The sequence below is a fragment of the Thunnus thynnus genome, chromosome 4 (assembly GCF_963924715.1).
Source record: "Thunnus thynnus chromosome 4, fThuThy2.1, whole genome shotgun sequence".
Lineage (NCBI taxonomy): Eukaryota > Metazoa > Chordata > Actinopteri > Scombriformes > Scombridae > Thunnus > Thunnus thynnus.
Genome location: NC_089520.1, coordinates 11,482,130 through 11,770,487, shown reverse-complemented (window position 1 = coordinate 11,770,487; position 288,358 = coordinate 11,482,130). Strand labels below are relative to the sequence as shown.

At 39.1% G+C, this 288,358-nt stretch overlaps 16 protein-coding genes and 2 long non-coding RNA genes across 33 annotated transcripts; 11 read left to right on the top strand and 7 right to left on the bottom strand.

Moving 5' to 3' along the window:
- Positions 1 to 5,464: 5,464 nt before the first annotated feature.
- On the top strand, positions 5,465 to 8,034 carry kcna3a (potassium voltage-gated channel, shaker-related subfamily, member 3a). Its single transcript, XM_067586715.1, has one exon. It carries the CDS (start codon positions 5,733 to 5,735, stop codon positions 7,284 to 7,286), a length of 1,554 nt encoding a protein of 517 aa, XP_067442816.1. The 5' UTR covers positions 5,465 to 5,732; the 3' UTR covers positions 7,287 to 8,034.
- Positions 8,035 to 11,835: 3,801 nt separating this feature from the next.
- Positions 11,836 to 25,158, top strand: LOC137181189 (potassium voltage-gated channel subfamily A member 2). Its single transcript, XM_067586713.1, has 2 exons — positions 11,836 to 18,262; positions 19,233 to 25,158. Exon 2 carries the CDS (start codon positions 19,370 to 19,372, stop codon positions 20,864 to 20,866), a length of 1,497 nt encoding a protein of 498 aa, XP_067442814.1. The 5' UTR covers positions 11,836 to 18,262; positions 19,233 to 19,369; the 3' UTR covers positions 20,867 to 25,158.
- Positions 25,159 to 29,546: 4,388 nt separating this feature from the next.
- Positions 29,547 to 42,434, top strand: LOC137181187 (potassium voltage-gated channel subfamily A member 10). 4 transcript variants are annotated; one of them, XM_067586711.1, is made up of 4 exons: positions 29,547 to 32,686; positions 33,094 to 33,169; positions 37,187 to 37,355; positions 38,642 to 42,434. In XM_067586711.1, exon 4 carries the CDS (start codon positions 38,809 to 38,811, stop codon positions 40,498 to 40,500), a length of 1,692 nt encoding a protein of 563 aa, XP_067442812.1. In that variant the 5' UTR covers positions 29,547 to 32,686; positions 33,094 to 33,169; positions 37,187 to 37,355; positions 38,642 to 38,808; the 3' UTR covers positions 40,501 to 42,434. The 4 variants fall into 4 exon arrangements, with proteins under 4 accessions (XP_067442812.1, XP_067442811.1, XP_067442810.1 ...); XM_067586710.1 differs by having other exon boundaries at positions 29,547 to 33,169; positions 37,187 to 37,332; XM_067586709.1 differs by having other exon boundaries at positions 29,547 to 33,169.
- Positions 42,435 to 49,326: 6,892 nt separating this feature from the next.
- LOC137181186 (apoptosis facilitator Bcl-2-like protein 14) lies at positions 49,327 to 56,293 on the top strand. 2 transcript variants are annotated; one of them, XM_067586707.1, is made up of 6 exons: positions 49,327 to 49,640; positions 53,101 to 53,717; positions 53,826 to 53,936; positions 54,281 to 54,342; positions 55,162 to 55,422; positions 55,590 to 56,293. In XM_067586707.1, the coding sequence occupies exons 1-6, from the start codon at positions 49,621 to 49,623 to the stop codon at positions 55,626 to 55,628; spliced, it is 1,110 nt and encodes a 369-aa protein (XP_067442808.1). In that variant the 5' UTR covers positions 49,327 to 49,620; the 3' UTR covers positions 55,629 to 56,293. The 2 variants fall into 2 exon arrangements, with proteins under 2 accessions (XP_067442808.1, XP_067442809.1); XM_067586708.1 differs by having other exon boundaries at positions 49,333 to 49,431.
- A 2,478-nt stretch (positions 56,294 to 58,771) lies between these two features.
- On the bottom strand, positions 58,772 to 63,080 carry rplp2 (ribosomal protein, large P2). The gene is made up of 5 exons (XM_067586706.1): positions 62,949 to 63,080; positions 59,488 to 59,611; positions 59,335 to 59,383; positions 59,148 to 59,246; positions 58,772 to 58,901 (listed from the first exon to the last, which is right to left on the bottom strand). The coding sequence occupies exons 2-5, from the start codon at positions 59,608 to 59,610 to the stop codon at positions 58,825 to 58,827; spliced, it is 348 nt and encodes a 115-aa protein (XP_067442807.1). The 5' UTR covers position 59,611; positions 62,949 to 63,080; the 3' UTR covers positions 58,772 to 58,824.
- A 1,102-nt stretch (positions 63,081 to 64,182) lies between these two features.
- LOC137181184 (uncharacterized) lies at positions 64,183 to 65,262 on the bottom strand. The gene is made up of 2 exons (XR_010928131.1): positions 64,878 to 65,262; positions 64,183 to 64,779 (listed from the first exon to the last, which is right to left on the bottom strand). It is a non-coding gene; the product is annotated as an uncharacterized lncRNA (long non-coding RNA).
- Positions 65,263 to 66,083: 821 nt separating this feature from the next.
- On the bottom strand, positions 66,084 to 68,563 carry LOC137181183 (adenosine receptor A1). The gene is made up of 2 exons (XM_067586705.1): positions 67,921 to 68,563; positions 66,084 to 66,902 (listed from the first exon to the last, which is right to left on the bottom strand). The coding sequence occupies exons 1-2, from the start codon at positions 68,274 to 68,276 to the stop codon at positions 66,209 to 66,211; spliced, it is 1,050 nt and encodes a 349-aa protein (XP_067442806.1). The 5' UTR covers positions 68,277 to 68,563; the 3' UTR covers positions 66,084 to 66,208.
- Positions 68,564 to 78,169: 9,606 nt separating this feature from the next.
- LOC137181182 (adenosine receptor A1-like) lies at positions 78,170 to 81,528 on the top strand. Its single transcript, XM_067586704.1, has 2 exons — positions 78,170 to 78,844; positions 79,681 to 81,528. The coding sequence occupies exons 1-2, from the start codon at positions 78,516 to 78,518 to the stop codon at positions 80,333 to 80,335; spliced, it is 984 nt and encodes a 327-aa protein (XP_067442805.1). The 5' UTR covers positions 78,170 to 78,515; the 3' UTR covers positions 80,336 to 81,528.
- Positions 81,529 to 99,370: 17,842 nt separating this feature from the next.
- Positions 99,371 to 110,725, top strand: LOC137181181 (tubby-related protein 1-like). The gene is made up of 13 exons (XM_067586703.1): positions 99,371 to 99,689; positions 102,348 to 102,471; positions 102,608 to 102,730; positions 102,870 to 103,001; positions 106,287 to 106,424; positions 106,659 to 106,811; positions 106,885 to 106,967; positions 107,115 to 107,279; positions 107,541 to 107,653; positions 107,764 to 107,872; positions 107,993 to 108,091; positions 109,217 to 109,388; positions 109,549 to 110,725. Exons 1-13 carry the CDS (start codon positions 99,675 to 99,677, stop codon positions 109,680 to 109,682), a joined length of 1,560 nt encoding a protein of 519 aa, XP_067442804.1. The 5' UTR covers positions 99,371 to 99,674; the 3' UTR covers positions 109,683 to 110,725.
- Positions 110,726 to 114,476: 3,751 nt separating this feature from the next.
- Positions 114,477 to 147,940, top strand: tead3b (TEA domain family member 3 b). 9 transcript variants are annotated; one of them, XM_067586693.1, is made up of 16 exons: positions 114,477 to 114,651; positions 114,987 to 115,126; positions 129,491 to 129,745; positions 136,904 to 136,968; positions 138,590 to 138,652; positions 138,808 to 138,870; positions 141,445 to 141,456; positions 142,337 to 142,462; positions 142,589 to 142,632; positions 142,827 to 142,883; positions 143,309 to 143,373; positions 143,509 to 143,645; positions 143,945 to 144,118; positions 145,206 to 145,349; positions 145,454 to 145,606; positions 145,708 to 147,940. In XM_067586693.1, the coding sequence occupies exons 3-16, from the start codon at positions 129,739 to 129,741 to the stop codon at positions 145,819 to 145,821; spliced, it is 1,224 nt and encodes a 407-aa protein (XP_067442794.1). In that variant the 5' UTR covers positions 114,477 to 114,651; positions 114,987 to 115,126; positions 129,491 to 129,738; the 3' UTR covers positions 145,822 to 147,940. The 9 variants fall into 9 exon arrangements, with proteins under 9 accessions (XP_067442794.1, XP_067442795.1, XP_067442797.1 ...); XM_067586694.1 differs by lacking the exon at positions 141,445 to 141,456; XM_067586696.1 differs by lacking the exon at positions 138,590 to 138,652 and having other exon boundaries at positions 114,478 to 114,651.
- A 2,653-nt stretch (positions 147,941 to 150,593) lies between these two features.
- Positions 150,594 to 157,924, top strand: smpd2b (sphingomyelin phosphodiesterase 2b). Its single transcript, XM_067586692.1, has 11 exons — positions 150,594 to 150,858; positions 152,500 to 152,619; positions 152,725 to 152,821; positions 153,353 to 153,429; positions 153,931 to 154,024; positions 154,230 to 154,319; positions 154,412 to 154,494; positions 154,739 to 154,871; positions 155,791 to 155,895; positions 156,035 to 156,212; positions 156,315 to 157,924. The coding sequence occupies exons 2-11, from the start codon at positions 152,570 to 152,572 to the stop codon at positions 156,737 to 156,739; spliced, it is 1,332 nt and encodes a 443-aa protein (XP_067442793.1). The 5' UTR covers positions 150,594 to 150,858; positions 152,500 to 152,569; the 3' UTR covers positions 156,740 to 157,924.
- A 2,781-nt stretch (positions 157,925 to 160,705) lies between these two features.
- pkp1b (plakophilin 1b) lies at positions 160,706 to 172,226 on the top strand. Its single transcript, XM_067586691.1, has 13 exons — positions 160,706 to 161,247; positions 162,480 to 162,568; positions 163,652 to 164,067; positions 164,208 to 164,349; positions 165,169 to 165,376; positions 165,787 to 165,955; positions 167,839 to 167,956; positions 168,922 to 169,098; positions 169,605 to 169,775; positions 170,009 to 170,162; positions 170,417 to 170,603; positions 170,744 to 170,828; positions 171,226 to 172,226. Exons 1-13 carry the CDS (start codon positions 161,058 to 161,060, stop codon positions 171,298 to 171,300), a joined length of 2,181 nt encoding a protein of 726 aa, XP_067442792.1. The 5' UTR covers positions 160,706 to 161,057; the 3' UTR covers positions 171,301 to 172,226.
- Positions 172,227 to 172,945: 719 nt separating this feature from the next.
- tnnt2b (troponin T type 2b (cardiac)) lies at positions 172,946 to 179,708 on the bottom strand. The gene is made up of 11 exons (XM_067586688.1): positions 179,676 to 179,708; positions 178,115 to 178,138; positions 177,941 to 177,962; positions 177,785 to 177,848; positions 177,572 to 177,688; positions 177,377 to 177,454; positions 177,038 to 177,139; positions 176,841 to 176,947; positions 176,601 to 176,691; positions 175,556 to 175,596; positions 172,946 to 173,407 (listed from the first exon to the last, which is right to left on the bottom strand). Exons 4-11 carry the CDS (start codon positions 177,836 to 177,838, stop codon positions 173,368 to 173,370), a joined length of 630 nt encoding a protein of 209 aa, XP_067442789.1. The 5' UTR covers positions 177,839 to 177,848; positions 177,941 to 177,962; positions 178,115 to 178,138; positions 179,676 to 179,708; the 3' UTR covers positions 172,946 to 173,367.
- Positions 179,709 to 184,841: 5,133 nt separating this feature from the next.
- On the top strand, positions 184,842 to 274,070 carry nav1b (neuron navigator 1b). Of its 3 annotated transcripts, XM_067586684.1 has the most exons (34): positions 184,842 to 185,375; positions 193,863 to 193,975; positions 220,330 to 221,126; positions 221,357 to 221,445; positions 227,580 to 228,311; positions 234,019 to 234,121; positions 235,994 to 236,353; positions 252,435 to 252,585; positions 253,463 to 253,763; positions 255,185 to 255,932; positions 256,412 to 256,825; positions 257,545 to 257,586; positions 257,673 to 257,833; positions 258,368 to 258,541; positions 259,187 to 259,239; positions 259,510 to 259,533; positions 260,033 to 260,110; positions 260,981 to 260,989; positions 262,130 to 262,213; positions 262,715 to 262,826; positions 262,926 to 263,047; positions 264,165 to 264,343; positions 264,582 to 264,744; positions 264,940 to 265,138; positions 265,847 to 265,941; positions 266,034 to 266,129; positions 266,666 to 266,834; positions 268,245 to 268,480; positions 268,609 to 268,763; positions 268,867 to 268,938; positions 269,717 to 269,913; positions 270,021 to 270,139; positions 270,311 to 270,508; positions 270,620 to 274,070. In XM_067586684.1, exons 3-34 carry the CDS (start codon positions 220,357 to 220,359, stop codon positions 270,701 to 270,703), a joined length of 6,489 nt encoding a protein of 2,162 aa, XP_067442785.1. In that variant the 5' UTR covers positions 184,842 to 185,375; positions 193,863 to 193,975; positions 220,330 to 220,356; the 3' UTR covers positions 270,704 to 274,070. The 3 variants fall into 3 exon arrangements, with proteins under 3 accessions (XP_067442785.1, XP_067442786.1, XP_067442787.1); XM_067586685.1 differs by lacking the exon at positions 260,981 to 260,989; XM_067586686.1 differs by lacking the exons at positions 259,510 to 259,533; positions 260,981 to 260,989.
- On the bottom strand, positions 185,902 to 188,132 carry LOC137181176 (troponin I, slow skeletal muscle-like). Its single transcript, XM_067586690.1, has 5 exons — positions 188,082 to 188,132; positions 187,419 to 187,550; positions 187,205 to 187,294; positions 186,766 to 186,942; positions 185,902 to 186,242 (listed from the first exon to the last, which is right to left on the bottom strand). The coding sequence occupies exons 1-5, from the start codon at positions 188,088 to 188,090 to the stop codon at positions 186,138 to 186,140; spliced, it is 513 nt and encodes a 170-aa protein (XP_067442791.1). The 5' UTR covers positions 188,091 to 188,132; the 3' UTR covers positions 185,902 to 186,137.
- On the bottom strand, positions 195,287 to 199,398 carry csrp1b (cysteine and glycine-rich protein 1b). Its single transcript, XM_067586687.1, has 6 exons — positions 199,247 to 199,398; positions 198,057 to 198,166; positions 197,437 to 197,605; positions 197,023 to 197,152; positions 196,780 to 196,873; positions 195,287 to 196,011 (listed from the first exon to the last, which is right to left on the bottom strand). Exons 2-6 carry the CDS (start codon positions 198,163 to 198,165, stop codon positions 195,935 to 195,937), a joined length of 579 nt encoding a protein of 192 aa, XP_067442788.1. The 5' UTR covers position 198,166; positions 199,247 to 199,398; the 3' UTR covers positions 195,287 to 195,934.
- Positions 274,071 to 274,488: 418 nt separating the features above from the next.
- Positions 274,489 to 286,214, top strand: mybphb (myosin binding protein Hb). 2 transcript variants are annotated; one of them, XM_067586681.1, is made up of 14 exons: positions 274,489 to 274,779; positions 276,944 to 277,006; positions 277,208 to 277,276; positions 277,476 to 277,610; positions 278,339 to 278,506; positions 281,199 to 281,287; positions 281,382 to 281,577; positions 281,758 to 281,897; positions 282,043 to 282,202; positions 282,653 to 282,789; positions 284,695 to 284,881; positions 284,995 to 285,048; positions 285,796 to 285,827; positions 285,910 to 286,214. In XM_067586681.1, exons 1-12 carry the CDS (start codon positions 274,557 to 274,559, stop codon positions 285,036 to 285,038), a joined length of 1,611 nt encoding a protein of 536 aa, XP_067442782.1. In that variant the 5' UTR covers positions 274,489 to 274,556; the 3' UTR covers positions 285,039 to 285,048; positions 285,796 to 285,827; positions 285,910 to 286,214. The 2 variants fall into 2 exon arrangements, with proteins under 2 accessions (XP_067442782.1, XP_067442784.1); XM_067586683.1 differs by lacking the exon at positions 276,944 to 277,006.
- On the bottom strand, positions 275,424 to 276,262 carry LOC137181172 (uncharacterized). The gene is made up of 2 exons (XR_010928130.1): positions 275,910 to 276,262; positions 275,424 to 275,715 (listed from the first exon to the last, which is right to left on the bottom strand). It is a non-coding gene; the product is annotated as an uncharacterized lncRNA (long non-coding RNA).
- Positions 286,215 to 288,358: the final 2,144 nt, after the last annotated feature.

Below are 288,358 nucleotides of genomic sequence, written 5' to 3'. Positions count from 1 at the left end.
CTGGCGCCTTAATTCTTGATACTTACATTACATACTGTCACATCCCTGAGGATAGCCAAATTGGACCTGCCTCAACTTCAGAGCCCCCTGATAAAAAATTCATATTCAATTCCATCTGTGTTGTTAAAGGTCAGGTGATGCTAATCAGAAGTATTTATCATTCAGTTATGGGATTTGTTTTTCAGTTTCAGATCTCAGGTCACATTTGCAAGAGATTGTTTGTCTTGGAAAGTGTGTGTGTGTGTGTGTGTGTGTGACAGACACTTGTAAACATAATTATGCACTATATATAAGTACTGGTGAGTGGCATGCCTGTGCTGTCTGCGTTTCTGTGTGTTTTTGAAGTGCAAATATAACATTAAGGCACAGAAGTTGATGAGATGCTGAGTTTAATTCCCTCGCCGTGCTCCATGTGTGTCACACTTGTTTTATGCATCGCCGTGGCAGCAGCTGCTCGCATTTCCTTAGTGATGAGACAGACTTACTGAAGCATATTGCATGTCAAATCCAAATTCTTAACATAGACGCACTAAATGTGACCCATACACACAAACTTTGTAATGGATTTACAAATCTGGTACAACTCAATCTTGGTTAAATACTGAAAAAGTCAAAAATCACCGGAAGTACAAGACTCAACTGTTTGATCAAAACCATAATCTCTTCTTAACCTTAACCAAAGGCCTAACCAGACATGGGACTGAATGTGAATACCAGTCTCTGGTATTCAAGTCCAGCGCTTTGTATGCTCACCATCCATCCTGAACACCTCCCTGTAACTTGTGCTCTTTGCAAAAAGGTCGCAATTCCTTAACTCAAGAATATGGTGCCAGTCAATGAGTTGGCCGTTAGCGACTATGTTTCCCTCAAATTAGTCCTGGTATATAAATATAATTTCTAGAAGTGTTACCTCTTTCTGATCACAATAGATTGATCAGGACATTATGATTTAATATTCAGTTGATTTTGATTGAATTGAAGGTTTTCCAAGCTACTGACTGGAAGATAAATCAGCAGTAACAATGCTCATTTAACCCCCTAGCTCGGCCGCTTCAAATCATGGCAAGAAAAGTATTGTTGCATCATTTGTGACCTTGGCCTTCACCTACACTCATGATGGCTGTGGCAGTGAACAGTGTGGATGCGTAATGATTCTGCACAGGCAGGGATCACAGCCAATGTATGACTGATCGATAGACACTGGTCTCTCACTCTCTGCCTTTATTGATCAGTCAGTGTGTGCCTGCGAGCCAGACTGGACAGACAGGAAAAAAAAGCCTTGCTTCTCATTACTCAAAGAGCAGTCCAAGCATTGTCACTTTTGATGGAAACCAGCCCTCTTTTTTCTCTGAAGCTGCCTAGTGTTGAGGAATGAAAAATGCAGTTAAGATCTTTTGAAAGGGATTATTATATCAAATGCCCTCATCTTCATCCCCCTCCAGACCAGACGCACAATGTCATTTGTAACGTCACTTAAAATTCCAGCTTCTGCCAGAGTTAATAAGTCATTTTTTAACTTCCCAGACTGATAAAAAACTCTATCTTTAGCTGCCTTCAGCTCCAGAGGTTTTGATACATAATAGGCCTGTTTCATCCGCAGCAGGCAGCCAACAGAGTGGGCTAGAAGATGAAGGAGAAACTGAATGACCTTGTGGAATAAAAACGCTATTAAGCATTTATGACTGCATGTGAGATTGGACATATGTGTGCAAAAAGGTCAGAATCCAGGGAAATTCTTTTGGCTCGCCGTTATAAAGACAATAAATCACCTGTAGTTCAGTGACAGTTCAAAAAATAGTCTTGGTATCGAATCTCTTACATTGACCGTATCTGCATGGGAATAACATTATAACAAAAGGGTTTGTGGGATTTATTTCTCTCTTAAAACCTTCTAAGGCGAACATGCATTCAGTCTCATAACAATGAAATCAGGAAAGCACATTCAGTGCATGTAAGACTCTCTCTGCTGCCCCAGCCATCAATTATTGTTAGCCCTGTCCTTTGTATCATTGAAAGGTTCATCTAAGCTGCAGAGCAAATCAAAACAGAATTTTCTCCGAAACTGCAGTCAGACCCTGAACTGATACACTCAATCAGTCTGTGTTTACAAGCGCACACAAAAAAGACTGCCTACATGGCCATGGGGAATTTAAATGTAATTTATTTTCAGCTATTATGTTTAACTGGAAAGCGAACTGGATAAATGAAAAAGAGACAGAAACAGACATAAAGAGGGAACGGGGGAGTGGTGGTGGTGGTTGTGGGGGGGGGGGTTCTAACCAAAAGCTTTTCGATAACAAGTGTTGTTGAAAGTGTCTCTCCAGCTCAGGGTCTAAGCTTTGTATCTGCCCCTTTTGTTGTGCTGATTCTTCTGTGTTTGATGAGTGGCCTTGCAGTCCACACACACACACACAAATACACACACAAACAGTCCGGTTCCTTTTTGAATCCTGATATGTAACATGTTCATTCCTCAGCGGGAATGTAGAAAAATAGTCTCTGTTCTACTTGCTCCTGCACGAGTTGGACCGGAAATTATGTAACTTCCTCAACTCAAATCCTTTTCTCTTTTACAAAACGCTAGAGGTTTTGTTGCTATGGAGACGAACCCCAGACAAAACATCCCATGCAAACTGAGACCAACTACTGGGATGTTGTTAATAGAAACAACGATTTTTTTTTTTTCTTTTTCAGCACAGAGGGTCTTTTTTTTCATGTTCATCAGATTTATGTGCATGTTTATGGGCTAGCAGGTGTGGCTGTATTGATTACACCAAAATCACCAAACTTCTATCTATATACATTATTTCCATTTCACCATATAGTGCTCCACTATCAGTGTTTTACAATCAAATGGAGATCAATGCCTGTACTGACAGGTCTGTCTTTAACCCCTAGATTAACAACCCCAATATTTACTGACACACTGAGGTCAAAAGCTCAGTTCAAAACAAACACCTTATTTTAACACATACAGTACATATGTTCATGACTTTAACTGCTTTAATTAATTTATGCCATTTGAAATGTGAAAAATACTTGTAAACAAAAAAAAAATAAGCTTCCAAAATTGTCATCATAAGTAGTAGGAAGTGCAGAGTGAATCAAAATGAATATAGAAAAATGATACAATATCATCCCTTTTATCAGCTTTCTAATAACACAGTGTGTCATTTGTGACTGTGGATGTGATTCACTACAGCGTGTGAAGTAGAACTCCACCTAACAATTGTATTTAGGGCTGCAACTAACAATTATTTTCATTATCAATTAATCTGTTGATTATTTTCTCGATTGATCAATTAGTCGTTTGATCTATAAAATGTCAGAAAATGGTGAAAAATTCGATCAATGTTTCCCACAGCTCAAGGTGATGTTCTTAAATGTTTTGTTTTTTCCCAACCAGCAGTCCACAATCCAAAGATATTCAGTTTACTGTCATAGAGGACTAAAGAAACCAGAAAATACTCATATTTAAGAAGCTGGAAACAGAACATTTGCCTTTTTTTCTTAAAAAATGACTTGCAAATGATTGAAATTGATTATCAAAATAGTTGTAATTAAGTTTTTGTCCATCAACTAATCGATTAAGCGACTTGACGTTTCCGCTCTTATTATATTCATTATTGATTCATGTGCATATAATGTTCTCAATTCATCAGTTAATCGTTTGGTCAATAAAATTTCAGAAAATGGTCCATCACAGGTTCCCAGACTCTCAGCTCACATCTTCAAATCTCCTGTTGTCTGATTAACAGTCCAAAACCCAGAAGGTATTTAATACAATAAAACAGAGAAAGCAGCAAAGTCCTTACTTTGGGGAAGCTTGAACCTGAAAACGGCTCGACTTGTGCTTGATAAATTAAACAATTAATTGATTATCAAAATAAGGTTCACACAGCAGTGTTTTATGAAATGATTAATGATGGTGTAAATTAATACTTGAAATAAGTGCAACAATTGCACGCTTTGTACAGAGCATCACAGAGCTTCTCATCATCATAACAAAATGTTTTGAAACACCTGCGATCAGCACTGAAGAGATAAAGCTTTTTTGCCATTTATTTAATGTTTTTTTTTAAAATACTTTTTGCATTAAAAATGTTTCCATAAAAAGGTCCAATGACGTTCCTGCTGTGATTCTTGCAGGTCTCTGATGTTATGGATGGAGAATCTGAGTGTTGTGTCTCTTCAGATAACAAAATAAATCAAATAAATTTAGATTTTTAAAGATTCCTTAAACACAGAGTGGAATTTATTACTCCAGCTTTATTTGCTTCCAGCATCTGGTTTTATTTTTATGTATAATATTAATGGTAGTGAGAGGTTTTCCCATGCTCTAGAACTAATTTTTACAGGCAGTGCAAAAGAGGTCAATAGGTTTTTTAGATCAGTGTCATCCGCTTTAAGAGGATTTTCTGAGTATGTTCATAGTTGAGTACTTGATGTTGCCATATTTGGATAGAAGAGAGGCTCAGCTTTTCCTTTGAGTTTGACAGGTTCAAATGAAAACCCAGAGTGGCACAATAATAATAATAATGATAATAAAAAAGGAGCACATTGTGCATCATGCTTGAATCCCATTTGAACTCATTAACCCCGTGCACGTGCTCCTAAAACCACAGACAGTGACAGACGCCTTTGATGAAGCCTGTCAGTTTGCATTATAGACAAAACTGATTTTGCATTTTCGTCATTAATCACAGCTGTAACAAAAGCTGACACTCCAGACGCTTCTTTGAGGCGAGTCTGTCACCACATGGCAGAAAATTTTTTTTCGAGTGGAAATGAGGTGATTGATCCTGAGGCTTATGTGTCCTGATCACTCAAAAAAAACTTATCTGTTGAAGAAGAGAGTGCGCATTTATTTAAATGCCGGTGCGCGCTTGTTTTCAGCACCATGGAGAGCAACAGCCCCCCAACATGAATAAGACACGAAATAGAAGAATAAGCAATTGAAGAGTTTGTTCACTTTCATCAGGTTTGGACAGTGAATATCTTGGCATCTACAGTGTAGTCCATCTTTATCACAAAAACCCAATTACATAAACTTAAATTTCAGTGGGAAAAGTGAAGCACTGTGTGTGTGTGAAAAGTCTTACACAAAAGTTGCCAGACGTTATTGGAGAGACACACTGAGAAAATAGGGAATGTTGCTCCTGAATGGCTTTTCTGTTATGATTTTTCTCCTTTCTTTGGATTCAGGTTGTGCTGTAAGTCAGCTATATAGTGATTCTGGAGAAAAAGAATCTGGATGGTTCAAGACAGCAGCGGTGATCTTTTTTTTCTATTTTTCGCATTTATATAAGGTGATATAAAATTCATATGAGCCCTGCATGAGCTCACAGGGAAATAATGTAACTTTGATCAAACAGGTGTGAATGTGATTTCATCAAGTGTTTTCCTTTCACCTCACTTGAATGGAAGGTGTGTGCGTGTCTGTGTGTGTGTGCTCGGCATTAAGTGTCAAGTTAATTTCCGATTGGGCGGGTGGTGGACGTATGTCAGACATATGCGCGCCGTGGGCGGGTGTCGACGTGTTTGTAAAGGGGAAAGGGGGTGGGGGTGGGGGGGGTGGGGAAGGGAGTGCAGCTCTTCAGTGTGTGGATACGCAGAGATAGGTGATGGTTAGAAGAGATGTAAGTGGCGTCGGCCTCAGCTTCCCAAAGCTGTAGGCTTTGGCTGGGAGAGGCGTGGCGCGCTCTGCCCCTTCCAGACCGAAAACCACCTGTATGGATGACCAGACCTCCAGCGTGATCCCATCGCCCTCCTCCGCCAGGCACAGAGGCAGCAACGCGACTGACCGCCGGGGTTATGCCGAGGTGGAGAACGGCGTCATGACGGTGGAAAACATACTGGAAGAGTCCGCCGTACTCTCGGCGCCTCACCTGTCCGTGGATCGATACGAGCGCGGTCGCCAGGGATGCTGCGAGAGGGTCGTTATCAACATTTCAGGTTTACGCTTCGAGACGCAACTTAAAACTTTCAACCAGTTCCCAGACACGCTGCTGGGGGACCCCAGGAAAAGGATGCGCTACTTTGACCCACTGAGGAACGAGTACTTCTTCGACAGGAACAGACCCAGCTTTGATGCCATCCTTTACTACTACCAGTCAGGGGGGCGCATACGGAGACCTGTTAACGTCCCCATTGATATTTTCTCCGAGGAGATTAGGTTTTATCAACTAGGAGAGGAAGCGATGGAGAAATTCCGTGATGATGAAGGCTTTATAAAAGAAGAGGAGCGCGTACTGCCCAAAAATGATTTCCAAAAGCAGGTTTGGCTTTTGTTTGAGTATCCTGAAAGCTCCGGGCCAGCGAGGGGGATAGCCATCGTTTCAGTGCTTGTTATTTTGATTTCAATTGTCATTTTCTGCATGGAGACTCTGCCGGAATTTCGGGATGACAGAGACCAAGCCACAGTGGCACCCACGGTCAATGGCACAGCTCCCTATGTGCCAAACCCGTTCACAGACCCTTTCTTTGTGATAGAGACTCTCTGCATCATATGGTTCTCTTTCGAGTTGCTGGTCAGGTTTTTCGCCTGCCCCAGCAAAACATCCTTCTCCAAAAACATCATGAATATCATTGACATTGTCGCCATAATCCCCTACTTTATCACTTTGGGGACAGAGCTGGCCCAGAAGGAAAACAACGGCGGCCAACAGGCGATGTCCCTCGCCATCCTGAGGGTGATCAGGCTGGTGAGAGTCTTTCGCATTTTTAAGCTCTCACGACACTCAAAGGGACTTCAGATTTTGGGGCAGACCCTCAAGGCCAGCATGAGAGAGCTCGGCTTGCTCATATTTTTCCTTTTCATCGGAGTTATTCTCTTCTCCAGCGCGGTTTACTTCGCAGAAGCAGACGACCCCACTTCCAGTTTCACCAGCATCCCGGACGCGTTTTGGTGGGCAGTGGTCACCATGACCACAGTGGGATACGGAGACATGCATCCAGTGACCATCGGTGGGAAAATAGTGGGGTCGCTGTGCGCAATAGCAGGCGTGCTGACCATTGCCTTACCAGTGCCAGTGATTGTGTCCAACTTCAACTATTTTTACCACAGGGAGACTGACGGAGAGGAGCATCCACAGTACGTGCACACGGGCAGCTGTGAGCACCTCCCCTCTGAGGAGCTGAGGAGATCGTGCAGCTCCTCGTCCCTCAGCAAGTCTGAGTACATGGTGATAGAGGAGGGCATCAACAGTGCGTTCAAACAGCCCAACTTCACCACCGAGAACAACCAGAACTGCGTCAACATCAAAAAGATTTTCACAGACGTGTAAATGAACCCAACAAAAATCCCGCCTGGATCATTTATGGAGCATGAATAGTAGCGACAATACTATTTTTTTTTTATATAGCCAATCGTAATGTGTCAGTTCATATCTGTGGATGAACACTGCACAAATGTCCATTTAACAAGTCCTTTATCACTTTTTAGACTTAAGCGAGTGAGAAATGATGATTCCACTTGTTTACACAGTCAAATGTTTCGAGGATTTCTTTAAAATAAAGTATTAACATTAATACTCCAAAACATTCGCTTTGGAAAAGTATTAATTTCCAAGCTGTTGACAATATTCTTTTTTTTGAGGAATAAGTGGCTTGTTTAAAGAAATATTTTTGCAGTGTCTAGTGCCACACGATGCCTACATATCTTGATGTTCATGCGAAAGTTGTTGATGTTCATGACTGGGACTCACGTGTAGCATAGTCTACTATATTGCATCAACCCACCAGTCAAAAAAAGACGTCTTGTGATTCGTGGAAAAAAAAAAGTCCAGTAATGTAATGGATAATCTATGGTAATCCATATAGCCAAATGCCTGTTTTAGGTTATATTTAATATCATAACCTGTCGAGACTTTGGACTCTTGAGTCTTGTTCAGATTATTATTCAGGTAATAAAACGCAGAGTGGTGTAGATGGAAACGCTTATCATAACATTCAAAGTCGAGCTTTTCGTAAATTGTATTTTTATTCAGAGTTGCCTATATAGCCTATATTAAATAAAACGGAGAAATGAAGTAACCCAGACTCAAAATGTCATAATAATATTTTCTCAAAGATTCAATATCGTTGCAAAGTCCGTCCAGAGCGAGCAGTGGAGGGGAATATGAAGTATGTTTATTCCGTGTTTGAGGTCATGTGCGCGGCGATGACAGGATGAAAACAGTGTGGATGAAAGAGGGGACAACGTGCGCTACGCTCCGCCTCCTGCCTGCTGAACCCGCCCTGTGATGCAGTCTCCATGGCGACGGTGGTTTCCCGGGTAACCCCCTCTAATGTTACCATGGCATTGTATTGCATTCTCACAAAGACTTTCCAACTGTGGTTCATTATCACCTTTTTTTGTCTTTGGAGGGGGGAAAAAAAGGGGGACAACCGGATGTTTTTTTATATCATGTTAAACAAACGTGGAGTTTAATAATTAATTGGTTTCTTTGAGGATAATTAAATCAATATCAATAAATCAGCACTGTTTGTCCTTGAGGCGAAGTTAATAGCTTGTAGCTCCAGGCAATATGTTGGCAGATATGTAGAAACATACAGAATATCATGAAAAGCTATTTAATCAGTGCAGCCTTGCCTTTTGTTTCCCCTCACTAAAACCGCCTCAGCTGCTGTTTTTCAGATGTGAGCTCCATTCTCGGAGTTGGCATGCCAACGATGTCTGACGTCAGCTACCTTTCATCCCCTCCAGCAGACACTCGCACGTGTGCTTTTAGTATAAAGTGGCTGAGAGCCTAAAGTTACACAAACAAACAGCAAAACTCAAAAGAGTCCACTGAAACGATGCTTAATTATGTCATATGTAAGGAGTGTATCATTACAGTAATGGTAGTGCTGCAACCAACGATTATTTTATATTAGCATTTAATCTGTTGATTGTTTTCTCCGTTAATCGATTCATCAATTTGTGTAAAATGTCATATAATTGTGAAAAAAGCCTCTTATTCAAGATTCAAGAAACTTTATCTCTCACATAGTAACAGAAATTCCTCTTTGACACGGCTCAATCAAAGACAAAAGTTGACAAATCTAACAATAACAAACAGAAACAGTAAAAACATCACAGTAAAATAAGTTATGAATGCTAACGGCAATATATGATTTCCCGGAGTCTGAAATGACCTCTTTAAATGTCTTGTTTTGTCCGACTAACAGCCCAAAACCCAAAGAAATTCAGTGTGTAATGACGTAAAACAGAGAAAAACCTCAAACCTTCACATTGGAGAAGCTGAAACCAGAGAATGTTTGGCATTTTTTCATTTTTAAAATTATGATAAACTAATCTATGAATCAAATAACATTGTATTTTATATTGCGGAGTGATTAGTGAGCACACACTTTCTGATCACCATCCTTTTATTGCCATTTGTTTGTAGGTTTCCATTTCATTTGTACACAATCTAAAAGGTACAGACAACTCAGTTATTATAAGCTACTTGTTTTTATCATTAAGCAGTTAAAATATTGTTTGTGATGCTGCTGAACTTGTGTGTTTACTTCATGCTGAGCTGTGTGAACCAACACAGGCTTCATCACTCTGAAAATAGCTCAGTACTTCCCTCTAGTGGATCAATTGAGTTATTGCTGTTTGCTAGGATTTTAACATTGAGCTGGTGCTTATCATATTTAGCTCCTTCATATTAGATTTAAAATCTTAAAGACTGAATATATAATTGTGACTTTTTAATTATGCCATTAGAACACAATTTAAATTTGATTTAGTACATGTGTTGTCCTGATACCTGCTCTCCCCTTCAGTAGGTGTGTAATAGGACTCCCAGCAGTCTTTCAATTTTATTTTCTCCTCCTCTTTCGTCACATGGAACTTGTATTACAATAGACTGAGAGGCTCTTAAACTGTGTTTTGTTTCAGGATTTGTCATGTGACCGTCATGTGACTCCCCTTTAATGGGAAGAAACAACAGGAGACAACAGGAATTACAGTTTGTGAAAAAAACCACCCCTTACTTACACTTTGTATGACTTTGATTCAGCACAGAAATGGGCACGAAGGCTTCTTGAAATTCACTTTGCGACACTCTGGGTTGTTGCCGAGCAAAATCCACCATTGTAGCATCACTTTAAAACAAACATTAAACAAAATATGTGGATTTATCAGTAAAGAAAAAGCAAACACCGAAATACTTGCAGAATAGTTCCCATGAAAATCTGATGAAATCACATCCTTTGACCTGCCACCAACTTTGCCGTGAATATAATTTGGTTGAGTTTAGGTAAATTATTTGTTTGGTAAGTTATAATAACTTAAATGTCTTGATGACATAATAAACAATCATTTAAATATCAAACCGCCTCTTTTAGTAACTTAAACAGGAGCTCATTTCTTCTGCCAATCTGCTGTGAGAACAGGCTCCACACAAACAAAACAAAACATTTACAGACGGCAACAGAACACTCAAGGGTGACTCAAGCTAACATATAATATAAATGTCAACACAGGATCATTTTAAAGTGATGTATTCAGCGTTGAGTTTCACGGCATTTAAACATTTGTCCACTGTGGGGACCCTTCTTTGCTGAGTGTTCAGTTTTACACACAGAGCGACTGCAGGCCAGATACATGCATCTTCTAACCTGCAGGTGCTTCAGCCCCAGAACTGCTGAGTGGCTTTGTTCCCTCTGTCTGCCCTACTGGAATTAAAGTCCTCCTTCAATGTATTTTTAACCAGAGGGAAAATGAAAATGTGTAGCGCAAGTTACCCAGCACCGTTAATCATCTCCTGCAGAACTCGGCGGCAGTGCCAGGAAGGGCCACCTGCAGTTCAGACTGTCTTGTTCTGGGTTATGAAGAGGTAAGACTCGCTCCAGGCGGAAACTTGTTAGACTTAATCGACTTAGATCCTCATGAGGAGAGTAATGTTGCTTTTCTTTAAATTAATAAAACAAGTAATTTCTCTATTTACTTACCAGGGATGAAAGAAACTTATTACACAAGATTAATTACCAAGATATTATTTCAAGTTTATTCAAAATTCAAGACCTTGTAATATTTATAGCAGGGAGAAAAACACTCCCTTATACATTCTTTGAATAATTAATAAACAAGATCTCTTTCCTTGAATTGTCCTTTTGTTCCATTTAGGGCTGGATGTAAAACCAGTACAGACCAAAACAATATCAAACTTTCACATACAGAGGGCATTAAAGCTTCACTAATCGATATTTCTGCATTAAAAATAGATCAAATGACAATGCGTAATGTGAAATGGGTCACTCGCAGTGACAAACCCGCAGAGAATTATCCCCCAATGCTGCATCATTCAGATCATTGTTTTGGTTTTCTGGCCTGCAAACCGCTGCTCTCATCTTCCTATTATCCAGCTTTAGCAGGCAAATGTGTTTCAGTGGAAAAGCTCTAAATAGACAGACGCTACCTGCCCAGCATCAAACTGCAGACAGACAAAGACGAGTAGCTGATGAAGGAAGAGCTTTAGCAGCTGCAGAACCTGATATATTTCCACCAGAAGTTGAAGAAACACGACTCCCGGATGACCAAAAATAGGCGATGGTTTGCCACAACAATGTTACAAGCTGCTGCTGCCAAAAAAAATCAGTTGATGAAGCTTTACATGTCTGGTCATAGTATTTGTAATCTGGTTCACTGCTTATTTGATCAGATAGTTTCTAGTTTCTAATATAAATCTAAATTTGATCATACGTGGACTGTTGTGCAAAGCCAAAGTTCTTTATTGCTTCTTTTGTTGAATGAAAGAAAAACATGTTAAGTATCGAAGAGTATTGTTGTCTTGGTATTTGCGCTGAAACTCCGTTACTGAGGCTTGCATGTCACTAAACATGATTCGACATGCAGAATGCAGCATTAACAAAAAAGGATGCACACTTATGAGTTTAATATGCGTGTGTCTGCTAGTTTTAAAATGTGATGACATGTCTAATTGTCCCGCAATCCCTCTGTGAATGTCTGAGTGTTCGTGTGTGTGTGTGTGTGTGTGCGCATATGAATGAGCATGCTTGACTGCTGCACAGCTGTAAGACGGTCACAGCTGGTACGCCTGAATGCACTCGACTGTGGGATCCTGGTCATTGGAAAACAGAAAGTACTAGAGAGAACGCGCTCGCACTGCAGAGCAGAGGGAAGACACTCACATATGAGCCTGCATGCATGATACACAAACACACACACACACACACACACAGATGCAGAAAAACGCAAACAGTCAGCTCCACAGCTGGTCCTCTCCGACACGGCCGCTCCGAGGCAGACGTGAGAATCTGAGCCCAGGATCGTGCTCAGTCGGGGTGGGGGGTAAAGGAGACCCCGGGCTTCCCCCTCTCTTCTCTCGTTTCCTTGCTGTCCTCATCATGCCAACATTCGCCACATGAGAGGAGTGATGCCTTGCAGCAGCGTGCTTCCTCTAATGATACCCAGCACGCCAACATGGGGAGTGTCTGCCAGGAGAGGTGCCGCTTGTCATCCTTGAACTTTACCAAAGCTTGTTCGTGACAGATCAGGGAGGAGAAGACAGTGGCTGTATCCGGTGTAATTATTCACAGTTTTGCACATTTTTCTTCCTGCGCTGATGATATTTTTATGTGGTACAGTTTCTGCCCTGAAACTGTAACTCAGTACTGCCAAAAATAGAAAACCATGAGATATATTGCCATTATTTCTCTGGGTGCCATTCATCCATCTGCTCTTTGGAGAACATGTAATGGCACTCTGGGGGCTATTCATAAAGTTCACTCTCCTGCATCAAGACTCAGTGTTCAGTGCTTTCAGTGAGACAAAGGAAAGCTATGTCAGAGAGCATATATCCCTCAACCCCCTGGAGGGGAAGACATATATTAAAGCTAACAGTGAAACCATTGAAGAGTCTCCTATAGGCAACTGTACCATAAACTGGAAAACTTGTCCCAGGTGTGAAAATGTCAAACAAGGATCCACATGTTTTACACTTTTTCTAACCACTAATCCATCTTTAACTAATGCAGCTGAGTGCAGGGAACTGAAAAGTGCTTTGTCATTGTGCTGTAACTTTACCTGAAATATCCCGGCGGCACCAGAGATGCTGTAGGCGTGATGTCACTGCTCAGCCTCCTCCCTCTGCTGGCTCAACTGCCCCTAGAGATGGTCTCCGTAGCAACCGAATGAGGCTGAGCAAAAGATTCGCCTAACTACAGTGACAATGCTGACTGTGGACAATTTTCTTTTAGGCCCTTTCCAGGAGTCTTTATCTTAAACTTGATTGAAACAATTAATATTATTAGGAGGGAAAGTCAGATGTGTGAAAAAAGGTCTTGTGACCCTGGAAACTGTGTAACTCTGGCTCATCCCTCAGGTGTGCTGTGAGTCAGAGAGACTGCCAGGTCCAGCAGCAGCAGCAGCAGCAGCAGCAGCAATGTCGACTGCAGATCAGAGTGCTGTGCGAGACTGAGGAAAATATTTTGGTTCCTTGAGCCGCTGCCAAACAAAAAGCCGAGGATTGCATCATCACAGTGACACAGTAGCTGTCACTGTAAATCCCACAAGTCCCATAATGTGCATCTGTGCTGCAGCAAGCAAACACTGCAGCTTTTTCTTTCTAAAACAGACCTGAATATGTGTGTTGCTCACACTCTTATGCCAAAATGATCTCATGCACTCATCTATCAAGTGAAAATGGAGCAAAACCTGGCTTTGCTGAGATAGTCGGGGGGTGAAGCAATATGCTGCGATAGGTCTCTGCTGCATGCAATGCATCAAGTAAACGTGTCCCCTTTCAGAGCCTCACTGTAGCTTATTGTCACACAATCAGTGTTATTTTTGTTTCCTCGTCCTCATACAAAAGGAATCTTCTTTCTAGTATGACCTTGGTGTCATTTAACCCAGTGTTCCTGAAGCAAACGCTTACCTGGACTTGAATTTCACTCACCCATACAGACACACTGAGTAATGCAGCATAAGGGTATCCCTGCAACAGTGACACTGACTCACTCACGGACTGACTCATAATCCTTCCCTTCAGCATCGGGATCGCTCATCGAATATAGAGAAAATAGAAAAAAAATTATCTTTTTTTTTTTTTTGGTCATTTTGCTGCTGTCAGTGCAAATATAAAGCATGCACGTGTGTCAGTCAAGTGTTGCATGCGGTAACTTTCGACTTGTGTGGATGTAGCACACAGACACAAATGTATACAGGTAGTGACATTTATTCTACAAACCTACAACTTCAGATATATACGCTTGTGAAGATTTTTGCGAGGTTATCTGGCTAAGTAAGATGCAGCTTGGCAGTATACTGCAGTGGACGAGTGTCCTTGTGTCTCTCCTGGAGTCTGGCTCTTTTCCAATGTCTGCCCTCGTCCTGCTGGGCCTCAATCTGACGAGCACGACTCTCCCTTTTTCTTCTCCTCTCTCTCTTTTTATGTTCTCTCGCTCTCTCTCTGTTCCTCTGCCCCTATCCCTCTCTTCTTTATCTCAATTTCTTCTGCCTCAGATGTACTGTTAGCTCCAGGGGACAAAGAGAAGGACACATGGAGCTGCACTGATATATTTGAGTACCTAAGCCCCCTCTTTATATTTATTGGCTCCACTTTTTCTTAGTTGTATGTATAACCTGGTCTCTCTTGCAGGGACTCCTTGGTTTCTCTCTCCTGAGCAGTGATGCTGGAATGACTCATCTCCCAGAGTGTTAAATAAATTGAGTCTCAGTGAAGATGCATTGGGGAAAAAAAGTGTTTAGCAGCGAGGTTGTGGGATTGCAAGATACCTTGAGGAGTGACAAAAAAACATGGTAAAACAGTAAATTGTCAGAATGTATAGGATGAGATCATTCTAGCATAAGATTATCATTTAATATGTTGATGGTTTTGCATGAGAGAATTCGCTAATGAGGAATTATACATGGGAGAGTATTGCATCATCATATCTAGAAACAGAAAACCTGTTTTAAGGCAGCAAACAATAAGACTGAACATGATATGCAGAGCTCATCTGCTCCATCTTATCGCCTTATGCTGGACAGTGAGTTAGTAACAGGCAAAGCAGGGTCGTGGATTGTGGGATCATGGTAGCGTTTGGACCTTTTGCTCGTAGCCTTTCATACAGTATGTGTGTGTGCTTGAAACCTGTGGCTGCTGCAATGCAGTACCAAGGAGGAAGGAGGTGCAATAGACCACCAGTGACCATAAAAAGAGCACTGCACTCCAGGGACTGGGTTAAACAAGCACTGACACTTGCAATTGGTAGATATGTCACATGGGAGCTTTGGACAGCTAATTGTCCAGTAATTTTGAAGCTACTGACCAAATGCATGTCTTCTGTAGCACCAGGCATTGAAACTGGTACAGAGAAGAAAATGTTCCTCAAGCACTTTTAGGCAGATCAAGTAGAAAAGGAACCAGTATATTAAAAGCCTAGAGAAGGAGGAGAAAGGAGTCACACTATATTAGTTTCAAACAGCGACTAGTTTCAACCTCAAAGGGTCTTTATCTGTGCTGAAAAAATAAAAACAGATTGATTACACCTCTTACTCTATCTAGACAATAAACTGCAAGTAAGTAATACTCTCTCACACTAGGAAATGACCAACAAACATTTTTATTACCGACTAAAATGTGCCTTTTTCACCAAGCACTTTATTAAACTGTCAAGCACTGAAAGTTACCCACTAATGTCTTGTTCAGTTCATCTTGTTCATCTAGATACGCTGCAATTCACTGGTCAAAATGAGGAGATATATATGAAGTTCAGAATGAATAGGTCAAGTGTGGGTAACATTAGACATTTGCATCCTCCTCGTTGCATTTGATGACAATAAACCTAAATGTTCTTACTCCTACTATGAATAAAACAACAGTAGAACAAGTTGGCCTCAACAGCAAGTGAAGAAACGACCTGTCATTCAGCTCAAGGCTGAGCAATAATGATGTTATAATGAGTTTTGTCAGTCCTCAAGTTCATTTTCACTCCTCCCTGTTCCTGCGCCAAAACATCTGATGGAGACAAGAACAAGTCCTGAAATCAATACCTCTTGGAAACAAATTCATTGTTGACACCATCATCTGCCAACTTACACAACCCCCCATTTTCACATCCCCGTATTATTAAAACTAGCACAGCGTTTAGAGTGCTGGGACCCTTCGCTTTTAATTAAAGCAAGCCGGCTAATGCAAAGTGAACTGAGCTTCAGAGCCTGCATTAACAGTCTTTGTAACGGTCCCATGACTCATAAATAATGGCTGTGCTGTCATGAGGAACCTGGGAAAGCCATTAAGGGATAGTGAGAGGTATCCGCATGTGTGGCAGCAGGCAGGCAGGCAGGCAGGCAGACAGAAGGGACGAGGCTGGAAGCCTTGATGGTCTTGGGTCTGCCAGGAGTAACCTTGGCAAAGCCGAGTCTCACACAAATCACCGTGCTGGTCCCCCCCATCCCCACCAGTTTCCCCTCCTTTACGTCCTCCCCTCCACGACCAAGGGTTTCCCGCTGACCTTTGGCTTCTCTGGCGGTCATTTTTGGCCGCGGTGCTTCCACTCCCAGCTCTAGTATTGATATTGAAGAAAGGATTTACAATTGATCTCAGTCTGTTCTGAATACAGCAGGGCACAATGATGGAGGTTTTGCTCTATTTTAGTCACCCTCTTATCTATTATTTATAAAGCTTGTTGCCAGGAAAGGTTACAAATATAACTGCTGTGGGGGAAAAAAAAAGAAAAAGGAAAAAATAACAAGAATTACATGTCAGAAAGTGAGTCAATAATCATTGTTGCTTCTGTATTTGACAGTAAATCCAACAAATCAACATCAAAGTTCAGAACATCTACCTGAATTAGAAAAATGAAACATGCATTTCAGGTAGTTTATGATGAATAAAATGCAGCAAAAAGGTTTAAATAAAAGCTTTTTGTCTGTAAATTTGACATTGCAGTTGGAAGGATATATCACTGAGTGAACATGTGTAACAGACAGCAGTGCAGCTGAACAATGCTGAAGATGTGTACCGCTTTAAATTGCCCACACTGCAGATAAGGTGAGGAGTGGTAGCTACAGTGCGGATGGAGAGCGCGTTTTTTCGCCCTTGCCTTCTCCATCACCAGCACGTCTCTTGGTATGCATAGCAATGCCCGACTGCAGGTTTGACTAAGCTTTATATACCAGCTCAGCGGCCACTGCTGACTGCAGAAATATTTCACCCTAAATGTTTCTTTCACCTTACAAAAAAAAAAAAAAAGAAAGCCCCTCTCACCCTCCTGCCGAGCTGAAACCATGCAGGACCAATAAAGGCCGCTTTATATGTGTTATAAGTGTGTGTTAGTGCGTGGGGTTCTGGATCAGTGAAATTGCATAATCTTCTAGCCCACTACGTAGGGCGATTCTTTCATGCATGTCGTTTCAAGTCAGTGTCTTGCAGACGCTTTTCTGCTCACCATGTAGGCTATTAGGAGACTACAGGACTCTCAGATCTGCCTCTGCACTAAACGCTGGGACTCTGCCAGAGCATCTCTGCAGCTCAGACACTGGCTCCTTGTCGAGATGTGTTTTATGTGGCGGGTGCATGCCTAAATAGGAAATAAAAAATGCAAATTGGCTGGGTGACGCGTGAATACATTAAAAATAAAAATAAAAATTCTGAGCGGCAGATTTATTCAGAAATGAAATTGATGCACATGTCCCAGAAGGCGTCTAATTATTAAATCTAAGTTAATAAGATTATCTTTTGTTTAAGCTCCCTCCCTCATCTTCCTCGCGTTGCTCTTCACTCCCCTTTGCAGATGTTGCCTCTGTGAAGCACCTTATCAGGACTATTTACCTTTGCGGCTGTCTGCAGCCAGAGCTCGTCATACAGTCAGTCAGTGTGGCGTGGAGGGGAACAGTGGAGGCCGATCATTCTGCTGATCCCAGCACCTTCGGTTATTAAGGGAAGCACCAGCACCTCCTTGATCGGTTCCCTCCTCCCTTTTTTTTTTTTTTTTTTTTTTTTTTTTTTCTTTTGCCCATCGCCATCCCACGACAGCCTACCCGGAGGAAAGGAGTCAGGGAGGGGAAAGCGAGGACACACCCGCACATAGCTACTGTACCCGGTGTACACGGCGAGGATGCTGCAGACAACATGAGGTGAATATCATCGACTGTCCCAAATTGGAAATTCTTTTTTCTTTTTTTTCCTCCCACCCTCGCTGAAGACAGAAGACCTGATTGTCGCAGCTGGTTATTCACCTTCCCTCCTACCAGTGTCCAGCAGGAGCATCAACTCACATCCAGATATGAAAAAGATGTCTGCAGGTATGTGTGAAATCAAGATTACGTTTACCTATCATCTCTGAATTTGATTAAATATGTTTGGTTGTTTTTTTTGTTTTGTTTTTTAAAGTCGTGGCATGTTGTAGTTTAATGTACTGCTTTGCACTTCACTGGAAAACGTGATGACAGAAAATAAGCCTGCAGTTCTAAATGTGTTGTATGTTTCATTAGGATTTTATTCACTAAAACTGTCCTCCTATTCTTTTAGTGGAGATGATGCAGAGAGATACAGTTTTTCTCTTGGAACCTATTTTCTTCTATGGATAAATTATTTATAGGTGTTTTTGAATATTTCAGAGACAGGCACCATTTCAAGACTAAAATGCTCCCAACAAAACAAAACTGGTGTCAATTAATCTGAGGCATTTGGGTGTTTGCTTGGTGCAGCAGTAAATCTTGAAAGCGTCTCGTACATTTTTTTGTGTTTGACTGCAGTGGTTTTCTATGATATTCTAGACAGGATGCTGTCTGTATGAATTGGGTGCCTGCTGCATTGCAATATTCATGCATGGCTTCACTGCAAAAGGTAGTCCCATTCATCTCAGTGGATATTGTCCATTTCAGCAGATCAGTGTCCTAATTTATGAGCTTCTGTTCGTTTAGATGCCAGTTAGCCCCTGAGTTTACCTGCATTGAGGCAATTTATATGCAAGGTAGATTGCTTATTAGCATATTAATTTGCCCAAGTCAGGAGCAGGAGTGTCAGCCTCAAGTTTCCATGAGATGGTTCATTTTGGTATCGACTGCTTTCTCGCCTTACATATCATATCAAATCTTATGACATTGTTTCAGAGGGTGGTTTCATGTTCATCTATTTTGAGTTGTTTGCTCTTGTAGCTAAAGCAAATTCCCGACATCTGTGGACTAAATGGAAGAAGTATTGAGTGTTTAATTATGTCTTAGGTTTACCTGACCTTGTTGTCTGTCTTTGCTTTGTCTGTCCTACATGCAGTCAGATCCTAGGTGACATCCTGTGGCCGTCAGGTCTTTACGGTGTTGAGCCCCCTCCCTCTCCTGGCCCCTGCCTGCAGTTCTCCAGGCTGCAGGACCCAGACTCACTGAAAAGTGCAGGCCTCCTCCCCCCGCAGAATGACTGTTGCCACAGGCGACCCCTCTGATGAAGCGGCTGCACACCCGGGGCACCCGCAGGACTACGACCCTGAGGCCGACCATGAGTGTTGTGAGAGGGTGGTCATCAACATCTCAGGGCTGCGCTTTGAGACTCAACTCAAAACCCTCTCCCAGTTCCCAGAGACTCTGCTGGGGGACCCCAAAAAGAGGATGCGATACTTTGACCCGCTGAGGAACGAGTACTTTTTCGACAGGAACAGACCCAGCTTTGACGCCATATTGTATTATTACCAATCAGGGGGCCGGCTAAGAAGGCCGGTCAATGTCACCCTTGATATTTTCTCAGAGGAGATTCGCTTCTATGAGCTGGGTGAGGAGGCCATCGAGATGTTCAGAGAAGACGAGGGTTTCATCAAGGAGGAGGAGCGTCCTCTTCCTGACAATGAGTTTCAGAGACAGGTGTGGCTGCTGTTCGAGTACCCAGAGAGCTCAGGTCCTGCTAGGATTATTGCCATAATCTCTGTAATGGTCATCCTGATATCTATAGTCAGTTTCTGCTTGGAGACCCTTCCCATTTTCCGCAATGATGAGGATGAAATGCACAAGTCTCATGCGGAAGTCTTTTCACCTGAGACCAACACCACAATCATCAGCTACACATCAACCTACTTCACCGACCCCTTCTTCATCCTGGAGACTCTTTGCATTATATGGTTCTCCTTTGAGTTTCTAGTGCGCTTCTTTGCCTGCCCCAGCAAAGCAGGCTTTTTTGGTAATATAATGAACATTATTGATATTGTTGCTATCATCCCTTACTTCATCACTCTTGGCACAGAGCTAGCTGACAGGCCAGAGGATGGTCAAGCGGGTCAGCAAGCCATGTCTTTAGCCATTCTCAGGGTTATCCGATTAGTACGTGTCTTCAGAATTTTCAAGCTGTCTCGTCACTCCAAGGGGCTTCAGATCCTGGGCCAGACCCTGAAAGCCAGCATGAGAGAGCTCGGCCTCCTCATTTTCTTCCTCTTCATAGGGGTCATCCTTTTCTCCAGCGCCGTCTACTTTGCTGAAGCAGACGAGCCAGAGTCACAGTTCGAGAGCATCCCAGATGCGTTTTGGTGGGCTGTGGTGTCCATGACAACAGTTGGCTACGGTGATATGGTCCCAACTACGATTGGTGGCAAGATCGTGGGTTCCCTCTGTGCCATTGCAGGTGTGCTGACCATTGCCTTGCCAGTGCCTGTCATTGTGTCCAACTTCAACTACTTCTATCACCGCGAGACTGAAGGTGAAGAACAAGCTCAGTACCTACAGGTGAACGTGCCCAAAGCCGATTCAGCCGAGGAGCTGAAGAAGAGCCGGAGCGGCTCCACCATCAGTAAATCGGACTACATGGAGATCCAGGAGGCTGTGAACAACAGCAACGAGGACTTTCAGGAGGAGAACCTTAAGACAGCCAACTGCACGCTGGCCAACACAAACTATGTAAACATCACCAAAATGCTCACAGACGTGTAGTCATCTGCTATTTCGTCTGCCGTCACAGCGGGAAATGTGGAGCTGAGCAACTGGATGGGACAGGTGGACAGCCTCCCATCTCACGTGTGCTGGAAAAATCAAGGCAATAGAATTCAGGATGTTATTGATGATAGACAGTGAAAAGATATATAACAAAAACCATTTGCTCACTCCGCGCTCATCCTGTCTTCACTCCTCACAATTTGCCCTTAAAACTTCTGATACCTGTCAAACAGGGTGAAATTTCAAATTCTGCATTTCTGCATGGAGTTGGCTTTATCTGTGTGGCTGTTTTAAAAAAAAAAACAAAAAAAAAAATGTCCCGCTCACAACAGTAGCCAACATTAGTGCACAAAAAGAAAAGAAGAAGAGAGAAACACAGCGGTGAAAAAATTAATTATTGCTTTCTAAGAATAAAAAAGAAAACAACAACACAACACAACACGAGCCCTGCTTTAGTCCCCCTGTCCCTTGGTCCCTCATTTCCCAAGCCACACTGCTCTGCCATGTGCTTTCTGAAAAAGCCCTATCCGCGCGCTACATATGCTGCTTCCTGGAGCCAATGAAAAAAAAAAAAAACTGTCTTATGCTTCACCATTTAGAGATAAAAGGATGTGTGAGCATAAAGCGAGCCCACTCCAGCGCTAATATGGCCTGCGGGTGACTTGTGACGAGGTTTGGTGGTTAAGTACACCACGTTATTTCAAGGATGAATGACAGCCATCAGCGCTAAGCTTATGGTTCGACACCTTTTTTTCCCAGTAGACATCAGTATCTGATGAATGACTGAGAATGGCCTTGACTTTTCACTGCTTTGGTCTTACATGTACTGTATGTATTGCAATGCAAGCTTCCCCCCTTCCATTCACCCAAACTGGTCTTACTGCAGAGCTTTGAGGACAACTTGAATGTTTCTTCTTGTTTTGTTTGTTTTTCACAGTTTCACACATACAGTACTTATTCATATAGATAGGTAGGTTAACTGTGACTTAACTGATAGCAGGTAGGTAGGTAGGTACTGTTAGTAGTAAATGTAGTCAGTAGATTATTGCATGACATTTTTATCTGAATGAGAATTTCCACTTGTTTCTCAACTGCCACTTGCTTCATTACATCACTGTATATTTGTCTGTACACTGCCTTCTATACGAATCCACACTTTTAAAAGGATGCCTGCAGGTAGCTGTAACAAGAACCTAAAGCTGTATGTTAGAGGATATCTTAAGGAATAATCACATGACCAAATCCTACACTTAACAGGATGCAGCGTCCTCGTCGATATTAACCATTCCATGTAGAAGTCATCGCCGTCAACTTTTGCCAGGTTGCTCTTAAACGTGTCGCAGCTGAGCTGTGATTTTTAAGGTGTAAACTCACACTCTAGTTTTGGACATTAATCCCAGTTGCAGATGTGATAGACCTGCAGTGCTGTCTTTTTCACAGGTTTGTCACATGATCACGTCCTCTTGATCAAAATAGCAACTTTTAAGGACATGTGTATAGAATAATGCTTCCCCTGAACTGCCTTTATCTGGGTTTACGCTACTCTCCTAGTGTTGCATGACCTCAAAAACATTCCTAGAAGCATGCATTTAAACTCAAAGAAGAAGCCTCTGAGACAAAAAAATTATAATTATTACAATAGATATATTTATTTCTTATATATAAATATATATAAAATATATGTATACAGACAAAACATATACAGTACACATCCTTTTCATCAGAGAATTAAAAAACTTAAAATAATAGCAATGTTTAAGAGAAAGCGAGAGCCTTTCCACAAAGCGCAGATCATTGCCATGATTTTGTTTTTAATGGTAATAATATTTGTTCTGAGCACTGTTTATATGTTCTCCTGTTTCAGAGCCTGTTCAGAGTGCCAAAGACACACTCTTACTAGCCATTTCAAAAGCATTTTCTTTAGCGGTGAGTTTTCCAGCAAATCTGACGCACGTCCTGGATTAAACTTTGCTTCACATAGTTCAAAACTGCCTTCTGGGAAATAGTTGTTGAGAGGCACAGCGTTGTTCAAAACTGTTTAATCCCTAACCCGAATCTTGTATCAGAAAGCTTTTTTCCTGGCGCTTAATTGGTCAGAACAGAAAGAGACTCTGGCTGTCCTCTGAGAAGTCTTGGATGCCAGGAGCTCAATCTGTTTTTAAAAGTTGGCATTAAATGTGAATTAGGTTCTGATTCTAGGATCGTGTCCAGCTGAGATTTTCCACCGTTCGCTCAACACTGCCAAGGTAACAGTCAAAGGCAGTAATGTCAAAATGGGAAGTGATAATTAGCAGCAGTGTAGCAGATATTGGCTAACCTGGGGTCCTCTGACTTTACTCCTGAGTCTCTTGCCTTTCTCCATCTTTTTCCAGATGTCTGAGGTAATTAGAAAGGTGATGGATTAGGAGAAGGTCTGTAGCACGAATTGTCCAAATGAACTCTGTTATGCCAGGATTTACATCTTTACTCTTAGCGTTTCATTCTGCTCACTACGGTCTTTAACCTGCAGTAGCAAAACGTTTTACGCCATCGCTGCCAATATATGCTCAGGACGCCTTGTCCAACTGCCTGACATGAGGCTTCTAAAGTCGTCTCTCTGTCCAAATCCGTGTTTGCTTTCATGTATCTTGAGAGGATTTTAGAGAATTTTAGTAAATAAACTGGAGTAGGTATATTTATTGCTCTCCCAAGAGTAGCAGAGAGATGGATTGAGATGTTAAAATGGTCAGTAACTCAAGGTAGGACCAGGTTCAATAGTTGTTTAGCAATATTCCCATAATCCTTTGGTGGAGGGGTCTGTGTGGAGCATGTAAATGTAGATGTATGTTTTTTTTTGTTTGTTTGTTTTTTTTTTTAACAAATTAACTGATAAACACTAGACCTCCACAGTCCAAGATCTTATTAATCATAAGTTGAGTATTGATGCGGGAGTGTTGATGCACAGCGATGAAGGAGTTGTGTGTGTGTGAGTTTGAGAGAGAGAGAGAGAGAGAAAGAGAGAGAGAGATAGAACCACTGAATGTCAGTGTCTTAGCCTGGTTGTACAGCTGCATTTACTGTATGCAACAGTCATTTGCATATCTGTATATGTGAAAAAACACACTCACAGTCTGACCAAAAATACGTGTCTATGCATGCAAATGCATTGTATCTTATGTCTTCATTCCATTTCTTTGGACAGCTATTTGTGATAAATGTTACTGACGCGTGTAACATTTATCTGTTGTGTTTGAAATTGGGCACGTTACTGTACCTCAGCCAAATTCACTGTAGCAACTCATACACTGGAATACACAATGTTGTAGTTGACAATTATTTCTGCTTAAAGCACAAAGACGAGCAGAATCATCCGCATCTCTCTACCTGCAGATTTAATCTGTAAAATGTTTTTAGTCAGTGGACACAAAGTCAATTAAAATGATCTTGTCTTGCTTTATGAGGAGCACCACAGCCTCTAAAAAAATATCATCTCTCACCCGCTGAGGGACCCACCAGCAAATCCATTCCCAGAGAAGGGTGCCCAACAGTGAATACACTGAGAAATCTATGCAGAGAATGATTATAAGCTGGTAGTTTGGGGGGTTAAAAGAAGATACTGATTATTGTGTTTTATCTGGCACCAATTATATGTTAATCCAGAAAGCTGGCAGCGCATCTGAAACAAACCTTTAAGCAAAAGCGACACACTTTGCAATATTCCGCTGCCGTACGTCAAACACTCACACGTTATGCTGAATGTGAATATGAACTTTCTGACCTTTTGGGTTTGTTTGACCTGCGATGTCAGCTCTTTGAGACGAGGCTCCTGCATAAAAAGAAACCGAGACAAACTCATACATACGGGAAACAAGATGATCAATATGCAATCTGTGTGCGTGTGTGTGCGTTTAAGAAAGACTGTCTCTTTTCGTTCGACCCCAGAGCCTGATAGTGTGGCATCCACTGAAACAATTTGTACAGTTGTTCACTCCCCCCCGCCCCGTCCTCCCCTCCATATCATAGAGGCCTGAAAACATCCATCAATGTGGGTACAGTGGATAATGGATTTTCTTTCTATGAAATGAAATGTGAGAGAATAATGTAAATAATAACCAATGGATGATGGAGCGAAAAACATGTACTATATACTGTATGTGAAGTCTGGATTTAAAAAAGTAGTATTATCTGCACTTTACAAGACAAAAAGGACAATCTATGGACAAGAAAACATGTGAAATTAAAATGCATATAATCCAAATGATCATAACCCCGACAAAGTAATATCAATAATGAAGACAATAATAATTCAACTGAAATTGTGTTCAGTGTGTTTATTGTGTGTCACTTTTTTCAAGTATGGGAGAAGTACACCTTGAAAATGAAATATATGCTCTCTGTTGTTTTTTTTTAAAAAATGTTTATCACATCACATTGTTCACGAGGTATTTAGTCTGCAAATTATTTGAGGGCTAATTTTAGCCCAAGAGGCGTCTGCACTGCTACAAAATGCCATGAATCGATCAAAAGCCTCTTTGTTGTTATTCTTAGGACATTCTGCGTCTTTGTAGCCACGGGCAGTGTGGAGGACATTTTCAAACGCCTCCTGGTATCTTCAGCTCCCTCCTCCCTTTAAGTGCACGGTATATGCTCCCTGCAGTTTGAAAGAGAGAGCAGGGTGTTCTATTAATAGCCTTTTTGTTGAAGAAAGAGATAGGAGGAGGAGGAGGAGGAGGAGAACGTGAGCTGAGGAGGAGACAGAGAGACGGGTGGAAAGGAGATGGAGAAGGCAAAAATCCTTGCAGAAATCCTTCACAGTTAACTTCCAATAGCACTATTATGACAATCATGTGTAACAATTGAGAAGAATGACACCTATTCTTTAGATAATCTGTAGATTATGTCTGTTTGAGAAATACTGAGGGGCTTGTTTGTTTCAGATGATACCAGCAGATGTAAACATGTCTAGCTATACCTTTTTTAGCTGATGTTTATTTGCTTGAATGTTCCTCTTTTCATCACAGCGATCCTCCTCACCTGTCACATCCACACCTGAGAACAGTTTATAGCTGCTGTCTCATCTGGTGCTGCATCTGCTATCTTTAGTCTGCCTGTGGTTTAACTAACTGGTTTGCCAGGGATGGTAGCGTGCCCACAGGAACACGGTCGAGCAGTCATACTGACTTGCACTGTGCTTACCAGCTTGTAATTAGGAGACCAGCGCCGTGGGACTTGCTGCTAATCTAACAGGGCTGCCCTGGCAGCAGACCACACCCCGTTATTAGGAGGTATTCAGCTTTACACTCATTAACTCCTGCCCTTGATAACAGTCGGTGAGGATTTTCTGCCCTCACCTGAAAAGCACTGCAGTGATGTTCCAGATGTTTAGATGGTTGCTTCTTTTAGCAGAGCAGTGGCTGTTTGGCTTGGAGTGTAGATAGATGTTCAGTTTTACTTGGAATCTTGTTTGTTCAGTGACGAGGAAAAAAGAAGAAGAAAGCATCACTGCCCTCTAGGGGTGTTGTTGCAGAAATGACACAAAGCTTGTGCCTCAGTCTCTTTATTGACACTGAGTCAGACTAAGAAAGCTTATTTTTTCTTGAAATCAAAACAATGTGGAGATATTCAGCATTAATCCTCTGCAGGTTTTCATTGTTTAGTCCAATTCTTTCTCTTCTAGTGGTGAGATAAGTAACAGTTTCCAGACACAATAGGACACATGTGTCCACCCCCTGCTCCCTCCAGAGTTATATGGAAGATCAATACTCTCATATTGTGTGATGGTCCCATTGAGTGGGTACGAGAGCACACACAGATTCTCCTCAACCCCCCCCTGGGGGTGACAAATGGGCCGGGTTAAGGTCAGCCAACCATGCATCCCATCTCACAGGGGACGGTGAACCTGTCAGAGCACACGGCACAACCAACGGACAGATGCTCTGGGGCTCATAAGCACACACAAAACCAGGAGACATGAAGTAATATGAAAGAGCCGACCAGTATGGAAATCCTCTTTTACATAATAACAAAGTGGGCTGAATAAACAAACGGGGGAGAGGTCACAGAGAAAACAGTGATTATCAGACTGCAGGACTCAATAAGCTTCACTACCAGGTGTCAATGTGGTGTTTGTACAGTACACAGCGGCCCTCTGACCTGAGATATGGAGGGGCTGGTAAACACTGAGCGTCATCCTTGTGGGGTTTAATCTGTGTAATGGAAGCCGCTTGACAATCCTGTGTCATCTGAGGAGACGACTTATGGAATCCAAAGGAAGCGAGTTCATGTTTAGGAGCCCTGAGCTGTTTTGTGCCTCAAGGTTAGAGGGTTAGTCTGAAGAGTGGCAAGATTTATGAATGAAAGGAAAAACAACACAGCAGAACAACAAAAAACGCTGTGAGGTGAGTATGTTGGAAATGTGTGAATATGGGGCAGGTTGCTGTTAAAAAGTCTGATATCCCTTTCTAATAAGTCACCATATAAAGAGTCTGTAAATTGGCTTATTTCATGGTTAATAACACATTTACTAATGCTTTATACATCATTTATATGCCACTGAGACTAACTTTTGGGTTGCAGGTTGTGAAAAAACCCTTTTGCTAGTGTTTAGCCCCTTGATTTTTCTTTTTTAGATAATTCTTTACTTCATTAAGTAGATGCTTTACTAACATACAGTACCATACAACTGGCACTGTAGGTAGACAGCTTACCATCTGGAAAAAACGTTAAGTGTATCTGGACCGTAGACTGTACCAAAGTCCATTTATTACCAACTTATCTAAGGAACAGTTTTAAAGTTTATTTTATTGAACGGCTAGCTTGCTGAAGTCTCTGCTTGTTGCGTAACAGCGTCACGGTGACAGCAAGACTTCTTCTAGTTTGGCACATAATCCCCTTAAAACCACAACCTGACGTATTTCACTTTTACACGTTAACAACATTTATAACTGCATTACTACCAAGCATAAAGAATGACCACCACACAGGGATTTTTCACAACCCATAAGGTGCCTATTTTGATGGCTTAACTGCTTTGTAAACAATTATTAATTATTTGTTAACCATTGAGCCATGATTTACTTACTACTATTTGAAAGCGATACCAAAAGTCTCATTTTGAAAATCTTAGAAACATTTTCATGTTATTTACCTTCTGAATATGCAGGGTGGTCAATAAGCTCTGGCTAAGAATGCAACATCTCAAAATATGGCATATAAACACCACACGACATGAACATTAAACATTCAACAAACATTCAAGAAACAAGCATTTCAGAAAACACTTTACAGCCGTCACCTCTCCAATGTTTGTATTTACAATGACAGTTTCCAACATGATGGTGTAGAGATACATGCGGGTTAAAATCACTTTATTCTTCAAACTATGCAAACACTGACTTTGTCACCCAAACTGTGTGTTATAACAAGTCAAAACCAGGCCAGTAAATCTTTGATTTAGGTCATTTCTCTTATCTTGATCACTTGACTTAAGGTGAAAATTGCATCCCTGCTGCTGACTACATCTTGTGGAGGCCATTTCCAACATCGCCAACCAGGGAAAGAATGTCAGAGGCTTTAAATATCCTGTGTGAGTTAATATTTTATCAACATCTCAGTCCCAAGGCCTCTTCCCCCCTTTTACATCCCACTTCCAACCCTGAGATTGTGCACAGAGCAGTAACGGGAAATCTGTAATGCCTCTACTGCATTGCATTTTGTTTAGACCAACAGCTCTTTTTAACCTCCCTCCAACTCAAACCTCATTTATGTTTATTTCTGCAACAAAAAAAAGTCAGAAATGCATGTTCTCTTATTGGAAACATTGGTGCTCTTATCACGGCAGATATGAAAGACCGTCTTATCATGACGATTAGAACAGAGAGGAATCATCTAGAGAAAATTGAATCTTGATGAAACAAGGACATTCAAATGTGCTTGATAAGCAGTCCAATTTCGAGTGACAAACAGAGAATCAGCTCAGCAGCAGAAGGAAGGCAGCGTCTCCGTGTGTGGGGGTGGGTGGGGGGTGGGGGGTTATGATGAATTGTCCCACTGCATTCACGGAGCTTATTCATTATGTATGCAATGATCTCTTGATGAAGAGATGTCCTCTTGCCTCGAACACAAGCGTCGTCATCACTTAGAGGATGACGACGCTTGTGTTCCTTTCCCCAAGTACGCTACAAAGACGGAAGACTACTTGTGTTAGACCTATAAAGACGTATACCTTAAAGGAAAAGTCTGGTTTATTACAATTTGGGCCTTGTTTTTGTAGTTTTGTCCATCATTCTTGTTGGTAATAATAACATTGTACTTGCATGTTAATTGCTCGGATCTAGGAATGTAGCTCAAAAGAAGTCAGACTGGACAAGAAACACGATCAGTCAGACAATGATGCAGGTTTTAAACAAGCCACCAGGTTAACCTATCTCCAAAAAAAGTGGTTTAGATATTTTTGGATAAATTGTTGGTTTGTTTACAAGCCTACAAGCTGTCTGATGGTTTCTTGCCTACTAAATTGCAAAAGCAAATAGTCAAGTCCATTTTTATTTATATATCTCAATATCACAATTCACAAATTTGCCACAGGGGGCTTTACAATCTGTACAGCAATACAACATCCTCTATCCTTAGACCCTCAATTCAAATAAGGAAACCAACCCACCCCCAAAATCTTTTAATGGGGAAAATGGAAAAAAAAACAAAAAAAAGGCAGGGGCACATACATTTAGAAGGAGACGTAATGCCACTCAAATTACATTTACTATCAACATAATGAGAAAATGTTGTTAATTAATGTATCTGGCAGGTCACAAAAGTCTGATACCGAATGTTTGAGTAAAATGTTCAGTGACAACGTGTTTCATTTTTATCAGTATTGTATTACAATATCTGCTGACAATATCATATCTGTAACTATATACAGCAATATTAAACTTTTTATGGTTATGTTTAGGCACTGCAAGCACTTGATTAAGGGCAAGGAAAGATGGTTTGAGTGTAATACACAATTAAGCCTGCAGTGACTTGAAGCAAACATGTCGATTAACATATAAGCGAAACCACAATCTTTCAAACCAAAGTATTTTTGTTGCCTAAATCTAACCACTAATTATGTCTGTCAAGGCACTGAGATCGGGAAAACAAGAGATTGAATTTGAACAGTATTCAAACGTTGCATTTGTGAATATTGTAGTGGTCAAAATGCAATCAAATTACCAAATCCAGCTAACAAAAGGTGAACTTGAGGCTTTTGGGGCCCTGGACAGTCGTGGTTACCTTGACCATAACTAACTGATAAAAGTCCCAAGTTGGGATAATAAACCAGAATTATCCTTTAACTGTAATGTATTCACTGTACTAGCTGACCCAAAAATAAAACAGTAAAAAGTGAATGTGTATATGATCATATGTGAAATGGGAGCTGGTTGCCGGCTGACATAATGGGGTTCCTGGGTGGAACATTCATATCAGGTGCAGGAGGAGAGACAGTGAGGGCGGTTTAGCAGCTCGCCTTTATATATTATTCATGTATGATCAAAGAGAGTGATCCAGTAGAAACCTCTCGGAGGTGAAAAGTGCCTTAAAGAAATCATGTTATATCATGTATGCTATTCATACCTCTACAGACTTTACACACAGTGGGATGAAATAATATTTCAAACACAGAATACAGAGGATACATGTTGTTCTGTGATTTATACAGGAACAGAGGCAGCTGTGAACACAGTGAGTTTATCAATAAAACACCATTAGCCCATTTGTTTTTTATTGGAACCATACTAAAGTGTGAAAATATTGCTACTATCACTTCTGGGATGTTAAAGATTTATAGCCTGTCTATTCTCCCGTAGCAGCAAACCATGCAGCCACACAGCAGCAACAATGGCCGACTAGAAGACACCCAGTGTTTAGAGGTGAATACCTGTCCGTCTGTCCCCAGTAACATGGCAGTGATCAGGGCTTTTCAGCACCTTTGAGACACAGACGCACGGGGTATCTGATTCCTGCACGTACTAAATACATGGAGGCTGAACAAGGGAACCAGAGACCTCACGAGGAGTCAGCACATGGCTTTGGTGCAGAAATATTTTATAAGCCGGCAAGAAATGGTGTTCCAGGAGAGTATATTAGCAGCAGGGAATTCCACGATGGGTATTGTGTGGGTTTTTAAAGCTGCAATCCTGTGATAAGGATATTGGCCTCAAATGACAAGAGACTGCATTATGTAGAATTTATACACTGAATGTTAATTATCTTTATTAGGGATAAAATGATTAGTAGTTTACTATGTTCATATTTGAACAAATATTGGATATTGGCCTGGCAATATCATCAACCACAAATATAATCAGTTATTCCTGGACTGTGTTTACCTAATGATAATCCTGCCTTGCACATTTTAATTTCATCCTTTGATTGCACAAAGAATTGGAGGTGTTGTGCAACTACCTTTTGAAAATAATAAGAATGATTTTTAGCAGCCTGAAGAGTTGAATTATTCAGTCAGTATTTCACAAGAGAAACGCTAAAAGTCAAGTAAAGGTAAAAAATAAAATAAAATAATTTTGTGTGATAGAAACATTTTTCTCTGTCCTAATAATTCACAGATGTCTGACTATTTTTTGATGTAAAGTCGCTCCAGTGAAATTTGTTTTGTGGATTATCAAGAGTAATGTAGACGCTGATTTTGGAAAGACACGTAAAGAACAGTTCAGCGTTGTACAAAATATTGTTTCACTATTTTTACACGGAAATGCAGCAAACAAATGTAAGAAATGCATTTATAATACAGTCTATTTACATGTAAAGTGATTTTATCCCAACTTGGTTTTACGCCTTTTTCTTTGAATGCCACTTAAATCACTGAAAATATGAATTATTCACAGATATAAATGAGATACTGTGTGAAAGTCCCACATCAGCACTTTCAACTGGGTTTCTCAGCTTATTTCTAGATGATGAAGTTGTTATTGACCTGAACTGTCCTGATATATGATATGGTATGAATCATACTTATATTAGCACTCAAAACTTCATCATTTTGTTCTAGCCAGTAATATACATGTCATGGTGGACTAAACAAACTGCATCAATGTGATGATCTGCTCCGCACTGAAAAGGATGCAGGTTAAGGAAACTTTTACTGTTTAAAAAATGATGTATTCAATCTATCAACCTCCACTAACTTTCAACAAAGAGTAAATGAACAATAGAAAGGGCAGAGAGGTGAACACACAGTGAAAAACTGGCATGTGACCAGTGAATCCTACGCATGAGAGTGAAATATGATCGAGAGTCAAACAAGAGCACCTGGCAGGCAGACGGACAGGTTCAGGACTTCACTAGCGATGAGAAAAATGAGCCCCATGCTGCACAAACAGAAGTTAACTTAAGTTTCTGGCACGTTACACTGACAGGGGGACAAACAGACAGGTGAAAGGAACAGGCTTCTATTCAGAAATAACAAAAGAATTTACAGGTTTCACGTGACATCTATTGTGTCGAGGCTCTACTGTATGTTGCTGCACTATTTGATACGTCCTAAGAATAGGTGCAACAACAAAAAAACAAAAAAAACCCACAATGTAGACAGGGAGAATTAAGAGAATTTGTTTATTTGCGTGTAACCAAATCGTTTCAAACTGTGTTGTTGTTGGAAACATCTGTCTTGTTTATGGAGTATTTAACTGTAACTGCCCTGCCTTCTGTCAAAACATCACGCTTTAGAGAGATTTACAGCCGCTCCTTAAGACTCAGTGCCAGTGTCTGGCCGGATATTTAATCTAAGAGGATGCGTGAGTGAGTTTAGACAAGCTTCTTTCACCGCTGGATAACAAGGTAAATTCAATTTAATGTTTTGAATTTAATGACTAGTACAATACAGTGTTATTAAGTAATACAATGCTGAAAGTTAAAGAAGACAAATTAAAAAAAATACTGTTGTTTTTAAACAGATACTGTTAAATTAAATGAATAAAACTAACAAAGTGCTGCTGATGATTATTTTGATTACTGTTATTTTTTGTGTAGTCATGGTGATAGTGGTTTTCATTGCTAGCAGTCATAGTTTACGTCTTTAGAGTTACAATGCTGATGTTTTTATGTCTTTTTTTTTTTTTTTTTGTCTTATCATCATAGATAAATATTTAGAAATGCAGCCATGTTTCACTTGCATGAATCTCACAGCTAATTTCTTCCTCATCATAATGTTTTGTACACTACAACGGGCCATATGGGGACATGAGGAGGAGGCTCCGTGTAACTCAGGAGGCTTTGGATGAGCTTGGAGCGCCCGCAGCTATGGAACCTCCCTGTCCAACGGTGAGCCATGTTGATGTATGGCATTCAGCCTCCCCTGTGTTGTTGTTTTTGTTGTTGTTGGAAGATATTTCTCCCCCACTGTGCGTTTTCTGTGTGTGTGTTTCTTTGAAGGAATCAACAGAGGGTTATACATTTATAGCATTTATCAGTTGATACTAAAGGAGTGTTATGGGCTCTAACAGCAGTAGAAGGGCAGAGAAATAAATATAACTTGGTCAGAAAGTGTAATTTAATCAGTGAGTTTAAACCACTGAGGATTGCTGTGTTAAATGTTGTGGCTGACTGTGATTGGTTTGCTGTGAACGCTCGCCTCCTCCCCTACCGTGAAAGGTCCAAAGAGTCATCCAAGATTAGCACTTGTCTTTTGATTAGTGGTGCTGGAAACAATCCAGACATTTCAATTAAGTCTGTAGTATTTAGTCCACACTGTTCATCTATGAGGGTGATTCTCCGGGCTCATCTCCTGTGTTGCATAATCTCCTTAGTGAAGTAGCAGCCCTCACAGTCAGCACAGGCGTCTCTATCAGCTATCAGCTAGACCAAATCCTCAGTCCAAACAAAAGGGAAGTGTTCACCCACAGAGGACAGAAAAATTACTTCGATAGCTATTATTCCATCAAAAATGTCCCCCTCCAGTCAAAAATATGTTTCGCTTATTGTTAATTCACTTGGACGTTTGATCGTCATTATGCAGAATGATGTATGTACGACTTCAACACTAGAAGGCTGTTTTCATATTCATCTGCTGAAGGGGGATTGTTTCTCTGTGCTCACCTTAATCTGAGTTTAACACATGTACGTATGTACAAGATAATTTTGTTACATCACAACTAGTGTGGAAGCCAGTGGTTGTCGAATATGCGACTTGAAATGTCCAGTGCACATGTACTGAGAATAGAAGTAGAGGACATAGAGCAAATTTGCAACCAGCCCTTTTCAATGAGGGAGAAGGAGTCATTTTAAGGAATTTTAACTTGTTAATTTAACTTTTTTATGGGGGAAACCGTGTTAGATGCAATTATTATTTAAAACTGAGTATTCGTGTCTTAAAACATGTCTGGAGGGGATTTTTAAAGGACAGGTTCACAATTTTTCAAGTCTGTGCCAAAACAACAGTCAGGTGCCCAAATGATCATTGACACATGTTTTTCTTAATGTAATCACTCCTCCTGTTCATACTGACCATTAGAAGATTCCTTTTAAGGCACTTTCAATGTAAGTGATGGGGGATAAAAATCCACAGTCCTCTTTCCATTCAAAAATTTAAAAGTTTACTTGAAACTAGTATGAGCTTCTGTAAATTAGTCAAATAAATTTGATATCTTCCAAAGTTAATGTCTTAATGGTACCAAATTCCTTGTTTTTGTTACGATTGTTCTACTGCAGCTGAACAGGAAAACACTGTTGAGACACAGAGAGATAATTTTATACTAAAAAGACTGCAACTGTGGAAGACATCCACTTTATTTGACTAACCTAGACTGCTGAAGCCTTATATCATATTCAGATAAACTTTAAAACACATTTTTGTGGATTTTGTCCCCCATCATTTACATTATAAGCTCATTAGTAGGGGATCATCTAATGTTCAGTTATGAACAGGAGGGATGATTTCAGCAAGAAAAAACTGCTTCAGTGTTCATTTGGTCACCTGACTGTTGTTTTAAGACAGACTTGAAAAAATGTTAACATGTCTTTTAAGGATTTGTAATACGTGACACACTTTTTTTGCAATAAGGCTGTTTATAGTGGCCCATTTCCAGAACGTAAAGATGTGACCCTCTTGTGATCCTGACTACATATGAAATGAACCCACAAGGGGGTCTCAAACCTGAGACTGAGAAACTCATCTTACTTAAGGCCACTGACAATAAATCTATATGCACTTGTGGCACTCTGTGAGGTTTTGGATGCCACTTTATCTTAGCTAACACTACATTTTGAGCTGTTTGGAGGCTGATATACTGTAGCTGTCGATGCCCTTGTAGATGTGCTCCTGACCCAACCTTGTAGGTTATTTGCAATGAGAAGAACCTCTGCTGCAATATCTAGGATTACTAGACTAGAATAACCAGCTGCTTTTACAACTGCTATAAGATTACTAGGCTGGAATACATAATCCTTGCTACCTGACATGCACTTTGAAATCCTGTCACCCTTAATGGATGAGCATATTAGCTTTTCAGATAGAATTACTTAGATCATGTGCACCAGATGAGTAGCCCACAGCTTTTGTTACTTTGTCATATCCAACCCAGCTGGCATCTAAAGACATCATGGTTTAAAATTAATATCCATGTGCATTCATTTAATTCATTTCTGGAACACATCTGGAGCAAAAGAAACATCAAAATAAGAGCAATACACACATTTTTGTTTTCTCAACAACAGTTACTATTCCTATCAGGCATCCGTGGCTCAAAGTCAAGCTCTATAAAGGTGCGGTAGGTGTTTATACCTGTGCAGCGTCAGTATAGTTCACACACAAGTATGCTGATGGAGAAATTGCTTTGTCAACACAGTCTGTTAACGGGTAAGGTGACAGTGTCATCAAGGGAAGGGAGGAGGGATGGATGATAGATCAAGTACTGCGTGGAAGGACAGAGGGAGGGGCGTTATCCCTCTGGTACCCTGTCAGGACTCCTGAGGCGAGTGACACTGCAGTGGCTGCAGTCCATCTCATGAAGCTCATATCTCACCCGTTTACCCCCCCTTTCTCACTTTTACTGACACAAATCGTTTTGCAGGGGAATGAATCGATTATTTACCCTCTCAGTCCGGTCTATGGTCGCCCCCTCGCTGTCCATCTTCCTGTCTCTCTTTGCCTGTAGCAAATTCTATTATGAAGTGTTTAAGTGGCAGGTCATGCCTCAGCTTACTGCGTTCTCAATGACACGTGCAGGACATTGCAGGATCACACAAGAGAAAGATCCCTCTATATCGAGGATGTTGAGTCAGCTGAGTGATGTTTGTGTGTGTGCACATGCTCGTCCCTGCGTCCTTATACTGTGTACTGTATGTGTACGGGTTCATATTTATAGATGCACATGTGCGTAATGTTCCCATGAGCACACATCATGAGGATTCCTATAGCTGACTGTGTCCGATGATGTATAGCAAACCGTCAGCTTGTAAAGTCTTGAAACAGTTTCCTATGACCTTGAAGCCGTGTGCCCGAGCCTGCAGTGGTGCTGCTCACGCTGCAATGTTACAGGGGACCAGCAGACAGCCAGCTCCTGGCTGCAGCACAACGAGAGTGAGATGAGGGAATGATTTCTGACTGCAGTTAACTGGTTCTCTAGGTAACACAATATTCAACCTATGTTGCCAAATTGGCCGCCCTTCTGAAAAAGTACAAGATTAACTTTGATTAAAGTTCTTGCTCCCCGAGAGAAATCAGCAGCGCTAAATAAAGGAACTGTTGCCTTTCTTTAATAGGAATTTTTACCTTTTAATTAAGTTTGTCATGTTTCTTCAAAGCCATAAAGCTACTTTATAAATCTGACAAACCCTCTACTGCTGGCACAAAGGTGCTTGAGCTGGCAGGGACAACAGAAATGAAAAAAACAAACCCATATACAGGATTTTCTTGGAAAAGGACTGTTTTTACTCTTTCTCAACCTAATAAAACCTCTCACAAATCTATACCGAACACCTCAAGGGGAAATGTGCCCAATATAAATTACCCCTGTGAAAAATTCAAGTATTTACTGTATCAATAAAATTGATTGTAATGTACTGCCTAATTCTTGAAAGGTTGGCTGGAGATTTCAGGAAACATTTGGAAAACATCTATGACAGTTAAAAATCAATATGATTTCATAGAATACTGATATGACATGAAATGACAGCATTCATCACTAAGGACGTAAACAAGAGAAAGCTGAAACCCCTGAGCAGATGTGTGCTGCTGCAGGTATTGAGAGCTATGACAAGTACTGTAACGGGTGAAGAATACAGTAATCCCCAAGGTTAGGGTGGATTGGATGATCCTGCATGTGGATGCTTACTCTGCAGGAAAGGGGGGAAAGAATGGGTCCCACTCTCCCTTCGCCACGTCAAACAGCGATTGGCTCCTGCAGAGTAAATCTCCTATCAGAGAGCTACCTAGACGTCCTCACTTATCCCACTGACGGAGGAGGGAACAGGGAGAACAAAGCCAGGTGACCCCCACATTCAAAATACAGTGAGTTGTTTGCGCGTGTGTGTTTGTCTGTTTGTGTGCGCGCATGTGTATGTTTGTGAGTGTGTGTGTGGGTACCTCTGGCATCTCTGGTTTCGTATAGGGTGTTAAATTACCCAATGGGAGCTTTAATAGAGCTAGAGACACTCTTGATTGTGAGTCTGGATGAGGGAGAGGGTGAAGGGAGGAAGGGGGAGCAGAGCGGAGCTGCCAGGCAGGATAGAGAGGGCACGACCACTTCTATAGCACCAAGGACTCGGGTAAGTGGTGCGGACATCTGCACACAGCTGGATTTAAACTTTTTTAATTCACCGTTTATCGGCATGTGTTTGTAAGTGCTTTGAGGTTACGATCTGATTAGGGTAATGATGTCGCTGTTTATGTTGTGGCTTTCAATGTCAGCTCGGTGTGAAAAGTTCATTCAGATTTAAGATTTAAGCAGCAAAAAACCATTCTTAAATAAAAAGAATTGGCTTTCAGAAGCAATTAAAAGTGCCTAAGATGCAAGGATGTATACTTAATCGCACTTTTCAGTTCTATGCATCTGCATCTGCATCTGTCCTTTCTCTTGGACTTAGTAACCTCTCTTTGCAGACACGGTGCAATCAATACACTTATTTTTTGCACAGGCCCTATCACGATGTCCTTACATAAGAAGATTCAATTCTATATCCTGGACTGTTACTTTAGCTACTACAATGCAAGTGGAAATAGAACCAGATGAGTCTCCCTGAGTGCGAAGGGCCCTCGGTGTCAAGTGGACACAGAGGTTGCAGCTTAAAAGTGTGTGTTAGGATTTGGTTACCTTTCCGAACCAGACAAATGGAATGATGAATGGCTACTTAGAGATAAAGTAAACGTGATGCTGATAGACTGGAGTCTGTAGTTAGAGACTGATGTTTGTTGAAACGTTTAAATATTAAGAAGAGGAAAATGCGTTTCAGTTTTGATGAGTTTCTGCTTTCAGTCGTAAACGGAAGGTTCAGAGATTTTCCACAAGGAACTGAAACATGTTCAGCTTTTCTAGCAAATGATCAGCAATAATACTATCCATACCTCGTGTAAGCACTTTGACAGCCGAACCTGCTGAGTTTGTGCTTTCGTTTAGGTCAGGAGAGAGAACTGAGGGGGGAAAAAATAACAGTACAGGCACAGTATAAGATGGCAGGTTCTCTGCTGATGCAAACAGGAGCTGACAGAAAAGTCTCTTTACCAACAAAACTATATTGCACCATTTAACAAAACATAACACAACTTTGCTTTTTTTTTTTTTACTCCCTCTTTTACAGATTACACAGATGACTGAATCAAAAAGTAGCATACAGCTGCCTGAATGATAACCAGGAGGAGGGAGACCCTGGCAGGATTCAGCGTGGCACTGGTTGTGGTGTCCCCTCTGTCTCCTGCAGCCAAACCAGGCTGATAGACAAGGCTGTGGATAGCAACAAGGACGGTGATGGAGGTGCCTCTAGTTAATTTTGAGAACATGGATGATGTCGGCATCAACCTGGGTGACCCGAATGACTCTGGGTACCCGACCTCACCCCCCTCAGAAGCCCCGGATCAGAATCTTTTAACCCGTCGTCTGACGTCTCCTCATCAGTCGCCTCACAGAGGACGACGTAGGCATCATTCCGGTCAAGAGGGGTTGTCACCCTCCACTCCCCCAACTCTGACCACCAAAGCGAATTCCAGCAGCGGCAGTTTGATCTCTAATCTGAAGCTCCTGATCAACAGTGAGTCTCCAACTGACAGCGTCTTCAGTAAAATGGTGAAGGATTGCTATGAGAATGAAGATTTGTTTGAAAAGCAATGCATGGAAGAAAAAGATGAGAAGGTTGTCATCAACATTTCAGGCCTGATGTTCGAGACCCAGCTCAGCACCCTGAATAGGTTCCCCGAGACGTTGCTCGGTGACCCCATGAAGAGGATAAGCTACTTCGACCCAATGAGAAACGAGTACTTTTTTGACAGAAACCGACCATCCTTTGATGGTATTCTGTACTACTATCAGTCAGGGGGGAGAATCCGCAGACCGGCCAATGTTCCCTTAGATGTTTTTGCAAATGAAATTGTTTTCTATGAGTTGGGTCATGAAGCAATGGAGCAGTTCCGTGAAGATGAAGGGTTTATCAAAGAGCCAGAGGTTCTTTTACCCACCAACGAACTCCAACGACAATTCTGGCTCCTGTTTGAGTACCCAGAGAGCTCCAGTGCAGCCAAATCTGTAGCTTTGGTTTCTGTGTTTGTCATCGTCATTTCCATCTTCATCTTCTGCCTAGAGACTCTGCCAGAGTTCAGGGAGGACAATGACTTTGTCCCAGGCGTAACCCAAATCATCAACGGGACCCAAGACGGTTCTGCCCCTCATCCTGCCGCAAAAGACTTGATGGCGTATATCACAGACCCATTTTTCATTGTGGAGACTATTTGCATCATTTGGTTCTGCTTTGAAGTCGGTGTCCGTTTTGTGGTCTGCCCCAGCAAAAGTGACTTCTTCAATAACATCATGAATATCATTGACATAGTCTCTATAATTCCCTACTTTGTAACCCTGGGAACAGAGCTGGCTACGACCCCTGATGATGATGTGAACTCTGGTCAGAACATGTCCCTGGCAATCCTAAGGATCATCCGACTTGTGAGAGTTTTCCGAATTTTCAAGCTCTCCCGACACTCGAAAGGGCTTCAGATCTTGGGGCAGACCTTGAAAGCCAGTATGCGGGAACTTGGGTTGCTCATCTTCTTCCTTTTCATAGGAGTCATCCTATTCTCAAGTGCCATCTACTTTGCAGAAGTGGATGAGCCCCAGACACAGTTTGTTAGCATCCCTGACGGCTTCTGGTGGGCTGTGGTGACAATGACCACTGTGGGATACGGAGACATGTGCCCCATCACAATGGGAGGCAAAATGGTCGGCACCCTCTGTGCCATTGCTGGTGTCCTGACCATTGCCTTGCCTGTCCCTGTCATCGTCTCCAACTTTAACTATTTTTACCACCGTGAGACCGAGCAGGAGGAGAAACAGGTGATGGATGCAGCTGCAGAGGCTGCCCAGAAAATGTCAGCTGCAAACAAATACGGAAGCACACCTTCGCTGAACAAAAGTAACGGTACCTGGCAGAATGAGAAAAACGGCATGCACTGATAGAAAAACAACAGTATTTATATCAAGGGCATGAAAAAACGTACGGATAAATCAAACATATCCTGGAGTGAGAGGCAGTGGGTGATATCTTTCTCACTATTTTGTACTCCAAACATGGCAGCATTTGTGCACATTACTACAGTATTAAGAGGCACTGTGTGGTGAGACAGCCTTTACACGAGTCGTCTGTCTACTTGTGGATGTGTCAAAGTGCAATTAACACAACTCAGCAACCATTATGTCAGTTAACTTTGAGGAACAGAACTGAAAGGTATAATTAAATTATCTTCCATCCGGTGCAATTTGAAGAAAAATGGCTCTTTTGTAGCAAAGACAAACATCTCACCTTGAAAATACTGATAGTTTGAGTAAATATAGAAGTGAAAGGCAAAGAAAGTTGTGAATTTGACCCAACTGTCCTTGCAGTCTGTGACTTTATCCCACAGAAGAAAAAGAAACCAATACCGGGTTTGATAATCGTAGCATTTAAACCGGAAGTACACTCTGAGCTCATATTACATCACAGTTCCATGTTAGTCTACACTTTGTCATATTCAGCAAATCGAGATAGAACTTGGCATGACTTTCAAGGGCAGGCGAATGTGTCCAGTGTAAGGCAAGAGGACCGCAGCGCACACATTGTCTTATCAGCGAATCTATAGTTGCGAATGCTCAGCCTGCAGCACTTCTTCCAAAAGACGCAGCGTAACAATATCTGTATGATGAATAGTTGGCACTTTTGCATGTCCGCTATTAGTCTTGTAGATAGGCTGCAAAATATAAATCAAACCATGAAACTGCTTCATATTGACTGTATAACTTATTATAGCACATGCAGTAGTTGCATGCAACAGATTCTGTTATTAAAGTCACCTGTTATTTTTTTATTACATGGCATTTTGCACCAGATTATGCTGATTTAGCTGTACATGCTATCAACTTCTAACATTATAATGTGAATTTACCCTTTAAAAACCATATCATGTCATTGCACTGAAAGTTTTTTTTCCACATATCTCTTAAGCACTTTTGGAGCTTTTCACCATCAGCTGTTGGCAGGAAAAAAAATATTTATTTGAGTGTATTGAAATGTGAGATGAGATATATATTTGTGATCAGACTGAGATAAAAGAGGAGACAGAGAGGACGAAAGCAACTTTGCACTCTTATATTTGAACGTTTCTCCATTTACATTTGTTCTGTCATTTTTATTGCATGGCTTAGTTTGCTGAAATGAGGTTTAACTCTTACTCTCAGTAACTGAAAGTTTGACATATTTATTGTAGCTAAATATAATATAGCATTTTAATCATATAGTGATAATTGTTGTATTCCATGTCATAGAGAAAAGCCAATTGGATTTTAAACAAATATGACAACAAATGACGGAAAGTACACGTTTGTGTCTCACCAGGAAAACATGAATCAGTACTATACTGTATATGCATGCCACATTTCAATCTTGAGAATGTACTGTATGTGAGTTTATTATACATATAAATACAGCTTGTATAGAAATGGCAGTGGGTGTAGTTGTAACTCGATCAATGCCTTTCTAATAATCCTACGATATGCAATAACGATGACATGTGGGTGGAAAACAGAAACAAACGTGTTGTGTTTTTCACCCGTGGAAAGAGCAATACTTGTAATTAATGAAAACGAAATGCAATTAAATGCAAAGGTGACATCAGTTAGTCACGTGGGTACTCAGCACTTTACTATGTTATGAAGCACTTATGGTTTGAGCACTGTTACTGTATGTGTCAGCATTGTACAGTATATGGTGTCATAATTTGCTATGTTTTAATTATTCTGTAAAGAGTGCCTTTCATTAAACATGTATCCTAACTGAGTGAAGTTTCCTGCTGATGAATTCCTGGGATAAACTGCACCTGTGACATCATTACATTGCACAAATTTAAAGTACGCACAAAAATATGTTTGTCGTTTTGTTACTTCAGTTGGATGTTTGAGCTTCACTGTGCAGAATGATGTATGTCCAGAGTTTGACACTAGAGGGCTGTTTTCACATTCGCAGGATTTGTGACATCACTAGTCTGGAAGCCGATCGTGGTCCAGTATGCAACTTACACACGTGTGACGTGGAAAGAATTGACTTTTCAGTGAAGTAAGCGGCATCTTCTGTCCAGGACTTAAAAACTTTGAAACTAAAAACATTTTCATATCTATAGATTCAGGATTTTTCAATGAGGGAGAAGGAGTAGATGTCATTTTAAGAATTTTTAATGAGATAATTGCACATTTTTTGTGGAAAAACCACATCAGACACAAATGATAATTCGGTGCAGAGTTCCTTTATAGGTCTTAAAATATGTCTGAAGGGGATCTTTAAAGTTTTGAAACTTTTTTTCCCGTGTTTAACAGTAATCCTGATGAATGGAGGTGTGAGTGTCAGTGTATGGCTTCAGGGCTGAATACTCATTATCACCTTATGTTAGCTGTTATTAACGCCTTCTCGCTGCTGGTTCTCAGTACTGATATCATGATGGCATCCCTCCCTCTCTGTCTCTCTATATATCTCTCAATCCCAGTGCCTATAAGAGCGTGTCACTTCACAACATGAAAAAATAGCTGGGTTCATTTTTTTTTTTTTTTTTTTTTTCCAAATATCTGGTGTCATGGTGGAGATGACAGCCTGGAGGAGCAGACGTTTCTGCTGTGTGTTCAGTAATAAGCCTGTTATCCAATGAAGAAAATGATACAGCCTGGCTAAAAATAGGTAGGAAGATCAGGAGGGATAATCAAATTGCGTGAAAATGCAACAGACGGAAAAATATTGAGTCATATTGAGGAGTTTTTGTTTTGTTGTGTGCGATATCAGTCATCACTGTGGAATACAAACATCTTTCAGCTCTTCACTAGATGGAGAAGTTCTAGTGCCGTGTGCCCGACAATGCCTTGGACTGGGATAGCTTCTAAGGCAAAAGCACCAAATTAAATATGCAGACCAAATTAATCTTTTATAAGATTATCTATCTTGACCTCCAAGGCTAGAAGCTGGCTGTTTCACTTGATGCTTTACTGTCCCATAAAGTCACATCAAGGACAAACACTCGGTTGATAAGTTTAAACATTACGTAAGTCTGATCTGTGCACATTTTGTATGTGTCATGCATGTGATTTTAGATTTTCTGAGCTGCCTCAGTAAGATGAAGCTGTTAAGTCATTTCCTGTTGAGACACACTGGTTTTGTTTTTACAGATCTGTCAGTCTTGTCAATAGTTAACAGTCAGGTCAGCGAGCTGCCCTTCTGCCCGGCTGATCACTGATTGAACAGTGATATCCCGAAGACGAGGCCTGATAGCATTTTAGCATTTAACAGACAGGTGGCTCTCGCAAGGTCAAAGACAATGTGAGGCTGTCATTTATAATTCATCGGGTGTTCCACGAAGAGATCACATCCATCCCGCCTTTGATAAAGATTCACCCAAAGAAATCCATTCAAAGACCAGCAGATGGTCCAATCAGTGTGACACAGCAGTCTGTGCTGCAACCCTTAATGGATCTAAAAATATCACCGTTGCATGACTCTGTTCTTCCCTTTTACTCTGCAAGTTGGTGACAAGCTGCGTCCCACTGCTTCAAGGGAAACAATGGATGGGTCTCACATGAAAGCTCAGACAGCCAGTCTCATATCAGTAGATTGGGTTACTGTTTTGTCAGCAGACACGTTACAAGCCAAATACAGAGCTGCACATACAGCAGACTCTGTACTGTAGTTCTTTCCCTCCAGAGGGCAAAGTCACTTGGAGCTGGGCATCTTGTGCTTGTATTGAATCCCTTCAAAGTCTCTTGTTTCTTCCAGTGACTCTTCAGGATGCAGGACAGACCACACGGTGGCATCAGGCTGGATCACCGCTACGGTGACCTTGCCATCACATTTTTGATCAAAGTGCGAGCACAGTGCTACTTTGGAGCACAGCAGGTGTAATATTGAGTGGCAAAGCAATCCTCGTGTGTTCGATATTGATTAAAGTTCAGCTGAGCTCACCTACACTATTACTTTAGCCATTGATTCTGTGCCCTGACTTTGCTGACCAAGAATGTTCAGACATGACTTTTGCATTACTTTTATTGCTTCTTTGTGCTGATTTGATGAAACCAAAAAAGCTAAACATCTTCAGAAAAAGGGGAGGATGCATTTTAACACATTAGCAACATATTCTTGGCACAGGGTAAACAAATCATGCAAGGTGCTCCATCTGCTCTCTCAGCACTGGTGAGGATAAAGGACAGACGGGCGGACGCATCCTGCTTCTTACTGGGAGTGATGGGGGCTCGGGCATCCCGACACAGTGTGTTGACACCTCAGAAGGTGCATGTTTGGGAAGTCATTCTGCATAAAATTTTTATTTCCAATTTCCTGTTTCCAGTTTCCTGGCTGAAAATCTCAGATGTCATCCCATATATTTAATGACAAACTGTCTCAAATTGCACTTGAATTAGCTTGAATATATCCTATAACATTATAATATTGGAATCTGGCTAACAGGAAATGTGTCTATTTCCTCAATTGTTCTTTTAATTGATAAGTCTGATAGTCTATATTTTTCTAACTGTCAATAAATCCCAAAACAAATGAATTGATCCTACTGATGCAGCTCATTTCTCTGTGCCTTAGAGCTCCACTGTTGTCTAAAAACTGTTAGAAACACATCAGTGTGCTACACCATTACACTGGAGGATATGTTCTTTCCTTACTATGAACACATGCACCGTAGTTTATTTTGATTTGATCCCACATGTATTGTCCTGTTGCATCAAATCTGCGAAGGAAAACAGTCCCCCAAAATACACTGTATACTCCCTTTTGGGTAACATTTGCTAAAAACTACAGTTCCCAGCTGTTTTAGGAAATTACTGAGCCATTTTAAAATTAATTTAATGATTTAATTGATGTATTTTCCCAAAGAAAGTCAGATAATATTGAAAGACAGACTTGGTTTTGGTCTTTTCATGACATTTGTTGTCTATGTATGTATGAATATCTGAGATCTCTGCATATATAAAGTTTAAGAATGGCATTTCCTCAGGTTTTAATGTCTGTTTATGGATGTAGCTCTAATTGATGTTAAATGTTTCTGGAAAATATAAAACTATGTTACACATTAACAGATTCTCTCTTATATTTTCCTTATTATTGACTTTAAAAGAAAATCATGTGATCCTGATCGAGAGTTCATGGCACAAGGACTTTGTTCCTAAAAATTCTTCAATTATTCAAATGACATTTTGGCCTACTTCAATAAAATCATTCAGAGTGACCTAAAGAAACATTTGTGTTGACCAGCCCTTAATTTATCAAATAGGCCATGATAATTAAAATCATAACAAATCAATAAAGCGTTTAGGTAATAATTTTGGATGTTGATATAAGTGGAGCCAGTGTATTCTCCAGTATTTGTCTGATTGTGCTTTATTAGCTCAGTTCTGCTCCACCTGGGTGCACTAATTCACATCTATCATTTTGAGATTGGAAAGGGGAGTCCCGTGATGGAGAGGCCGAGTAATAATTCAAGGAGATAAAGATTTATGACAGGTAACTGCACAGTGACTGCTCTGCTGCAGTGCGTCAGCCCTGGAGGTCAATGGCCCTAACCTTGTGGGACGAAACATGAGTCTCACATTTGTCCTGCTTAACGCCCATGAAAAACGAAGAAGGTGACCTAAAGTATCACCCGGGATCAGACGGTAGACGACGTGTTGCCTTCAGATGACCAAAGGCTGCTCGTAACATCTGGCACAGACAGGAATGTTTACAAAGTGTGATAACAGAGAGAGAGAGAGGTGATGAATGATTGTGTAACGATCACCCAACTGTAGTCAAGTACAAAGATAAATGTGGATCACACTACACAGATGATTACCCTAATTACTCTAACTATTTGATGGTTTACTGTAAATTAGCTTGGAGCAAAAACTGTCAGATTACAGAGAAATGGATTAATTTAGACTTTAATTTAGAATTTAATTTGATTTATATTGTGCTTAGTTAAACAAAAACTAAGTTTATAAGCAGATTACACTCTACTAACTCATAAATGTATGTAAATACTGCTGCTTGGAAACCTCAGATTGACAGATGTGAGTCGACAAAGTGAAAGATTGACTGATGTGCAATTCAGCAAAGCACTTAACCTACAGACACTAAGTATTCAGATCATTTACTTAAGTAAAAGTAAACACTCCATTATTTTCACTTCATTTATTTATTCATTTGGCAGGGACAATGCTCTTGAACCAACAGAAAAAAATGAACTGTAAAGGAACCAGAGTTAGCCGAGAATACTTATCTGTTGCCCCTGGCCAGATGTTAAAACAGCAACCTTAAATCACAAGTAAAACTTCTGCATTGGAAATGTCAGTCAGGAAGTAGAATAATGTTAGTATTATCAGCAAAATTACTTATTATACAGAAAAATAGCCCCTGTGAGTGTTAACTGATGCACTAATGTGTAAATAACATTTTAGGTTGAAGCTGGTTGATGTTGAGTTAATTTTATTTCATCCTATGTTTTGTATGTGAAATCTTAATGAGTAACTAAAGCTGGCAAATAAGTGAAGTGGAGTCAAAATACAGTATTTTGCTCAGGGTTGTAGTAGAGTACAAGTATAAAGTCACATAAAATGTAAATAGTTATAGTAACATAGGCCTAATTAGTAGAGTAAATGTACTTAGTTATATTCCACCACTTCATACAAGGAACACATGTTTGATAATTTATGAGCACAGGATTGAATTGGTTTGAATTACTGTGTTCCCACAGAGGAAGCAGCGAGAGGGTGTTTCTCAGTGTTTAGGATGACACCTTGTGGCTTCTTTCAGGTGCTACACAGCAAGCTGATATAAAGATTTTCACTAAAACTTCACTTAAATCTACTTTTTGTCTAAATATTGGAATAAATGTGGAAAATTTGCCATTTGTATTTTAGATTCATAAAAGTCTCCTCACAGTGTTATACAGTACAACACAATTATGAGTCAATAACATCTTTAAATGAGAGTCTCTCTAATAACAGAAGAAGAATCATCAGTAATAATGATGATAATAAAACCGTAGGTCTGCTGTAATCTCTACAGACAATGTAAGAACTATAAAAAGAATCTGCTTTGTTAATAATTATACCCAGATAAAACCAGTTGCATGACAAGAAGGAAAATTACCCACCGATGTTGCTTTAGGTTACAGAAAACATATCAGGTTTCTCATAAACAAGCTAAACAAGGGATGACTCATGAAGCCAAAAGCCCTGGGTCATAAAAATGGATCCTGTTCGGATGATTGTGACATTAGCGGAGGAATATGAACTTTTAAACCCAATGAAATCAATTTTACTTCCTGGAAATCTTTGACAGCACAGTGAGTGGCCAATTCCAGCTCATGCATGTACAAGAAGTAAAGTAATGATTACAAAACCTGGTGGAACTGACAGACGTGACGTTACAGACGTTTTGTCTGTTTATTGGCATGTTAAATGAATAACAACATTACAAAGGTGAAAATGCTGATTAATTGCTTATGGGTCATAAACATGGAAACATAAAACTGAATGTAGTGCAGCCATGACAGTGAACATATAAAGTCTTTTTTATATAAAAGATGACTATTATCAATATTCAGGTCAGATATGGTCGACCAACAGAAAATTAATCTGCAACTTTTTTTATTATAATCACTGAAGCAAAAACTCAAAAGCAAAAACTGTTAAATCATTGCAAATGAATATCTTTGGGTATAGGAGTGAAGATGCTGCCCTGCACTCTGAGATTTTTCTTTTTTTTTAAGATTGATTGAGAAAATAACCAGTAGATTAATCAAAAATTAAAATAATATTTTATTGTTGTTGTTGTTATTATTGTTGTTTTTAAGGGTTCTATATCTCAGTAGTTACCTTGTATCCCTGTATTATTATATAGGCTACCTGTACTACCTCTATCGATAGATAGATAGATAGCCAAGACATATAAATCTATGTATGTATGTATGTATGTATCTATCTATCTAACTATCTATCTATCTATCGAGATAGTATAGGGAGCCTATGTAATAATACAGGGATACAAGGTAGCTACTGAGATACAACAACAACAATCAAATAATGAACACAATCAATTGGTCTAAAAAAATGTCCACAAAATTCTGAAAAAATGTCTTTAAAAAGTCCCCAGAGCCCAGTTTGGCATCTTCAGTTGACTTGTTTTGTTAGACAAACAGACCAAAGTAACTAATATACATTAATTTGTAATGGTATAAACAGAGAAAAATAGCAAAATCGGTGAATGTTTGGAGTTTTTGCTTTAAAAAATAAACGATTATAATCAAAGTCGTTGGAGATGAATTCTCTATTAATTGACTAATCGATCTGAATAATGATAATAACATGAATAGATTTTTCTATTACGAGATTCCTCTATCAGTTGTTTTTTATTTATTTTAAAAAATAAAGACAGAGTCCAACTTTTCGTTTATTGTAGTTATTTTTTTTTTTGTATTATTTATGCGTTTTATTTTCATTGTACTGTCATTTGTATTATGTATTTGTGGCCCATATGTCTCATTTATGTGTAGGCTGCTGTAACACTAATGACCTATCTATCTATCTATCTATCTATCTATCTATCTATCTATCTATCATTTTACAGCAAACTCGTGTTATTTCGCTGCACAATACGCACCTACATTTATTCAGTTGCCTTTAACAGCCTGAAAGTTTTATTTGCAACAGACTGTAGGCTACACAGTTTCTTCTGAAAGGCAGCCTCTGATAGGAAATGAACGTTTGCAGCATTTACTTCCTGTACGTGAGCAAACCTCTACTCTGGTCACGACAGAGCAGAACCGAGAGTGAAGTCGAAACCGTAAACAACCTGACGCTACCTCGATAACGATAAACGCAGGGACTCAGGTGATCTTTTTTTTCTTCTTCCCGTCATACGCCCACTCTAACACTGAACTATGGCTGTAAAGTGCTGCAGGTGAGGAGGGAGGGCAGAGACATGTCAAAACATGGGTGGAGTATGCGAGCAGGTATAGACGCACTTTGGAGTTAAAGATAACTTTCCTACAGATCCGTAGAGAGAGTTAAACGAGTCTGATGCAGGTCATGGAGACGAGGTAAGTCTGCTTTAGTCCTCACTGTTCTCACTCTTCTTTTACACTTTTCTTCCTGTTCTTCTGACTTCTTATAGTTTTATGACGGAAACTATAACTGCAGCTATAGACTTAGCACTTGCACTATAAGAAGTTAATGCTGGACTTTTTTCTGATCCACAGAGTTAACGAGCATTTTACAATCAGTTTTAGAGCTGACACGATTGTAAATCGATCGATTGGTCAAGCAACAGAAAATGATCGGCAACAAGTTTAATATATTAAATCATTTTAAAGCAAAAATGTCAGAAATTCAATGATTCCTGCCTCTCAAATGTGAATATTTGCTCATTTTCTTTGTCTGCGGCGAGTGGCTACAACTACGACTCACAAGCACACGCACGGTCTGCGTGCGCGCTCTCGGTGTTACACCGTATTTGGTGACCCATAAGATTATGTGACCTGCAGTGTTGGAAGAAGATCCTTTACTAAAGTGAAAGTATCAATACCACAATGTAAAAATACTTCATTACAAGTAAAAATCCTGCATTTAAAATCCTGCTTAAAGTACTAAAGTAAAAGTACTAATTTTGCTGCAAAATTAGTACTTTTACTTTAGTGCTTTAAGTACATTTAGCTGCTAATACTTCTATACTTTTACTTAAGTAGGATTTTATGTAAACCCACAATTCATCAAATCCACAAGGGCTCTCAAGCAGAATTTCTGCAGACTTCCAGAGAGTCCTCTCAGGGTGCAGATTTCACCAAACTTCACTTGGGAAATTAACCATAACCCTGTAGCAATACTATAAAGTGACTATGTAAAGAAAATAGTACTGCTAACTATTATTATCAATGATATAAAACAATAACAATAATAGGATATGTAAAATATTTACTTTTGATGATATTTGCTGTTTTCACTTGTGACGTAGTGAGGTATAATGTACAGACAGAATAGACTTATAGGCTTAATAACATGGATTTCTTTATTTTAATCAGCTAAACTAGATGGGCAAAGGTTGGTTTTTGTCCATCTACAATATGAAGGTCCTCAGTTGAGGTTTTAATGTGAATATAATATTAGCAGTGCAGCAGCTCATGTAAAAGGTCTCACTGAGCTCTGACCAGATTTGTTGAGAGTAAAGCAGCAGACCTGCTCCTATCAGATCCATTAAGAACTGAGTCATTTCAAGTTATCTCCATGGAAACACCAGAGGTCTGAAGTCCTGTCTCAGAGCACACTTTTATCCCCTTGCAGACTTGATGTGATGACATTTAACACAGTATGTACAACTGAAGTCTGCAAGGGGTCAGTCCACTAGTCCAGAGGGTGGACATTTGGATTCAGCCGAAGTCCGTTAAACTGCAATACCACTGAGGGTCACTAGATGTTGGCTCCACTAGACTCCCATTCAAAAAGCATCAACTTCTCTCATGAAATACTAGGTCAATACATTTTTTATGGTCTCAATCTCTAAATTCAGACCCTCTAAGTGCTGGTGGTCATTTTGGAAATTATTGCTCCGTTATAAAATTTGAAGACTTAAACTATCTTAGATGTCTGCCGTGTGGGCGTTGACAGTTGGCTCACTTGCTGCTCTCCCGGTGCCAGGAATTGCACTGAGTCAGACTAATTTTGCAATATTTCTGTTAATTTAATGCTATTTTAATAACAGTATCTGCTGTGTCAGTCATTTAATGTGTGTACCACTCAGTGTTCCTGGTAAGTTAGCGTTAATACATTTCCAGAGCGTGAAAAGAAACACCCTGCACTCCTTATTTGGAAGGTCCTGGCTCCAGACAGAAAAGATGGCACCGACCATAAGCAGCAACTCTGGCTTTCAAACTTTTTTTTTTTTTTGAAATGTTCTTTATTAAACAAAATTTGAATACAGAGAACATTCAAGTTCCATCAATCAATCATAATAAAATAAACAAAATGCCAGGGGACATTATTCATTCATATAAATACATTAAAGGAGATGCACAAACAAAAGCTGTCTTGACAGTTTTCATGTATTGCTTGGTTTCATTTTCAAATATAATAAATAAGAGTTTAGTGTTATTAAATTTGGATTTGTGGATATTAAATTATGCTAAAAGAATGATTAGGTTGATAATATTATGTTCTTTGATTGTATTGTCATTACATTTGTTGAAACCAAACAAAGCATCCTCTTGGCATAAAGTGAAATCAGAGTCAATATAATCAATAATAATCTACTCCAGTCCTTCCACAGCTGTTTGGTATGGGAACAGTGCCAAAACAAATGAAGAAGTGTTTCTGGGAATGGATCACAAAATGAACAATTTATATCCTTTTCAACTTGATAATTATTTGCTGGGTAGTATCTGTGTATAGTTTTAAAGGAGACCTCTCCTATTTTATTAGTCAATAAATACTTGTAGGGGAAATTCCTTTCCTTTTGTAAAGCTGTTCCAGGAAGTAACAACAACAACAACATAGGGAACAGAGACATCATCACTCTGAAATAAACTACGTATACCTCTGTTGTTATTTTTGGTAGACAAAGAGCATATCTGACCCACAGGAGTATCAACTGGATTCAGATCCAGTAACACAGATCCTCGTTTTGCTGCATCTTTTAAGAGCATTATAATCCTAGAAGGGATTGTATCTATAACTACAGCATATTCCTTTGGAGTTACATGTATACCAAACTTAGTGAGGAATTCTGAGTAGCTTAGCAAAAGCCTGGCAAGATAATGTTATTTGTTAATGGGCTTCAAACTGGCTCCAATGCAAACCAATAGGTGACGTCACGCCTTGCTATGTCAATCTTTACATAGTCTATAGCCTTAAGTGAAAGGAAATTCAAAATCTTTTGTTTTTGTTCTTTGGTTTTGGACTGTCAGTCAAACTATTTGATAAAGTCAATGTTGGCTTTAAAGAATTGTGATGGGCATTTTTTTTACTATTTCATAAACCAAACAATGAATATTTTGAGAAAATGGCAGATTAACCAGTGATGGAAATAGTGCCACTAATGATAATCTCTCTCGATAAACTGTCGATTATTTTCTTGGTCAATGGGTTAGTTGTTTGGTCTATAAAATGTCAGAAAATGGTGAAAAAATGTCAATCACTGTTTCTCAAAGCCCAATGTGACGTCCCCAAATGTCTTGTTTTGTCCCAATCAACTAGTCAACAACCCAAAGATATTTAGTTTACTATCATAGAAAACTAAAGAAACCAGAAAATATTCACATTTGAGAAGCTCGAATCAGACAATTTGCCGACTATTATCTTGATTAATCAATCAACCGGTTGATCTATAAAATGTCCACGAATGGTGAAAATGTCCAACGATCAATTACTTTTCTTTCGATTAACAAATCGATGACTTGACTAACTGTTACAGCTCTAACGTGTTCTTCTAAAAAGCTCAACCCTTCTGCTTGCAAATGTGATTCCTAACTGACCCTTTGAATGTGTGATGTGCTTTTCTTCTTTCTGTAGTCATTCCACCATGGAAACACAGACAGAAAAGCAAAGGCCCAATTATGGCCAGTTGATCTCTGTTACTCGCAAGGATACAATCCGTCTGCTGGAGGTGTACGTAAAGCGGAGCCTCAGCCTAAATGACGGAGCTCTGGGGGAAAGGAGGGCTAAGAGGAAAGAAAAATGGGTGACAATGCCAAGAAAGCAAAGACGACATTCCAGCGACCCTTCTCTTCACTGGGGTGACGAATTAACTGACGGGGAAATTAGTACATTCGCCTCACCCGAACCTCCCAAAACCCAGCCTGAGATACGTCCCGAGGAACCGAAGAAGCCGACCAAAAAATCTAAAAAGAACAAGAAGCCCTCATTGTGGAAAAGCTTTATGGGTTTGTTCTCTCGGAAGAGTGATGATGATCAGGAGGGTTCATCAGAGATGCCCGAGGCCACCCCAGCAGAGCAGGACTCTGATACTGGGACCACCTGCCTTCCCACAACTCCAGTCACTGTTCAAAAGAAGAAGTCCATGAGAAAAAAATCCTTAAAAAGAAGGTTCAGCAAAAAGCGGCTGTCTATGATTAAACCAAACAAACCTAGTAAAGATCTCAACCCAGCTGACATCACCGGGGTTGAAGGTAAGTTTGAGGATTGATCATAACAGGAATGAATCATTTAATTTAATATCAGAAGTGATGTTGACATGACAAATATTAACTAACAAATAACTGATTGTTGCTTTGCAGCTGTTGTAAGTGTGGAAGCAACATATTCCTACTATGAGAAGGTATCAGAGGAACTGGAAAAAATTCTTCACGAGGTGAAAGAAAAAGAGGAAGTTGAAACGCTCACAGATGGTAAGAAACGGTTCCTCTTCTCATTCTCTGAGCCATCATTAAAGTGTGAATGTGTCAAGTGCATGGCAGTGTGAAAAGTTGTAAAATTGTATTTTTAAATATTGGCATATAAAAATAAAATAATATATTGCATTTCTCTCCTAAATGTAGTAAATGGAAGTTATACTTTCATTTCTCTTGGCTTTACATTTGTGTTGTGTGTTATTTCCCTCGAAAATGAAATAAATGTACCGTCATATTTAATCAAATAACTGCATTGGTTTTGGTATCGTGAGAAATACCACATGTTACAGTCGTCAGGTGACTGATCATACTTTCCATTGCTTTTGTTTTTTGCTTCACAGAGGAAGTAATTAACCGGATTATTGCTTTGACAAAGGAGGAGGGTGACGCCATAGATTACAAGGTTAGTATTCATTAATATTTTAAGAAAAAAAATGAGTCTGTGAAACTCTGAGTTGTATAAACTCTGTATTTATAGGATGAAGTGTCTCTGCCATTATCAGGTTGTTTATAAGATCAGGCGCTCAGTTAATTATTAAGCAGTTAACGACAGTCAGACCAAGATTACATATCATATATTTCCATCAAGCCAGGTGCTTGACAGAAACAGAAACCAAAACCCATCAGTGGATCATAAAGGAGATTATACAGTCGAGATAGTCAAAGTGCAAATTCAATGATGCTTTTATCCAGTTACATACAGTATCATCAGTCAGTGCCTTTCATGATCTATCTAGAATTTCTATGGTGCAAATTTCCTCTTTTCCTCAACCTGCCCCCTTTATCCCTGCATGAGTTTAATGTTTTCTACTGTAGGTGTGCCAAAAGCAGTAGCAGTGATAACAGTAGCCAAAGTGTAGCTAGAATAAGAGAGGAAAAGGTTTGTAGAGTGAGATATACTGAGTCATGAGTCCAGCTATGCAAAATACAGCATGTCATGTGACTGGCTTGTATTACGGTCTGGTGAAACTGCTGTTTTTGGAACGTCTGGTACTTATAAAACAGATTTTTTAAAATGATAATGGCAAAAAAAGCACTGAAATTATGCTGACGGGGCAGCACGTGATATGACATCATCTGCGTTTAGCTAGTTTCCCGCTGGAATAAAGCTATTTTAAGGTGTAGTTTTCCTCTTACCAGGGAGGTTTAGAGGCGGTGAGATCACCGGTGGGTCAAAGTATACTGCAGTTATTGACATCCTACCTTTCCTTATCTCCTCCAGCTGAAAGACAATCCTACACTGAGCAACTTTTTCCAGGGGATGTCGTACTCTTCCTTCCAGAAGTTGGCTGATGCCTATTTAGCGAAAGAGACAACGCCGACCCACAACCCACTCACTGTCCCCCCAACAGCGCCTGAGCTGGTCAAACTGGCCTTTACACTGGATTTTACAGCCAGGATAGCAGGCCTCTCCAGACAGAATATAGGTCACATTACTGGCCTGGGCAACCGTTATCTAAAGGACCGATTTGAATACGAACAGGTAAGAATTAGACCTGTGGAGAAGAGCGCTTCAACATAAAGGGTAGACAGCTGTAGTCTTTTTTGGGGATATTATTTATACCACTTGTAATTAAATTATTCTCTTCTTAATGCGTTGACTGGCATACTAATAGGTTTGATTTAAAACTTTTTTGTTTTCTTTTGCAGGCATGTACAGATCATCCATGGTCCGACAGCGACGACTGAATGACAACCATGCAAAGCAAACACACAACGCTTTACTCTCAAACTTTTCTCAGCACCACAGATGAAATTAAGGAAGTGTTGCAAGCATGAATTCCTCTTTACCCCTTTTTAAGAACACAAAGGGAACCAAACGCAATGTTTATGTGAAAGGCTGCTAATTGTTGCCATTTTCATTAGATGGTAGTTTGTTTGTTGTAGTATTTTCTGAAAGAATAAGAGTGTAATTCTGTTTCAACAGGATGTTTGCTGAAAAACCAGTTTGATTATCTTTTTTTAGGTTTGAGTTTCCCGTGTTTACAACTATCCTTCTCATAGCGAATCAACTGAAAAAATGTAGGTCTTACAAAACACAGTCTTACAACATGTAGCAATGTTTCAGAATCACAAATTGGTTCTCAGAGTGACACTAAAAATGTGATGTGTGTTGACAAATTCACCGCCAATGAATTTGATGTATTGTACATATTAATTTGTAATAATTAATATAATTGAGTAAAGTGTTTACAATTGATGTACATAAGCTAGGCACAACTGTGCAATAATTTTTACTTTTTTAGGATTTTAAGATGAGAATGTGGCTAAACTGTGACTTTTTTGTTTTGTTTTTTTATTTGTTCAAGAATGCTGGCATTCAAAAAAACAAATAAAATAAATTTAATGCACAATTTTGTGTCTTTTTTTCCATCAAACATCACCATACACAGACACATTATATATTTTGCAGCTACATGTATGTAAGATCAAGGCTTTACTATGACAGGCCTCACTAATGGCCATCAGGAAAATAATCATTGAGCAGAAATACTTATTCTCTACGAAACCCACTCTTCCTCCTCCACTTCTTGATGACAAGGTGAAAGTGTAACTTCAAACAGCTTTAGGCTAATATTATAGTTGGTTGGACTTTGTTGAGAAGAGGGCAAACATGTTTGAATAAGTGCATCTCTTTTTATGGCTGTTTGTGACGGCACTGGCATTTTCCACAGCAGCAATTGTGCGGGTTTCTCCAGAAGACGTAGTAACCTAGTTGTGGAAAGTTCAAGGAAGAACCAAGACTCCGGTTCAGCCACACCTCTGTTATCTCACTACATACCTCCTAAAGTGCAGACAAAAGCCTGCAGCATGTGTGTCTATTCTTAAAAGTCCATTCCTGCAATAACTGAGACTGAAATTAACACGTCTTGACAATAATTATTGCTTCCACATACATGCGAGTCGATAAGTTAGAACAAGTTTGCTTTGTTATTAAACCTTTGCACAAATGCAGTACAAGTATTTTTTTTTAACCTTTTTTTTTTATTTTTCTTCTGCAGATAATATAGATACAAAGATGGGTACGAGTACATCTGGGAAAACTTTTGACTGGTACTATATGTAAATATTTTTTCTCTTCCTCTTCCTTTTTTTAGAATGTAAATTTACTTTTTTATTATTATTTCGGCCCATCAGTGGGGATGGTGGGGTGGGGGGTTATGCAGTTGTGGTACAGCATGATGCCATACAGTCCTTATACAGGCCTATGTGATGAACTTAAATGACCTGTTATGCATCCACACATGGATACACTCATGTAAAAACTCAATAAAGAAATAATCGCCGCAAATAAAATAAAAAAATCAGTACAAACCAATAAATGTGGTTTTACATAACAGTATTCTAGACATGAAAAAACATTGTTGATCCCGGGCGTACAGTCTGGCACGCAATTATGAGATGGAATGTGACAACATGTCAGTTGTACGGCTGAAGCGTGTAGTGATGGATCTCACCTGTGGAACAGGTTCCCCTACAGGCAGAAGACCTTTCCAACAAAACAGAGGATGGCCTTAATATCCTGCCAGAACTAATGGGCTCACAGGGGACTTTGGTGCATCCAGTACGGTGCTACGCAACACATGCACTCACATGCACCAGGGAAAAGAAGGCAGCAGAGGTCACTGGAGAGAAGATGAAGGGATTGTTAATATTATTGTGAACAATGAAGCTAAATGTATAATGTTTTCTTTTTAACTTCAGAATAGAGTTGTTTTAGTTTGTTTGTTTCTTTTCCGAATATACAAGTTAACACACACAGTCTGTGTTTGTCTCCTGGATGAACACAAACACAGGTGACAGTGAGGTAAGAGAAAAACAGGATGTGCAAGAAAGCAGGTGGTGGAAAAATTAAGGCCAAATTGCTACCAAGGAGTACTGAACTGTTTTGAAAGGTTCAGTGACTAAATAAGTCGTCATGCAATCACAGTTGAATAAATAACAAACAACAAATGATTAATTGTACTGTGATTGATGACTCATCACATTTATACAATAGTTACAACCCTGACATGAGCACGGCTGCTGTGAAGAAGACCTTTTTCGCGGCAGACACTTTTGACTCATCATAACAGAGAAAGCTCAGATGTAATTAAAGGATTATGTTGTACTGAGGCGTCCTCACGTCAACATGGCCCTGCAGACAGTATTAACATGTTACGCAACTTAAAAGTGTTTTGCCAAATAAAAGTCTTATCATGAGAACAATCAATAGTGAACAAGAAGAAACATTACAATCTATTTGAAGTAGTTTCACACCTCGTCAGTAAATTCACAAAAAGCATTTAAATTCATGTCCGTGCTTGACAGCTGGGGTAAAACAAGGTTTAATCTGCATTTTGATTCTCTACCAACTGTAGGTTTCAGGTATTTTTTTACTACACATTCACAAACAATATGAACAATCCTTTCACACCATTAAAACACAAAAACTTAATGATTTAGTTGTCTCCTCGTGTATTTAATGACCTGACAGTCGTTTGTTGAGTGACCGCAGGTTCCAGTCCTGTTATGGTGAAAAGGTTACCTTTGTGTTTGGATCACGGCTTGTCCCTTTAAGCTTTTGCTATTATGTGGTTTCAGTTATCTGACCAACAGCAGGAAACACTGACCACATGCAGGGTCTGGATTGCCTAATGATGATGAGTGGCCCAGTCTAGACTATTTTTAGCGGGCAACAAAATAGCTTTCAACATCGAACCCTGAAACCCAGACAATTTATTTCTGGTAGTGTAATGGTGCGGTAATGTCTTTAGGAGTTATTACCTTTGTACAGTAGTTATTTGTAAAGTCTGTTTCAAATCAGTTAAAAAGGACAAAAAGACAGTATGTTTTGTGTAAACCTTTTACATTTTTATTGCTTTTTAAGCATGGAGAAGGTAGATTAATCAAAGAGTCCGAAGCCCATGTCTTCGTCTGACTCTTCTGATTCCTCTTTCTTCTCTTCCTTTTTCTCTTCCGCTGGAAATGAGAGGGATTAAAGACAAGAGTCAGTGCCAAAGAAATGTGTCAGGAACTCTTATCTATAATAACCTAACGAATTAAACTTTGTTCTATGACTGCTACACATTTATTTGAGAGGGCGTCACAGTTTTTGCATTGCTATTATAATGTAGTAATAGATGATAATGTTACTAGGCAATCATACAGACACTAAAAGACATCCGTTTATCAATTTGAGCTAAGAATGAAAAGGTGTATACGTACCAGCAGCAGGCGCAGCCCCTGCTCCAGCGGCCCCACCAGCACCAGCGGCAGGAGCTGCTACAGCACCACCTGCTGGTACGGAGGCTAACTTGGAGAGGCCTGTGGGGGACAAAAAACAAACATTTTTAGCCATCTTCAGTGAGCAACACCTTGAAATCTTCAGTTGTGTTCAGAGAGAGGCCTTTACCTGAGTTCATGACTTCATTGATGTCTTTCCCACTCAACTCACTAATGACCTACAGAGAAATGCAAATATTTAACTTCAGCCACAAAGCATTTGCAGTGGACACAAGACTTGTCACTGCTATATATACACACACATAGTGGTTGAATGGTATACCTTGTCTAAGCGTTCGTCATCGGCCTCAATTCCCACGCTGCCCAAGATGGCTTTGATGTCCTTTGCGGAGGGGCTGGTGTTCCCACCGAGGGCAGCCAGGAGGTAAGCGGCCACGTAACGCATTCTGTAGACAGAAGAAACAGATTACAGGTGAACAACTTTTGAGTGAAGCAATGCAATATTCCCATCAAGTCTGAGAAAGTAAAACAACAGAATTACACTTGAAAGCGTTCAAGTTTCAAGCTTTCAACCAAATAGACAATTGACACACATCCTTCTTTATTTTAGTGAACTAAAATACACCAGAGATAAATAAAGAAGCTACTTGTCTTTTAAACAAGTAGGTTTATTTTTACCATTGTCTCATATTGCTAATTCCATAACTTAGAACTATTTTGTCTTGGACTGCCAGTATTGGTAGGTTCCTGGTGTTTTGTGTTGACATACATAGGGCCTTAACACTGGATCAAGATCTCACAGTCTCTGGAAAAAAACCTACAGATCTTGTCTGATTTTAAATATCTCAACATCACTGTTGACTCAAATCCGTCTTTGACATCACCATAAAAAGAAGTTTCAAGTAATGATAGATTTAGTCGGACACATTTCAAACTAACAAGGAACTGTGTGACCACTAATGCAGCTAAAAAGTTCATGAATACAATGATACTCCCACACATCACATACTATCTGACAAGATGAGGACACGTCAATAAAACCGTACTAAAGCCAATAGAATCCCTGTACAAACAAAACAATAAAAACACTAAACAAGAAGCTACAAGGATACCATCATTGTAATATTTTGAAAAAGCACAACTTACTAAGTTGGGAAAAAATGGTTAAATAGAGTAGACTGTGTCTTGTTTTCAATGTATTACACAATATGGCTCCTCCACCACTCTGTATTTGCATCACATTAAAAACAAGCCGAACTACTGGAGCAGCAACTTACACCTTGAAGACAAAGTAGTTCTGCTTTTTCCTGTCAGAGCCACAAGAAACGTTTAAGAAACTGTGTCAACTAACATTCATTCTCCACTACATTAAGAGCCTGGTTCATGAGAAATCAAACTTATGAACACTAGAACAGTGAAGTGTTTTTTCATGTTGTCTTATTTGTCATTATCATGCTTAATCTAAGAGCTGCTCCTGCATATCACAGGCTCTTTACGTAATATTCACACTTCACCAGGCCTTAAGATTGTGTTGTCATGTTATTTGATGACTTGTTGATTGTTGTCATGCTAGTGTTGACTTTGTGTATCTAAACAGTCATATTTCTTGTCTCTATGTAGTGTGCCCTCTGTTTGCATCTGCATATTTTCACTGCTTTTATTGTAGATGTTCAATGTTTTTATTTGTAACATTTGTACTTTCAACTATTTGCCTGCCTGGTGACTACAGATGAAGATAAGCCTTTCTGACTAACACTGGCATAGTTTCAGAAATGTTATTAATATGCATTGTCCCTATCAAATAAAGTAATAAAATAAATAATAATAATGAAACATAAAAATGTGCATACATACAATATCTGCTTTTTTGTAATGTGCTACTGTGGCCACATTCATACATTAAGCTGTTTTGAGATGCTACTGGTGGTTATTTTTATTATTTACTGATGAGTTAATTATTTTCACAATTAATGTTTTGGTCTATAAAATGTCCGTCACAATTTCCCAAAGTTGGTATTTTCAAATTGTTTTGTCTGACAGTCCAAATCCCAAAGATATTCAGTTGACTTCATACAAGATTAAGAAAACCAGCAAATCTCTAATATTTTAGCATTATTGTTTAAACTATTTCTTTAACAATTAAATGATTATTAATACATGTTGCACCTGAATATTCTGTCGATTGACAAATCTATTAAGCAAGTAATTTTTTCAGCTTTAATCATGGTATCATGTTAGATACAATACTGCTGGAGAGGGAGTATGCATTTTCTTCCTTTTCTATAAAAGGACTGTTATCTTTTAATCCGTCATTATTTTCTCAATTGATTAGTTGAGTGTCAGAGTGAAAGAATAAAATGTCAGAAAATGGCTCCCCAAAGCTAAAGTGAAGCTAAGGTCTTGTTTTGTCCACAATCCAAAAGATATTCAGTTTACTATCATAGAAGACTAAAGAAACCAGAGAATATTCACATGAGAAGCTGGAACCAGAGAATTAACAATTTTTTTCATAAAAAATGACTCAAAACATTCATCAAAATAGTTAGCGAATAAGTTAAACTCTAGTATACTGTCACTCAGAAACATCTCACTTTTGTATGTCACTTTAGTGCTTATAATCACCACTAGGAGTCTGAAACACAAGCTTTCTCCAGTTAGAGGGTTTATTTATAACTGTGCCAATTACTTAATGACTATGTGGTGTGTTTAAATCAGTCCCTCCAGGAAACTGATTTTGCAATTGCAATATCTGAATTCAAGAAATCTACACACTATTAGCAGGAACTGGCAATTTTGCTAGATTGCTGCAACTCTTCCAGATGAAATTACCAAATAAACAGACCGCATGTGATTTGGTCCTATTGTTGCATTTCGTGTTGCGGTAACTCGAGCCATCGCAGCGCAAATTCAGCAAGGATTCAGGCGTTAATAGATTTATTTTAAAATGCATTGCTGACTGATTTTTTTTTTTTTTGGTGCTAATATTGAGGTGAAAGTTTATTTAATAAAGGCTATTTTTTTTCATATTTGAGCCCATGGTTCTCATGTTCAGAAAATTAAAAATTAGCACGAAAATATACTTGTTTCTGTGATATGCGGTATGCTTTTCATCAAAGGAAGTGATTACATATGATTCATTATTGGTAGCAGTTTTATCAAAAGTTGCATTAATTTCCTTTGCATGCATTTTTTCCCAATTCCCGCAATTTTAACCTAAAAAGAGCACATAAAACATCGCAAATTGTATCGCAACCTTTGAGAAAGGCTGCTGGAGAGAAAAGGAAAAAAAAGAAAAAAAATCAAGCATTTTGGGCTGCAATAATTACAAAAAACTCAGTGAAATCCCGAAGGTACAGATAAATGAAGTAAATACCGTGACGCAGGCATTAAATAACAGTAACTACTTCAGAATACCTTACTAGGACTGATCGTATTTATTTTAGACTGAGTATGTGCTGACCGTATATATTAGCTTTAATTACACACGGACAGAAAGACAATAATTGCAGAAATCAGGTTTGTATAACACTGTTTTGATCTGTAGACACCACATCTGCAACACTAGCCGCGTCACGTGAGATAAGAAATGACAGCAGCAGCATGGCACGCGGGTGTTTCTGTCTGTCCTCCATTTGTGACAGAACAACGAGCCTCGTTTCTACTCCAGAAAACACACGTCTATCGGCGATTAGAAGCCACAGTCGAGTAAATATCGTCTTAAAAACATTTAAACGTTGATTCGTCGACACACACACCGTTTAAATGCTTGTAAATTTAACTTACTTTAAGTCTAAACAGACACGAAACGTCGGTCACGCTAGGAAATCCGGAAGAGAGAGATGGGCGGTACCGGAACTTGTAGAAGTGTGGAATGCGTCGATTTTATTGGTCCATTTGGATGACAGACGTGACGTGTCATCCATGGTCAGAATACGTATCACTGTATGTCTTCTAAAATGTAAATCTTTATGATCTCTTTCTATAACATTTTTTTAAAAAGTAGCGGGGGTTTTTTTCAAATAAGAACGATAATATATTTTCTCATCATTGTTGTTGTCAGAAGTTATGTGATGGAATGAAGAAAGTATGTAAAATCTGTAAAAACAGGTTGGGTATAGGCCATGGTATAGGCGATGAAAATCCCTTTTGGCAGCTTGTAAAAATCTCTACAGGTTATCTTAAAAACGATGTTTTGTGATTATTACGGGTACAATTTATTGAAAAAAACAAAAAACAAAACAAACACTCTTCTTTATCTTTTAAAAGTGAGAGACAGTTCCTGTGTTTTTCATGCTTTACTGTGAGTGCAAAAGTAGGTCTTTTCCTTAAGTAAAAGCAACAATACCACAGTTACAACTAAGTCCTACATTCATAATGTTACTTAAGTATTAGAAGAATGTTTGATTTCATGCCCCCTGCGATTGCATGTACTTTTGGTGTGTTCTCTTGCTTTTTGTGTGTTTTATGTATAGATTTTTTTTCTATCTTCTTCTGTGTAAAGCATCTTTAAGTACCTTGAAAAGTGCTCTATAAATAAAATGTGGTATTATTACAAAGGATTATCATATTAGATGTGTTAGGCCTATATGTATGTATGTCTATATATCCTAAATGCTATGTATGTAAAATCTGAATCTTCAAAGTATTCGTCAAATAAATGTAGTGTACAATATTTCTCTCTAAAATATAGTTGAGTAGAAGTGGTGTATAATGAAAACACTCAAGTACACACTATACTGTACCTTTTAGTGCTAATTTTTGTACTACGTTTTTCAGCACTATATGCAAATACGACAATTCTGTATCTAATATGATACTGACTTAAAATTAAATCACTCATTTTTATAATGTTTGAAACTTGCTTGCTGCAGTGTCATAAGTCTAAACATAACATGGTAACTATGCTATAAAATACACAAATGAGAGACAATGACCAGAAAGTGGAGATGCTACAAGTTTTTAAAAATGTGCAATAATAGCAGAGTGTCATGTGCTATAGTAGGACAGTACAATGATCCAGTTTCTTGCGTACATTATTTATTTCCATCAAATAGTCAGTCAGTCAGAAACACAGTTCAGAAATCATCATTACATCATCTCTAGTTATGACGTGGCTCTGAATTGATTCTTTGCTGGAGATCTGTAATACCACATGTGCTTAAAACATTGTAGAAAACACAAAAAAGTGACAAAACAAGCGTAGTTAATGTATTAACAGTTGTTCTCTTATCAGACTACAATTCAATCAGCTCCTCCTGTCTCTCCTGACTGAAAAGCCAGTCGAATAGAAAGACGACTGAATCTGTCACAAATTCTGCAATCTTGTTCACGTTTGTCACATACCACACTTTATAACAAACTTCTGCCATCAACACAACGAAGAAAATGGCCAAGACCCCAAGAAAGATGCGGTCCATATAATAGTTTGCTTTTTCTCTGAAAGTCCACTGCTCCCAAGGTAGTGCCCGCCGGGCCTCGGTGTATTTACTAAAGTGTAGCAAGACCTTCTGTTCGTCATCCAGGTCTTCCTCTGGAGCCTCCACATTTTCGACACCCTCTGCTTCATCAGTGTCAGCCATTTTTAATGCTGCAAATGTAAGTTTTCCTCAGTCGCCTAAGGACATTAAAATGAAAATAAATATTAGAAAGACTGGTGTATTACAGATAGTGTTTCTTATAAAGCTGTCTTAGAATTAATATTAAGGGTCTTACCTCAAAGTAGACAAGTCTTTAAGATGGGATGAAGATAAGGTTCACACACAAAATTGAGACTCTTGGCTTTTTGTCTCCTCACCTATCATGCTTGTGCTCCTCAGGTTTCGGTAGGCCGCTGACCACAGGAGAGTGGTGTGAAGGCAGTAAATGCCAGGCTGATAATGCGACACCTGCCTCACTAAGACGAGGGCTGGGGATTAGAACACACTCAGCAGTTTCAAATCCCTCAACAAGGATGAAGGTGACAGATGGTAAAATAAGTATTACTGTCTTTGTCAGAGAGAGGCAGACAGAGACAAAGAAATAGAGGGTGGAGGTTTCAGATGACAGCATGTTCATGTCAAACTATTTCAACCTTACAACTCTCAGGTGGTCAGCCTACCTGATGTGAATGAACTTTAATCTGAGTAGAAGAAATGTCTTGCTGGAGCTCACTGTAATATTTACAGAAAAACCTGGTGTGTTAAACATTTCAAATGACAAAAACATTTAAACTCAAATATTCTAAACCAGATTTTTTTTTTCTCTGTGTGTGAAAATGTGTGACTGAAATCAGGCAGAAGTCAAGCTGATGACAAAGCAGAACTGACAGCTTCAGCAGAAGCTTTAGCAGAGTTGGAATAAATCACTTCAACATAATGCTCTGTGGGTAATTTACTCAAATGCTTCAGAGCCTTTCCAACATGCTGCCACAGCTATTGAAATATGGCTTAAACTAGCTGAATTAGCTGAAGAGGTGCCTGCATTCTGTGATAAAGACTAATGGTTGGATTGCTTTGTCGTTGCCACAATTGTGTTTCATTTAGTGATTTCATTGGCAATTTGCATTCCAGGCTAGGCCTTTTCAGTTCTATTAAATGGGTTTCCACAAAGCATTTCACAACACACTGTACTCTCTATTGATCCTACTCAGTAAGTCCTGCTACTCTGAGTCTTCTGCTTTTTGCTCACGTGATTACTCAGAGACCAAATGTGAGTAGTTGCAAATCTCCTTTTGGAAATTAACTGAAATCAACATATGTAGATGTGAAATAATAATAGTAATGAGACATGTTAATAGTCAAGCTATGTATGTTTATTCTGGATAACAAGCTTTTTAAACATGAAATGTTTGTTGTACTTTATATATATATATATATATTACAATTCAATATGAATCAATTGAGGAAGCAATGAGTTTTTAAAAATAATGCAGACTGAGACTGATGGGAATAATATTATTTCCCTGATTGCAGGCACATTTTCTTCAGATCTGACTGGGTAAAAAGAAGGTGAATGGGTCAAAAATGAACTTGTCCATGACTCAATGAAGTGCTTTGTTATGTCTGTTAATGTGGTGATATTTTTGAAATCCCTTTAGTGTCACGGGGATTCTCCAGTCCTTCTGGCATGTTTACATCCACTTTCTCAGTCAGGGCAGGTGTGCTGGTGGGGTACGGGGTGGGCTCTGTGGACTTACATAACATGCAACGATGAGTGATCTGGATCAGTGTGACACGGAACCGCTTTATCCTGAATGCATAAACCAACGGATTTAGTGCTGAGTTCACATGGGACATGAAAATGCCTACATACATGGCAAACTTGGGTATGACACACCCTGGGCAGAAGAAAGTGATGCAGTTCATGATGTGTATTGGCAGCCAACAAACAACAAAGAGGAAGACCACCAAGGCCAGTGACTTAGCCAACCTCAGCTCTTTCCTTAAGTACCTCTCTCCATCACAAGTGGCTTCAGCACGTTGGTTAAGCTGTCGCCGGATCACCCTAAAGATCTCCCCATACAGGGCAATCATTATGGTCAGCGGTACCACCACCCAGCCGAAGAAATTGAAGTACACCATGTAGTCCATCCTTATCACAGTAGTAAATTTGCAGATGATGTCGCTGGAACTGCTGAGGTTTTGTTGAGCATCACGGTTATTCCAGCCAATCATTGGAACCAATCCAGTGAGGAAGGACAGGATCCAGCACAGACAAACGGCCACATATGCCCTCCTCTGGGTCACTATGGTGCAGTACCTGAGCAGGGTTATTGGGAAAAAAATGATGACAGGTTTTTCAATCACCTAAATGCACACATGCATACTACTGAAGTAGTATTTATTTGAACAAATGCCAGCCTACATATTTATTATTCAGAGACATTTGATCAAGTTGCTGCTTTTCAGATTAGGACCCAACTGATAAAAAATGAAGTAGTATGGGCGACTGCCAAAATCCCCTAACAAACTATGCCTATGTCAGTTATTTAGGCAGACAGGGACATTTTAATTTGCTTAAAAGCTTTTGATGTCCAGCCCATTGATTTGCATTAAACCAGGCAACGATATATGGTGCCATGTCAGACATCAACACTTGGTACCACCTCCTCTTGATTGACTACCTGAGGCTAAAAGCACACATTTAGCTCTCTAATGCTGAAAGCAGTAAAACATATTTTGCATCAGACACTACTGGTCCTACTATTATAACTATTTATTCTTCTAAAATATTCTTGGGACACATTAGGTTAAGAGGTTTATTGTAAAACTAAGGGGGGTGGCTGTTGGGGAAAGAGTTCAACTGGTTTTGTTGATGTTGGTTCTGAGAACAACACTTTTGTCATGTTGGGCTGTAAAAGATAAAGGTTGCTTGTTAATATCAAAGAGATACATGGGGTCAAGTGTGTATTTCCAGTGAACTCAGCCTGATGAATGAACATGTTCAGTATATTTCAGTGAAGGGATAGTTTGAATAATAGTTTGTTTATGTCAGCAAACTGGACTAGACTGGAACACACAATCACAACCAATCAGGGATGATATTGACATCCACTTCCTTTTCTCAGTTATGAATATTTTATCGCTCTTACCATAAGAACTGACATGTCAATTACTGTACAGTGTTGATACTGTAATACGAGTGTTATCACAACATCAACAACCAAGACCTACCAAACCAATCTTGACTTTCTTCTAATAAGTTTATGTTTATATCATAAAAAAAAAAAACATTTCAAAGGAACATGTGACCAATTGATTTTACAACAGTTTCTCACCTGGTTGGAATCTTGACCCGCAGATATCGGTCAATGGCGATAGCGAGCAGGGAAAGGATGGAGCCCTGGGTGATAATGAGCAGCAAGCAGGAGAGGAAGAGGCAAGTGTAGAACTGAGTGTTAAATCCCAGACTGATGATAATGGCCAGAGGGATGACCAAAACTCCCACAGCAATGTCAGCCACCGCCAAAGACACGATGAAGCAGAAGGTAGTGTTACGGAGAGCCCGGTTCACACACACCACCAGCACCACCAGCACATTCCCCAGCACAGAGGCCAGAGCGATGGCTGTCTCAATGGAGATGTACATCATGTCCACATGCTCCCGAGGCTTGATACCAGGAGAGGAAATCATTTTCACTACTCAAAGATGTTGCTTACCTTTTCTCAGACTGTAAAAAAATATAAATTGGTTGTTGAAACTTCTTGCCTCCGCTCTGGGCTTTGCTTCAGCACAGAACCATCTTCCATTGTGTGAGTTCTCTAGATGAAAGAAGAGTACTTTTTCTCTTTGTCACATTTACACACTGAGTGGCCCTTCTACTGATGACTGGATGTTGAACGATGAATCCTCCGCATGTTTGGGTATCAGTGCATCACCACTCTTCTACATCCTTCCTCTCTCTTACTCACTCTCTCACTAGTCTGTAAAAAAACGAGTCATAAAAATCAAGGGGAGGGACTTTGATTTCTGCAGTATGCTGCAGTAATAGTTGTGCTCACATTAAGTGCATGATTTTGATAAGAACTGTGGTCTTCATGTAAGAGCTGAAAGGACACATTTTGATAAAACGTGTTAAAAATAACAAGCTCTTAGCTGAAGATGGATGCTTTAGAGCTGATTTTATCTTACTGTGTAAGTAGAGGAAAGTGCAATGCATAAGATATATCTGAGGAACAGTGTTGCTATATATATGTCAAATGATACAGATACTGTATCATTTGACTTTTCCATAACTCTTAAATAATAACTCTTCCATATCAAGATCAGTCACAAAAACCCTGTATTGGTCAAGCTCTAATGTGCATAAGTAAACCTAAAATTTAGATGCACAGTTTGAAGTTACTCCTGATCCAGTTGGACTGCAAAAGGAGCCCTATTAGTAATTTGATAATTCTGTTAATTTGAAAAATGCTTAATTGCAAATTTGACCCCATCCAGTAGTAAGTCAGTAATCCATGTATTACATGAATTGACAGTATTAACAAATGCCAATTCTACTTACATTTTATTGTTGTAACGAATGATGAATCCAGCTTTGCTGCACCTTTAGCCTTTGTCATGTCATGTTGGTCGATTATTGTTAGACTACATCATCTTTAGTATGACTGCATTCTCATCCTGCCTTAAGGATCAAAGCACACATACACATGTTCCACTTTAATCACTGCATCAATATCTTAAAAAGACATGGGACTAACTGGAGTGATGTAATGACAGATTTATGTGAATTAGGTCCAGTTTATCACTATTTCCATCCGCTAAGATTAGAAAATACACATTTCAGCACATTTTGCTTTTAATTATAATTATGTACATCTGCTGCAAAAAACTTATTTTGTCATCTTTGAACATCAATGAAAGTCATAGCAAATATTTAACTCTCATTGTCACAGGCTTGCATTAAATTTCATATGCAAATTTTTTACATTATATCTCCAATTTTTTATGTAGTTCTCCACACAGCTTAAGTCTAACCTCTCTAGAAATTGGACCCTGCTGGGTAAACTGCCGATATAGATCCAAATGTTCAATTACTTACAAAAACTTAATTTAATTGTCCAGCCGAGGATGACAAGACTTTGGCAGCAAGTATCACTGAGCCAGCAATCATTGAGATGGTCTTCAGTTGCTTTAGAAAGCAGATTTAATGTCTGCCTGTAAATACATTCAGTCTCCCTCTCTCTCTTTTTTCCTTCTTTTTTAAAGGAAGCGATGACTCAGGATGTTTCTTCGGGATATTGCCTCAGATCTCAGGCTCTGGTCTATGCATTAGAGTGTTTGTGAGCAGTCACTGAATCAGTTTTATTAGGCCTCTAGTCTAAATGCATTAGCACTTCTGGAGACGCAGTAACTGTAAATGTCAAAAATGACAAAAAATACAATACCGCAGTATGTATCAAGTATCTGTCGAGGACGCCGTTAATCAACTTGAACTGTTTGTTACTCTTTTATTGGTCGCCAATTTTAGTGAAAAGCTTTGTTGCAGTTAACTTTTTTCTTCTTTTTTTTATTATCCTCTTGCATTAATTCAGTAATGTAAGATTATCCTTTGTGGTTGTGTGGTTACATATTAACAATTAATGTAACATGACTGAATTTATTTCTTTGTACCATCAACTATTGATTGTCAGTTGTCAGTATCCAACCACATCACACTGTTACAGATTGAAACATTTTGTAGACTTGTAGTATACATTAAATATAGCCTCTATGAAGATTTTTAAAATGTCTTTGAATTACAAAACACATTTAAATTTAAAACCATGTTAAACATATGCATTATATTGTTTTACTACTGATATTCCTCTGCAGAAGACTCCCTTTAGTATCACCACACAAGACGTCATTATCTATAAACAGAAGTAATGAATTGGATTACGGCCTCGCAGGGATCCGCTTGCACATGTGCCAAAGGGATTACATGACAGTAAAGCTTCTATTACCGGTTCCAATTAGCAAAATTATTCTCAACATCCTCACCAAGCATTCCTGTTTAATGTAGAATTTATTTACTCTATGCTATACTGCTCCTGTGTGTGTCTATATTAATTGGTCAAACTCAGCTGTTTTCTAAAAGGATATGAGTGTTCAAATTAATAAACTGAATGAGGTGCGGTGAAAAAAAATGTGCAAAACAACTCCCTCTACAGCAATGACTGCAGCTCATGAGATATAGCTTGTTATCTTTCTCCATTTGTTCTTTTGTTGGTAAATTTAATGTTTAACTATTGCATGTCAAACAAGTACTGGATTTACATGTCAAATTCCCCGTTAAAGCTGAGATAGATATCTGTAAATCTGATGCAAAAGCGCAAACAATGACAAATACTGTCCATGCCACCTGTGTATGTTTCTTTATTTTTTTTCCATTTACGTTCAATCAGCACTCAACGGGCGACAGAAAGACTCCACAACAGAATAAAAAAAAACAGCTCTGAGAAACTATCAAGTATGTCACTGAAATGTTGGAAAAGAAGAGCCTACTTATACTACTAATAGACACAGAACAACTGTTCCTGTGATGTAAGTCCAATACTTACTTTTTGGCTCTGGTTTCGTCTCCTCCAAACTGGTGAAAAACAGCGTGCTTGATTTTTGAGTTTCTTCACCACTCACTGACTCGTTTAATCTCTATTCCATTTTATGTGGAACAGGTAATAGCCAATACAGTCAGTGTGTGTGCTGGAAATAGCCACTGGAAAGATTTTATAGACAGGTGATAACACATAATAAGGTGTTCTGATAAGCAAATAATATGCAAAGTAGGGTTTATTTACAAAATGCAAAATAGTTCCCTGCACACACTCTGTGGACACCTTCAGAGGGAATTATCGTTCATATAACATGGTCACTTAACTGTCAAGGCAAGGAAATGCTGTGTTTAATTAAATCAAGACAAATAATCATGGCACTCAAGAAGATTTAGCTAGTGTGTTATGGTATATAGTAGCTACCTGCTTCCCCTAAGTCAACATTTTCTTCAAGAGGCTTGCACTTAACTAAATAGTTGTTGTGATTATGTGAATAATAGGTTGTTTGAGCTGGATTATAATGGTAGCTAGCATGTTAACTAACCAAAGTAGTTAGTTAATTGCCTGGCACTAACATTGAGGCTCAGACTGGAGTAGTTACAACGTTACATATACATAATCACATAGATTTTTGTTGGCATATTAAGTTAATACTAGCGATTGTTTTCAACAAAATACATAGCCTATTGTATGCAAAAACTACTTTTGCTGCTAAAAACTACCATGTGTGAGTCTCCTTTGAGTTGAAAGGTCAGTTGAGCCAAAATCTGTGGTGGCTCCCCCCTCAACTAAGACAAAATAGCCAAGACTCTGAGATATATTTAGTTTGCTGACCCCCCAACTGTTTTAGCAGTCATGTATATTAGAACACTGGCTGACGTGCTGTTTTACACTGAGAATGATAATACATACTCAACAGGCAGACTCCGGTCCGGATCCAGACCAAATAACAATTTAATCTGAACTGGGAACAAAACCTGGGCTGTTTTTGAGTGACTTATCACTCTCACGTCACCTCACCTGTCATCTTTCAACCAGTATCCTGAGGTTACGTGATTGGGTGGGCATATCAGGCATAGCATTAGACTGGTTTATATCTTATCTCACTGACAGAAGTTTCACCGTCTCTATTGGTGACTTTGTGTCTGATTCCTCTCCACTGTTGTGTGGTGTTCCACAAGGCTTCGTTCTGGGGCCTCTGTTATTCTCTATATATTTGCTGCCCTTGGAATGGATCATAAACAGATTTGTTGTTGCTTATCATTTATTTGCAGATGATATCCAACTCCACTTTTCATTCAAACCTAGTGAGGCTTTTAGGTTATCTAGGCTCCTAGACTGTCTTAACGCTATTAAAGACTGAACGTCAGAATATTTTCTACAGCTTAATCCTGATAAGACGGAGGTTTTGGTCTTTGCCCCAGAAAAGGTTGCCCCTGAGATTATGAAAAGTATTTAGCCTGTTTCCTCCGCTGCCCACTCCAACCTGTGTAATGTTTGATCAATCTTCGTTGTTTGACACCCATGTTACGCAGATGACCAGATCTTGTTTTTTCCACTTGAGAAATATTAGTAAACTGAGATCTGTAGTTTCAATGGCTGAACTAGAGATGCTCATACATGCCTTTATCTAATCTCGTATTGACTACTGTAATGCACTATTCTCCTCTTGTAGTATCTCTGCCTTAGATCGTCTGCAGACAGTCCAGAATGCTGCCGTGAAACTACTAACTAGGTCAAATAGATTGTCTCACATTACCCCTATGCTTAAATCTCGTCACTGGCTTCCTGTTGCATGTAGGATTCAGTTCAAAATTCTCTTTCTTACTTACAGAGCTTTACAAAGTAAGGCTCCTGCATATGTGGCTGATCTACTACACTCTTACTCATCAGCTCACTCTCTTGTAATGCTCTGCCTGCACCCTTCCAGTCTGCTGATTCTGTGCGTTCATTTAAAAAGCAGCTAAAGACACACCTGTTTAGACAGGCATTTGGGTAACTTGTAAGCATCAAGGCAGCATTTTATGTTTTTATCGTGTATTTTTTATTGCAGATTGTGTTTTTTGATTTCTTTCTTTTCTGTATGTTGTATCATGCTCATGTAAAGCACTTTGTGACTACTGTCTGTGAAAAGTGCTATATAAAGTTTGAGAATTTATCAACAGTCAGGTAAAAGTCATTTGAAAATCTGCAGGGAAGTCCAGTTGCGGTTGCAGCCGTGCCAGCAGTACAAGGAGCAAAAATTTAAGTGTATCTTCGTAAACTGATGATCACAAAAAATCTCTTTTTAAAGTGACAATTAGGCATGAGGTCTCCTTTAGGTTTAATCTTGGGGTTAAGGTGAAGATTAGGTTAATAAACAACTTTTTAGGTTACGATTTTGCTAGCTCATCCAAAAAGTGACGAGATGACCCAATGTGAGCTGACGAGAGCATGCATCAGGCACACAACAATCTGTGTGATGCAGGACTTAAGGCACTACCCTTGGGTGAAATACCAAGTTTTTAGGGAGTCCCATGTGTTCACGACATTATATTGGCCAACTAATGAGTTTACTTTACTTTAATGACACGACACTGAAGTTATCTTTAATTTGGGGTTAAGGGAAAAGTTACAGGAAACATAAATAATGATATTTAGTGGCTGATTCCCCTTTTTTTTTTTTACCACTGACACTCCTACACTATGGTTTTTGATCTGGACCTAGTCCGATGTGTTCTGGATGGAGAAATATCAGTGAAATATCAGTGTTTTCACAAATAGAATAAAGGTTTCACAAATCTGAAACTGTGTTTTAATGAATCTCTGGAGTCTCCTTGTTAATCTACCCTAGATTTGACAAAGCTATATTGATTTTTATCTGGACCTGGTCTAATGTGGTCAGCCAGTCAAAGCAGATGGCTGCCCACCAAGAGCCGGGTTCTGCTTGAGGTTTATACCCCTTAAAGGGGAGTTTTTCCTTACCGCTGTCACCACGTGCTTGCTCAGGGGGGAATTGTTGAGTCTCTGTAAATTAAAGAGTATGGTCTAGACCTGCTCTATGTGAAAAGTGCCCTGAGATGACTTTTGTTGTGATTTTGCGCTATATAAATAAAAATTGATTGATTGATTGATTGATGGATGGGGGGAAAGCAGTGAAATCACCCTTTTTTCAGTTTTCATAAGCAAAATAAAGGTTTCACAATCTGAAAGTGGAGAATCAGCCACTAAATATTATTATTTATGTTTCACTTTACTTTGCCCTTAACTTTTCCCTTAACCCCGAATCAGAAGCTAACTTCAGCGTCATGTTAATAACTTGAATTGGCTTCAGTTTAGGTTTATGCTGTGTGAAGCCCACTCTGTATAATCAACTAGATCTTTTGTGGTCAAAAAGTGGTGACAAAAAGCCAATAGTGGAGAAGAATGTAAACACAAATTAATCATTAGCACCACCGGAATTTGCTGCCATATTTTTTTGTCACTGCTGCTGATATAGTACTTTTTTAATTGTCACCTTTTTGTTTAAGTAACAATTTCAGTAACAATTGCATTTCTTTGGAGGGTTTCAGCTTTTTTATTTTTTGAGTTTTGTTGAGTTTTAGAAGCCCCAGTAACCACTAAATGGCATCTTAATTTAATTAACTTTTAACTTATTGCATATACTGTAAGCTATTAAAGCAAGAATTAAAAATTATGCTATTAATTCAATTTAAATTAAAGGTTCAATTAATAGTATATATGGCATCTTAATTGAACCTTTAATTAATTGCATATAGGCTAGATGCTGTTAATTAAAGCAAGACAGGCACACCACTTTCCTTAAAAAAGTGTTTTACACAGTTTGAGTTGATAAGATGTCTTAAGTATCAGTATGAGATCTTAGGACAGCAAAGTGTGTGGGTGGAAGGTCATTTTGTGGTTCCTTCTTTGTGGAGTGTTGGTTTGCATAAAAAAGTTTGTTAAAAGCATTTTCTGCTGAATCTTTTTAGTTCCTTGTGGTACTGCACCTGTCATCACTTTCATATTTCTGCTTTTTAATATGGTACATTTTTGAAAAAGTGTGATTGTTTTGCTTACACATTGTTTTATTTTCTGTTATGCCAGCTCAGTAATACTGAGACTCCGTTCAGGCTGATAAAGGAAGTGGAATTGGTGACCACTTTGTGACCCTTAGGAGCTTGTACACAGTGATCACATTTTGTAATTACTTGAGTCATATGACTGAGTTATACGAGTCAGGCCAAAACTTGCTCACTTACAAACAGTCTATGTGTTTGTGTTATCCTCTAACCTCTGCCTTTCAGCAATTATTTTACAGAAATAAATCATTACAGCCCCCTCTCATAAACGTGCCTATTGTAAAAAAAAAAACATGTTACAACCTGACCTTTTCAACAGTACCAATTATAGAAATGAGAAGGAACTGTACTATACCACTGAAAAAGTTCCTGTCCTCATTTTTTGTCATAGCTGTGCACAAGTGGAACTATGACAAAGAACTGAAACGATGCTATTCATTTAGTTCTCCTGTAAAAAAAACAACAACAAATTAACAATTATTTTATTATCTGTCAATCTGCCGATCATTATCTCGATTAATTGATTAGTTGTTTGGTCTATGAAATGTCAGAAAATTATGAAAAATGTCTTTTACTGATTCCCGAAGCCCAAGGTGATGTCCTCAACTATCTTCTTTTGTTGCGACTAATAGACCACAACCAAAGATATTCAGTTTTTTGTTTAAAAATGACTCAGAAAGATGAATCGATCATCAGAATAGTTGATTAATATTCAGTCTATTGACTAATTGATTAATCGACTTATTGTAGCAGCTCTACTTGAGCTATTAATCATATTAATTTTAATCACTAAATTCTGAGCTGCTATCCCCATACCCCTCATCCCCTCATTTTAAATCACATGTTAAAGAGTAAAAGAAGAGAAGCAATTGGCTGAAATGAGCCAATAATGATAATAATTAAAAAATAATAGGCAGGAAGATTTGACCCAGATATCTTGTTAGATGATGTTCACTCTGTACCTTTACTATAGATAGAATTTAAGTCTACGTAACAGAGATATGAATCAGGAGGAGGAGGAGGTCCAACTCAGTATGAGCGACATTTTCTGGAAGATTATTCTGTTTTGGTCAAGCCAAAAGCAAAAAGATTGCACAAGATTGCTTTTTGAAAAAAGTTAACTGTTAACTGTGATGGTCTTTTCATGTTGTTGTATGTTTTTTTTAACTTCTGTGTAAGAGTTTCTTTATAACTGACAAGTGAATGGCAGCAAACAGTGGTGAACAAAGTACTCAGATCCTTTAATTAAGTAAAAGTACCAATGCAGCAATGTAAAAATGCTCCATTGCAAGTAAAAGTCCTGCAAGAAAAATCATACTTCAGTAAAAGTACATAAGTATTAGCAGCAAAATGTAGTTAAAGTATTAAAGTAAAAATACTTGTTTGGTCCCTCTGACTGATATATTATTATACATGACATCATTAGATTATTAATACTGAAGCATCAGTGTTAGAGCAGCATGTTACTGTTGTAGCTGCTGGAGGTGGAGCTAGTTTCAACTGCTTTACCTACAGTTAGCTACTTTAGTCCAGTGGTTCCCAATGTAGGGGTCGGGCCCCGTCAAAAGGTCCCCAGATAAATCTGAGGAGTCGTGAGATGATTAATGGGAGAGGAAAGAGGAAAAAACAAGTTCTGATTCACAAATCTGTTTTCAATTTTTGGACTTTTTCTTTAATCTTCGATTTCTGGTGAAATATTGGATCATTTGAACATTGCATTAACAACTCATAGACATCTGAAATGTGAACCTGGTTTCATCTTTAACAATGTTGTATTTTAAAAGCTTGTTATATTATCCATTGTGTCAAATCTTCATCTGAAAAGTAACTAAAGCTGTAGTAGGAAACACAATATTTCCCGCTGAGATATAGTGGAGTGGAAGTATAAAGTGGCATAAAATGGAAATACTCAAGATAAGTACAAGTACCTCAAAACTGTACTTAAGTACAGTACTTGACTAAATGCACTTAGTTACTTTCCACCACTGGCAGCAAATAGCCTAATTAATGTAAATCACGTAGCGAAATTATTTACATACATTTACAAACAAACTCAAACAATCTTTATTTAAAAGTAAAGTAACAGTAAAGTAGGTGTAATTTAGACTCAAATGATATTTAGAAGAAAATATGTTTGTCTTACAACTACACAAAAGATATTATTGTTGAGTGAGACAACTGAGAACATATTTTAAAGTGCAATTCTCTTATATTACTCATTTGGAGTCTCATTTGAAAGCTACTAAAATTCATTTTGTATCTTTGTAATCTGTGTCATGAGCTGACACAGATACCACCACCACCACCACTACCATGATTCACTTCGTCAGCCCCTCAAAAGTGTTAAGAGCTGCTGGTACTAAGAGTTTAGATTATCATCAGTGTGAGAAAGACGAGAGTTATTTCCCGGAAGCTGCATTTAGAGTGTTAATAACACCCATAGAACAAGAAGACAGTGGCTGGGCAGAGGGTAGTTCTTATTCTGAATTTTCCTTTCCTATGGAAATTACTCAACAACATTCTTTTATTTCTGCTCTGCATGCCCACAACCTGTTTGAACTCCCACACACTGGAGCTAAAGGTACCTCATTGACACAGAACTCAAGTAAAATTTAGTGAAATTCCTGCAGCACAGTGCTGACTAGCTGTGCCACTCTCATTGTAAGATATTAATGGATTTACAATGACTCGTTGTCTTTGATGTTTGAAGTGTGATCATGGTTGTGGTTAACTGTTCATGTTCTTGTGTGATAACTTTTAAAAGGAGTTCCTATCATCATCTTGGCATCTTTGGCTGTCACTTAAAGGTTAGATGCATCTTAGATTTTTAAAGCAGCTTGTGTGCAACATCTTTTACTTGCAAGTTGTTTATCTGTAAATCATTTGTGGTAAAAAAAAAAAAAAAACCTGTGTTGTTTCCTCCTGACAAAATGTAACGCAACAGCTCTTTTGTAAACTTTTTTGGTGTGACCTGTTGCAACAGCCTACAGTGCATTTTTTTCTGTCAAACTCCGCTTGCTTAGCATTACAATTTATCTGCAATGTTTATAGGAACAAACAAAAACATATTTTCTCAATTGTACACATACTACAAAACATTCAGATACATAGTTTACAGAGAAAGTATCAAAGGGTGTAGTTCTAATTTTAAAAAGAGCTGATTGGCTGAGGACTTCCTCAAAGATTTCACAAGACCGAGATGAATGATAAATGGCTCAGACTCACATTCAGACACGCTGCACGGATAACAATCCAACGTTAGCCTGACAGGACGCACAATGGATGTGTGTGAAGTGATCTACATGGTGATGGAGGTGATCATTGCTGTCAGCTGCTGTCTGGGTAATATGCTGGTTATTTTGGCCCTGTGGACCAGTAAGTGCATTCAACAGCCCACCTTCTGCCTTATTGTCTCTCTGGCTGTTGCTGACTTTATGGTTGGCTGCATAGCCATACCAATGGCTGTGGTGGTGGACGGAAAAGTGGAAACTTCATTCCACGGCTGTCTCTTCATCAGCTGTGTGGTGATCTTGTTGACTCTGGTCTCAGTTCTGTCTCTTGCGGCTATTGCAGTCGACCGTTTCCTCCGGGTGTATGTCCCTCTCAGGTAATTTTTCTTCTTTCATTGTGTTAAGGAAAGTAAAATAGCACTGCCTGGTTTGGTATTTAATCATAAGCTTTAGGGCTGCAACTAACAAATATTTTCATTATCACTTAATCTGTCAATTATTTTCTTAATTAATTGGTAAGTCATTTGGCCTATAAAATGTCAGAAAATGGTGGTTTGCCAAAGCCCAAGGTGACATCCTCAAACGTCTTGTTTTGTCCCAACCAACATTCCACAACCCAAAGATATTATTTACATAAAAGACTAAAGAAACCAGACAATATTCACATTTAAAAAGCAGGAACCAGAGAATTTTAGTTTTTTTTTGTTTTGGTTTTTGTTTGTTTGTTTTTTCAAATGTCTCAAAAGGATTAATTGATTATCAAAACAGTTGGCAATAAATGTTCTGTCTATTGATTAATTGATTAATCAACTAATCGTTTCAGCTTTAAACTTAAGATATTCAATTGACTGTTATATGTCGAAGACAAAGACTCACATTTAAGAAGCTAGAACTAGAGAATTTTTGGTAGTTTTACCTAAAAAAATGACTGAAATGTTGAATCGGTCATCAAAATAGTTGTCGATTAAAATTATTTTGATTTATTAATCAACTAATCGTTGCGGCTTTAATAAGCTTTACATTTTCTCTATTTCATGTCATTCTCATCTCTCAACCTTTCACATGGCTTGCACTGCAAAAAGGCATTAATTTACTGTATATTACTACTATCACTTCATAATTTTTAAAATAAATTCTAATTCTCTGCATTTTTTGTCACAATACATGATTGATTATGTCAATAATTATGATTTATTATTAACTGTCTCTATAGGTACAAAAGGACTGTCACACAGAGACATTCTTGGCTTGTGGTAGCAGCATGTTGGCTTGTTGCAATACCACTGAGTTTTGCACCCATGTTTGGATGGTACAACCAAAAAACCTCGTCTAAGCCTAGCATTGTCTGCAAGTTTATAGACGTGATCCCCATGTCATATCTTGTCTACTTTAACTTTTTCCTCTGCACCCTGATACCGCTGTTGATTATGGCTGTATTTTACGGCTACATCTTCTGTACCATTCGAGGAAACCTTCGAGAGAAACCAGGCAACGGTGTCCAAACACAGTCTTACAACTACCTAAGGAAAGAGAAGCAGCTGGCAGGATCTCTGTCTCTGGTCTTGGTCCTGTTTGCCCTGTCCTGGCTCCCGCTCCACATAATGAACTGCATTGCGTACTTAGGTGGTCCGAACATTGTAGCAAGAGAAGCTTTCTATGTTGGCATTCTGCTTTCTCATGCTAACTCAGCCGTAAACCCAGTTGTGTATGCATTCAAAATACAGAAGATCAAGACAGCATACCTGAAGATCTGGCAACGGTGTACTGAATGTGGAGAAGATAATCAAAGCTCTCACACTAGCGGGACGACAGACAACAATCTCAGCAACAACAGTGTGGCCAAAATGACTGTCACAAACAATGGTTGATTGATAAAAAGACTGTTGAGGGTGCTTAAATGTTGTTTTCTTGTGTGAAAAGAAAGTAAATTTCAGTATGTGAAGTGTATTGAGATCCAAAAGCTTAAGCATTAATTGAAGATTATGTCGGGTTGTATTGATACAGAAACCAAATCTAGCCGTGTGAATTGAAAGATCTGTTACATTCAGGGCGTCTGTGTTCTGTAAATGTGGATGCACATGATTGTGTGTCTGTATGTATTGCGAAAATTTGTCTTGTGGAGAGGAAACCGGCAACTTCCACTTGTTTTAAAAGCCTTTGCTTTAGACAGTTTCACATCGCTATCTTGTAGTTCGCAGTTTTTTCTGTCAAGTTTCAGTTCTTTATGTTCCCTCTATGTTAGGAGTTACCTTCCCTAAAGAATACAACCTTTACATTAGACGTATGTGCCCTTGATCGAAAAACTCACGGAACAGAACATCTCTACAGTAAATAAATTATATTAATATATTTGTTACAACTGCATCAGTGAGTCATGAGCCATGAGTTAATTAGGCTGTATGTTCGTTTTTAAATCTGTAGTTTGTGCTATTGTTATATAGAGTTGCAGCTGTTTATAATATTTAGTTCCCTTTATGTAAATGAAAAGGGTTAGAAATACCTCTGAAAACAGTTCACTGGTCACAGTCTGGTTAAGACAGCTTTCATGACACATATTTACAATATATTGTACCAATTTTACTACTGGTTCGTAATCACTCATGTTTTTATTGTTTTTTCTTCAACAAGAAAACATACTTAGCAACAAAACATGCATGATAGATAATCATTTAACGTTATGTAAATAAGCACTATTGACAATGTACATTCTTTGAAATACATCACAGGACAGGCACTGGCACTTTTCTTTGACTTGTTAGCATTTGTTTTATTTTGCTGTCATGTGTTTTTGATGTTTATTTTTGCCTTAAGTTTTGATCTCAGAAATTCAGGTGTCTCATTATTTTTGTAGATATGTTCATAAGACTGGTTATCAGATGTGTACAGGTTTGTGGTTAGTTGTGTGATAGCTGAGCATTTTGTTTCGTTTCCTGAGTTCTATAATCTATGTGTGGCTTTCTCCAATATGTAGTGACTCTGAAGATAAATTAGAGTCACCATGTTTATTAAAACTGTGTATTTACTTCTTATCTGCCATAAATAAACAACGTGTGGATATTTATGAGCACTGGTGCACTTTTGAGCCACTCTCCATGCAGCTTTCCAGTTTCTCACTTTTTTATTTACATGTAAGACTTTGACTGTTCCAACAGTGATGGAGTCATCTGTCTGTACAGAAATTAAACATCAATCTAATATTAATCCTCTGATCTCACTCTGGGTATAATGTGCTGTATTTGCTAAAATGCGCTTTGTGAAAGAAAATGCTACAAGCCCACCATGAAGTTAGATGCTAAAACTTTCTGACTTTTACCAGACTGTAATGCATGATAACAAACTTTTTGCACACTGGGTTTATAGACTGATACATTTTATAATCTAAATTTATATAAAAAGCTATATATAAAAAGATACAACTTTCACACTTATATTCTAAACTAGAAATAAAATTTGGTTTATCCACCTAAATTTTCCTTAACATTTATCCAACAGATGCCACTATATCTAACTGCACTAACCCTAACCATATGCACTTCAAAAGCAATTGAAATATTTTACTTAAAGGGGACATACAGTATCATGCTTTTGTGATTTTCTGTTATTTTTATACTGTTACAATGTTGGATGTCAATGTTAAACACAGTCAAATTTCAAAACTTGAGGTGAACGTATGTAAAAATACTCCCTACAAGTCAAAAGCCAGGGCTTCAGCCTGCTCGGAATGCTTCATTTGCAAAGTTACCTCCACTTCCTCCTCGTGATGACATCTGATTGTTCCATGCCCACAAATGTCCATCTGTTAGGCTTTGTTGCTAAGGTTGTTCCACGGGTTGTTTATGTGCATATTTCAGATCGGAATCAGGCTTGGGGATGTATTAGAGAAGTTTCATGTTGAGTAAAGAACAGGAAAAAAGAAGCGACATCCTATTATTATTATTGTTTTGGTTTTTTTTTAATGTAGCTTCTGGAGTTGGTGGAAGTCTGCCGAGGAGAAGCTTCCGGGAGCTAACCAATCAGAATAGTGTGGGCTCATCGGGAGGGCGGCCTTAAAGAGACAGGAGCTACAACAGCCTTTCAGACAGAGGCTGAACCGAGGTGTTGTATAAAGATTCAGTATAAGATAAATAAGGAGTTTTTTTTAACTGCAAATCATGCAAGTAGAGCCAGTAGAGCCCCAGAATATAAATACAGACTATGAAATGTGCATGATACATCCCATTTAATATAATGCTGATCAAAGACTACAAGGTTATGTTGTGTTGTCTCGTCTTAAATCACAAATTATTATCACTTATAACTCATTTATGGTCATTTTTCACACTTCAAAACACCAGATACACACAATACAGGTTCAGGGGTCCAGAAAATGTTCCAGAGTGATGTTAGTCTTTGGCCACAAGATGGCATCAAAGTGGCTCCTTCACTCAGTCTGTGAGTGAGCTTAATTCCAAGCACTCATTGTACCTCTCAAGAAAGGTAATAGACTGTATAGTTATCACCTGAGTAGGATTCACTCCATCCCACAAACTATACAACCTACTACCTCACCTTGCTAGGCTCAACTTCAAGCACAAATACATATCCTAAAAAAAAAAGTCTTCTTTAGAATGTTTTAAGTAAACAAGTTTCACTGCTACATCTGGTAAATATATAAAGTTTTTCTTGTGCTTGCAGTCTCTTCTTCAAAGGTGAAGGATGGGTTATCTCTTTAATATTTGTTCAGTCCATAAGTTATTTTATCCATGAAGCTTTGTCTTTTTGGCATCACAGCAGATCAACCTGTCTCCTTAGGAAAGACAGTAGATTGTATAGTTATCTCAGAGGGAGGACACAAACCCCACAACTATTCAATCTACTACCTCAGCCTTAAGGACAGATACTGTTGCAGGGAAGAGATGAAATTTGTCTGTCGATCTGTGAGACAAAAATTAAGAAGAAAACAAATTAGTTAAATGCTGTTTGCAATAGTTTTCAATCTGCTTTGAAACCCAGATATGTGGGTTTTATCACATCTGGTCATTTCAGATTGTATTTTGCAGCAGAACATCCAAGAATAATATACTAAATAGACGTTGACATAATTTCTTGTGATTGGTTAAACAGTTTGACATTGATTGTAATTTCTAATACAGTTTCACATATATTGTACACATAAGCACCCCTACACACAACCACGTTATTCAAATGATGCCCCCTGCCATGGAATGAGGTAGTCTGGTAACAGTTTTATCAAGAATTACTTTCTAGGAACAATTTCCTCTATAGACTTGCAAAATCGTAGCCTGTGTTGTGAAATCAAGGCTTGGTTCACCAGGCTCATGACCAGCACTACAGTTTATGTACAGTAAGTCATATACAGTATCAGACCCTTTATGTATAATGACCTGTGTTTGGGAAGAACAGGTGAACAGGTGACAGACAGTCTGTATGGCATACACTCAAAAATGTGCAAGGAATACTACTTTCTGAAAGACCTGAACATTAAAAATGAAATGCATTTACCACAGGTTTGCTAATGTATGAAAACTTGATAGGTTAAAATCACTTTTTTTCAGATTATGTGTTTTTATTATATTAGTGCGACAAAAAAAAACACCAATTGGCATAAAATAAAGGCCAGCTGTGCCAAGATATAGTGCCTATTTTACTTCAAAACTTGACTTGGTTCTACTTCCATCGTTCAGTTTAAGCATGTCTTCCCCCAGTTCAGTCCCTAGAACCAGAAAGCAATGCAAAGCAAAGGAAGAGAAATGGAAAATGGCAGTACCTCGGCCATTTTAGGGAGTTGTTTGGCACCCGTACCAAACATCTGTGGTGCAACCTGTTAACTTCTGCCTCCTCCCTTAAATCCCTATCCATAAGATAAACTGGTTATTTTTCCCCAAATAAGGGTGTAGGGAATACTAAGATTGACTTGAGGAGTTGCTCGGTCATAAATTATTTCTGAGAGTTTGTTTTTTACTGATTCGCAGATGCATGCTATGACAGAATGCAAAGAAATTCTGCATAAGTATTTTTGTTTAAGATGTTTTAATGTAGAAGCTGAAGTTTTGACTTCAGAAAATTGCCCTTTTTGCTCAGTGTGAAAGCCACTTCAAGTCCATTGAAAAAGGAGTCTGTTTACTGTGCAGCTAGAGTCTGGGACACAAGCTGGGCAGAGCCGTCTGGGCCCCGACAGAGCCATACTTTGGCAGAGCTGACTGAGCAGACACTGTTATGGTAGACGATGGTCAACCCATGCAAAGGCTGGGACTCGTTGCATAAATTAGCATGTGAAGCATGATCGCTGAAAAGCGGCTGGGCAGTTCATTAACATTCTGAATTCCTCTTTGGCCTAATTAATGCCGACAGTGATTGAAATGTTTTGGCAGGCTGTGCGACTGTGGTGCCAGGGCATGCTCATTGGGGCAGAATGAAAAGGCACAAGGGCATCAGAGAGTGGGAGGCCTTAATTGAGATGTTGAATTAATTAGAAGGTAAATGGTATTAAACTCTTCTAAATGGCTGGCCAATACAGAGGGGGTGGAGTGAAAGCAGGAATGGATTAAACTTTTCATACAAGAAAAGTTGTATGGGCTACAAACATTTGTTGTGGTGATGGGTTATTACCGTGTGAATCCCTAGTGAATCATCAATAATGTACATAATTTATCACTGCTTATAATTAAACCTACTTAAAGCTTACACCACAATATGAACATAAGCAATACAACTCAAATGTTGCTTTTTCAGTAACTTACTGTAAAAACCAGATATTATCTAAAGTAAAAGCCCAAAAAAAGAAAAGCATCATCATTTTTTTTTCCCGTGGTCTAGTCAGCGAGGAAAACAACACCATCACATTGCTTCATCTAACATGATGTGACTCACATCTCTGTTTCTCAGAATAATCTTGTTTTAAAATGAAGTGTTAGCACAGTCTGAGCAGCCAATCTGATTTCTAATATCTGTTCTGCCTAAGTTGATTGAAGATTACTAAACCAGCATCATGACTTTAGACAGAAGTTGTGATGTATGAGTGTAATACATCTACAATCTACCACAGGCCAGCGAGGCATGCAAACAGGTACACTTAAATTCTTTTAGTTTTTCTTACCTTGTGACATTTTTTTAAATGCTCCTCTATGGTTTCCAATATTCCTATTTGTGATAGTGCAACAACCTTTTTAACACACCAATTGGCAGTTCCAGTAAGAGTCCATATGGGTGGGTGGTATGGTACAGCCATGACTACAGAAAATGTTTTTTTTTTGTTTTTTTTAACACCCGGAAGTGATGGTTTGACTTTCACAGCGTATGCCCAAGCTATCGATGACAGGAAAATGGCTGCTCTGTTACAGAGTATAACGAAGGAAAAACTGTTATAAATACATAACCTTTGTCAAATCTAAGCAAGTCACTCAGAACAATCCACATTCCAATCAACCTGTATCGCTAACACAGTCATTCAGTGTTGCTTCAGATGGAGATGCCCACAGCAGCCCTCCTCGTCTTATTATTCAACTTCAATCCATGCTATCGAATTGCTCAGAAGCCAAACAAACTGAGTATTTAGTAGACAAACGCACAAAAAAAATACCCTTTACAAGTTGGCGTTGGTCCATGATGATCGACGGAATATGGGGGACGACTGTGAGGGAAAAGACTGAGGTTGGTTCTCTTATGCGGCTCCCTCCAATATTTGGTGCCAAGAAATGGGCATTGTCTGCGTGCCAAGCCGAATCTCAATGAGACAAAAAGGGGGTGATGTCGTGGATGCAGTATGGCAGAGCCCACCACTGAGGGGGGAGGAGAGTATTGGCAGCCAAGCAATGAGAGGATGCCATGTCAGAAAGGGGGTATGATAGCACACAATAAGGTATGGTGGCATAGCTCGCTGCCAGATGCTCAGTGCACTGTCTGTGCTATGTGAGCTAGGTGCTCACACATCGAGAGAAAGGTCCATTGTTCCATAAGCAGACTTTGTCCATATGTTGGACATGTAGTTATGTTTTGTATGAATCTGAGGTTACAGTAAATCTCATAATCTGTGATGCATCCTGTGTAATAAACTCAAGCCAGCAGGAGTTTACATCCATCTGGCAGGCCATACATCTCCACTTGCTGTAACTGTCTTGACGGCTTTATTTAGAACATAAGTTCCAAATTCATTGTAATTTCAATGGAACATCAAATAACTGAGCTATCATTGTTTTTCCTTACAAAAATTACTTGCCAATTGAATCCAGAGGAGTTAATCTGTCCAGTCTGCCAATACTGTATGTTTAAACACTGATTGCCATTGAGTATATTAGCCAATCAGCATACCTGCAGAAACTTTAAATTAGAGAGGAATGATTAATATTCTGAAGCTCTAACTGGCCGTAGCAATGTTTTCCTCATAGGGAACATGTGTCGTAACTCATGGATCCAAGTTTTTCAACTGTAGAATTCGTTCAACAATTTCAATTTTCATTTTTATTTTTCAATTTTCACTTTTTTGAGAAACCAGGTATTGCTGGGAGCATACCATTATACCACAGTCAGCCCAACAAAACCATTTCTTCAGTTTCAAGTTCCTTCTTTTATTTTGTCATGTTCCTGTTCTTACTTTCTGTTCTCTTTTTGCAGCATTTTTTTCTAAAACTACAAAACTACTCCCTTTAAATGTCAGATCAGCACTTTAAAAACCTTAAACATACAAACAAGAGTTTGGGGTTATTTAAAATATTGAAAATTAAAACCCATTTGTAATTCAGGAAAGTATTGGAAAATATTATCATTTCTCTATTTTTTCGAGTAATGCTCCCAACCTTTTTTGCTTGTGACCCCTTAATAAAAAGAAATATATACTCTTGAGTTGTGAGCAGTTCACTCAAAGAGGGATTTCCCCTTATCGGAATGTTTGATTTGAATCCGTGAAGGGCCTGAAGAGGTAAAATAACATTTTTCTAGAAAAAAATGTAATTTTGTGAAGCTGAATTCAGTTTTTCCTTATTTCCTACCCAAGTGATCACCTCGCAACCCCTTTGGGAGCCACTGGTCTGGACGATTCAATATTGTGGCTTAAAGGTGCAGTGTGTAGAATTTAGTGGCATCTAGCAGAACAGACTTGGCAGAAATGGAATATAATATTCATAAGTATGTTTTCATCAGTGTATAATCACCTGAAAATAAGAATTGTTGTCTTTCCGTTACCTTAGAATGAGCCCTTTATTTCTACACAGAACAGGTCCTCTTCCACGGAGGCCACCATGTTGCAACACCATGTTTCTACAGTAGCCCAGAATGGACAAACCAAACATTGGCTCTAGCGAGGGCCTCTCATATTTTTTGTGAGTTTTCAGCCACCATAGATTCTCCTACACACTTGCAATCTGCAACCTCACTGCTATAGATGCCACTAAATCCTACACACTGGTCCTTTAAGATGTGGGGAGGACTCAGCCACTACAGTATGTCAGGGTGTCATTAGTTGGACTGGCTTTGGTTTTAGGGCCTTACATCAACACTGTCTCTTAGAAATTACATGTATGTACTTCTAAATTGCAACAGCAAATAGATCAAAACTCAAGCAGAGGAGAATGCCAAAGTTTAATAAATGGCATTTGCTCAAACATAAAGTATATTTGGTGGACTTAGATTTTAGTCTCAACAAGTGTCAGAGGTCAGGTGGCGTACTGCTGTCCAATTTGACTTGATGCTTGTTGAATAAATGGTTGTTTCGAGCTAAAATGGACCATCAACATAAAATTTACCTGCACAAAAAAGGTGGCAAGCATTTACCAGATCAGAAAAATGTATTACTTTTAACAAATGTCATGTAGGATGATGAGACAATTAGCAAAAACTGGTCTTCAAATTTAATATAAAAAATGTTTGCAGTTGCCTATGTCTGATGTGGTAACATGGATCTGGCTTCAAGAAACCATTGAAATTACTGACTTAAGTCTAGGTCCACTAAAAAATGATTCTTGGGTGCATATCTTTTCTACTGTATATTTAAGATCAGTAGTGATTATTTTACACAGTGTTATTTTAAACACTAAACACTTAATGGTATTAATGGCAGATTCAGGACTAAAATAACATTTTCCACCATTGCTGGTGTGTGAAAGCTGGGGCTGAAGACTTGTACTTGCATCTTTAAGTGCTCTACTATGGGTTTGTTTACTGCTTGTTGTTTTATGAGAGCAATAAAACTAGAAGACTGTTGTTTGAAATGTATATTTTGTTTTGGACTGTGGAAGTTTCTTGTGAATCTTATCCATATTCTGCTGTAATACCACTCAGTGAATTATGAGAGATAGATCTTTACACACACTGACATTCTCAAGAGACTTTGCTGAAAAAAAGCCTTATTTTTTATGGTTTGTTTTAGTCAAAGTTAGTTTCTTGATGTCAATCCAGTGAGTGCCTGAAAGTTTAGACGCTCACGGGAGTGTTTGAAAGTTTGTTTAGTAAACTTTTGTCATATGTGGCTCCATTCTGTCACGGGAAACCTGTCAGTCTAATATTCCTCACAGGTTAAGACAAACGTTGAGACACTAGTGCAACATCTGGAGCATCCAGATGTTATTCCCGAGATGGATTCATCATGGCTTTCACAGAGAGAGTGCATTTTTTGGACATCTGTTAATTGGTCGCTCATTGTTAGAACGGTTTTGAGCGGTAGTCTGTGTGAAATGGCCGTAGTCAATGCCGTAAGTGCTGTTTGCTGTTTATAGCCCGTGAATCAGTTGTGCTAACAAACAGGAAGAGCTGAATGTGTGTATGCAGTATGTCCTGATAAAAGCAACAACCATAAAAAAAGAGACTTTGATCCTGGTAACCACACAGTCACTCTAACCACGGGGAGGAGAGAAACGCAAATAGCGGAGGATATGGCTTTCCAAACAACATATCATCAAGCAGCACAGCAAGTTCATCTGAGGAGAACTGGGGGGAGGAGGAAATTAGTTTCTCTCTCCCTGCCCATCCTCCCTAGGCCCTCCCCCTTTTTTTCTTCATTCACCCTTTCCGTACAGTACAGTATGCCATAATCTGTCTTTATCACACTCAAACACAAACCTAAAAGCTGACTCGACTGTATGCAAACAAAACCACACACAAGTGTGCACCAAGTAACATGTGCTGAAATGTTTACACAGTGGGTTCGCAATAAATCTGCTTCATAAATGAGTTTTATCTGTGTAGTAAAACAGAGGTTTGTAAATATAACTCATTTTGAAGCATTTGTGGTTTTTTTTACGTTAGAAAACCGAAATAAACCGAAAGAGCTTCACCTGAAAACCAGATCCTGCAATCTTACAATACAAGCCCCTTCATGTATAGAACAATGCTTTCATCAAAGGGATCTGGTTCATACTGGTTTGTGAGCAGGTCTATCAAACAGCAGCATTCAAGAACACTTCAGGAATGATTCATTTTGCCTATATGATATGGTAACCACATATTTTTCGAGATGCTTATTCCACCCGTTTGGAATACTTTTTCATTTTATGGTGAAATACATGACGAACAGTAGCCCCAGTTTGTTGATTTCTCGCACCTATACATATCAATCCTGCAACACAGAAACCAAAATGTTTAATAAAAGAGGCAAAATGACTTTATCACGGAGAGTTTCCCGCTTGAAACTGAGAGATAATTATCACTTTTGATGGGGTGAAATGTTGTTTGTTCAAGCCAATAGTGTTGTAGTGTCTTTAGGCTCCGACGTACTGTAAATTATACCTAAATGTTGCTTTTTACTACAGTCCTGTACTTTAAGAGGCAGTAACACAACCACTAAAATATCTTTTTACTTGGGGCATGTGTTTTCATCGAACATCGCAGTGTAAACAGACTGCTCATTACCATAACTATATACAAATGTTTTGGTCATTATTTCTTAATGCGTCTAAACCGAGAAATAACATTATATAAAACAAAATCCGAGTGTGTCTCGGTCGAACAGAAATGGTGGACATTGTGTTCGGTGCAAGCAAAGCAGTCACGTGTACAGTGTGGAAGGTGATAGTAAAAGACGTGTAAAAGTGCAACAGAAATGAATAAAGGGAGACTTAAGTACAAAGAGGAATATCAAGGCCCAAACAGAAGCAGAATCAAAAATCAGAAATACCTGGAGGTGAGTTTTTTGTACAGGTCAGGCTACTGTTCACCCGCAAAGAATTAGGCCATGGTGGCGGCGAAAAAAAAAAAAAAAAAAAGGCGGGTTAGAAAAGAGACAAGAATGCATTTCCACATCCCTCTCTTTCGCCTGCAAGACGAGGGAAAGGCTGAGTAGTGTACCAGCAAGCAACCCCACTCGAACAGGGGCTGGGGCTTGAGAGCAGTTTCTGGGCCATGCCCTCCTCTCTCTCCCTGCCCACTTTTGCCCCGCTGCCAAGAGGGAGAGACAGCGAGGAGAAAGGGAGGCAGAAAAGAAATCATGAAGTCACAAAATGCTGCTTACACGCTCCCACTAAAGGTACGAAATTTGTGGCAGAATATGAATACAGCAGGCTTGAGTTTTGCCTTCATGGTAAAGTCACAGAGTTCGCAGAGTAAATTCACCACATAAAAGGGGAGCAGTCACACGAACTGTAGATTATGTGTCATCAAATAGACATCTCACTTGTCTGTAGGATTAAGGGCTGGGAGGGGAGAAAGACGGACAGAGAGAGACAGACAGAGAAATAAGCTCGGGTAAAGGAATCAGAAGTGAGTACTTACATGCTGTCTTGTAACAAAGCCAAAAGGTTTGACAGATTTATCTACAGTTGGCCAAACAAATCAGTGCCAGATATTCCTGAAGCATTTCAGAGCAAAATGAGTTAAAGCCTTCTCCCAGAGCCGTGCAGTAAAGTCTTTTGTCAGCACTTGGCATCATTCCCAGGTAGTACATACATGCCTCACAGTTCCCATTTTCGGTAGTCACTCCGGACGTCTTTAGTTGTTCTGCACCTGCCTGTGTTTTTATTTGGATTCGTTGCAGAGTCGACAGAAGAGGACAATAACCACTGAGATTTCTGATTTAATTTGATTGTAGCAGTGAATGGAAACTAGTGTTTATAGTCAACATAATAGCCCGAACGAGTGGTCTGGGATGTTAACCACAATACATCCTCAAGCAACAAAATCTTGTCATGGAGCTCTGAAAGGAAAATAAGGGCAGAGGGAAGGGTCAATCTCTGGGAACAAACAAATCCAGAGACATTGTTTTGTGTGGACCATCCCCAAGAAATGAAAGTCACTGAAATAATCCAATGTACGAGTCCTGAATGGGTGCTTTCATTTTATTTGTGTCCACACCACAAACACTCATCAGTGTCTTTCCTCAGGCAATATCCAAGACAGCTTCCTGTGTGACGTCACTGACTCTTCATTTTTTAAAAGCAATTACCTCCTTACATATAAATCCTTCCTCTCCTCATGCAGTCCTCCTTTCAGAATATTTTTGTGCATATTCTTGACGAATTTGTAGTTTAAATGAACAAAGAGATGCAAGCGTGAATCAATCAGCTGACATATCACGCAGGTCGAAGAAGAGGGGAGAAGAGTAGAGGAGCTGCAAAATCCCTTTACTCTGTGTCTTTCTCTTCCTGCTCGAGAACACTGAGCTTGTAAAAGTTCAGCTGCAAGGGCTTGGGCCAGCCTCCATTGGCACCGTTTCAAAAGCACACTGCTTGTTTCAGAAAAACGGTGGGGACAAGTCTGCGAAGGGAGCGCTGGCTCTTTGCACTCTCTCCCACCACCACCACCACCACCCTCTCTCTCTCTGTCGGGGACTCAGGGCAGTGACCACTCTCAGGACTTCCTCTCTCTGCTCTCAGGGCACAGCAAAGCGTACCAGCTCAGATGTAAAGGCATCTGTTAAGGGATCCACGGTAGTCTGGATCACTCTGAAGAGGCTGGTCTCTATCACAGACACCCAGAGAATAGGAAATGCAAGCTACAGCACTATTTCCTGGATACTTTGTCCTCCATTTCAGATGTGTGTCAAGCTCTCACGAGGCTCAGCGCTGCTTGTGTTACAGTTCACACAAGGTTCTGGCTGCTTGGCCTTTATTTCTGCTCTGAGTGGCTCAGAGGTTCTCATCAAACCTTCCACGTTGCTTCCTTCTTGACACTTTATAGCAACTGTGATATTTCTCTTTTGCCATATTTTTGCTGCAACTTTTACTGTAAATAGTTTTGAAGAATAATACACTAAGTGAAAGAGAGCACATGAAAGTAGGTTTATGCTGAAGATGAGAAAAACTAGTAATATCCCTTGTATTATTTTCATCTGTTTAATTGTACAAACTCTCCATGCAGGTGTCATATTAATACTGATACTGCCGGGGGCATGCAGGGAGGGGACCCGAGTAAAGAAGTATTTGCCAACATTTGTATGTTTTTCTTATCCTACTGTGCCCAAAACTCAAACACTAACAGGACTGATTGTTTGACATTTTGCAACACACAAAACTGAAATGATGTCTTAAAAATGATTTAAACATTCTGAAATAAGAGTGAGTCTTTTTTAGTCTCCTCATAAAGTTGTAAACTTCTGTTGCCTGTCCTGCAGAAACACATTGACCCTTCACACAGCTATCTGTGCAATGGGAAGAGTGTTAAAGATCATATAACCTAATGTGAGCTGTAAAAATTGTGTTGAAACAACTGCCGCTCTTCTAAGGCTATAAAAACACAGTTGTCTTTGGAATTTACAGTAAGCAGCCTACAGTACATGTAGGCAGCTGCCAAAAAAAACACTGGGTGTTATGCAAAAACATGTTCTTCCAGTTGTTTGATACAACCAACTCTGTCTTAACTAATATGGAAAACGGTCTATACATTAGAAAAAATACTCAGATTCTGCTCTTATCTCTCCCTGTCCTATGCAATTTGTCATCAGCTACACTTAGCGTGTGTGAGAGTGCACATGTGCAGTACATTCACCTGTAAGAGTGTGCATCTGCGTTCATGTTTGTATATATTTGAGGAATTAGTTTGTGTTAATGCTCTTTATGGCGCCAGTGTCTGAGGACGCTCTCTCTCCTCTGGGACCATCCATTTGAGATCCTGCTTTCAGCAGTGATGTCATCACCCGCTTGACTGTGCATTGTATTTACATGGCCTCCCCTCCCATCTTTTTTTCTCTTACGGGTCAATAAGGGCAAGTAATGCACTCTGCGGTGAATAGCCATAATATGATCCGCTATTACTGTATCTGCTGGGATTTTATTAACAAGGCAGAGATATCAGGGAGGCTTGTAAGTGAAGGGGCGTTCTCAACTTGTTGTCTTTATTAGATTTGGCACTTTGCTTCTTAAGCCTACATGGGGAACTTTTGTTTCAGTATCGTCTCTTATCTTCTTGCCAAGCCAACCCTGATGGTCCAATGAAGACCACATGAGTACAAATAAAGAGATAATTTAGTGTTGAGAGAAATAGAAAAGTGATACCTCAGCTTCTGAGATGGTTCACAAGTTCTCATGAGATGTTTAACTTCTCACCCAAACAGTGCAGTTGTTCGGTTTTGTTTTTACAGAATCATTTCTCAAAATAAAAATCTTAAAAGTCATCTTAAAAAAATGCTCATCAAATGGGACCCACAGGACAAAGCCTATATTAAATACTTGGATAAATTACTGAGAATTACTTTTCATGTAGTCCCACCCACAGATTAAAATTTCCACTTGCCTAACAGTTCAGTTATGACAGGAAACCTCTAAAACCAATGACCAAATTCTCATTAATCTTAGCTGTGTTTTCAGATCAACGATAGCATGCCCTGCTGCAGCGTCAGTAAATGTCAACATGTTAACATCCATTTGTCTTGATTTGTAAAGATCAACAAACCATTGGTTTTATGTCCTGCCAACTGTCATTAACATTTTCAAATTTTAAAAAGATATATACATACATGGATACATGATACACAAATACATGTTATCAAGTGTGATATAACCACCATATTTTTTGGCATGTACCACACTAAGGCCATGTGGTCAAATTTAAATAATTTATTTAAAATGTAATAACAATAACTTATTTCACCAGTCAATTGGGAACGAACTGTAAACCACAAAAACAAAAAGAAGAGCCACTAGATGGCAGAAAGGGGCTTTACAGTAACAGCTTGAGTTTCCTCACCTGCAAAAAGCCACCAGGATTAAACTAAATAAAAAAAAAAATACCAGGAGAATCGTTGATCCTGCTTTTAATTTCGACCGATTTCAAATGCTTCTCATTTTAATTGATTTTCGATTTAGAATCAAAATCGCGACACCCCTAGAAGATATATTGCGTGTTGTGCTCTAGTAGAATATTCCAGAGATAACTTTTAATTTTTTCATAAGACTTTTAAATGGCTAAATTCTCAGCTTCTAAGGATTTATTTCACGTCAAACATTGCTTTTACATAAACTTTAAGTCTGCAAGAAGTGTTTTTTTCTGCCACTTGGGGGCAGCAGAAACAAGTTGTAAATATTCCACTGACATATCACCTTTAAGTTGATATGTTGTACTTGTTAGCAAACAGTTGCTTATTTACACATCCAGCAGTTCCAGAGAAACATCATCAATCATTTGGAATCGTGTTTCTGTACATCTGGTGAATATAAGTCCAATATTCAATGTCCTTTTGCTCTGTTTTTGCTCTCTACCAACTCCAAAGAGAAATATCTGGTCTTTAGCTGCTGAATGCCCCGCTTTGTTCACAGTTTGGTGCTGAGCAGGTAGTGTACAGTGGGTTTTAAGAGCTTTTTGGTGAAAACAGCTGCCCACTGCAGAGTGGTGAGATTGAACTGAAACAGTAAATTTGCGGGCTGGAGAGCTAACATTGAACAATTGCTGAAACTCGCTGTAAACCTCCAGAAATCTGGGGAGGGGAGATGCAGAGTTGTGTAATAATTCTCTGTGGGTTCATTACGACGCCTCTCACATCTGATATGTTGTCATTATAAAAAATAGATCATAGCTGCTTTAACTTAGTAGTGACACGTTTTGGAAAACAGATAACCGTGCCACTACAATACTCTAACATGCTAACATTGCTTTGCTAATGTGTTAACTTTTGAGCCTACAATTAGCATGTTTAAAAATGTCAAGAATTGTTTAAATTATTGAATGCTAACTTTAGCACAAGCTCAATACACAACTGAGCCTTGTTATAGCTGAGGCGGACAAAGTAAGCTACAGTACAGTTAATGCTAATTCCCCTGAATCTGACAGTGTAGAGCTGAGCCTGACATGCTAAGTCTAAAGCTGGGGTGTGTTTGAAAAGAGCTGTCGTCTGACCATGTGGAAAGGCAAATGTTTTAATAGTGACCAAGCTCAAGGGTGTGGTAAAAAGTGTGCCGTCATAGAGGGGGATAAGCCATGATAACTGCATAAATATGGAGATAACACACTTTCAGAGACTCTTTCCTGTAAAGCATTGATAGGGTTTCACTCACTTGTACACACAAAATCTGACAGAAACGTACTCAGGCCTGGCAAATTACTGTGTAAAGTGGAGGTGCTTGTCGGTTTCAGACATTGTTGGACGCCCAACAAGCACCTCAGAAACTTCAAATAACTAAAATATGACTCGAGTATTACTGCAATAAGAATCGGAGAATGGCAAACTCCATTTTTCATCCATGCAGAGATTTTGTTTTCTGGTTTGTAATGAAATGAGCATTTCAGCCTCACAGGGCCACTCGCGTTGATTAACCATAATTTATTTAACCTTGTATAACCCTGCTCAGGTAGAGTTCCAAGTTTGGGTATGAAACAGGATGTGACCTTGTTGATTCAACAGTGTGAGCTTGTGAGTTTCATTCTATCTACAACCCAAGAGACTATTTTTTCCTTCTGAATAGCATGGACGAGACCTCCTGCCATTGTCTTCTTTTCTACTGCTCCACCTTCCTTGAACAATCCCTCCTTTGGGGATAGATTCATATAACCCACATTTTCCTGTTTCATCTTTATTGTTTGTCCTTCCTGAGATATGGTCCCTCTCCTAGTTGATGATTCACTAGGTTTTACAGTGCCACCAGGTTCATGTCCTCACCAACGTGCTGTTTCAGCACTAAACCCATGGGTGAACTAAAATATCATCATCATACCCCCTCCTCAAACACAGGTCACTGCCACTGGAAGCTCTACCTTTATGTATTTAACATAATTCTTCCTGGCTTAGTGTTTGCACAACTGCTCCGAATGGTCCCCATTTCACCATAACTTTGATTCATGTGTTTTCATTTCATTCGGGCTTGTTGTCACAGTTGTTGGTATAGTAAGAGCTGGTTTTACAGCCTCTCTGCTCTACTCTCTTGTGCTGCTTCTCATTGCTTTAACACTGTTTACCATCTCGTTCACAGTAATAAAACACAACTGACATGAACAGGGATTGGAAACACAGTATATGGTGAGAAACACACTGTAGTTTCTGTCTCTTTAAGATCTTGATGGCTCTCCACTGCTCCCCTGAGGTCGCTGGCCTTCCTTAGGCCGCCTGCCAACTGCCATGTTACTGTCAAGCGTTTGCAGAAATGCCAGCAAAGCCATTAGTCTAGACCCTTTTCAACAGTCAGCAGACTGGACAGCGTGAGCAGCACGGTGATGCGGAGAGACAAAGGGTCTGGCCTTATAAAAATACAAAACTTTCCTGTCCTGTCCTGTTATTGTTTACTTCAGCTGTGATTACTCTCCTCCCATCTCCTCTTCTGAACTCTCAGACTGCAACCAGATAGCACTCAGACGGGGTTTGAGGTTGTAGCAAACTTCCTTTTTGATGAGTTATTATGCTTTTTAACTTTTCCAATCTTAACTCTAAGCACAAATGAAATTACAGTACCTCCATGTGCCCCCTGGTGCCTCACAGCTGCTTCTTCCATTGTTGTTTTTTGTCTCTTGGGGTACAGCAGCATCTGGTGGTTGACTGAAGAAATCACACTTTGTTTTTAATAAATAGACACTTCTTTTTCAACCTTTATTGCTTTAGGGAAGCAGGAGAGAGGAGACTGTCAAGACCACACTGCTTCACAAACCAGCTCCTGTACTCTTGGGCAAATACAGCTGTTCCATTCACACAACATTAGATTACATTGTTGAAGACACGTTCCCCGTATTTGTTGAAGTAAGGAGAACAGTCCCTCTGGTCATAACCACCTTCTGTAATTTCTAGGCTCTTGCTGATTCCTCACTTTCATTCAGGTGCAGTTTTACACACCTAAACTAGAACTACACCTGCTTTGTTTCACCTGAATCTGTTTTACTTTACCCATGTAAAATTTATTTATATACAAGCAACATTTTTTTTGTCCTTGGGAACCTCCTTACATTTCTATGAAAACCCTAGAAATGCTCACAGATGGTGAGTAGCTGATTAGAGTAATCCCAGTTGAAGGGTCAGGGTATCCTGGTTGTGTGGTATTCGATGGGGGGGGCATGTTGCTTTGTTAACAATCCTCTTAGAGGTCAGGTCATGTGACCCCTGTGTGGGCTACAGGAAGTGTATGGAGCCTAGTGGGCATTCACAAGCTGGATCGAAACTAGTAATCACTCTGCTGCCTAGCTAAACCATTACCTGGTGAGAGATTGTGTGTGTATGTGTGCATAGATGATATTTTCTATATTTTCATACTGATATATCTTTACATACAGGCTTAAATTGAGTGATTTGCATTGGCTGTCCTTCTGTCAGTGCACTCAGTTTCACATGTTTGTTCATTAAGACAAAAATCTGGATGTAGCCTCTTTGCACCTCAAACATGCCTCTCCACAATCACATCGTGAAAGAGGCCTGGACACAGGACAGGTATGTGAACATTACCACACAACAATACAGAACTTGTATTGTATTTTTAAACATTTTTCATATGAGGGCTAAATATGTTAGATATCCTCCTCGTGCCTTTCATTAGTTCTACCTGAGGCGTTATGGTTTTCTCAATGGTTATTATTGCTTTACCACACCCACTTTCCACTGGTACTAGCCAAGTGGTGCTAAACCAATAAGTGTCAAGGGTAAGCTTTACTTGTTGCTGTCAGGCAGCCCTTCTTAGGCCGAATTCCCAGACCTTGTGTGACCTGTTAATGTAAGAATGACACTGTGCCACAGAGCTCGTTGGCTATAGATGAGGAGCTTTTGACACTGTCATGGCTATCTGCTGCCAGGCGTGGCTACTATTCTTAACTAGTTGGTATAAATAGATCCTAAAAGTCTTTTGGAAGATGTTATTTTAACCTTATTTTTCTTTAAATAGGCCAGTTTTCAGTTTAGAGCTGAAACAATCAACTGATTAATCAATTAGTTTATCAACCAAAATTAATCAGCAACTATTCTTAGAGTTTATTAATTGTTTAGGTCTTTTCTTCTCAAATATGAATATTTGTTGATTTACTCAGTCTTAAATGATATTAAACTAAATATATTTAGGTTTTGTACCATCGGATGAACAAAACAAGAAACGTGACTGCCCACTGATGGACATTTTTTTACTTTTTTCTGACATTTTATGGACCAAACAATTGATTAAATGAGAAAATAATCTCCAGATTAATCAATAATGAAAATAATCATTAGCTGCATTATTTCAGATCACACATGTAAAAGAAAGTGATTAACATCATATATAACAAAATTTAGAAAAAACAACAAAAAAAACATTGCTATACTATTTTGTATATACCAAAATGACACCATCATAATTTAATTATAACAATAAATAAAAACAAAGTAATATTACATTATATTAACATGTTTCTCATTATCTTTGCCCAGGATTCAAGAGGATGAGGATTCTGCTTCGTCCCCGCTGCTGCCGGTTCAGGTAAATGTAACTTTTAAGAAACAAAAATCCCATTTCCCTTATTTGTCACTGGAGGCAGCAAAAAAACCCAAAAAAACTTACAGATGGTGCTGGTAGTCTGACCTATAAAGTACAAAAGGTGTAAAGTAAAAGGAGAGGACAAACATCTAGTATTCCAGACGTTAAAAACTCACATTGAGTTGGACTCTGAACAGTGGACACATGTGATAAACAAGCCTTCTCCCTCCTCCCGAGCCTTTGGTTTCTCCCGTTGACGTGTTTCTACAGAGCAGATGGCTTTACACATAAATCCTATTAACAACTTTCTGCTGATGGAGATGCAGTGAGTACAGGGCTTTCTCACTCTTTCATTATCTCCACTGAGAAGCCTGCTTTTTTATTTTCTAACCTCTAAAAACGAAGCCGTGGTAGAGCTGAAGTCAGAGGCCACGCCATGTCTGCAGAGAAGGTAACAGGGTGGGGTTGTGGTTTTGTGGATTTTTTTTTTTTTTTAATTAACTTTCAAATTAGATTACTTCTCAGTGTGCATTCAGCTGCTTAGCGATGACATGTAATGATGTTTGGACAATGAAGACTAATGAGACCACAAAAATTATTTTAACAAGACTCAAATAACATGTTTGATGTTGCCATACAAGAATATTTATAGATGGGCCTGCTCATACAAAGTTTAGAGTTTGAGTGCAATTAATTCATGTGACAGTTTGATATCTTTTTGTGCCTCTAATTTCTGTTTGTGATGTAGAACTGGCTTCAATTATTTAAATGTAAATGAAACACATTTAGAAGGATGTTTATGTAGAAAATAATCTGTGAGTCACATGTGAGGTAACTGCTCTTTAATGCCAGCATGGGAAGTATTTAATTAGAGTAGAACAGATTATCCAACAGAGGCAGTTTTCAAACATGATTTAAAGACTGGAAATTTTTCCTGTTGGCAGCTGAATCATGGATCGCCTGTATGCTTGGTCATAACTTGTATCTTGATGGATGTCCAAGTTTATAGAGCTCATCTGCTGAGCAATGCATCTGCAAAAACACGCATGAGGGATTGAAGAGTCAGTAATCCTTCTTTATGCCATTAAAGGCCCATGTACCTTAAAAAAAATATATATATTATTACCTCATATAATAATAATGTATCACCATCTGTTTGTTTTTAACTGTATTACAGGATCAGTTGCAAAAACTAGGCTAAATCTCTGTCCATTTTACACAACATTAAGGGTGATTATTGGATCATAGTTTCATGTCAATCTTTGTTTCAATTGTTGTTTTAAACATGATCCTCTTTCTATTCAGGAGTTGCAAACGTCTCAGTGAACTGCAATAATTAACCAATATATGTGTCAGTGCGTCCAGTATTTACAAAGAAATGCATAAAGGTCACTAACAGAGTTTCAAATACATTTTTTAACAAACATATCCTTTTATTATAGTCATAAATAAGCATTTGAAAATACTGTGTGACAGTAGCAAGACAAAATAGGGTTCTTTTTGAATAATTATTAAAAGTTATAAGTTCAGTGGATAGAAATTAACAAAATTAACAAAGAGATTGTTGGTAAAGTAGCAAAACTACATAAAAAATGTTTTATTTTGGCTTTTGTCAACAGTTAAACTGCTATTTTAATGTCTATGAATATAATAGACAGATATGAGTATTTGGCTAAAATCTGATGATGATGTTTGTCTTTTATTCAACACTTCATCACAACATGACAAATGTCAAATCTGCTGTCATTACTCTGAGTTGTAGATTGTTTGAGGACACAAATAGGCCTCCATCGATGCAGGATCTGCGTCTAATAGGATTACCTTTACTGTCTCCACTGGTCACAATCATACTGACCTCCTTCTCCGTGACATAGGAGAGTGACACGTTGTTCCTGTCACTTTGTGCAAAGGTTTAGTCCTCAGAGTCCTCCGACTTATGAAATGTTTGTGGACAACACAGCACAGAGTTCATTTTTTATTCATTATAACATGGATATATTGGACTATTGTATTTGAATATTGTACAAGATTATCAAATAGACAAATACATGTCAGAGGACATGGATATTATGAGGGAGGACTGAAGGTCAGCTTGTGTCTAGACAGTGCTGATGAAAACTTTTATTACAGGTGAAGAAAGAGCAGCAAATTGGAGAGTTATGAGTAATATGAGTATACATGAAATACAATATATATTACATTTCAGCAACAGCCTAGAAAATGTCAATGAATATATACTTAACTGACTTTCAAATACTTTCCCATAATCTACTGCACTTTCTGTCTCTCATTATTCTGTCTTCAGTGGTTAACTCAGCCTATGTGGCAGCTCAGCAGACTTGGCTTGTTGCTTAGTCATTTATTTAGGTTTAGTGAAGTGATTGACTTGCTATGTTGTGTCCTCTAATACATGTGATGTAAAGTGTGTTTGGGATTCACCGTGATCATTGTGCTTCTAAGTTTCCTAGTACTCGGGAGGAGGCCTGAGCAAGTTACATAAAATCATTACAAAACATGTTTTTTTTCCTTGTTTTTTTTTTGTTACAAAACTGTATAAACAAAAATAGAAACAGATTATTCAGTCCTATAAAATGCATGTTTATGAGCATAGTATCACTGTTATTACATCATGCCTTGTTGCTTCATTCACTTCCTGTAACTAAATCTGACGTTGTAGGTCCATTTACAAGTCATAAATACAAGATGTTATCAGCAGCTTAATATGCAGCTCTACCAGAAGCTACATGTATTTATTACTGCCTTTGTATTTACTATTACAGTTTTACTGCCATATTGCACTCATATGAGGATGTTCTTCATTAAATTTTATGTGAATGACTGAATATAATATCAATAACTTATATTTTATAATAGAGCCACAATATTAATAGCTGTAGAAGTAGTATAAATATAATTAGTAATCTTGTTTTTTGCCTTCTTACCCTCTGCTTCCTACACATCTGACTTTATCATGGTGAGTTTTTATTACTAATAAAGATGTTGCTATCTTCAGTCTTGCGATATATATTTTGTTTTTCTCAGTTTTCTTTTTTTTTCTTCCATGACTTTCATTTCTAATTTGTTTTATATCTCTAAAGAAAATCCCCAGAAGCCAAAAAAGAAGAAAGAGGAAGCCAACGGCACCACAGAAGGCAAGTCTGAGGCCAAGCCCAAAAAAACAAAGACCAAGAAGAATGAAGATGCGTCAGATGAGGAAAGTCCAGCCATTCAAAGTGAGTAACTCTGTAGAAAAAAGCTTTGATATTTTAAGCATTTCCATCAAAGAAAGCAGACAATAAACTGATGTTTTGAGTGTTTCTCTATCGGCATAATCTAACAATACTGCTGTTTCCTGCTCAAATATTACAGATGGAAAGAAGGTGAAGAAAAAGAAAACAGAAAAGAGTAAAGAAGAACCAGAAAAAGAAAAGGAGAAAGACAAAGAGAAAGAGCCGAAAAAGAAAGCCAAAAGTGCTCCAAAAAAGAAGAAAGGTAAGTCGTTGACGACTTTTACCGTCAAATGAAAAATCAACCACAGTGGCATGTTACTTAAAATTGGGCAGTGCGAGGACCTTCAGTCAACCATGAAAATCCATAATTGGTTTGATGAGGATGTTTGCTATATCTGCAGGTTCAGGCACAGACGATGACGATGACGATGACGATGATGAGGACACCCCCAAAAAAAAAACAAAGAAAAAGACAACGAAGGACAGCTCTCCATCTTCAAGTTCTGCCAAAGAGAAGAAATCTAAATCTAAAGGTAAAGGCAACACGCAGGCAAACAGTTTTCCAAAGGCATTAACAGTGTTCTCAAAACAACAGTTTAAGACCAGACTAAGAGGATTAGATGATTTTATTGTGTAATGGTGAGTGAGTGGAAACACTGAGTTGGTAACACAGAACACAGCAATTACATGAGTAGCTTGCCTTTAAGCAATCAACTGTTTTAAAATATAGTAACTCCCAAATCCTGACAATTTTCTTTTTAATTCTACTTAACATTTACCGTTAAAAATGGAAGTCATTCACCCAGAACTGTTTAGCCAGACTCCTCTGCGGCTTTGTGTGGCACTTCTACTTTGCAGGAGGTCTGGAGAAAATGATGCAAGATACTACTTTTCCAAACTGTCGAACAAATTCTCAATTAGAATAACACTAAATAGGAAAAACTGATTAGCTAACAGCCTGGCTAACTCACTAACCGTAGTACAAAAACTATTGAATACTTTGAGTGACACAATGAGCCTTGAGTCTTTTTGTGGCTTCAAAACTAAAATAAAGTAGAGGGCATAGTTCCTAATCACTGTCCACTTTAATGTCACTTGGGATCTGTTTTGTAATAAGTTGTTTTTGTACATACCTTTGTTGTTTCTCAGGTCTCTTGGGCATTTTTTGACACGTCACCTTTTAGCCACGTATCTTAAAGATGAGTAATGATGATTGCTCCTCTGACTTTTCCTCTAACGCCGCCATGAGGTTTTGGTTTTGAGTGCAATACGTCAGCAACTATTGGATGGATTTACAAGAAGTCTGGTACAGACATTCATGTTCCCCTCAGGATGAATTGTAATAAGTTTGGTGATCCCTTAACTTTTCATCTAGCTCCATATTCATGTCAAAATTTCAATTTGTCCAGTATGTTTTGTGCTAATTTGCTCATGTTAGCATGCTAACACACTAAAGACGATGAACATGGTAAACATTACACCTGCTAAACATCAGCATGTCACTGTGAGCATGTTAGCATTTAGCTCAAAGCACCGATGTGCCTTATGTTGCGTTCACGTCTTAAACGATTGATGGGAATGATTAACAGGTCCAAAAAACTTCTACAGGTGCATGATCAAAAGACAGACTGAAGCTTTTTCATGTTGTGAATACATGATTTAATATTAATTCAGTGCATTTCAGGTGTTGAGGTTTTGTGTTTTTTTTGACGATACCTGACGAAGAGTTCAGTTTGATCGAAAAGTTTCTCTGTTAAATAAAATTTGCTGGAAGCTCTCAGTTCAGTGTGCAGATAGATCTTTAGTCTGACTTTTGCCTAAAGATGGGAAAGATTCCTATGTTGTCATTAGACAACTCAACATGGTTGTATGATCACAGAGTTGGTTAGAAAATACTATGCACTTACAATATAACACTACATCCATGAAATCACCATGAACGACAGATTTTGGATGATGTGAGGTGTCCCTATTTGCTACATTTTCAAGTACTTCCCCATTATGAAGTGCCAAGTTGGATACATTAGTAGAAAAGTTCAGAAAAGTCTGAGTTTCCCAGTTGTAATTACGACCTGGAATTTGGTCAACACTATACACTAGTCAGAATCTTGTAATTATGATACTCCACTATGACGTGAACACAACATAAGTACGGCCTCACAGAGCTGCAAGCATGGCTGCAGACTGTCAGTCTTGTTCCTGGAGGTATACACTTCTCCTCTCAGGGGTTTCACCAGTGATAACGCTGCAGTAGCTTTCAAAAACTGTTAGCACCAATGTTACTGATTATTTCTTTGGGACGACACACTTGTGCAGAGTTACAACTTTTGTTGTATGTAACTCATTATTCCATGTACATGAGCTAAAATCAAGTGAATCAGTACAGGAATAGAACTTAAAATTTAGCTATTCATCACTACAGTATTGTTTTACTGTACGTCACAGCTCAGAGTGTTGCTGCTCTTTTCTTGGACCGTCTCCAGAACTCTTGCCACTGAGTTTAGCTTAACCTTCCTCCACCTCAGATCAGCCGTCAGTCATTTCAGGAATACCTGCACTAACTTGTGTCTGTGGCTTCCTGCTTCACCTGTAAAGTATGGGCATGCTAGGTACTCTGTTAGTTGTAAACATGGAAATGAATTACATTATATCAGTAGTAGTCACTACTTTAATAGTAATTATATCAGTGGCCTACTTCATACTCTCAATGTACTACTGAAGCTATCTTTTTATGTTGTATAATATCTGCATTTTCATATTGTGATTTCATTATTCTATTTTATTTCTATGAATTTCAGGGGGAGTCAATTATATAGTAAGATATTGTTCAAGGAAGATTGCAGTTTCTCCACATCTCTAAAAGTCTGCACATGCTACATCCTAAACATTTAGTAGCCAGACAGATATTTTTGTGTGTGACCAACAACAGAAGAACACAATTTAATTTCAAGGGATTCCATATGTGTTTAGATTTGGACACCATTGATTACTACTATCAGCAATGAAAAGAATATTTATCATACATGATAGGCCATACTTTATCTTAGGACATTTTCCTGACTATTTGCTAAATAATTTATATTATAAAGCTGTTTCAGAACCACCATCATCAAAAGTCAGTTACAGTGTCCATGGAAGAGTTAACTCATGTGCACTTCAAACTTTATTATATTTTGTTATTTAAGAAATTGGTTTTCACAAGTCATGCATCAGAGATGAATATGATGAACCAAAACAACTTGTGTTAAAGTGGTTATAATTAATTTTTTAACAATGGATTTCATGTGAGAGGGGTCGCTCATAGTGACATCACAGAGAATTATCACTCAACTCTGCAGTTCCCTCTCACTTCCACAGAGCTTTATAGTCTTTTAGCTCATTGTTTTGGTTTTACAGTCCACAACTTTACTGTTTGGTTCACTTTCACTGCTCTCATAGCTTTTCAGCTGCAGCTAGAAGCAGTTTTCAGCAAAAAACCTCTAAAATACCCACTGCACACGACCTATCCAACACCAAACAACAGACAAAGTTACCATGTGGAGCATTTAGCAGCTGAAGAGCCAGATATTTCCCTCAGGAGTTGGTGGAAACCAATTGCAACACCCAACCCAAATTACAGTTTGGGTTGGTTTTGCAATTGCTCAATCATTTCCTCCAAGTCTACTGTTGAATATATCTCGTAAAGCAGTGAGATTTACATTATTTGCCTTTAAAAATAGATTAAATTCCTCAGTGTGTTCTCCCTCACATTCTTCAGTTTGGTGTCACATTCGATGACTGATAACATTTTTTACATTTTACTTGTTTCTCATTTGCAGAAGACAAAGATTCTGATGGAAAAGAAAAAAAGTCCAAGTCAAAGGATAAAGATAAGGATAAGGAAAAGGATAAGAAGAAGGAACCAGCCTCAATGTTCCAAATAAACGGAGATAAGGACTCCAAAAGCAAGAAGAAAGGTGATTATTTTCTCAAACCGTTGCTTTTTTGTAAGCCTGAACCTGCAAATGATCATAAGTGACTTTATGGTTCAGCATGCATCTTGATGCTAAAATAATTACTAGAATAATATAATGTCGACTTTATTTTAGATGATACATTGTGTCATTATTTAAAAAGAGCATGTCTCAAGTGGCCTCTTACAAATTTATGAAATGAAACCTTGAAAACCTTTACACCTGTTTCTTGAGCAGCTGCCAAATCAGACAGTGATGACAGTGAAGAGGAGACAAAGTCAGCCAAGTCAAAGAAGAAATCCGCCGCCGGCTCATCATCCATGTTCCAAGCAACAGGAGACAAAGACAAAGACAAAGACAAAGACAAAGACAAAAAGACGAAGAAGAAAGGCAAGTTTACCACTGACTTCTTCCTCCTTTTGAGTCACTGGCAAGTGTTTAACAAACCTGTTGTTTCTCTCAGGAAAGGCAGAAGAGAGTGATGATTCTGACTCAGAAAAAGAGGAAAAATCAAAGAAGAAAAAGGGCAAAGGGAAGAAGAAAAAGGTATATCAAATTCCAACAATCCACCCGCAAATAAAAGAAAGACATTTTAAGCCACTTGAAGATTTTCTATCAGTGTAAGAGATTTTATGCATACAGCAAACATTAATGATTTTAATCAGAAAATATGTGTTTATACTTTGTGATCAGGAGAGATCTCCATCACCTGAGATTGAGTTTGACAACTTGGAGAAGTTTGTGATGGATCCAGCTCCGCAGGGCACGACAATCAAATGCAGAGTGACTCGGGACCAGCGGGGGATGGACAAGAGCCTCTATCCTATTTATTACCTTCATCTTGACAACGAAAAAAAGGTCAGGGAGGACTGGAGTTTGATAGTTTATAACTGGGAATTAGCAGATGTTTTTATCCAGATGACTTGCAATTAGAGCATCAACATGGTAAGAAGTCAGCCACATTCAGAGCACCAAACCAAAAACTGACAAAGTGTTTAACAAGTAAAACAGTGTTTCTGTTAGCAGATTCATTAATTTAATCAGTTGAATTAGTGCTAAAGTTTTTTTGTGGTAATTACTGTGTTTTTTCTAATTTTAAAGAATACTTTTTCTTTGTAGACATTCCTGTTGGCTGGGAGGAAAAGAAAGAAAAGCGCAACTTCAAATTATCTCGTCTCGATCGATGCCACAGATTTATCGAGAGGAGGAGAGAATTTTGTTGGAAAACTGAGGTACATCCCACTTCAAAATCCATTCATTCATTCATTCATTCATGTGTAATATCAGCCAAGAATTCATTGGCTGTGAGTTTTCAATTCAAAAACTTTTACATGTTGACTAGGTCAAATTTAATGGGGACTAAGTTCACCGTCTTCGACAATGCTCTAAATCCAGAGAGAGCTCTTCCAGACATGTCTAATGCACGGCAGGAGCTAGCAGGCATCATTTATGTGAGTCATTAGAAAGCTTAATGATTCATGTGACCTTTTCATTTTATAAATACTGTGTTAAGGGACACTTGCTGAAAACAAACAAACAAAAAAAACTTGATCTTTCCCATCCCACATCAGGAAACAAACGTGTTGGGGATGAAAGGGCCCAGAAGGATGACGGTCATCATCCCGGGAATGGACAAGGACAATGATCGAGTACCCCTCCGACCAAGAAATGTAAGTGCAGTGTTTAAAACTTTAGTAGTACACAATTCTTACTACTGAATCTCCTGTGCTGTTAAAGGGTCAGTTCACCCAAATGGCAAAAAAAAAAAACATTTTGCCACTTAATCCTAGTGATAGTGATGAGAGCAGCTGGTGCGTCTGTTTACAGAGCAGCCAAACAAATTCACATTTTTTTGATAAAGAAGTTAATAAAAAATAATCGTAACCGTGACCTGATTTCATGCTGCACATGGCGTGACTAGTTTTCCACACAACAGGAGACAGTACCTCACTAAGCAGTTGGAGGTATTCAATTACTTTCTTGCAATATTTAAAACTGATCCTATGACAAATGGTATGATATTGAATAATGATAATAATAATAATAATAATAATAATAATAATAATAATAATACCAAAAATGACTATTGTCTTGTTTTGTAGATGCGTTTTTGATAAGTGTGGTCAGTGCTGACTGCAGTGACAAACATATTGCGTTTCATGTGGTTGCCTCATAATAAAAGCCACCATGTGTTTAGCCAGTTGTTCGCTTGTAATGTGAAGCAGTGGCAGTAGGATGTCCTGTTTGTATTAGCAGCAATGTGATACAGTTCTGATATGACGTTGAGAGACTGAGCAGTAAACAGTGAGGACTGCTGAGATAAAATTAATGTATGAATGTATCGTTTTCATTAATCCCTCATTTTTCGGTGGGCATTCTGAATCCAGCGGTTGACTCCACCACTCCCAGTAAAGACTACTGTACAGACATGCTGCAGAGAGGCTACAGGCTATAAACAATATCAGAAATAGGGTTTGATTTTATGAAAATCTTAAGGATTCTAATTTAAAACTACGATGGCTGAGAAAGTGTATGTAATTGGGATCATCAAGCAGACACCTCCAACCATGGGTATTTTGACTTGTTGATTCATGAGCGTAAAACCATCAGATGGCTCATTAGCAGAAACAGGCATCCCAGAATCCCCTGCTACACACAGTGTCAACAAATTACATCCACACTGCCCACAGCTTGATTTATGGTATGTCGTCTGTTTCTAATGAGAGCAAAACATGGCCAATCATATTACTCTTTGTTGGTGTTTTCCTGACTTATGTTTTGCCAATTCTTGGCAGGAATGTGACGGCTTGTTGATAAGGCACCAGAATAGAAGGATGGAAAATCTGATCGAGCTTCACAACAAGACGCCTGTGTGGAACGAAGAAACAGCGTCTCATGTGCTCAACTTCAACGGCAGGGTCACCCAGGCCTCCATCAAGAACTTCCAGATAGTCCATAACAAAGACTGTGAGTCTGTCTACAGTATCTATCTATCTATCTATCTATCTATCTATCTATCTCTATCTATCTATCTATCTATCTATCTATCTATCTGTCTGTCTATCTATCTGTCTGTCTGTCTGTCTGTCTGTCTGTCTGTCTATAAACTAAATCTTGTCTTTTTCAGTGGACTACATCGTGATGCAGTTCGGACGAATAGCCGATGACATTTTCACGCTGGACTTCAAGTACCCGCTGTGTGCCGTACAGGCCTTTGCCATCGCACTTTCGAGCTTCGACGGCAAAATCGCCTGTGAATAACAGAAAGATCCCCAGTCGTCTATTCATACTGAAACCAGTGTGCAACACATCCACACCCACATCAGACCAACCCACGTCTTTGGACTCGCCTCCATCGCTTTCTGCGATTGGCACTGATAACGAATGATGACAATACCTGCTGCTGTGCTGTCACCTTTATGGGTGTGTGATTTCCCTCCGGGAGTTGAGACACAAAATTGGTCTCATGTTATCATCAGATCTTGCACGGCATGGCAACAGGAGAGTCTTGCTTTTTTGTCTTTGTAATCAGTGGAAACGTTCACACTTTCTGTGAATCACAGAAAGACACACAAAACTTGGATGGACTCCAGTCACTGGAGGGTTTTTTTAACGAGATGATGGTACACCTCAAGGATGAAGGTGTTGAATATTACTAACATCATTAAAGGATGTTAAACTGTGTTATGTTTTGGCTTTGTTGTGCTGTATTTTATTGTAATGCTATAATGGGCTGTATTTGAAATATCAAGAGGTCACCAGTGTCTTGTGTCGGATGTGACTGTGACTGACGACACCAAAAATGAAGTCATGACAAGAATGTTTAGTTTCTTTAAGGCAAAATTTAATTTGAAGAGACTTTGTTGACATATCAACAATCTGAACAAGTGGCACACTGTTACAAAAAACTGATAGCTTTAAAAATTAGATTACTTTTATTATTATTTCTATTTTAACAGCTGTCTTACACAATGGACTGTATTTTAGTGACTTTGGAACATGAGTTCCAGGTATGCGGCATTATTACTGTAAAGTGACATAGCATTTTAGAATAGGAGTGTCTTTAGTTCTTGGTATTTATATTTAACCTGAAATATTTCAACAAAGTATTCAATCTATTTAAGTTTTATTACTCTGCAGATTTCTCTGATGAGTGGGTCTCATTTGAGCTCCTGTAGAATTTTCTATTTGTGTGTTTTTTGGTTCCAGCATTTTGTAAAATTCATTTATTTTTCTGAACACTGCCTTTGTTTCATTTCTAGGCTTATTATAATGATGTTATTTAATAAAGCATGTGAATTCAATTCCCTTGAAGTAAGGATTTATTGTGTATCTATCAGTCTCTCCTCGTTTCTCAGTTACAATATGCTACAATAGCATAATGATATAATAACATTTCTTGGATTTAGCAGATGACAGACTAATATACTAAGAGTAAGTCCACTTCTTATTTAAAGCCATATACTGTATGTTTTTGTAGTCAGTCATAAAATATGTTTTGAGACTATATCTTCCGCTATGAGCAGGTAGCTGGCAAATAATCAGAAAGACTCCTTGCAGTTGCAAGATTTGCAAGACACCCACACTGTTTTCCAGTAGTTTCCCGACATGTCGAGAGGAGCTTCACTCAGGATGAAAAACCTGTTTGAGCTGATGGCCTTGATAGTAAGTGAGAGGTGTGTATTCTGCCTGAACCTGCTCAGGCAGGCAAACTCGCAGATTAAATGAAGCCTGAAGCTGGCAGCTCTTCTGGACAGATGCTGTTAAGGTGAGGTCTTCCTCCATTGTCTTCTGCTGTTATGTGACTTCCAGCTAAAGAACTGCTAAGATTACTGTTGTCATTCTTAGCTACTAATAGTGTAGCTACAAGCAAAATCATTTTCACATCATCTGTACACACAGTAGCTCTGCTTTTGTGACCCAGAGGTGGATAAATACATACTACTCAACAAAATGTTGCAACTATGTTGTTGACCAACAGAAGGAGCTGTTGCTGGATAGAAATGTGTTCAGTGTTTAAGTTTACTTTTCAGTGATACTCATATTTCCACAGATGAAAGATTTCCATAAGTAAATTAGGTTTAAAAGATTGCAAAAGCAGTATTAGCCTCAATATTTGACCTATTGAACTATTAACTATGCACATACAGTGTATTAAAGTGTGGTAGTGATAGTATAAGAGCAAAAATATCTGATGGCTGATCTTTTTGAATGTATTGCACTTATGTGACCTTAGTTGGCAAATAACTATCTGCTGAGTGATTATCATATTACAATTTTAATTTGGTTTTTCAAAAACATACTATGCTAATGTATAATTATATCCAGCTTTATGTATATTTTACAGGGAGGTTACACAAATACCACAGCAAACCATAAACTAAATACAGTATAATGTGATACAGTAAAAATTTCACTGACATTATTACAAGTCCATGCAAATTCAGTATGGAGTTATACTGTTTGTACACATTTATGTAATATAGTAAGTTCTAAAGATTACTTAAGGGTATCATTGCTATAATAACAAAACACTCCCTTACAAGTGAAATTCCTGCAATGACTTAAGTATAGCACTTATTATTAAAAGACATGTAAGTAGCAAATGTAAATATTCTGTCTGTTAGAGGGCTAAATTATTAATGCAGTAATTGGTTCTGTGTTTGACTTTGGGTTTGAGCTGCAGCAATGCACCAACTTTTTTTTTTCTCTATCAGAAATGATCCATTTTGCAAGTAGAATCTTAATCTGCAAACCAAACTGCAACTTAACATTGAGTTTTGATCCTTTTATTCCCTTGAAGTAGCTTTAAGATTGGAAAAGTCATATTATTCCACTCTGTCTGACAGTGTCACGTATATTCTGGATCAGCTTGTTCCAACTCATTGAAGCTTTATGATGTTAACACTGAGTGAAATAGTCAAACCAAAGACAGCTTGTTTTTTGTGGCTGCATATTTCATCAAATGGAAATGTTCTAGATGTCTTGTGCGGCATTTTATTCAAATGTTCACCAAAATTCATACAGACATAATGTCTATTTGGCACACTTTGAAAACTCTGGGATCTCTTTTAGAATTTAAGAAAAAAAAATCTTGAACAATGTTTGGCTGCACAATGTAGTAAAGTGTAAAAGTCTCAAAGGTGGAAAAACTGTAGTAATGTAACATTTTTCTTAGGACAAGACATCTCCCTCATAAGATCTGCCTGGGAAAAGACTTAACTTTACAAACTGATGGGGGTTATTGGAACCTCAATCTACAGCAAATACACAAGTTCAGTTAATGCTCTAGACATTGCCTTATACCATTTAAAATTACTTATAGATGCATTATTCCAAATCTTCACTACATCACATTTTTCCCACAATATCTCAGATTTGTGATGAGGCAGAAAAGGCCACTTTTATTCATAGTTACCTAATGTGCTCTGATACTCAGTCTAAGCATATCAGATATTATTTAAAAGTTAATATTTCAAAAATTCAAGATCATGTTAGGCCAATCCTTAGATGTAGATATTTCAAATATCACATTGTCTTATATCTGCCAAAAAATGTTTGCTATGATTGTGGAAGGGTAAGGAGGCTCCTAACATGAAGATGTGGCTTGCAGAACGGCTCAGTTCTGAATATCCGCACAAAACCTCTAAATAGATCAAGTTTTTTCATGACATGTAGGATTTGAGGGTTTGATGTTTGGTTTTAGTGTTAGGACAAATCTTGGGTGGAAGATTAGAGAGGGAGCATAGAGATAGATGTAAATGTTTATTTAATTCAATTTATTTAATTTATTGTTTTTTCTACATCTCTGCATTTGTGCACCTTTACAGGTATACACCATATCATCTTTGTGTGGTTTGCTTCATATTGTGCATTACAGCATAACTAACTGCACTGTTTTTTTTTTTTTTAACCTTTTCTAATTTCTGTACTTAATCATTTTTTGCTATGTCCTCTCTCAATGGCCTCTTTAAAAAGGAATGTGCAATTTCCTTAATACTTTTTTGCCACACGAACACTTCAATAGAAATAGTATAAAAAGAAAATAAGGAGTAAAATATCACTATTTCAAATCTGCATTTTGTTATTGCCTAACTCTGATAAGGCCATGGTGAATGTCAGACAGTGTTGTGGAGTAACTAGTTACATGTAACAGCATTAGGTAATTAAATTACAAAATTAATGTAATCCGATTGTAATCTGTTAGTTACTAAGAAAAAATATGTAATTAGATTACAGTAAAAAGGGGTTACATCTGAACGTATCCTTTTTGGCAAAAAAGCTTATATGTAGAATATAACATTCATTCTGTTGCTTTGCATCTTTTCTTGTGATTTTCTTTTTGTTAAAATCAATATTTTAGAAGCTATCCAAAGATTTTTGTTCATTTTAAATCTGTATATGACCTCAGAATTTTCTGTAAATACAAAAGAGGTGCTGAAAAATTCAGTCATTCAGGAACTAGTGTCAAAAAACTGTGAACTGTACTCAGACCTGTTGATAGTTCTGTCACCATGCAGCGTGAAGTTGACCTGAATGTGGACGTGGTTATATTTTTCCTTTACTGCAGTCAGAGTTTGTTGTTTGTGATCTACATACTTGTGATTTGTGTTGGTGGTTGTGCTTTAAAATAAAAACATCCCACTCTTAATTCAGGTTATATTGTTATATTTGTTATATTTTTTTGACAGTAATCAGTGTTGAGTACTGCTGTGAGGTTTCAGCTTTATTGCCCAGTTTAACACATTTATTAGAGAAGTAATCAAACGTAATAAGTTACGTTACTTTCATTGAGTAATTGAAATAGTTACATTACTCATTACGTTTTTAAAAGGGGAACTAGTAATCCGTGACCCATTACATGTGAAAAGTCCCAATATTGGTGTCAGACTGGTTTTTGGGGCAGGAAGCACTTCCAGTGTGTAGGGGTTTGGGGGGGGTGGGGGGTGGGGGGCGGAGCCTGCAGTGAAGTCACTGCCCCCCCACCCCCCCAGCTTGTTGATTGACGCTCACCAATGGCTCCTCCTTGCAAGTCTTTTTTTCCCTCCCCCTTCGTTTTCCAGTGTAGTGCGTTGATTTCATACCAAAGTCATACTTAACATTCCACTTATACTGTCAAACCTCTGAGAAATATTACGGAAAACAACAAGGCGCCAAATTACAACAAACTTACTAAATTGAGCAGCTGTTCTCATTGAAGAGAAGAAGGTGACTGCCAGAATAAAAAAAGGTAAGTTCTCCACAAATGTTCCCTCTTTCTGTTAAGAGCGCTTTTTTCTGGGGAGTTTTTTCATGCCGCTTGTCTCGGTGAAGTTTTCAGATCATTGTCATTTTTTACATTTTTCCGCGGAGCTCCCTGCGTTGGGAGGGAAGGAAACATTTGCAGATTGATAGTCTATAGTGTTTGACTTTCCCAGTGTGCAGGGATATCTTTGACAGGCTCTGAAACAATAATATTTCCACCGGGAGCCCGCTCATTGACACATACTATTACACAAAAAGAAAAACCTTCTCCTTTGACAGCAAAGAAGTGGGGCCAATATGTTTGTTTCCTGTCTCGCACAGTTCATACCTGGATCCAACACTTCCAGCCTTGTTCCTCAGAGGAATCCAACAGTTATACCTACAGGCGCAGACAGAGACAAACTAAAACCATTTGGAGGAATACACTACTTCAGTCTGCTGTGGACCTCTGCATCCCAAAGGTAAGAGCAGTTCTTGATTTGTCAGACAATGAAGACAAAGCGTTCTATTGGACAAAAAGTGCTTGTTTACACCAAGATACACATACACATTTGTGAAATAATAATCCTTCTTTCAACCAAGACTGATCAGCTGCACATACTTTCTTTTTTAGTTGTCTCTCTGCCAGTCATAATGACACTTTGAACAGCTATTTTCATGACATATTTTGGTTCAAATATCTAAAGTGTGTTTACCAAGACATAAAAATAAATCTTAATTTTAACATTGCTTGCATAATAATTACAATTTTAAATAAGAAAACAAGGCAAAATTTATTTTTAAAAATAAATCTGGGACTACACGTCTGCATACCAAAAAATATTTCTGTTGCATCATTTTAATTTTTATAAATACCAAGAGTCCTCTGTTAGCTGCTCACAAAAAACACTACAAGAAAACATTTTTAAAAAAATACCTACTATGGTCAATTGAGAAGAAATCTCACAAGAAACAAATGCCTGTTATTGCTAACAAACAAAATGTATGTAAACAGAAGTGGGCCTCTGTGAGTGCTCGTCTCAAAATTACGGCACATAGGACAAGTAATGTGTTGATGAATAATCTTATTTTTTCTTTACACTTTATACAACTTTCACTTGACCTTTAATTACCTCATATTATCCTATCCTTATCTGAATCTATCTATCAGATCTTTCTAAGACAGAAACAAACTTTCACTTTCTTTCTTTTGCTTTTTACGTCTCTCTTTCTTGCCGACAAACATGGCATGTGATGCTGATACTCTGCAAAGTCCTACTAAGTACATAATTCATAGGTGAGGATTTGAGATGCATGGATATGTATGCGAGCTAATTGTATAATTATATGAGTGCCACCTCAGGCTACACCTGCTCTCAGTCTGTGTTGTTAGTTCAGCCTGGGTAAACAAGGATTTTTTTTATTTTTTTATTTTTTTTTACAGGGCCAAAAGTTTAAGCTGATTAGAAAATTTAAAAACGGCTTGTTAGCACCTTCTTCATCCTAAATTAGTGCAGTCATAAGAGCTGTGGCGCAGAGTTAAATCACTGCCAGTCAACAGGTTTGACTAAACAACAGAATGCAGTTTGTCAGGTTAGTCACAATGAGCAGAATAACCTGTCTGTCTGTCTTTTACTGTGTTTTTTACCATTCCAACATTCCTTAAAGTTATGAAATGTAATGTATCATTAATATATACTTTATTTTTAAATATTTTCACCAAGCTTGTGAGGCAAAAAAATCTCTGGAGCAGTGCTTGTCTTTTACTGCTCCGTCTTTAATCCATATGACTGTAAATTTAAAATACGACAGGCGTTTGGTGACATATTTAAAGACGGGCAGTGTCTATTTGAGCTACAGTCTGATCTTTTACTGCAACACTGATATAGAGGATGATTAAGATCACTGTGTGTATGTTAGGTCATGGTTGAGAGGTTAAATCTACAGGTTGAGTACTTCTGAAGAGCTACTTTCTACCACTTTCTATTAACATGTGGAAGTGATGTTCTGAAATGAAACGACCAACCAGTACAACCAAACAATGTGTCCTTGGTAAATGAGACATGCCAAGATGCCTAATAATAGATTTCAATGCTGATGGGTAAATCTGGAAAGGATTAAGCATTCTGCTGTTCCGACAGATTCCCTTCATTGTTTTTAGGCAGCATGAATGCATCAGGCCTCCAAACGTACAATGTGGTATTTTTGCCTTGAACATACTTTATATGTCTCAGCCGTTGTGGGTTTAGCATGTACTTGTGTGAGAGTTTAAATGCGAAGGGAAAGTTTTACAACTTCACCCATGTCATGGAGGTCAATTAGATTACTTGGAGTAATATCCCCTTAAAGTGGCCGTTTTCTTTCTTTTTACTCCCCAGCTGTGTTCCTTCAGGCCGATTATCAGAGGGAAGAGTTAATGAGCATGTGTTCTCTTCATGAGGGCAAAAAAAAAAAAAAAAAAAAATCTGTAATCCTCTGATGTTTTTGATTTTTAAAGCATACGTTTAATCAGACATTGTTAAAACACTGTAGGCATTTCAAATAATGACTTTTCTGCTGCTGACTCCAGTGCTGAAGTGCATCCTTTTCTTTGTGCTGCAGTGTGTTTACTTTGGATGCAGGTCTGTTGACCGTTTGTCAGCAGTGGCTTCACCCGTTTGTGTTAAACCCACAGAAGAGCGGCTAATGAGCTTTTGCCCATTTGTGCAGATGTTGGTCGCTTTCTTAGCACCATCCCCAGAAGTAGTCGTCCAAATGGTGGACACTTACCCCTCTGTCAACCCAGATTGGAACAAATACCACTTATGTCTGCGTGGTGAGCACACAGAGGGCCTCAGAGAAAAGCCTGCAGCTCTCAGCAGAAGGGCATTAATGACAATCTGGAATACAATATGCAGTCTGATGCTAACTTGCAGCGGTTTAGTTAAAGACTGTGTTGATGAAGAGCATATTGTGCTACAGTATGAGCTATTTTATTACAACCTAAGGGGAAAAAATGTACAATTTCAAACTTTGCATGCTCCTATCTACCGCCGACAAAATATATCTTAAAATATATACAAGTTCCTACATTCTCAAACTCCCCCTGTAACACAATTTATCATCATTGTATTCCTGTTAATGCACTGCACATGTTTACATATCCTCCAAACCATGAGGTTTTAACAGATAAGCTTTCTGGCCTCCTGTTCGGACCACTCAGGGGAGGAGCCGGGGAGTGGCCTAGAACAGTATAGTCTTTGTGTCAGTTGTCCCCAAGTTGCTTAACGTTTTAGTTGTTCTTTCTCCGGCAACCAACTGTTACGAGTGATGTTCCACATAAATGTTCTCTAAAGGGGAAGAGCTCAAGGGGGGAAGAAATGGCTGTGAGGGTATGTGGGCCAGTGTCTGCGGCTACTCCAGCCTCCATTATAGATAACAGGAGTGTCTCGCTCACACTGGGCCCGTCTGGTGTTTCATAGATGTGTGTGTGTGTGTGTGTGTGTGTGTGTGTGGCCTGTGTGTCGCACTGAAGCTCTAGTGACCCAAGGGCACTCATGTGAAACCCCTTTAATCCCTCTGCTCAGGGTGTTTTGGGTTGGGGGATGATCTCCTTCAACAGCACAGTTATTCATTTTTTGTTGCTCTTATTATAAAAGTACACAGGTGTCCAGTTCAGTTTGAGCATGATCAGGCCTTTATGTGCATACATTAAATGTGCACCAGTGTAACAAGCTTCATCTTTGGTTCATTTATTTATGTCAAACATAGTTTTTCCTTGTGAAAATCCCCTCTATATGGCCCTGATCAAAGCCATAACTGCTTTTAATGCCTTATTCCACGATTTATATGGTTAGATGAGTTATTGGCTGGTGCATTCTGCTGCAAAGTTATGCATGTCTTAAAGGTTTCACAGATTATGGCTTCAAACCGCTCCCCTCACCACAAAATGACCAATTCAGGCTAGAATGGCTTCTCCGCTACGTTCTCTGGAAAATTTCCGATTAAAATGCTGATTCAGGCTGTAAAAGAAAAAAAAAAAGCACTCTGGCGCACTCGCCCCACTTTGTCAGTCTTTCCTTCTTCAGCTGGATTAAGGCTTAATTCTCTGAAAGTGTGACAATTCAAGGTAGACCACATAGCCAGCAGCATCCAGCGTTAAAATAGAACAATGAATGAATGAATCAGGCCCTATCTTATGTTCATGCTCTTGGCCCGACGTGTGATACTCATTTATCCGCCTGAGTCTCTCTGTGAGTCATTCAGGAAACCAGTAACCTCTTCTTACCTCAGAGTGAGTTAGTCTGTTTCCATGTTGTGTGATTTGTTTACAAGAAAACAACAAATAAGAATCAGTTGTGGTGATTTTTACGGTATAATGTTTAAAAAAAATGTATGTCTGACTCCTCCAGCTCGGATCATTTTCACACTGAAAACACGGTTGTTCATTCTTGCGTGCGAGACGTTACTGTGGACATAATTGTTTTTCTTGGGCATGCAGCTGGTATCAAACTGCAAATGTTTGACTTGACAAGGGGTGCATGTGGTGGTGGTGTGTGTGTGTGTGTGTGTTTGTCTCAACTTTTCCCTCTGCCTCTTTTTCTGCCTCTTGCCGTGTGAGCTGTTGGCTGTCCTGCCCTCCTCTCACTCTCAGCTCTGATTGTTTCCTGAGCCCCGTGCCAGATAGGAAGTAGGAGGAAGTTATTGGAGGAGCTGGAGAGAATTTATTAGGGCCAAACACAGACACAGGAGAGGAGGGCAAGGGGAGGGTGGTGACTCTGATTTTTGGAGATGGGGCTCGTGCTTTCATGAGTCTGAGGAAGGCACCAGTGTCGGGAGCGAATGTAGAGCAGACAGGCCGACACTTAAGCCAGCTCATCGCCTTCGATTTATCCCCTAAATAGAAAAATAAATAACACGCTTAAACATGTGCATTTGCTGTGAATGCATCTGTGTGTCAGGAGGAATAAAGGCAGCATTTCCAGTTCTTGTCAGAGAGCAGCTTTCCTGGCCTGGAACCTAAAATGTTTTCTTTATCTGTAATCTGACCTTAGAGAGCAGCTGCTCCTCCTGCCGCCAAGTCCTGTTGTTTCCCCTGTCAAGTGTGTGTTTGTGTGGCTGTTGGTGTGTGTGGAGGGTGGAGGGGTGGTGGGGGCGGGGAGGGGAGGGGGGGGGGGTTCTCACTGCGACAGAGAACACTCACTCTGCATCTGTGAGCACCCTTCAAACTTAACAAGACTTGTGGGTTTCGTGTGGAAGGGTTTTTAGGCTGTGGATTTGTTGTGTATAAATGCAAGTTAGGTTGGAGGTGTGTGTAACTCGCGGCCAAGCAGGGGGGCTTTCTCGCTGCCAGCGGGGGTCCCTTCTTTGCCAATAAGTGTCCCAGCTCTAGCAGCAACTTAACAAAGACTGCATTTTTTAAAGACATGAACAAATCTTGTAGTGTATTAGTTAGCCAACAGATGGAGGTATATATGGAAGGACTTAAACAGAACTGGCTTGATGGCTCAACAGTGGAAGGGACAGATTTAAGGGAAATCTGTTAACAATCTGCTTCGGGACATGAGTCAGTAGAATTGAGTCATGGTGATGGGGGTGTACACGCTCACAGACAGGAGGGGGAGGCTGATTTTGTGTTTGTGTGTGATATGATCTAAAACATTTACTTTGGGAAGAATAAATAATATTCAAACCAAAACACTAACCAAAACATTTTTATTTTATTACTTCACACTTTTTATCTTAAGTCATGCGATGTTTTTGGGCTTTAAAAAAATGTTATTTTATCATACTGACACTTTTATCGTACTGACACAAAAATCATGTGTTAAATATGTTAAACTATTTAAGAATTAGCGCTCATCAGTTTGCACACTGCTTTGTTTTGAGTAGAGATGTAGAATGAAGACAAGATGATGGATGACGCATTTATGAACTGTTTTTGAAAGCACCCAGAAAACATTTATTGTAAATACAGACATAAACAACAACATAGGATCATTTAGTCTGTGACTCCTAATATTTGTACTACGATACAAATAGTACCAGTAAACTGAATCAGAGATCTCTTTACTTTAATTTGCAATGTTTCGACCAACTACAGGTCGTCCTACGTTTTTTGTATCTAGCACCTATCCCACTGAGGTTTTGTGGAGGTGCACATAACTACTACTATTTCACTCCTAATGTTTGTAACAGTTAATGGTTCGTGACCAAGCTCAAAGTGTCTTTCTGTCTCTTCAGTCCGATGGACCAGGTGCATAAAGATGTTGGCCTCTTTAACTGTTGTCATCTGACTTTTTCAGTCCTGATACCGATATCTGGGCTTTGAGTATCGGCTGATTCTGACTACCGATCAGTGTTTAATAAATAAGCTGTATGCTTCACTGTGTAGAAGAAACTGGGATCATTCTTTTCCTAACTTTGTACAACAAAATGTAACAAATGAATACATAGATGATATCTACGTATTTGTTTAGAATTATATAATATAATCATGAATTCATGAGTGAGTGATTCAAGTCATTTGTTCGCAGGGATACACTCACTCATCCTTCGTAAGAGGAATGGGCTGTGTTCAAGACAGCAAATACAGCTTACACAGCTGATTTGGGTTGCTAACATTTACAACCATTCAGCAACATTGGTCTTGGACTGCAATGCAGATATATGACATTATCTAGATTGATATTATACGTGCAGTGCCGCGCGCACGCACACACACACACACAAAACATTACAGTTTTGAAAAGAGGATAGCTATAACGAGTTAAGGATCTGAGTACTTCTTCCAACACTACAGGTTACAGAATCTGATGGATCACCAAACTTGTGTAACAAGGCTCAGCGGTGCCAGATTGACGGTGACATGACAGAGAGAAGAAAGTAATCCTGGAGGGGAAAGTGCCTGAAATTCGCCTGAAGAGCCGAGCTAATGCTAACTGAGCCAGCCATTGCCAAATAATCAAACAGAAACTTGACTTTTCACTTGCTTTGACATAACCACCGTGGTTATAAAGTAAATAGTCAGGCGATTTTGTTAAGTTATACGTTGCCTTGGATTTAATTAGGTGTTTTGCCATTACATTTTAGGCCACACGCGACTGGTTTTCTCTTTGCAAGATTAGCTACAATAGCCGGTCTTATTGAGGCTACACCAGCTCCTCGGGACAGCTGATATTTACTAAATATAGTGTTTAAAACAACTTCACATCGGCTGGTACTAGTGTTATAAGTTAGCGCACACTTTGTACTGTCTAAGCCTTGTGCTTCACTATGCTGAAACAACAGCAGCAACCCGGCCTCAGTGGGAGAGAGGCATCTAATGGAACCACAGACCCTGCTGGTGTGTCTTCCTTTCTATAAAATAGATCGGCCAAGATTAGCCCAATTGTCACGATACCCAATCCAGCTATTTGAGTCAGTATTGGACCGATATCTGATATCTGTATGGGATCGGTGCATCCCTTCACCAGAGTTCAAAAACCCTGAGAACTGGCCTGAGAAAATGCAGTTGTCCATCTGTTGTGTTGCCCTCTGGTATTTACAGTATTTTTAATGAGTAACATCAAAAAGGTCATGTCTTTATGTGTCTAGCTCAGGCCACCTTGGCATCATTACAATAAAGTTTCTCTGACTGTTGTATGCTCCTGTTGAGATTCAGTTGCTTTAGGAAACTTCAGTTGAAGTGTGGGAACTTTTTAGCAGAATTTCAGGATCAAACAAGTAATGTGTGTGTGTGAAATTAACAGCAGATGCGTAAACGTTTTAACTGGATAAAGTCAGAAACTTGCAGGCATATACAGTATACTTGACAATGTTGTACGTCACTTACTATACACTTTTGTGACTGCATGGCTCTCATGGTGGGATGTTTAGTCTCTGTGAAAATGTATTTCTATGATCCATCGTATTTGGTGTTAAGCGTCAGACAAATGTTCTTTTCCCACCAGTGGTCAGGAGAAGAGATGTTGCCAACAGGCCATAAAAATTGGAGACATGACAGAATCATTTTGACTCAAGGTCTTGTCTCAGTGTGGACTTTGAATTCCACCGCGTAAGTAGAAATCCATCTGGTTGGTACATCTGAGACCATCAAGATGATCTCATGTTCAGTGGAAGATAAAATTGAGGGATAAAAACTGGCAATGTAAAAAAACAAAAACAGTTAGCTCTGCTTTCTCAGATTGAATAGGTGTTATTATGCCTACTCCTAAATGTCAAGCCATCCATTTGTTTTCAAGGAAACACACAAGCTCTGTTTGTTTTCCTGGCTGTAGGTGTTTGTAAGATATTTCTTACATTCTGTGGCACACTTAAACAAAATGTCTGTGAAGGAATCCCTTTCCTAATTTAGGCTGTGCCGACAGCTTTCCTCCGTGTGACCCAGCAGCCTGAGAGTGACTCAGTAGAATTACTGGAATTCATTGGGACATTTCACCGCACACAATCCTGTCTAGAAAGAAGAAAGGAAACGCAGTGCGGTGCCAATAAACTCTGGTTGGTTCATAGATGGAGCTGGAGCAGAGATAAGCCGATTGCTGAAAACAGACTGCAATGTGATCGCTCCGTTCAGGGCTGAGAAAATGGGAAGAGGGATTCTGGTGCATGAATGGTGCCGTTTGAATGAACGTGCGAGGCGCATAGCTTTGCAGCGTTATTTACATTCCTGCTGCACATTGGAATTCTGTAGCATGTTGGTCTCAGAGTCCCATGGCCTGACTCCCAGAAAGTGGGAGGGGAGGTGTGCCCATGATTTTTGTGTTAAATGTGAGCGCAGTGTGTCATTCAATCATGAGCTTCTCTGTAATAAACACTCCAATCTGGCAACCCCCTGAAGGAGTCACACACACACAGCTTTTTGCTTGGGACTGTTTGTATTTTGAATTATCTGTAACCGGTTTTATGTACAGTATTGTATTGTATGCGTTCATGTGTGCGAGGTCTATTTGCAGTTTATTTAGTTGTGTGAGTCATTACTGCTGTGCACTTTCTCACCCAGACTTGGCTCAAAGGGATATTATAGTGTGTTGGTAACAGCTGTTCTAATATAATCAATATGTTGATTACAACAGATTTTTATTTCAAATGACGCACTGGCAGTAAATCATGTTGGAAAACTGAATCCCAGAGGTCTTCATCTGGTTTGTGAAACTGTCTCTGTAACTTTATATATCACTCACTTTCATCATGAAGTCATGACTATTGTCCTGATTTAAATCCTTTGACTCCAGTAGAGGATGTGTTGAAAAACGGCTCCACTGACAATGCCCTTCCTCTAGTCAGTGCCCTAAGCGTCACGAAGCGGGAGCGTGTTCAGTGCTGATGTTGCATTCCAGCTGGAACAATCCCACTGTTTTCCAGACCCCAAAGTGGACGCCTAAATTGGACAACACCCCCCCCCCCCCCACCACCACCACCACAACCCCCCAAATACCCCCCTCCCCTCCTCCCCCATACACACCCCCTTTCCCCCTCAGCTCTCCAACCAACCAACCAACCCAACCACCACCCACTCCTCCCATACACGCATCCCCTGGTCTCCTGTCCTTATTTGGGTAGAGACGTTCTGAGCGCTGGGTGGAGTGGGGGGAGGTAGAGGGGGAGAGGGAGGGCGTTGGGTTGACACAAGGGAGGCAGGAGGAGAAACAGTGAGCACTCGCAGCCCTTTCTTAATAAGGACATGTCTGGAATTCAGGCCCCTCTCTCAGTGAAGAGCCTCTCTTTCGCAGCACCTCACTTGAACACACTCTTGTGAGCTCTTGGAGCTCCATCGAGGTCGTCAGATCTGCATGTTACACTGAGCGGTGTTTTGCTGCTCTTCACAGCTCGCAGTGCGGAGGAGGGTTTGCGGTGTTTTCTCTGCTATAATTGGAGATAAACAATAGAGTGGCCGCCCCTTCCTCCCTCCCTCCTTCACTGTGCCACTAGTCTTTGATTATTGCCCTGGCTTTACTGAAGCTGTTGCCCCACAGCACCTGTGCATTCATTAATGAAATACTTTGGGCTGCCTGACCACACCACACACCAGACCACACAAACAGCATCTGCTTTACTCAAGGCTTAGACAGAAATGTGTATTTAAAGGTTGCACAGTGTTGATGCCACTGGCTCTTTGTGCCTACAAATGTTTTAGTTTTTAATTCGTACCACCATACAGGCTGCTGACAACAAGACTAAAATAATGGCACAACATGCTACCATACATGTTGAGACAAATGCATAATGTGTTCTCTTTGTTTTATTTTCTTCAGCTCTTTAAATTTAAAGTTGAATTACATTTCCTTTAGGTCTGCAATTAACAATTATTCAGCCCATCCTCACAAGAAAAACAACAGTATAGGTCTAAATTTCAGGCTGGCAAAAACAATCTATAGTTATGTTTACACCATCTAGCAGCTGTAGTAATTATGACCCGGGGAAGTGACGCAGTTCAGATGACGTCAGTATAAACTGACTTGATAAGATGATTCTTGCCTTGTTAGGAGGAGGCGGGTTGGGTGGATGGCTACATAGTTAGATAGCAAAAAGTGGACTTTGCTGCAGGAGAGCACTGTTCGCTTCCCGTTTCCAGCTGCGAGTGTCATGTTTCCAACCGCGACATTTTCTTAAAACCCATAATGTCATGGTGTTTACTGTTGCCATGACGACAAAGGTTGCGTAACTTTAAGGAAGTATAAGCCACATTTTAACCCAAACCATGATCTTTCCCTAACCCTAACCAAGTGGTTTTTGTGCCTAAAACCTAACCAGACCTTCACCACAGCGTTGTCACACCATAAAACATCATTATTTTTTAACAGTGTTTTTTAATGGTTTTTGGAAAGGGGCATATACTGTATGTGGTTTGGTCCCCATTCACCCTATAGAGGTGGGAGAGAGAAACAGAGAGAGAGAAAACACTTATATATGTTGTTTTGGGAGTCATTGGAAATAGACCTATTCTGTTGTTTTGGTATGAGGACGAGTTGATTATTTTCTACTAACGATTAATCTGCCGATTGTTTTCTTGATTAGTCGTTTTGTGGATAAAGTATCAGAGAATAATGAAACATGCTTTTCACAAATTACAGTTTCCCAAAGCCAAAAGTGATGTATTTGAATTACTTTTTTGTGTCCAACTATCAGTCCAAAATACAAAGATATTCAAACAAACAAACAAACAAAAGCATTCAGAAAATCCCTACATTTGAGGAAAATTTTAGCCATTTTTGCTTGAAAATGAACTCAAACCATTAATAGTACTATAAAATTATATTAATAGTAGTAATTAGTTGTATTAATAGTGACTTTTTTTGTTGATAGACTAATTGATTTGTCAACCATTTGTTGCAGCTCTATCTCCATTTATTTTTTTATTTACTTAAATATATCTTACTCCACATTTCTTTCTGTTATTCTCGTTGGGATTTGTATTAAATTTTAAGCATTAATTAGCAGGTTGACAGGACAGAATATCATTAAACTAGCCCCAACCCTACTTGTATGTAGTTAGCAATGACTGGGAGCCCACAGCGTCATCTGTGAGGACTGAGATGGATCACTTGAGCTGCCGATGAGTGCTCAGTTTCAGTGTTGAGTTTTAACAGCATGACCCTGTTGCAAAGGGGTCCGCCATAACCAATAGCCTCTCAGCTAAAATTAGCAGCTTGACTTGTGGATATTTGTCAAACTCTCATTTGGGTTCAGTGACGTCCATAAATTTCATGTTGTATGTTGCGTGTGGTAGAAAATCATTCCAGGAACAGTATTACTGATCTCCTCGCCTTTGATCTCTTGTAATTCCTTCTAAATGATGAGATGAAGGGAAAGGAGGTATCACTAATCCTCTACCTCTGCTTCTTCACCAGTTTGTAGTTCTTGGGTGATTTGGTGTAACTGCAGTGATTATAAAGTGTGTATCTTTCTGAATACTGGGAGGGAGAGACTAAGGGAGATTATATTATATGAACATATAGCTTTGGTGTAATTATACCGCGAAGACTCACACAAGCGAGGAGTTCTGTGGCTTTGATGATAGACTCACATAGATATTTTCATTTTTTCACATTCTTCAATATCACTGATCATCACTAGCAGTAAAGCTACTAGTGCAATTGCTTGGTTTGTTTTCATGTTACAAGAACCAACAAAACAAAACTGTTTCTAACTGCAAAAAACTCTCAGAAATGGTAGAAATTAAAAAATATGGATAGAAAAAACTACTTGAAACACACAGTCCATGATATGTTTTTAACATTCTAACATGTAAATGCTAAATATTTGCATAATTTAATCATTGAAATTCTCCCACATTGTGGCGTTCTCTGTATTTATCCATTATACTTTATTTTTGTCAGCATCTGCAGAATTGCTAAAGTAGAAACACAAGCATCCTGGGAGTATCATGGGTTACCTCATAGACTTCCATTTCAGAAACAATACAATGCTGAAAAGGCAGCTTGAAAAATACTTAAGATCTTTGCCTGCAGTCAGCCATGAGCCAACCACATTGGGACACAGTTCCCAGACCACAAGAATTCTTTGAGGCCAGTGCTGATTAGTGAGGTCTTTAAACTTCATTTTATGGAATATCTTGAATTCATTTGGCCATTTCAGAGAAATAAAATCTAGGAAATTATAGTAATAATTACGGTTAGCATTGTTTATCCATGCAAATTTAATGACTGCAATAAAGAAAATGTCAAAGGAAGCCAAAGTAGTGGCCTATGGATAGATTACATTTTGTATTCAATGTGCTTTACACGAACCTCACACATTTCTGGGGCTTTTATGCAGCTACTGTAATTATTCCACATATTTAAACTTCTAAAGAAAAAAAAGTAGAAGATTAAGTGAAACTGCTAGTTAACACTTTTAAAATTAGGTTGTAGGCATAACTGAATTGAATTGAATCGAGTCCAGGGCGCTTTAGTAACTTTTTTTCACCATCATCCCATAACCGTCCCGAAATACAATCTAAGCCGTCCCGAAATGAACCGGAGTGGACCGTCCCAAATTTAAAATCTTTATTTTTCTACATTATCAATAGTTAAAATCATTCAAAGTGACCTTAACATAAAACATCATACAAATGATTAGATGATCAATCATCAACCTTTTTATTTAAATTCATCTGAAAAGATTAGAGACTAAATCAGTCATACGACAGAAGACTAGCACAGCGAGGAAAACAGATGAAATAAAAACTGCTGTCAAGGAGAAAAATCTGTGATAAATCATTTTAATTGTCCTCTCTGTCTTAAGTGTACAAAGTTAAGTTTGAGCCCTGATTGAGTCCCTGCTCCACGTACTGATTCTGCAGTCATCCATTGGAAATTTGCTTGCTTAAATTTAATCATCAATTCAGAATAAGGAAACAATGGAGACCTGTTTGCCTACCAGTTAACACAGTTCCAAGTGTGACTGTGTGGTGGTAACACTGTTCCAGACGTTATGAAACTTGTTCATCCAGCACAAACGCCAAAAGGGATGTTCAGGCTTCCGCGTTCCTGCTCCACCTGGCTGATTGCCTCCACACATGAATGCCACAAAAATAATGGGTTGATAGATAAAACGATGGCTTGTAATTTAATGTTAGACGTAATCAATTATGTCAATTATGTCACATGACCTGCAGTTCCAACTGTGGCCACTGGACTATTGGATAATTTAGAGTAATTTTGGCAACAAAACTGAGGTCAAAGTCAATAAACAATCTCAAATAAAGCTACAAATAACCTTATATTGACTGACGTTTCTAGTATTGCAAGACCTGTATCCAGCAGTTGTACACATTATGGTGAAGTGTCTTTATTAGAAAAAAAATATTGATTTACAGATGATTACAGCACACATGTTACTTGTTGGTGATTGTTTTCCCATTGGATAAACAATGTATATATTAAACATTTGGGCTGGTGATATTCTATATTCTGTTATTGTCAACAAATTCCACGAAAAGACCAACCCAAACATTTTCTGAGTTTGTCTCTCAATACTTTCAGACTTTCCTACTCTGTGTGTGTCACTCAAACCCAAACACATGCATTCCCACTAAATACATAAATCCTTAAAAACAGGTTATAAACATGTGGTTTCATTTTTAAAGAAAACTAAATAATTTTCTAAAACCGCTGGGTACTGTAGTTTTTAGCAAATGTTACTCAAACAGGAGGAAATGGTGCATATGTTGGGGACTTTTTTCAGCCACAAATTTTGTGAAATTTGGCCCTAATGAATATTTATAGTGTATATGAGATTGACTCAAAGTAACTACCGTGCCCACATTCACATAATGAAGAAACATGTCACATGTCACTTGAAAAATGTGGCTGATAAATATATTTTTAAAAGATTTTTGGACAACAATGGAGGTCTATGGTGCAGAGGAATAAGATATGTCAGGCTTTTGATGAGCAGCCAGTACTTAGTTGCATCAACTCATTGAAAATGGAATGTAAAAACTTTTTTTACTTAAGCCATCACATTGTCCTCGTTGTTCTTAGATTTTTTGTGAATGTTTCTTATTTAATGTGTGGTGATGTACTTTTGGATATCAAGATTTTGTTGTTTCACTTTTATGTTGTATTTCTTGTGTTTTCATCTTTTAACATCTTGACATTAAGCCTTGGATTTGTGTTTTATGTCTGCAATCCATAAATAAATAAATCACATCATATTGTGGATTTTGGTCTTTTTATGAGATTTGTTAAAAGACAGAAAAACATAAAATATCACCAAACTTATCATTTAAATTGCTGTCGGGGTAAAAAAGGCTGAACACTGTTTGGGTTTCATGGGTTGTTGAACTCTGATTAAGTTGTAAAATTTGAATTTAAAAAAAAAGTTAAAAACAACTAAACAACTTGTATCTTTTTTTTCCACAGATTTCCTACAGATCCTTTGATATTGGGGCTCGGGGTCGGGCCCAGGGGGAGCCGCCACCATTGCGTCCAACGATTGGAGTGCCAACGGTAGCCCAGAAGATGGGCTGGACGGGGACAACGAGGACAAGACCATCGACGGGGACGCCGAGGGCGTGTGGAGCCCAGACATTGAGCAGAGCTTCCAAGAAGCCCTCGCCATCTACCCTCCCTGTGGCAGGAGGAAAATCATCCTGTCAGACGAGGGAAAGATGTATGGTGAGTACACTGGATAACAGCCAGAGTAACAAAAGAACAACAATTATATGGAAATCAGTTCCATAATGAATGTACAAAAATGAGAAAACCATCCATTCCACAGAGATTTGTGGCTGAGAGAAAACAAACATCCACCAAAGTGTCCTAAAAAGAAATGAGAAAAATACTTTTCTTCCTCTTACGCTCATTTCACAGCTTTGACACAGAGGTGAATGTTTTCTTTCCACCCAGAACTCTCGTTAACAAGTCTGTACCTGTTGTGCTGTGACCCAGGGGCAGGTTCTTCCAGTCGCACCGGCACTCTTAGAGCTGGTTATTGCTGTCCTGAAAGCATCTCAGCTCCTCTCCCTTTGATTTACACCTGTCTTTTCCCTCAGAGTGTTTTTTCTATACAGCCTGTTTTTATGCCTACTGTTTTATGAGCTCGTCTCTTCCTCACTACACGTTCAGTCACAAAACCTGCTCTTTGTTTTTATCGCAGAACGTCATGCGCTTGTTCTCCCCGCACCGGTATCGCTGGGAGAGTTTTGCCTGTAGGTGACTAGTTGGAGCCGGTTTCTGAGGAAGTGTTGCGTTTGATCCTGGATGGTTCTATTAAATTAGCAGTAATTAGCACAGCGTGAATCGAGACTTGGGAACAAAAACATCATATTGGCACGCTGTTCTGTCGAAGATTTTAAACATCCATATGGTTTCGGAATAGTTATGCTGTTTCCTGCAGTGTGTTCATTAAATTGCAGGTGTTGAGCTCTTAATGTCTTGAAAAGCTCCAGATGGATTTGTTGGCAAGTCCTCTGGTAGACTCACCGACATCCAGGTGTAGGAAATTGAATGCATTTGTCTTTCATTATTCTGATCCCTCACTTTCTCATTCCTATTGTTGAGACAGCGCATGCCCTCCTAATTAGATTGAACATTTGAGGTTGGAAATTTTGCTGAACAGTGATAAACTTTGATTGACAGGAAGTGCACTGCACTCTTTACTGTTGTACTTGGCCCTGTCCTCAACAAACCTCTCTCTGGTTTTGTAAAATTATGTTATTTTCACCATCGTAATTCATCTCCCTCAAGCCATTCTTTGTAAGACTTCCTTGCCCTTTAATTATTGTCCATCATGTCTCAAAAACGTGAAATTGATTCCGGCTTCAATGCAACCATAAAAACCATCAATCATTGCCACCAAAGTCTCAGACAGACTGTGTGTTTTAGAAGCATTAGTGTTTGTTTTTAAAGCACTGTTTTTGGGTGGCTTTTCTGTGCTTGACGTCAGATGGGATTCTTTTGGCATGATTCACCAAAGATGGAATCTCATCCTCTCGTTCGTCAGGCAGATTTGGATATTCATGGCCAAGCACATACCTGAGATAACTCAGACACTGTTGCAGCTTCTGTTGCTCCTTTGATCCTGTCTTAAGGAACAAAGTAGTGGATAAACACTGAATCACTTAAATAGTTAACAGAAAATTAATGAAAAACAATCTTTTGATCAATAGATGAATAATGGAAGTCATTTGTGTAGCAAAAATGTTAAACATTTGCTGGTTCCAGCTTCTCAAATATGAGGATTCGCTGCTTTTCTCTGTTTTATATCATTGCAAATGGAATATTTTTGGCGTTTTTTGGCTGTTGTTTGGCAGTTGGATAAAACAAGCAATTTGAAGACATTGCCTATGTCTCTAAAATATCATAGTGGCCGTTTTCATTATTTTCTTACTGAACAATCAATTAATTCTTTAGGACAAGGGATTGACAGATTAATTTATAATTCATATGAAAATTATAATTAGTTGAACTATAACAGAAAAAAGAAGTTAATATGGACTTAGATGTTGGATATCTATTACCAGTTAACTTTTCTGATTAATACAATCCATTTTAATTGAATGTAATCCAAACAGGCTTGAAGGAAATATGCTTGATTATAACAGTATATAGTAGTAAATATATTCTGCAGATTTACACAACCATTTTACAGTGTGCTATTAGTTTGAGTTTTGTGTACAGACTTTTACCTAAATAACTCTTCAGTCCTATTTAGCAGGGCAGTGTTGTGTCCCAGGCTCCATGCATTTGTCATGAGAACGTCAACAAAGAGGCCAGCCGTGCACAGACCTGGCCCCCTTAGCAGCAAACTGTCAGGACCCCTTTTAGAGGCTTGTTTTTTTCTAGGGCACTAAACACCCTCTCCATTTACAATAAGTCATCTGAGGCGCTGCTGGCAGAGCCAAGGCATGCCCCAGAAGAAGCCCTCTCACAAGGTGATTACGTCAGACACCTAAAAGCTGCCCTGACGTGAGGTTAGGGGAATGTTAACGATTGCACTGTATGTGATACTGTCTACCTTGCAGTCTCAGACTTGCAGTGGCCTCCAAAAGCAGGCAAGTCATCCCTGCCATTGGGAATTCCAGATTTTCTGCCAGGATTTTTATTTATTTTTTTCATTTGGTGGGAAACCTTTGCAAATTTCCATTGTCTTAGCAAGAAGACTGCTATATACTGTACATGTGTATTCTCAAAAGTGTCTAGACTTCCCAGTAGCATTGCCAGTCATTTACGTAGCTCAGGGGTGACAAAAAGTTCGAAGGAGCACAACACTCAGTTTAATAAGTCCCACATGTTATTAATCACTCCAGTTGTTTCTGAACATGAAAAACAAAGGATCTGGACTCTAGTTTGTGATGTAAGCTGACTGTAAAACTTGTACCTGTGTCGATTGCTATATATTATGATACTTGTATCTTTTTAAATGTGTAAAATCTACCATGATGATCAGGAAATTATCCTATGTAGCAGTATGACAAGGACATATTGGGAAAGTTGCTTATTCACTTTCTTGCTGAGAGTTAGATGAGAAGATTGATACCACTCTCCTACCTATCCATTCAATACACAGCTGGAATCTGTAGCTGGTTAGCTTAGCTTAGCATAAAGACTGGAATCTAGCCTGGCTCTGTCCGTAGGGAAAAACAACTATTTGTGGTTTTCCAGGTTTTGGACAGATTGAAGTCATCGCGCCCGGCAAATAACCCCCCATAAAACCACGACTTGACGTTTTTACACTTTGGTTTATATACCAATTTTAAAAAAACAAGATGTAACACGTTTATCAGGCAGATTTTGAATATAGCCAGGCTAGCTGTTTCCCCTATTACTAGTCTTTGTGCTAAGCTAAGCTAACTGTGTAGTCTTATGTTAAACTGACAGATACTGTGTGAGAGTGGTATCAACTCTCTTATCTAACTCTCTGCAAGAAAGACAATAAGTGTATTTCCCCAAATGTCAAACTATACTTTCAATTTTCCACTCATATTCATTCCAAGAGAAATTAAAACATAATGTCCCAGGTAAAATTCAGTGGTAGGCATATTATCAGCAAAAGAATAGTGATGGCTCAGAGACATTTGCTTTCAGTAGAATTAAATAGTTGGCACATTTTACTTTGCAGGTTCAGAGGAGGTATGCTCAGAAGATGCGTGTGTGTGTGTTAAAAAAATGTTACCTGTCTTGTTTTGCTTTGGGGCTGTGCTGACATGTTGTTCACCTGCGTTTTCTGGCCTCGACAGGTGTGTTAAACCCCAAGCACACACCTCTCTCTCTCTCAGCCCTGCAGCTGTCACTCCTGCAATGCACTCTGGGTACAGAAAAAAAGGGAAGATTTAAGCGCTGGAGGGAGGCTTATGTCTGTTCTGACCTTTTGAAGGCCACATTAGGAATTAGCAGCAGGTCCACTGCATGCACAAAGTCGTGAGAAAGATGTGTGTAAAGGTATAAGAGGAGGTGCTGAGTGGCCCGTAATGATGACTGAGCAGGCCTGGTGCTTCCCTGTCAGCCCCCTCGCTGAGATGTTAGGAATGTTTTCAGTCATGGCTGAGCAGTATGTTAGCAATTTAGGATTACCTCAATGTTATGAGAAGGGAGGAGGGGAGAGAATATGGGTGGAGAAAGGGTTCAGGAGAGAGAAAGAGCGGTAGAGACAGAGAGGGAGGGGGAAGGTACAGGGAGTGAAGAGAGATTACCTTTTTGCTCACTATCTTAGCGTGGAAGTGGAAAATTCCAGCGGTCATGTAGTAAAAGAAAAAAGATAGGTGTGTCCTGTCAGGGAAGAGGTTAAGAATGGCAGCCTACAGCGATGTGAGTGGGTGTTGAGCAATCAGCAAGGGAATCATGAGGAGCTCCAAAAAAAGGGGGTAGAGAGATGGAAAAACAGTGAGTGTGGGGAAATAAGAAGTAGAAGACAAATGAGGCTGCGCATGCGATTGTACGAGTGCGCGTCTGTGTGTATGCACCTGTCATGTTCTCCTGTTGTGTGGACCAACCTTTTTACCATATCCCTGCCCCCTCACTATGTCAAGTCTGAGCAGACCTTGGCTGTCATGGCTGCAGCTACTACTGACAACTTCACGATTATGTCCTTGATATTTTTTTCTGTTGGGATTTGAGAGAGAAATGTGGCTAATCAACTAATAAAACCAGTCCCACTGGGTCACTGTCTAGGAATAAGCAGGAAGAAGCACTACTTATACATAAAATTTGCATGTGCAGCCTCTGCTTTACAATCCTGGGAAATGTAATATTCTATATCAGGTTGTGATTTTGTTTTATCCTAAGTGAATGACGTCCAGATTCAGGTTTTGCTTTTAAGCCATACACACCCGGTTGATCCAGAGCCTATTGACTGAGCCTGGGGATGAATAAAGGTCTCTTGAGTGATTATGTTAGCCCTCAAAATGCTTTCAATGCTATTGATTTAAAAATTTGATGCAAGGGTGTGAGTTGGAGGATGAAGGATTTGGGACTCATGACCTCAGTGCTTCTAAAATCATCTGCTGTGGCTCTGTGAGCTGCACAACTCCTTTTTTGCACTGAAGTAAAATCTACTGGTAGGCTAATGCTATATTGTTTAGGGGTGTAACAGTTAATACAAATCAAGGCACTATTCAGTATGTTGCAGTGGTATAATGATCCAATTTGTCTTTTTCCATACAGCAGAAGAAAGTTGTGCCTGAGAACGAGAATCATTATAACATCCAACTATATAAAAAAGTTTATATGAAACTTTGAAATCAAACACTGGAGTTATTTGCTTGACCCGCTTCAAAGTGGCGTCTCTGCAACAAACTGTACATCACATGAGAACAAACGCAGTGATTTAAAATATCACAAAACCAACCAGATGTTGTGGAGAAACTGGAGATATCGTCTTAGCTCACAACCACAGAACTGCACTGTTCAACAGATGAACAAAACATGTGGTAAACTTTTTGATTTACCACACAATACCAAGCCATCACTGTGCTCATCACTTTTACAATGCATGTTAGACAAAAAAGTATTTGGTCTGCTTTTTTAATATGATTTCCATGATCATTTAAATTGTAAATAATAGATTTAGCTTGATTTTACTGAGCCACAGCTCAGAGAGTCAGAGTCTGAAAGTCTGCTGTGAATTTCTGTACAGTGCTGAGGCCGTCTCACCATTGTCGTTCTGTGAGAGGTACTGCAGTTCTTATCTTGCCTCCAGAGCTCTGTTATGAGATATCTGTGAAATTCATAGCAGAACGCTGTGGTTGGGACGACATAATGTTTTTCCCTCTCTGCCCTTCAGCTGAAGAGATTGAGAGTGACAGTTGGGCGGGGGTCAAGCTGGCATTGTTCTTTCTCTGCCATCCTCTGCTGGGATGGTCGGCAGCAGGTGCTGCTGTCCGTTGAGTGCAGGGTCACACAGTGGTGTTGTTTTGGGAAAAGGGGCTGCTCTGCTGCCAGGTGGCAGTTGTTGGCAGAGACAGTTATGGCTTTGTGTTTCCTCCAAGAGTTACAGCATCAGCTGCCCCTTTTGCCCCCCTAACCGACAACCCCCTACCCCAACCTAATGGCCCTCACCCCGGCTCTAACCCCTGCTTCTCCCAGAGTTGGAAGTGCATAGGAGCATGTGTGTGTTCGCCCGAGCTCTGGCTGTGTTCGCAGGCCCAGGCCAATCAGATTGGCTAGCACAGATGTGTCAGGCTTAGAGGAATGTTAGGAATGCGGAGGCGCTGGAGCGGGCGTGTCCATCCTTGGCCTGGGGCAGAAGGGGAGGGGCTACCTCAGTATCGGCAGACAGTTCTGCTCTGCTTTGCTCTGCTGGCCGACCGCCGGGCTGACTGGTTGGAGAGTACAGTGAGTGCTGCGAGACTGCTGGAGATGGCCTGCAGTACTTTTATGGTAATTGCAATAACCAGTGCCTTCTGGAGGCCAAGTGCTAAAGAGTGTGTGAAAAAACAGGACTTGCGAGTTTCTCCTGTCATTATGTGTCTGGATACTCTGAAAGCTGTTTAACCGACAGACTTCCTAGACACATAGTCTGTAGTGTGTGTCTGTGTGTGTTTACACACATCCTTACCAGTTTTTGTTGGTGTAAATTTCTGTCAGCAAGTTTAGAAGAGTTTAGGTCATTATTCATAATGATACAGTGGTTTAACCTCTCCCTTTGGCCCAATTTTCAGCCACAGGAACCCAGTAAGCGTGACTTGGCAAGGAAACAGAGTGAAAAAGATGGACTGATTTTCCCCCGGGAAAACATAATAATGCTTTTTGCACTTCTCATACACCAAAGAGCATTTTTGCTTGAATTCAACTGCTCTTTGCTGAAAAAGGCAGTGCCCCTTAAAGCACATGCCTAGCACTGAATGTAAAGAGGACCATGAAAGCCCAGAATAGAAGCCTGTTCTCTGCACAACCTGTTTGTGCAGAATGTCGAGAGTGGATGTTATGTCATGAAAAACATGGTTCTGTTTTCTAAGCACTCTCTATAATTAGGCTACAGGACCATGTGAGAAGACAATAAGGAGGTGTGAAACAAGCTAATGAAAACATTGGGGTAAAACATAAACCTTTTAATCCCCAGATTATCTCAAATAAGACATGTAACATTTAAATAAAGGTCTCTTATAGGAAACAGAGGTGTTATTTTGACCCGTGACCCATGACAAAAGTGTGTTTGCCCTGTGTCTGAGTAGCTCTGGGAAAGGTCACGCTGCTCTGTTTTTTGACATGAAATGTGTATTCAAAGTATAACTAGAGTGCCACCTTCTGTCCAATGTAGGGTATTATTTTATTACATGTATTCTTGTGTCTTTGTGTTTTTGTTAGTGACCTTGCTTTCTGTTTTTTTTGTTACAGGTCGCAATGAATTGATAGCAAGGTACATCAAGCTGAGGACAGGCAAAACCCGCACAAGAAAACAGGTAAACACAGAGTGTTTTTTTTAATAATAACAAGTTTTAGCAGCAGTAAGTGGAATTAATTCATACTTTTTAATGTCATGCTTAATAACAAAAAAGTAGATTACAAGTCATTTAAAGAATAAGTCCAGTTTTATTATATATATATCTTATTGTCAGCAAATCCCATTAAAAGACCAAAACTAACAATGCATCAGTCTGCCTCTTGATACTTTCTGACTTACCTACCCTGAGCCCTACTGCTGAAGATGTAAATCTTTAAAAACATGTCACAAATATAAAGTTTTATCTTTTAAAGCAGCTGGCCACTGTAGTTTTTAACAAACTTTACTCAAACAGGAGTAAATAGTGTATTTGTTTGGGACTATTTTCAGTCACAGATTGATACACATTTGGTGCTCTCGCAAGTATTTTATGGCAGTGGGACACAGTATGTGGGATTGACTCAAAATAAACTACAGGGCCATATGGGAATGAAGGAACAACAGCAAGGCTCATTGATGTGTTTTTATTGAACAACAATGAAGAAGAAGTACTTTATTGATCCTCGTGCCATCCTTGGCAGCTGCAGTGCAGCGATCAGTAACCAACTCCATTTCTTTTGCCAATGCCTTGGTCAGGGGCACTGACAGGAGTATTAACCCTAACCCTAACATACATGTCTTTGATGGTGGGGGGAAACCGGAGGCCAGGGTTCGAAACCAGGACCTTCTTGCTGTGAGGCAAAATTGCTCACCACTGAGCCACTGTGCTGCCATATGAGAGATTATATCCAGACCCAACATCCATGCTGAACTGGAGTCCCTCCAACCCATCTGGGACACACCCTGAGGCTGCAACACCAGTGCAGAGAGGGTCACCCTCTGTACCCCCAGCGCCTCCAACACCATCTGAACCTCCTGTGGCTGACACGGACTAGAGCATAACAGCCAGGCTCATGCAGGCAGCTGGACATTGCTTGAGCCCTCCAGCAGGACAGACTCACCACACCAGAAGCAAGACAGCTGGAGACCTTCCTCTGGCACTCATCTTTCCCATGCTCAAGTGAGCACCAGAGCATAATGAGACTGTAGCAGATTATCTGGTGCGGCTGACCAAAATCTACGAAGAAAACAATGAAATCACGCCACCAGATCGACAAGAGAGAGAAAGAGCCATGACTCCATGGGAAGCACACTTAAAGTCCTACTTCATACAATGACTGCTTCCAGAAATCCAGACTGAGGCAAAAAGACATTGTGTTGACTGTGATACAGATGACTGGCAGCAGCTGAAAGACATACTACCAGTGGACTGTGTGTGGTCCAGCTGGTCCCAATGGAGCTCTATGGCACAGAGAACTATGCTAAACTATATTGGCTACACACGTAATACTTCTTGCAAGGATCAGTTCATTGATGGTTTTGATTTTTTCATGGGATTTGTTCACAGCAAGAAACATATAGACTATTTCCATCCTCATTCTTTAAATCAGCTTCTATTGTTTGCATAAAGTATTCAGAAATATTACTGTTTATGTTCTTACTGTAAGTATGTGTGTGTGTGTACATGTCTGCACGTTGTGAGTGCATGCATCTCGGTGCATGTTGTTTTTACGCTCAAATACTGTTTCACACCCCTTTAGGTGTCTAGTCACATACAGGTGTTAGCACGGAAGAAAGTTCGTGAATACCAGGCGGGTATCAAGGTAGGTGCCGCCAACCTGCCTCCCGGCAACACTGAGTGGGCGTCTCTTTCCTCTTTTGGTTACGGCTTCTCTCTCTTCCCTTCTTCTTCTTCCCTTGTCTTTTCTCTCCCTGTCACCTTTTCTTCTTCCCTCCTCTTGGCTATTCTTCTGTGCAGGTTTCTAGCCACTTGCAGGTTCTCGCCCGGAGAAAATCTCGCGAGATCCAGTCAAAGCTAAAGGTATGCGCTTCACCGCGGGCTCGGCGGGGCTGGTTAAGGCTTGGCTTTGCACTAACCAGTTACTTTTTGCATATTATTAACAGTCATTGCTTTGATGTTAGGCCAGTTCCTGCTGGAAAATTGATGCAAGCTTGGCAAGCAAGATTAAGTATTTGAAAATTAATTACAACTTTCTCGAGGATTTCATTATCTGAAAAAAAACCAACACAGTCCTGCTTCTGTACCATGCATGCAGTGCACAAACAGACAAAGCTTTTTAACTTCTACATACCGTAGGTCTGTGCTACATTAACTACGAACTAATGTCATCACTCAGTAGTAAATGTATAATAGCTCATTCTAAATCCTCTGCTTTAAAGAAATGCTACACAAGCTGAGTCCAATGAATGGTTGTTTAGCTGCATGATGCTCCAGCTTTGTCCTCTGTGCCAGCCATGCTTCTGCAGCAAACTGTCTTCCTCTCAGACTCCTCCTTTCCCTAAAAACTCTCTCTACTCTGATACCTTTAGTTCCTCTAATCTGTCTATTTGTAATATCTTTTGTAAAACTGAACATAAAATAAGATTAATCTTTCATTGTTGTCATCATGTGACTCCTTCTGACTTGTCTTGTAGTTCTTTCAATCCCTCTGGTCTTTCCTAATGCTTTTTACTGTTTTTGCATATTCACATATACATAACGCAAACACGTGTAAATACTGAAGACATTGTGGCATTCTTAAATTAACCCTTTTATGCAGACTAATTCACATCTGTCATGTTTTAAAGATTCTGTCATACAGAGATAAATTATCCATCTTTATGCATGGGGGAGTCTTAAGTTTTCAGTGTCACATGTCAGTAGTTCAGTCCACCCAGCAGTAGCTGCTGTGCTAACAACCTAAGAATCAATTTCTTTATGTCACATAAACTTTGACCTTGACAAGTAATTGTATAAAGTATGAAGAACTCATCACAAGTGATTCGAGTTTCTGAGCTTTCCATTAACACAAAGTTTATCGTGAATAGAGAGAAAAAGAAAAAGTTTATAGTGAGCCATAACTTCCCTACACCCTAACAGCGGCCCTCCAAAGATATGAGATTTTGTTTGTCTAGCAGTTAGAAGTCCTCACAACTGAATCTGCCTCATTAGTCTGCCTGCTCTTCACATTAAGATGTCAAAAATTGTATCTAAAAAATATTTGCAGGTATTAAGGAGATATGTTGCTTTTTGGAGTCAGTTTGAGTTCACTGAATAACTACCAAATATCGTTTAATGGGGTCAGCATATCTGAATTGCAAATTAAAGTCTTAGTCTTACATATTTTGTGGAATGTATGCTCTAAAAATGTACCAACAAGTAGCAGAATAATGGTATACAATCAGGTTTTAGGCTTTTCAAGGCTTGAAATATATCGTATGGAGACTTTTATCCTCTCTGCTTGAAGGGGTTAATCATGTTTTCTTCCATTGTTTCTGTGATCCTTCTTTTAGAGCCAAACAAGTGTAGTTTTGGAAAGTTTTATAGATGCTTTTTGCACAAACAGCAATCCATATTTTGTCTATTTCACACAACCCATTCACAACCTGAGCCCATTCACAAAAATCTTAGATGTTACCATCATATATCAACTGTTCACTCAAAAGTTATTTTAGTCCAGTTATTTGGCTTTGTTATGCTTCACCGTTGTTGGATAATAGTATTTGGTTACTTAATTGCACTGTAAGGCATTTTTAAAGCTGTTGTTACTTTAACTTTTTTGTAGCTTTTAAATATCAAACATCATCTAACAGACTGTAACAGCAGTCGTAGAAATTCCCTACGCCCTATCCAAGTGTGTCAAGCATTTATGAAGTCAAGCCAAAGTATGTTGTTAGTGAAAAACACTCAACAAACTAGTTTCCAAGCCACTCTTTGAAGTGCAGATGGCTGATTCCTGCGAATTAAGTTAAATTGTGAAAGTAAAAAGTGTGACTGCGAAAATGACAACAGACTGAATGTAACAGCTGTACATTCGACTTAATACATTACAGAAAAAGGCTTGACTATTAAAATGACTTGTCTTTTTACTACTTGCATCATGTTTTCTTCAGTTGGATTACTATTGTGGGGGAAAGTCCACTTTCATAAAGCAATGTGTTTCCCATTTATGCAGCACAGATTTTTATTAAGAACACACTGAAACAATGTTCTTAAAAACAAACATACACAAACAAAAAAAAACAACATACCCTTTGCTTTATATTCTGCAGAGATTATAAAATATTAATGAAATATTATTATTGTTTCAACCTTTTACTGCTGTCTGTATATGAGCTGCATTATGTCAACAATACATACATTACCAAATGTTATGTAGAAGTTTTGGCAAAATATTAAGATCGTTTTGTGTTAGAAGCTATTTTGCAATCCCCCCAGTCCCCACTGAAAACTGTCATTTATGGTGTGTTGTTACACCATGTCTGCAGTATAAAAAAGAGGCCAACTTTAATTTTAATATACTGTCAAGTTTTATGTGGAACAAAACACTTAATTAATCTTAACACATCATTTAGAATTGCACAGTACTAATGGTTTCTCTCTTTTTTGATTCAGGCGATGAATTTGGTAAGTGAATCTGACTTGTGCAATATGCTTCCCTCCTCCCCTTTGTTTGGCAGCACCAGTGCACTGTCCCCTGCTATGGCCCTCTGCTGGCATGGCGTCCCGCCCCATTGCTATCCCGTAATGAATCGATGCTTAGGAAACAGCCACGCTTTAAACACAATCCTGCTGCGCATCCTGCCTGATATAACGCAATCCCCTTAGCCTCTGCCAAAAGCCAAAGTCTCGCTTGCTTTGCATAAGGTGTCGCTCTTTGATTTGGGGTCTCGCTTCTGAGCCACTCCTTTAGCTGAAGTTCATTCTTTTGCAAACATGCAAAAAACGCAGGAGTGACCTTTTAATAAAGTTTGAAATACTGAAATGAAAGCAGTTTGTAAACCATAAACTATGTGTCATGTACCTTTTCAAATTCAAAATGCCTCTGTGTGACTTGGACATGAATTGGTTGGCTTCTTTCATGCTACCTGTTTCCCTTACTTAGTATCACTTTCACAAGCATTGTCAAACCTGAATTTTGTTGATGTACATTTGTAAATGCAGCATGAATGCAAAACTGCATTCAGACCAATGAACTCTTTATCCTCTTTTTCCTGTGGTGATCATGATAACACACTGACCTTCAATTTTTCAATTTCTTGTGACCCAAGCTTAAATACCAGTGGGGCAACGCTGCTTCATCTCTCTTCTTCTCTTTGCTTCATTCTGTTGAGCTGCTCTTTCAAAAAATACATTTTCTTTAAATCTGATATTGTTTTAATGATGTATGCAGTGTAGTGTGGAAATCATAAACAGAAAATACTACAGTAACACAGCTGTAGAAAACATTTAGGTTATGGCGCCACCTTGTGGCTGAATCCCCTCATTTCATTGTGTCAATCTGCAGGATCAAGCGTCTAAAGACAAAGCCCTGCAGAACATGGCAGCGCTATCGTCTGCACAGATCGTCTCCCCGAGTATGATAAAGAATCACCTTCCACCACTGCCTCCTGCCCCCTACCAACCAGCCAGAGTGAGACTTCCCTTCATTTTGTTGTTGTTCTTTTGAAGCATAAATGTTACGTGACATTGGATTTGATCTGAAGAAACCAGATTAACACCACACAGGCAACTGACTGAGTTTTTTCTTACTCCCTAGTTCTGGCCTGCTCCGATCGCAGGACAGCCTGGACCTTCTCAGGAGTAAGTAAACCCCTCTACTGAACCCACAAGATGCCTGTGGGGTGACGACAGGGTTTGTTTAGTTTCAGAAGAGAGAGATTGGTGCTAGAGACGAGTAAAGGCATGAATGAGTGACTGAGTCAGTGAGGGTGTTAGGCTGAATGTCCGGTGGGTATTTCAGGGCATGTTTAACAGATCACGTTTTTGCACACCAGGCTGGTTACAGATCTCAACCAGGGAAGGACTCCTGGGCTTGGCCGCACCAGCCATGCGTAAGTTCCCCCTAGCTGAGGTCCAGCTGTGAGCACAAAGCCGTACTAACTCTTCTTCTACACTGTATTGTATGTTTCCTGCACTGATGTAAACCACCACCAAATTAACTGCTTTGAAGTTCATCAAGAAAAAAAAAGGAATAGGGCTGATGAATCCAAAACAACACCAAATATCTTTTATGAATTTTCTCGGATTTGTCAGTAAAAGCGTAATTAATTGATGTTATTTTGCATCATTATGAAGCAGGTGGACTTACGCTTAGCTGGTGCAGCAACACATGCTTATACTTTAGCACTAACAGATTTTCACGATAAAAACATGTATCAGAGACGCAAATATAGTAAAACACATGTGCCACAAACATCTGATCCTGACACTATGTAGTAGAGGTTAATGTCTCACTGAACCATTCATTGTCTTTCAGTATCAAACCTTTTGCACAGCCCCCATACCCAAACCTATCAGGTCCTATACCACAATCCATACCAAGTAAGTATGAAGTTGAGTGAAAATCAGTGACAATTTAAAAAAAACCCAAACAAACAAACAAGTGAATGACATGGAAATAGATCACTGTCACTATTAAATGTTTTTATAAATGTTTGTATGTGGGTGCTTATCCAGGTTATGAGCCCTTGGCGCCCCCTCCTCCGCCAACTGCTACTGCAGTGCCAGTGTGGCAGGACCGGACCATCGCCTCCTCTAAGCTGCGGATGCTGGAGTACTCAGCCTTCATGGAGGTTCAAAGAGACCCAGACACCGTGAGTTTACAATAAGGCTTCCAACATACGGCAACAAAATAAATGTCACACAGCTTATTAGTCAGAGGAAATTGTTTAAGAAGTGATTCTGGTGTAAAACTGTCTGGCACCTAATGCACATTAAAGGCTAAGAGCTACAGAATTCTTAGGTGGCTTTGATTGGATGTCTTAAAGCCTTTAACAGGAGGAAATTTAATCCTTTTTTCTTTCTCTCAAAAGTAAACAGATTGTCATATTATGTGTTTTGCAGCTACTCTTGAGGTTAACTCCTTTGTCTCCTCTGTCTCTCCAAACTGCAGTACAGCAAACATCTGTTTGTCCACATTGGACAGACCAACCCCTCGTACAGCGACCCGCTCCTCGAGGCTGTGGACATCAGGCAGATCTATGACAAGTTCCCTGAGAAGAAGGGCGGGCTCAAAGAGCTTTATGAGAAAGGCCCTCAGAACGCGTTCTTCCTAGTTAAATTCTGGGTGGGTTATTAATATCAAGTCTAGCAAGTATTTATTTTTCTTTCACTGATTTATACTTAAAGGACAGGTTCACAATTTTTCAGGTCTGTCTTAAAATAATAGTCAGGTGCCCAAATGAACACTGAAACAGATTTTGGTTGCTGTAGTCATTTGTCCTGTTCATACTGGCCATTGGAGAATCCCCTCCAAATGCGCTTACAATGTAAGTGATGGGGAACATCTGAATCACATATTTTCATCTTATAAAATCCACAACCTCAAACTTTCAAAGTTACACAAGTAACTGCATTGTAGTGCAGCTTATGCAAACCACTTCCTCTTCCTCTGACAGCACAGTGGTTGTTTTAACAAAGTGGGTGTTTATTATCTTAAGATTATGCACAAGGCATTTCACAATGGTGGCTCGATGACAGTTTGGGGTTACTAGCATGACCCTTCCCCCACTATATAAACACTAGAGCGCACGTACTCATAGTTACTATTTTTACAGCGGGTAGTTTTACAAACTTTCATCGGAGACAACTGGGATTCACTTCAGATAATCCGCTGTTACTCGAGAATGGGGCCATTTTCGGTCAACATTAGCACTCGAGGAGTTATTTTAAACCCAGCTGAATTTGACAGTGACTCCTAATGTTACTTTATTTTTAAAATATCATCCATGCTGCTTACCTTACACCTATAAACAAGTCCTATTTTAAATTGTGTATTTTTATACCGGAGTTGAGCGTTGTTAACTCAGAGGCTCTTCAGTTGGGCTGTGCAGCAGACACGCCTCCATCGTTTCAGAACAGAGAATACTGCTCATTTTTTCACGATTTTAGACCTAATTTTATATACTTGGATGTTTTTTTTAATCATTCAAATCTATCTGGGTGGTTAATTACACATTTTTCTGTGGTGTCACAAACTCAGAAGACATATTTATAATTGCTTTACAAGACTTTTTATTGACAGGAGCAAGAAACCATTCAACCATCATACAATTTCCTTGTGACTTTACAATGCATACGTTATAATGTGCTTTAGTTACATGTGAAGTATGTAATGATCATCACTAATGTGATTAAATATGTGCCCTCTGCAGGCGGACCTGAACAGCAGCGGCATGCAGGATGGCCCTGGTTCTTTCTACGGTGTCAGCAGCCAGTACAGCAGCATTGAGAACATGACGATCACTGTTTCAACCAAAGTCTGCTCGTTTGGGAAGCAGGTTGTCGAGAAAGTAGAGGTAAGGATATGCATTAATAGTCTCCTCTCTTCTCAGACATACAGTATGTATGACAGATAGATACACGCTGCTGCATGATTTTGACCTTCCTGTGTGTGTTGCAGACAGAGTATGCCCGCCTGGAGGGAGGAAAGTGTGTTTACAGGATTCACCGCTCTCCGATGTGCGAGTACATGATCAACTTTATCCACAAACTCAAACACTTGCCTGAAAAATACATGATGAACAGTGTTCTTGAAAACTTCACTATCCTACAGGTAACATACACTCCATTATATCGGATTTTTTTAACTCATTTACAGCATCGCAAATATATCTGAACAGAATTTTTCACCTAATATTTTTGCTTTGCTCTCAGGTGGTGACAAACCGTGACACCCAGGAGACCTTGCTATGTATAGCGTTTGTTTTTGAGGTTTCTACAAGTGAACACGGAGCTCAGTATCATGTCTACAGACTTGTTAAGGACTAACAGCTCTTCAGGGAGGTTTTGGAAAAGCCAGACAAAGCGTGACACAATCTCTCTTCAACCAGCTCAGCCATCCAGGAAAAACTAAAAAAAACATTCAAACAATGCTAGACCGAACTAACACGGACACATTTTATGTTTTAAAAAAAAAAAAGTCTCATACATAAGGAAAACAAGAGTGAATCTCAACGTGCGGACATACAAAGAAATTTTGAAGAATTACGGATTTTTCAAACAACTAGCTACTTTCCATGTGTTTAAACATGCTTTAGATGAAGTGGGTCACTTTTGCAAAGGTAATTGATGGAGCCTGAAATGTTTTATTGAGGGAATGAGAATGTGTTTAGGGTTGAAAAGACTCTAACAGAATCCAAGGGAACACACTCTAAGCAACAAGAGACGTGTATTAAAAGATTGAAAGAAGAAGAGAGAACAGGACCACGGAAGGGGAAAACCAGAGCCAAGTGGTGTTGTTGCAGAAGGTTTGTTAGGAAAGCAAGTGCCTTTTCTCCAAAGATTATATCATTGCCTGCCACTTTGGATTGCCTTTATTTTACTACCTCTTGTTTTTAAATGAACAGAAAATAGTCAGACAGGTTTAATTTGTCAGAAAAATTGGAAAGAAACCCCTCAGATCTACATCTTTTGAGGCAGTTTTTGTATTTGGGCACACAGAGGGATGGGACAGGATAACTAATTGTCATGTAGCCTCTTGTTTAAAAAAAAAAAGAAAATCGTCCCAATTTTTACAGTCCAAGTGTACAGGGAGAAGGTTTATTGTGTTACCATATTATTTAGGTTCTGCTTTTTTTATGTTTTATTACACAATTTTTAAAAATCAGGTCTTACAAGCATCTATCTATAACTGACTTTTGACACTAGGGATGCCTTGTACCATTGCTAGCCTGACATAAAGCCAGGGCTTTGCCATCTTTACAAGACCCCCTTGTTATTTCTCTCTGTTTGAAGACGTGTGCTCGGTTGCACTTAAAAGATCAAGAAGGGGGATGAAGCAACAGCAGTGCTTATTTTCTGCCTTGAGTTATGTAGCCTAATTGAAAAAAATGAATTGTTTCTGTACTGTGAGTCAGTGGATGCTAAAGGAATATGTGTTACATAGGAGTATTTTCGGGGACTTTATGTTCATATTTGTGATCAAGTAACTCAGCACAGAGACCATGGTTAAAGTGGAGAGAAGTTAATCACTGTTTCTTTTGTTTAAAAAAGAGATTGTATGCTGTGAAGTCGGCTCATTTGCTTCACCCTTCTCCGTGTGATGTGTGGAGAAGCTGCATTCGTTGATAAAAGTTCAGTTTTTATATTTAAGACATTTTTTTTTTTTTTTTTACTGACATTACACATGAAATAATTTTAAAATCAAACTAAAGAATTGTCTTGAATGAGAGCTATTGTCTCTGTGCTGTGGAGTATGACCATTGATTGTTATTTATAGGGTTGGAAAACAGATGGTGGGGGGGCAGGGTGGGGTACTGGAGTTGTATTGATCATTTTCCATTGTGATGGAGATGTTAAAAGTATTGCAGGACTCATACTAGAGACAGGATAACTGTCAGCCCATGGATCCTGCCAGACAAGCGATAAGTGTCTACTCTGTGTGGTTCACTGGACAATTTTGCTATAAAAGTTCAAAGTTTAAGATAAGTGGAATAATAATTGCACCTGGCTTTGAATGTCATATTTCACAAGCTAGATACAATAACACTCATCTAGCAGGTCTCTCAATTTATCTTTTATACAGACATTTTTGCTATTATCAAGATTAATGTTTTGTTTTGATTCTGTTGTCTTTTGACTTTCAGTGTTTGCCATATGCTTCACTGAAAATAATGTGTGATTGTGCTGATATTGATAATTAATAATGAGATATCTAATGTATCATATTCTGAATGGTGTGGGCAGTTTTTTGTTGTTTTTTTTTTTTTTTTTTTTTTTGGTTTAAGGTGGTTTACTATTGTCTTTGTTACCATTGTGCATTGCAATTTTATACTTCAAAGTAGAGGTTGGACTATGTAACCAAACAAATGTATCTAACAATAAAAGACGCATGGTGCCTTTGGGGCCATTTTCCCCAGAAAACTTATTAAACATGTTTGTAAATTTGTTTTGTCCATGATGGTTCTTTTCATGCCGATATTACAGTTGTCATATGATACCAAATATTGTGTTAGTGCTGTCCAGAAGTTACAAGCTACTCATCTCAGGGTTCCCATGTTGTTCTAGCTGTTACACCAAATTCTGCGACCAAATTAGGAATTTAATTTGTACTAGTGTAAACATTTTATCATGCTTTATCACATACTTTATTTTTAAAGCAGCTAATATACCCAAATTGTGCCTATAAAGTATTTACAGCATGTAGGGTCACATTTTTCAAATATGTAAAGGAAAAATAAAAGACCTCATAGATACAGAAAGCATCACAAATTCTGATAGCTGTGATAGCAGGAGGTGTTACGTCTGTGTAGAGCTCTGACACCTCACCTGTCAATAATCTGATCAACCCTGAAGTCTTTTTAATTAATCCATTAGCACCACAGAATTTGAAGATGTTTCAGATTTTGGTACAATGAACTCAAACTAAAGCAGACTCTGTGATACAGTATGATTCCAGCAGTGGGATCCTAATCCTAATCAGGTTACAGAATTTGGTGGAACTCCATGAGAACTCCTGCAGCCAGTGGTGGGTTATAACTATAAGTACATTCACTAAATTTTGAAGTCCTTGTATTTTGCTTGAGTATTTTAATTTTCTCCGACCTTTAACTTCTATTCTACTACACTTCAGCAGGAAATATACTTTTTACTCCACTGTATATACCTGACCAATACAGTAACTGGTTAGTTTTCAGATTTTATAATAACAAAATCATTACTACAGATGAAACCAATGGTTCCCAAACTTTTTGGTTTGTACCCCTCACAAAAAAGCTGTGTTTAGTGTCAAATGTGTTTCCACAAAAGAGACATTTCCTCTCTAAACTTCTTTGATGGTTTGATTCAAATGACAGTTTGAGGCCCGAAGAGGTCAAATTATACAATATTTAAGAAGGAAAAAAGACAAGAGAAAAGACCAAAGAATGATTTCCTTCTCCATTATTATTTTGTGACCCACTGGAGGGGCCTGACCTTAGGTTGGGAGCCACTGGATTACCTAACTGAATGTAAAGTAGCTAAAACAAGTCCACCTTGAACAGCTACAACAGTAAAATGCTACTTACACATAAGTAACAACAATTCAATAATGTCATATCAGCCCATTGAGCCGTTTTTCCTGATGAGTACTCCAAATACTTGTTTCCCATAATAATACTCTACTTTTGCTTACAGCACCAGTCAAAAGTTTGGACACCTACTCATATTTTAGATTTCTCGAAGTAGCCACCTTATACTGTGATGACAGCTTTACACACTCTTGGCAATATCTTAACCGGCTTCATGAGGTTGTCACCTCGAATGCTTTTCCAACAGCCTTGAAAGAGCTCCCACATACACTGAGCACTTGTTGGCTGCTTTTCCTTCAATCTGAAATCCAACTCATCCCAAACCATCTCAATTGAGTTGAGGTTGGGTGAAGGTGTGTTTTGGGTGATTGTCCTGTTAAAAAAAAAAAGCAAATAATGGTCCCACAAAGTTCAAATCAGACGGGGTGAGGTGTCACTGCAGGATGTTGTGGTGGCCATGCTGGTTAAGTGTGCCTTGAATTCTGAATAAATCGCCAACAGTGTCACCAGCAAAGCACCCCCCACACCATCACACCTCCTCCTCCATTAAGAAGACAATAAATTCCACCATTCATGTTTTACAAGACACACCTGCTTATTGAAAACCATTCCAGGTGACTGCCTCATGAACCTGGTTAAGACATTGCCAATATTGTACAAAGCTGTAATCAAAGCAAACAGTGGCTACTTTGAGGAATCTAAAATATGAAACATATTTTTATTTCATTTACCACTTTTTTTTGCTTACTACATGATTCCATGTGTTGTCCTTGTTTTCATAGGTTATTTCATAGTTTTGATGTCTTAAGTATTGTCCTACAATGTAGAAAATAGTAAAAATAAAGAAAAACCCTTGAATAAGTTGGTGTGTCCAAACTTTTGACTGATGCTGTAAGTAGGATTTTGTATAGAAAGGAGTCTTATTTGTAATTGAGTGTTTTTAAATTGTTGAAGTGGTATTTGAGTTATTGTGGTATGAAAGGATGCAAATACTCCTCCCACCACAGCAAGCAGCAAGCAGGCTCAAATTGGCTGAAACACCTTCATCTCCCAGAATTAAGTGCGGCTGAGCAGCCGGAAATCGCTGTCAAGTTAACGAAAATGTTATCGGATGTTGAGTGAAACTCTTCCAAATTAAAGTTTTGCATAAAAAGAAGTGATTGTTCAGTTTTTATCATAAAGCAGTCCCAGATACTACTTATTCCAAAAACAAAAAATGTGTGCTACACATGTACTTAACGTGTTCCGTCTTTGAAATACGGACGCCATTGAAGTTCCTGTTTTATTTTGATGGAAGAAAACAACCTTAGGCCATTTTTTTCCTAGGATGGCGAAGTCACGACCCGCCCTACTCTGCCTCTGATTGGCTAGTAGTCGTTGCCTTCGTTGGTTGGGTTGGTTAGGTTTAGGCTTGAGGAGTGCGATTGGTTAGAAATAGAGTAAAAATATAAGGGTAAGCCAATCAGACGAAGAGTAGGGCGGGTCATGACTTCGCCATCTTAGAAAAAAAATGTCGCCAACCGGACACCATAACAATGATTTTTACTGCAGCTGACTTTCCGCCGGCAGGAAAAGGACGTAGTAAGTCAGTGTTTGTTATTTTAGATGCTGACCAACCGACTATGTTTAAGCTTGATAACAATAAACTACAAAATTAGCTAGCTAGGTTAGTATGCTAACAGGAAGTGTTTTTGGATCCAAAGTTAACATTACGACACCGAAAAGACAATCTTTCCAGCGGTGAAATACCACTTTAAACGGGCCAGTTAACTTCAGCTGACGGCAACAGCTTCGCGAGGTGAGTTAAATTATGATAATATGATAAATAATCAATACGGATAGTTGGTCAACTGAAACGGAAAGCAGTGAAGTTAGTGCTGAAGCTAGGTGCTGTTTAGCGGCTGTTGACATTAACGCTAGCGTTAGCGTTATCACTACCTGGCGGTGATTTAATATTATGCAGCTGTCCGTGTTTCATCTGCGGATACTGTGACGGAAACCTTCACTCATAAAACATTTAAGAAGGATAAAAATGTAAACTTTATCCATCTTGTCAACCAGCTGCTTTGCCTCTGCATTTCTTTGCCCAAACGCCATCAGACAACATGAATATGTGACTTTTCTGGAGTGAATTGGCTATGAAACAGCTGCTGTGACTAATTTAAACCGTTTTATTAGCGTTCAGCCAAGTGTTAATGACATATTGATTTAGGGTTAATGTGCAATGTCTGTGTTATTAACGGTTACCTGTCTGTATTTATTTTATTTAGGCTGTTTAATATTTATTTGTATAGGGACAAGTATTTAGAATGGATTTATGCCACATACCACAGCATGTATAGCCTGAGCTAGTTTGCAATGCCTGTCCCTAGACGGGCTTTTAAAATACATAAAACTCAACAGTAAAATAAACACAACACTCATGACACACATACACACCTACATTTAAGCACAAGCACAAACACAAAACTCAACCATACATATGCACACATTACAAGACGAAACTCAACAACGAATTACATACAAAGCAGCACAAAACACAAACATACACACTGTAAAAGTTGCAGTCTGTATGACATCTAGTGTCTGTTTACTAATTGATGCAGCATCTCTATATTTTAGACATACACATACATGCACACCCATGTATTTACACGTATTTAGGTAAATGATAGTCTTACATATAATTGCATGTCTTTCACTAAATATTTACACACGATGAATTGTCAGTTTTTGCCTGTTCAAAACAACTGTTACCCCTGATTCTTTTCACTGCATTGCTTCCCCCTTTTCTCTCCAGACAGAGCAAAGCCAAGTCAGCAGTGTGTGGCCGGTGTATTGTCACACTCCCAGGAGAAAGGAGTGAATGCAACCGCCTCTTTACTTTGTCTCCTTTTTAAAAAAAAAATCAACAGCATTTGGCTGCTGCATGACATAGTTAGTCCTGCCAGGGTCAGCTCATTGATTAACAGTATTAAAACAAACTTATTTTCAGACTTGACTAAAGGTCTCCATGAATTATTTTACAATACAGAAAACTAATATCTTTATTCAAACATGCTGAGTCAATTAAATTCCAGAGGAACATGTTTTTTGTTTTTCTTTCACTGTTAATTGGTTTAAAAACAATGAAAATTTGCTGAATCCTTAAAATAATTCAAGGCTAAGAAGTGACTCATTGCAATCTGCTCGATTTGCATTTTTGGTGCCTATTGTGCAATTTTCTTCTTTGTGTGACTCATGATTGTCAGATACTTTCTATATTTATTCATGTGCTTTCACTCTAGGCCTACAAGTTCCAGTTGTCCAATGTGTATGATGTGTAGGCCTATATGCTGGAGGATTTTGTGCACTACCGAGACCGCCCACCTACAGTAATGCGTCCATTTGAGATTAGATGACAACAACTTCTAACAATCACTTTTATGTGTGATATTAGGAGCTGTCTCAGTCATCCCACCTGATCTGACACTCCATCATCTCATCTACTGATCCACTCATCTGCCAGCATGGCTAACACAGACTCTGTCAGTGTCCGGGTCTTCTCTCTGAACTGCTGGTTTGTAGTGATTCTTAATGTGTTGTGGTTTTTGTCATTGATACATGCATACAAAAACATTTTGTTTATACTCACTCTGCTTTTTTTTTTTTTTTTTTTTTTCAGGGGGATCCGATACCTTAGCAAACACTGTCCTCAGCGCTATGCCATGATTGGAGATATGTTGTGCAAGGAAGAGCATGATCTTGTCCTACTGCAAGAGGTAAGTGGAAGCCTTCTTACAAATATATGAAGTAAATCAGTAACTAATCTTATTTAGTTTTGGTGACGAGCTGCCGTTTATGCACGTGCCCATAAACAGCCGTCCATTCTGTAGCCTCAGTTGCTATGGTTTTTCCATGTGTTGTTTGCATTGTCCACTCTCATATTTCAGATCAGATTCGGGCTGTACAGGTGTATTTGAGAAGTTATCATTTTGCTGAAAGAATGAGGAAAAAGTAGTGAAATCATCCTACTATAGTTTGTTTCATGGTTTGTTGATGTAGCCTCCAGAGCTGGCGGAAGTCTGCCTATGGGTAGCTTCAGAGAGCTGGCCAATCAGAACAGAGTTTGGATTGGCCAGTTTTTTGAACTGTAAATCATGCAAAGACATTCCAGTAGAGCCCAGATTAAAAATATAGACCTGTAAATATACTTAACATGTCTCCTTTAAGTCATTAATCTACCTGTTGCCAAATAGTAACTCTATTAATTATGCAAAGATCCATGATATATATATATTTTTCTTCTTCAGGTGTGGAGTGAAAAAGACTATCTCTCCTTGAAAAAGAAACTTTCCTGTAGTCATCCTCACTCGCATTACTTCAAAAGGTAATGATACTCTTATCCCAAAGTTGCTGTGCAATCTTTTCTCAACCTCTTACCTGTGGATGTCTTTCAATCTATGATTAAAATTCATGAGTACTTTAAGTTGTCATATCTTCAAAAGGCTACCAAAGTGCCCCAGTGTCAGAAAAAATGTACTTGCATGGCACTGAACCATCTACAAAATTTAACTGAAGCCCAGGCACTACCTAAAGGATTAACATAGTGCTCGGCGGCTTAATTCTTTCTTGACCTCCATACCAAAGCACAAGACTGAGATTAATCAAAGGCCCTACCTTTCTAATCCCCTCTGCAGCTCACAAAAAAATGTCAACTCTAGTAGATAAGTTCTCACATCTTCTGGAGATAACACATACTTTACTGTAACATAATGTAGATCTACGTGGAAACCAGGGATGTGGCAATAATCACGTACTGCTGAAGCTGGTGGTGTTTAGAGTGAAGCATATATTCTGCTCATGTCTTGCTTTTTCTCTCGTTATTCAGTGGAGTCATAGGCAGTGGACTGGCCATTTTCTCCAAACACAGAATCCATGATACATTTCTTTATCGCTACTCACTGAACGGTTATCCATACATGGTAAGTCTGGAAGGGCTGACACACAGAGAGTAGTCTTTGTTACTCACAAGAATACTCAGGCAGAATGAGGAGGGATGTAAGGATTGTTTTGAACATGAAAGGATCACAATGCATCACCCTCTCAGTAACATAATTCAATTGTGGATATGCATATGTGTTCATCTCCTTTTTATTTCATCACATTTTGTTTCTTCCCCATGTTCAGGCTCACCATGGAGACTGGTTTGGAGGCAAAGCCGTTGGGATGGCCGTCTTAAGCATCGGCAAGCTGACTGCAAACGTCTATGTCACTCATGTAGGTTTCCCCTAACAGCATTTCTAATCTCTACCTGTATGTTATATCTGGTTGTTGATGGAAGTGCTGTTGTCCCTGTGCGTTGATTATAGCTGCATGCAGAGTACTGCAGAGAGAAGGACGCTTATCTACCTCACAGAGTGGTTCAGGCCTGGGAGCTGCAGCAGTTCATTCGGTAGTAGATCTTTGTTAATTCTGTACACACAGAATGACACAATATTCATTTACTCTGGTGTATATTTGGCATATTATTCTCATGTGAACCTCACCTGTTGCAGCTGGAGTTAGTGAACAACTCTGCAATGTCTACAATTTTTTTTTTTTTTTCATTCAGCAAATACACAAACATTTCAGTAAAGTTTCATCCTGATGTTAAGTTGTATGTTGGTAAATAATGTGTGTTTTTCTCTGCCCGTTAGTCACACCTCTGCTGGAGCAGATGTGGTGATTCTTGGTGGTGACCTCAACATGCATCCTCAGGACCTCGGCAACAGACTACTGAGGGCTTACACCGGCCTCCGAGACTCTTATTCAGAGACTCCCAAGTTTGATGTACGTAGTGATTTTTGTGTCCTACAAGTGACTTTTTTGTTTAAAACTGATTTTATAGTTTTGGCATTTAACATTTTAATAGCTTTATCGTGAAATATTGTACAAAATGACTTTAGTAGACAGCTTTGCAACAGCATGGAGGACGCAACGCTGCATCAGAATCAGAAAAAAGTTTATTTCCAAGTAGGTTTGCACAAACGAGGAATTTGCCTCGGTGTTGTGGTGCAATACAAACAAAAAATAGAAGGTAAGAGAAAATACAAGCACCACAAAAGTCAGGGAATCATAAATAATATAAATAACAACTTACAATAAACAATAAGTAAAAAATATAATTTAATATATAAAGTAAAACCAGCTCTTAGAATTTTAAAAAACTATTGTACTGAACAAGATATTGACGGGGAATGTGTAAATGCTCACAGTATAAGCAGTAAATGTAATGTGCAAATATAGTAATACAACGCAGCATGTTGTATGTGAGAGATTTTAACCAAGTCTCATTTTTAGCCATATTATGAAGATGAAAGTTAACATTTCCAAAAATGTCTTTTATGATCATTCACTGTACTGTAGAACTGCGTGTGTAATGTTGGTCAAAGTTACACCAGAAGTTAGAGCTGCAAATCTAATGCATGTTTAATACATGTTGGACGGTAATTGTAATGTTGTTTTTTAAACTAGATATGGCATATAGATAATAAAGTTGTCTGATAACTCCTGTGGTTGCATCATGCACTCCTCTGTTAAGTCGTGTTTAGCAGCGTCGTTGTAACCTCATAATTACAATATTTGAGTTAGTAAGTAAAAGGTGGTCATTGCTAATAATGATGACGGTAAAGGCTGTGAAAATAACAGCCAAGTGGCAGAAATAAAAATGATTTTCTTTCATTCGTTGCAAACATCTTTTCTGTTGCAGGGTTGTGAGGACGGTATGACTCTAATAGCAGACAACCCTTTCATCAGTAAAAAAGAGCTTGTTCCCTTCGAGAAGGGAATCCGAATTGACTACATCCTGTTCAAGGTGGGTGAGAGCTTTGTCTCGTCACACCTGCTTTAGCTTTATCTCTTCAAATTCACAACAAGATGTTTTATTCATCAGATTTTATAATACTGTATGTTTTAACTTCAAAAGTGCTTTTTTTTTTTTTTTTAATTTGCAGGGTTCTTCAGAAATGGATATTCATTGTGATTACATGTCCACCACCAAAGGCTCCGTCCCCGACCATCCTTTCCCATATTCCGACCATGAGGCTCTGACTGCTGAACTGAGACTTGACCCGCACACTCCGGCTGAGCCTGGAAGTGACGGGCAGTCTAAGGATCAGGACTGTGCTGCAGGTATCTTTCTGTAGCACGTTACAACTTTAGACTTGTATAAAAACACTCAAGTCTTCCCAGATTTTTGACCCGCTCTTTCTCTCTGCTCTCTCACGTCTCCAGGAAAGGGCGCCGAGTTGGTCGACATTCTGACAGAGGCCCGTACAGAAGTCAAAGTGGGCTTGCACTGCGCCGAGAGGATGCGCTACACAGCAACACGCACCGGAGTGATGGGGTTGGCTCTGCTGATCCTGGAGCTGGCCATCGCAGCCGTGCCCTGGTTGGCCCTCGGAGCGGAACAGCCTTTCCCTCGAACCTCCTTCTACCTGCTGGCCGCGCTGTGCTTCGCCATCCTTCTCACCACATTTCTACTGTACATCTTCTACACCATGGAGCTGAAATCTCTTCAGGGTGCTGAGGACCAGATGAGGCTGGCTATAGGTAGTCTGCAAGAGAAGCTCAGAGGTTTTCCTCTGGCTCAGCCCCACAACGCCCAGCGGAGGCCCCCGGAGGGTCAGGAGCCCAGTGCCTTTGATCCAGAGGAATAACGCAGGAGTCAGTTGGGTTCAGTGAAATGACACCTTTTGAAGTTTTAAGGAGTCATTGCTTCCGTGAATGTGTTTGATGCTCTTGAGATTTAGATTCGTACTGCAGAACGAACCGTAATTGAAGGATGTTTCTGGAAGTAGTGCAGGACACATGCTTTGACATTTTTATACTTTTTATATACTCGACTTTAACCTTTTATGACCCCTAGATTTCACTCTATGCACCTCTACAGATAAGCTTCCTATTACACCGTAAGATACGTCCATGCTGCTGCTGTGTTTTAAGGTCCTAAATGTGAGCATTTGTGTTTTTTAAGCCTCAGGTCCGACTTGCATTCCATCCACCAGTAGTTTCAGCGGGATCAGTTATTTCCGTTTCTGATTTTTTTTTGCTTCCAATTTTTTGGAATTTGCTGCATCGGAGAGTCCACATCACAATCATAGTGGGTCTAGACTGTGTTTGCAGATTTACTTGCTTTACTTTAATATGTACAGTTATTAGCCTGGTGATCTCCACTGCACACAGCACACACACACTCTGAAGGTTGTACTGTAGGTTTGTATTTAGGTCAGTAACATACTTTTTTCTGCAGGACAGATCACTGAGAGCTTCCAGTAGCACTTAGAGACAGTGTCCTCATGCACCAGTTTAGACTTTTCAGTGTAGTATATTATAAGAAAAGGGCAAATCTCTCTCTGCATGTCTCTTTTCTCATGTTCATTGTCTTGCACTGGAAAGTGTTTTTTTTTAATGTTAAAGAGACAATCCAAACTCATTTTTTCTGAAGCCCAAAGTAAAGCAGTGGGGATGCTCTGAAAATGTGTCATGTAAACTCTTAACTTTGATTTATTTGATTAGATGAATCACTTTTACAAAGAATAATGTATGACGGAAAATTAAAAACACCTAATTTATATTTAGTGTGCAGGGCACTTAGTTGACTAACCAGATAATCCACTTCCTTTTATAACTTAATGTTACGTATTCACAGCTCCACTGTAAAACTGACTCAGCTAGAGCCAAACAATGACTGATCATCTTTAAATGTATTCTCGATTCTCAGCACAATGTTCTTAATTTTATGAAGGTTCATATAATTTGAGATGACACCTGATGTTCATTCCAATTGAAAATTGTGATGGGCATGATTATGAAAACAGTAATAAAGAATTTATACTGGTGAATTTTTTTTGACTGAATTATATGTGAGACACCAGCACATGATGGATTTACAAATATTCATTTACAGATCCTCACATTCACCACTAGAGAGCAATCTAAGTACACCTGACGAGTGAACTTCCTAAATGAAAACAGCTCCTCTTATAGTGAATCACCAAACTGGCTGTTCAGCAGAAGTTACTTCACGACGCCTGCCAAGTTTACCACAGACCAGCTGGCACATGTACACCCTGAGGGCAAGAGCACCTATGGGTGTGGTACATTTTCAGTTTTTCCCAGCACATTAGAATGAAACTTTAAATTCATACTAAGTGGTAATTGCAGAAAACATCACGTGCAGTGCCATTCCTACACACAAACAAAACATTGTGGCTTTGTCACAAATGAAAACACTAATATGTTGACTACTGTATACCAAGCGTTAATTAGCTTGAGGCTAAGTCTAGAGCTGTCTTCTTCTAAAAGCGCTAATTGATTTTTTTAAAAAGAAGTAAGAAAGTGAACAGTTAAAGAGAAGAGGTCTCATAAAAAAGCCAATGCTGCAGTTAATGATCAAGAAAAGTAAACCAGATAAAATATGGTTCTGAAAGTACGGATATACCACACTTAGTTTTTCCATAAGTCAATATTTTCAACACAAACTATCTTCCTTTCACTTGTTTGACGTTTATGTATTTATTCTATTATGTCCTATTTTATTGTCCTGTTTTCAGCATTTTTCTAAAAATAAATGAACCACGCTAGCTACTCTCGCAGTGGTGACAGCTACTGGTGCAACAGCCACTGTGAATGTGACAGTTCTGAAGGTTAAACTCACTTTAACTACATTTAAGTCTTACAATCCACGTTTCCAACTTTTATTTATCTTCCCTGATCTAGTCTACATTGTGTGTAGTTTCTGCACAAATTTATTTGATTGACTACAGTTAGTCTGTCATTATGATAGGCTGTAATGAGTGGTTGTAGTCTATATTTAACTTGGCATGACTTCAAAACACGACTAAATGGAGCCCTCTTCGATGTGTCGGTTCCCGTATGATGATAAAGCAATACCACAATTTAAAATTGTTCTATTACAAGACATGTGGAGCATTCAAAAATTTGCTGAAGTAGAAAATAATATCAGCAAAATATGATTTTATCAAAAGTAGAAGCACTTATTATGCAGGCTGGCCTTCTTCATTGTATTATTATGTAATATACAGGGGTGGGAAGTATATTTATAGGGGACGTAAATATATTTATTCAAGTTCTTTAACTTTTGAGGTACTTGTAATTTCCTTTAGTATTTCCATTTGATGCTACTTTTTACTTCTACTCTATCAAACAGCAGGGGGAAATATTGTACTTTTTACTCTACTAAATTTATTTCACACATGATAACTTTATAAAATGTAATGAATTGTTACTTATTAAACCAGTAGTTCCCAAACTTTTTGGCTTGTGACCCCTTAAAAAAGTAGTCTAGTAGAGCCCCATTCATTATCACACATTTTAGATGTCTGTGAGTTGTTAGCAGTTTCACCTGAGGGTGACTTTCTCTTCCAAGGTTTCATTTCAGTAACTCATATTGGCCCAGAGAGGTCAAAGTATCCAATATTCTCCAACCTCCAATAATTCATAGACAGGAAAAGATTTAAGTCCATAAAATGAATAAAATTTGTAAAGCGGAACTTTGTTTCTTCTTCTTTGAAACCCTCTGATTTATTTTGTGACCCTTTGGAGGGGGCCCAACCCCTAAGTTGGGAACCACTGGACTAAACTACCAGACCACATAAGTCCACAACAAGTTCCCCCCCGACCAATGTAATAATGTCATATAAATTAAAATATTCACAGGGGCCATTTGTCTGCAGAATGTGTACTTTTACTTTTGACACTTTAATAGCTGATAATACTTCTGTACATCTAGTTAAGTTGAATTTTGAACATGGAAGGATCACTGAACAGACCTACTGGGCTCAGGCCCAGTGGCCCAAGCAGTCAGGGGGGCCCTAGACCAGAGCCTCTGTTTGAAGTTAACATCTCTTGTTGAAAAGTCACCGACCTCAGTTCAGTTAAAAGTAGTGATCACAGTTTGTGCTCCTGATCCTTCTCAGAGTCTTTAAATATTGAATATCTGACACCCAAATCCAATCAAACATTCATTTTTCCTTTTTGCTTATTTTTCCTTCATGTTACAGATCCACGGCATGCTGATGCTACAGTAACATTTCATTAAAATGCTTTACTTGCATCTCAGGCTTTCCTATAGTATTTTGTACAATCTCTGTGTGACAAGTGTCAGTGTGGATCTGCTGTGGTAGGAAGCTTTGGAGAGCCTCTCTTCATCTCTAATGTGAACTGAGTACTGAAGGTGTTCGAGTGCAGGTTTTTGAACCAACAGCAGCACCTGAGAGCTCTGATTCACCTGCTTTATGTCACAGAAAGAGACACAAAACGACTGACTGACACAGCTGGGATTTATCTGGTGGGGGGCCTTTTACATGTCTGTGCTCAGGGACCCATTGTCTCATAATCCGTCAATGATTTTGAATCTTGTAATGGTATATTTTTACATTGTTGTGTTTGTACTTTTAAGGATTTGTGTAGCTACTTCCTCTTGTCATTGATCATAAAAATTATCTCTGCTGGCACATGAATGAGTAAATAGCTTTTTTATGATGTGGCTGGTGAATGTGGCACCACTGTTGCGTAGTTTATAATGCATCGTTTTTAAACTCTGGTGAAATTGAACTAGTAGTTGTCAGATACATGTAGTAGAGTACAAAGTACAATAGTTAACCCTGAGATTAAGTAGCATAAAATGGAAATATTCAAGTAAAAATAGGTTACTCTAGAGTAGTAAATGTACTTAGTTCCCATCAGTGGGAGTAATGGTTTAACCAGCTGCACAGTTCCTCAATTTAATCGAAGGGTATAAGTCAAGGCAAGCAAAAGAAAGCAGGGAGTGAGAGTTAAACTCTGCGGTTCAGTCTTGAAGCTCTATTGTTCGTGTATGGGCGCGGTCAAACCGTGCAGGGCAGGGCAAGGTGTGCTTGTAATACCTCAGACAGCGCCGATGCTCCGCAGCTGACTGGCTTCTAGTACGAGCCTCCTCTGGATGTAGTCGAGCAACCCAGACAGTTTACAAAAATGACGAGTCTGGATCCGCTGAAATCAGCCATTTCCATCGGGAATGTGGATGACACGTCCCTGGCCCTGCCGTCCGTGAAGCAGTTCAGATCAGGACAGCAGCGGGTCCTGGAGCAAGTGCAAAGTATCAAGAGAACCAAGTCCAGACAGTCAAGCAGCAAGAGTGGATCCACTTCTTTATCTCCAACAAGTAAGACTCCGCCAAGGCCAGTTCAAGTTCTGCACATTTATTAGGCTGATTCTTGTATGTTTTGTATTTTTTTTAAAAAACTTTTCCCACCAGGATTCACTAATTCTACAACAGGATTTCAGCTTGAAAATGGTTTTGAAACAGCAATTATTAATTTTCTCAAATATTATTTCCCAGGAAGTTGCCTGGAAAATATATAATCTGATACTAATTGGCACTTGTTAACAGAAAAGTTGTGAGACAGTTTGTTTGGAGCTTTAGTTTATTTACATTTTACAATTAAAACCTTACACATTGGAATCAATTTTTTTTTTTAAAGTACTGCAATACTGCAAGTTATTATAGAGAGTATCACAAACAGTACTGCGATACTGTAATACTGCATGTTATTGTAAAGAGTATCACAAAGCAAAAAGCTGATTTCACTGTTTGTGTGTTTATATGTTTAAATTTTACTAGTTATATGCAAACAATATAATACATAAATCTAGGTTTGAGCATTTCTACCACAGAATTGTATTCCTATGTATTTATTTAACACCTTCATAGTGGAGAAAGAAAATGACAAAGTGTGATCAAACAGTTAAAAAATCTAATCAATTCAAACATTTAAGGGACCCTCTTCTTCGTTTCTGGTCAGTTTTCAGAGAGCGGTTGTTGTGAGCTCAATATTTCTAAAATCCTGGCTACAGCTCTGATCTAAATCTTATACACTCCAAACTCTGTTGATGTGGAGTGACTGGACAGGCTGGCAGTTTTACAAAAAAGCAATTATAAGAGAAAAAGAAAAAAAATAAGATGGCCATGAGACCCGCCTCTCTGTGAAATCAGAATGAAATGTTTGAAAATCAGAACAACAAGAGTAACTTTATTTTAAAATATTTTATTTCAAGGTCCATCATGTCCCATCTCTTAAAAAGATGATAGACATGTTTATTTATTGAGCATTAACATTAGAATCTGCTCATTTTAAAAGGTTTGCAGTGTGATCTTTATAGTTTTATTTAGCAAACATCCACACAGACTTTCACTTAGCCCTGTTCCCACTTTGGGCCTCTGTTTCCTGCTACCAAAGTGGTGACAGTGATGAAGCATAAACCATAGATCAGGCTTGCCACTGGAGAACTGAATAGATTCAACTTCTTCTTTAGAGCCAATAAATGAGCAGCAGTGACCTCAGGTATTTATTGTTCAGATGATAAGAGCTGATAACTCTCAATATTTCTTTGTAGGCCCTTTGTCTGACAGTGTGTTCTCAGATGTTTTCAAGTACAGCACACCTAATGGAAATGCCCTGTCTGGAAAGAGCTTTTCTAAAACTGTGAGTAAATTTAGAGTTTATCTATCATTCTTTATCACACCCGTTAACTGACAAAAGCAACTTTTGTGGTTGTATTAACCTCACAGTGTCATCCAAGAGAAACTGATGTGAGTCTGAAGGAAGTTTTAAGGACTGACTTATGAAAGAGTGATAGAGTTGTCTTTCACCACTATTTGATGCATCACCATTGCAGAAATAGCACAAGAAACACCCATGACAGTGTGCATTTTCTTTTTGCAGCTAAGTGTGGAGAGATTCTCAGTTTTTTAAATCTGCCCAGATGAAAATCAAAATAGGTTTTGCTCACTGTAATCATTCCTCCTGTTCACACTGACCATGTGAAGATTACAGCTAGATAAGATTAAGCTTACAATATAATATTTATATGAAGATAATATGAGGCGTCAGCAGTTTCGATTAGTCAAACAAAGTGGATATCTTCCATGGTTACAGTTTTTTTAGTAAACATTTTCCTCTTTGTGTCTCCTCGGAGAGTGATTCTCTGTTGAGCTGCGGTGGAAGTATAGTAACAAAAAGAGGGAATATTGACTAATTTGGATGGCTGAAGCTTCATATTATCTTTGAATAAACCTTTAAATACATTTTTGCAAAGAAAGAGGGCTGTGGATTTTGTCCCCCATCACTTACATTGAATCATGCATTGAAAGTGCATAATGATAATGGCCAACAGGAGGAATGATTATGGCAAGAAATTCATGTGTCAGTGTTTGTTTGGGCATCTGGCTGTTGTTTTAGGACAGACTTGAGAAACAGTGAAGCTATCCTTTAATACTAAGACACAGAGACTCAAAAATCACGTTTCTCCCTTTTCTGTCTAAAAAAAAAACAGTTTCCAGAACCTTCCAAATTATTTCTGTCTTCTCACACAAACATTTCTCTCCCACATTCATATGACCACACTGCTTGATGGCTGCACATTTCTTTCACATTTTGTTCTAATTCATTGCCAGTTCCATGTCATGTCAGTCACTCTTCATGCTCACACTTCATTGCTGGTGAAATAAGCCTTCACCAGACAGGATTATTTTTCATTACAAACACATGCATTCTTTGGCTCTGCAGCTCAGCCAAGAGAAAAACAACAACTGGCAAACAATCAGCATCTCCAAGGGATCCACTGTGAAGAGAAACACAGCAGCATCTGCTCACTATGAGCGGAGTTTCGCCCCCGTCGTCTCCATGGCGGTCGGTAAAACCAACAGCAGCCGCAGTGAGCCTGATCAGGCCTGGCAGCGCTCCATGCCAAAACACTCTACTCCTCCGCAGAGATTGCTTTCCAAAAACAGCACCTACAGGGCAGATAGGAGTCAGTTTATAACAAACACCTTGGTCCAGTCTCAGCCTCTGTACACTGTGAACGGCACAGGTCAGACCAGACCCAACTTCCAGGTAGTGTGCGGCCAAATTAACACGTTGTCCAAAACACCTCCGAAGCCTCCGGTCTTTGAGTGTGCACCCAAGAGCAAAGGAGACTCTGGGTGAGTGAGAAAGTAAAGTTTTCTCTCCCTAACATGCTTCATTTTCTTAATTTCATAGAATTGTTAGAATGTTTTGAATGAACAAATGAAGCTCGCACGCTCTCAGTGTTTATAAATTGTTTTTTTTTTTCCCCTTACAGGTCAAATGGGAACAGTGGAGTTGCTGACATCACTATGAAGGAGGCTGTGGAGTATCTTTCCAGTGAGGACGAGACTTATAAGCACTGTGGCGCCTCCTACATCCAGCACAACACTTTCATTGATGACAAGGCCAAAGAAGAGGTGGTTTATCTTGTTTTCTTATCATATCATCAGACTGCTTATGATTTCCATCTGAGCATAACCAGAGATTCAGTGTGGAGATTCAGGTGACAAAGGTTGAGGAGATAATAAAATATATTTTCCTGCCAAAATGAAAATTCATTATTTTCTAGTTCTAGCTTCATAAATGTGAATGTTTTCTTTAGTTTCTTTAGTCCTCTATGACAGTAAACTGAACATCTTTGGGTTGTGGACTGTTGGTCGGGATATAATAAGACATTTTAGGTTGCATCATGGGCTTTGGAAAACGGTGATCAACATTTTTCACCATTTTTTGACATTTAATAGACTGAACAACTAATTGATTAATTGAGAATATAATTGACAGATAGCTGTTAGTTGCAGCCCTAGGCCAGTTGGTAATCCAGCCTTGCAGCTGAGGTTTTTCGGACAAAGTCCTCCCTACAAAAACAATTGTCTTTTCACACCAGTAAACAGACAGGTACACTGGAGACAAAGCAAATATTCAAAACAAAAAATCACACACGTGTGAAAATGTCCAATGGAGGTTAAAAAATGGAGGTTAAATTATACATTTTCCAAGTTTAGGTGCTGACAGTGCGCAGGAGCTGATCTTCTGTGGGGTTAACTACTGGTTTCTACCTGCCATTTCTGTGGAACATCCTTTAACTCACTGTAATTCATCATAGAAAATAGAAGCTTCTTATGAAACCAATAATCCGACATCACTGTTTAAAATAAATCCCTGTTATTTGGCCTGTGGTAAATTATTATGTGTTCCCCAGGTGTGCTAACTCCTGAAGCTCTCTTGTCTCGCAGGTGTTAAAGCTCAACGGGATCCCTCCCCTGGTCGGTCTGCTGCGTGACCCCAGTCCACACATCAGCCAGACAGCCTCAGCTGCCCTCCGTAACCTGTCCTTTAAAAACGGCGACAACAAGAAGGAGATACAGCGCTGCGGTGGCATCACGGAGGCTGTAGCTCTGCTCAGAGATGCAAACTCTGTAGAGATACAGAAACAGCTAACAGGTACAAATTAGCATCAGCATACAGACACACACCTAACCATGCAAACAAGACAGACAGAGCACCACTTGTGTATAGTGTACCATAGTCCTGTTTAGATCCTACTGTCAATCACAAAACCGTTTTTGACTGTTGTTGTATTGCAAAGTGTCATTAGCATTTGAAGCTTGTTGCCAAAAATATCTTGTTGCTGTTCTAATGATGAGTCTAAATGTTGCATTAGATGAAAATGTATTAAATGTTTAAACTATTATAACTTATCAACTGGACACTGGATAGAATAGTCAAATTTATACAATCTTTAAACCTATATGAACATTTTTTCTTTTTATAATTTTAAAACAAGCAGTGAATGAATATTTGATCGATGTCCTGCTGATGTCAAATAGCTGAGGTTTTCTTTTTCTTTCCAGGTCTCCTGTGGAATTTATCCTCTGCAGACAGCCTGAAGCCAGACCTGCTGAACAGTGCTCTGCCTGTCTTAATGGAGCGTGTGATCCTGCCTTACACAACAGGTCCTGACCAGATCATCAGTAACAGCCAAGACCCTGAGGTCCTCTTTCACGCCACTGGATGTCTGAGGTAAGAAAAGAATGTAACTGAGCACTTGATATAATTTCAGTTCTTTCACTTCTATGTGTCCTAACTATAGACCAAACTGTTAATTCATTTTTTCATATCTGTATAATACTTTAGTTCAGGTCATTTTCATGAAAATAAATCAGAGCCACAGATGGCCTATATAGATATAAACAATTGCGAAATTTGAACTTTACCACTGCATTTGCAGGAGTAGACGCCATATCATCTTTATTGTCACATGAGTGCAAGTGCTGACAGTGAAAGTTCATTTCTGGTTTTATTGTAGCTGGCACTATAGACTGTTCTCATATTGCAGCACTTTACTTAGATTTTTTTTTAAATAGTCTATTTTTATTTTAGATATTTTATATTGTCTCTGGGTGAAGCAGCATAAATCACTATGCTGGATACATTTATGTCCCCACTGGAGATGAAAGTAACTCAGTAGAAGCAAATCGCACCCTGCTTTAACTGATATAAATATCAGAAATGCACCAGGGAAAGATGCATCACTTTGAAAGCTTTAGGAACATATATATATATATACTTCCTGTATAGATTTATGTTGTTTGAATATGATGATGTGTGCATAAGAGAAGATTTGTGATGAGCCAAGTTCTACTACTACTACTCTCAGTCACACTCTTAATCTCTTTATGTCTTTCCAATTTACAACTCCCAACTTTGAACTCTCCAGACATATAAAAACAACTGTGGATTTTATATGTCTCAGGTGAGGCAGGAGGGTGAGGGAGTGGACTTAACATTAGTGTACATGGAGTTTAAGAGATTTTTCAGTGATCGTTTTTAGTCTACAGGGCAATCAGGAAATAAATAACTACCTTGCAATGAACATTATCCAGGCTGGGACCGGAATAAATGGATAGTATAACAATGTGATGATACATATAGGCTAATTTATTTATTCAAAAAAGTGGATCTGTTTGATCCAGCCATCAACTTTGAGCAACAACATGAAAGTTAATTATGAAATCATGTGAGAAATATGTGTGAAATTATAAGTAGATTAAATATCATTACCATAGATGGGACACACACTCAATTGCCAATTAGAGAGGTGTTTATTCAACTTCATGGTCATTTTGGAGGCTGTAGTTTGTGGTGCTCTTATATCTACTTCCTTTATACTGACTTGCCTTCTTTCTCATATTTAGTCTACCCTCATTGATATAAATAAGCCCTGAGCCTTGAGCCATCTTCTTCATGAGCTTGACTGCACCTATAAAGAGGTCTTTCCGTCAGAGTTTCTGCTTTTGAAAAGGTTTCCTCAGGAGCGTCAGCCTGCAGAGTCTGTGTTGTGTCTGACATTTCCATGTAGGTCTCTAATTTGCTTCAGTAAACAGGATCCTCGAGTAAATGATGAGTGTATAACATCGTCATAAATCAAACCTGACCTATGGGTGATATCAGCACACTATATAATGATCTTATCTACTATAGCTGCAAACACTCAACCGCTATGTAAATCACCTGACTGATTTCCTGTATCATTCTGGGAAAACTGTAATTGTTTGACTTGACTGTTGTTTTTTTCACTCCCCTGACTGTACAAGATGACTATTGTTAACTTTTAAAGCAAGGTGAAATTAATCTCAAACAAGATTTTCCTGGGAATCAATTCTTGAAAACTTTGATGCAATTCCCTTCCATAATTGTTTCTAAATGAACAACAAATAGAGAGTTTCTGACTGGGCCCTTTATTGGCTCCTACTACTAAGAAAACAATAGTAATAGAAACTTTTTACAATGATAGTAGTGATTCACATTTTAATAATAATGCTTTTTGTGTGATTGCTAATAATATAGCTGTCTACTCTGTAATGTATTAAAACATTAATTATCTCGTATTTTAATCTCAACAGAAACCTCAGCAGTACAAAGCAAAGCAACAGACAGGCGATGAGAAAATGTCGAGGTTTGGTCGACTCTTTGGTCAGTTATATGAAAGGCTGTGTGGAAGCAGGCAAACCGGATGATAAGGTAAATTGTACAGTTTATTTATACTGTCTGCTAATCCCACTGAGTGTGTGTGTGTGCGTGTGTGTGTGTGCCATGTGCCATTCATGTGGAACGTGAATAGAAAAAAATAACATTTGTCAATGTAGCAAAGAGATACAGTTTGAAGTTAATCAATCTTTGCTCTTATGTAGCTGACGTTTGCTCAGAGTCGTTCTACAGCGACATACTGTGGATGTGCTCTGTTTTCTGCTGCACAGAAGACTATTTACTATATTTTGTAACCTTTTATACAGTTATTTATACATATATAATACATATACATATATTTATACATATATTTCATATATACTATGAAATATTTAAATTAGGTGATTAAAGGTGCAATGTGTAAGAATTGGCCACATGATCCAAACAAATAGGAGGCACCCCCACCCTTCCCCTCAAACGCAACACCCCACCACCATTATCACTCACTGAATACCACATAAAGCCTACTGTTTACAGTGAATCTGTGTGTAGTCGTAAAGATATCAAAATGGTAATTTACAGCTGGCTCTGATGTCTCTGTAGCAAAGAGCTGCACATATCAGAAAGCAGCTGCACCACAGAGATAGGTTACAACATAACTCTAATTAACCACTAAATAGTTATACTTGCCCCTAGGTTAGGTGTAAATTGTAAAATGTCACAGAACTCACTGATGTTAAAACAGCAGTTTTTCTGCCACACAGCATCATTTTTTCATCAATAACATGCCATTTTACGACACAACAGTAATCCATTTGAGACCTAATTTATTGATATGATATTTCAGTATAGATCCAGCTTACTATGATGTGCTCTGATGCCAAATGGCTCATGCCAGATAACACATAGCTGGTGCAACCCCCGTAGATGTTTGATCAAGTCATTATGTTATGTGTGTGTCGGGATGCGTGAAGCCATTTTGCGAAACTCTTGTCTCCCATGTTGTTCTACCTGTTCAGTCAGTTGAAAACTGCGTTTGCATCCTGCACAATCTGACGTTCCAACTGGAGGCCGAGGCTCCGGCTCTGTTCAGCAGGATCACAGCTTTGGCCAAGACTTTCAACAGGAGCCAGAGTGGGGGCGACTCTGGCCCCATCGGCTGCTTCAGTCCACAGAGCAAAACATCAGATTACAAGGTACAACACAAACAAGCACACATACTGATGTAGACTAAAGCCCAAGGGATACTTTAATTATGACAGCTCATCAGAAATACTAGGACAGTGGCTACAGATTGAAAGGTTTTATATTTCACATGCTCATATACGTTGTACTGGAAAATGCAGGCTTGCGTACTCCTGAGGTTGTGCTAAAAAGGCCAAAGTGCTAAAGAATAATAATAAGAATAAGAGTAAAACAAAAAATTAGAAAAAGAAATATAAAAAAAAAATCAACATATGTAATATAAGCATTCAACTGCTAGTATATTGATACATTTTTTTTTTTAATCAAATTTTTCTGCAATTGGACAATGTACATATGTCAAGGTGAACTATACAATAAAGTATGGACATGCTTGAGTGCAAATATACAAATGTGCAAGGCAGTGCAGGACAATGTGCCAGACACAGCAGAGGATATACTATACAGAGGTCAATGGACAGAGACATGTTGAGGATAATCTGTTTGCTTTCTTGTCCAGCACCACTTTGACTTCCCAGTTGTTGAGGATCCACAGCCTACTGGGGCAGGCTGGCTGATCCACTCCAAAACTCTGCAGAGTTACCTGTCTTTGCTGGGCTCTAGCCAGCAAGGAGAAATACAGGAGGCCTGTTGTGGAGCACTGCAGAATCTCACTGCTCATCAAAGCATTGTAAGAAAAAATATGTCTGTCTTCTATTGAATCACAGTTTAAATTGTGTAGTTATACTCTGTTGAGGGAAAAAAAACCCACAATACATTTTGTGTAGAGTTGCAGAGATAAGTTTGGGATTATTTTTACATTTTCTCCGTGTAAATTTGTAACTTGTAGGTAAATTTGAACTTTCCTCACACAACATGTTGTTTCCTGAGTTTAGGAGTTGATCTGTTTTTCTACATTCAAAGGTCTCCAGTGTAATGAGTCAGACCATTGTGCAGAAACTGAACGGTCTGCAAGTTATCAGTCCCCTTTTGAAGTCAAACAAAGTCAACTTGCAGAGAAACGCAGTGGCTTTGGTGGGGAACCTGACCCAGAACCCGAACCTGCACAGTGCCATCGGTAAGAAGCAAATACAAGACCAAACTTGCAGTATGTTGATTGTGTAAAAAAATGCTAAGATCATATAAAATGATTAAATCTATTAAAATCTACATTCAATTTTACATTAGACGTAGATGTTATTTTATTCGGACAACACACAGATGAGAATTGTTAGTTCCGGACAGAAATCTATTATCTTAAACAATCATTTGCAGTTCTACAAGTGTTTGCTCATGTTAAACAGCCAGTGGGTTTTATTTGACTTCTTGAAGCTCGTAAAGCCATCCCAGAGCTGCTTGGCATGCTCAGTGCAGGCACCAATCAAGGGAACGAATCTGATGACACTCTGGCCATGGCCTGTCAGACTTCCAATTGTCTGCTCATGAGGGAACCTGAGATGGGCAGGCGCCTGTTAAACAACAACCTGATAAACTCACTGAATGATCTCAGCAAAAACAGGTAAGGACAGAAAGAGAATGTGTCTGCATATGCACTTACAAGAGCAGATAAAAACTGTTCAAGATGTGGGTAATACCTATGACTCATCAGGGAATATATTTTTCATTCATGGTTCACTTCAATAACCGTTTTCCCTCTAGATATTTCCCAAAAGCCAGCAAAGCCGCATCGCTGCTTCTCTACAACCTCTGGTCAGACAAAGACACACAGAGCTTCTTGAAAAAGGTTAGTAGAGGCTTAACCCTGGGTGCCAAGATTAGTCAAGGTTTGGGTGTGTCTACTCTGTTACTTACTTTCCGCTTAAAAGTCCACACCCCTCTTAGGTATTTGTGAGAAACAGAGGGAGAAAGGTTGATGGATTAGGCAGTGCTGTCAGGAGATGCTCACTGAATGTGAGTGAGAAGCTGAAGTGAAAGGCAGAGGAATCTAGTAGCTCAAGTTCAAAGGAAGACTCACAGGGCTTAGTTTGCACATGTACAATGGCACATTAATATGATGCACTAGAAAAACTTTTACACCACTTACACATTTCTACTCCGACACGCAGTTTGTCAATGTGTCACTTACTGTATGTAAGTACTGACGTGAAACTCTGATTTATGTTTAACTCTTTGTCCTACAGCAAGGAATGAGCAAGTCCTCATTTGTGAATGACATCACCACGGCGGCGCACAAGTCGGTTCAAATCATCGATTAACACGACAGCTTCAACAGATCTCTGAAAGTAATTTACCGAAGTCAACTCAACTCCAAATCCACTGCACACCCACGGGATGTATGCACAGCTGAGGCTTACTGATTTTTAAAAAATGTATGCATGTATGCAAATGTAATGCATCCATCAAAAAAAAATGTATGCTGTAAGGTTACTTTTTCTTTGTGGGAAAAAAGGTGAAGGTTAAGATGTAACATGTTAGCAACCATGTTTTCATTTGATTTTATAGTTTAATTTCTTTTAATGTATGTATGTAATCTGATAATAATACACAGTTAGGGTTATGGTAAATGCACTGTACTTGTATAGCACCTTTCTAGTCTTCCGACCACTCAAAGCGCTTTTTACACTACGAATCACATTCACCCATTCACACACATTCATATGTTGAATGGGTACAGGGGCTACCATGCAAGGTCCCAACCTGCCCATCAGAGGAAGCTAACCTTTCACATACATTCATACACTGATGGCACAGCCATCAGGAGCAATTTGAGGTTAAGTATCTTGCCCAAGGACACATCGGCATGTGGACTGGAGGAGCCGGGAATCGAACCACCGATCTTCCGATTAGTGGACGACCCGCTCTACCTCCTGAGCCACAGCCACCCTGCTGTTATGCTGTTGTTTGGCACAGAAATTGTTGTTTTATATCATATCAGTACAATAAAATTGAAAAAATGAATTTTGATTATGTAAAATGAATTTAGATAACAGAATATGTTCTGTTCTGACAACCTGTGTTAGAGTTTCTAAGATTACTATAAAAACAGTGATGTTGTTTGAAGCGGATGTGTGTGTTTACATTTTGTAAAGGCAATTCATATTGGTGGTGCATCTTTTTGCATGTGTGTGATCTTGATCTTTTTATTGTCCTGAAAAGTGTTAATAAAGTTGACAGAAATCTACTCTTTGAGCTGTAAAGGTGAGTTTGAATTCACAATAAATTGTTGTAGTGACAGCCAGTGAATCATGAAGAGTTCAGGATTTGTCTGAGATGGCTAACATCTTGTCACACCCCTCTAGGTTTTGGCTGCAGAGTTCGAAACGCTTCTGGGTAGATTAGTAACACGTATTGTATATTCTGTTTACTCCACCCTTATAATCTGTTATCCAAGGCGTAATAACAAGCATTTAGAGCCGCACACGGCAGCTGTTGTTGCACTATTATGTAATTGTTGACCGGATTTGAACTTTGGTCTTCCGCAGTTCAAACCACATAATCCATCCAACAGCCATGAGGGTATCTGGGGTCATGGGTGATATTGAAATCTACGAGGCTTCTGGCACGGCGGATCTTTTTTCATAATCATTTCATTTTACACTGATAGAATTATGTGCTCATATGTGGTAATACATAGAAGACTGGTAATGCTGTGGGTGTGTCTCCAGCCTGACTAGATGCTTAATATAAAAAGTCATTAAGTGAGATAACAGTGTGGTTTACAGACAAAATGAACTGGACTGAATCTGTTACCCAACATAAATTACACATCAGATCTCGTTAAAGAAGGTGCAGTGCATGGTACTTTTATAAGTACTATAAAGCTGGTGCTCATCTCAAAAGTACCCACAAGTGAAGGAAACAAAGACTTAAGACAAAGGACACTATTTCTGGTTTGTGAAATAAAGATTGTTTTAATTAATTCCAGTCATAAAATTGTACACACAAAACCCAAATAATTAAGTCTCAACTTCACCATTATAAAAATGACAGATTCAGCGAAAGGACATAAGAGTCCTTCTAGATACCAAAGTCATTATAATGGGTTACACACTTCCTGACAAATCCTTGTTAAATACGCATTAGCTTAGAACACTTGATCAGTCTGCAAACAGAAACTCTACTGCTACACTTCTGCAGATGAACTCAGCATGCACTTCATTCAGATAACTTATTTAAGAGAATCTTTTGATGTTTTCCGATTTACTTATTTATTTATTTTGCTCTTCTTTGTTCAAGTATTTAGAAAGCTTTTATTATATTGTTTATTTTACTCTCAGTGATATCATGGATGTCAGATGTTTCCCTCCAGTTGATGTCAGATGTTATTTCCTCAGGCCACGCTTGCTCCTGCGTCCCTTTGAACTGAAAATAAAGTGAAAGTAAGCAGAGATCTGTCACATCAGCCACCGCACAACCTACTCAACCTGTAATGCATATCAAACCTTGTATGTTCCTCCTGTGGGAAATGCATGTGTAGTAAATCATGTATTCTCTCACCTATCTGTTGCCTCCAATGTCTGTACACAAGAAATTTAATTTATTCTGCTGATGCAAATAAGTCACTCAATTTGAAATTTAAATTATTTTAGGGAAATTCATGTTGCAGAAAGGACATCACAAAGACCACAAATTGAACTTCTCTTAACATTTGGATTCCATGTCATCGAACTTTTATTTTAAGCCGTTAATACTTATAGCTCAGAATTTTGCAATTCAAGGTTTTCTTGCACTTTTGCAGTCCACCTGCAGACCCACATCTGCTTTATCAGCCACCCTGAAACTATTTAGTCAAAAAACAGATGCATGGAGTGCTGCTTGGGTGTAGAAAGGTGCTCTTCAGTTCCTTTAATACTTCATGGCCACTTAGTCACAATCAAAAACATGCCTATGCATTTCAGCCATTAAGGCTTTCGTCAGGGCAAGTACGTACTTGCTTGTACGTACTTGTGACCCCTTACTACAAAGCAATATCTAACCGTGACCCCTCATTCATTACTGGACAATGAGTTATGAGACATTAAATCAAAGTTTAGAGTTATGAAGAGATACACTTATAAAGTATTTAGTTGTGTAAAAACAAAGTTTAGAGAAAATTCTACAAAACAAACAAGCTTTTGCATGGTAGAATTTTTTGTTTTACTTTTTTTCTATCTCAGTATCATCCTTAGACCTTAGATTCATCTAGTGACCCCTCCAGGACTGCCTTCACAAAATGCTGCTGCACTGAGACACTGGAGTTGCTCAAAGCTTTTCATAGCTGTCTGCTGTTGGAGGGGATTTGCTACCAAATAGTTGACTGCTATCTTTATCTGCTGTTGCTACCGAGGTAATTGACCCCTGCGGCTTACTTATAAGTGCATAAACTGATAATTTTTATGTGAAACTGTGACAAATTATGTCTTAATTTTTTGTATGTCTGAAATTTTAGTTCTGTCAGATATGACAATATTTGAAAATGAATAATAGCTTTTGCTCTCAAAGTGACTGAATATAGTGTAAACCAATCAAAGTGATATTTGAAATGACAAACCACACTGAGAATATTTCTGTGAATATTTTTGACATATGTTTTGTTTAGAGCTTCAGCCCTCATCATAACACAGCCTACATGAGATCAGCGGGAAGGGTTCACATGACTTGGATTGCAGCAGCAGTGGGTCACTGTTTTATTGTGAGCTACATTAACACAGATATCATATTGCAGTTACGAGATCTCTCAGCTGTTAGACCTCCATAACAGTCCATCTCTCTTTCGACACTGAGTGCGTATATGTTGTTCAGAATCCCCAGCCTGCTCTTTGTTTGAACACCTCGCCTTTTTATTTTCCCCGGCTCGTTCAGCTGGGTGTACTTAGGAAACAGCCCTGCCGGGCAGCTGGCTCTTGCAGCTGTTACTTACGCTGCCTCAAACAAATGGAGATCGAAGTAGAGAAAGAATCTGAGAGGAAGTTGAAACAGGAGGAGGTGGAAACTTGATGAGGTCACTAGGTGAATGTTTACATCAGAGCAGACCAATCAGTCTAAGCAGGGAATTATCTAATATTGCTTACTTGTGTTGCTTTCTGCTTTCTACCTTTTTGTATCTACTTTATTTTATATTTCTACTCAACATGATGACAGTTTGTCTCTAAAAAAAAATTGAAGTGGTGATATTATGTTATATTTAAGACTAAAATGCTCTAATTTATTATTTTTAGTTTATTATGTTTATTTGTCAAGGACAACGTACAAAAACAAGATCTCTCAAAAGGAGATATGTTGTACCAGATTTAGCTATTAGCTCATTTCCATCTGCAGTCCGAGGTCAGTTAGACACAAAACACTAATACAACTAATGAAATTAATACAAATACAATAATTACTGAATACTAAATTCAATTCATGCATTAATTTATTACAGCAGTAATTACTTGCTTTTATGCAGTGCATGTGTGAAGCACTGAATAAAATCATAGTGTGTGCACTGCGATTTTGCTACTGTGATGAGCATCTATAACACAATAGACTTACACTTTCTGATGATCACTGACACGGTTTCTCAGCACGGTGACCTGTGCAAATATGTGTTTCATAGTTAACAGACAAAATCTTTCCTACAAAGCCAAAGCCAGTTTTATGAATTATTATGCCTTAGCAATATCCAGACAAAACAAAACGAATCCCAAAACAGCATGCAGCATGCATTAGCACATTGCAGTCACTGTGTTCTATTAAAGTCCCGTCCACTCAAAAATGTGCTTTTCTTCTTGTTACTTCAGTTGGAAGTTTGACCTTTACTGTGCAATATGTATGGATGCGTGTTTGACACCAGAGGGCTGTTTCACATTCCTCTGCTCTCTGTACTCACTGAAAATCTAAGTTAAAAGGTGCAATAAATGACTTTCAGCCTCACTGGACGTCAATAAACAACTATTTGCTATGTAAAGCACAGAAGCAGTGAATGTAGTCACACTTCCTCTGTGTGTGTCGTAATCCCAGCTTCTCTGCTCTTGTTCTCATAGCCGTTCCAGCCACATGTGCATGTTAGTGCATGCGAGTCCCTCCGTGTCCTCCCCTGTCCATTTTCAACATGGCTGCTGAGTCACAAAGTTTCTGATATTACATCTAAACAGTACGCTAAAATATGTTTCTGGAAGCATTTGAGGCAAGAAATAGACAATGTCGTTGAGTAAATGACATGTTTTGGTCTGAGATGCAGGTGCTACAGTGAGATATGTAGTGGGGCTGAATGTTGTATATTGTTACTTTTTAAGAGGTGGGCCTAGGAGCATGATGTGTGACATCACAACTTTTTTTGACAGCTGATTCTGGTCCAGTATGCAACTTACACAAATGTAAAAGAAGAAGTGATCTCTGTTTGAGTTCCACTTATGATAACTGAGAATTTGGTAGTCAGATGTTATGGGTGTGCACATGTAAATAATGTTCTCTGTGTGTGATAAATCTTTCAGTCTGTCAGTAATTAGTCTATTTGCATTTTGTCAGTTCAAAAGACATATTGCTGATGTACATATGATTGTGATGATACAACAAGAATTAAAGTATGATATCTCACCTCATACTTTTGTTTCATGAGTTTAAACTGAAGCTCAAATTTCTCTGCCTCTAGCTGGCGCAGCCAGTCAGACAGTTCCTTTGCTTTTTCCCTGTTTGAGAGATGAGAACAAGAAAACATTTCATAGTGCTGATGGTGAATAATGAAAACTGATTATGTTAATCTGAAATTAATAATGGAAAGATTTAAGAGTGAATTATAAATACTTGTGCAAAGTTTTTTAATGTGTTCTTATTTTACCTGAGTTTTTCCTCTTTCATGTGATCAATGTTTAACTCCTTGCGTCGATCATTTAGGATCTTTCTCTTCTTTTCTCTTTCAGTTTGTCTTTTTGGCCCAGTCTGTGTCTGCTGGTCAGGAATAGAGCACATGTGTTATATATTGTATGCCTCAATCTATTAGGACATGACATTTTTAATGTTTCACAAAATCATCACCTTGTATCCAGTGAAACTCAAGTTGGATAGAATCATCTTCTTCCTTGCATCATCGTCAGCTTTCTTTTTGGCCTCTTCCTCTTCTTTTCTGGCTTTCTCTTCCTGGTGAAAACAAATACAGTATTTCTGATCATTCATTTACAGTATTTCTATCAGTGACATTGTCTAAACTTGTTTTAATTGAATGTAAGTGTAATCATAGCTGTATTGGCCTTTGGTGTAGCAACCAAATACAATCTCTAAATGATAATCATTTAGAGATTGTATCTGTGAGACCTTTAGGGTTCTTTAATAATAATCTGTTAATGTTATTTGACAAAACATTTTGCATTTACATACCGCTAGTTTGTTCTGCCGTTCTCTTTCTCTCTCTGCTCTGATCTTCATCTGCTCTGCTCTCTCCGACCTGCGTTTCTCCTGAAGTAAGAAAAGAAAGACTTGACATGACTCGGTGATATCACTTTGTAAAACCATTGGTTCATGTTGGAAACTGTAAGTGTAATTTTGAAACAAAGGTGTGAGATATGAACGTACAATGCGATCTGTGAGGCTAAGAAGTTCCTCTTCCTCTTTCTTACGCTTCTCAAAGTGATCTTCAATCAGAGTCTGGAGCTCAGTCAGGTCCTTTTCCATTCGTTTTCGATGAATGTCCTGAAAGTAAAAGAAGAAGTCAAAAGTGAACTGAAAACGTTCTGCCCAAAGAACAGCTTGCAGGTGATTCTTTGATCAGTTTTGAGATGAACTCACATCAAAGTCAACTTTTTCTCCCTCTGGGATTTTGGGAATTGCCAAACCAGGCATGAAACCAGACCTGAGGAAAATGCAAAATGAAAATCTTTTTATTTGATTATGTCTCTCATGATGAATTGTTTCAATTTGAGTATTTTTAAACAGTGCTCTTACTTTAACTTGGGCTTTGAATCTTCTGTAAACCCATAAAAAGAGAAGATGTTATAGGACAACTTATTAAAAAAAGAAACACTTCATGCACAAAAAAAAAAAAAAAACCCCACAGAGCAGCATTTTTTCCACTTTGACACACATGCAGCCTCTGTACTTTCTATAGTCTGTCCATACCTCTGTCATTTTCCTCTCCAGCATCTGCTGAAAGATGAGAGAGTCAGTGCAAGGTAAATATTGGGTGGTGAAAAGCTACAGAGCTCACATTGACATGTGGTGAGTGATGACACTCTTGCAAGGCCTGCAGGACAGGACTTAAGCCAAGGTTGACCAAAGGCCATGACCTGCCTAATGCCCTCACAAATAGCCCTGAAAATGTTCTCTTTGTGTGTTTTAAAACAGGATTACAGAGTGGTTCTCAGTAAATTGGTAAGTTTCTTGGTACATTTCTGAAAAGTAGATATGGTTGTAAATGTGTTTTAAGATTTAATTTAAGTGGTTATCATTGGGCATTGAATGCTTTTATTACCTTAATAGTCAGAATCTCTTCCAAATGTAAGATGTTTTGGATAAAAATGATGCTATATTCATGAAATGTGTGTTTTTACTTTGATTAAAAAATGTGGATAAAGCTTTCACTCTAAACCTCTGATATAGACAGGCAAATTAAAGATCCTTTTAGAAAAAAGACTTTCTGGTTCAACAAGTCCACCACAACAATAATGAAGTGACATTGTTGATTGACACACACTGCTCTCTTGTTTGTCATTAATTTACGGGAAGGAATAGCTGTCAATAACAATGGAGTTGGAATGAACTCTGACACACAGCAGTTTTACTGAGGCAACATATTTGACCATCTCCTGTCAGTGCCGATGAACTTAGACAGGAAGGTATGCAGGCGCGTACATGTTACTCTGTGAGCCAGCAGCTGCTTTAGATTATCATCACAGATAACTCATATGTTGTCTGCACCTGAGTCCCTGCCCAGTAACAAAGAAGACAGTGAACCTAGTCCATTAGTCATTGTAATTATTGGTAACCAATTATTAACCTTTCAATTATTGAAGTGAGCCAGAGTTATAAACCACCCAACACAAGACACAGAGAAAGGCAACAGTTCTTCTATTTTGTATCTTGATCCCAGATCCTGCTACTTAGATAGTCTTGCATAAAAAATAAAAATAAAAATCTATATTTGATCATCCTTAACTTTTACACATAACCACATAATTCTTGGTTTACATGTAGGTGTTAAATTTACATTTATAAACAATGCTATACAACTTGAAATGGAAATTTTAACAATAGTTGCATTCTCAGCAGGTATACAGGTGCATTTATGGTTTTTGTGACAGTGTCACAATCTATTCCCAGGTTTATATATAGAGTGTGTCTCCAGTCAAAACCATGTATCTCCAGGTAATTTGGAGTTTTTCAATTAAACTGAAGGATTAAGTGTGCATTAATGGGTTAGTGTTAAGCCATATAAACATTTTTAAAATCTACTTGATTTTCTGAAAAATGCATTATCATGAAGCTGGAAACAGGGCTGTTTTTCATAGCTTTTGAAAAACTAACATTCTGGAGATACAAGGTTTTCATGGGACAATATATTCCTTTTGCATATGTACTCTAATAATGACTGTCATTAGATGGTTGCAAACACTGTGTTAACAATAGAGTCATATCTATTCACAGCTGGCATGCAAACATATATTAGCATAAGCGGTACTACCTTCTTCCCCCTCCTCCTCCTCTGCTACTTCCTCCACCTCCTCCTCCTCTTCTGTGCAGACCAAGCATGTAGGGTTAGCAAGCAAACAATATGTTGGTCTCACACAACATTTAGATCAACATTATTTTTGCCACTTGTGTGTATTTTTGACGATGCCTTCAAAAACAAGAAAACATTCTCTTATATTCTGACTTGTACTGTTGCAATTTTCATATATTGTACCCCTTGCTGACCTGCACAGCACTCTGTTATTTCATTTTAACGTTTCATTAGTAAATATTTTATCCACTAATTCCCAGTTAGGCAATAGTGGATATGTAGCTTCACTCTTGCATTTAAATAATACTTTTTAAATTACTATTTTTTTAATGAAACTGTGCAGATAACGTCTTTCCTATTATAATTTTTAAAATAGTGGCTTACCAAAAAATTAACTATACTAATTCTAGTTCTAATGCTCAACAGATATCGCACAATTTGGATATGACTAAAGTAGGAGAGTGATTCTTGCCATTTTGCCACCAGCTTCCTGACAGTTGCATTTAGCTTTTGCAACACTGTTTGCAAAGGAGTGTTATTAGAGCTGTGTTTTTTGTTCCCAACATTGCTTTCCTTATTGGGCATCTGTGGGAAACAGTGACAACAAGCTTTTAGTCAGAGTCCCTTTGGCCACAGGGTGTAACTCAACCTCTTTCCATTGGAAAGACGGTAATCCAACCTGCATTTAGACAACTTCTAACAGGCATAAAAGTAAAAGTGGGTATTGTGCCTGCACCGCTATCTTCCCCAAGGTCCTCTAATGAGAACATAAGCTGACCTACATTACTCTAACAGCGATTCCACATAGAAGGAGACAGGTGCTGTTTAGTTTTAGGGACAGCAGGGCTGCACAGTGGCCCTCATGGACAGCCATACAAAAGAGACAGAAATAGAGGTAAGACCCCTTATCTCTTTGATGGCAACCCATTGCATCATTTGAATTGAAAGGACAGATCCTCAGGGATGTGCACGGTAAACTATCTCCAGCCTCAGACAGCGAGGACTGACTGAGAGGACAAAGGTCAATCTGGCAGAAAAGCTCAAGGACAGCAGCTGCCTCTGCAGTGGCACCGATATGCCAAAAATACAGTATGCTGTGCAGTGAAGCCAGCAGCTTAGCAAATGCGGTGTGTTAAGTAACTGAGAATGTTTAAATGCAAGGCTTAAGTGTGTAAAGCAGGTAATAAAGTGGCAGCAAAAATACAACCAGACTCTTAAAGGTGATGCATTTAGAAGCAAAGTTTTACATTGCTTTCACAGATATTGTTTGTATTAAAATACATACCAACAATATCCTCCTCTCCTTCACACCATACACACAAAGAGAGGTAAAGAACAGAAGTCAACGGTCATGGCAAAGTACTTAACACTTATATTAAACATGGGCATAAATGCATTTGTGATATACTGTACATACATGCAGCATTATTGCATCATGCATACATTTTTTTTTTTCAATTTTGTTTTTTCTGTATTCTATGTGAAGCAGCTGTCTGACAACATGCAGCTGCCTGAATCTGCAGCCTAATTACTACACTTCAGTTACAAACTGTGAAGACTCATTTTGCCCATGTGTTGGGTTCTGTGAGGAGATAAACTTACGTTCTTCCCTGAAAGGAAAAAAAAAACACCAAAAATATTTTATTAGAATTGATTCCATCTATGCTGGCATTATCTTTGCTATCATCACACTCATTTACTCACTCATATGTGGCATCTTCTGTGTCTGACATGTTTAGGATGCAGCACCTGTATGAGTAAATACAATTCAGAAGAGTATAGTTAGTGATAAAAAAACAACCTGAGATGATATAATGATGCCAGTTTGAACCCACATGTCTAAAAAACACTTGCACAGAGGAATAATATAAGTGATATTACAACATAATCTCCATTTACTGTTAAAAACATATAAGAAGAGCACATATAAGAAGAGCACACAGACTTACCCAGATAGTGTGATGTGCGCTTGTGATGGGGTTCAGTGGGGAATTGTATACTATGCCCTTCTCTGTGGGCCATAAGCTTTTAAACCCAGTAGTGGATCACATGGCGGCAAGCTGCCCAAGTCTACAATGGGTGGGCACATACCTGCAAACAGATGGCAAAGGGCATTGGCTAGAATGGAAAAAAACCAAAATTCTCCATGGGCTTGCTTTGCCTATTTTTACATTGCAAAACTAGACTTAATAACACAGGATTATTGCTCTCAAAAGGTTTCGGTAACTCAGGTCTGGCAGACGTTAGAAATAATCCATGTAAACCTACTTCTGTGTGCACACAAATACACAAAGGCATCGCTCGAGCTCCTCCAATTTCCAAGCAAAGAAACATATTATCAACTGTTACTTAACAGGGTGATTCTGCCGATCACACAAACATTACACTTCACAGCACTATGTAACAGCAACAATTTATTGCCTAAATTGGATGTTTTATGCAATCAAATAATTGAGCATTTCCATAGCAGATTGCCAAGGCGAAAGGGCAAAATAAACCCCCCTCCCTTCTCCAGCACCGTCTCCAGCATCTCGCCTTTAATCTTGAATCTCTGCCTCGCATGCACTCAAGTGCTATAAACAACATCCTTTATGACCCTGCCAAGTATTTTGATACTCCCAGTGTTCTTTATATTGTATTTGACCCCCCAGTCGGGATTATGACTCAAGTGAGCTGAAGCCAAAATGTAGCTCTGTTTGTAGAGTTGATTGAAAGGAGTCTCTGCTAGAACTGCCACTTGTTGCTGTCTTGTTTACTCTTTAAAAAATCAAATACTTTAAAAATAAGAAAAATAAAAAGATAAACATCGCTCTATTGGAGAATTTATTCAACAAGCCTCAAGGTAATCGAATTTTTCAACTCAGCTTTTCAGAAATCTGTTGATATTTTATCCCTGAACATGTATCAAAATATATCACTAAATCCTGCACTTTGTTAAAAGACAATACAGTTGGAGTTCACATGATAAAATATGTATTGATCCAACACTTTTTGGAACTACTGTAGGAAATGCATTGCAATTCACTGGAGATACTATATTGTCAGTTCCTTCACAGTGGTCTGTTAAGTTTTTTAAATTATTTGACACTTGACAAAGCTTATCTTAACAAAGGGAACCCCCATGAATTTCACAAAATTTGGAAATTAAAACAATTTAAAAGATAAAAAACAGCAATGATCTGAATTTTGAATAAATCTGAATATTATAAATGATAATAATTATTATGGATGCTTAAGGGTGCCCTTTGTCAGGCACTGTGCATTGTAGTCCATGATATAGTACGTGTGCATTTGTTTGGATGGTTAGATTTAATTCCCCAATAAGCTCAATAATGGGTCAGCATTGGTACTAGTTTTACAAAATATTGTATGATATGTGTATAAGAAAGAAAAAAAGTCTTAAATCCTCATTTCTGTGAAGTAAGTCTGCTGCTCCAGTTTCAAAATATAGTAGAGATTATCTGAGTTTTGCTTTTGACATTTTGATGCAAAAATTCTGCATTTGTTTACACTAAACACTAATATTTGTTACATTAATTTATTAATCAGCATACAGAGGAAGTAATACCTATGTATTTTCAGTTATGAACATATTCCCAACACTTCTTTCTGACTCAGAGGGGCTCCTGCGGCAACACCACAATTTCTCATTTGATCTATCTAGATGTCTGTGCATGTACTGTAAATATAGATACTGAAATATTTTTTACTATTTAAACAAATGTTATGTCAAATATTTGGACTCCCTTTCACCCTGTGGTTGTTTACATATAAGAGGAAACTTTGTTTGTTTGCTCCATAAAGTCTGGGGTGTTGAAACACAAACAGTCAACTGACCCATATTCTCTGTGTTTTAACCATGGATGTTTTACGAGAGCTTTTATGATACATCCATGGTTTTAACATGTTTGTAATGCTAACAAGGACAGAGGGAAAATCGGCACACACATCCGATGAAAACATTTTATTTGTAGTTCAGTTAATCAACATTTTGGCAAATCTTGCCTACTTCAGGATAAAAGCTAGTAATCCTCTTACTGACATACATGTAGATAGAAATAGTCCATGGAGATGCTGCCGCCATTAATATCGAAATAAGATTGTCATACTTATTTGTAACGTTTCTATCACTTGATAAAACACCTCAATGAAAGAAGTTTTTGTTTGAAAGTTTAGAGTTTGTGTTTCTAGTATTAGTTGAGTGGGCTGCAACAAAAGCTGTAAAACAATGTTAGGAAGTCAGACAATCACAGAAAAGTAATGTGTTCTAAGTGGTTTCCTTTGATTGAATAAACTATTTCTTTTCTCAACTGTATTGTAGCAACCCCACCCATCTGGCTGAGTCAGTTTAAACAAACAACACAAAGCACTTAGACATCCCAATACTTTTAACCCTGAAATGACACTAGTCTTAACAAGGAACCTCAGCTCACACAAGTCCCTGTATTTTTTTGAGACTTATTATTAATATACCCTTCAGCTTTTCAAATCACTGTACAGCATTTACTTAGACATAAACAATATTTTCACCCAGGTTTTTATCTGGAGTTGCTTGGCTGAAATCTGCTAGTTTAACATCTCTGCCACGATCTCAGTAAACTGTGAGTTGATACTGCCATCATGTGGAGAGGGTGCATCAAAGCATCTTCCTGTCTGTGTCATCTTTGAGAATCTAATAATAATAATCTGAATCAATCTGTCAATGAATGTATGACATTTGAAACCTAGCACTCAACCCAAACATTTGGAAAGATTTCATCAGATGAGAAAGTTTGTGGGTGTTGATGTTATCTAAACTTTCTATCTTTTAAAAATATGAATACAAATTCATGGTCAATGTACAAGAATTTAAGAACAAACACTGGGGTCATGAGCTCAGATCCACTGCCCACAATAGCATAATATTGTCTATACACCAAAACACACTCTGCAACAATAGATTTTCAATGAATGTGTACTTTAATGTGTTAGTCATTCAATTTGACTAACTGGACAATTGTGCTTCTTTTTTTGTTTTAATACTTTAAGAAAGTTCCAATTAAAGCTGGAGTGCGGGACTCTTGTCTCCCCCTCCTGGCAGTGAGAGTACTTACAAAAACACAACGCTTATGTCATACTACATCACTACTGTTGCAGCTGTAAAACGGTGGGTGTTTTGAGCATCACACAACCCCAGTGAAATGACTCGTTTCACTATAAGAATTTTCGCTCCGATAACATTTGGAAAATGTAGAAAACCCGCACGATTAAATTATTTTACCCCCCTTCAAGTTAGCAGAGGACTAACCAGAAGTTGGCTGGCGGAAGTCTGCATTCGAGCATTTATCCTGCCAGCGCGGGAGTGTCAAACCCGACACCAGATTAAAATCTGTATAATATGAAATACAGAGAGATTTATCTGGTGGTGATAGGCTTAAGCATTAAGCATTGTGTGAACTCGTTTGAATGTAACGGACGTTCATTCATATGTAAAAGTTCCCACTGCAGGTTTAAATGCAGTAGTTCTATGTAAGCAACCCATCGTTACCAGTTCCGTACGTTACATATACTGTAGGTAAACCTAAAGTACAAGCAAGAGCAAAGATAAGAGGAAAGTCTGAGGATTTAGGATTTATTCCCTGCTGAACTGCATATACCACTTCTTCACTTCACCAAGCTACAGTAAGTATTAACTGCTTGTTCTAGCATACATATTTAGATTGAATCTCCTGCAGACCTGTTTGTTGATATGTTAGCATCTGCTTGCTGCTAATTTCTGCTCTTCTGCTGCTGTGCATACACCTTATTTGCATCGGTAGTACTTGTAAATTAATTCTTTGAAATGGCTGAGCTTGTAGTGGCTAAGATTAGCTTTTGCGTGGTTGCTGTTTGGTTCCTAAATTTTTAGCTTTGATTTATGGTGATTACCCGGCCTCATTGTTACATCTCTAGTGAAAACTCGATCTACACTATGAACTAGGCCTATTGATACATTGTTTTTGAGTGTACTGTCTTAAAAAGGTTATGTTTCTGCATCCTTCATTAAAATATGTCTGTGCAGGACAAGCAGTGGATAAAACTGCACATCACCATGAAAAACGTCAGAAATCCACTAAAAGTTAAATCAGAACAGCTGACTGATGTCTGTGAATGCAAAACCATTACAACATTAAAAAGATTAACAACAAAAAAAAAGCCACACAGAGAGTGAGAGATTGCATATGCTGTGTTTATTTCAGTGACAATGAAACTAAACACACTGTAAATTTGGGTGTTAGAGGAAAAAGACACTGGATATAAAATATTAAGATATTTTCTGTGACCTTGTGAAGAGTTTGAGTTTTTATGCATTTATGTTTTGTGCTGATGGCCAACACGCTATGCATGACAAGTGATTGTATTTGACATAAAATGAAAGCCAGTTGTTCGTTTGTTAACACCTGTCTACTGGCTGGGGCCCTTTGCTGCATCAAACATCTTCTTGCGGCCCTCCATGCCCGACATGGCTTCCACATTCTTCCTCCAATCGCTCACCTCCACTGTCTTCTCCTGCAGCACAAGGAATAGATATTAGAACTGTATTTTAAAATATTTTCCAGTGTAGAGTGACTTGCTCTAATATGATTAAGGGAAAAGGATCTTATGCACATAGGATTTATGTAATTCCCCTTTCAGTCCATGTGTTTGGTCTACAAGAATTCAGTCAGATGTTTGATGCAGTTTCTCAATTCAGCTACAACCTCTCCTTTAACCAGAATCACTATATATGTACTATAGGAATAATCTGATATTTTGACCCTTGCAACAGTGGTTTCTTTTTGTTTTGCAAGCTAAGAAAAGCTAATTAAACATTTGTCACACTTTGTCAGTCACCCTCCATAGGAGCATCAGCTGAAGGCCTAATGTGAAAATGTGCTACATAGATTATCACCATGGAAAACATCCTTGCCACAACTGCTGCTCATGTTCCATGGAAATTAACCTTAAAAAAAACAAAACGTTTAACAGGATTGCATCACGTTTTCCTCTGACCAAAAGCCTATCCCTAAGCTTTTCTTTTCTCCAAACCCACCTTTTCTGTGTCCTCCTTCTTGACTGATTTGAGATTAGCTCGCAGATCCAAAGAGACCTTGTGTTTGGAGCCCAGTAGGGAGCGCAGGATGGCGTCAGCAGACACCCTGACCCTTCTCAGGTTGGGCCTCTTAAACTTCCCTCGCAGGTCCAGTACCTTGATGTTTAGGTCTTTGATCTGTGGTGAAAGTACAGAAACAGTTATTGTTGGTCATTTGCCGTGGACAATGACAGCCATTCCACTTATTAAGATTTGTGTGCCCAGTATAATCAGTTAATTTAAAGCTGAACTTTCTAGATGTTGAGATACACGGTACTTTTTGGACTACATCAGCAAACTGTCGCAACTTCGAGATATGTGTCTGTTTATTTATTTGCTGTTGATATGGAAATTATCAGTGCTTAGTCATTGTTATCATTCTTAACCAGTGTTATGTTACCTCTCTGGTGTTGTGCAAGACTTTGGCTTCAATATCATACCGCTCCTCGTCCACCACATCTATTTTGGCATGCAGCTCTTGACATAATGTCTATATAGAAAATAAGAAGAATTAGATGTCACCTGTAATATTGCATAAATCATCTCAGACAACAGAATTTAAAGAGTTTTAGTTTGCAAATCTGAACAAAACAGTGGTGAGTGTAAAATGCTACCTGTAGCTCTGCTAAGGACATGCTGCTCGTCTGTACTGGAGGAGCTTTTTCTTCCAGGTACCTTTCCTTCTGCTCCTCTTTTTCTACCATTTCCTGCTCCAGATCCTCCTTAGCCTTGGCTACCATCAAGCTCTGAGACACCACACAAAAATAAATGTAACTGAGATAATATAAGACTTTATTGATGCCCAGAGGGGGAAATCAAATGTTACAGCAGTGCAGGAAACAAGGTAACAGATAAGAACTCTGAGTAATAAACACAACAAATAAAAAGTCACGTAAATGGAATTCAGTCTATATAAATTATACACATTACAATACTTAGGCTACATGTAGCTTACTTGTGGGTTGTAAAAAAAAGAAAAGTTGTGCAAAATATGTGCAGAAGTAGGCTAATGGTTCTGGTAGATGTAGCTACACATGCAGTATGTATATATTTTAGGTGAAGTTATGAATACAAATACATTTAAATATGCATATGTGTTACATATGTAGGATGCACATAGGACGAAGGAGTGTGTGGGGTGAGATGATGATGGTGGTGGTGATGGTGGGCCTTCACAGGTCTTTCATCCTGTTGTCACAGTTCTTGTTGTACAACTGCTTGATTTACTGTTTTTCTGACTGTAGATTCAGTCTTTGGAAACGTGACTGAGGACTCACCTTTAGCATCAGCTTGCGAGAGGCTGAGATTTTAGATTTCCTCTGCAAAAAGAATGAAGAGTTTGTCTTATTGGCATTTTATTAGACAATAATTTTGAGATTGTCAGTATATTTTTAGTCATCTTACCTCCATTCTATGGGTGGACATTCATTTGTAAACATGTAAGACAAAATGAAAGACACCAAAGCTTAACATTAATATCCAACTGTCATAATGTGTGTTTCTATAGATGAATCACATTTCCTGTATGAACTCTGATGAAATGGAAACAAGAAACAGAAACACAATACACTTACGCTTTCTCAGGCATCTTGGCTATTTCAATTCTCCCTGGAAGACAAAAATAAAACCTTTTGTCTCTGAAGTGCTTGACATCGGGGACCGCTTGGGTCTAGTGTCCCAATGGGTCTTAACTATGGTTTCCATTTTAGCTCCACTATACATACATTCCATGTCAGAGTCGACCGTATAGTGTTACAAGAATGGGATTAAAGAGTATATGTAGAGACATATACGTGTGATCTTTTACTGCTATCTTGGGTTAATTGTTACTCCATTATTAATCAAGGCATTAGCAATGGTTTGTCATTTATGGCCACCTGTTTTATGTTTTGTTTTGTTTATACACCATTGTTATGTCTTACTGGTAGAAAGGCCTGCTGGACAAAATCAGCTGGTCACCTCCCAGTGCTGATAGCACAGTCCTCTGCCAAAAAGCAAGTGATGGCAGACAGGGAGAAGCAAGGCAGCTATTCCGGACAGATAACATTTCCTGCTTTCACCCCCACTTTTCCACTGGATAAAGACACAAATATAGTAAGGGTCCCCCATGTTTGTAACAGTGCGTAGCTTTGTTTTCTAGAACACGCAGTTGAGTTTATCAATTATTTGTCCCATTAGAAAAAAGAAAGAATTAGAAAAAAACATTGCAAATCAATTAAGGACTGCTTTATGCCAATACTATATGTTTATTTTTTGCAAAATGTGATGAATTACTATTATTTGTCAGATATTTAATTTCTTGGTTAAACAAAAATTGACATTTCTGTCCAGTTATATTACACATAAACCATTTTCTGAATTGATTTCTCAGAAAATGTACCATATATTGATGCATAATTGCAAAAAGATGGAGGACTCTATATATATCACCCACCCCTAGTTCTACAATCCAATTAACAGTTTCAAATCCAATTAACAGTGACTTTTAAGAGTCAAATGTATTCTTTATTATTCTATAATTGAGGACATAGTTGTAGCAATTTAATTATCAACACTTTTTTTATGTAATATTGCTTAGACACGTCGTATTACTTTAAATTTTGATTCTGAATACCAATATTTTAAATAATATCTAATCAAATTGATCAAATCCAAGGTAAAAGCTAGTTCTCAGATCAAACAAATACAACCTTAGTCAATGGAGACGTATTTTAACTACAGTAGCAGAGATACATGGCCTTACCTTTCTGTGTTGATGCTATGGATGCAGACAGACACAAAGTGATGGAGAGAAGAGCCCACTAGAATATTTATCTCTTGCTCCCCTTTGTCCCTCCTCTATGTCACAAGGAGACTTAAATAGAAACACACACAGACACGCACAACTACACACATCATGATGAAGGAGTGGTCTCAGGATAACACTGATTGTAATGTTGTGTTGATAGATCACTACTCTCTGCTTCTTCATAATAATGTGTGTGAACTTTTCTGTGTGCCAGGACGGGATAAACAACATCCTCGTTGACTTTCACTTGACCAGTTTTTCTTTTGGTTGTTAATCTGTTATTCTGTTTCACATGGTTGAACTATTTACATCTTTAGGTAGGATCATTTCTGCTCTTGTACGCCGCAGTGTACACAGAATGTTTTTCTCCAAATTGAAGCCAACTTCAAGCAGCCATAACAGCCGTAACAGTTTGTCTTGTTACTGTGGAAGATGTTGTGAAAATTTTCTTTGGCTACTGCGAGTGATGGTGGAGACATGCTCTGTCCCCCCTGAGAGTGTAGGGCCTCTTGGTCTGATTAGGATAATAGCTGCAGACAATGCTAAGCCGTGGTTTTAAGGCAGGAATGCAGTTTCCAGTGTACATTTGGCTGAGGCTTTCCAACTAAACATAGACAAATTGCAGCACCATGTGATGCTGCCACTCTTTGATATGGGGTCCCAGCTTGCATACTATATGTGCGCACGCTCTGTATATGGGTTTTGTGGCTAAAGTGTGTGTGCCACAGAGCAAAATGTAAACACAGATGAATGAGTCTGTCTGTGTGAACACGCGTCTAAGTGCTCAGTTCACTCGTGCAAGGACAATGAGTCCTTAAATTAATCCATGAATTCAGTTGTGCTTGTGTTAGAGATTTAGTCGTCTTCAGCTTGTACAGCAGTGACGCAAACCTGGACGTCCAGTTTGAAAGTCGGTCATATATATAGCAACACTTTGTAGTGACACGGCAGCAACCTGCTCTCAAGGTAACAAAGCTGTGGACTGACAGACAGATGGACAGACAGACCTGTTTAATTTCTCATTTAAAATGTAGAGATAATGTTAAGTCCGGTATGAAATGAGTAACTAAGCCCTGTCCCCCCTTAGTTACCGTTGCTATGCCTGTAAAGCTTTCTGTTCCCATATGGCAGATATGCAGTTTACCATGATAACATTTCCAATTTGATTTTCCATTCAAAATTCATAGTAATTTTTGAAAGAATGAGTCGTGTATTACAGACAGACAGACAGACATTGCCATCCATAGAGCCACTCTGCTCTATGACCTATTAATCTAAGACCAGTCTGTAATATAAATATAAATGTTCCACTTGTTGGTACTGTGTGACCAGAGCGATTAAACCATGTCATTTGCACACATGCTGTCTGTACTATCCAATCAATTACCGGAGAGGGAGCAGGGAGGATAAAGGATTAGGGTATTAACAACTCTCAACGACAAGGGAAAGTACCTAACATGTCACCAAAACATCACTAGATGTTTTGCTAGGCTACGGTTTTCTTAGAAAAACCTTCCTAAAAATTGCTAAATCAAATGACATACTTGTCAATCGTTTTTTGTCCCACTGTCATTAAAACCAGCTGTGTTTTATCCTATCATGTTATCACGATTTCACAGTTGCTTCCAACTTCTGTGCACACATAGTGAGTATAGAACAGCTTCAAGTCTCTATAATTGTACTAGAGGGATGAACACCATTCTTCCAAAATATATTCCCTCATTAGGTGATTTGATGATGGTGGTGGTGGTGGTGGTGGTGGAGAGTGCTGTCTCAGTTCCAGATCTCACAGGTATTCTGTTGGGTGAAGACCTGGTGACTGTGAAGGCCAGAGCATATGATTCACATCATTTTCATACTAATCAAACAGTTCAGTGTCCTGTATAGAGGCCTCTGCATTCCAAATGTTTCTCCGCATATTTATTCAGGTTTTTGCTTTAATATGTCACCAGTCTGTATATTGCACACTCAGTGGAAACTATGGTAATGTTAAAACAGCATTTCAGTACTACTATGCTTTACACTGAACACATGCTTTACATTTGTGGTAGTGCCGACAGTGGACTCTATGAGCAGCAGGCAGTTCAGTAGCCTCATGAGACCACTGAGACCTGTTGGGCCACCAACCCTGCTATTTATTGCAGTTTAGTATTTATAGAGGTTCATTCTGCATTGTGCAAGCTCACATACATGGGACTCTACTAGGGGGAATACTGCTAGCGAGGAATCAATCTCTGAAATGAATCTGTGGAGGTCTGAGATAATTGCATTTGCACTGTCTGTGACAGAATCCTTTTAATTCTTCTTTTATTGTCAGTGGTAGATTGTTAAAATGTGCAGGATTGTTATTTTGCTCCAGCTGAGTCAGGAGTTAAAAGTCCCTGATGCTGATTTGATTGATGATACTGAGATCCAGGCTGTTGGCTCATGGCAGCTGATTATAATTCCACAGTATATATGGTGGCAGGATTAACAGAGCGCTGTGTGTGTTTGCCAGACTGTCTCTAGGAAACTGACTCATATAGATGCTGAGACATCATACAGCAGTGCAGTTGTATCATGCAGTTGTTATCCATATGTGTTACATGGTATGTATATGTGTAATAGCACTGTTCAATTCCTCGTTTAAAATGTAGAGTTAATGTTAAGTACAATATGAAATGAGTAACTAAGCTCTGCCCCCCCCCCCCCTTAGTTACAGTTGCTATGCCTGTAAAGCTTTCCGTTCCCATACGGGAGATATGCAGTTCACTGTGATAATGTCGGCTCATTTTCCATTCAAAATTCATAGTAATTTTTGAAACAATGGGTCGTTTATTACAGACAGTCAGACGTAGACAAAAGCAGGCTTCTTATTTCAATGGGCCTCTTAACCTTTTCAGCACTTTGTTGCTTGTTGCACTTCTTTCTTCGTACTAATGGTATTTCTTATGCACCTGTCTACTGTACTTCCAGTTGCTCTTACTTTACATATTTTAAGAAAGCTTTGTCTAGCGCTCTTTATCATTGCATTTGTACCAATTTGTACCACGACTCTTTCAGAGTCACTGTCCTCTAACGCTTGATTGTCTTGCCTCACTTTGGAAAAAAACATCTGCCAAATGACAAAATGTAAAATGTATTTCTAGCTGGAGAAAATAAATTCTCGCCGGCTGAAATTATGACTGTCACTGGCAGATTTTATTAAAAGACTTACCAAATTATCATTATAAGCTTTATTTTTCAAGTGAACAGGTTCCTTCAAATTAAGTCGGGTAAATGTCCCTATTAAGCCCACCAAATCCTTTTCAGACATTTTTAATATATTGTGCCTCAATTTAAGTGAGAACATTTTAGTTAAAATTAAAGTGTAAATAATTAATTTATACCAATATTTTATGTTTTTATTGTGTAATTTGTCAAAATATGTCAAACGTCTGGCATGGGCTTAATGGGTACCTATAACATACCCATGGGTGTTCCACATAAGCCCACCTTATGATTTGTTGATTAATATATATATATATATATATATATATATATATATATATATGTATATATGTATATCTATTTTCTCCACTCCTATCCTATGGCCCATAAATGGCATTTGAAATAGGCTTGACCAGCCTTTTTGCTCTGTTGTCATTCCAGAAAAAGGTAAACTTAGAACATGTCTTCCTTGGAATGTAGCCAAAAAAAACTATTTATGAACAAAATCAAAACTATAGTGGAAATTACTCGTCAATACTTTATCTGTCAGTATGTGTTGTCATTTTATCTGTATTTCTATCCTATGGTGTGCTGTTGGCATTTGAAACTGACCAAAATTTCTGGTCCAGTCAACTGGTTGAAGGTGCAGATGTTTTTATGAAGATGTCTCAAGACCGACTGACAAAGAAAGAAAAGCAGTTTACAGGTTCAATACTAATGTTCTAAGGATAGTAAATGACGTTTATTGTGAGGAGACATCAGTCATAACATCTTGAAGCTCATGTATCATTAGCCTCATCATTAGCATCTTCATCATTATCATTAGCAAAATAAACTAAACAGATGTCAACATTTCTGCAGTATCTACTTTCTCCCAGGCTAAACGTTGGCCTGAGCTTTCTGAGGTGATTGTATTGTTTTTGTTAGGCTATCATTTGCTTCATTTGCTCCATGTAACCTATAGGTTATAGGTCTAAGCTTTATTTTGGTTGTTTCAATCTTTTGCTCATGTTGTGGTTGTCTTTGCTTGGCAGTCTTACGCTAACAAGTCTTTGATGGCTTTCATCTTGTTTTTGTACAGATTTTCAATGACCTTACGATTGCGTGGTGGTCCAGGTCCCTCCAGGGCTGCTTTGCAGAGGATGAACCTGTGCTCTACATCCTGAATCTTGTTCCTGGATGGGAGGAAATGAGGTTGAAGGTGCAGATGTCAAAATTAGGGAGGAAAATGTTTCAAAGGTCAAAAGGTTGAAAATCCCTATTCAAACCATCAAGTGGGCTTAAAGGGAACATCAGTGAATTTATAGTTAAAAGACAATATATTATTCTATGCACATGACATTGAAAAAACAACTATAGGAAATAAATCTATATGTGGTGCTCTAACATAACATTAAAAGTATAAATTGATCATGCAAAGAAGTAATTAACTATACTCATTTACATCTACCTCAGACGGTGTGACTTTTTTTGCTAATCTAATTAGAGTAATGATCTAACATATGTCTTATTCAAAACACTAATCACTTACATTTTGATAACAAAATAGTACTTACCAAAAACAGGAGTAGAAATATACAAAAAAAGTTTTATGAATATGAAAAACTTATTAGATCAGCAGGCACATGTCACACATGTGCCTCAATATCAACAGATCTGATTGGCTTACAATAAAAAGTGTCATTTATGTAACAAGCAGCTTCATTGGAAGAAACATGACACAGCAAAAATTTATGATGTAGTTTTTTTTTTTTTTTTTATTTGACTCAGAAGTTGCAAGTGGGCTTATATGGTACGTGGGCTTAATGGGGACGTTTACTCTCATCTTTTCCTGATTATTTACTGTAAGATCAGGCCTCTCTGTTGCCTTCTTATGAGTAAACAACTAGAGGGAATTAAACTCTACTGTATGTTCATGAGTTTTTAACATCTAGACCAAAAATTATATCCATTTGAAGTTAACCGAGGATGAATCACGTCTCTGTTTCACCAATAATTAATCTAAACATGAAAGCTCTGGAGCAGATCCCAGCTCTTGAGTATAATACTTTCATTATTTGTGTGGATTTCAGACCTAGTTTTGTTGTTTGTGGCTCACACATGTTATGGTTTGTGCCAAAGCGAACAACTGACCCTCCACCACCACCACCACCACCACCACCACCACCACCACCACCATCACCACAGCTGCCTGGCACTCTGGTCAGTGTGCCAACTGCTCGGTGCAGGCAGAGACGGGGCAGAGTACTACGACTCCGTTGTTCACCACCACAGCTGGCGTTTTTCTCTGTTTGATGATGATGATTGGAAAGAAAACAAGCACACTCAACACCACACAAGCATACACACGGATTTCATCAGATCAGAACCACGAAAAGAACAATGACAGTTGTGTGTAGCTTGCCAAATTTCACTTTGTATTCAGATATTTTGCTTATGTTTTGACTGGTGAAATTGCTGTAAGAGCATATTATGCTATCACAGGGAAAAGTAAAACATTCCAGATAGATGCCATATATTTATTTTTGTGTCTCAGTAATAATACATATTTCAAGACAATATTTACAACATTTGACATGTGAGGCAGAGAGGAAGGTTTTATCTTGAGTGCACTGAAGCATGATGTGAGACTCCCCTAGCTATTTTTTTCACAGCTGTCAGTCTTGGAACATGTTGATGTTATTTTGTTCTCTCTCTCAGACACCGACTGATTTAGATGTTAATCGTTCTCAACATTTGCCAAACTCAGTTCTGTTATTGCAGAGAGTCTCTTATTGCAACCACACTGTTTAATTTGTTTAATTTTTCATTATCTTCTTCTCTGGAAACGGAGTCAGATTGCTGTTAACTATTCAGTTTATACACAAACAATGTGCACTTCCAAACAGGGTTAGAATTCAGTGTGTTTTAACTGTTTAGTATGAAATACTTAACCGAGAAAATTATAAACCAAATTCTAATGCAACATATGGAGCAAAATGTAATTGGTGAACACGTGCAAAAAGCTGTGTGTAGTGTGTTTCTTTCATTCCTCTTTGCCTGTAGCTGGAGTGAAAGGGCAGAGTAAAATAGCCTTGATATTGACTGGAGGATCCTAAAGTGATGGTATCAGAGCACCAGATGTCAGTCCCTGGTGGGCTGTGGCTTCAGGCTTTACTGGGAATGAGCCAGAGCTCCTGCACCCTGTCCAAAGCCAAATCCCTTGGGACCAAAGTTCTTTGCGTAACAACCTGCGAATCAAAATACAATTAATGAGAAATGAAAAATAGTTAAAAACAATTTAATAAAAATATAGTAGCAGATACTGTTTTGAAACATTTGACAGAGGTCACTTTTTTAGAGTCAAGTCAAGGGAGAGAGTCAAACTGGTTTTGTGGTCTTTATGTAACCCCCTAAGGCATGGTGGCACCCCTTTGACAGGGATCCCTTAAATTTGGTTATTAAAGAATTGTGATGGAGACATTTGGAAAATAGACTTTTCAGTGCTCTCTGGTGGACAAACAAGGTAATGACAACACTTTTGAAATGACCTCAAACACATCTTTGACATGTCTGTACTGCAATTATCAACGTATATACACGTCAGTAGCGATGTATCTGTGATAAACTAATGTTGGCTCATACTGGCATCACTGATTTATTGGTCCTGCTTTATTGAAATAGTTAACTGTAAACATGACCTTTGAAATACAGTTTTCACATATCATCAAATATAAATAAACACATAAAAATATAAATGGCAAAAGGTCAGACAGCCTTCTGAGCTACTGGGCTTCTGGAAAATTCCTCTGGCTCTGCATACTGAGGTTTAATTACAATTACAATTAAGTACAATTTGTTGTACATTTACTGCCTACTAGAATACGACTTCAAGTGCTCTAATACCTACATTTTACTGCAGTACTGACTTATTTAACTGAGGATTTTCATTTATTTAATGAGGAATACTATATAAATTCTCTGTAGTAAAAGCTCGTGTAGTACTGATACACACAGACCTTTACAGTAGATCTCTCCGTCTCTATCAGCGACGGTCGTGGACTCCAGTCCTTTGCCACACTTGCCACAACGAAAGCAGCCCTTATGCCAGGACTGAGGAGAAGAGCAAAGAGTTGGATCAAGCACCGGGCTTCAAACATATATTGACAACTGACAAATCAATAAGCTAGAAGCTCCTATTGTTAAATCAAAGTGCAATTTATAAGCTCTAAAACTGAGATTACAGCATAGAACTTTCTTACATTGCCTCCACCAATGACCTTCTCCGCTGCGTACACTGTGGTGCCACATCGAGGACACACATCTGAGCCCCCTGCTCTCTGGGCAAACTTGGAGGCGTTGGGGTTATTTGTAGGGCGATGAGGAGCTTGTCTGTCAAGAAACATTATAGCTTTAAAGAAAGTGGCGAGGGGAATTCAACTGAGGGAGGAAACAGATCAACAAGGATCACTGAGATTGAAACATTGCTTTATTGGGAGCTATAAATACAGTATGCAGGCTCCTATAATCTGTTTCCACCCTCATTTGAAGCTTTTATCCAACAACAACAACCAGATGTTTTACAGGATGTGTGTTTTTTTTTTTTTTAACCATTCAGTGGGTACATTCAAACATTATGTGAAGTATTTTTACAGGAAAAGTGCTGTTTTGCTCACACTTCAGGCTTGATTCCAAGTCCCTCTCCTGTGTCCATACTCAGAGTGCCGGCTCCACCTCCGAAGCCATAGCCTTTTGGCCCATATTTCTTGCCATAGCATGATTTGCAGTAGATCTCATCCACATGAACGGCCACCGTTGTGCTGTCTAAGTTTTTCTTACAGACCACTGACAGCGAAGGAAAAGGAGGAAAAAACTAATTAAAAGTACAAATCTATCTATTTTAGTCAACAAACATCTACAGCAAACAAAACAAACTTAACTCTCTAAACTGTAAGCAACCTTTTTTTCACAGATGTTTAGCTGTGATGTTACCGAAAACTATGCATGACATTTAAAGAAAATTAAATGGCATTCCATCATGTGCTTAGCTGGCTCAGATAAATACTTGTCTGTGGTTGAGGGGTTGTACATGCACCTTCCTCTGCCATATAAGGAAGATGAAGCCTTTGTCACGTTTCCAGTAGATCCAAATAAGGTCTGAGATGTCTGAGCGAAAACCTGCGGATACTCAGTTTCCTATCCGATGCCAAATACTGCGCATTCCATCCTGGCACTTTTCAGGGCCGTTTATTTAGTCGGCACATAAAGCAGATTACATGAGAAGTTGAATACTTACTGCACAGAAAACAGGATTTATGCCAACTCTTCCCCTCACACTGCACTTCCTCAGCGAAGTAGACGGTTTTCTGGCAGCAGCCGCATTTGTTTCCTCCTCCGAAAGGCATTCTGTGAGCATACAAGAGAGCTGCTTTGTGTACATTTTTTATTCACTGTGTATGTTATGCTCACTTCTGGACTTCAGATCAGTGTTGCTGAGAAGACAGAGGTCATCTACAACACTTGAGGCAAGATACAACCATATCTATAAAAGGAGAATTACCAGTTTGTTTTGATAGACTGCTCTTTCGTTCCCTCTTCTTGCTGCAGCTTCCTGGCATGAATAGATATCTGAAGGACTATTCATACATAATTGTAAAATGCAAAGTACCTGCTGTCATTGCTCAGATATCTACGAACCTCCTCATGCTGATAAAATGACGTCAGAATACGCTCTGTACAACCACCACACCAATGTCCGTTCATGTAATGTTTGAGATACATCAGCCCAGGCTTTTCATCCAAACAGAAAGTCAACAATCTACTAGATCTCGGATAAACAGGAAATTCCCTGCATTTCATTTTGTAATCACGTTAACAGTCCTGACCTCAGACAACCCAACAGACTATGATTCAGATCTGGATCATTTTCAATTTGTTGTCCAAGCATGGCAAGCCAAACAGTCTTTTTAAAGTCTTTTTAACACCCATTTTAAATAGTTTCAGCCTGATCATCAATTAGTCTGATGATAAAAATGTTTTTTGTTTTTTTTTTATATTTAAAGCTCTTCTTAGCTTCGTTTTGAAAGTTTATTTCCTATCTTATGTTCGGCAAAGTGTTTGCAGTTTAAACCTTCCTGTCCAACACCTTATTAGGATATTTTCTATCTTTAAACTTCGGCCTCTTAACTGTATGCAAAGCAGGACTAATGTATAATTATTTGATTAAAAGTAACCTGGCTTGACGCTCAAATTCAAACTTTAAGTACAAATTGTTGCTTTCATTATATTTTATTCTTGATTTGACCAATTTGAACCCAGTGACCTCTGAAATATACTTAGAGTAGAAAGAAAAGTTAATTATACTTGTTTTCAAATTTCAAATGAAGTCTGAAACATCAGGACATACAATTACAAACATCCCTTCCCTCTACAATGAAATCTTACGGTTAAGTGTTGATATATTTGACTGTTGAAGTCGACTCCTACCTGCACTGAGGTGAAAGGCGGCTCCTCTGGCTGGTTATTCAGTGACAGTAAGAGACGACTGAGTTGAGAAGTTGTCACTGGTCTGATGTAGAGAAGCAGAGGGAGGCTGAGTGGACACCAGGCTGAACTGAGGGAGGAGTCAGGAAACACAGACAGAGAGTGAGAGAGATGCAGGGAGGAAAAGGAGGAGAAAAGATGGTGAGAGTCACTGATGGACTGGGAGGGTGGGAGATTGAAGGCGGTACAGATACATTTACGCCAACTGAGTCTTAAGCTGCCGTACTTGGTGAAATCACACAACCTTCTGCCACACTTTGAGGATTAAGTATTGTAAGCAACAGGTTAACAGTAACTCGTCATGTATACAAAGGAGTCCTCACTGTTAAGGTTCAAGGTAATTCTGCACGCTGGCGGCCCCAAATGGTAACAAGAGGTAACTGGTGCTGATGATGACGTCCTCTGAGTGTTAAAGTTTTGTATTTTGCTCTGATTGTTCAGATGATCACTGGTACATAGCTACAGTATACTCAGATTGTTCTAGAAACAACCGTGCATTTTGTATGATGTAGTGTGTGTGCTGCATTTTAGTTTTTTTTTATGGAAGTTTAGGGAATGATTGAAAATCAAGACTTTGTAGCCACATGTAGTTTTAATGTAGGGTGAAATCAGAAAGTTTTAGGACAAAGGCACATGTTTGTTGTGTTGGCTCTAATATAACACATCATTCTGCACACTGGATTTGAAATGTAACAATGACTATGAGGTTAAAGTCCCAACTTTCAGCTACATTCACATCACATGAGCAGTGTAGGAACTGTAACACTGTTTAGATGCAATTCACAGATTTTATGGAACAGAACTTAATTGTGAAAGTCAACAGAACTTTCAGAATTAAAGCCGCTACAATCAATACTTTATATTAGCGACAAAACCACAGAATTATCACCCTACTCATTGTTCAAGTCAGTCTTTCAACTCATTGTTTTGGTTTGACAGCCCGCAACTGTTTGGTTCAGTCTCAGAGCTCTCTTAGTGTTGTTTTCAGCTGCAGCAGGCAGCTGTTTTTAGTGCAAAAGCTCTAAAGACCCACTGTACACCACAGGCCCAGCACTGAACTGCAGATAGACAAAATTAGCGACTGGTGAACACAGTGTAGCGTTTAGCTGCTACAGAGCCAGATATTTGCCTCAAGAACTGAGATCAAAGCAGAGCTTAAAAGAGTGAATATTGGATTAACATTCATCAGGTGGACAGAATCACAACTCCAAATGAATGATAATGTTGCTCCGTGACCTGAATGTGTAAACAAGCAACTATTTGCTAACAAATTTGCCGACTTAAAAACGGAAAATATGTCAGTGTCAATGTGCATCTTTTGCGGTCAATGACCCACAGATAACAACAAGCACTCTGGTGATGCTCTGTCTGGCCTGAATAGACCTCTCTTACCCTCTTTGCTTGTTTCAGGGAATTTTCTTTTCTTTTTTCCATCTGTTTGGTCTTTAGAAAGGAACACATGATCGGTTGGATTGAGGTCAGATTACTGACTTGGCAAGTCAAGAGCATTTCACTGTTTGTCTCTAAAAAAACCTCCTTAGCTATGTTGTATATTTGGTATCATTTTCCTGCTTAACTATCTTAAACCTGGGGGACTATGAATACAAAAACAGACTGTCCCATTACTTTATATGCTGTATATTTCAAATTGAGTAACTGAATGTGAGAATATAGAAACTGAAAAAGAAGAAAGAAGAATGTTTTCTTCTTATTATTTCATAGTAAGAACTGTATTTGTTTGAGATCCTTGTGCTCAACCGTATTTGACATTTTCTCATGACAGTCCTGCATAGTACGTCCTCATGAAATACTCCTTGACTTTGCGTGTTAGATGTGTGTACTCCCTGCTGATGTTGTTCTCTCTCTGACAAGTTGCAGCAGTGATATCAGCGTAGGACTGCCTACAAATCTGTCCGATGAAAGAGGAAGTGCTGTTTCCACTGCCTTACAAGGTGTTTCTACTGAAAGCACGGGTTATCCCTTCTAGCTCAGTGGATTGTTCAGTGGATTAGTCACCGTCTCCAGAGACCTTGTGGGTGTGTTTAAATGAGCCATGTTGCTCAGAGGGCAAGAGGTCAATCAGAAATTTCTCTCTGGTAATGTTTACTTGACACATATTATGCATATGTCCAACCTACTGTAGCCGTAATCGGCTACTGACAACACTTAAGTGATTCATCATTTTAAATAATACTAATTTTTCATTGGTTATATACTTTACTATAGTATATTACTAATATTATTTTTGACTTAACAATACCTATTGAATTGGAAGATTTTGTATGGGCGTCCCTGGTCTTGGGGTGAGGTAATATCTTTGTTTTGTATGATTCATTTTCAAAAGATTACAGTATAATATCCGTAATGCTAGGCACAAGTAAAGATGTGGAAAGATGGTCTGTTGATGTTGGGTACAAACCTGGATGACCAACAGATTATCTCATAAAAAATAACAATAATGTTGAACCTTACATGCATGTGAAAAAGAAGAATTCAACCAAAAGTGAAAGATTTGTGTCCACAGTTACGCTCCATTTAGGGCTGCAACTTAACATTATTTTCATTGCTGATAATTCACAAAATATCAAGAAATTGTGACAAACACGTTCCCACAGCCCAAGCAGATGTACTGTATTCAAATTACTTGTTGAGTACCAGTAGATATTCAGTTTACTATCATATATGGTAAAGAAAAGAGTCGAAATGTCACATCTGAGAAGCTAGGAACAGAAAATGTTTGGTATTTTTGCTTGGAAAATGACTAGCCAATTGATTTTCTGTAAATGTACTGATCCGTTAATCGACTAATCGTTGCAGCTCCATTACCATTAGCCATAATCAAGGCCAAGTTTAATGCTCTGTCTGGAGAGGATAGGCTTTTTGTGTTATGTGATTCACTTATTTCGGTTGCACAATTGTAGTTGTATTTTAGGAAAGGAACCTTTTTTTTGTTGGCAGATTTTATGTGTAGAGCTTGAGAGAGGACATTAAGTTCTTTGTTTGCAGTGTAATGTTTTTTATGTTTAAGAAGTTACATTCTTATTTCACCGCTGAAACTGTGTTTTTGGTGTCCTTATAACTCCATGTGGACTAGATAATTGTACAATATATGCACAACACTGTATGCAACATCTACAAATACTACTTGTACATTAAGGGCATTGTTGGCATTTTGCTGGTGATCTTGTCCACTGTGACATTCAACAATTGTGAAAGTTGAAGCTCCCTGTCTTTCACACTTTATTGAGCGCACCACACATGTGACCTTTCCATTACAACAGATACAGGAAAGACAAAGTCATCCTGCTGCTCACCTCAATAAAACAAGGCACTCTTATGTTTTCTGGAGCATTTATTCCTTTTTTTTGTTCCAGTATTGCTCTGTTTCCTTACAAATGAGGAAAATCAGGTGAAACTGATAGGGAGACTTAAGTCGATATGAAGAGGGAAGTAATAGCCAGCAGAGAGTGATGCCTCTCTCCTCCCTCTCTCCAAGCCCTCTAGGCTCTTCACAATCATAGGAAGAGACAATGGTGAACTCAAGGAGCCTATTTATAGCCAGCGATTGGCCAACACTAGCCCCTCTGTTTCTGCTCTGTGGACATCCGCCTTGGCTTGTTGTGTAGTATGTGCACATGTGATCATGCTCATGGCAGAGAGGGAAAAGAGAGAAAGAGAGGGAGAAGAGTGACAGGGACTCAATGGATTAATCCAGAGGAAGAGGAGAGGATAAGAGGCAGAGCAAGATAAGAGGCAGGGATGGGGCTGGGCTGAGGTCCATCCATCAGTGTGCGGAGGAGTGGTGATTGCTTATGGAGGAATTCAGCACAGTCTCTCTGCATTTGACCTGACTTGAAGCCAGGACTCCTCCCCTGATAATGGTCTCCCTTTTGGCAACATTTTTCACAGAAGCTCTGCCAAGTTGTCAGGTGAGGGAGGAAGAGCTGGAAGAGGTGAGCTGACTTCACGTTGAGAAATGTGTTTGCATAGCGGATAGCCGTCGCTGTGTTAGTGTATTTGGCCGTATGCACACTGATTTTTAGCGTTAAATCCACTGTGGCTGATGCTTTGGTTGATGTTGTTGTGTGTTATTTCCGCCAAAATAATCTTGTGTAGCCTCATTTTTGCATATTGTAAGTGCATGCTTTTGTACGTGTTCTAACTCCATTTGAATACTGAATTATTTGGTCAACAGCGACCTAATTGCAACTCATTAAACTAAATGCGTGTTCCTCCACAGTGTCCACTAATCAAGTGACTAATCCATCTAAATTTAACTTTTTAGCAATAAAGCTCTTGTTCTTTCTAGAGGGCTGTGTGATTTATTTTTTTTTCCCCATATGAGAAAACAAAGCCGGCTATTCAAACACAAGGAGCTAAAAGTGTTTGTAATATTTCATATGATGTCATTTGGTTGATTTAAGATATGGAAACATAACCTCCATTCATTCAATACACATTATTAGATACATTTCAGGAGGGAAATGAGTTAATTGTGTTTAGGGCAGAGGGAGTTTGGCAGGATGGTCTATGTTTAATGACTCTGTCTCGTTCAACAAGCAGCACTTTGATGTTTCACTGAGTTAAACATGCTTTCAGACTCCTGCTCTGCGGCACACGCTGTGGCCAGAATGAGAGATTAAGAGATGCAGTTTCATTAATTAGTCAGTAGAGGTCACATATGTGCTGAGATTATGTTTGAGTGCTGTTGAGACACACCCTGATTCCTCTCTCTGGCTGTCTCTTGCTGTCTTTTGGTGTGTATGCCTACCAGTGCTGTTAGCTGCACTGATGCAAAAGGTGACAAGGTCTATTAACCCAAGCAGAATGTGTAAGCATCGGAGTGTGAAGTGCACGTTTAATAAGCTGTGAGAGTAAGGTGAAGGATGAAGGACTTTGCTATCAATTCAATTCAACTTGAGCTGCTTGTACCTGCCTGTGAACTCACTGATTCTTTATCTTGGCACCTTTTAATTAAGCTGCGATTATGTTCAGCTGTGTGCAAGCGATCTAGTAGATAGCAATTTGTATCTCACAAGGTCAGACAGCATGTTTGTACAGTGTGTGCACATTAATTGCACATTTCTGAGTATTTCTATGTCCACATCTTTGACTGTAATCCTCACTTATCTCCTGTCTGTGACTCAACACAGAGGATGCAGGGCTTTAATTTCAAAACTGCCTCAGTCTATAATCTCTCCTCATGAACTTTAGTCATCCTGCGGAGCGATTTAACTTCAATGAGAAGCAATTTGCTCGAGTGTGCAACAGGGAATGTAACATACAACCCACCATCATGCCACCCGTTGCCTTGTACCTTCACACCAGTGAGCGTGTTGTTTCATTGCTCTCGGCGCACGCTAAATTTGGTCATGAACTGCTGTTTTTTTAAACCACATGTCCTTGGCCTGAACATATTCTGCCCTGCATGTTAATTACATGAGTCATTTTGTAATATTTGGCCTCATAACACAAAGGGGGGTTGTCTTACTCACAGTTTGTAATCCCCACCTCGAAGATTATATGAGAAAAAGTGTGTGTGAACCCATGCTGTCACCATATCATCACTCCTGTCATTTTTCTCCTGAGCTGACACCTCAGAGTCGGCTTCCTTTGGCCCAGATTCCCACTGAGGGTCGTGCTGAGGGAGCCTGTGCCCTGCAGGCAGCCAACTACAAACATGCAGTGACAATTCAAATCAGTCCAGTTCACTGGCTCTGCCTGTGACTCAGGACATTAAGCGCCAGGCAGAAAAGATGCATACGCAACCCGCCAAGCTGGGCTGTGACAGATACAGAGCGAGAGAGACAAGAAAGTATCAGAGTATCAGGCAGTTTTATGAGTATTTCACCAGGTATCTGGCCCAGTTTTAGCTCAGCATTTTTGACTTGGACTGGAACTGCGCCAGGTCCATTTGCAAGTCAGAAAGAGCGCATACCGGCTAAGTAGTCTGATCCACAGGCACCAACTGCAGCAGAGGATCTGTCTAGAGTATTGTTATGCAAGCAGGAAGGGAGCAGTCCCACTTTGATCCAGACAGCGGACGGAGGCTGGGATGCTTCGGGTCCTCGATGCTGTTTGAGCTGGAGGTTGCTGAGGGCGTTTGCTGTCCCGTCTGGGAACTTGCATGTCGGACAGTAGACTAGCACAGGGTTTGGAGCAGCCTCTCTGCATAATTAGATCATATAGTAAGAGTGATGGACTGATGGACATGTAATGCTTGGCATTCATATTGCTGGGGCATCCAAATATTCTGAGCTTCCCCTGCACTTGTTACCATCCTATAAGTTTTGTCAGCCTCATATTAGGTAAGTTTGAGTTCCTTACTGGCTACTGAAGACAAATGATGTCCTTTTAAGAGTGCATTATACTGAAATTTGACTATAGTGAGAGGATTTCAGAATCTGTATGCTAGCTGCTCGATTTGTTTTTTAATTAAACTAGATTATAAATGACTTTGTTGATCTGGACTTTGCATTCTCTCCTGTGACCTTGTTGTCCAAAACAGCTAAGATAAACAACTCTACTACTACAATACAAGTCTATTACACTGTAGTATTTGTTGAGCATGTGAGCAGTTGGCAGACACAAACCTTTACAATACAGTGTCCCGTGGTTTACTGAGATATTTCAGTCATGTGTATGACTCCAGGCAGAGAGAGAGAGGCCCGAGGTAAACAGGACACAGTCGGACTGCAGAACTAATTCCTGCAAAGACTTTGCGGTCCTGTGCTGGACTTTTTTATTGTGCTTCCTGAGATGGGGAGTCATGTGCCCAGTAATTGTCTGGGGTATAGTGCTGACTCATACTAGTGTGGGCTACAGGCTGCCACTGCATAAGGCTCATGTTCACACTACTCATCTACTTAGTTTACACTGAGATACTGTAGACTGGGATCATTCGTTCATGCTGTTTGATGTCCTCATCAAAGAGTGAATCAACACAAGCTTATTTTAATGCTGGAAGCAATGAATGTCTTTGAAATATGAAGTTTGGATGTGTTTTTTTTTTTAGATGTGTGAAAGATTTTTGGATAAACACATTGGTAATCACATATATGCATACTGTACAAAATACAAACTTGTATGCACGAGGGCTGAATATTTTTGGAATTTTTTCAACACTAGCCCCAGTAGAGCATCTGAGTTTCAGTGCAGATACTAAAACAACTACTTGTTTACCACTTTCAGGGATAAAAACTTCTTCAAAACCTTTTTTTATGTAAATCTACCTGTATCTAATAACTATGTATAATGTGAATTGTGTAGCTCAAAATGACAAACTGACAGAGAATTTTCCTCAGCTCTGCAGAGTGTTTTATCGTTTTTCAGCTCATTGTTTTGGTTTTCCGTCCAGCTAATCAGTTCAGCCTCTCCGCTCTCGTCATCCTATTTCCAGCTGCAGCAGGCAGCTGTTTCTAGTGAAAAAGCTCTAATAATCTTACCTAGCAAACACAAAACAGCTGGAAAACAAAAAAGTTAGCGATTACTTTGGGCCTTTTGCATTTAGCCAGACATGTTTCTCAGTAGTTGGCGGAGACTAAAAGGAGAGTGACCATCACGAATTACATTCATCAGATTGTACAAAATACAACTCCAAATGAATGCTAATGTTGCTCTGTGTCTGCTGGATGTGTGACTGGACAACTGTTTGGTGAAACAACTTTAAATGGTGATAATATGTCAGTGGTGTGTTTACAGCTTGTTCTGCTGCCCCCTAGTGGCAAAAAGTAAAAACATTAATTAAAGCAAATGTTGCGTCTCAAATGTTGAATTTTGTCTAAATAGAAGGAGCCATACAATAATCTCGCCAAAATACAACACAGTCTAAAATCATCAAAAATATCATATAATTCACAAACTGTCTAGAGTGGCAATGATTAGTTGACTAATCAATTAGCCGATGGACAGAAAATCAATTGCCAACTAATTTGATAATCGATTGATTGTTTTGAGTATTTTTTTTAATAGAAATGCTAAGCTTCTGGTTCCGGTTGCTTTCTCTAGTCTTCTGTGATTGTAAACTTGAGTTGTGAACTGTTGGTCGGGACAAAAAAAAGACATCTTGGGTCGTATCTTGGGCTTTGGGAAATGGTAATTGACATATTCCAACATTTTCTGACATTCTACAGACCAAATGACTAATCTGTCGATTATTTTCTTGATTAATCAATAATGAAAATAATCTTTGGTTGATTAAAAACATAAGCAGAGAAGAGTAGGATTTGGACCAAACCTTCGGTGTCAGCTTTTGGTACATGATATCTGTACGATACATCTTGGTTGGTACAAAATAATATTAAAAGTTCCATACCATGACCTGCTTTAATGCACATAATAAAGACCATAAAGTAATTCAATTCTGCATAGGGAGTCCATGCATGGCCCTGGGGAATACCACAATTGGTGGGTGATGTCATTGTCAATAAAACAGATCTATCGTGCACGCAACGTGCTGCACTTTTGAACTTAACTAATTTCAATGTCACTGTGGATTATGGGATGACAACACAGAAATAGTGCCCTGTGGTAAGACGACATCTATTACAGCGGTGAAAAATGCTGCTCGGGGCATAATTTTGTCTTTTCTCCACAGCCTGCGTCTTATCCCAGTCACTTTGAGAACCTCTGCAAGAAGCTTTGTAGCAAAGCATTGTGGTCACAGTGAGCTACTGCAGTGGAAGTGCTCAGTAAATCCAGAGCTGATTTCAAATTACACATATCTTCAAAATAATTATGATGATTATAATATTAAAGCATATGCATGCGCAGTGATGTTATGATAGGACATTTTCAAATATCGGAGAGCAACATGTTAAAAGGGCGATTTTTGCTCGCTCTTAAATGCCACGTCCCAGTGTGTCCTGAATCCAACTGTCCGTGTATGCGTGCGCATGTGTATGAGTGTGTGTGTGTGTGTGTATATGTGTGTGTGTATATGTGTGTGTGGTTTTTCTGGTTTGGAATGTCTATTCCACAGACACGCTCCAGTGGTAGACACGCTCCACCTTGGCTAACCCAAAATGACATGTGTGCCGGCCTCGGAAAACCTGATAGATATTTTATGTGTTCCATGTAAAGCCGTTATACAATATTGAGCGTTCAGAACAGAGCTGTGTCAGAGATCAGAAACAAGACGTGACATGAGGTGAGGAGTGTAGAGTTACCAGCTCTGGCCTTTACACCATGGTTTGTTTCTGGTCCAGTTGTGTGTTGTAAAAACAAATACACCAATTTAAAGTGTGGTAAAAGGTGTTTTGATTTAGAAAACATATTGTGAAAGTAACTTAATGAATATTTAATGATTAAAAGGCTTTTTCTTAGAGCGTTGTAAGAAAAAATATATATAAATCACCTGAATTGAACTTCAGAAACCTAATGAAATGTAGTTGTTGAGTCCAAAGTCTTCAGGTTACACTTTGTCTGTCACTATGAACATCTTGTCGGCTGTTGAGTGACATGGTACAGCCACTGTGCCTCCCTGGAGGAGTAACATTTCAGTGCAGCTTTCCCTCCACTGAACAGAAGCTGAGTTGAAGCAGACATTGATGGAAGGACACAGGAGCCCTTGGTGATAATGCTGTAAAGACAAACTACAAGGCATTGGCTGTGTTTGAATCCTTTCAGAAAACATGCATGGTATATTGAGCCCACTGGGTGACAGTTAAGATCCCACCCTGCTGATGTTGTTAAATTTAGTTCAACATCTGGCGGCCATAGTGCAGGTCCTCTACTGTTGGGTGTGTGACTGAATAGCTGACTGCGTTTCAAGTTAAACAGTCTCACCAATTTCCAGGAACTGAGCATAAACTCTGAAACCCAGATGTGGACAGTAGCACTTAGAAGATATAATACATGAAATGCTCCACCATTTAAGGGGGCATATTGTGCCTTTTGGGATTTGTTGTTGTTTTTATACTGTCATGATGTTGGATGTCTATGAAAAACATGGTAAAAGTTCCAAAACTTGAGGTGAACATATGTAAAAATGCTCCCTGAAAATCAAAAGCTCAGGCCTCAGCCTGTTCTGAATGCTCTATTTGCACCTTTAATCCCTCCTCATGACAATGTCAGATTGTTCGCACATGCCCACATAAGGCTGATGGTTCTGTAGCCTTTGTTGCTATGGTTGTTGAAGAAACTGATCAGTGCCAGTTTAACCATATTGTCTACCTGTCTGGAAGTGATAATTATGGCAAACGAAATGGTTGTTATTCAAAAGGTGAAGTGTAAAATTTTAACAGATTTTGCAGAGCTACTGTATTTTATGGTTCAACTGGTCTCTCTTATCTATAATTAATAGAAAATATATATATATATGTATGTATAGTTTTAAAATGTGTTTGCTGGTGTTGCTCGCCCTCATGGACCATGTCCACAAATTTCAACTGAACTTGACTGAAAAGGAAACAAAAATTGGACCAACATCGTAAAAAAAAAAAAAAAAAACACCCTAAAATGTATTCTTCATTTGTTTCAGAACAGGGGTAGTTAGGCAGTTAATTTTGGTGGCGGTATGGAAACTAAAAAGGTTTGTTTAAGGCTGACCATATGGTTACATTTTTGCAGTTCCAGTTGAAATTATGTTAAGGGAAAAGAACAGACGAGGTAACACACAGTGAAGGATTGTTCCTGCTATATTTTCCTTTTAGGTGTGATTTCAGCTTTAAAGAAACGCTGACTTAGTATGACTGGACTAGGACTTATGTGCTTCCTAAAAGGACAGCTCCACTCTGCCTGCGTTCGGTCTGGTGTCGATAATACTGACAGATGGGTCGTAATTTCAGTTGGTCACTTTTGGTTCTGCGGTGTTAAAGACTGAGCTCAGTGGTGCCACTGAGAGCCATATGTATACAGGTTTTCACTCCAACCATTTAAGCTGTTTTCACTAATTAGACCCCCTCCCCCCCTTTCTGGCTAAAGGTGTGTGTTGATACCACAGTCAACTGCTGTAGTCTTTGATATGAATGCAAATCTACTTTAGCATACAGTTGTAGATTTCTTCAAATGCAGTAGTAGCACCCTGGCATACAGTGTTATTTTCCATTTTTCCCTCCAACTGCAAAAAAGAAAATCCTTGTGTTTACTGTTTCCCACCACACTGCTGGCTCCCGGGGCGAGCTGACCATGGTGACAGCTTTCAGGAATGAGAAGAGTAGACGCTCAATAGGTCATACAGAGTAAACTTTGACTTGGGCTGTGGCAACTGAAAGAACTGTTTGTCATTCTGGCTATGAATGTGTGTGTTTGCACAGGTGTAGTGTGTGGGGCCATTTGGGTTATCATGTGTGTACCCTCAGTAACATACTGTATCATTGCTGTTGTGTAAAAATCAAAGGTCAAATTCAATACTTTTACATTTAAACAGATATGTAAAAGTAATGTTAATGTTTTCAATACAAACCCTGTTTTATGATGCTCTGTTAAAAAAATGTTCCTGGAATTTTAAGGCATATTCAGAGATATAAAGTTTTCACACAACAGAACATCTCATCTTCAACATACTACCCAAAAGCATGGACTGATGTTTAATAACTGAATTTTATTTGCAGTTTTAAAAAAACAAATAATGAGGCTTTGAGTAGGTGCATAACCTTTGTCCTTTTTTGTGATCAATGCATTTTGCAGTCAGGACACCACTGATGAACTTTGTTAGCTGTCTTGTGTTGTTTGGAAAATGAAAAAGTAGTGATCATCAGGCCTTTGCTGACACAACCTGTGAATTCACAAGGAACTAATTTTGACTCACCTGATTATTTGCCTTTGTAACTTTTAGAATTTAACTCTTTATTCCCAAAATATTGGAGTTATTTCACCTTCGCTTATAGGTCACCATTCATATGTTTTCAATTAGATTCAGACAAAGAACAGAAAGCTGCACACATTTTTCCTCACTGCAGTTTTTTTCTTTTACGCCTCTAGGATGAAAGTGAAAAAGCCTGTTTTATTTGCTTATTCATGAACTGAATCACTTGCACTATTTTAGGTGTTTCTGCTGCTGCTTCTGCTGCTGCATAGTTTGGAGACTTTTCAAGTCTATATCTAACGCACTTTTCTTCCCTCTCTCTCTACCTGTTCTAATGACCTAGTTCGCAGTCTTCACATGGACCGATGGTCCATCACAGACAACTGCCCACTCATTGACTCATCACAGCACTGCAGTATGCTCTGCAAACTGCCTCTCTATTCCTACTTAAGAGAACTGTGTCAGTTGCATAAGAGCAGCATAACTGCAGAGGCAGGTTGTTTCAGTGTGCATAAGGGATTTTACAATACAACATCTTGTGCTGCTTATGATCCGTTCTCTGATCCATCTGGGGAGATATCTACTTTTGTTTCAGGTTAAAAGTGACGGTTTATGTCAGAGAAGCAATGCAACCTGGGATATTATGTATGAAAAGGCCTCATTGACCCCATTCAGCTGTGATCTCGCCGACACTGCAGGATTAAATGGTTCATTTTAATTGGACTTCAAAGAGACATTAATGAGCAAAAATGTATGACTTTTTCAGAAATAAATGATCCAACTCTTCTAGGCCTGTGTTTCTAAAACTAAATCAGGTCACTGCACGATTCAAACACTGTGAGTGCATTACCTCTAGGCAACATGACACAAGTCCTCAGAACAATGATACTGAATGATTGTAAATAGCTATGTAATGCACTTTAGAGTGACACTTGTTCATTATTTTAATGTTGGTGCTAAAAATGATATAGGGATGTCACTTTAAACAGTAGACAGCTTATTGTTAGAAATTAGAACCTGACAGATAAACCATCAGGCTGATATCCAGTCTAGACAGTAAATATATGGACATGTTTTTTGTTCTTCAGACTCTGTGCTTCAGCATATTCAATGTGAAATAAAATAATGGATACTACATTAAAGTGCCAAGTTTCAGTTTTAATTTGAGTAGGTTTACATGGAAAGAACTGTGTGGGAGATATAACCCTTTTAACACATAGTGCCCAAACTTTAGGGGTTCAGATGTAATTGGACAGATAGATCCACATGAAGTCAAACAAAAATCTTATATAAATCTTAATTTTGTTGAAAATCCTTTGCAGTCAATGACTGCCTGAAGTCTTTGATCCATAGACACTTTGTATCTTTCCCGGTGATGAAGTCTTCTCTTCATTGTTGACAAGGTATGCCTACATCCTGGAGAGCATTCTTGACTTACTGTGCAGTCATGAAGGTTTTTTTCTTCACCATGAAAATATTTATCATCCACAAGACTTTTTTTCTCCTTGGTCGACCAGCTCATTTGTCATTTTCTGCAATCCCTGTGTGCACCTGCTTTTTGTTTTTTTTTCAGCCTCATCATTATCTTCTTCACTTGCATGGTCACCTGTTTATCCCTCAAATTGACAGACAACTCCTCCTCAATCGAGCATTCAAAACATTTAGTAGCCAAAATGTCCAATTATGTTTGAACCCCTCATCTTTTGCACTATGTTTTCAAAGGTCTGTATTTATCACACAGTTTATTATTGACATAAAACTATTAAAGCTGAGACTTTTAATGTAGTATCCATTAGTTTATTTCATATTGTATCTGCTAAGGTGCAGAGCCTGAAGAACAAAAATGTGTCCAAATACTTACTGTCTGGACTATATTTGTTGATATGTAGTTCATCTGTATCAAGCTATCTTAAATAACTGTGCTCTATTTTGTGTGGAGAGCCAACTTTACAGGATGGCCTTTTTAGCTGCAGGGAAGCAATTCAAAGCCAAGGAACACATTTTTATATTAATATATTGTATGAGATGAAACCATGCCAAAACTTACATCTGTAGCACGTTGTATCATGATTACCTATTTTAAAATGAACCGTTTCTCTGACAGCAGCCGCGGATAAATTTAAACAAAGCTTTGAAGAATTAAGTTTCATGCCAAATCCTCAACAATTAAATCAGTCATTCGATTTAAACTAACTCGGGTGACAACATGTATAAAACAGGTCGCAGAGGCAAATCATCTGCTGTGACATCATTGATTGAGGTATAGCCAGAAGCACAAATGCTTTAATATTTCAACCCATTGAGATCCTTTGATCAAATAAGGATTTACCCTTTCTTGAGTTATTATTAACCTTTAGTCTTTTCAAACAGTGCTAGCTGGACACAGCTGCCTGCAGAAGCATTATTCAGGGTGTTGATGATGTCATCATGACATTACTGACCACGGTTAATCACTTGAAGTGATTTATAAGGGATAAATCCCTGTAATGGGCCAACAGATTAACTCACTCGCCTAAATGCCCGCTCTAATCTCATGTGCCAGAAAAAGTACAGTAAGCTTTCATAAAAAAAGACAATATGTTAGTATATGGTTTTATGGTAATCTTACACTAATTAGTGTTCAGCAAACACTGCTTCACAAGGAAACTGTAATGAAACAACATGTATTTAGGTTATGACAAACAGAACAAACACTGTTTAACGCACATGCCTTCATAAACAAACACAGACAGCGCAGTGCTGCTGCAGAAAGATGTAACTTTGTTATACTTGTACGTGTGATGGATCGAGGAGGGAGAGACTGACTATTACCGATGTTGGAGAGACAATGTAGTTAGAAAAAAATGTAATTCTTTACCAGGAAACACACCCTTAAAACATGTTGCTGTATAAACGGAGATGTTGTTGATACCAAATTACATTACAATTACATGATTCACTTCAGTCTGGCTATAATCTAGTTGGACCTTTTTATCTGCTTCCGTACTGGCAGGTGAATAAAACATTATAGTAATCTGATTACAAAAAAGCAGCTGTTTCCACACATTACGGCTACTGTTAAAAACAGAAAAGGTGTTTTTTGTTTGTATGATGTATGAACAGACATGTAAATACAATGTCACACAAAACACTACAGCATATATATCCTAAACTCATTCACAGTGCTCAACTCTAGAATAATCTTGGTGATACTTTTTTAAACCCTTTTTTTCTTTTTACATATTATTTTTTTACATATTTTACATCTTTTTTTTACCTACCTCTATTTTCTGAGTTTGGGTGACCAAAAAGAAATAACAAATAGTGACAACTTGGTGGGAAATATCTCTGATTACAGCTTTAATTGCGCACACACACACACACAAAATGTGTTTATGTTTTCAACATAATCTCCTACCTTGCTCATTACAGATTGACCTCCTCTATTAGGTTGTTATAAAGACTGATAGCTCACCTCAAAAGATTTTTGCATTATATTTAATCAGATTACATTGAAATACCCTCTTCTTTCTCTGGTGCTCTTTTTCTTTGTGCAACAATTCAAAACAAATATGTTCATAATAATTTTTCACATTTTAACAAGCAAACATGCAGCAAGATTAATCTAATGCAACTGTGGATACAGTTTCTTCACTATGTATACAAATCCTTGTAATAATTAACCGGATTGACCTGGAATAATAGATTTCAAACATTCTATGTAAATAGATGGACAAAGAGACAAAAGAAACTAGCTTTGAGTTTCCAGCTGCTTTGCTGTCGAAGTATCCCAAATAGCTGAAAAGCAGTGGTGCTGGAGGGAAAATTTGACACAAAATAGTGCGGCTTTTAGCTGTCACAAACAATGGCAGCACAAAGTCTGGACTGGTGTCTCCTAACAGTGTGTCTTTAGTCAAATGTATGAAGAGCCTCACTTGTGTCCACTTGTGTGTGCGTGTGTGTGTGTGTGTGTGTGTGTGTGTGTGAGGTGACCTCAGTTTGTGTTTTGCCCCCCAACAGAATTCCTTTCTGACAAAGCTAGGGCCACAAGAGGAAGCAGTGAAAATCAGGAATCTGGGACTTTGTGCTATATATAAAAATTAGATCAGGGCTCTTGTAAAACTAGATAGTGCAACAGTGTTGAGAAAATTGAATTATGTAGATAATGATGCACTCGTTCAACTCTATTATCTATTGGTGCTCAGCTAGAGCGGAGAGAAACTGGAGCAGGAAGACACTGAGATTCTGTCTTTTTTTTTTTTTTTTGCTACCAAAGGCCCAAATTCAGCTCTGTGAAACATCTGCAAGTGAAAGGAAAAAACTCGCCATTTCATAAGGCAACACCTCACAAGATGACATTTGGCACAAAACAAAACGGCAATTACAGAAGGCATCATAAACCATGACACGGTTGACTGAATGATGATGACTTCCAGGTTTGGTCATCTATATTTTACGACAGTCGTTTCTTCGCTCCCCAAATTGATAGCATTTGGGAAATGGACTCTTCTGATGTCTTATGAGTGTATTATCAAAGCCTTTGGCACTGCAGTTTGGGGACTTTACCAGAGTAAAGTGATCCTGTGCCGACATGTTGTTGGTCCGTACAAGTATCTTTAGTCTGGCCCCGCGGGCTGATTATAGGTTTGGAGGACTGGGGCGGTTTTTGCTCCTTGTACTGCTGGCTGCATACTTTGTTGATGGCATGTTGAAAGACTGGCATGTTAAAAAGGAGCTGAAACTCACCCTTAAACAGTGACAGAAACATGAGCCCCAGGGGGAAAACAAAGCATGATGTCACCAGGGAAAAATCGAAATGTGAGTCACTAATAAGTCAGGTCATAATAGGTGAAACGTGTGACTGTGTGTGTGTGTGTGTGTGGGGTGGGGGTGATCTTAGAGAAATAAGCAAGAAAAAGAGTGAGTGGAGCTGCAGGATGTAGTGAAGACATGTAATTTCCCTTCAGCCTCTTCACTGGCTTGTTGTCGTCCAGTATTGATTTGCTCCCGCTCACTTTAAAACAGCACGTGGGTCTAAATTGTATTACTGTAAGCTGCATCATACTGTTATGTGTGTAGCTCATCTCAGCAGAGAGCAAGTTAGTCTGCACCGCACCGCACTGTTGTCTCCTTATTGTCTCTGTGCTGAAGATTGACTAATGTTGGACATATATTTATTCACGCAGGTAAGAAGAAACATCCTAACTCATTTAACTCTGTCAGTTTAGATTCACAGAAAGATGCATTTTTGATTTCTTTTGAGGTTTTCATAGATAATTCAGCTCAGTAAACACACTATTATTAGTTTCGGAAGGTTTTTATTCCATTTTTTGCATAAGTGTGGAAACAGTTCATTACATTTAACATTAATGGGAATATTTAGTGATTCTGCATACCTTTATATACTGTATCAATGTTGGAAAAACTATATGTTTTAACCATGTCACCCTCTAAAATGGTTTTCCTGCTCAGTTACATGCACTTGCTTGTGTTTGTGTCTGTGTAAAGCAGTATTTGTCGTGTGTCAGGTTGTTTTTAAGGCAGTGGCCCGTCAATCCTAACTTCACATCATGAATAAAACATGTGGAGGAGAGATATTTAAGGGCTGAGGGGCACACAGGGACACAAACATCATTTTGCAGCTTTTAGTTCAGTTATCAGCATGTATTCTATAAAGTGATAAAAAAAAGTAGACAGTCTAGATTATATTTAATGTCTATAAATCCCTAGTTTCTTACAAGGTGGTTTCCTATCTGTATAGTAAGCATATGAAACTGTCTATAGTTAAAAGAAAATGGGAGAAACCACAGGAAAAACAACAAAGGAGGAATTCATCTTTCAGGAAAACCAGACAATATGTATCACATGAACAGAATAAAAAGAAGTAGTAATAACAGGAGTATAATATAAGCCCCTTTCAGACAATTAGATTAAGCCAGAAGTGTTACAAATGATCTGTTAAAGTACTATAATGGTATTTTGTCTTTCAGATGTACAGGATATGTAAAAAATAGGTTTTATAGCTCTTCAGAAGACAGAACAAGATGTCTTTTTAATCTTTTTCTGCTGGAGCCTTTATTTTAAATTGATGACATTCAGTTCAGAGCTGTTCCCTGTTGAATATGTTACGAAGCTGTTACCAGGTTCGACCTTGTAAGATTGCTGTTGTGACTTTTACTTTACATTGGACTTTACATCGAAAATGTATACAGGGTAACGTGGTATGGAGTGAAGAATCTGAATCAGTCGCTTAGAGGATTTTTTAAAGTGGTTATAATCAAAATTTTTCATAATTTTTCATTCACATTGTCGCTCATAGTGATGAACCTACAGAGAGAATTGACACTCAACTCTGCAGCTCCTCCTGGCTTTACGGAGCTTCATAGCGAGTTTCATCTTTTGTTTAGCTGTCTGGTTGCAACTTTACTGTTTTAGTTCCCTCTCACCATTCTCATAGTGTTTGGCTGCAGCAGGCAGCTGTTTTCAGAGAAAAAGGTCTGAAAACCCACTGTACACTACCTGTTCAGCACCAAACAACAAACAGACACAGTTAGTGATTAGCTGGTGAACACAGTGAAGCATTCAGCAGCTAAAGAGACACATATTTGACTCAGGAGATGATAGAGACCAAAAACTGAGCTAAACGAGAGAATATTGGACTTCACCAGGTGGACAGAAACACAGCTCCAGATGGATGGTAATGTTCCTCTGTGTCCGCTGGATGTGTAAATAAGCAACTGTTTGCTAACAAGTTATCGACTTAAAAGATGATGAATGATATGACCATTGACTGTATATAAATATGGACGACGCATCTCCACTCCCTACCGCTATGCATAAGTTAAGCCAAAATATCTCCTTTCCGGGAGCTGCCATCTTGTTTGTCTGATGTCATGTCAAGTCGGGCGGCAGGATGATGGCCTGTAGGACACGGCCCCTCAGTCATCCCAATGTCTGACGGAGGTTTGAGAGTGGCTGTCACAGCTGTCAATCATGACGTCACTTTTTTATATCGTCAAAGAAACTTATCAGAAAAATGAGCACTTGGACAAACATCAACGTGATGAGAACTACCTACCTAACTACCAGAAACCATCTTTCGGAAAAAATTGACTTTGATTTTTTAGTTTGGCTCAAGTCCCATCCGCTAACACGGAGGGGGTGGGACTTATGACCTATACTGCAGCTAGCTACCAGGAGGTGTTTTTGCTTCACTTTTGGGAGCTGTCACGACGTCCATATTTATATGACAGCGTTGTGTTCACAACTTGTTTCCACTGTTCACATTAAGTGTTACACAATGTTCAGTTTGCATTGAACTGAAAAATATAAATGTAACTGTGGCGAGATGACAATAAAGGACCTTGTATCCATGAAACACGAGTAAATACTTAAGATCGTGCTCATCTTGTACTATTACTGTATTTTACTTTTAACTATTAGTTATTAGTTATCAGTATAGGATTGGATGTGAAGATGGAGGTGATGGAGTTGGGAGAACCCACCATTACGGTACATCTTCGGAGGAGAGCTGCTATTTGTGGGCCCTGGTGGGGCCAGCCGGTGTTGGCATGGCCTGAAAGGAGCCGTTCTCCTGCTGCCTGTGCCAAGTGGTGTCAATCTGCCACTGGCTTTCACAGCACGTCTTGCACTAGAGGTTGTGGGTAGAGGACCAGGAATACATTAGGCAAAGCTGTTGAAACATATGGCCTCTCTTTGGATGCAACCGAGGACTTTGATTGATTTTGTGTCTAGCTTTGATTATTTTTTACATCGCATTTTAAACACATTGTAATTTAAGTAAATGTTCTTGAGAGACATTTAATTTCTTTTAATCCTTGTTTAACCTGTGTTTTTTTTTTTTTTTGGCATTGCCTTAGAACAGCTGCTCTACTTCAACAGTTAAGAGTGCAACTTAAATAGCATTCAACAGTAGAGTTTTATTCACTTTTCTGATCTCAATGTTTCTACAAGTTGAGGAATTTGAACTGGTGACTAGTCTGGTTCTCAGACCTTTAGACTGCTTTGATGTTGTAATTGATACATAATGCTATAATGGTCCTTCCCCTCAAACCATCTTCTCTTCTTTCCTCTTTCCCATTCACTTACATTCACCTTCAGTCAGGAGGTTCGTGGGTAGAAACCCGCTCTCTGTGAGGCAGACGCACTGGAATGCACAGCTGTTTTACAGGATTTTGTACTCTATACATCTTAAATGAAAGCTTGTTATCCATCATGTACAGCAAAGATAGATGTCCACAGCCTCCTGATTATAAATGCTTTATATATGGACCTGCATATCACTTCTTCATTTGACCATTTTTGACTCACACATTTAGTTTCAAAACATTCTTGCAGTATATTCTAATATTTATATTTTTAATCAACCTTTTTATTGTTTTATGCCTGTAGGGTCAATTAGATTTTTGGGTTTGGCAGTAACTAGGTGGTCCACTTGTATTCAAGAGGTAACGCCAAACAATGATGAATTGAAGGTTTCAATGTTTTATTGACTTTAAAAGCATCTTTAGGAGCAAATAGATCTTTTTTCTTTATTTTTAATAGGCTCTTCTTGAATAGCAGTTTGAAAGTTTCTAAGGAACTCAGTTGTAAATGTTAAGTGTTCATGCGTCAGTCTGTCTAACAAATGACCAATCTGTAGTCCTATGACACTGTTACCATTTTTTATTTTACTCTACATTGGTATCTATTAGCACTTGGTAATAGCTGTTGTTCCTAACACCTCTTAACATTTTATACCCTTAACTGTTATTTTCTAGTCAGTTGGGTCTATTGTAGGGCTGCAGATGTCTTGCAGAGGCTGTTGTCAGATGTCTTGTTTTGCCCAACCAACAGTCCCAACCCAAAGATATTCAATTATAATAATGACAAGACAAGGAAAAGGAGCCAACTCTCAAATTTGAGAAGCTGAAACCAGCGAATGTTGAAATTGAAAACAGACGTTAACAATTAATCAGTTATCAAAATAGTTGTAGTAGATTCATTTTCTGTCAGTCGAACAAAGTGATTAATCGACTAGTGAAAAAAGAAAAAGGCAACCCCCTTTTAAATGATAATACATATACTGTCTGTATATATAGTGGTTGATATAAGTTATATACAGTATATAGAATATCTTGCACTTTGTCATGTCAACCTGATGAAGTCAGTAAACATTATCCATTCAGTCTAACAAAGTTACTCCAATGTGCAAATACTCGTGCATAGAATAGACTATAAATATTAACTTATGTTTGCAGCTTTAGTTTGATCTAAATTAGTCTCCTGTTTTCCTCTCCAGATCTCAGTCAGGTGACTCTCGCCAACCATGAGCGGTGGAGTGAATATCAAAGTCATATCTCAGAACCAGAGTGACGCAAGTGTCAGCTCTAGTTTGCCTTTACCTCGAAGCATGATGCCCCTCTCCAAGATGGATCCCAAACAACAATACAGAGGCCTCCCCAATCCTACGGTGCAGTATCAGCATGCCGCCAAACGACAGCCGTCCTACTCATCATCTTCCGTTTCCTCAGGTCCTTCAGAGCTGCTGAGAGGCACAGCTTTAAAGAACCACCTGCTGCAGCAAAAGAGCGGCATGTATTCTCATAGGAGCCCAGCGGCCACGGAGCGAACTGACGGAACATGCTCGGCGTACAGCAGCCCTCAGGTACCGAAGAAGGAAATCCGACGCTCTAAAGATACACTGGACCTCCGCACCAGCACACTGACCCAGAAAGCTTTACGAGACCTCCAGTTAAGAAGAAACACCAACAAGAACTGGACTTTTGGAAAATATCGTCTGAAAAATGTTGACAATGCAGAGGAGGATGAGTCCTTGTGTCGGCTCTCGGCTACTAACCAATTTAGCCAAGGAAGAGGACGTCTCCTCTACACTAAAGGTACAAATGAGAATGAGATATCTTCAGCTGGAATGGGGAACTTCCAAAAAGAGGTGAGGAACATCTCCAACCAGGATGCCTCTGAAGGAGAGGCGTCCAGTAACAAATCAAAGTCTTCATATCAGACATTCAACATGCACCGCAGAGGGAGTGAGCCAGGAAAGGTGAACATGGCCACTGTCGCTCCCTTCAGGTTCAGGTGAGGGCAGTGTTTCACCTTTTAAGATGGGAACATAAGCTTTTTTTTTCGTAGAACACATCAGATATGTTGTAGCCTCAGGGCAGCTCATGCTTTGTCTTATAAATCATCTCTGTTTAAAAAAAGTATTTAGCATTTTTTGTGGCGTTTAACTAAAATGTAGTGGGGGGGGGGTTGTGTTTCGGTGATGATTAAAATGTTTTTGCTTGTGTTTATCCATGCTACTGTAGGTTTCAGGTCCATGAGGAGATGGATGCCTCCCTGGACGATCTGAGTGACTGTTCCTCTGATTCCATGGAGGTCTGCTGTGACGATCTAGGTGAGTCTTTCTTATTCTCCTCCCAGTGATCTTTCTACAGGCAAAACTGAGAAAGATTGTGGCATTTAATTCAAATGTAATGTGTTAAAACCAATAGTTCCCAACCTGGGAGTCCGGACCAATCCTAGGAGTCACAAGATGATTGATTGGGAAAAAAAGGAAAGAAAGGAATGAAATTTCTTTTCATGGACCTAAAACGTTTCTTGTGAAATATTGGAAAAAATTCTTTCTTAGGCCTCTAGAAATTGTTCAAATAAATCAATCTGAGAGGCAAAAATCTCTCTTTGGTTGAAGTCCTCATGTAGAGGTCAAGGTGCCCACCATGAACCACAATGTCCTGGGCACATCTGTTGAATGTCATTCTCCATCTTTCTCTCCCCTTATTTCCTGTAACCTCCCTCCTTTCGGCTGTACATCTCAGACATATGCAACCTGTAACATGTCAAGGAGTCACAAGCCAAAAACGTTGGTAACCACTGCTGTAAACCTACCAATGAGCAGTAACTTTAACATGCAATGATGAAACAGCAGTGAAGGTTATCATCCAGGATCTTAAAATTAAGCAGCTGTACATAAAGTTTAATCATGTTGTGTTTGACCTACAGTTGAATTTGCTCTCTGTTCTTTAAAACTTCTTTTTTTCCCTCTGTAAAGTCGTTGTGCCAGAAAAAGTAACTTATATTTAGGAGTTTTTCATACAGTTCATAGAGTTCTCCTCCGAGTTGGTTATGCAAAACAGAATCTTTCCAGTTGTATTATAATGCATCCTGTAACACCCAAGCTTTAATATAGCTGAATGTTGATACTGGACTCTTTTCAGCATGGCAGTTGTTCTCACCAGAGCTGCTGCCAACTCACAACAAAAACTTCATACTATATGTACCACCTGTTATGTGCATCAGGATTTCCTGAAGTACTTTGCTTCTTTCTTTATGTGCATGTGGGAAAACACGGATTCTTGGCAGAGTGCACTTCTCTCAAATCACACAGCACTGTTAACCCAGCGCTGTTTCTCAAATGTTTTTGTGTCTCTAGTGTGCCATCGTGATTTAATTTATGTCATTTAAGTCAGTGCTGCATAAAACATTAAAAATGTAATGTTGTGTGTTTGTTTTGGTGCCTGCAACCCTGTACCTCTCACACTGTGTTGCTTAGAGACTGACAAACATAACGTGTAAACACATATGCAGTATTATAGTATACTGTATAGTATTTGCTTGGTCAATATTTCAATATTTTAAGAGAACTTGGAATATCTTGCTGAGTGAAGGCAATTCACTAGAAGTAGATAAAACCACAGTTACATTGCATTACATTACATGATTAAAGATCTGCTTTAAATACAGTAAGTGATATTGATTCAAGTGAATAAGCAGACGCATCATGTATTGACCCAGTAGAGATGGCTATGACCACAAAACAGAATAAATACTTTAACATGTTTGTTGTGAGATTGATAGATATTTTTCATTATTTCATCATTGTTTAACATGAAAACTTGCTGTACTCACTGTTTGACAAATAACTTCTTAACTTCTGACAAATAAGTTCTTTCCAGACTTTCAACCAAATTAACGGAAATATACCAAACACACTAATGTTCATCTTTGCAGCTTAAAGGACGGGTTCACAATTTTTCAAGTCTGTCTCAAAACAATATTCAGGTGCCCAAATGAACATTGACGCATATTTTTTTCTTGCTGTAATCATTCCTCTCGTTCATACTGACCCTTAAGAGATCCATTCATAAACCACTATCAGTGTTATTGGATGGGGGACAAAATCCACAGTCCTCCTTCTGTGCAAAAATGTCTTTAAAACTTTATCTGAGCCATCCAAATTATTAAAATCAAGTAGATACATTTCAGACTTACAGTCATTTTAGTGCTAAATTCCCTCTTTTGTTAGGATCCTTTCACTGCAGTTGAAGAAGGAACACTATCTGAGGAAACACAGAGGGATTTTTAAACTAAAAAGATCCACTCAGTTTGACTAACTCAGGCTGCTGAAGCCTCATATTATCTTCAGATACTTTGAAATATATGCACAAAACGAGGACTGACGATTTTGTCCCCCATCATATACATTGTAAGTGATTTGTAGGGGATCTTCTAATGGTCAGTATGAACAGGAGGAATGATTACAGCAAGGAATACCTGACAATTGTTCAAGACAGACTTGAAAAACTGAACCTATCCTTTTTAACAAACTGAAGATTTTAACACAAATTAGTGTGATTTGATTACAAATACAGACATTAAATGACATTATAATTCAATGTTTGATATTTTTCAGCAATTTTCTTTGCAAGAAGCCGCACTTAAATACTGCCTGTTAGACAAATTAGCATTTGTCTGTTTAAATTAATAAATAATTACCACCTAATTAGTTAACGCATCTCTCTTTTCGCTGTTACAACCAATGAAAGAGTAGCAGTATTATGTTCAAAACATAATTAGCCTGATAAGTTATTTTCACTAACATGTCTTATTTATTTATTGCTCCTGGTCACTCAACATGCGCTGAATTTAGAAAATGACCTCATATAATTGCACGGGGCTATTATACAACCCTCTAAGTGGGCTTCTTAATTATCTTAATGACTGTGAGGGGTGAGAGCGTCCAGCTAGCCTCCTCCGGGAGAGACGAGACCAGAGACTGAGTGGTCCTCAGCTGAATGTGGACAGATGCAGGGCTGAGAGATTGAGTGGTTTGATGGGAGGATCAGCTTTCACCTCCTGTCTGGGAGTTCCTCTTGTCCCGACTGGACAGACCTGAGGGACGCTTAAATTCTGTTTTTGACTGTAGAGCAGGGGGATGTATCTTTGTAAGCTGTCATCTGGCTTCAACCACAAGTTAGCCGGAAAATGAAATATATTGTTGTTTTTAATGATGGTTCCATTCACTTGAACCATCTGCAGAAACAAAATCTCAGTCAGAATCTTTGGTGAGAAATCTTAAAAGTGACCAAAAGTTTAAGAAATAAGAAGAAATGTGTGCTCCATGATTAATACAAGACAGCAAGTTAATCACTCTGACAACATTTAAACTCAAACATGGTTTTACCTTGTTATTGTTTCCAGCAGTTTGGGTTTTATCATGTATAGACTGTGGAGAAAAAACTCTCATAAATGTTCAATCTTCATCCCTCAGGCTGCTCACATTCCAGCAAGCTCAATGACTCCATTAGATCTCTATTTAGAGGTCTAATGCACACACACAATCTTTACATATGCCTTTTAACACCACGCTTGTTCTCTGCTGTTTTCCCTTTTCTGGAGGTCTCCCTGATGTTCTTGAATCCATTGTGTCATCATTGTAGCTACACTATTGCAGCTGAGCAGCCCTAAAATGATTACACGTGCTGTCCAGGGGGAACTGCGTAACAGACAGCTGTGTAACTGTCCCATCACACTGCACGCACACACACACACACACACACACACACACACACACACACAATTACAGTACTCAGATGGCCAGAGAGTGAGAATCAGACCCAGATGTGAAAGAAAGCAAATGAAAGATGCAGCTCCACCCTTCACTCTCCTGAGAGCTGGTAGCATTGAAGGTTTTTACATTTACAGAATGAACACTACATTTTTAAAACTCTTAGTGTTCAGTGTAAAAGGCACATATCACATATATTTTGTTATACATACACATATGACAAAAATTACAGATAAAATATTATCCCTGTTAAGCCTCATGGGCATGATGTTGAAGCCTGGTATTGCTGACAACAACACTAAGTGACTAGCATGAGCGGCTCTGAGTTTTCCCTATAGGCACAGGGGTCATTTGAGCAAAATGCTTACTTCAGCATGTACACATGACAATACTAGCAGTACTAATATGAAGTGAGTATAATGTTTAGTGTTTACCATCTTAGTGTAGTGTGCAGCATTCACTAATTAGCATTAAACACAAATACAGCTGAGGCTGACGGGTAGGCCTATATGTTGTATTTGGTCAAAAATAAAAAGTCAGGTGGTCACCAAAGTTATTATAATTTATCCTGAGGTGGACATGAATGTGTGTACCAAATTTCATGGCAATTCATTGTATATTTGTTGAAATATTTCAGTCTTTACCAGCATTACACAGACTGACATTGCAGTCCCTGGAGCAAAGCAGCTAGCGTGGCTAAAAATATCAACAACTCCTGATAGAAGGTGTTTGTTTTGTTTCCGTGAAATACAAACTGTGAGTGAAGATGTTCTTATAAAAAGGTCTATGGCTTTCAGAAAATATGGCATGTCGGAATTTGTTATCCTGTGATTCGTTAAGAAATTCCTACTCACCAAAACAAATAAGCTATTCAGTGCATCATGGGTAGAGTCAGCAGGGGAGCCCTGGAACTCGTGATGAGGAGGAACAAGACTTGACATTGTTTCCAGAAACTAATTGCCAGATCAAACAACTACTCACTAGTCCATGAGCCGCCCCAGGTGCCCTGAAACCCATATAAAAAAAAAGCAGTGGAGTGTGTTGTGAATCCATTGTGAGAGTAAAAGAGGAACCCTCTGGGCATTGTAGCTAACAGGTCACTCATATCCAGTGGATTTGCACCATGTAGCATGCTCTTATTCAGGCATGCTGTGTAGTGGAAAAGAGCAACTGTTCATCCACTTAGTAAGAATTTTAAAAATCTATTCACAAGAATTGGATTTATTTGGAAAATACATTTTATTTAATGTTTGCATGATAAGAAGTGGGTTATATCACAGTAATTTATGGAAAAGGTAAATGTTTCTTTGGCAGCTGTGTTTGTGCAGAGCAGCGAGGTCTGGTGCAGATGACATGCAGGCGATGAGAGGGTGGTTTCCATGGTGCAGCTCTGCATGCGAGCGCTGCAGAGCTTCCTCATATCCTCCTGAGAGATGGCTATGTGGAATATCTTAAAAGATGATTACACTCATATGTCAGCAAAAAGAAACAAAAAAACAGTGTGTGTGTGACTGGATACTCGATTTAATGTAATTGTGTGTGTCTGTGTGTGAGTACATGTGTCTTATACTGACTTGAAGATATTTCCAAAGTGTGGTTTTGGGTGTGTTACTTTTGCTTACACTGGCACATCATGTCGCTTGCTCAGTTTGCTGAAGTGAAGTCACCCATTTGGCTGAAGCAATTTTTGGACTTTTAAGACAAAAACTGCCCAATATTTTTTTCATGATTTCATCAAGTTTCATTAGAATCCACCCATTATTTACATAAGTCATCATTATTGATATAATATGACAAGAATACAGTAGACTGTGTGTGCAGGACAGCAAATTGCTGATATTTAGCATATGATTTATCCAGCTGTAAATCTGGAATTGATATTGTAAGGAAGCTCAGACGGGATCAAGAGATAATCTGGTTGCTCCAGTTGTTGCATTTTGTGGGGCTTTGACAGTGATCATAATTCATGCCACGGTGTGTAATTACATATCTAAATGTGTATCCATCCACACGTTAATATCAATACTCTACAGCTAACATCACAAATCATGCATCATGTTGAGTGCAACAAACAGGGAACACTGGAGGTGAGGAAGGGGGAGGGGAAGAACAAAGGAATCAGAGGAGATGGTGGGAAAATGTGGAGACTGGTGCCTGGTTTTAAAAGCCACACGATCGTTTCTCATCAGTCTCTTGCATTTTACATATTCTGCTGAGACACAGCAAAGCATCTTTAAATGCAGAAAAAAAAAAAAAAAAAAACGAGTGAAGGAGGAGGGAGGTTTGGGAGGGAGGATGGGAGGGAAGTCGGAGGCGAGGGAGAGGCAGCAGAGAGCAGGGGGAGGAGGGAGCGTTGTTGCGCCTGCCGCCGCTGTCATTCTGCTGCTGCGCGGTTCAGCGGCAGGAGGGTGCGCTGAAGGGAGGAGTGTGGAAAAAACGGAGGAAAGGAGGACGGGAGGGAAGGAGAGAAAGGGAGCGCCTGGGCAGCACTGCAACAGCTGCAGCTGCAGCAGCCTGTCAGGAGGAAAGAGGGAGAGAAGGAGACAGAGGGAAGAAAGCGAAGGCTGCAGGATTGCCTTAGAGGAAGCATTTTTATGTATGCTATTTTTTTGCACAAGGAAAAAGGTTTGAGTGAGGAAGCCTGTTTTCTCCCTGCTGATGCTTTTCTATATGGTCTCATGCAGGAGGCATGCTTGGAAATAGTGTGAAAGGCAGAGAAGGCGATTTGAAGATGGAAAGGACGGATAGCACAAAGGCATACGGCCAAGCAGATGGCAAAGGAGTTGGTATGGCAGCCAAGAGGGCCAAGTCTGGGGTGCCCCAGAGCACACAGCGGGGTGAACTAAAGGTTTACCGGGCGGGTAGCTCTGAAGGCAGGCTACCAGTGTCCTCCAATCTCCGCAAGCAGAGGTCTATGACAAACCTGGCTGTACTCACTGATGCTGAGAAGAAGTTGCACCTTTACGAGCCCAAGTGGTGTGATGACATGGCCAAGCCTGGAGCGGGCCAGACCAAGACGGGCAAGCCAAAGACAGCAGGGGGTGGCAGCAGCGCCGTAGGGGGTGCCCCTCTCTCTCGAAACCTATCCAAATCGGAGCATTCGCTATTTCAGGGTAAACCGAAGCCCTTCAGCCCTCTGGCTGCTCCCTCTTCCCTGAACAAGCAGAGCCGCATACCTCGTGGTCCTTATGCTGAGGTGAAGCCCCTGAGCAAGGCACCTGAGGATGGGAAGTCTGATGATGAGATCCTCTCCAGCAAGGCGAAGGCCAACGCAAAGAAACAGGGAGCCGGAGCGGAGTCGGGTTCTAAAGGCCAGGGGGAGGAAGGGGGTGACAAGCCCTTCCTGAAGGTGGACCCGGAGTTGGTGGTTACAGTGCTGGGCGACTTGGAGCAGCTCCTCTTCAGTCAGATGTTAGGTGAGTACAGCAGAGCGATCTTGATACCTCTACCACCCCAGGAACCCTAAGTGTGGCCATCATGTGCTACAAACCAAACGCCCCGCTTGTGTGTATCTCAAAGTCGGCAGCACGCCCCCTTATAATGCAGCCAAAACACAGCACCTGCTTGCTGCTGCAGCCCCACATTTCCCCAGAATGGATTTTATGCAACTCATCGACTGAGGGGGCAAAAACATGAAGACGTTCTCGTTGTGCTTTCAAGCATGCTTTTCAAACCTTCTCATTATTTTATTGAATGCTGCCCTCGCTCGGCATTTTCACATAAAGCTGAATAGTTAGTAGAAGGAGAATATGGATCATTGTCGTTGTGCTCCATTGTTCTTATTCCCTCAGCATGTCACTCAGGTGTCTGGGGCTTGGTGGCATTGATTATGTGAAATATGCTCGCTCTCTATCATAACATTGCCGGCTGATTGCATGAAAAAAAGCCTGAGGGGTTGGGGATTATTACCAGCAGACTGATCTCCTTTCTAAAGCTGCCGTTTGCTGCAACATGTGCTGATGCACTCGAGGGTCCATCCACTGCTCCACATACGCTTCCAAAAACCAGAGATGGGAAAGAGGGCATGCCATATTGAATTCATTTTAGGCACGCAGGCACCTATTTAGCATCCTCCCAGCTCCATTCATCTGTAGAGCGCTGACAGATGGTTTACACCCTGTGTACAACAACGGTGCAAATGGCAGAGAAAATGGCTCTGGAGCTGTAGGTCAGGGGCATCGATAGGAGGGCTTCATGAATAATCGGGGTATAATCACATGATGGTGATTATGATTCTGATGATTCCATCATTTTTTTAAATGTGTTTTTTATTTGGGTATGAAAGCATCCCCCTGTGTTTCATTGCAGTTGCAGCATGTATCTGATTATGGCCTGTATTTCAGTCAGGAGAAGGTATCATCGTCTTTGTAGACTTTTAGATCCAGTTGTCCTTTTCTATTTCCTGGAGAGTATATTTTAGATCTTAGACCTTAGTTATTTTAGATTTCAGTCTTTAGATTTATTGGCTACTTAAGTAACTATTGGATAAGACAATTGTTTTGCAGAGATTAAATCCTTTCTGTTGTCAATGCATGAATCCGCAAAAGAGTTACATTTTAAACACCAGAGTCCTGGTTTCTGATGACACCTCTCAAAGTTTTTAAAAACTGGAATATTAGAGTGCTTGTTTCTCACTTGTCTGGACATTGCATTAAGTCATTCTCCTAAAATCCCATCATTGACAAATCTGGTTCAAGCATGTCATATTCCAACAAGGACTTCATGTCACATTCACTCCAGCAAAAATGAATAATTAGCTATCCCATTTCCCCAGTATCATCAGGAGTGCGTTTTCCCTGTTGCATCTTAATGAACGCATCTGTGGTGATTTAATCTGTTATCCATGCTTCATTACTCCATATGGACGTCTATCACTCATGTTAGTCACGCTTAAAGCCAAAGTAAGAAAACAACACAGGTTCTCACGGATGGCCACATGTGCACTGGCATCATTAGGATTTTTTTGTGTGTTTGACTGTATAACTACAACCAACATTGCTGAGAGCTCTGCAGAATTTGGCACCACACCCATGTCTGCTATATTAACCTAATTGCATAAAATTTCCAGCAGTTTGCAGAATGCTTCAGGCTGATGTGTCTTTTCTCCTCAGTGTAATCCGCTGACCTCCACAATGTTTCCAAATCAATTGAAGGTCATTATTAAAGGGGAGTTTATCATCTCAATGAATTATTTATCGTCATTTAAGATGATAATCCCATGCGAGCCTTTGACCTGAGTCAAGTACTTTGTGACCATGAAAGGAAAAACAGCCACCAAAATGGGCAGAGCACACGGTGATGGAAAAGCAGGAAACAATCACAACACTGATTACTGACTTGCATTAATCAGTGAGAGACGGAGAAAGGTTCTTTAATTTCAGTGATAGTGAGGTTTTGTACTCATGACAACATTGTCTGAACTCTCTTTTCTGCATGTCAGACGACCACCCTGAGAACTTTTTTGTCTCATATCCTTTACTGTACATGTACAGCGGACGTGGTTGTTACTATAAAAAGATCTTTTTATACATAGTCCGCTTAATGCTTAATGCTCTCCTTCCGCAGAGTATCTCATTATAAGCTAACTGAAAGGATGTTTTTATTTCTGAAGATAGAGGGACTTTTTGTTTACCAATATGACATCAAGAATGGCGGACCTCGTTAATAGGCTCATTTATTAAACTTGCCATGTGAGTTTGTGTACCACGGCTGTCATACAACACTGGAACATTGCATACCACTGTCTCATCACAAGACAGGGCTGCAGATGCACAACAAAGTAAAAATCTTCCATCCAGATCCAGCTCAAATTGATTTTTTTATGCTTTTTTTTGGATTTTCTCTTTTAAATTCTTCCTTTTCACATGGAGCAGTTGATATTTGAAATGTCCGCTGTGTAATAAATGAAAAAAGACAAACCTCAAATCAGTTGCTTGCAATTATTTTCAAAATGATGAATATACTGTGACAAATAGATTCCAGGTCATTAGGACGACAGATTTGTATCCATGAAAAGAGCAGGAGATTAGAGTAGTACAGACAGCAGCAGTTCCTGGAAAAAAAAAAACTCTCTTCTAGACAACAGAGATGAGCAAACCTTATTTCATCGTAATTATATGTGATCTGTCATGCAAGATCTCCACAAATGTAGCAATGGCCTACAGCTACATAGAATCATAGGAGAAAGGGAATATCGGAGAAGCAGAGGTAAATGAGGAAATATTGAAAGCTATAGGTCCAAGATATTGTTAAATTGTTAAGATATTTAAGTATTATTTGAATAAAACAGTTGAAATAGTCTGCAGCTTTGGTCTTGAATCTTTAATGCTTCATTCTGCCTCTTCCACAATTTTTAAATATGTAAGAAAGAGAAGTTGGGGCAAGATTGAAAGGGACTGTCTTTATTGACAAGTCAACCATCTTTTAGGAGCAGTGATTGTTTCTTGATCACAAAGTAATTGATGCTGTCAGCCTTCACAAAACAATAAAGCAAAGCTGCAACCTGATTGAATGTTTCAAACTCATAGTAAACAGTGAAACAGTTGGTCTCTGGCCCAAGAATCTCATGAAAGATTTGATTTGAGTGATAGGCATTCACTATGAGCAGTTTATAGAGAGCTCAAAAAAGCTCTCCACCTGACATCACCCGGAGTGTGTTTCATTTTGTTGAAGTGTACAAGTTATTTTCCCACCTGCGTTCACTCAGCTGCCATTGTGAGAGACTGTGAAAAAGCTCTAGGTGCATTTGAGCTTAAAGAAAGGCATCTTCTTCTTGTTTTGTGCCATAAAGCAATCTCTCTTTTACTGTGAAGTGTTTCAGGTTTCTTGTGAAATCTCACTCAGTGGAGTAAGCTTTAAAATGAAATGTAGATGCTGATCAAGGTTGTGAATCCTCTCACTGATTGGCATGTTTGTTTATGGAAATTGTAATGGAAATGATACCAATGTCTCAGTTTTAATCAGTAACATGGAGGACCTTTAATGTTGATTTAGTGGTGTTCATAGGGTTAATTACTGATGACCTCTAACAACACTTTAGAATTAATTTCGACATACCTGAGTCTGCCTCAGCACTGTGTCCATACAGAGCACTTCCTGTAGTGTTGCATCATTCATAGGTCTTTCCTGATTCACATCTGCTTCAGTATTCTGTCCGAGTTTTCCCCTCTGTGATAACTTGTAGGCATCACTGCAATGCAGGGTGCCAGAGGACTTGTCAGTCACTGCACAGGAACACTATCCACATTGAATAAAGTAAATACTCAAAACAGATGTGACACATGTGTGCTAGGTATTGTCCAGGATTCCTGGTTTAATATATTCCCAGGAATTCTCTATAAATTGGATTAGCAGTATCACAGAAATTCACATTGTGATTAAAAGATGTATTCCTGCATTCATTTTCTCTTATGTAATCACCTTTACTCTTCATATCAAGTATCACAATGGAAATAGGTCTTACACTTTATTGTTTTGTCCTTGATATTTGCTGGTGTGAGAGATTATATGTCTCTCCTTTCATAATGTCAAATAAACTAAACAAAATACCCGCTTGTGTCTATCCCAGTATACACTGGGCGAGAGACTCCCTACAGTCGATTGAAGGATTAATAACTGTAGAGATCAAGAATTTTGCGAAAACGGGATATTAAAATCATTCGACTGCTGCAACCAGATTCACCAAAGCTTTGATGTCCATCATATAAACAGGTGTAGTTATTCATTTGTGTAAAATGGAGCACATCTTTCCTTATCTGACTGCTGGATTTTGAATTTGCTGACAAATACTGTTGATGACGCTCATTGGGTAATGACAGCCAGATGTTATTGACTTTCACTGATGATTAGATCTTTTTTTTTTTTTTTAGACTTTGCTCGGGGTTTTTAATGTGTCAGTCAAGGTGCATTATAGAATCCCTCCTCAAAAAAGCAAATTATACCTGATTCCCACATGTCCAATATTAACTCCATATCTCATTCAGTTCATAAATCATAAATTACAGTGCTTGTCAATATTTCATATATACAGTATACACCTATAATGTATTATACTGAGGTTTCCTGGAGACTATCTATTGGTTTGTCTGCTGGTTTGTGAACCCATCAGTCTTTGGGGTCTATGCTATTGAAACCAGCTAATATATCAAAATTCTTCACCTTCTTTGCAGATTTGGACTCCTTGTATAACCAGAAAAAGGGAGATTATCATGCATATTTCTGAATGTGTAAACTGTATGTGTATGTTTGTGTGATATAGCTGCTTACAATTCACAAGTATACGCCCCACTGAATTAGTCATACATCCTCTTTATGAGAACATTATTAGATGTGTTTTCCCCTGATGTCCTCACCTCTCCTCCAGCCATTCCTGTTAATGCATTGAATGTTAATTTCTTCTTCCCCTAGGGGTTTTGCCACCACACTGCAGTGGAAAACCCCTTCTCCTTGTGTTTTTCTGACAAGGAGGTTTCTCTTATTTGTTACAGCTAACACAACAACACTGCTAATTGTGCTGTGATATTGATTTGACATGGTCAAGACCCACTGACTGTACACTTACATTTGCACGCAGAATGGTCAGAATAAGCTGACCTACAGTGAAATCCTTCTGGCATCAGTTCAGCTTCTAGTTAGCTTTACAACTTAAGCTGGATGGCTTTGAAACAATGCTCAGTGCAACAAAAAACAGAAGCTCTAGAGAGAAAAAACTGAGTCCTTTTTAAAGAGATCCTAATGTAGTGAGAATGTCAGAATACATCCCCCTGGTGGGCAATCTAAGTTACAGGCAACCTTTCAGTATTTCATTTTCAGGATGTACCATGTCAGTTAAGAGGGGGGTAGAGTGGAGGTTACCATGGTGAGGCAACCTATGGAGTGAAATTTGTCTGCCTAATGATGTGAACATACGGTGAATGTGTGCTCACCAGGAAGACACTTGTCACATCAGTCCAGACACAGAAAATACGAGCAAGAATACATGCATGGGGAAGGAAAAATGTGTGTGTGTGTGCGTCCATGAATTCTCTCTTAAAACACAAACCACAATAAAAGGGCAGCTTGTATGTAAGTTTTATTTGACAGTAAATGTTTTATAATCTTTTGTTCTGCATGACTGTCCCACAGATCCTGAGTCCCAGCGGAAACGGACCGTGCAGAATGTCCTTGACCTCCGCCAGAATTTGGAAGATACAATGTCAAGCCTGCGGGGCTCTCAGCTTGGCCATAGGTGAGTGCAACACATGCACATTTTCAAATTGTGTATTGCTTCATAATGGTGTGTCTAACGCACTGGCTAATATCACATAACATCTTAAGAGAATGCACATTTTGCTCATGAAATCACAGGATGAAACCATGAGCCAAATTCTGTCTTTGGTTTAACCTGAAAGCAAAAACACATTCTCATATGAACAAGCAACAGATAGCTTGTTGGATCGATACATAACACAATCATATGTAAACAGTTGTGCTGCGGCCGCTTGGAGAGTTGCCACCTGGTGCACATCTGGCTTCCATCCTTGTTAAATAGGCCGTCTCTGTTTCATGGTCATGACTTCATTCTAGGAATCTCTGTTTGGCTCTCATAGGCAAAAAGCCCAAGCAATAATTTGTTGCAACAACCACAACATAACCAGACACTGATGGAGGAAAGGTCTTAATTTTATCTGGACATTAAAGTTGAGATTTGATATTATGTGTAACGTGAATGCAAACAGAAACACATTTCTGCTCTCTTTAAACCTACATTAATGAGTATTTTTGATATAACTGTACCATTACATCAATCATCTGTGGGAAATTATAAACCAATTCCGCAACTATATGAAATTTTTTAGCCTCTTTTAGCTCATTACGTTGGTTTTACACCCCCTAATGTGAGTCAGAACTGTTCCTATCAACCTCTGTTTGCATCAGTTTCAAGCCAAAACCTCTGACAATTTTAAGTCTGCCAAACATCAAATGGTTGACAAAGTTACTGGTGAAGAGCTGAATATTTTCCTCAAACCACATAAACTACAAGGCCTATAAAATACCAAACTTATATTGTCAGGTGGCTAGTAATATGCTAATGTTGCTCTCTGTCTGCTGAATGTGAAATTAGACAGTGCCAGTTGGTTGCTAACATGTTCTGATCATTTGTGATCACATATTGGCTTATATAATATAAAGCCATCTATCTGACTAAACAGTTGTGTTTTCTCAGGTTGGTAACAAAGAGCAAGCTATTTCATCCAATCAGTTAGAAAACGAATGACCAAACACAATCAATAATAATGTGTATTGCATCAGTTTTCCTGCAATATTTTATCGAACTCTGGAACCTGAGCATCTTTATGTGAGCTACATGTGATAGAAAATCCTGAAAACCCTTCTTAAAAACAAGCTACTATGTCACTCATTGACAAAAGTAAAAATTCTCAGTCTGTCACTTTCAGTACTGGAGTGGATCCATTTAGCCTCCATATTGATGAATAATCCATCAACAATGGCTAAAAATACTCTCGTGGTCGTAGCCATTGCAATATTTATTTAGGCGGGTTGGTACATCTAGTTATGTAATCGGCAGACACAGAAGACGCTTCCAGCCATTTGGAGAGGACATTTCTAACCCTGACCCAGTTACAGGAATGAACAGGAAAACTTTCATGTACTCGATGCAGAACAGTGGTAAGGGGTGTGCTGCTATAAGCAGCAGTATTTTCGGGTGTGGTCATGTAAAGCAAAGTCCTTGGTATGACAATGATAATGACTGGTTAGTGTGAATATATCGCCCGGAGAGACAGATGCCATGTTAACACAGAGATATCAGGTCATAGTTCTCTTTGTCTTTGGGTTCTGAGAAGCCACATTTCTAGCTACAGTCACTGAAGACAATACAGCACAACTGCTTATCTGGGTCAACAGCAACTCAATGCCACTGTGGATTTCTTTGAAGGACTTCTGACAGAGAAAGAAAAAATGTTCTGCTGGGTTCTTTGGTCTCATTCTTGCACTGTTGTTGATATACTGATTTTGTGAGTCAGTCTGACAAGACTGTCAGCTAAATTCCTCAAACTGAACTTGTAACACACATTATTCCTTCCTTTCAACTCTCCAGCTGTCTGGACAGCAGCAGTGTGGGCTACGACAGTGACGAGACCAACGCTCGCAGCATATCCAGCCTGTCCAACCGCTCTTCACCTCTCTCCTGGCGCCATGGCCAGTCCAGCCCCCGTCTTCAGGCGGGCGATGCCCCGTCCTCCACAGGTGGAGGTTATCAGGGGAGTAAGACTGGTTCCAAGTATACGGCCCATACGATGCCAGCTCGCTGCTCCAGTCGTCTCAGCAGCACATCTCGTATTGAGCTCATCGAAGGGCTGGACGTTGATGACGCCGACCTCAAGTCTGGTTACCTGAGTGACAGTGACCTTCTAGGAAAGAGCCTGCCGGATGACGACGACGACAACCTGGCTAATGGGTAAGAGTATCTGAAGATAAGCATGGGTTTAAGCCTCCTGTTTCCATGACAACATGAACCAATTGGCGACTGCATATGGCTGTGTGCCGGTTTGTCCTTTTTAGAGTCTACCTTGTGGCTTTGAAAAGGTCAACTACTGTAAGAGTTGTTGTCAAATTGCATTTAAGTCACAATAACCAATAAGCTGATTGGCATCCTGCTATAATTGACATTGTTACATGCTGCATTTGAGTAGTTAATTAGGTTACATAGAATATATGCATTTTGATATTCAACTTTGATGCAAAAAAAAGAAAGAAAGGAAACTTTTCATGCATTATGGATTCCAGCTTCGTGCTGGTATCTGATGTTTGCACTTGGCAGGAATATCAAAGAGCTTTCATCAGCAGTCTCTGCAGATTCTTGCTCTATTTCTCAAAGTACTCATGACATTGTCTCTCTGAAGGCTGTTTTTGCTGACTGTGAGAGAGAGTGCTTTCAGAAGTTGTTCACTGAGGAAAGAATTTGAACACTCATCAGGTGTCCTCTCAGTTCCACAACAAATGCAGACTCATCTCCAACTGCTATAAACTGAACAGTGTTTGAATCTTTGGAACGTGTCAAGAGAAGCAACAAATACGTTCCAAGTTACATTAAATGTTTTCACAGGAATGCAGCATCTAATAGTAGCTCTTCCTTTACCTCTTCTGCACTCCTTTTTATTCTCTTCACCCTCGCTGCTCTCCTCCCACGTCCTTTGTGTCTTTACCTAATTCCCTCTCCCAAGTTGACAGCTGACAGTGAGAGTCAGAGAGGAAGAGAGAAAGAATCCAGGACAGTTCTCCAGTGTGGTTTAGCAGCTTTATCGCTGTTGCACATGCAGTGGGATTTAAGCTCAGCCTCTGGAGCACTCGCTAGGCCCTGCAAGCCAGGTCACGTTCTTACTACAGAGTGCATTAAGTACAAGAAAAAAAATAGATGAGGCACATTTTAGAGCGATAGAAAGTAGAGCAAAGAAGAAAAAGTGTGAAATGGAAGTGGGTCTATTTAAGTGAAGTTATAGTAAATGTAGAATTTGAAGATGATGTGAATCAGTAGCAATCTTATCTTGCTGTTCTAGAAATGATAAAAAAGAAGTGCTGTATTAAAATAAGAATGGACAACTAGCTCCATGTGTAAAGATTTAGCATTTTGGGAGGAGAGAGGTGAAAAAGATCAGACGGCAGAACCCTGATAAGGTTAGGATTAAACAGGGATTATGTCATATGGGTCCGTTCCTCACAGTAACATCCATGCACTCGAAATCCATTTAAATCTGCCCTGTATTTTGTCCTGTCGCTTGCTGCATCTGCTCTGCTCTGGTGATTCAAATGAATGTGAGAGGTGGACGTGAGGGCCTCGCGTCTGCTTTATAACACCACAGGCAACAAAGATCCAAATCATTTTATGTAACCATTTTTAAAAATGCTGCATCATGCTCAGTGTTCAGCCACCTAGTAATTCCCGGACAAGCTTTCAAGGTGACTGTGAGACACCCCGATGGGAACAACTGCTCCCCGTGTTATTACACCAGGAGGATTATGGGTGTGTTGGCATACATACATGCTATGGAAGTGTATTTTCCTATGTGTTATCATGGGAGTAATAATAGGCTATTGTGGCTGCCAAGACACACAAAGATATGGAAATAGTAGGTGCTATTTTCTCTCAGACCTTGAGTAGGTTGTTTTTCCTTTAACTGCTCTTATTTGTATGCTATGCTGGTCTGTAATTGCTTTCATTTCAGTGGAAAGTATCCTTTATTCCCCTGCAGGAATACTGGAATGCCTGGTGCTTATGTTCTCCATATCAAGGATTTATCCTGCCTCATAAATTCACCAACATCCTAATGCTGTAGATAACTAGTTATTCCGGTTTCTAGAGCAGCCACAACAGCAGCACATGCTTTGATTTTCTTCTTACAGTATCCTCTTCTGTGATACATTTGCATTTCTACTGTACATCCCCTGTCACACACACTCACAGTACAGCTCATTGAGAACCATTAACTAACAGCTCTTGAAAATAGATCAGGCTCCTCCTGCGTAACCATGGAAACCAGCTGGAAATCGGCTGTAAGGAGAGGTGCAATTTCTGTTCCCTTTCACTAAAGCCCCAGTCTTACATTTCATACATTTCATTGGTCTGAAATTAGCTTTAATATAAGTATGTTAATGGTACAGTGAGACAACTCAACTCAATAAAACTGTTCTACGTAGTTTTTAACATTAACATTAACACATAATTCTTTGATAATGTTTGAGACTAGTGTATGTGGCTCAAAACAATCCGGTAACAGATAAATACCTAAATGTAAAATAATCAGACACAGGGCGTGTTGTTTATGAACCTTTATATGAGACAGTGGAACAAAACAGGACAGTAACACATCGCTAGATGTCTAATGGATATTGATTAACCCACACCAGACAGTACTGGCCATCTAAGGCTGAATGTGTACACACTGACAGTAATCACTGCTACTGTGTGTCTGCCTCATCAATAATGTGATACTACATACATCCCAGTCTCATTGAAAGCTCCAATATTCATTTCTCGACACAGAAACACACAGCATAATAGTAGGCTGGCTTGTTGCAGTTAATGATCATTGGATGTCTGAGGAGAATATATACCTACCATGAATACTAACTTCTTTAAAGCTGCACCATGTAGTTTTGGCCATATAGTTGATAACTTTGTCTGCTGTTTGGTGCAGGGCAGGTAGCAGTTAATAAGAGCTTGTTTTCAAAAGACTGCTGCCTCTTGTTGATTAGCAGCTTATGCAGGCCAGAAATAATGAGCTAAAAGAGGCTTAAAAGCTTTGTAGAGCTGCAGAGTTGAGTGAAAACTTTTCAGAGCATTTGTCAGAAGGAGCGAACCCTTTTCACATTACACATTTAATTCTACATTAATACAAAAAATAATGATTAATGCGACTTTGAAATGCTTGGACTTTTATAAGTACCACTTGAGTTGTTTGTGTGTTAATTGTGTGGTATATCTTGAAGCTTGATATGCGTGGGCAAGCAAAAATATTAGATAGACCTTACAATAACAACTTTATCATATGCACACTTTATCAACAACACTTTAAGTTTTCATGAAGGTGGTATTTATCAGGATCGTTGGTATGGGATTGCGTTTTGTAGGGTTTCTATTTTTTTGGTCATTCAATGCACATCCTCAGACTGCAGGCATGGAAATATAGAGGGTGGTTTACATTAAATTACAACTAAAATTGCCATAATTATGTACAGTACAATATAAGAATCATAGGCATGTTGTGATGGCTTCTTATTTTGCCCCGACCACGTCAAGAATCATAACTGCTTTCTGTGGTTACATTCTTCACACCATATTGGCAAAGTTTAACCATCACTCATATGACATCATCCTACTGCAAGCCACGTTTTAAAAGGATGGTTTATGGGTAGAGCAGTAATCACATTATATTGCTGATATATGGTTGGTTTTTCCATTTCTGGTATATAAATTATGACTACTATTCGGCGTTCAGTGTCATTTTAGTGGTGTTCAGTCAATTATGGTTGATGTTTTACAGGCACTCAGCTGTAGTGTATGTAAGCATTTTGGTTCAGGTTAACTTTTCATGTCTAATACAGATGTTGAATGGGAAACTTGCTTTTTTTTCCATTATGTCATTTAGTTGATGGGATGAATGCAAGCCTAATGTTTGTAACAGAACATGTGAATTTCACAGAAGGCCCATCTGCACGAATATGAGAATTTTATCCGACAGATTTACGTATTATCTTGGCAGATTCACAGTTTGAAAAGTCCCCTTCTACTCAAAAATGTGTTTTGTTTATTGTGACTTCACCTGGATGTTTGAACTTCACTGTGTAGAATGATGTATGTGCAGAGTTTGACACTGAAGGGCTTTTTTTTTTTACATTCATCTGCTGAAAGTGGAAAGTTTCTCTGTGCTCATTGTAAAACCCATTTTAAGGGGCAGGGATACGAGCATGATTTGTGACATCACAACTGGTTTGGAGCCAGTCATGATCCAAAATACAGTTTACAGAAGTGTGATGTAGAAACCTGAAGCCTCCAGTGCACATACACTGACAATGGACTTTTCAGTGATGTAGGAGACATCTTGTGTCCAGCAGGAAAACTTAAGAAATAAAATATATTTCCATAATCATAGATTCAGAATTTTTAATGAGGGAAAAGAAGTAGATGACATTTTAAGGATTTTAACATGATAATTATACTCTTTTTGTGGAAAAACCATATCAGACACACATTATTGTTCCAACCAGAGTATTTTTATATGTCTTAATACATGTCTGGAGGGGAGCTTTAAATTGGAAGATCTCACTGAAAAAAAGGAGACGCCTTTTAGTGTTTGGTTTGGCTCCATACTGTTTGGCTGACTAGAGAGAGAAGCAGTGAAAAGCACTTAGCTGCAATAAATGTTATCTATTGATGACTCCAATGCCTCATAAGAAGATGAACGGCTGCCTCACTTCCTGGCTAACTTGTGTTCGATTAGTTTTTATCCACAATATGTTTTGATAGTTTCTTTCATCTGTCTCTATGAAAACCTGAAACACATATACCAGTAGTAGGTGAATGCCAAGAGAATCATTCTTCTTTATCTTTGTGAGGTGCTCGAAATGATGACATGCTCAACGTGCACTAGCAAGATATGAACAAAATAATCCATCATGTGTCATCCTCTTAGAGCCTTCTATGCAAAAATATGTGCAATGACAGTTCGTGAAACACAAGCTAGTTTGGAAGTAGGGTGTTGCTTCAGCTTTCTAGCATTGGTTAACAATCAGATTTGGCCAGTGTTTGCTAAAACTGCTAAATTTATAAAATGTTTTGGCTGACTTTTGAATTCCTTTTGGCATAGCTTCAGTAAAAGTCACTGTGCAGTAGCCAAGCTTAGACATACAGCCACTATTGTACACTGAAACCTGCATTCATTGCCTAATGTTGATATGGTGAATGCGTTAGCACACAGTTGCCTATTTACATATCCAGAAGACATGGAGTAACATTAACATTCATTTAGTCCAATATTCACTCTCTTTTTAGGTCTGTCTAAGTCTCCACTAGCCTGTAATTACTCCACTATGTTCACCAGCTAGTCGCTAACTTTGTCAGCAGTTTGGTGCTGAGCCGATAGCATACAATGGGTTTCATCCAAGATTTTTTGCTGAAAACAGCTGCCTGCTGCGGTTGGACACGATGCTGTGAGAGCCAACCAGACTGTAAAGTTGCAGCTGTAAAACCAAAACAATGGTTTAAAGATGTTGAGATGCTCTATAGTGCTGAGAGGAACTGCAGAGTGAGATGACAATTCTGAATGAGTCACTATGAGCCATGCCTTTTACACACATGTAGTCATTTAATCCATTGTTAGTATAAAAATATTGATTACAGCAGCTTTAAAGTCATAACATGTACAGATCACGGACATTATCGCTGTGATTATTACATTATGTCTGCTGTTAAGTTAATCCTGATGATACATCATGTCTCTCTTAAAACTGTGCAAAAGTGCAGATAACAGAAATATCAAAAGAGAAAGCATATGTAAGTCTACATTTATCTTCACCTTATGCCAGTGCCACTGTGTCTTCTTTCTGATGTGTATGTTGTTGTTGGAATATGATATATGATTATAATATAAGATTTTATATAGAATATTGTATAGATATGATGTAGAATATATTTTTAAAAAAAATAAATCTCTTTGAGATAAATAGTACAGATGGTTCCATCTTTCATGTGTTATTCATCTGGTAAATTTATTACATCTCATAGCGGTACCACATGCTTTTCATAGCTTCACACATGAAGCAGAACAAGGCACGGTTCCATCATAACTGGTGCATATAGATCACATACTGTGGAAGTAGACAAAAGGAATGTGAAACAAAATGGCTCGATTCTCTCTACTGTCCTGTACAGTACTGTTGTCATGTTCTCTATAAGGTAACAGAAGGTTTGGGGCAAGTATGTGGACATCTGGAGATCTAGTCTGTGCCAAGTTGTGTTCCTCTACAGCAGCATAAAGGCAGCGATGCAGAGCAAAGAGAAAGGAGGCTGGTTCAGCAGCATCATACCTCTGATCATGCGGCAACAAGGCTCGGGATGTGCTGCCATGGCAACCATCTTCCACTGACCCAGTGATGGGCTGCCTTGTGTGTCAGTGTGATAGCTGCTGAACGGATGTATGTGCGGAGGATGTGTTTGCGCATAGGCTGGGGTTTGTGTGTGAGAGGGAGAGAATGAAAGAGACACAGGGTGAAAAAGAGGTGAAAAAGAAAGAGAGACAGAGTGACGGAGACAGACAGACAGAGAGAGAGACTAGTGTGAGGACTGCAATTAGATTGTTTCATAATTGGTGGGGGAGAGCTGTTTGCCTATAAAGCGATTTGTATTTTTGCCTGGATTTATAATGGCACGGTTTGTGGAAAATCTTTTTTTTCTAAAGATGGTTTTTGTTTGGCTCAAGCAAATTCCGTACTGAGCACATGTAATTCTTTTAATAGTAATAGTGTACAATAAAATATTACAGACAAATAAAGATACATATTTAACCTTGTTAAGCACTGAACGCATGTTATTGCTCTCTTAGTCTACATTACAGTATATTGTCAATAAGCCAATGGCTTAGTTTGCTCCTCTGGCAATGTCATTTCCATGGTAACCATAATAAAGCTTCACCCATACTAGTGAGTGGATTTGTTCAAAGCTTGGCATATACAGTATGAAAGTATTTGTAGTTTTCTAAATATTGGAATACTTAACAGCCTCGCTCATGGAAACTATGTGTATCGACAAACACATTCTGTAATGCACAAAGGGTTTACTGTAGTCATCTGATCCTGCACCGCCGGCAGTCTGCATTCAGTTTCCTTTTCCTGGCCGGGTTCAACCTTTCTATAGTCACTGAGTGCTTCCCTGACTATTGAAGCCTCACACATTTTCTGACCCACTTAAACCCATCTGTACAAAAATTTTGGGCTTTGGCTTCTCTGCTCTGGTACTCCGCAGGCGCTGCTGGGATTACAGTTTAGTGAGGCCACTGCTTGGGGTCAGTCCTTTATGGGCTACGGTTCAGTAAGAAGGGATGTGGTTTTCCTGCCTTTGGATATAACACACACAAACACACATGCTCACAGGAGGGCGCACACAAATACTGAAATGCTTAGTTAATTTGTAATTTGCATATGTTTCAAAATCGTTCACAGAAGAGCAATAATAAAAAACACCATCTCCATTATACCTTGCTGCGTGTTACTGTTACCCAAATACACAGGCACCCAAAGTCAGCAGCTCAAAGACATCTGGGGTCAATATGGAGTTCTCCCCAGCAAGGGTCAGTAAAATACTGGATCAAGAAGCGCCCCCAACCCCCAAAACTATACCCGCATCTACATCCACCAGCACCCTAAGCCACATAAATAATGGACCATTACAGAAGCACCCCAGGGAGCATGAATCATCTGTGTATAATGTCTGCGTGTGGTCGTCTGGGTGTGCAGTTTGGATTCCATCAGTGTGCAATACTTAGTCCTGGGTGGAAAATGTGATACATCTACTGTTTTGGATCACAATATATGAACATAGGATTCACGTGGTACCTGTTAATCCATCATTCCCCATTCATCACTGTGTTTGTTTGAAATTGATAGAGAATTGTTAGATTATCTGCATTAAGTATGACTAATGACGTCTGGTTAGTTCAGATTAGTTCATAATATATGGTTTTATGTGTTGGATTTGGCTCTGCTTCGAGTCTGTTGATACTGAAGTTGCATTAATCAGACAGTAGTCACTTCAAGTTCAATATTCAAGTGCTATATCAATGAAGTTGATATGAGTTATCTGAGATAAAAACAAGAGCACAGTACAACATCATGAAACAATCTAATACACCATATTCCAGACTATCAGGCTGTACATGTGGCACCACATGAGACTGTGTCTCTCAGGATGAAGAGTGCATCAGCTGCATTGTGGGCTACATCTGTGGGGGGAAGTTTCCTGTCTGAGGTTCATGGAGACTGTACATTCATTTTCCAGTCCAATAATCGGACAGCGAGTCCATTTTCTGGGGCTCTGCAGAGACGGAGCACCTACAGTCCCAGACGCAGCCACTGATGCATCTCAGACCCATTTACTACACTGATATACCACTGCTCTGCAATGAGGGCCAGGCAGTCCTATTTGCCTAGCTGCAGTATGGTCAAGCTCGATACAGATCAAAATCAAGCACCAGGAAGATCAGAGATGTGCTGAAGCAAAAAAGCTCTGCTGGCTATACGTGTAAGTCACTGAACACAGTGCTTTCACGTCATGCTGTCTTTCTTAAATAACTTCCATTTTGTACTATTGAATTGAACGTTCTGAATAGAAGAATGTGCGCTCTTTCTCAGCAAGGGTTTAAAATCCAGTGAAGTCCTCTTTTTCTTTTCAAAATGTCAAGTGCTCATTTTTTTCTAAATGCCATGTGGTGCCCCCATTAATACACAATTACAGAGCAATCCAGACTAAACTGCAGCAATAGGAGGCCCAGCTTTAACTCATTGTGCCTCCTGCTGGAAATCTAATGTCATGCCACCACATGGACACAGGCTGTATAACAATTTACTACTAAATAGCTGCCAATTTAGTGAACTTTAATATATAAAATATATTCCGAAAGTAATTTAGAAAATCTGAGTTTTCCTGTCAACGTCCTTTATTGCCTCAAAAATCAATCTACTTTTAGACTCACATATTGCTGCACAGTCTACTGCACCAGAGGCAATATTGATAGATCAAAAGCCACAACAGTAAAGGTCAGATCATGAAAATGGTTTCCTGTCTGCAGCAAAGGTCTTGCTTGTGCTACGACCTCTAACAGATGGCCTGAATCTCCATTTTAACAGTTTGTAAATATCCAAGCCCACTGGTGGCAACATGACTCAATGGCCTTCCACGTAAGCAAACACACAGAGGATGTTTCTGACACAAGCCATTTGGTTTTAAGTGTAAGACAGCTGTTATGGTACAGTACAAACATGACTTCAAGGCTTTTTAGATGACTGATTGTTTAGTGGCTCTGTGGCCCAGCTGAGATAAACAGGAGACGTGAGAAACACTCCTTTTTTTTTTTCTTTTTTTTTTTACTGTAAACATTACTCATTATTCTAGTGAATGAAATATACATCCAAGTTTCGGTTTTGCTATTAGGAAATTAAGTTTTGGAAGATGTTTCATGTTGTTTGTAAGCAAAACAAAACAAAAACAGCAACCAGCTGTTTTTGCGTGGTTCTTTTTCAGATGATGATGATGATGAGAGTTGATGGTATCAAAAGATGGAGGTAGACTCAACAATCTTTTATCAAACTAGCAGCTCTTTCTGTTAAAGATATTTTCAGGAATGCCTGTATGTCTGGTGCACGCACTGACAGCAAAATGGCTGCTTAATTTGAACAAAAAAGCAAAACCACAGGCATCTCAAATTCCATTTATGCTGACTCCATATTTATATTGCAAAATGTGGACTGATGTGGAAAAACATCCTGAAAACTGTAATACATCACAGGGGGTCAATAAGTTCTCATGTTTGCAATATAAACCGGTGAAAATCCTAAAATGTATGCATTTTCTGCATCTTTGCGTTTTCTGCTTTGATGTGGATTCATGCCGTTTGGTCACATACACTCCTTTGTTGCTACATTTTGAGTCAAAATGGTTTCAGCTAGAGTCAGACTGATCCAATTTGGCCTAAGATGTGGACTGGGTGTGGGACTTTACCTCCTGGAGTGATCAGTTTACAGAGCAGAGATCTGGTGAGATCATCACCATGAGACTGTTCCACTGCTAATGAGAGGGGAAGGAAGGTTTTCCAAGGCTGCTCTCATGCCTCACTGGAGGTCCTCGTGTCATCTGTGGCTTTGCGGTTGCACTTGCACTGATTCAGGCCTTACCTTGGGCTGAGTTTTTCCAGCTAGGCCCTCGAAGGTAATGAATGAAGATGGAGCACGTTTTATTTTTGGGGATATTTATCTTTATTTAATCATCTCCTTAATAAGACTCTTGGTTCTGTCATAGTTCAGTTTAATATGGAAGTCCATTATTGCCAGGAAAAGAAAAAAGTAGCTGAAATGTTATAAATGGCAAAAATAAAAATACTCATAAGTCACAGTTATGAGAAAGTAGAAATCATGATGTTTATGACTTATTTAGTTTGTGGTATGTCATAGTCTTGACATAGTCAAAAACTTGACTACATAAAAATGAATGCTTAACCTAGTAAAGGGTGTTATTATTTTTACATAGAAAGTCATAATTTTGACTTAACATCTTATAATTTTGACCTACCATTAATAATTTAAAACCTCAACTACAACATTTGACATTTAACATTTAAAAAAGTGTTCACATGTAAAAACTCTTTCTTGAGAAATCACTGATATTGTTGACAGTGTTAGAGGATACGATCACAGTTTTTCAAGTCTGTCTTAAAACAGCAGTCAGATGCCCAAATGAACACTGAAAGAGGTTTTCCTCGCTGTAATCATTCCTCCTGTTCATACCGGCTATTAAAAGATCCCTTTCAAATGTGCTTTCAATGTAAGTGATGGGGGCCAAAATCCACAGTGTGTCCACACAGTCATTTTTAGCAAAAATGCATTTAAAAGTTTATTTGAAGTTTATATGAGGTTTCAGTGGTGTGAGTTAGTCATATCAAGTGGATATCTGCCACATTTACAGTCTCTTTAGCATCAAATTCCCTCTTTGTGTTTCCTGAGACAGTGTTTCCCTGTTGAGCTGCAGTGGAAGTAGAGTAACAGAAAGAGGGACTCTGGCACTAAGAAGACTGTAATGTTGAAAGATGTCCACTTGATTTGACTCATTTGGACAGCTGAAGCTTCATTGCTTAGCTTCAGATACAATTTTTAATTTGTTTTTGCACAGAAGGAAGGCTGTGGATTTTGGCCCCAATCACTTATATTGTAAGAGCATTATGAAGGGATCTTCTAATGGCCAGTATGAACAGGAGGAATGATTGCAACAAGAAAAACCTGACTACTGTTTTAAGACAGACTTAGAAATGTGTGAACCTGTCTTTCAACTGTTTACCCTGGAGTCGGTCAACTTCACATCACTTAGGCTACTGTGAGTAGGCTAATTGGAGAGACTGATAATGTTACTAGTGTCCAGAATACTCGTCACTGATAGCCCGCATATCCAAAATTATACTTATTTTCTTACATTTTTTGAAATTAATATAACATTAGCATAATAGTCTATCACTCCTGTGGTCTTATTTAAAGGACGACTCCATCTGCGATCCTTTCTGGGTTTATCAATGGAAATGCCCTCTCAACCGTTAGCAAAAAACAGCGTTGTGGTTGATGTTGGAGTCATTTACTGGTGAGAGAAGAGAGCTCAGAGTTTATTTTTTTTAAACTTTTAGCAGCAGCAACAGCATGTGCTCAGTCCATCTCTGTGGCTATACTGACTAGGGGGTTTATATCAGTTTATATGTTGCAACGTCATCATGCAGAAACCTACATCAGGTCACGTGAGAAAAGTTTTCAGAAGTACAGTACTTGGGGAAAATGGTATTTTGGTGCTAAAACATAGCTACGTACTTAGACCAAAATTTGAATTTTCGGATTTGAATACATATGGAAAACTAACGTGAAGTTTCAGGATGATTAAAAAAAAATACCCGCCCTTTAAGATTATAACCTATTTGTATATGTATGTATTGTGTTTGTTTGTAAGCTAAAAAACAAACAAACAAGCAAACAAACGTAGGGGCCAGTATGCTTCAACATAAATCCATGTCATTGATCGTTCCCCAATACAGAGATCAGAGTAATCAGATTACCCATAGCAGAGTGATGGACCCGGAAGGAGCCCGTGGTTGAGAAGGGTCCGCAGCCGGACCTTATTGCCATGGTTACCACTCAGCTCGACAGCCGTTGGCCATCATCTAATATGGGGGTCTCTCCCTCTGGCGCTCTGTCTCGTCATCCTGCACTTTTTTTTTTTTCTTTTTTTGGGGGGGCGGGGGGGGCGGTGTTGCCGAGCGGCAGACCGGTTCTTGCTTTTTCGCTGAATGGGAGGAAATGGGTCTTTGCCATCGGAGGATATGAATTTTATTTTTAGCACCTAAAACTATAAAACGTGTGACTTAAAAACTACAACGGTAACAAATGAGCGGTCGTGTTTTGGTCGGGAAAGTGCCTCCGCTGCAGTCGGCACCGAGAGCAAAAAGGACTTTACTTTTTACTCCAAGGTAAAGATGATATTTTACATCTGTATTCATTTTTATTCAGATTTTTTTTGTAAAAAAAAACCGTGAATGCTGGTGAGATGAATGTGTGGCTTCCTTTATATCCACCAACATCTCTGACGGTGATTTTTTTTCTCTCATTTTGGGTCATATGCAGCTTTAGGTTACAGTACTCCTAAAGAAAAATCATTATAAACATTAACTAGTTTTAGATTAACGGCATTGACGTTAAGGTTAGCCGATAATCTGCTCTTGAGTAGAGGTTGAATTCTGCTGATTTCAGTACAGTTTTTGTTCAAGAATAATGAAATTGTGCAGAAATACTTTCGCGATAAGATGGAGTTCCTAACTATAATTCATTTGAGCCTCTAGTGTTACTATTAAACGGTGTAGACGGTGTGAATTGCGTTGACATGAAGTTGAAAAAAAAAGTGCAAAAGCGTATGTTAATACTCGTTTGACACTAGAAATTATAACATCTGTGCAAACAATTCTTGGAGGACACTGCGGTGCTGCTACCACAGCTATCTGTGTAATAGAAGATGTCTTCACCACTCACTCAACCATAGGCATGCACTCCCAAGAGCCTTTTGTCTTCACTGCCCTTCATGCAGAAAATAGACATAGTGCCAGAAGTAAACATTAAAATGCAGCCTTTCACTGTGTGCCATTTCATATGGCTTTACTGATTATAGCATTTTCATAAGAGACCTAACAAATGAGCATGTCTGAGAAACTTCCAAGTTCCAATTCTCATCTTGTGTCTCTGTCAAAATGTGCTGTGTGCTTAAAGGACGGGTTCACAGTTTTTCCAAGTCTGTCTTAAAACAATAGCCTGGTGCCCAGATGAATACTGAAATAGGTTTTTCTTGCTCCAGTCATACTAGCTATTAGAAGATTCCCTCATAATGCACTTATAATGTAAAATGATGGGGGACAAAATCCTCAATCCTCCTTCTGTGCAAAAATGTATTTAAAAGTTTATCTGAAGCTAAAATGAAGCTTCAGCTGTCCAAATTAGTCAGATCAAGTAGATATCTTTCAAGGTTACAGTCTTTTTAGTAGCAGAGTCCCTCTTTTTGTTACTATACTTCCACTGCAGCTCAACAGGGAAACACTGTCTCAGGAAACACAAAGAGGGAATTTGATGCTAAAGAGACTGTAAATGTGGCAGATATCCACCTTGATATGACTAACTCAGACTGCTGAAGCCTCATATAAGCCTCAGACAAAGTTTTAAATGTCTTTTTGCTAAAAATGACTGTGTGGACACACTGTGGATTTTGGCTGCCATCGCATTCATTGAAAGCACATTTGAAGGGAATCTTTTAATAGCCGGTATGAACAGGAGGAATGATTACAGCGAGGAAAACCTCTTTCAATGTTCATATGGGCACCTGAGTGTTATTTTAAGACAGACTTGTAAAATTGTGAAGCTATCCTTTAATTTTCTTGCTTCGTACCTTTGCAATGTGTGCCAACAATGCTGCAAGTCTTGCCCTAGTGGTAACCAGCAGTTGTGTGTGTTTTATAGCAGTGTTCTTAGATCCACTTCCAAGTCTGGACAGTGATTGTAATGACCCCACCCTGCTCCACCCAGCCAACCATCTCTCAAGTCTTGTGGAACCAAAACATTTTCTCAGCAACCCAACTCAAATAATAGCATGGACACACAAATCAGAGAGATGTTGGAGTTGTGCCACAGAAAACAAAAAGTTAATTGCCACCCCATGTATGAAGTATGCACTTTGCTGGTGTACTCCCACCCTCTCCCTGTCTGGATTTCACCTCTGAGAGCAGACAGTTTGGCTTGTAATATCAACAGCCCACAGGCCCTCCTGCCTCTTCTTAGGCTGACATCCCTGAGGGGTTATTCATGGCCCCGCTGTCGCCCCTGACAGAGGTGGTATTGTTCAAACATACCACAAACATCTGGGCTCGACGTAAATCATAGTTATTCTTCTTATTGATGGTATTTAAAAAACACTTTTATATTCTCAGATCAAACGTTTTTCTCATGTTTTATCCCATTCTTGTCAAACTTCTTCTCTGGGGTCATGTATCGGTGTCCACAAATCTTCAGTGAAATATTCAATTTTATGCATCTGAATGCTCACAACCTGTACAAAGCGTCAGGATAAGCCTCCTCTCTGTTTTACAACTGTGACTACAACTCAACTACAGCCATGTGATTAAATCCAATTCTGAACGTGTACAGGCCATTTTTGTCTCTCTGTATTTTTCTATGCAATTCCATGTTCCATGCCTCTGCTAATTGCAGGCTGTGGACCCACAAAGAGCATTTTCAGCTCAGTGGGGAAAGCAAAAGAAAGGGAAAAGAACTGATTCAGCTCAAGCAGTGACTCAGCTTTAAAGGGGCTTATTAATTTACCTTTTCCACTGTGCCACATTTCTGTGCGCCAACATAAATTCAATTACCACCTGTGGTTGCCAATAGTAATGATGGGGAACGTAATTACACAAAATCTGAGCTGGACTTGATATCTAGCTCTCTGGAGATATAATTTTTAAATTCAACAAGGCATTATTACTCCTCTAAAATAGATAAAAATGTTTCCCTCTTCAATTTTAAACTCCCCTCAGACTCTGAATTGCTTGATCCTCATGTAATGTTTTGGTTGACTGAGAGGCTACTCCTCTCACTGAACTCCACACAGCGATCTGCATTTTAAATGTATTCAAATGCATCCAGAGATCTGCTTGCCCAGTGAGCAGCCTCTCTGGGCTGCTCTGGGACTGCCCATTTCTGTCTTCCTCACGCGAGGGGCCAGTCTGTCAGCATCTGTTTCAGGGCCACGCAGGACTTCGTTGTGGGGTGGAAGGAAGGGTCAGGGAGGGTTTAGGAGCCTGTCACTCTGATTTCCCTTCACCCTGCTTCTTTAGAGCATACCAGACCGCTAACTAAACCCTGAGCTGTCAGTGGCTATACTTTTTATTCAGCATGATTTATCAGCCTATATCCTGTAAAGTTTCCCTTGAAGCTAATGGTTAAAGATGGCTGTGTTGGTCTCTGTTTAAAAAAACTGCAAGCCTTGTTGTCTTAGTGATTTATTAAATCATGGTTAGATTTAACATTTTATAGCTCAAAATTAACTGCCCAGACTGACCATTTTATTATGAGTGCTAGACAAGCGGTTCACCAATAAGTTGTATTTGTTTGCTAAAAAGTTTATTCAACTTTTTGTATGGTTTGTTAAAGGTAGGTCATAATGGGTGTGACAAGTAGACTGTAGGAAAAAGTGAGAAGTTGTAAGGTCACAAGGAAACAACATGTCAGCGACATTTTGCTCTTATAAAGCAGCATATTGTGGTTGAAACAAGGTGTTTAGACATATGGTCTTGAGTCTTTTTAGGATAATCCTTGTCACACATTCTTGATTTGTCTCAATTATTAAATTACAGCCTCTGGCACTTCAATCATGGTATATTTGGTCCAAGTAGCTGTTATAAATATTTCTTTTTAACTGTGTAAAAAAAAGCTTTTTGATACATTAATACCAGAAATTAATTTTTAAAAGTTTCGAGCAACATTATGATATAGGCAACTGAATAATTCCTACTTTACTGAGCACTTGGCCACCTCCAGAGACAGCTTACTGCAGACAGATGGACATATCACTGTTTGCTGCCAGCCTTTTCTCCTTCCAAACTCAAGATTTCTGCAGCTCTACCTGATGTACATTCATATGGTTGTCATTTACCGGATAAGTGCTTTTTTTTTTTTTTTTGCTAACTTGTCATTCTGTCTCGTTTCAGTTGGGATGAAAGCAGCTCTATCAGCAGCGGGCTCAGTGATGGTGACGGTGATGGGTCAGAGAACCTCAGTTCAGAGGAGTTTAATGTCAGCTCCTCCCTTAACTCTCTGCCAAGCACACCCTTGGGATCCAGACGCAACTCCTCTGTTATGGTGAGTTGACATACTGTACCCAAAAGTCTGTAATACAGCTTGTGGCAGAGTTTGGCTTTCTTGTATCCTTGTTTTGTTTGTAAAAGCAGTGCTAAAGATTGCAACAGAGGACTTTACTTCAAGCATTTCCAAAGCTTCACTCTGTGATTTAGTCTGTCTTGTTTGTTAAATGGGAGTCCATTGTTTTGACGAAGGCCACAAGACAACACCACAGACCTCACCACTGTTATTAAAATAAAACAAAGGAGAAAAAATGTTTAAATTTCCACTGAAACTTCAATTTGGTCAAATTTATTTGTATGTTCACTTTGTGTTGTGGTAGTGGTTTCTACCTTTTGCGCAGGTAAACATTTTTGACTTGCTCTTAATTTTAGGATAATTGCTTACTTACAGAATGCTCACTGAGAAGAAATGAACATTAGTGCTTCTCAATGAGCCATCTGTCGCTCTATATCACATTAAAGTAGTGCCAAGAAGCAGCATGACCAGTTTTTTCTTCAGTACTACCTCCTCAGTGCACCGCATGATAGTTTTTCTTTTACAGCTTAGCAGTCTTTTTTTGTCCACTGCACAGTGGTACATTCAAAAACATAAGCTCAAGCTTTCCTGTATTCATTTCATGCCTTAATGTATTCATTTATCCCTGAAAGTGTAAAAACCATAAACATTTTTTTTTCAGATTTTGTTTTCCTTCCTTTGTCTTCCTCTGTGGTTTTCTCTAATCCGCTTGGGGCATATCAGTCTATCTCTCACTCCTTCCCACTGGAATGCAGCTGAGATGAAACAAAGATTATAGAGAACAGTCAGTTCCATAGATAACATAGACCATGTCTGATGGTTACCCACACTGTGCCTCTTCCCTTTTCTCTCCCTGCAGCTCCGTACTGATGCAGAAAAGCGCTCCCTGGTGGAAAGTGGACTTTCCTGGTACAGCGAGGACGGCAAGGCCAGCCACAAGCTCGATAGTTGCAGATATGACACAGGGAGTCTCAAGACAGAGGCTCCGAGCAAGTGGAGAAAGAAGCCTCCGAGCCTCAGCGATGATTCAGCGGGTAAAGGAGAACTGAAGAAGCCTCAAAGTTTGGGTCAGCCAGGGAGTTTTAAGAAAGGTCGTAATCCTCCTGTGGGCGTAACCTCCCCCATCACCCATACCTCTCAGAGTATGCTGAAAGTTGCAGGTGAGACCTGATGGCAGATTCTTAATTCATCTGTCTCTCTGTTTGCCTGTTTTTCTCAGTCCATCTTTTTCTCTGTCATTCCTCTCATATAGGAATTTTGTTAACTTGTTTTAACTAAGTATATCTATTTGTATGCTGAATCAGTTTTTAAAACAGAGCCTGTTTATAAAGCAGCCAATGCGGATATCTGCTCGGTGTCAAAAAGAAATACACAAGTTGTGCCCCTTAGCATAAGCCAGGGATTGATTTGTAGCACAGCACAGTATACTGAAAAAATGCACCATGAAATCCATTTCACTGAAGAAAAATCTCAGCTTAAAGCCCAAAGCCATGTTTCTTTTATTATCTCAGAGAAAAGCATGTTACTGTACATGTCTGGAGAGACACTGTGTCTGCCATCTGCTGCAGCTAAATTTATTTTAATGCCCTTCAATCCTCAACAAAACATCCCACGATTCAATAATAGGTTGAAATTCAGTTCCAATACTAATATTTCTCTGCATTTTATTGCAATTTCCTCAACTTAATTTCACCTAAGTGATTAAAATTAGATTTGATTGTATGTATTTTGGCAGCAGTTAGAAGGCAAAAAACATTATTTTAGCTGATGCATTTTTAAGGCTTGGTTTACAGAATGTCATACGATGTGTTGTATTATATGAATATAGAACTTTTGTACCTATAATCAAACCTTTAGAACATTTTTTTAAAAAATCTAATTTTACATTTTAATTACCCTTCATCTTCACTTTGATGATGCATACAGTACATATTTTGATTGATTATGCCACCTGGATATGTCATATGAGTTGATAAAAAAGGTTTAATTTTGTTTAAGACTCATTTACAGTAACTCACAGAGTCTGTTGGTGAGTCACACTTGACGTCATGGGCATATAAAAGCTCTCTAAGTAAATACAGATGTTTCTTGCTTATATTTTATCTCAACTGCAGTGGCTGAAAAGATATGTACATCTACTTTTATGTGAAGCTGTCTAGAGAGAAGTGATGTATGACTCTGCTGATTATTTATCTTAGTTTCAGTCATTTCGGTGAGATTGTTGTCATTTGTTTTTGTCCAGTATGAGCCTTATTCATATACTGTATGTAGTATATTCTGTTGCCTTTGCTTTTCATTAATGCAGTTATACTTATACAGTATATTAAGTGTTTTTATTTATTGATTTTTGTCTTGTCATGTCTTGTATGTTTGAAATATACTGAAACCAGAAAAAATGCAGGCGTATATAAAAGAATAAAGTACTGAGCTATTAACCCATCCATCCACTGGTCAAGGCAACAGAGTGAACAGAGCTGCCCTCACTATCAAAATCATCATTCAATTTTAAAACTTGAAATCATGAATGAAATGACATTAGTGTTGTTAATTCAGCTATTCTATGTCTTTCTTTTTTATGCAGCACATAAAAGTGAGAAGCCACAGGATAAATCCAAGATTTCCATCAAAACTGCTGGTCTCCAAAGGTCTCGTTCAGATGCTGGCAGGGATCATCACGGAGAGCATCGCAAGCCCCCCTCAGGTTTAGTTAAACCCACCGCTGGAGCCTCCTTTGGCTACAAGAAACCACCAACAGCCACTGGTACTGCGACTGTTATGACAGCAGGGGGCGCCACCATCTCCAGTGGCTCTGCTACTGTGGGGAAAACTCCCAAGTCATCTGGCATCCCTGTGAAGCCTGTTGGAGGAGGAACACCCTCGGGTCGCAAGAACAGTTTTGATGCCAGCAGTGAGCAGAGCTTCCTGGGGCCTAACGCCCGAAACAGCATTCAGTACCGCAGCCTGCCGCGACCGGCCAAATCGAGCACGCTCAGTGTGATTGGCCGCCCTGCATCTCGGCCTGTCAGTGGTACCATTGACCCCAGTCTGTTGAGTTTGAAACCTGTGACCATAGCCTCCGCAGGCCCCAGGGTTAAAGAGCTGAGTAGCTGCAGTAGTAAAATGGCTAATCGAACAAGCACAGGTCCAGTGAACCAGACAGACAGGGAGAAGGAGAAGGAGAGAGCCAAGGCCAAGGCCGTGTGTGCTGACATAGACTGTGGCTCTCTGAAAGGAGAGGAGAGCGCAGGAGAGTCTGCTGTGAAACTGCACGGCCTGAGACGGACCAGCAGTAGCAAATACCCCGAACTGTCATCACCCACCACACCAAGGTGTTTCTCATTCAAATACTGTTTTAAAAGGTCACCAAAAAGAAAGAAACATTTCTTGATATCTAGCCATACACATAGTTGTTGATTTTATATGCCCTGGACTTCTGTACAGTGGAAGGGAATGGAGTTTCAGTTGCGGCGCTCTCAGAATTGAGAAATTGCATCTAAAAAATTTAACAGCGATATCTCTTTCCAGAAAGAGTGTCCTAGTTACAGTTAGACATGGTTCAGAGTAATGGGAACGTTGTTTCTTTGCATTTCTGTTGCTGTTGATACAACCACTATGTGCATGGCTATGTATTGCTAGAGGAAAGAACAGATCCTTTACAATGAACAAAAAATGAACTGAAATGAATGATTACATCACACACATGCATGGATCCAGTAATGACATATTAATACATCGTCTAACATCATTACTCATGGGATCACCCTAGTTTATGTATTTTGACATCTTGTTTTTCATGCCTGACTCCTAGGATGCTGAACACTAAATCTCTGGGTCGTCCACCCAGCTTGGCTCACCTGGACAAAGTCAACTCCAACAGTCTCGACTCCTGCGTGACCATCCATGACCTCCCACCCAAAGTCCCCCCTTATTCCAAACTTCAGGACTTGGCTGGTTCCCACACTGCCACCCACCTCACCCCCAGCCCGGCGCCTGTGCTCAACATCGATTCCCCCGGTTCCTACACCAGTGAAAGCCTGAGCCTGAGTGGATCCCCGCTGCTCTACCCGAAGCTGTCTGGCATGCACCGCAGCATGGAGTCCCTGCCCCTCCAGATGAGTGTGCCTTCTAGTGCGAGGTTTGTTGCCACAGAGATGCAGGAAAAGGAGAGAGGAACAGGAACATGGGGAGCTGGGAGCAGGACATCCCTTAACCTCCCAGATAGGTAGGTCTCATCCCAAGAAGTATCTAATTTCTATTGTGTTAAAGATTTGTGATTTCCATCTTTTTGTTTTAAGTGTATGTTGTTGTTTCGCCTCTGTAATCACCCTTGATAAACTTTTTCGACTGGACTAAGTGGACTCTTAATTACAAAGATACTAAATAGGCTTTTTGATACTTTGATATGACTTCTTTCATTTATGATGTGAGAGTGAGACAGTGACTCTGCACCAGAGGAAACAAACTTTCTTTTGTCATTCAGTATTTTATGGAAACTCAATCAACTACCCCAATCCTGCACAAGAACAAGAAGTACAGTTAAAAACACACAAATAAAACAAAACCTTTGATCTATCATCTTCACATCAGTGGATCAATGGTGTTTTTAGAAAGAAAATCGAAAATTGGTCTTTCACATCCACTTTTCCATCTTCCCATGAACCAGTAGTGCTAGAGGGAGCTGAATGTATCCTAACACCTGATAGTTTGTGAAACATAATGTTCAGTAGGCAGCTGACCCAGTGTTTAAGTGTGGAGACATCATTGGGCTTTAAGTTTCTTGGCACCCAACATACCAACTAACCATATTTTATGTGCACTTCCCTGTAGTGGAAACTGAGAAACTCTCAAAACTTAATGATTTAATTGATGATTGGGTTTATGCGAGGCTCTTTTCAGGCACTTTTCATATATTAATAACCATTTTGTTCTCCTTTTCCACAGCCTGCAAACAAACAGGAATACCTTGCCGAAGAAAGGCTTAGAGTACGTCAAAACAATTACTGTCAGAACATCTATTTGACATCTTGCACTGTAATGAATGTTTGTTAAAATGACCTCTGTTTTCTTAGACGCTATGGCTCAAGCCTGTCAGAGAGTGAAGGAAGCAAACCCGCAAGGCGCCACTCCCACAACATAGTCAGCATGACGGATAGCGATAGCCCCCCTCAGCTGCCCTCTCCCACCCGCCCGCTCCACCCCTCCTCCAGCAAGGCTCCTCTCACCAACGTGGGTGAGTCTGCTTGCTCCATTTGTCTGCCAAGTTCTAAATAAATTCACTGTTTGAGCTTGAGACCTTTGATAAGCCATCCATCTTATCATTGATTAATATTGAGGGCAGGGATATTATAGGGATACTGTGAGGAATCAGTCAGGAGTAAGTCCAACTTGGTTCTTACACTAAAGAATTGTTGACAGAAGTTGTCAATAATAGATCCAGTCATATCTGAGTGATGAAACGATGGCCAATTAGTGTGGTATCATATTTACTGTGTGAATATTACTGTCCCATATCTCCAACTAATTTGGACTTGAGTTAAAGTCTGAAATATGCAGGAGATGGAGGCAATAAGGGGTCAAGTCAGGCTATATTTATCACATTGACTGTTGTAGAACCGTAGTGTTGCCTTTCACTGAGTCATCAGAATAAGGGGGCTATACCTAGGTGAGCTGTGTGTGCGTGTGTGTGTGTCTGCATGTTTCTCTGCAGCCTACAGTTTTATCTGTGCCACTCACTGTCTTACCAAACGTCTCTCTTTCGTGATAGTTGCCCCAATTTCCAGTGGTACCCCGAGGATATCACGCTCCAACAGCATAGGACCCCCCAGTGACTCAGCCTGTGATCTCTATGGATCTTCCCCGCCGGGAAGCAGTATGTCCCTGGCTGACCGGCCAAAAAGCATGATGCGGTCTGGGTCTTTCCGTGATTCAGGGGATGATGGTGAGCCCGCTCGGTCGGCCTCCCTGCAGGGGAGCCGCCAAGGTTGCCTCAAATGAAACGAAAGTGTCTGCTCATGCACGCAATCTGTCGAGCAAAATGTCAGAAAGGCATTTGTTTTTATGAATAAGGAAAGAGGAGAGGAATCTTTGTGCCTCCATTTTTGATAATAAGTGAGTTATATCAGGACTATCAGACACTGTCCGTGATCCAAATGTAAACAAAACAGTTAAACTTGCTTTCAACACTAGACTACCATCAACTCCAAGTTAATTATATATTTTGATGCTACAGAAGAAGAAAGTACAAATTAAAACAGGCCTTTATTCCTCTTTGAATTTATTTAATACGATCAACAGAAAAATAGGTCCTCAGTTATGTACATATATGAATATTTCTTGTTATTTAAACATTGTTAATAACTGAGCTTGACATCTTATGAGTTTTCAGTAGAAAAAAATGTTTTTCTCTTGCTGTTTAATTCATACACCACTTTGTCATTTTTGGTGACAAAGGAGATTAGCTTGCAGGCAAAGATAAATTGTCGCTTGACAGCAAGTACTGGCTACAATAGTAAAAGCTGTAAAACTGCCTTTAGTAGAACTCATTTGTAATATTAATTCAAATCTCCATCTTACCTTTTTGCAGTGCATGGCTCTGTGCTCTCTTTGGCGTCCAATGCTTCTTCCAACTATTCCACTGTGAGTAGATAGTCATTTTCTTTACTTTTTTTTTACATCATGTTACTTTTTCTGGAGTTTAGTATATTGTGTCATTAGTTTACATTCACTGCTATCCTCAAATAGGAAAGAATCATTTAAGAGAACCCACATGGGATTACAAAACACTACTCATAAAAATTCCTGTCCCTTTTTTATTGTGAATAATTAGTTTTCATGACTGCGCCCTAAAGTTAATGCTCTACCCCATTCTTCTTTATTGTTTATTTGCTTTCACCATGCCTTCTTTAGAATGAGGAGAGGATACAAGGGGAGGTAAGGCCAACGTGCCATAACTCTTCCACTCACAGTGTGCCTTTACCTCTGCATCATCTGTCAGTCATTTCCTGTTGAAACGGGTCCATTCGCCAGATGGTGTTATCAGTGCTCAGTGAAGTCTGCGACCACGGATCTTAATCTCTGGAGCTCATAACTCAGTTCATTTTCTTTTATCTCTAATATTCTCTGTCCCTTAGTTCCACCTTTCACCATGTAATAAAGACATTTTCAGACCTCCATAAAATTCTCAGTGCATGAGAAAAATGTCATCCCATGAGTTTAACATTATAACATATAACAGTGTGTTAATCCTGCATTCTTCATTACTGTTTCTGTTGTGTGTTGTTTCATATTTTGTGTTTTGAGTATTTTTTTTTTTAGTTAACCAAACAAAACAAGACATTTGAACAAATCCCATTGCTACGTAATCATAATCAAAACTTCAATTCTGGCTTTTTGTCCATGCTGCTTGACTTACTTCACATTTTGTCCACAGCAAATCCGCAAGTTGAGGCGAGAACTGGAATCCTCGCAGGAAAAGGTTGCCAACTTGACCATGCAGCTTTCTGCTAATGTATGTATGATTTTTAAAATTTTCTTTTGGCCTCTTTCTGTAAGCTAATTTGTTGATGTCTTGGATACATGACAGATCTTTTATCAGAGTGTGATCAATTCAAAATGTTAGTTAAACTTTCTTTAAGTGATTGAGTTTTTATCCCAAAACCAACTGACAAAAACAGAAACCCCATTTATCAGACTTTACTTCTTTCTTTTGAGGGTGATATGCAGGAAAATTGTGGTATGAATCCTAGCTGACATAAGAAAATTACGATTATAGTAAATGTCTCTGGACTCTGATGCATAACTCTGGCGTCTGGCGTCTGTGTATATAAAATAATTACCACCATAATTACCCAGCACTCAGGTCAGCAAACATGCCACTTTCAAGTTGTCTGGCTACCAGCTCTGCAATCCTTATGGACGCCCATTGGATCTTTACCCTTATCACTCGCTTTTAACCCTTCGCTTTTAACAACCTTCCCTAACAAGTTGCCCACCCTTGCTTCTTTTTATTGTCTCACTCTGCAGCTTCTAGATGCTTGACTCTAGCTGTTGTACCACAGTCAACTTTACTTTAACCCTAACTTACTAACACAGAATCAGAATGAACTACAGCCTCCTACTGCCTTTGCTATCAACTAACCTGGGTGTTTTGACCATAATAAATGATGATCTGTGTGTGTGTGGGGGTGGGTGGGTGTGGCTGTGTGTGTGTGAGTTCGGATGTGTGTGTGTGTGTTTCACTGTATGTGTTTTTATGAATAACTGAATCCCATGCCTGACGCCACTGTCCCTCTCTTTTACGTTCTTGGCTGTATTGACTGCTGGACTTGCCACTGCCTGCCCCCCGCTGACCCGCACCTCTGGATGCTGGGTGTAGCAGCTAGGCCAGGTTTGTTCGACTATTGCTTCTAGATAGCTCTCTGTGGCTTCTGCATGAATCTAAGTGAAACACAAGCTGACAAGTTGCTGTTAGTCATCTCTGTTGGACTTGCTGCGTGGCACAGTGGACCCTCAATGGCTACCTTGAAGCATTTGACAAGGGCTTGAACTAATAATAGCTTTCATTTTTGATTAAGACGCCGACTGTTTTGTTCAAGTAATCATTTAAAAAGGTACGATTGCTTGATTTGTCTAATCAACAGTCTATAGGCCAAAGATATTCAGCTGAGAAATGAAACAAATCCCTGTATTTGAAAAGCTGACATGAAGAAAATTTGCCTTTTGCATGATGCATTACTTAAACAATTAAACAATTATCATGATTCTTGATTAATAACTCTTCTGTCCATCCACTAATCGATTTGTCAACTAATTGTTTCAGCACTAATATTGACAATTCCTGATAGTTTACTTAGATCTGTAAGCCAAGAATATAGCATACAACTTGTAGACATCAGAGAAAAACGCGGTCATGATACAAAAACAGGCTTTTAGGTGACCTAACGCACCTTCAGGCAGTAGAGGTCTGCTGCTCTTGAGCAAAAGCTAAAAGCTGGCTGCGTTTCTGATATGTCACATTCATTTCTTTTTCAAATCTACCTCATCATCTTTCTTCATCATATACAAGTCTGGTATGTTTTGTCATCAAATTTAGACAAGTTCGGGTGCCAGCCATGGATTCTAGAGGAATGATTTTTAACAGTTATTAAAGAACACTCTGACACTCCACCATCAGCAGTAATGGTATGAGACATCTTAAGGTCAGCCTAAAGGTCAAACATGCCACATGCAGTTGACAAGATTTGTGCTCCAGCGCTACACCGCTTCCCACCCTCACCATTACCCTAACATCCTCTTTCATCTCTGACATCATCCACAGCTGTCCACTACTCCATCCCCTCCCTCTTCACCTAGCAGTTGGAGAAAGTCATTTGCTTGATGTGCTGTGAGCGTGTGAGACTGCAGACTGATTCAATGCAGCCAGTGACTCATACCTGTCTGCTGTTTCAATGCCTCCCCCACCCCCCACCCCCGCCCCCCACTTTCTGTCTCTCTCTGTCTCCTTCTACCTCTGTCTATTTCTCTAAAGGCTAATCTGGTAGCAGCATTTGAGCAGAGTCTGGCACTGATGACAGCGCGCCTGCAGACCCTGTCGGTCTCCTCAGAACAGAAGGTATCTCGCTGATATCATGGCACTAAGAAATGTTATTCCACCTGTGATATTGATGACATTTTCCATTTATAAATACAAAACAAAATAATAACATACAGAAAAAACCCATAACACTTATTCCTGATAGTTTACTTCAGTTTGTAAACCAAGAATATAGCATGCAACTTGTAGACATCAGAGAGAAACACTTAAATAAATAATCAACAAACACAATGATGATGATGATGATGATGATGATAAGCTATCAGTTCAGCTGCTTTATGTCAGATCCTGTCAGCAAAAGAAATCCTACCAGGTGACATACAGTAATTGTTCTGGAAATGCGATGTGGGTCAAAGGTTTGCATAGTGGGATTTACATGTTGTCATTAGCCACTCAACACAACCTGTCATCCTTGTTGAAAGGTGATAGCCATTCCACAATCCTCAGTTCAGAAGAATCTTGGTTCAGTTACCAGCCTGTAAGCTAACATGAACACATATTGATGTGTCTCCTCTTCAGGACTCTGAGCTCACTGAGCTCAAGGACACCATCGACGCTCTGAAGACCAAAAACACAGAGGCCCAGGAAATCATTCACGGGGCTCTCAGTAATCCAGACATCACACCTAAAGGTACAGAGTATGCTAGGAATGTACAGTACTATTGTATTGAATGATGCAATATCCCTCCAAGTATTTCATTTGCTCCCTTTCTTTTCTCCTTTCATTCAGAACTGCTGATCAATCGGCAGAACTCCTCAGAAAGCATCTCAAGCCTCACCAGCACCACCAGCCACTCAAGTATGGGCAGTCTCAAGGAGCAGGATGCCAAGAAGAAGAAGAAGAAGAGCTGGGTGAGGACACACAAATTGAATCTGTATTGTTTTTTTCTCAGACATTTGCAAATGGGTTTTAAATAACTTAAAGCACAAGATAACCGGTGCTTTAAATAACCTAAAACCAACATGCTGTCCTATGTTGTAAAACTCACACATGCACTACCCCAAACACATTATGTCAGTGGTTTATGAGTCATATTTTCCTCCAAAGAAGGGAGTAAAAGCTATAAAACCATTTTTGATATTGAATTGTATATTTTTTGTTGGCAATTGATTCATCAATGTCAAATTCATCCAACTTGGATTAAATATTAGTTCTTGTCTTGATTAGCACCACTATCCGTTCTCAGTATACTGTTTATATTTGATCCAAAAAATAAAACTCAGTCTACTGATGTTCTAGTTTGTGTTCCTGCATGTGTGTGTGTGTATGTGTGTGTGACTATCCTATCTTGTTCCAAATCTTTTATTAAGCATGACTCTGGTCTCTCCCTCATGCTGCCCTGCTTTTTCATTTTAGGTCTTTGAGGTGAGTGGTGTTGCTACAGTAAATAAAGCTTAAACCCCTTCCCCTCTCTGGCCTGCATGCACTTTATGAGTCATACTTGTGAAACGTTTGGAAACTTTGTGTCATCCATGTCTTACCACGCATATACTGTATCATTAAATTGTGTTGTTGTGGACTCATGGTTTATATTCTGATGAAATGCTTTATAGATATGCTTTATTGTAGTTTCTAAAAAAAACAACTTGATATGTAGATGGCTTTCATAGGTTTTGATTTGAAGCTCATCTCATTTCTCTCACATATCATTATTGAGTAATATATACATCATAGACTAAACTAATACTTCACTATATTATTGTCCATTGTAATTCCTGCTGCTAAACAAAGTTAGGGTCAGACATCGTCAGCCCAGAGTTACCTCAAAATGCACATGTAAGATATATGTATATTATATATGTAAACTGTGGGTTAACATAAAAGAGATATGTCAGAAGAAATTACACAATACAGTGGAAACCAGATGTTTAATAGGAACTGAGGAACTTATCTGATACAAGCAGCTCAACATAAGTGTTTTTAAGAATAACTTGTTCATTACATTGGTCTTTTATTTCTTCTGAACAGTTACGCAGCTCCTTCAACAAGGCCTTTAGTAAGAAGGGCGCCAAGCCAGCAGGGCCATATGCTGACATTGAGGAAATTTCCACCCCAGAGTCTTCGGCACCTTCTTCTCCCAAAGTCCACCACGATGGGGATAACCCTTCATCATCAATGAAATCCTCAACCTCTGCATCATCATCCAGGTAATCCTCTCTGCACAGGCACAGACGATCATACATTAAAACAGATCTAATTGTCAATAACAGATCTGCAAAACTATATATGTACTGTATGTATTTATATGACAATCACTGTCGAACATATGCTACCTGTGCATGTTCTTTAAACATGATTTTTCCAACTTCCTGTTTGTGGCTGTCAGTCTGCTGATCCTTGCTACCTTCACAATACTCTAATGTCATTTGAACTTAACATCTCCAGACTCAGTGTGGGGGAAGAGGGTGACGTGGTGGATGAAAAGGTTGTATCAGAATTGCGCTCAGAACTGTGGGAGAAGGAGCGTAAACTTACAGACATCCGCCTGGAGGCTCTAAGCTCTGCCCATAAGCTGGAGCAGCTGCAGGAGACCATGACCAACATGCAGGTATGTATGATATGTTCCTTTTCTTTATTTTTATAATAAAAAAAAATCCAGGCCAGGGACAACACTAGTTTTAGTTTGCAGATTTAGAACTCTTTTCAGCTCACAAAAAAATCATCTCTCCAGTAGTATTGTGGATGTGGCATTGTGATTTATGAGCACTTCAGTATGACCTGTGTTTTTTTTTTTTCTTGGTAGAAGACAGTGGAGAACCTGAAGGCTGAGAACGACCATCTGAAGACAGGAAGTCTGTCCCCTTGTCCATCTCCTGGACCGTCCAGCTCTGTCTCCCAGTCCTCAGGTCTCACTGCTCTGGGAAGTTCTTCACCGCGACAGTCAGTAGCCATGAACATGCCCAAAAGCTACAGCAGAGGACTGAGTGAGGGGACCAGCTCAGGTACAGTTAAATCCCCGAGAAGCAGGAAATGTAGCGTTACAGTGGTTTTACCACAGTGTTAGACAAGCAGGCATAGCATGTAGATTAAATGGTAATATTTATGGACTCAAGACAACATATGGAATTAATTTTTTGGATTTGTTGTTGAACTTAGAAATGGAACATCAGTATATAACTAGAAGGAACAGAGTGCATTTTCAGAAAGACGCTTTACAATTGTGTCAAATGTATCATTCATTTATTCATAATCCACATATTCATGTGATTATTAATAGAATGCAATCTATGTATGTGTGGAAATTATAGTATCTACTCATGTATATGTACAGCAACTACAGTTAAAAAGACACATTTTCTCATTTCTTTCACAATTTTACAATTACAAATTTTACAACTACTTTATTTAAAAACATACTAAATAAAAATGTCCTGCTTTTATTCTGAAGGTCAGATGCCCATATCAAATGGTGGGCCTAAACTCAGTTATATTATTCACTACACCTGTGACTTTACCTGTGGATTGCTTTCTTTCCTCAACATTAATATTTGTTTCTGCCACGTGACCTCAAAGGGGCTCAGTGTTATTTAGCTTAAAAAAAGACACCCCAAAATATTGCATACATGTCAATGTAACTGGTGTCACACATGCTACATGATCTTTCTTTTCTTCTTCTGTTTCCATCCTCCTCTATTTTTTCCTCTCAGCAGATGTCCTCTCAGATTCTCTCAGCCTTTCCTCACAGAGAGACGATCACCGTGTGAGGGTGGTGGTTTGTGTGGCAGATTTACATGTCTTCAAAGATGTAAGTATGTTTTTGTCTGCTGTCCAGCTTCAGACTGATAAACATGACTGTAAATCTCTGTGTCACTTACATGTTACACTTGGCTTCAACAGGAGGTTAAACAGCAGGATTTCTTCATCGGTACTGTCAGGGTGAATGGCAGGATGGACTGGTCCATGCTGGATTCAGCTGTCAGCCAGGCGTTCAAGGTGAGATGGTGGTTCAATGCGACCTGTACAAGAACTGAATGTTCAGTTTGCGTCAAGCACACTCACATTTGTAATTCAGCTGTCACATTAAATTTAGCATGTTAATACTTCAAAGAGTTACTGCTGCAGAGAGGTGGAAACAATGCAAAAATAGCATTTGGACTTATGTTAAACTTTTGATTTTGAATTTGAGCAATTTGAATTTATGGTGCCAGTTCGCGAAGCTATTTAACAAGGTTGTCCAGGCTTTGCATGTTGGGAATAGCTGGTTCAATTGGTGGTATGTATGGTGCTTAATAAAACCAAAGCACTCATGAGCAGGAGCTCGCCAAGTACAGATCATGTTTACTGTTGTGTTTGACAGGTACTGGAAGCCAGCTCTTCTATCACTATCCTTTCTCATATTATGCGAAACATCACAGGAGGAAGTTGTTATTGTTTTGTTTTTTTATTGTATTCTTACATTTGTCCTTATAAAATGATTCTGTCTGTACACACAAAATGTATCTTGCCCTTTTCTGTCCTTTTCACTCCAGGTCTACATAGCCAAGGTGGACCCCACCTCCAGTCTGGGCCTGTCTACTGACTCCATCTACAGCTACAGTATGGGCCACATTAAGAGAGTTCTGGGAGGAGAGGCTCCAGAGACCCAGCCCTCTCGCTGCATGTCCCGAGGCCCCAGTGGCATCACGGTGGCTCTAAAGGGTGAGTGGAGAAATGTGAAGTAACTGTGACACAGAATATAAAATCATACCCTTAAGAATGAAGATTTACTCCCACAGATGTGGAAATACATTAATTTAGGCCAGCATTGATAGCGTCTAGATGACAGTGATTTCATTAGGTTAGATTACATTTATTTTTGAAAAACAAAGTTGAATTCAGGCCCAGAGACATGATTTGTGCAACCTATATGAAGAAAGATGATTCTTTACTTTTGGTGAGTCAGACACTGGGTTAATTAAATAAACTGCTGTCTGTTGTCTTTCCGCAACTTCGTTGTTGGAGTCTGTCCATTTTCCATCTTTAATGCCAGCTATTCAATTCTGGAACCACAAATCTGTTGATTGAAAGCCGTATCCACGCAGTTAAACACTGATCAATACGTCACTGGGTTTCTTTCCTCAAGCAACTTTTGCATTAGCTATGTTGTGCAGGGTTTATTTTAAGAGTTTAATGGTCTGACCTCCTATCAGAGCTGCTACATTTGGGCCTGTCTATCTTCCTATCTGTCAGATTCAGTGTTGCTTTTTTGCTTTACAACTTGTCTTTATATTCAGCGTGCATTTGGTTACATTGAACTGTGAGCTGTCTTCATGCTTGACCAAAACATAAACTCAATTGACCCCATGGCAGCTGATGAACTCATTAACTTAACAAAAAGTAAAAATTGCTTTTCTGAAAATAGCCTCTGCTTTAGATTTATGTGGTCAAATTTTGCACACACATTTAACGTCATCACTACTAGTGCAGACGTATATGGGTTATATACTTAAGATTAGTAACAGTAGTGTTTGATTACAAAAGAAGCACATATGTGGAGCCCGTCAGTGATTTTAAACCAGAGCTTTGATCAGTTAGAAAAGTTCTGGCGTGGTAGTCGACCCCCCTGCACCTTTGCACGCAGGAATGCATGGAGCGAGTGCGAGGAGAGCTGGGGAAGCAGTGGCTGCCCAGACAGGCCTTAAGTAACATGATCCCAGTGCTGCCTGGTGTCAGCCAGGTCCAGCTGATCAACTAGCCTTAGACGCATGGGCCCCATACACATTAAGGCGGAACATTACACTTCTGCAGGCTGGTGGGGGTGCATAGACTCCCTACACTTGATGCTCAGCTATTTTCAGAGCAAAATGCTTGAGCTCCATGTTACTGAAGGACATGCGAGGTGATATAAATCCCATCTTCTTACCAAAGCCCTGCCCATTTGCAATGTATATTCTTTCTAGTGTACATATTAACAGAATTCTGACTTGTCCCATTTTCATAAATATCAAAACCACACTTAACTTCACACATCACCAGCTCTAATTTGTGCTGGGTGATTAGCAGATAGTCATTTTGACTTCATGTTTGTTACAACATAGTCCAGTCTCAGTTGTCCCTCACTATGCTCAGGTTTGAAGGAGAAGTGTGTGGACAGCCTGGTATTCGAGACCCTCATTCCCAAACCCATGATGCAACACTATATCAGTCTGCTTCTCAAACATCGCCGTCTCATCCTGTCTGGACCAAGCGGAACGGGTAAGAGCTACCTCGCTTCCCGGCTGGCTGAGTACCTGGTGGACCGCAGTGCCCGCGAAGTCACAGACGGCATCATGGTCACTTTCAACATGCATCGCCAGTCATGCAAGGTGACAGAAACTGATGTCCCATAAGACTTTGTACAACACTGGATTATTTGGTCTGTCATGTTGTCAACTTCGTTTCATTGCCTCCTGTCGCTGTTTCTCTCTCTTTCTCTCTCTTTTTCTCTCCTCAGGATCTGCAGCTTTATCTTTCCAACTTGGCCAATCAAATCGATCGGGAAACCAGTGCATCAGAAATACCACTGGTAGTTATTCTGGATGATATTCACGACCCTGCTGCCATCAGTGAACTTGTCAATGGCGCTCTCACCTGCAAATATCACAAATGGTAATCTCCACATACACATATACCCAAAATAGCTGCAAAAAATATTTATGTGATTGTTAAATATTGCAATCTCTGAACTTTGTGAAATTGTCTCTCCCTCTAGTCCGTACATTATTGGAACAAGCAATCAACCAGTGAAGATGACAGCGAATCACAGTCTGCACCTGAGCTTCAGGTTAGTTGAAGAAACGGTTGTAGGAGTATCTTCTTCTCCTGCACTATTGTCCTACTGTATGTGTTATGGACGACTTCCTCCTTTTCACTCTCAGATAAGAATTGAAGCTCACTGTGGAATAAACAAGTCAATACAATAAAGATGTCTTTAAGCAGGTCAATAATCAGTTGTGAGTTAATGTGTTTACATGAGATCTGATGCTGTATGATTTGATACAGTTTGATTTCATGCCATGAATACCGCTGATGATATTACTGTATGATTGAGGCTAAATGAAAAATAACAACAACAAATCTGAAATTGAGTGTTCCTTCCATTTTAGATAATTTAAGCAATATTTCATTTCCTTCAGAAAATGTTCTATTCTCCCTGCCAAAGAAGAAAACACAAACATACAAGGGATGGCTGTGTTAGTTTTGGGGTTGACTGCAAGATAAGCAACAGTCACATCCATGATAGAAAGAGATCATTGCCACATGTGCCATGGAACAAGAGTGAAGGAAGAAACTGCTAAATTATTGATATTTCAGTGATTTGGTTGTTTACTTAAATTTCCATTGTCAAAATAAAGTCTCACCTGTCTTTTGCCCAGGCCTGCATATTTACAACACTGATTCGAGTCATATAATGATTATATCTTTTTAGATTCACTTTAAAACTAAACTCAAGGATCTACTGTTGAGTGAATAAGAGGTACCTTAATGTAGCCTAATGAACTAGACCACTGACCCAATCCCCTCATTTGTTTGTATTTTGATTTGACTTTTTATCATCTCAGGATGGTGACCTTCTCCAACAATGTGGAGCCAGCCAACGGCTTCCTGGTGCGTTACCTGCACAGGAAGCTGATGGAGTCTGAGGATGAGAGGAACTTGACCAATGAGGACCTGATCAGGGTGTTAGACTGGGTGCCCAAACTGTGGTATCACCTGCACACCTTCCTGGAGAAGCACAGTACATCGGACTTCCTCATTGGTACGAAACACACTGTTCAGGACAGGGCAGAATTTTTGGGGAAATATATTGACAACTTTTTTGTATGGATACATTTTTCTCAGTGTGTCCTCCTGTTGTCTCCTCAGGCCCTTGCTTTTTCCTGTCCTGTCCAGTCACTGTGGATGAGTTTCGATCATGGTTCATTGACCTTTGGAACCACTCTATTATTCCATACTTACAAGAGGGCGCCAAGGACGGCATCAAGGTGAGAAACCAGAACCATCATATCCAAACCAATGCTCTTGTCTTCGAGTCCTGGTGTATAAAAACACATCTGCAGCTCAGTCTCCAGCTAGATTCTTCTTCAGGAAGTGCCATTGGCTTCCCTTTCACAGAAAATGTTACACTCTAATTCTGGTATGTTGTGACTCTTCAGGTCCACGGCCAGAAGGCAGTATGGGAGGACCCAGTGGACTGGGTGAGGGGCACCCTGCCTTGGCCGTCTGCCCAGCAGGACCAGGCAAAGCTTTTCCATCTGCCTCCCCCCAGCATAAGCTCCAGCAGTCCTGGTCAGCCCAGTGAGGAGAGGCCTCACAAGGAGACTCCCCCCAGCTCCATGGAATCTGATCCACTGGTAAGAGTGAACGCGTCATGATGTTTTTCTTTTCACGTATGAATTTTGTCAGCATTGAAATGGATACTTCCAGATTTCTGATTTGTCGACTCTTTTCTTCTTTTGTTGTAGATGGCAATGCTTCTGAAACTTCAAGAGGCTGCCAATTACATTGAATCCCCAGACAAAGAAGACCCCAGCCTGCCTAAACTTTGAACACAAAGCTTACACTTAATGCTTAGCACTTCAAATGTTATTTTTATTTTTTTATCCACTGTAATGACGCAGTGTACATTCAGGAACAAATGAACCCTCAGAAATGGTTGTAGGGTGATTTAAACTGTCATTCCTGCAGTAGGAAGTTAATGCGTGACTGGTTAATTCCAAATCATCTTAAAACATACAGTATTTTCAAAAACTGTTCATAAATATAGAATGAGAAACTATATACTTTAGGATATAGTTAACTGGATGACATTCACTTCAGTTCCGATCCCTTTATACCACTTTTGTCCTTTTAGATCGGTGCTAATAGCTCACTATAAAACTCATCATCTCAGCACTTACACTTCAGGTGACTATTGCAGCAGCACACGCAGTCCATCCTGCTTCGTGCTCAAGTGCATCATGGGATACAGTGTGCTTATCAAATGGAGCTATTCTCAATTAATGGTGACTCATTTTGGAAAAGAGTATGACAGCATGACAGATGCTACTATTTATTGCAAAGTTCTTCGGTACATATCTACTGTATAAGTCTCTCAAGGCCAAATCTTATACATATGCAATCCTGAACTTTACAGCCCAAGCAGGTGAAAAAAAGTAAAATGCCTTAAGAACAAAGACATCAGTGTCACCTCAACTTCAGCAGAGTATACTGGTGCTTTCATTGATATCATCCCAGCTAAGACAGCCAGAAATTAATTGTTTCCTCTACTCTATCCATTATTTATTTTCAATTAATCATCTTTTTTTTTCATTATCAGTTCAGTTTAAGGGGGTGAAGACAACATCAGGTACCTTCCTTCTTTTATCATGTATTTGGTGCATAAGCTGGAGAATTGCTGTCATACTCTTTTGCATAAAACAAGACTTATTTATTTGTGATCAAATGTAAGTTGATCACGTTGTGGCTGCACACTCAACTTTTTTTCCAAGCACTTAATTTAATTTTATGAACTTCTTTATGTAAAAAAAAAAACAAGTCACCACTATTGCCATATATATCAGGTATTAGATTCGTTAGATACTTCACAGGGATGATAATATAACAAACACCCTCTAAGTAAATTGAGCAAATGCTATTTGAATCCAATTCTGATTTTTTTTTTTTTCTAGAGTGTTTATTTTAGAAAAAGTACAGTTTCCCCCAACATTCACAGTAGTTAGTGTATATATTATGTACATACGATCAGGCTACATTGCAGTTATTTTATCTGCAACAGTTGCGTGGTGCAAATATTAAATATACCGAACCAAATACTGTAATGAAACTTAAACCATGCTTATTGACTGTCAAGTTTAGGTTCAACTGCTTATATGAATGTATAGAAAACACTTGTAAAAAAGAAAAAAGAAACATTTAACAGTATCAATCATCTCGTAGGTGCTTTTACAGGATGCATCATCACAGAGCTCCACTGCAAGACAATTGTAACACTGGCTAAATAGAATGACTTTAAAGCTACCTATGCCCATTTCATTTGCAACAGACCATGCACTTCACAAACAGAGTTAAGAATTTCTTTGTTAATGACTTTCATGCATATTATCAACATTTAGGTGTGTACGGTGCTCTTTAACATTGTCCCCAAACTGTTTTAAGTGTTCAATAAAGATCATGTAGACATTCAGGGTAGGCCGGCAAGAATTGTGTGTACTAGAAGTGTCAGATGCTAAAGATATGATGATATATGATATTTTTTAGGACGTGTTGTCGAAGAAGTGTTGAAGACATTTAGAGACAGTGAAGTCATGTGAGACATTGTATGGTGTTTGCCCACATTGATGTCGTACGATATTCATATTTGAGAACGTTTTGGGTACACGACACGATAAAAAACAGATTAAATTGTCGATTGATTCAACAGGAAAACACTTATAAGGTACTTTGTGTAGATTTTTGTTTAAAAAAAAAGCCCATGTGGAGTAAAGGACTTATAACGTATAAAGTGGACTCAAGGATTGTGCAAGTGGTGTCGAAATAATTCATCTCTTCATCCGAAATCTCTTCTTCTTTCTTCTTAAATGAATGTCAGACCACTTTGATGACAGCTTAATAAGAAATGTTAACATTTTAAATAGTCTCTGAGCTGCTTGTTGCTTAGTTATTGCACTGTTTGCATAAGGCTTATGACAAAACCTAAAGCTAATCCTCAGCTCTGATTGGTGACTGTAATCTAAGAAAAAATAATGAATTAAAGACATTACAGAGGAAAAGATGCCAAAGGTCCAGTGAGTCTCACACTGGCCACATGAGTATAATTTAAGTTTTGTAAATATTTCAGATAGTATTACGAACCCCACCCTGATCTGTTTCTGCAGGTTAACAAAAGCCATCCGCTCGAGCGTCTCATCTCATTCACTGGTTGTTGTGCCTGTTGCTCTGTAGTAGCTGTGATTTGTGTTTGCTTACTAGTGTATCAGGACTATGCAGCAACTTCTACTGGTGTTGGCAATTTGCAAATGTCTGAACTTCATGAGCAAATGCTGTGTGTTTTCATCTGGTCTGTCTTTGAGTTCTTAATTTGGACCAAATTGCACCACAGGATAAAAGTGAAAGCTTGTTTCAGCGGGTGATACTGAGCCTTAAAGAGAGGAGGATTTGTTTGGCGTTGCATTGAGAACAGGGTTAATTAACTTACTTAAAGAAATTAAGATGTTTGAAAGCAGTTTGATGTGTTTTGTCCTTATGAATGACAACAAAGTATCAAAACTGGGCTTGTAAATGGTCAGTAAAATGACGATAAAAAAAATTAATAAGTTGATTTAAAATCAGACTTTGAGCCCAAAATATTTGGCAAGAATCAGCACTTCACAGTTTAATTTTTAAAATAATTAAACCAGATACAAGATTAATCTGATAGGCCAATACAGGTTGCTGAATAGTCATATTTTTGCAAAGCTTGTCGTGGACTAAACAGAAGACTTTAAAAAAATGTTATGCGGTATCTAATGTCACTGACGTGCAAATGTTAAGGGTTTCTAAGTGTTGTAAATGCATGTAAACTTTGCTATGTGATGAGAAAAATGTTAACATTAATGTATTGTTTAGGAAAATCATTCTAGATAATGTTTTCTTTTTTTAATACTCAGATATTTGATATTTCTTTTTCTTTTTTTTCTAAAGAATCCTTTGTAAAACTTCATTTCTCTATTTTGTACAGGACATCATTGTAAAGATTGTAAATAGGTTGGCATTCTGGATGCGGCAACAATCACTGAGGAGGGAAAAAAAAATCATCCTTAAGACATCAGTATATTTCTTCAGAGTTGGGTCCGATATATGGATAAGGCATGCTTCTGAAGGCTTTCATCCACCTATCACTGTTTGTTGGAATCAATAAAATACATGTTATATTTAGTCTGTTGCTTCTTGTGTGTCATTTTGAAAGTATTTACCTTGTTAATAGGAACTATAATAATCCTGCATGCTTTAACTCATCTTTAAGGTCATATAGGAATGCTTTTAAGTGTTAAAAAGTACATTTTGAGCAGCATAAACATAAAAGTCATATGACATGGGATCAAAAACACCACCAAGCACCATTTAAGTCAATATTTGATAGATTTTAGCCTATATTCTTTATATATTTGAATGAAACTGCGTCATAGTTTTTGTATTGGAATAGTTGATGCTGCACAGACTGTTAATGAGTGAGACCACAAACAGACATGGTGGTCTGAGTCATACATGGTGCCCAGTATCTGTTACATGTAATTCATTGGGAGGCGGTGCCAGAGCCTGAACCTCCTGAGCTCTATATAAGCCTGCCACCCCCGCACGAATGATGGCATTGGATACAGTTTCAGGACTTTACCGAGTTGGGAATTAGCTGCAATCTCCAAGATGCCGTCCAAACCTGCCCCAATCAAGAAGGCGGCAAAGAAAGAACCAGCCAAGAAGGAGGAGAAGGCTCCGGAGCCCGAGAAGGCTCCTGAACCCGCCCCGGAGCCCGCTCCAGCCGAGCCTGCCCCAGCCCACGCTGAGGGCGAAGCTGCACCTGCTGAGGCGGCTCATGCTGAGGGAGAGGCCCATGCTGACGCGCCAGCTGAGGAGCACGCCGCAGATGGTAATGCACCGTGCGCAGCGGCGTGTGAGCCATGCGTTAACGCCGATTATACATCATACAGGCCACCTTTATTTTATTTTATTTTATTTGTCGGTGGATGAACCTTGAAGAAGTTATTTCATTTTTTAAAACCAAGGTAGTCTGATCAACTCATGGTAAGCAGGTAACCTTTACGCGCGTGTGCCGGTGCGCACAGAGTGTGAAGGTGCCGTGGGTTACTGGTAATCACTCGAAATCAGACGGAAACTGCATGTTTACTACTTTAATTACCCTGCTTGGACTCTTTAAGCTTCTGCCAACCTCATTGCTAAAGGTTACTGAAACATAGTAACCCAGTAACCTTGGACATATCTGATGCCTAACGCATATTGCCAACAGTCTTTTATTAAGAATTTCTATACTATTTCTAATATTTAACACCTATTTAACACATCCTCAGTGAACATTGTTTCAACTATCATTCTAACGTCTAACATCTACATCAGCTGCTCCCACTGATGAAGCTGCTGCTCCTGTTGCTGCCGATCAGCCAGCCGCTGATGGTATGATACCCTCATACCTTCACTCACCCATTTCTGCTCATTTTAACTTCTCTTTTTTTTCATTCTAACAGATTAAACCGCTTTTATAACATTTTGAAAAAGTTGTATGACATTTTCAAAATGTTATATATTGATATCTTTAACTTCTAATATTAGCCGCTGCACCTGCTACAGAAGAATCACCAGCTGCTGCTGCTGAGGCCCCTGCTGATGGTAAAAGAAAATTTAAAAAAAGAAAAAAAAGAATACTATCAGTGGAATAACAGACATCTTTTAAAAGTATTGTCAAACTTAAACCTCCTACAGTAAAGCTAACTGCACGTATACCTATTGCTAATATATTCTAACCCCTTATATCAAGCTGCTGCACCCGCTACAGAGGAAACACCAGCTGCTGCTGCTGAGGCCCCTGCTGATGGTAAAAAAAAAAAAAAAAAATTAAAAAAAGACTATCAGTGGAATAACAGACATCTTTTAAAAGTATTCTCAAACTCAAACCTTCTTCAGTAAAGCTAACTGCATGGATACCTATTGCTAATATATTCTAACTCCTTATATCAGTTGCTGCACCTGCTACAGAGGAAACACCAGCTGCTGCTGCTGCTGCTGAGGCCCCTGCTGATGGTAAAAAAAAGACTATCAGTGGAATAACAGACATTTTCTAAAAGTATTATCAAACTTAATACTTATACAGTAAAGCTAACTGCACGTATACCTATTGCTGATATATTCTAACCCCTTATATCAGCTGCTGCACCCGCTACAGAGGAAACACCAGCTGCTGCTGCTGAGGCCCCTGCTGATGGTAAAAAAAAAAGAGAAAAAAAAAAGACTATCAGTGGAATAATAGACATCTTCTAATATTATTCTCAGACTTAAACCTTCTACATTAACTGCACGGATACCAGTTGCTAATATATTCTAACTCCTTATATCAAGCTGCTGCACCCGCTACAGAAGAAACACCAGCTGCTGCTGCTGCTGCTGAGGCCCCTGCTGATGGTAAAAAAAAAAAGAGAAAAAAAAAAGACTATCAGTGGAATAATAGACATCTTCTAATATTATTCTCAGACTTAAACCTTCTACATTAACTGCACGGATACCAGTTGCTAATATATTCTAACTCCTTATATCAAGCTGCTGCACCCGCTACAGAAGAAACACCAGCTGCTGCTGCTGCTGCTGAGGCCCCTGCTGATGGTAAAAAAAAAAAAAAAAAAAACAGAAACAAAATCAGTGGAATAACAGACATCTTATATGAGTAGACTATTTTTAAACCTTCAGCCTCCTATAACAAAGCAAACTGCACTAATATGTGATGATAATATCTTCTAACCCCTAATATCAGCTGCCGCTCCGGCTGCAGAAGAGTCTCCAGCTGCCCCCGCTGAGGCCCCCGCTGATGGTAAAAAAAGTTGACTTGATCCACAACAGATATCTTATACAAGTATTAGTAACATTTGAATCTCCACGCTATCATGGTAAAGCTAACAACACTAACTGACTCCTTCATAACACATTTAACACCTTCTACACAACTAAATCCAGCTCATACATTATCATCTGTTAAAACATGTCCCATCTGCTTAATGCACTAATTAGTATCTAACATTTAATAATAGCTGCTGCCGCTCCGGCCACAGAGGAAGCTGCTCCCGCTGCTGACTCCGAAGCACCTGCTGATGGTAAACCAACCTGCAATTTCGTTTTGTCATTTGAGAAAAACTGGATAAAAATGCTTCAGTGATAACAAAGTAAATCCCTTGACATCCCAGTATGGGAGACAAAGAGCTGTGAGGTACATAACTGAATTATTTTTGATGCTATAGCATCGCTCTGCTCATCACATGCCACCAATAATAATGCAAATGCCTCTTGAACATCAGGTGAAGCTGCTGAGCCACCTCCACCAGAGGAGGTTAAACCACCCACACCTCCACCACCTCCACCCAAAGGTAAACCTCTATTCAAACAGAAAACTTAATCTCAGAGTGATATGATTCTCTTTTCATCACTCGTTTTCTTTTTATTAGTGTTAAAATAAAGAACTGCGTCATCACCTTTTATGAAGCTCAACTTTGAATCAGTCTCAGATTTTTGTGCATTTCTACCACTACCAGTTAAGTAATTGTGTGTTTCTTTTGGCAACTGCAGAGCCCACAAGTGCTCCCGTGGATCTCTTTGTTGAGGATAAGAATGACACCTCAGTTACCATCATGTGGAGCCAGCCGGAGAAAGTTGGGCCAGATGGTCTGGATGGATACACCATTGAGATCTGCAAGGACGGAAGTAAGTCCTGCTCCGCTTTTGACCAGGTGCACTGAATACTGACATGTGCACGAAAGGGGTCAGATAGTGGTATTAATACACTGTGACAAAAGTGTCAGCCGACCTTTAAATTACTTATAAAGGTTTAATGTCAACAGCTGATATTTGGTTTTTACATTAGCAGTTCTCGTTGCAGCTCCATTTGTTACACAATGTTTAAGTGTATTTTAAATATACTCAGGAACATGTTAAATTGCTCTTTTAATGTGGGTCAGCCATATCGGTTGCAGCTGTCCCTGAAGTGTCACCGGCAGAGTTATATCATTAGCTACCTAACTTCTCCCTATAAGGAAAGAGGCATTTCAGGAGCTGCTGTGGTCCCGCTGGACGTCCTGCATTTAGACTTACAGCCCTAAGCTAATATCAGCAGCAGTTCAATGTAAGCTTGATTTAGCAGGCAGGGCTCGATGTTTACCCAGAGAGCAGAAATTTCATGTCTAATACAAGAAATTTGTGTCAAACATAATCACTCTGTTTCCATTACAAAGCTGCACAACAAGTTGCGCCCTGTGTCCCAATTTATTAATTCTCAATCTCTTATAATCTGTGTGAATCAGATCTGTTCCTCTCATGACGCCTGCAGTTTGCACATTCAGCACTCTTTAACAACAATTCTTGATCCTATAATGGAGAGATAAACAACAGCTTTGTGCCAGTCTGTCTTCATTCTGTGTAATTGTCCCATTCAGCTGAGGACTGGAAAGCAGTCAATGAGGATCTGCAGAAGTCCTGCCGCTACGTTATCAAGAACCAGACCACTGGTGACCGTCTGAAGATCCGTGTGGTGGCTATCAACGCCGGCGGCCGCAGCCCTCCTGTTGCGCTCCCCGAGGCTGTCCTGGTGAAGGAGGTTGCTGGTAAGAAGTGTTCACACGGACAGAAAGCACAAAGAGATCCATCTCAGCACATAACATCAGTATTCTATTTACCATGTTCTTTAGCACTTTTCCAGGAATAAAATAGTCACAAAAAGAAATGTCAGATAAGATCAACTTTATTGATCCAACACAGAAATTGAAGTGTTACAGCAGTAAAATGAAGTACAAGAACAGATGCATTGTATTGATACACAACCTTTAAAAAAACTTGAAAGCTATGTGCAATACGAGCATCTAGTACAATGAAATGAAGCACTGAAAAACAAAAATTAAAAAAATACTACATACAACATACATAAGTAGTAAGTACAAAAAGTATTCAGAAACAAATAATCACAAATAAGTCACAAATCAGGTTGTAAAAGTCATCATTATGCCACTTATTCTTTTTCCCCCCATGTTAAGCTCTCTGGTTAATTTTGGTACTCATAATGTGCCTCAAACGACTCCCTTTGCACAGATACAACATGGTTCTTAACACCTACGTGACCGAAAATAAAAATCAAAGTGTAAACAGGTTTAATTGTCATGGCAAATAAATGTTTATTTTAATTTGTTGTGCGTTTATTGCAGTTCAAGAAGCTTCCATAAATGAGTACAATATAGATTGAGCGTTTTTTGTGCTATTAAACTTTATCTTCCATGCCACTTGATCAGCTTAAACCCTAAAGTATGCTAATACAAATATGGGACACACCATTTGACACAAGTCTGGCTTAAACTTTATGGAGTCATTTATCATGAGAAAGGGGGGTAGTAAAGTGCAGGAGTCAAACAGAAACAGCTCAGCAATGTTTTCTTCTCAGCTGTCTGTGTCCTGTTGGCAACATACCTGCGCTGCTAATAGTATAAAACTCTGCTCTTCTCACTCATCTCCACTTTGAGCTGGAACACTAATCCACCCAACCACAGTATGATAATTACACACTTGTTAAGTGGAAGGTTTTAAAGATGCTGTGCACCTTACAGTGTTAATCATAGACAGTATATCTAAAGTGATTTGTGGTAAAATTGGACCCCGAGGGCTTTAAAAGGAGGAGCTGCGTTACCTTGGCTCAGTCACAAATCATCGTTATGTAAAATGGAGAGTCGAACATGGAGGGAATGCAACTTGATTCCAACTAAGCTGGCAGTATTTCAGTAGTCACGTCCATGTTCTCCATAGCAGGCGGTCCACATATCAATATCTTATGAATGCTTTCCTTCAAAATGACCATAAAGCTTTGGAAAAATAGTTGGGATGTCCTCGCTATTAACACAGATTTTTCTATGGAGAGGTTGGCATTGCATTGTGCTCACTGCCAGGATTCCTGCTGGGGAAGTGTCAGGCTCCTTCTCCGCAAGATCGATGGTGACAAGTGATCTGACTGCAAGCAGGTGGGGGCTGTGAAGAAGAGAGGGGGGTGGATGGTAAATTCCAGTGTGTCCTGTGTCTGCGTAAAGGGGGTGTGGGTGACGAGGGTGGGTGGGGGTGGATCCAACTTCTCAGGTGACACTTAAATCTCATGACACTTCCAGAGATTCACTGTTTATTTTGAAACATGCCACAGACTTTACAGGGAGAATTTTCATTAAGCCTAATGCTCTCCGTATGAAGTGATAAGACACTTAACATGACAGTGCACAGTATGTGATCAAGATGTCCAGAATCTGTAATATTTCAACTAACATACAGATGCACTTTAGCTCATAAAAAAATAGAAAGTTTTCCTTTTACCAATTAATTTATGTTCCAATTTATATCTACAGTACAATCAATTTGAAGAGGGAATCAACTGGCTTTATTTAAACATGATTTTAATACATTCTGATGTGAGTGGGTGTAACCGAAGCTCCAAATCATGCGTCATTTTGGAGAGGTGATATACTACAGTACGCCTGCTTTATTTAGAGTCCTGACAAATGTTCCTCTGCTAGACTTAAGCAGGTGGTGCTTCTCAGCAAATCACGTTTACAAATGAGCTTCAGTAAGATACTGAGGCTTCAAAAGTCACTGTTGCTTTGCTAACTATCTTTATGATTTTCTTTTTATGATGATTTTGGGGTTATTTTTGCCTTTATACAAGATATTATAGGGAAGAGTTGAGTGGGTGTCATCTGAACCAAGATTTTACAGTTATGTGGTGAAAACATTTCTAAATTGGTCATCTAATGCTGTGATATTCTAGTACTTTTATATCCATCATCAATTCATCTGTATTTGTCCAGGCAACAGGGCAACACACATACACATAAAGTAGGAAAATACTAATAATAAACACACAAATCTGCAAAACAGTTAAGTTAAAATTTAAGCTATGAAGCACTGAGTAGACAGAGACATAGTTGAGGGGATAAAGGACTTAGAATAACGATGGCTTTTACAACCAGTTAAAGCGGAGAGACGCCCTAATGACACCACCGGCTAAAATGAGCTTAGATTGGCTCTGCATGGTCATTGATTTCCATAAGATTTGTCAGCAACAAAAGGAACTTAAATCCTTTTGTTTCACTTCAAAGATCTCTGTGGAGATCCTGATAATCCTCCTCAGTCTGTTTCTGTCCTTCACTGACGAGATGTGGAACCAACAGAAAACAGAAAGAACTAAAGAAAATTGGACTGTCAATAAACAATTTGTTAATGCTGACTAATGCTAATAATGTTTCATTCATTGTTTTTCATTTTGTCTAGATCGTCCCAAGGTTCGCCTGCCTCGTTTCCTCAGGCAGAGATACGTCGCTCATGTTGGAGAAAAGATCAACCTGACCATCCCCTTCCATGTAAGCCCAAAATGACTGTGCGTTACTGCATGTGCGCAATGAATAAAACATCAGAATTCATTAAAACTAATTTGTCTAATTTCTTTTTCTCCAGGGCAAACCCAAACCTGTGGTCACCTGGACAAAGGACGGACAGCCCCTGGACCACAAGAGGGTGAACATCCGCAGCACCGACAGAGACAGCATCCTGTTTATCCGTGCATCCGAGAGACCTGACTCTGGAGTGTATGAGATGTGTGTTAAGGTGGATGACTTTGAAGACAAGGCATCACTCACCCTTCAAATTGTTGGTGAGCGAAATATTGATGTTAGATTTTTTTTTAAAAAGTGGAAATACAAGTTGTTTTTTCAAGCCGCAGGGAAGCACAGCACTTTGACTAACTTTGAAAGATCCATTTCAATTCAGTGAGATGAGATTTAAAACTCTTGGTGTAATACTTGATACCTAATCAGTGCCTGGTTGTTCACAGAGCTGCCTGGGCCTCCTGCCACTGTAAAGATTGTGGATACATGGGGCTTCAATGTTGCTTTGGAGTGGACTGCACCCACCGACAACGGAAACACAGACATCACAGGTTACACAATCCAGAAGGCTGACAAAAAGACTGGAGTAAGTAACTGTTAGTGTAATGTTTCAGTTTCAAAGGGTGGCTGACTGTGGGGTGATAATAAATTATGTTTGATGATTATTAATAGTAGGATAGTAATCCTCAGTATCTCTGCAGCTAATCCTGCTGTGTGTTGTGTGTTCATAGGAATGGTACACCGTGTTGGAGCATTACCATAGACTTAATGCCACCATCTCTGACCTCATCATGGGCAACACCTACAAGTTCAGAGTGTTTGCTGAAAACAAGTGTGGAATGAGTGAGGACGCTGCTGTCACAAAGGACGAGGCCAAGATCCTTAAAGAAGGTACTCTATGCTTTATTATTCCTTTGCCAAAGAGACACTGATGATTTCATTCATTAGTTTCTTCATTCAGTAGCAATGTCTGGGAATAATATCTTTAGTCTTCATTCTGTAGAAAAAAATGGTGCCAGTTCCCTGTTTTACAAATGATATATTTGCAAGTCCTACAGTCCTCGCATGGGTCACAAGTATGGTGTTTCTTTTAATTAGTTCAACATGACAAAATTAACATGAGAGTCTGCTTTAAACCTAAATAATCACATTCTCTCATGTACATGTTTGTTTGCTTGTTTTTTTTTCTTTCAAATCTATAACCTTACATGTTACCATGAAAACTGCAGCCATCCAAATGACTATAATTCATCAATAATTCATTAGAGACACTACCTATTAACTGGCTTATATCAGGTAAGCTGTATTGCAGGAGTTAATAGTTTCTCTTCCATTCTCCAGGTATCGACTACAAGCCTGCTGAATTCAAGGAGCATGACTTCTCTGAGCCACCCAAGTTCACCACCGCTCTGAGTGACAGATGCACCACTGTCGGCTACAGCACCAAGCTTCTCTGCTCTGTCAGGGGACAACCAAAAGTACAGTAACAAGATTTTCTTTCTTCATGTCATTACCCTTTTGCACTAGACTAATTGTTTGTCTTCCAAGTTTGATTTACCAACAGGTAAGTAAGTTAGTAAAGTTTATTTATATAGCACATTTCACAGGCACCAGTCACAAGTGCTTCATAGTCAAATAAATAAAACAAAGATGTGGGGCTGCAGAGGGTTGATGATATAATGTATAGCCTGGCCACATAGGGCTCTATAAGTGAGCACCAGGATTTTAAAATGAATAAAGTAAGGTAAGGAAAGAATTACAGTAGTCTAAACGTGATGAGATAAAAGCATGTATTAGCACCTCTATTTTAGCTATTTGGCTATGTTTCTTAAGTGAAAGAAACAATTCAATTCAATTCAATTTTATTTATATAGCGCCAAATCACAACAAAAGTCATCTCAGGGCACTTTTCACAGTGTCCTAATATAAGCATCAAAACTAATGGATTGGTCAAAAATCACACCAAGATTACGCAGACTAGATGGAGAAGACGAGGATAAGACACCAAGGTTCTGCCTGATCAATGAGTGATGGTTATGGAGCAATAATCAAGATTTCAATTTTTTCTGCATTTGACTGCAGGAAATTATTTGCCATCCAGTTCCTACTTGCATTTAAACAGTTGTTTAATACACAGTCTATAAAGCTCATTAGGTTTGAAGGAAAAACATAACTGGATGTCATCAGTGTACAAACAATAGATGTTGCTGAAACTACTGATAATCTGTCCAAGTCGAAGCATGTATAAGGAGAATAAAATAGGCCCCAAGACTGATCCCTGGGGGACACCACATGACAAAGTAGCAGTGTCGAACACATAGCTCATGACTTCAGTGTTTCAGATGCTAAATCTCAAAATTTTGGATGTCATTGAACGCATCCCCAAGACAGAGATTTTAAAACAAACCTGTTCACGGCTGACACAAAAATAATGCAACTTTGACAAATATAGATAAATTGTAGTTTATTATCTCCAGCCATTCTCCCCGAGCTGATGTTAATGCATTTTGTTGTGAGCTGAATAGAAAAATATGCTCCTCATAAAACATAATGAATGTAATGTTATCCAGCAATAGCAGGAACCAGAGAATTTTAGCATTTTTCTTAAAAAATAACTCCAAACGATAAACCAATTATCAAATGGTTGGTGATTAATTTGTTGACCGACTAATTGATTATTCAACTAATTGTTGCAGCTGAAACCAACAAAATCACTGCTTCTGGCCTTTGACATTTTGAAATGCAGAGGTTTCTATTTCTAATTTATACTAAATTTTAACTAATTGAGTGTGCATTGAATGTTTGTTAGATTTGGTACCACTGCTCAGACCACTTGTCAGCAGGTTAATGATCATATTAAGGTTACTGGACATACTTTGAGTTTTTAACATCTTTCCTCACTCAGTCATCCAGTCAGTCTTGTCAGTATGTTGGCTTTGAGCTGAGAATGTGGAGGATCTTCATCTGCCCTTGTTAGTTTGCTGTCTGAGCCTCTCATCTCCTCTTCGGGAACATAATCCATGAGGTCGCCGAACAGGATGGTAGCATAGATGGTCTCGATGAGAAGGCTCTGGCTAGATTTGGCATTCTTTGTTTTTGAATTCTGTTTATGGTGGGGGCAGAGGAGGGTGGAGAAGAGGCCATAAGGGCGACAGGTCAGCGGGAAAGCGGGGTCAGATGTGTAACATTCCCTGTGGGGCCCCAGGATGTGCTTACCATGTCAGTGCCATTAAAACTCCCAAACCGGCTGTGTGCTGTGTGTCCACTTCCATCAAAAGGGTTTCTTGCCAAGTGGCACAAACATAAATAGAAACACCACTTCTTGTTTATTTATGAGATGACTTCTGGAGGGAAGTGTGTTAAAATCTCATATTTTTCTGCAGCCCAAGATTCAATGGATGAAGAATCAGATGATTATTGGAGACGATCCCAAATACAGGCAGATCTGCGTCCAGGGTATCTGCTCTCTGGAAATCCGTAAGCCCGGTAACTTTGACGGAGGTGTGTATGCCTGCAGAGCCAAGAACGATCACGGAGAAGTAACTATCACCTGCAAGCTGGAGGTCAAACGTAAGTCAGGGTCTTAGTAAAACAACTCCTTTTTAAGCTTTTTGTTGGGGTTAAACAGTATAAACTTTCAGTGGATGCACTAAAAGCTAATAACTTTTCTTTCTGTTAAACAGAGCCAGGTGCTGCAGATGCAGAGAAAGACAAAGAAAAGAAATAGATCATCACAGGTCAGAAATGATCAGGATCTCCTTTCAATATTCTTTGAAGATGTCTGAACTTGCTCTATATGATTATAAGTGAAACACCTATTCAAAAGAGTGTGCCTATAAACCTTATAAAACATACTTGAGTCATCCTATAACTGTTTTATTTTTGGAGTAAGTTGTTACTTGCATATTTATAGCATTTGTATATGGCATTTGAAAAATGAATGCAATGTAGGTTTCCCAGTTAAACTGGATGTATTGGATATGATCTATGATGTGATATACTGTATATGAGTCCTGAAGTGGCCTTGTCCTTCTCCATGACTTACTTTCCATACATGGAAGGCACTAAACTTGGAAAAGGTGGCCCCTGCCACTGACAGTGAGTCCAAGAGGTAGCACCCATAAATTAAATCTGTAATGGTTCATCGTATACTCAGTTAGGAGACTTAATCACATTTCCTCGACTCAGCAGCAGTAGTCTCCATTAGGGCACTGAGACATAGCACTTAATTTGCAGGTTATTCTTCAAACACTTGCACAGTCTAAACATTTTGAAGCTTTCGTTTGTGGGAGGAAGTGGTTTTATACAACACTGAAATTCTTTTAGTCTAGACAAATCTTTTTAAATACATTTATTTTAAAAATTTAGCCTGGTTTACATTTTTCTCATGTGATTCTGAAGCATTACTGTTTCTGCAGTTGCAGCTCTGATTCCTCTTTAACACCTGTTGTTGTTATTTGTTCATCTGTTCAATCCCAATTTAGGAGCAGAAGGAATGAGGCCTTTACAGCATAAGGTGAGCGACACTTTTAGCATTTCTAAAACTGTCGTGCACAATGACGAATCAATTTCAAGTTTGAATTTCTCTGTGTCTACAGGAAGGTGCTGGATTCCTGGAAGAACATGTATATATGGCTGGTGACCATACAACCAAATAGGTGTTATAATGAACAATTGTTGTCGCTCGATGCCTTTTTCTTTCACTACAGTATTAAGTCCATATCCATGTCCACAATCAGCTTTTTCCCCAATGACTGTCTATAATAACCAAATTATCTGATCTGCCAAATACTGAACCTCTTAAGTTTCTCATCCTGTCAGTCGAACTAGGAGAATTTTACAGCATGAAGGAGAATTACATGTAACTTCTACGTGTTTATACCAATAAATCATTTAATTTCTGGTTTTGTGTTTTCAATACAGTTTCTTCTGTAAATTGAAATCTGTTGAAGTTGTGTAAAGGCTACTATGATGTAATAAAGTTTTAAAAAAACAACTTTATATTGGGCTTAACATATCAACCACTACCTTTCATAATAATATCTATGCACAGTTCTAGCGAGAAATGAATGAAATGCTGTAAAGCAGAGACAACTAAATGTGAGACTGCGATGTCATGCATGAGGTACTCTTCAGTTTATAAAGATTTTACAATTAAATGATACTGAGTTGCTGAAAGTTACAGAATTTGGTAACACTTTAATTTATTGTAATTTCTGATATATTTCCTAGTAATTTCCAATACATTTCCTGGAACGACTAATGTAATTTGGTATTAATTTTAGGGAAAGCAGAGACTGTGTTCAATTGGTACAAGTCCATTTAATTAATTCTAGTTAATTGCAGGAACAACCTAAAAAGTCTTTTGGTCAGTGCATACTATAGTAGGTCAGCAGAACATGCAAAAATGTGTAAACTGACAAGCACACAATACAACACATAAATAGGAAAAGTCTCCAATAATAAGTGGATGAAGAATTAATATTTACTTGGGCTTAAATTGCGCCTTTTTAAAAAATCTGTTATTTTCCTTAAAATAAAGTTTTACCATAAACTTTAGAGGGCTCATTTCCAGCTCTATATTTTTATTCTGGGACTCCACTAGAGTAGCTTTGCATGATTCACAGTTCAAAAAACTCATCATTTATCTTATAGAACCAATCACAATGTTTGTTCACAATAACTTCTGGGTAGAAAACCCCTGTGTGACATGCTGTACATACATATCTAAAAATAAATATCGGTTTAAGTAAGTTAAGAAGTAAACAAAGAAGTGTATGTAAATAAGCATAGTAAGTTTAAGTCAGTAAAGCAATGGTAAGGCGGCGTTCTGTTATGACAAAGTCAGCCACCAGTTAGTCTGACCAGCTGTGAGATGTTGCTGTTGGGTAGATTTGGCATCAAAGCTTAGCAAAGCTTTGATAAAAAACAAAGCAACACAGTACATAAAATAAGCATAGCAGAAACATCAGATAGGTTGGACCACTGTGTTTAACCATATATCTTTAAACGTTACAGTTATGGTTGAAAATGATAACAGAAATAAACAAGTTTGCCGATTTCACATATGTCTGCAATTCAAATCAACTGCCAGTTGGCTACTTGGAAGTGAATGTTGTTGTTAGTGTGATGTCACAATGAATCAGCCCCTCAGTTCAGCCTCTGTCTCTAACAGGCAGTCTTAGCTCCTGTCTCTTTAAGGCCCCCCTCCCGATGAGCCCACTCTGTTCTGATAGGCCAGCTTTCGGAAGCCTGCCGAGGGGCAACATATCAGAGTCGTGTTAAGTTACTGCTGAAAACCTAATGTTTCCTGCTTTACTGCTTCTTAATACAAGCTTTTAAATGACTAAGTAATGGGAGACTTATATTTTGAAGAATTTACAGGAAATTAAACATGTTCCTCACCAGATTAGCAGAGCTTCATTAGATGCACTAAAAACCAGTCAACACAACAACATATGGAGATATTTGGAGCTATTTGTTCAGCCGATCAGTTAGAAATAATGCAGGGAGGAATAGTACAAGCAGAAACAGAAACAGTGATGTTGATGTTTGATGAAGAGCTGCAGATAACCCGCACACCTCCAAAAGGGTAAACTACTTATTTTACTTTGCTGTGCTGTGTAATGGAAAAGCACTCACAGCGTGCCAGCTCGACTCGAGTCATGGCCCGGTGTGACTACCCCCAAAACAATGGAAAAAATACCATAATGTTAATGGAGCAGAGCAGTGAGCTCGCATGCTGTGCCTGGAGCAGATGACCATATAAAGAAATCCTTCATGAATTGACATCAGCTTGGGCTGAAAGTAGAAAAAAACATTGGAAACTGAGCAATCACAGCAGTCTGAAGCCAGTGCTTTTTGCTCACAGGGATTACCTCTACATACATTTACCTCATTATTTGACACTTTTGCCATGTTTAACATGAACATCCAACATTGTAACATTACATATATGACTGAAAATAAGGAAAAGCATGATAGGTCCCCTTTAAAAGAAACACATAAAACATTTTCAAAGACTCACTTTTTCGACAGGCCTGACAG

Bases quoted from the DNA above. Each gene is read 5' to 3' on its own strand.
- tnnt2b (XM_067586688.1), bottom strand. From the start codon at position 177,838: ATGCCTGGTTTGGCAATTCCCAAAATCCCAGAGGGAGAAAAAGTTGAC. The intron at 176,948-177,037 runs GTGATGATTTTG...CCTGACCAGCAG, and splicing joins TGAGTTTCACTGGATACAAG to ACACAGACTGGGCCAAAAAG. The intron at 176,692-176,840 runs GTAAAATAAGAA...TCTCTCAAACAG, and splicing joins ATGAAAGAGGAAAAACTCAG to GGAAAAAGCAAAGGAACTGT.
- tead3b (XM_067586693.1), top strand. The intron at 143,646-143,944 runs GTGAGTTTACAA...TCCAAACTGCAG, and splicing joins TTCAAAGAGACCCAGACACC to TACAGCAAACATCTGTTTGT. The intron at 144,119-145,205 runs GTGGGTTATTAA...TGCCCTCTGCAG, and splicing joins TCTTCCTAGTTAAATTCTGG to GCGGACCTGAACAGCAGCGG.
- nav1b (XM_067586684.1), top strand. From the start codon at position 220,357: ATGAGCGGTGGAGTGAATATCAAAGTCATATCTCAGAACCAGAGTGAC. The intron at 258,542-259,186 runs GTGAGCCCGCTC...ACCTTTTTGCAG, and splicing joins CCGTGATTCAGGGGATGATG to TGCATGGCTCTGTGCTCTCT. The intron at 269,914-270,020 runs GTACGAAACACA...TTGTCTCCTCAG, and splicing joins TACATCGGACTTCCTCATTG to GCCCTTGCTTTTTCCTGTCC.
- LOC137181182 (XM_067586704.1), top strand. From the start codon at position 78,516: ATGGATGTGTGTGAAGTGATCTACATGGTGATGGAGGTGATCATTGCT. The intron at 78,845-79,680 runs GTAATTTTTCTT...CTGTCTCTATAG, and splicing joins CGGGTGTATGTCCCTCTCAG to GTACAAAAGGACTGTCACAC.
- LOC137181176 (XM_067586690.1), bottom strand. The intron at 187,295-187,418 runs GTAGCATTTTAC...TTTTCTATATAG, and splicing joins TGTCCTTAGCAGAGCTACAG to ACATTATGTCAAGAGCTGCA. The intron at 186,243-186,765 runs GTGGGTTTGGAG...CTTGTGCTGCAG, and splicing joins AGAAGGAGGACACAGAAAAG to GAGAAGACAGTGGAGGTGAG.
- csrp1b (XM_067586687.1), bottom strand. From the start codon at position 198,165: ATGCCTTTCGGAGGAGGAAACAAATGCGGCTGCTGCCAGAAAACCGTC. The intron at 196,874-197,022 runs GTAAGAAAGTTC...TCTTCTCCTCAG, and splicing joins AGGTCATTGGTGGAGGCAAT to TCCTGGCATAAGGGCTGCTT. The intron at 196,012-196,779 runs GTCTGTGTGTAT...TTTGATTCGCAG, and splicing joins CGGAGAGATCTACTGTAAAG to GTTGTTACGCAAAGAACTTT.
- pkp1b (XM_067586691.1), top strand. From the start codon at position 161,058: ATGACGAGTCTGGATCCGCTGAAATCAGCCATTTCCATCGGGAATGTG. The intron at 165,956-167,838 runs GTAAGAAAAGAA...TAATCTCAACAG, and splicing joins CACGCCACTGGATGTCTGAG to AAACCTCAGCAGTACAAAGC. The intron at 169,776-170,008 runs GTAAGAAAAAAT...CTACATTCAAAG, and splicing joins TCACTGCTCATCAAAGCATT to GTCTCCAGTGTAATGAGTCA.
- smpd2b (XM_067586692.1), top strand. From the start codon at position 152,570: ATGGCTAACACAGACTCTGTCAGTGTCCGGGTCTTCTCTCTGAACTGC. The intron at 154,495-154,738 runs GTAGTAGATCTT...TCTGCCCGTTAG, and splicing joins GAGCTGCAGCAGTTCATTCG to TCACACCTCTGCTGGAGCAG. The intron at 156,213-156,314 runs GTATCTTTCTGT...TCACGTCTCCAG, and splicing joins GGATCAGGACTGTGCTGCAG to GAAAGGGCGCCGAGTTGGTC.
- rplp2 (XM_067586706.1), bottom strand. From the start codon at position 59,610: ATGCGTTACGTGGCCGCTTACCTCCTGGCTGCCCTCGGTGGGAACACC. The intron at 59,247-59,334 runs GTAAAGGCCTCT...TGTCCCCCACAG, and splicing joins CAATGAAGTCATGAACTCAG to GCCTCTCCAAGTTAGCCTCC. The intron at 58,902-59,147 runs GTACGTATACAC...TCTCATTTCCAG, and splicing joins AGGGGCTGCGCCTGCTGCTG to CGGAAGAGAAAAAGGAAGAG.
- LOC137181187 (XM_067586711.1), top strand. From the start codon at position 38,809: ATGGAGGTGCCTCTAGTTAATTTTGAGAACATGGATGATGTCGGCATC.
- mybphb (XM_067586681.1), top strand. From the start codon at position 274,557: ATGCCGTCCAAACCTGCCCCAATCAAGAAGGCGGCAAAGAAAGAACCA. The intron at 281,578-281,757 runs GTGAGCGAAATA...GGTTGTTCACAG, and splicing joins ACTCACCCTTCAAATTGTTG to AGCTGCCTGGGCCTCCTGCC. The intron at 284,882-284,994 runs GTAAGTCAGGGT...TCTGTTAAACAG, and splicing joins CTGCAAGCTGGAGGTCAAAC to AGCCAGGTGCTGCAGATGCA.
- kcna3a (XM_067586715.1), top strand. From the start codon at position 5,733: ATGGATGACCAGACCTCCAGCGTGATCCCATCGCCCTCCTCCGCCAGG.
- LOC137181181 (XM_067586703.1), top strand. The intron at 102,472-102,607 runs GTGAGTAACTCT...CAAATATTACAG, and splicing joins GGAAAGTCCAGCCATTCAAA to ATGGAAAGAAGGTGAAGAAA. The intron at 106,968-107,114 runs GTATATCAAATT...CTTTGTGATCAG, and splicing joins GCAAAGGGAAGAAGAAAAAG to GAGAGATCTCCATCACCTGA.
- LOC137181189 (XM_067586713.1), top strand. From the start codon at position 19,370: ATGACTGTTGCCACAGGCGACCCCTCTGATGAAGCGGCTGCACACCCG.
- LOC137181183 (XM_067586705.1), bottom strand. From the start codon at position 68,276: ATGATTTCCTCTCCTGGTATCAAGCCTCGGGAGCATGTGGACATGATG. The intron at 66,903-67,920 runs GTGAGAAACTGT...AACCCTGCTCAG, and splicing joins CGGGTCAAGATTCCAACCAG to GTACTGCACCATAGTGACCC.
- LOC137181186 (XM_067586707.1), top strand. From the start codon at position 49,621: ATGCAGGTCATGGAGACGAG. The intron at 53,718-53,825 runs GTAAGTTTGAGG...GTTGCTTTGCAG, and splicing joins TGACATCACCGGGGTTGAAG to CTGTTGTAAGTGTGGAAGCA. The intron at 53,937-54,280 runs GTAAGAAACGGT...TTTGCTTCACAG, and splicing joins AGTTGAAACGCTCACAGATG to AGGAAGTAATTAACCGGATT.